The 288,358-nt window shown below is 43.3% G+C and overlaps 1 protein-coding gene and 1 long non-coding RNA gene across 2 annotated transcripts; one reads left to right on the top strand and one right to left on the bottom strand.

Annotated features, from left to right (window-relative positions):
• Positions 1–52,735: 52,735 nt before the first annotated feature.
• On the bottom strand, positions 52,736–78,135 carry LOC308352003 (uncharacterized protein; the record flags this gene model as incomplete). The annotated part of the gene is made up of 3 exons (XM_080818009.1): positions 52,736–52,803; positions 55,103–55,227; positions 77,923–78,135. The coding sequence occupies 3 exons, from the start codon at positions 78,133–78,135 to the stop codon at positions 52,752–52,754; spliced, it is 390 nt and encodes a 129-aa protein (XP_080674135.1). The 3' UTR covers positions 52,736–52,751.
• A 2,210-nt stretch (positions 78,136–80,345) lies between these two features.
• Positions 80,346–231,683, top strand: LOC308352005. The gene is made up of 6 exons (XR_013967624.1): positions 80,346–80,431; positions 81,500–81,572; positions 126,826–126,955; positions 155,198–155,363; positions 194,345–194,402; positions 229,580–231,683. It is a non-coding gene; the product is annotated as an uncharacterized lncRNA (long non-coding RNA).
• Positions 231,684–288,358: the final 56,675 nt, after the last annotated feature.

Genomic DNA, 288,358 nt, shown 5'->3' with positions numbered 1-288,358 from the left:
AAATAATATTTACCACTGTTTCCCACACTCAGTTGACAAACACAGACATTATAGCATTCATGAAGCATGAGGAGCCGAAGAACATAGTGAAAATTCCGAGTAGGATTGCATTTGATGATAATTACTATGTGTGGTATCAGCAGGGGCAGAAGGTAGTTGTGTAATTTCTTACAAAACAGACATTTGGAATTGTGATTTCTGGTCAAGGAAATGTTGTTGTACATGAACCTTTGAGGGACTTGATCAGCTCCAAACAAAAAGCAATGGTCTTTAAAATATAAAAGAGAAAGATGAGAAGAAACAGTTGGACCAAAATGTGTACTCTTCTAGGAACCAGGAATGCAAAGCAAGAGACTGAAGACATGGGCCTGCTGGGGTCCAGGTCTGAGGCAGAGGATGCCGGAGTGGGGCTTCTGCAGTGTTAGGGAGACTGAAAGTAAGGGAAGTGGGTGGGAACCAGAACGAGGTTCACTGTTTGAAACTAGTAGTTTCAAAATAGGGGCTAGACTGAGAACCTCCACCCTCCCACACACAAAGCGGCTTGTTAAAGAGCCTAAAAAAACGCTCAACACTGCCTGAAGATGGGCCTTACATTAGGGAATGACCAGGCAGGAAGGCAAGGAAGGGCACATGACAGGAAATTGGGTCACATTCTTCCATGATTGACTCTATGGCATCTCTATTATCACAGTAAGGGAAAAGAAAAGAAAAGCTGTCTTTAATTGGGTAATATGATTGTCTGTAAAGAAAATCAAACACACCATACTGAAAAAATATTAGAACTAAAAAGACAACTCAGCAAGGCAGCAGGATATAAGATCAACAAACGAGATTCAGTTGTAATCCTATATCTCAGTATTTATCATGTACAATTTTTAATAGCAACAAAAGACACCATTTTTAACAGCTATAAGTGATGAATTGGCTGGGAATAAATATAACACAAAAGCGAACTTTTAGCTATAAATAAAATGTTGATTTTCATGTATAAAATATTTTTGTGGAGCAAATTAAGATTGAATAAGTGGAGACATATACCATATTCATGAATTGGAATATTCATTAAAATGAATTCATTAAAATGAATTCATTAAAATGAATGAAGATGTCATTTCTTCTAAAGTCAATGTTAAATTTCAATGCAAACCCAATTTTAAAAATCCCAACCTGGGGCACCTGGGTGGCTCAGTGGGTTAAAGCCTCTGCCTTTGACTCAGGTCATGATCCCAGCGTCCTGGGATCGAGCCCCACATCAGGCTCTCTGCTTCGTGGGGAGCCTGCTTCCCCCCACCCCCCCCCCGCCTGCCTCTCTGCTTACTTGTGATCTCTGTCTGTCAAATAAATAAATAAAATCTTTAAAAAAATAAATAAATAAAAAATAAAAATCCCAGCTTGACTATGTAAAATGGAACAATGATCACTTTTAATTTATGTAGAACAGTAAAGGGTTGAAACTAACTGTAGTAGGTGGGGGTGTCTTTGGCTGCAAGTGAAAGAATATACAACTTAACGTGGCTTAAACAATAACAGGTTTATTATTCCACATCATAGGATGTCCGGTGGTAGGTTACTTCAGGATTAGCTAATTCAGCAGCACAATGACATCACTGAGACCTGGGACCTTTTCATCTGTCTGCTTTGCCATTCTCAGTATGCTAGGCTCCAGCTTGTCCTCTCAAGATGGAAAGATGGTTGTTACTGTCTCAACCATCATGTTTTCTTTTAGCTCTGTGCAAAGAGAGGAAGTACAAGTCTTCTTTTGTACCTTTTTAAATGAGAAGAAAACTTACCTATTCTATCCCATCTCCGCCCTAACACAATTCCATGTAGGTTTCATTGGCAAGAGATGCAACACGTGCCTATGGTCAAACCAGTCCCAATGGAATGTTAATTACTATAATGGGCTTAAACTAAGCACCGTGGGGGTAGAGTTCATGTACACCTGAAAACAATTTACGTTCAGGTAGAAAGGAGAAAGAGACAATATCCTTTGGACAAATAGTCAACCATAACACCCAAGGCAATTTTAAAAAGAATAAGTCATGGGTTTTGCCCTACCTCCCCCCCCCCCAAATCAAAATCAAAATTTAAAACCAGAGGTATTGGGGTGCCTGGGTCATTCACTGGGTTAAGCCTCTGCCTTCGGCTCAGGTCATGATTTCAGGGTCCTGAGACTGGGCCCCACCTGCTTCCCCCGTCTCTCTGCCTACTTGTGATCTCTCTCTCTCTGCCAAATAAATAAATAAAATCTTTAAAAAAAAAAAAGATACAACTAGAAGGAAAAGCTGACAAAGGATATGAACAGGCAATTTACAGAATAGAAACCCTAATGGCCAATAGAATTATAAGAAGATGTTCAATCTCACTAGAAATGAAGGGAAGACAAAATAAAATAATTTAAAAATTACCATTTCATAACTATAAATAGGCAAACATTTTAAAATTTGAAAATGCCAAAAATTGAGAAGATGTGGATAAACAGGACTCTTAGAAAGCAAGATGGTGATATATACTTATATAAATTCTAAGACCCACAAGTTGCTCTCTTGGCTGGATTAGTGGTTTTCAACCAGAAGTGATTTTGCCCCCCAGAAAATATTTGGCAATGTTTGAAGACATTTCTGGTTGTCACACTGTGTATTGGGAGTGTTACTGGTACCTTTAGGTTAGAGGTGAGGGAGGCTGATAAATATCTTAGCCCACAACAAAGAGTTATGTAGTCCAAAATGTCAATAATACCAAGGTTGAGAACTTCTGACCCAGAAAAACTCTCACTTGGTGTGCACCAGGAGACAGGTATTTAAATGCTAATTGGAGTGTTGTTTAAATAGCAAACAATCCTAAACTCAAAGCAACCCACACATCCATAATGCAGGAAAACGGATAAGTAACTTGGTATTTCAAACAAGGGAATAATATATAACAGGTGTAATTAATGTATTAGTTCTTCAGGTTGCAACATGAATAAACCTAAAAAAGTCATGATGACTAAAAAGTGTACTGCAGAAAGTTATGGACAGAGTGATATAATATTTCTTTACAGTTTACAAACACAAAGCAATACTGTATATGGCTTATGAATATGTACACATAATATAAAAGTATAAAAACATGCACAGTAATGATTTATAGGAACTTCAAGATAGTGATTATTTTTGGGAAATGAGGAAAGGAGGAAAAAGAGAAATGAATGAGATCGGGATTAAACAACAGGTTTCAACTCTACTTGTAAGACTTTTTTAGAACAAAAACAAACAAAAAACCCTAAAAGCACATAAATCAGATATTAAGATTTGTTGAATATGCTCGTTAACCTATTTTCTATATTTTTCTGTCTGTTTGAAATATTTATGGTGAAAATATTTTTAAATATTTTAAGAGATGCATCTGCTAGAATGAGTATTCTGTTTGTGTTTCAGGAGCATGGAGGTGATGGAGGGCGCCAGTGTTTCCAGAAGAAACTGTGCCACGCCACAGAGAAACTAGAAAAGGAGAAAATGACCCCCGCATAAAGGAGAGTTGTTTTTTTTTTTTTAAAGACCCCTCTTCCAGGGATTCTTGGCAGGAAGAGTTTGCCTTCCTTCTGCACCAGTGATTGGTAGGCTATACCTCTGTCCATGGTCCTATTCCTCTGCTTCAAACAACCTTAGAAGAATGCAGAGGGAGGTTCAAATCTGCAATGTAGAAAGACATTGAAGCGGTCTAGATAAGGCTACGAAGCTGAGAGAAGGCGAAGTATTGTGGGTATAGCAGATCTTTTGAATATTCGAAAAGAAGTTCTGACTGTCTGCAGCAGATCCCACCAGCAGAAGGGGATCCTGCAGGACAGCCATTCTTTGTGATATTGATGAATAGCGTCTCTCGATGGCGTGTGCTCTGCTTGAACTTAAGCCTGCTTGGTAGGAACGACACTATCATCTCCCTAACATTTCATACTTTTAATGAAAGGCCTTCTCATTCCTAGCACTTTTCATCATTTTTCCCCAACACTCCTCTAAGACCAGTTGATGTTCACCTCTCCTTTTACAGTGATGAGGAGAGACTAACGGAACTTTCCAAAGACTACGGTTCTTTCTATTAACCAATATTTTTACTGAAGCTACTGGGGATATATAAACAGGAAGAGTAATTCCACTGAGAAAGACATTTTTTGAGCATCCCATAGTAATCGCCTAAGAAACAAATTTTTTCTTTCTTTCTTTCTTTTTTTTTTTTTTGAGATCCCAGGAGGTGTCTGGCACTGTGCGACGTGGTATGAGCATGAGAGTGCAGAACATAATGTTTGGGAACATAATGTTCCTCCAGGGACTTAAAAATTAATGCAGATCCAAAACTGTTAGAAAAATGTTGGTTGTAATAAATTATGGGAAAACAAAGTGAAAGGTGTGGGGGCAAAAAATCCTGAGCATAGTGACGAACCAGGGAACATGAATACAGAATATGATGAGCCAATTAACCTCAGGAGAACATGGACTTCACAGGATGGACAGAATGCAAGATACTTACCCTGAGAAGTCAATTTTGCAGACTCAGTTACTTGTCCACACACACAAAATCAATAGCTGTTTGTGATGGGGCACTGGCAAAAAAAATTTACTGTTCTTTCTGTAGATGGTGTCTAAACCATCCAGCATACGATGAAGGGCTTAAGGAAAAAAAAAATATGTGGGTTGGCAAACTTTTAATCTACAAAAGTGGTGATCTAGTTTTGGGTGATAGCTCTAATGGAAATAGGTGCAGTTGCGTTTGTAGATGCTGATTTTTATCAGCAACCAGAAACTGTGCTAAAAGCTCAATTTGGCCTACTTTAGGTTCCCTGGGTAAGTTAGTGGGGGAGTTTTCATTAGGTTATTTGTTATATGTCAGAAGAGGAAATAAAGAAATACACAAACACTGTGATATATAGGTGAGAAGTTTTGTGGGTTTTTTTGTTTTTTGTTTTTTTTTTTGTTTTTTTGGTGAGAAGCTATCTTAATAGAAATAGATAGTTCTTTAGTCTAGGATGTTTCCCTACTGAGGTGATGAAAAGTACTTGGAAATGCAGAGACCTAACTGGTCTTCAGACTAAGCTTCCTTCATTGTTCCAGCCTTCCTGTTTTAACTACTTCAACCTTGCTAACCTGCCAATACTAGGGGAGTTGGTTTTATTTATATACTGATAGTCAGCTTCTGATTTGGGCCATTGTACCTTCATTCACTTGTGGTCATTGCACCTTCATTCACTTTTATACTTTTTTCCCCCATATTTTCTTGTATTGTAGTAATATGAAAAGATAAAAATGTCTAGAAATGTTTTTTCCATTGTGGAAGTGAATAATTTAGACTGTCACTTCCACATAGATATCTAATAGACATCTCAAACTGAACACAACCAAAAGAGAACGTTTGATTCTTTCCTTTAACCTTCTTGTATCACACAACATCAAGAGACTTAAATAGAGTTTTACTTTTCTCATAAACAAGATGTCTGTCAGTAGATTATTTCTGGTGTTGGTTCAGCTGCTCAACTATACCATCAAGGGCCCAGTGATGGTATTCCCCTCTTTTTTTCTATGTCACCATCCTTAACATATTGGCTTTTAATTATAGTGTTTTTTGTTTTGTAGTCACAAAATGGCCACTGTAACTCCAGGCATTGTAATGGTGCTCAAGATTGCCATATCTACCCAAAGAAGGCTTTCACTTAGGTCTCATTAGCCAGAAATGAATCATTCTTGGCTGCAAAGGAGATGGGGAAATGGAGTAGCAAAAGAGAATGGGATTATTATGATTGAATTATAGCAATCATAATTCATCACTTAGCGTGGACATACTGTCACCCTCAACCAAGTCGGGGCTCTTTTAGCAAGGAGGAAGAGAAGAACAGCTGTTGGAAAGGGAATTGACACAGTCTGCCATACTTCTTATTCCCAGCCTACCTGTCTCACTAAATAGCATCACCGTCTGCCCAGTGCCTAAGCCAACAATAGAGGAGAGAACTTTGAGCTCTTTCCTTCTCTTATGTCTGCCATAATAGATGACCAGAAAGTTCTGTTGACTCTACTTCCCGCTTATACCCTTTTAAAAATTTTTTAAAATTTTTAAAAGATTTTATTTATTTCTTTGACAGACAGAGATCACAAGTAGTCAGAGAGACAGGCAAAGAGAAAGAAGAGGAAGCAGGCTCCCCACTGAGCAGAGAGCCCAATTTGAGGCTCGATCCCAGGACCCTGGGATGACTACCCGAGCTGAAGGCAGAGGCTTTAACCCACTGAGCCACCCAGGCACCCCCCCACATATACCCTTAATCCACTCTATTCTCCCTGTCTTCACCATTGCTATCCTCGTTCAAGTCACCATTATTCACCTGATTTACTAAAATTGTCTCCTAAAGAGACAGCAAAAAATCACTTCCTCACTTAAAACCTCCTATTGTTTTCCCACCTCACCTAAAATCCAAATTCCTTACTTTGACCTTCCATGCCTAAAAGATCTAGGTTCTGTCCACTTATCCAACTTTATCCTGTTTCACTTTTCCATTTGCTCCAGACTTCCAGCCCTGCCACCTTCTTTCTTGTCCTCAGACTCTAATTGTTACCACCTTGGGGTCCTTCAAACCACCTGTTTTCTCCATTTAAAGTGCTATGCATTCTGATCTTTTTCATGACCAGCTCCTCCTTGTTGTTTAGATCATTGTTCAGATGTCATCTCTTCAGAGAGGTCTTTGCCGGCCACCCAATCCAAAATGGCAACTTGTTCGGTCATCCAACACTTTAATTTATTTCTCTGCAGTTGCACCTATCACTGTGTAACATTATCTTGTTTACCTCTTTATGTATCATGTTATGAAATGTAACTATTTATTTTCCAACTCCTCCACACTAGAATATAAACTCCTTGACAGCAGAGACCTTGTACCTTGTGTTCACTGCTATTTTCCTAGCACCTAGATCAAGGCACGTGGCAGGTTCTCATCAAATAGTTCTGAGGGAATGAGTACATGAGAGGAAAGATTTTAAGCGGAAACTTTGGCAATAAAAGAACATCTGTAACCTATTATCAGCATCCTTAAGAGTTATCCTTCATAGAGCAAAATAACTTTGTTAGTTAAAGGATATAAAATGTGTTATGCTTTAAAGACATCACAATTAATAAGCAATACTAATTTCTTCCACACAGCCTCTTTCCTCCTGTGTCCTACTTTCCAAAGCTAAACATGCCACATGTACTCTTAGTCTTAGTGCTCTATCAGTGTAATTATTGACTGCCTTCTCTCCTTTAGCCCTCATGATATGTTTACATTTTCTCACCATTTTCTGAAGTTCTGGGACAATTTATTTTTTTTATTTTTATTTTTTTTAAGATTTTATTTATTTATTTGACAGACAGAGATCACCAATAGGCAGAGAGGCAGGCAGAGAGAGAGGAGAAAGCAGGCTCTCCACTGAGCAGAAAGCCCGATGCGGGGCTCGATCCCAGGACCCTGGGATCATGACCTGAGCTGAAGGCAGAGGCTTTAACCCACTGAGCCACCCAGGCACCCCGTTCTGGGACAATTTAAAAGAAACATTTGGGCAACGTTCTCCTTTCCTCCATTTTTCTGGGGGGGAGGTGCGGGATTTCATGAAGGGGAAAACCAAAATGTCCTTGGAAAAATAGAGAAATACTTAGCATCTGAAATTTTCTGCCTTTTGGTGAGGTTTTCACATTTTCCGTGTATGTTCTTCCTAAAGGCTAAAACCATTTGCACTCCCTTCACCAGAAAACCAGACTTTTCATCAGGCTGTCCCTCAGGTAAAATGTTAAAATTGGAGAATATGCAGCCTTCATTTCATCTCTTTCTATGAGTCTTAAAGTCCTTCCCATACCTTCTCAATCCCAGGGGACGACCCTTTGAAGGACCAGGCTTCTGAATCAGCATCTGGCCAGGCCCACGGGTTCAGCCTGCATCACAGACATCCCGTGCATCTGGCAGGCATTCGCACATTGAAATTGTGCAACAGAAGCTTTGAGAAGTTCATCTCCACACTGGGGACACAGCATTCTGGTGACGGTGACCCAGCATACTCCCATATGTCCTTATGTTTAGAAACGTCCCCAAATACTGCTCATAAATTACATGCAAAGAATCCCTGGACTTGCCCATAGAAAACAGCAAAAGGATTCCCACCCTCAAAGGTCTTCCGTGAATATATTCTAAGCAAGAATAAACTGTTCCTCCACACTTAACACGATCTCAGCCTCTCACGTGTCTTCACCTGCCATCACCCTCCGCCCCCGTGAACTGGTGTCTAGCTTCCCACCTACACCTTATCTCTTGGACATTCATAGGCCCCTGAAACATAACATGTCCCAAAATAGCCGTGGGCATCATTACTGATCACGCATCTATAAACAAATGTGGGTATGGACACCCCCCAAATACATATATTTTTTAAAAAAAACCATATACCAATATTTCTTTAGAAACGAAAAACAGGAATAATGTAAGTAATTAAATTACTTGATTCAATACGGTTGGGAGTCTATTTCCAGATTATATCTCAAGTTAACTGGGTAGTTTTATTTCCTTATGGTTCTCAGGATTCTTTTTTTTTTTTTTTTTAAGATTTTATTTATTCATTTGAGAGAGAGAGAGCAAGCACAGAAGAAGAGTGAGAGAGAGAAACAGACTTTCACTGAGCAGGGAGCCCGATGGGGGACTCCATCCCAGGACCCTGAGATCATGACCTGAGCCAAAGGCAGATGCTCAACTGATTGAGCCACCCAGGCCCCCTGGTTATCAGGATTCTAAATCTAGCTTCCTAAGAATCCTATCTCCTGAATTTCAGTCAAGTACTAATCTAGGTACTGCTTCAGTCACTAATCTAGATACTGTGGTGAAGGGATTTTGCTGATGCAATTGAAGTCCCAAATGAGTTTACTTTAGGCTACAGGGATTATCCAGATTGGCCTGGGTCAATCAGATGAGCCCTTTCAAAGAATAGATTCCTCAGTTGGTTACAGAAGAGGAAGTCAAAGAGATTCTGAATCCGAGAAAGATTGGAGGGTGACGGCTGGCTTTGAAGATACAGAAGACCACGTGAGACGGAATATTTGTGGCCTCTAGGAACAGAGAATGGTTCTCGGCTGACAGCCAGAAAGAGAAGAGGCACTTCAGTGCTCGGGTCACAAGGAACTAGGTTCTGCCAGCAATCTGAACGAGCTTGGAACCAGATTCTGCCCCAGAGCCTCCAGATAAGAGTCAGCCTGACTAATACCTTGATTTCTGCCTTGTGGCATCCTACGCAGAGAACCCAGCCAAACCCACCCAGACCTCTGAACTACAGAAGTGTGAGCTAATAAATGAGATGTAGTTCTAACCCCCTAAGTTGGTGGTAATTTGCTGCCCAGCAGGAGAAAACTAATACATCACTTTGGTTTTCACATCCCTAAGTAAAGGTAATAATGTCTGGCTATGTCTTAGAACCACTCAGAACACAAATATTAGTAAGATTTAATTGGTATGATTTAAGTTCAATCAGAAAAGAAATGTTAAATTATTTTCAAGATGCTATTATTTTTAAAATTAATTATAACATGCATCGAGGTTCAAGCCGGGTAATTAGACTTAATCCTAGTTAGATCTGTTTCTCATATTCATTGCAGTGGCAGGACAGGGCTAACTTTAGAAGCCATCTCTGATGAGTTTAGAGTGTGGAATTTTTGCTTCAGGGAGCCATGATTTAATCTGCAGTTTCTTCATTTCACAAAACAATATTGGCATTTTATAGATATTTTACTGGATACCACATCTACAGGTCAACTAGGGGAATTTTTTTTTTTTTCTTAGCTGTATTTCCCTCTCTGAAAAACTTGACCTTTACCTTGGCAAATTTGTTGAAATTCATCAAGCTGTATTCTGACATTGAGAAAATTATGAGAGAAAAAGGTAAGATGATTGTACCTGTTTTAATAAAATGGATCATTGAGATAAAAGAAAACCAAAAAGTGGGGCAAGAACATTCTGACCACATAATAACTCCCTGGGTAAACAGAGATATGAATGGTGCTAAGCCTGCTAACCCAGATTTCTCCTCTTCAGAATGATGGGTAACCATGGAGCTCTCTGTTGAGCAGAAGCCCAAGACCAGATGTAGTTTAAACAGAGTGACCTGGGGAAGATAGGAGGAAGGAAGTAAAGTAAGTAGGAGGTTGTACACAAGGTGAGGACATTCCAATTTTGGGAGTAGAGTTTAAATACAGAATGAGAGATAGAGCTTGGTAGTTACAAGCTATACGACTGTAGGCGAACTACTTAAATTTTCTGAGCCTCCGTTTCCCCATGTCTAAGTAAAGATAGTTTTTCAAGGTTCTTAGCACAGGACCTAGGACATAGAGTCCTCCATAAACAATGGTCGCATCAGGATCATGCAATGTCATTCTTCCGTCCTTGTCCAAGAATCCTGGATAATCATCGCTATTCTAATGGATGCTAATAGCCCCGCTGGCTGGTCCAGGGCATCGTGTTCAAAGCAAAAGGCCCGATGTCCAGGCCAGAAGTCTAGCGCAAAGACTCCCTTAGGGGAGGGAGGGACAGAGAGAGTGGATCTGGCTATGGAAAGCTTGTTCCTCAGGCGAGGGCTGGGTACTTAATAGATCTACAGAAGGAAGGACCTGTAGGCAAATAAAAATCTCTTTCTAAAACAATCCAATTTTCTGGCCCAATCAGTTGACAATAACTTGGCCATTGAAAATCATATTTTTCCAACATGGTCCATTTTCTTGGCTTTCCTAAGTCATTAATTATGACCATGTTTTCCCAAATGTGGAAATTCCCCTTGCGCAGATGCGTCTGCTGGCCAACCCTCCTTTCCTGAGAAGACTCCACAGCACAAAAATATTTTTGTTTTCCCCAATTGCCCACAGGGAAAATTTCCTCACTCTTTCTTTCCCTCCTCCCTTAAAGCCCTCTGGCAATTTCCAGGAATCCCAGTAAACCAGAATCACTGAGATCACTGGAGAGCCTTTTGGAGGTTCTACTTCTAACACGGCAAAAGAGAATCCCGAACTTTAAATTTAACATTATTAAACCAACCTTAAGAGTTCCTTTTAGTGACCAAAGGCAATGCCACTGACATCAAAATGCCTCCCACTCCTGCCTGAGAATATGACTCTGGGATTTGGGAGCTTAAATTATAACCAGAAGGGGCCAAAGTGATTATCCCTGTACCTAGATAAAATGCCATTATGTGAAATACGCTTCAGACACATTAAAGCTCTATACGAATGTAGGCCTTTGGCCAAGGGGATATATGATCTGAATAGAGAGTGATTATTCAAATCGTTAAAATTTGTTAGAATTTACTCTGGTTAACTGACTCATCGTTGGGGTTTACAAAATGCTCTGTGTGGGGCTGACAGTGGTATAGGTACTTACTCCAGAGATATTTTGTTCTTTCCAGAACATTCATCAAGAAGCATTCCTGTGCCAGAAACTAAATTCAGCTGGTGGGGAGGGGTCGATACAGTGATGGATCAGATTGGGTCTCTGCCTTCAAAGTCTTTACACTCTAGTAAAGAAGGTGTGTTGTACACACTCTCAGTGGTTCTCAGATAGGGGTAATTTTCCCTCCACCACCCTCACCTCAGGGAGATTTGGCAATATCTGGAGACATTTCTGATGATCAGAGCTAGAAGTAGTGGTGCTACTGACATCTGATGGAAAGAGGCAAAGGATGCCTTCTCAACATTCTACAATGCGCAGGGCAGCCCCCCACAACAAAGAATTACCTGGTCTGAAATGTCGTTAGTGCCAAGGTTGAGAAACCCTTAACTAGTGACAGTGCCTAGAACAAAGGGCTTGTTTGTTGATTGATTGATTGGTGTTGGTGCACCTGGTAAATGGCCTTCATTCCAGTCATTTTAAAATTGCATCTGTGCCTACCCCATTATAACTGTTAGAAATCTTTTGAATAAATGAGTACATTTAGACAGGTATTAAACAAAGCATGAGACAAAGTGTCAGTAGGCAAAATGAGTGATAATTTAGAGTGAATTGTTAACTCAAGAGGACAAAAATTTTCTAGCATGATGCCACCATATAGTAACTGCTCGGTGAATGTGAACTGAACAAATTTAGATAACCTAGCCACACTCATTAGCTTAAAGCTTAAGGTGCACAATATTGAAGGATCTTATCTTTAAAGCAGTCTTGGCAGTAGCCTTTCTTCCTGGAAATACTTCACTATAGAGTGCTTGAGTGGCATATTGTACCATAAAGGGATAAAACTATGAATTTTTAATAATATTATAGCATTCAAAATTGTCACTAATTCAAATTGGTCCTTTCTCTAATGTACCTAATTAGTGAATGTTAAGGAAGTGTGACATGTCAAACATCAAATAACTGAGGTGGCCACTTACTGAATGTAGGGAAGGAGGAAGAAGTATTTTATAAGAGACAAAACGTTTATATGATCTAAAGAGAAACGAGAGTATGGAAGAAGTATTTTGAAGTGTGGCCTTAACTTCTTTACATAGAATATGGGTTCTGCTGCTTATATATAATAAAAGTAAAAACAAGTAGCAGAGGCATGGACTTTGCAACTGTTGCTTGATATGCATAAAACGCCTACAATAAGGGAATGGGTAAGTGCCACTCTCAGTTAAGGATCAAGTAAAATGAAACTATATCTTTAAATTAGAATATGTCCATAGAAATAAAAGATCTAATTTTCTAAGTTTGTTTATACTTCCCCCCCCCCAGAAAAATGATCAGGTGGTCTCATGTTCTAGTGTTTATAAGATAAACAGAGCTATTATTGCACTGAAAATCTGTACTTTTGATTAAGTAATTACCTTCAATTGTGATTATGTGGGTTACCAAGGAAATATTGGCTTTCTTCTTCCATCTATTCGACCTGTATCTTCTCAATGTAAATTGGTGAGTAAGTCAGGAAATGGCATCTAATTTTGTATTAACGTTAGTCAAATGTAAGTAGGAGGAGAGAGCTATCGTTAAAATTTTAAATAGAAATAACTGGGATAATCTGCCATTTGGATAATCAGTATCAACGTTCCCTGAATTTAACAGAGATAATGGAGGCCACTATGTCTTCAATTTTTGCAACATAAAAGGAGCGAAATTTCCTTCAAGTTTGAAAATTCCCAGTTAAGTCTTTTTCCCAAAGTGGCTTTAATAAGGTATGTTTAGGAGTGGGGGAGGGGGAATGTAACTCTACTTTGCCTAAAGAAACAAAAATGATTTCACCTCTGCAAGAGAAGGAATCTTTTATGGGGGTGAATTTACTAATGGATGAATAAAATTAAAAGTGACGTATTTTTTTAAAAAGCATCAAATGCTAGAAAATTAAAAGAATAAATTTTGGCTCAGGGGAATATTTAGTATTCTCAGAAAAAGGCATCACCAGTGAAAACAGATCTTGATGTGACATGTAACAACCGACATAGCCCTGGCACTGGCCAATCAAAATAGATGTCCAATTAAGCAGAATGGACAGTTGGTCAAAAACGATTGGAATGGCCAAACTAATATGTACCAGCTAAATGTCAACCCTGCGTATTTTTTTTAAAATTTTATTTATTTATTTGACAGAGGAAAGATCACAAGTAGGCAGAGAGGCAGGCAGAGAGAGAGGGAGGAAGCAGGCTCCCTGCTGAGCAGAGAACCCGATGTGGGGCTCGATCCCAGGACCCTGAGATCATGACCTGAGCCAAAGGCAGAGGCTTTAACCCACTGAGCCACCCAGGCACCCCAACCCTGCGTATTTTATATGGCAATGAGACTCAGTAGAACGTTGATTAAATACCTGCTAATTTCTATTGAACTCATCTTCTTAAAATTGCTTATGGACTGAGGAGTCTTCCTTCCCTTCACTTCTTTTCATCACTATAAAAAGTTAGGTTTGGGTTCTCTTTAAACCGTCATCAGTAAAACGACCCTTCATTGCCTGAGTGCAAATCTCTTTAAAATTCTAAAATATCTCTTATTTCCATGTCTGGAATGATATTCCCATAAAATCTGTGATGGTTATTTTTAGGTGGTGAATGGGTGATAGATGGGTAGATGGAACACAGATTACACCACGATGAAAAAAAAAGTGATTCCTAATCTGCTACCCTTTACAAAATCAACTATTTTTTAATCTCTGTTACTCATCCAGGATCCCCTAGTCTCAAGCAAATAGAACCCTTTAGCATCCGCAAGAAATGTGGGGAGGGTATTTTTTGTTTTCTTCCTTGCATTCTTTTGTGTTGTTTAAATTTTTTTCAATGATTTTTAAAAATAACTGAATAAATAAAAATAACCATTTTTAAGTCTCTCTATTCTATTTATTTAGCCAAAATTATAGTTTGGAATCTTCTATTCTATTAGCTAATTAATTTTCTGAATTTGCTTCCCCAAACTCAACACGATTTTCACTTTTTTAGGACCAAATTTTTAATGGATTTATTTTAATTCTGGCTGGTTAACATACAGTGTTGTGTTAGTTTCAGGTGTACAATAGAATGATTCAACACATCCATACATCACCTGGTGCTCATCATGACAAGTGCCCTTCTTAATCCCAGCACCTATTTCATCCATCCCCTCACTTCTGGTAACCTTTAGTATGTTCTCTATAGTTACGAGTCTGTTTCTTGATTTTTTTCTCTCTCTCTCTCCTTTCCCTTTGCTCATTTGTTTTGTTTCTTAAATCCCATACATGAATGAAATCACATGGTATTTGTCTTTCTCTGACTTATTTCACTTAACATAATACCCTCTAACTCCATCCATGTTGTTACAAATTGCAAGATTTCATTCTTTTTATGGCTGAATAATATTCCATTGTGTATGTGTGTGTATATATATGCCACATCTTCTTTATCCATTCATAAATTGATGGACAATGGACTGCTTCCATATCTTGGTTATTGTAAATAATGATGCTATAAACAGGTGGTGGGTAGGGCATGTATCCCTTTGAATTCTTTGGGTAAATACCACTTTCATAACTTCCCATAGAGCCAATGTGAAAAGGCAGGATATCAAACTGTTTCCAGAGGGCACACTATCTTTGAGAGATTTTCATTTGTCATTTTTGTTCTTTGTGTTGTCACATTTAGTTGTTTCATAATACTGCTAAACTCTTCAATTTCCTTTGAAAGGAGTATTGCCATATGTATAATTTAGGTAACTTGGGAACACATTGCTCAGTGGAGATGGTATTTGTAAGTGTTGGAAAGATCCCCGGATAAAATAATCTCAGAAATTTTCCTTTGTTGTACACGTGTCAGAGTGACAAAGTGGGATGGATTTGGGAGAGACTTGGGAACTACTGTGAAATCGGGCTTACAAATTCTTTATACAATTTTCCTTTTTAGAGTCTGATTCTCATGGTGTGATGGGACACCATGGACTAATAAAAATTCCAAAATGCCTTTAAGCCAAATGGTTCAGCCTCTTTACATTTCTCGTGGATTCTAAAGGGTTATATTTACTTGAGACTGTGGGGTCCTGGATCAGTAACAGAAATTCAAAAATTGTTGATTTTTTTTAAAAGGGTAGCAGATTAAGAATAACTTTTTTTATTTTGCATTGTGGTGTAATGTTTGTGCTCTATCTATCCATCGATCAGTATATAAGTGTAAAAAAGTTGGACATTTTTGTCACTGCAAAGTTTCAAGGTCAGACTGGATGACTATCAGGTATGCTTTAGAAAAGACATTAAAAGAAAACTTGACTAATGTGACCACTCAATTCCTTTCATCTTTAACTTCTGTGCTCTGAAGTTTACCTTCTGATCTTATGGTGGTGATGCTTCATATCAAGGACATATGTGTTTTCTGACTACCTTCCTCACTTTGCCTTGAACCGCAGCTTCTTCGAGGAAAGGAAGTGGGTGGGAGAGCAGTCCTAGGAGAGCTGGAGCTGTCCAGCAGTGGAAGGAATTGCCCACACTCTAGGTCCCAAGCAATGAGACTTAGGGCAGGTTGGAGCAGGGCTTCGGCTAGGCCACCCTTGACCACGAAAGGGGCATGTATGCATGCCTGTAGCAGAAGTATTGCATATGCTTACTCATCCTCATCCCAAGGAGATCTTTCTTGTTTTCTATATTGCTTTTGATTTAAAATAGGGCCAACAGTCTTTTGAATTGTGTAGGGAAGAAATTACAAGGGGTAGGTAGAAGAAGATTTGAAGAGGACAGAAGGCAAAAATAGGACTATTACATTGTACCAGCAGGCTTTCAGTTTGTTAATTTTGAACTATTTAGCCAAACACACACACACACACACACACACACACACACACACGGTAAACATGCTCTATCAGTAGATGGGGTCAGATCTATAGCAGCTTCATTATTTATATTTTGCAATCAGTAATACAGTTACTGTAGCACACCATTTGAAAAAAAAATTTTGTGTTGGGTATTACCTTGCAAAGGCTTCCCAGAATATACAGCTAAGAAATTTAGAATTTATATAGAATCTATAGCTAAGAAAATTCAAAATTAAAGTTAATCCCTCCTTAAAACGCTGCTCAATCTTTCCCTTTCCAAGTGGCAGATGAGTTCACTTTGATGTGTGCCCACTTGATTGAGGTGGTGAGGAATGATGTAAAAATCTTTAAGCATGTTTATAATTGTTTTTAATAAGCGGCTGGATACCTAGCCCTTATTTCCTTATATTTTCTTCCAAAAGGAAGGATCAATGTTTCCACAGTTATCCTAGATTTGAGAAGACAGAACTTTGAGGAAACATCTCATCCAGCTCCCTTATACTGGGTGATTAAATAGTAACCCTATTTTATAGGTGAAACAACTGAATGTGTTGAATTGCTCTATGAGTTTTTTAAAACAATTTTTAACTTTATACAATAACACATATTCACTGTAGAAAATTTGAGAATTAAGAATACACACACAGATAAAATAAAAACCATCCTGGGGTAACTATTGTTTACACTGTAATGTATCACTTCCTAAATACATACGTATCATCATATATGTATTTCATGTTCAATATTCTTTGAGGAAAAAAGAGAAGGCAAAGTGGAAGAGCTGTTGGTCCATCTGACCGAACCCCGGAATCAGTGTCTAGGTATTTTTAACCATCTTCTTTAGTGTGTCCCTACCGTTGGACCTAATCTGACAATAGATTATAAACAAGGTGCCAAGTTCCCTATTTAGAAAATAGCACTAGGGTTGTAGGCAATTCTTTACCTTTATTTTCCTGAATAGAGACCCAAGACATTGTAAGGGAAATATGATACTGCAAACATGGCTTTATTTTTGTGAGGTAACACTGGAGGTCCCCATGTTGGCAGCTGCAAAGGCAGTCACATGCTCAACAGAGCAAAGAGTCCTACAAAGGAAGAAGTTAACTTTAGCTTTGAAAATCCTTTTATCCTCCATGATTTTGATGGCTTTAAATTTGTCACCTGAAGGCGATATTAACATAATCGTCTGCATTTCAGCTAATGAATGCACCTGCTTCTAAGACTTTATTTTAGCAGTTTTAATGAGCTCTTCAAAAGAGTTTGCTTGGACTTACTGCACAGCTAGAGAAATAGCAGCTGTAAGCAACTAACAACACATTCACTATTTGAATCAAGCTCTGTGAAGTTGTTAAACTTGAGAAGGAGCATCTATCCATCTGTCTGTGATAAGGGGAATGAAGCTGAGATGTAGCTGTGATATTTGGAGAAAGCACTAGCATAACTGGGGCTGGCCAGAGGAGGTTTTTCCCTGCTTGGCCATAAAATATGGATCCCAGGCAGTTCACTGAAGCTCTCTATATCCCAGTTTCTCATGTTTATAATAATGTTACCTATCCTATAAGCTTGTTGTAAAGGTGAAATGTCTCACCTGTTGAAAGCACTCAATTATGCTCAATTTTATTATAATTATTATGTTTATTACTAAATAGATGTGACTGTAAGTCAATCAATCAAATTCTATTTAGTTGGCTATAGGTTGTAAGATGGTTCTTTGGTGAATAATTGCTCATTAAAACCTATAGGAAAAAAAAACCCCAAACCGATCTCTTATGTTTAAGGAATCAGGACGTTTATTTCAATGCAAATCATGCCTTAACCCCACAGTGAAGATTTTTGAAACAGAAGATGTCAACCAACCTTTAGAAGTCTAAATTCCTAAATAACCCAAATGTAAGCCATTTAGACTTTCTAAATATTATGTAGATGCTAGGGTACTAGAACAATTACTTACTTTTAATATATATTTTAATACTTATATTACCAAATTCATTCCACTCTTATACTTATTTCAGCAGCACATTTTCATGCTGGGACTCTCCCTGCTCCTTTTTTTCCGTATGTTCCTCTGTATACTTTAATTTGAAACGTAGTAATAACCCATTCAATACTCAGTTGAATGGAAAACAAAAAATAGGACAAATGTTGCATTAAAGATACATACAGCAGATCAATTGGAGGTAACACTGGGAATAGAGATGCCACAGATTTTTATCTTCCTCTCTCTCTCAGTAAAATAGGTAGCACAGAGGTGAGCTAGGTTTTAAGAAATGGAAATTTTTTCCTATTTCTTTTTTATTTTATTTCAGTAAACGTGAAACAATTACCTGGCTGAGATGGAAGTAATTTAGTTCCCAGATTCCTTTTCCCCTTTACACCACTGTGGCCAGCAGTCTTCCCTCAATAATTAGAGCTAGTCCCCTGGTGTTTCACCCCACATGTCACAATGCTAGGGATCACTGAGGAAACCAGACCAGCATAGGAGTCCTCACCACCTTATTTGTTATAGGGGTTTCTCTGGAAAGGCGTAGCATTCTAGAAACCACCAACTCCAGCCAGCTGAGTCGGCAGCCTTCTGGTAACTGTTTGCATCCCGACATTTCAAAAGATCCATTTTATTCAGACTTGCATGAAGCATCTTTCCAGAAAGCATTCAGTTCTACTCTTAGACCCTAGCTTCGTAACCTAAGAAAATGACCCCAAGGGAGCTCACCTCTGGCTGCCCTTTGATTCCGTTTTGCTGTGGAAGGCAAGTTGACCTCATAGTAATGAGGTTTGTTTATGGTCTGGTTACTCACAGTGTGGTCCTCAGAAGGGCAGCATCAGCATCACCTGGGAGCCTGTTAGAAACACGGAGGAGTCTTGGGCCCCACCCCAGAGCTACCAAATCAGAATCTGCATCTTAACAAGATTTCCAGGTGATTTATATGCATGTTTACATTTAAGAAGTAGTGGTCTGAGGAATCTGCCTGAGATTCTTTCTGCAGCAGTAGAACTCACCATCTCCTGTTCCAAAGTTGTATTCATCCACTTTCCACTTCCAGTCTCTACACAGACTTCTCTGCAGTGCTCCAGAGCAAACTATCTCTATTTTGGATGAGTTCCCAACCGGTGGGTCCTGTACTGATCTGCATTTCTATGGTTCGGGTCAAATGTGTATACAGCCCAGCCTACAACTAGCCAACTATACCCATTCTCCTGCAAGTCATCTTGCCCTCCTTATTTCCACAGCTGGAGTGTTACCATGTTCATAAATTATTGTTAAGAAGGAAATTACCAAAAGAAAAAAAAAAGTCTCCATAAACCTGCATAGTTTAGAGCTAAAGAATATGTTAAAATTTTCCATCGTGGAAATTTCCCAGCTACTGGGCTCTTTAGATTTTTTTTTTTTTTTTTTTTTCAGAGCTGCAAGCAAAGAATGGAAATTTCCAATTGCAGCATCAAGGGCTGCTGTTCTGCTGACTGTCTTGCTCAGCCAGGGTCATCTGCTTCTCTAAGACATCAAGGAATGCCAAGGTAGGTTTGAGAGAACACACACACTTCCTCTGCAGGAAGGAAGGAATGTCTTTGTGTGGCCTCCAAGCTGTGATAAGGAGAGGGGCGGGGGAGGTGACATGCCCTGCTCCAACCACCTGAGTGTGAATTTTGTTGATCGTTACCACCTATCAGCAGCTTATCGTATCTGACATCTTTCCAATGGCAGCTGGCTGGCAGGTCTTTTTTTTTTTTTTTTTTTTTTTTTTTAAGAAAACCCTAAGTTGGGTGGGAGATGCAAAGAGAGGAAAGAAACCAACATTTATTGAGGTCTACCCTCCTAAGCACTCTGCCAGCTATATTATATATGTTATATCATTTAACCTTTATGTGATCCGCCGAAGGTTAACTTCTGATTTCCTGAACCCAAATTTTGGAAGCTTCATTTGGGAAGCTCTACCTCTCCCCAACCCTCCCAGAAACCAGTCATCTGCAAGCATCCTGGCGGGCTCCTCTCCACCTCTTCAATAATAACACTCCAGTTCCTTTTCACTCTATCGAAATTGACATGTATTTCCATTCACAGCTGATCCCGATGTCTGAGTCAACAGGCATCCCATAGTTCCTTAAATCCTGTTTTGTTCCTCCCCATGTCCTGCTGCCACTACCACAGAAGTCTGATGGTGGCAATTTCTCGGAAGCCCACGGGTAAAGCCGTCGGCTTCTTGAGGATAAGGCCAAACACCCCGACTGGCTCCGGGTCAGAAAGAACGTTCTCAAACCTAGGTTGTGTGGCTTGTCTGGGTGGTTTGGCAATTTTGATTTTGGTCTTTAGTCATTTGTTTTCGATTTTTAGGGGATTCTGAATGACTGTAAGGACCAAGGGCAACATAGGTTTATGCTCTTCTTACTGGTAACCCACGTTACCAAGAAAAGAAGAGTTAAGGAAGATTTCTGACATCCACTGTTGCTATTTATGCTAATTATTTATTGAGGCAACTTTGGCAGTAATGTAGATATTCCAGCAATTAAAACAAAAAAAAAGGTGTGACATGGCTAGTGAGTTAAAAAAAAAATTTATTCCCTATCTGTATTTTTTATCACATCCGTATTCATAGGTAGCAATGTCATCTTTGAATACGGTGACCAATTTTAATGCCAACCCAAGTCAGAAGTGAACTGGAATGGGAATGGTCAGTGGGAATATTATAGGTCTGTTTAGGCTTTAGTTTAAAAGCTAATGTTTAGGTTACTCATTGGTTACTTCTCTAATAATGATTTTGCTTATTCCATTAATCCATTAAAATGGAGTCTGATTCCCGGGTGAAATTTGTCAAGTGGCATTTTAATATGGGTTGGGGTCCCTATGATATCCATAGCTCTGACAGGCTTCTTTCCACTCCTTCTCTGCATTTGTCACTAACTAGAAGATATTGGTCCTCTTAGTTGAAGACACTGATGACTCATACCTGTGGGTGGGGCTGAATTATTGTCTGATTACTTTTCTTTTCCACTTTAGACCACAGAGATGACTTTAAAAAAATGTATTATGGTTGGAATATATGCTGGTCTAGATGCTATTTGATTGACTTCAATCATGGCCCCAGTTATCTCCCTTCCGTTTCTCTATCCTTGGCAACATGACTCTTCCGCAATTTACACCAAGAGTTAGAGTCCATTCCCTGGCTCCTTAAATTTAGGCTGGGTTTGACTTGCTTCAGCCACTAGAATGCGACAGATGGAATAGTGTGCCACTTCCCAGCTAAAGCCTCAAGTGTGAGCTCCCATTTTCCTTCTTGGAACCCACCATGGCTACTCTTCTAAGCCTACACTAACCTGTTGGGGGATGAGAGATCATGTGGAGTAGAGATGAACCATCTCAGCTGAGGCCATCCCAGCCCAGACAAGGCCATCCCAGCCCAGCCAGCCCAGAGCTAACATACCAACTCACCACAAATGCATGAGAAAGCCCACCAAGATCAGCTGGGCCCAGCCTAGAGTCTCAGAAACAGTCAACCAACTCAGAGTCTTATGAGAAATAGTACATGGTAGCTGTTTTAAACGACTACATGTTAAAGTGGTTTGTGATGAGGCAACAGGTAACAATAAGGGTGTCCAATTCCCTTCTTCTTCTTCTTCTTCTTCTTCTTTTTTAACCCCCTCACTGCCAGGAGCTCAGAGTCAAATCTGAAGGCCAATCACAGAATCTGTGTTTATTCCTGTACACATATTTATGGAGCTCTTTATGGCTAACATATTTGCAATGCTCTCTCTTCTTGGCAGAGAATTTTAAAAATTTAATAACCTATTGTTTGTTGTGTTGGTTCTAAACCAACTCAATCTTCTGTCTTAAATATTAGCTGATTTCTCCTTAACATCCAATTAGAAGAGATGACCCTAGAGCTAGATTGGCAAACGTTTTTTGCAAAGAGCCAGCTAGTAAATATTTTACGCCGTGCAGGCCGTACAGTGTCTGTCACAATGCTGCTGTTAAATACTGCTAAGGCGGCTGTGGACTAACATGTAAACAAATGGGCATGGCTGCGTTCCAAAAAAAAAACTTAATTACAAAAACAAGCGGTGGATAGGATTTGGCCCTCAGGCCATAGTTTGCTAACCCTTGATCGAGAGAATCTATGTTACTCTGCAAAAACAGCTTCATATATACAATGATCCCAACAACTTTGTGGTTAATTCAGCTCCATCACTTTGGAAAAACAGAAAAATGAAGTCACTTCCCTTCCTCCACTGGAAGACAAGAAGGGGCTGACTACGGAGCCGCCCGCTGTGTGGAGACTAACAGCATTTGTACCAAGGCAAGCACTATACCGAACAATGTCAAATTCACCAGCCACTTAGTCGGGGACTGGTTATCTAGTCAACGCTAAAGGACAGGGTGACGTAAGCCATGTCTCATTTGTTTTGTTTCATTTCCCAGTGTCCAATCTCAAATACTCATTTAACAAATGCATGCTGTATACGATGAGGACGGGACTCTGGTCGTACTTGCCTACTTGGAGTTCCCTGAATGTATTGTGCTATTTCACGGCTCTCTAGTTCTGCACACAATGTTCCTTCTGCCTAGAACACACTTAGCCCTCTTCTCTTACTGGCTAACACCCACTCACTGATCAAAACGAATCTCAGTGATACTGCCTCTTGGAAGACTTCCCTGAGTGCACCGCCCTCAACCTCCAGTCCACGCACAAAGTCTCAGTGTTTATTCTACCAAATTAATAATGAAAATAGCTAATAACGCCAGGTGCTTCCCTGTGGCAGGCACTGTTAAATTGTCATGTAACTGAAATGATCGGTATCCTTCCCCATTTTCCCGATCCAATCATACATTCAAACACGTTGATTGAGTACCTCTGTGTGCTAGGCGCAGAAGGAAAAATAAAACCCAAGGCTCTATTGGAGAGTGTAGGCCCAGTGAGGGCACAGACAGTATTGTATTTGTTTTTACATCTCAACATGTAGTCGTGTCTAGGGCAGAGGTTTCACATTAATATAAGAAGACAGAATGCAGGGGTGCCTGGGTGACTCAGTCTTTAAGCATCTGCCTTCAGCTCAGGTCATGATCCCAGCGTCCTGGGATCGAGCCCCGCACATCAGGCTCCCTTTCCGCGGGGAGCCTGCTTCTCCCCCTGCTTATGTTCCCTCTCTCTCTATCTCTCTCTGTCATAAATAAATAAAATCTTAAAAAAAATAAAGAAGAAGACCAAATTTATGAAAACAGCAGATCCTTATATAGGGCATGATATGTGCTGGGCAAGGTTCTAACATGGGGGATTGAAGGCACACAGTGTTTTTAACTAACGTGCCCATCAGGTCACACAGCTAGTATGTGACAGAGCTGGTTCTAGAATCCATGTTCATTACCACTGGGTGAAATGAAAGCCTGAATGACTCAGCATAAATCCACGCCACTCCCGAAAAAATAATTCAATGGCTGCCTCTGTGAAGGGCAGGGGTGGTCCCGCGCTAGCTGCTCTGGGATTGGGCTTCAGAGTCAAACAGAATGGGTTCACATTTGCTCTCCAGTGCTCAGTGTGGTTGGAAGCGTTGACTGTGGCTCTGACGCATACCCTCACATTTGCGCAAACACATTAGGGTTGCGTTCCCACTCCCATTTGATGTCTCCCACGCCCTCTCCTCCTCGCAGGGGGGCAGGCATCAAGCCTTGAGGAGTGACCCCAGCACTGCAGTGCCGTGCGAGAGCCATCCATATTCATCCATGCTGGCCTACTCCAAAGGACACTTAAGCAAATTAGCACTTTGAAGAAGACTGCACAGGAGAGTCCATAATGCCGGTCAGTCTGGATAACCATGTGCGTTACTTTTAAAGGATGGCTATGAGACACTCATTGGTGGCTTTGGAAGTCCCCAAGGAGCCTCTCAGGGAATATGCCACTCAATGGGGGAGACACAGACAATGACTGGCCTGCAGCTGTCCCTGAGGACAGGTTTACTCTGCTGAAAAAGAAAGAACAGATATTTCCAATAGAATTTTGCTTCTGAAGCAAAAATGCGTTTGGAAAGTTTTAGGTTTGAGCATTAGAACATCAGGAAATGAAAGTGCTCACAGATTCCCTGCAGACCTTTGAAGTCCATGGTTCCTCGGAAGGTGGAACAAATGTGCCCATTCTTCTGCCTCTAGGCAGTTTTCTTAAAAAATTTCAACTCTTCCACTTTTCTCCCATTGTAGTTAGGTAAATAGGAGGAGGCAAAGAGGCACTTTGCTTCGTAGCCTCTGTTGATGGCCTAGAGGATCTAATGAAGGTGTGCCAGGGCCAAGCTTCTACCACAAGCTTCCGGTTCTCACTGGAGGCTCAACAGAGGCTGATAAGAATTCAGCAATTTAAGAATTGGCTCTTGCAAGCAACCATGTGTCACTGGGGAGCTGGGCAAGATTGTATCTGCAAGTACAGGATAGCGTATGAAAAGATACTGTCTTCTCCTTTCTCTTCTACAGGCTTTCCTCCCAGTCAAGCATCAGTCATGGGACTTCTCCGGGAAAGCATGTATTGCCTGGCTGGAAGACTTGAGAAACATTCGGTTGACCAGTGTTCTTGGACACCTACAAATGCAGGTTTCGGTGCTTGGGTAGATTTTATCAATTAAAATAACCCAAATGTTATTGTAGGTATAGCCCATTTCATACAGTTTAATGCTTAATAATTCTCTGCTTGCTTTCTTATGTAAAATTTATATTTTCCCATCTAGATCATAAACTCGCTGAGGGCAGGGATCATGGCTTTACTTCTTTTCAATCCCCCACAGGACCAAACACACAGGCTAGAGAAGCATAACACTGGTGGTCAACAGGGAATGACCACCGGATGGTGTCTGGAGACCTGGGTGGTTTCTGTGCCCCCTGACCCACCTAGATGGTGTAAGACCTTCAGGAAGCACTTGGGTTTCTGAGATGCAATTTCTTCATCTTAAGAGTGCCCCCACTTACCTCACTGTTTTCGGGAGGATCAGGTAAGATCATGCATGTGAAGGTATTTTGTAAACCAAGACTTGCTAGCTTTAAAGTGAGAGTAGTCATCAGAAGAGGCATTTAGTAAATATCTGATTAATTTGTAATGATAAAATACTGTCTTCCCTTCTTCCCTATATCTAGGTCTTGAGGGGTTTTGTTTCTCCCTCGATACATGAGAGTGACAGATCATTGCCCTAAGCCCAGGTCAGCTAAGAAGAAAATGAAGAGGCGGCACCTTATATCAGAAATTTTACGAAGAGATGACACTATGAAACAGACTCAGAATGGTTCATTTATTTATAGTCTTTATTTTCTACTTGTTCTTAGTAAAGAAGGCAGTCTCTCTGTAGTGACAGAATTCTATATAATCCATGAGAAAACTGTCCTTTCAAACATGGTTGTTCCTCAAATGCTTCTGTAAGATACAAAATTTAGTCACAGTTTTTTGTTTTTGTTTCTGTTTTTGTTTTTTTCACTTAACCCATGAAAGTTGGATGAGCCCACTGTTTTCCGAGTTCCATCACAGAGTACCCACTGCAGGACTAAGACATGGGGTTGAAGAATTTTGTCAATACACTGAATCCAAACCAATTGTGAATTCCATTGATGAACGTATTTATGATGCCCTTTTTATGGGGCATAAAAAGAGGAAACTGTTTCAGAATTAACTGATCCAGAACAGTTTTCGGAAACCTTATTTCTTTTCTTTTTAAAACTCATTACAGAAGGTTTCAAGCATACCCAAAGGCAGAAGAGTAGTAAAAATGAACCCATCCTTATTGGACTTGTCATCCAGCTTCAACATAAGGCCAATCTTACGAATCCTCATTTTTATTCAATATTAGTAGCAAAAAAATTAAACTCACACTACATACAGATACATTTTAACATTCAAATCTCATGTTTATTTATCTATAGTTTCCTAAAATAATTGTATTTTCGTCAGACACTCTACTTTCTTATTCGTGTATCTCTCTCACTTCTCTTGAGGCTGAAGTGGGGCCAGCTCCTTACAAAGTCCATACCAGAGGGAAAATACTTATCGAGAGGAGAAGGTGGGACATTTTAAATTTAAATTTAAATTTAAATAAATAAATTAATAAATACTTTATTAATTGTTCTCTATCTGTGACGTAGTGCCTTGACCCTTTTGACTAAAGTGTTGCAGGAAAATAGTGATAATGGGAAAGGAGTCACTTCTGACAACAGAACTGAGTCTTTGTCCCTTTGCCCCAATGATATAATAGCAAGTGACAGAATGAGGGGTCAGTCCATTCTTGATCCTAAAGAGTGAGAGAGAGAGCCTCAAGACAAATATTATAACCCAAATTCAAGGCCGAGCGTTTCTTGTATGTAATATATTATTTATTAGATATACATAAACATTTTTGCAGAGTACAAATAGTTTGCTGTATAGAATTATTATGTGCTAAGAGTCATCAAAATGCATACCCATTTGTAGCCAAATCATAGCCCTAGGCAATCTAAAATAATAATATATTTTTTTAAAGAAGTAAGTTAGGGGCGTTGGGTGGCTCAGTCAGTTAAGCATTTGCTTTCAGCTCAGGTTATGATCCCAGGTCCTGGAATTGAGCCCCACATCGGGCTCTCTGCTCAGTGGGGAGCCTGCTTCTCCCTCTCCCTTTGCCTACCACTCTACTTGTGCTCACTCTTTCTCTCTCAAATAAATAAATAAAGTCTTTTTAAAAAATAATAAAAGAAATAAAGAAGTAAGTTAGAATGATGAAGCTGGGTAGAAGTTATATGGCTTTAACAAAACTTTGGTTTCTTCTTTTACATTGTTCCCCATGATAAAACAGCGAAATTCCTACCTAGATGGTAATACTTGCACCATTTGCTTAATTTTAACATCCTCAGTTGCTCTTGGGAGAAAGTATACTGCTGTGGCTTGAAGCAGAAGTTATAATTTGAAGCCAGACTAGAGAAAAAAGCTCCTTTTAGAAGTAATGTATTCATGAAAAGGTGAAAGTATCAAAAAAAGTTTAATAATTTCACCAAGTAATCTAAAGCTAAATTTTGTATGCAAGTTCCTTACAAAACTATAACAAACTTTGTAGAACTTGAGCCTTCCATGGAAAAAGGTTTTAAGACTTCTTTTAAAACCAGTGCGATGGGAATACCCGGCCACGGAATGTACTGCCGTCTTACTATTGTTGTTTGCTTTATCACTCATGAGAACTTGTTTTGCATCCAGTGAAGACTTAGAGAAATGTAAGGATGAATACTTATCATAATTCGTTCCCATGTGGACTTTCAAAATCCAGGATAATAGCTTTTCTTTTTCCTTCAATAATTAGACTCTGAAAGGAATCTGGAAAGTGCTACACACAGGAGTGGTGTTCAGTCGAAACAGGGCTCCTTTCCAGCTCTGCTTGAGTTTGTTGCTGTCTACATGTGGTATTGAAGGGAACGAGGAAAATAAACTTCCTTAATTATTACATGGTGCCAGTGACCTTCCTCTACTTTTGAAGAAATAAATTGCATTTCTTCCTTAGTATATTCACAATGAACCTCTGAGATACAGGGATTCAGTCAGGAAAAAAAAATTTAATTATTTAAGAGAACTAAGCACTTCATGTGAAAACTTTCAACTTAACAGAGGGGAGGGAAATAACTCTTAAAATCAAGCCAGTAAACCTAAGGAAAGGGGGGGAAAGGGAAAAAAAAAACAAACAATGAAACATCATAAGGAATAATAAGAAAAAGAAAAGAATAAAAATAAATATATCCATTACCATAAAAATTAAGAATTGAATTTCTCTTTCAAAAGACAAATTTTCTGAATAGGTTGAAAAACAAAACAAAGCCTTGTATAAGAAATTCACTTCAAGGGGCTCCTGGGTGGCTCAGTGGGTTAAAGCCTCTGCCTTCGGCTCAGGTCATGATCCCAGGGTCCTGGGATCGAGCCCCGCATCAGGCTCTCCACTTAGCAGGAAGCCTACTTCCTCCTCTCTCTCTGCCTGCTTCTCTGCCTACCTGTGATCTCTCTCTCCCTGCCAAATAAACAAAATCTTTAAAAAAAAAAGAAAGAAAGAAAGAAAAAAGAAAGAAAGAAAGAAATTCAAATTAAGTTACAGGGAAAGTTTGAAAATAAATGATTGGGTAGATATATGTCAGGCAAATCCAAAACCAGGAATGACAATATTAATATCAAACTCAAGGCCAAAAACATTTAATAGGAACAAGAGGATGGAATGATTAAGAGCAGAGTGGCAGAGATTGCTAGATGCCTATGCCATCCATGCCCATCCCCCTTTCACCCTCTAACAAAACCTCAATTTAATTTGGCACAACAATGTGTACAGATTAAAAAAACAAATTAATTTTCCCATCCTCTTTTACAATGAGGGGTAGACAGTAACTTGTAAGCAGAAGTTAGTGGGTGGGCTTGCAGACATCTAATTAAGCTGGAAGCTACTCCTTTCTACCTTCTTCTTTTTCCTCTTTCATGACTGGAATATATATATGATGGCTGGAGCTGCAGAAGCCATTTTGCAATCATGAGTTGGAGAATGGATACCACAAACTAAAAGGTAGCAGAGCGGGAAGACAAGTGGAGCTTGCTTTCCAGATGACCATGGAGCCACTACACCAGTCCTCAACTTTTTACCACCAGGTATTTTTTGTGTTTGAGCAAAATACGTTTCTGTTTATCTAAGCCACTATTAAATTGGTATCATTTTATATGTAGTCAGATCAATTTCCTGTGATACAATATAAATTTGAAGAAAATACAATAATCACTAGCTATTATGCACTAAAAAATATAGCACAAAAATTAAAAAAATCAAAACCACTAGAGTGATTTTAAAAAGAAGAGAAAAAAAAAACCACTAGAAAGACATACAGAATTTGATGAAATGACAAGCAAGAATACAGAAGACTGTAATATAAGTTACAAGCTTATTACACATGTGTGAGTTTATATGTGTGATTAGAATATAAAAACAATAAATTTGGGGCGCCTGGGTGGCTCAGTGGGTTAAAGCCTCTGCCTTCGGCTCAGGTCATGATCCTAGGGTCCTGGGATCGAGCCCCACATCGGGCTCTCTGCTCAGCGGGGAGCCTGCTTCCCCTTCTCTCTCTGTCTGCCTCTCTGCCTACTTGTGATCTCTGTCCGTCAAATAAATAAATTTAAAAAAAAAACAATAAATTTATACTTTACAAAAAGAGAACATGTCATCTTTTTCTAGGTGTATGGAATAGTTATAGAACCAATCATATACTTGGCCACAAAAGACAAGAGCTATTGTAGTGCAGGGAACAGAAGAAAGCTGCTGCAGCTAGGTGCTCTGTTGTACAACTTGCTGGCAGCATGACCTTGGGCAAGTGACTTAACCTTCCTGGGTTCTGTTTCTTTATCTATAGAGTTGGGATCAAAATAGCTAGAAATTTTATCTTTTATAATTACTGCTCTCTCTCCCAGCCCAGCATTTTCCAGCGTGATGTCCATTTACCTACACAAAGCCGCTGGCGCCACATGTCACTGACTCTAGGTGAAAGTGCCAGGCCATCAGATGGCCATCAGTACTTCTCAGTGGGAGGGTCAGCCGCGGGAATAGAAGGTCAACATTTCTCAGACTGGCCTCAACTGACCAGTGAGCACAACGCCGTCTAGCACGGAATTCAAGAGCACCAAAAGAATGTTAAATGGATGAATTGTTACTTGCAGGAAAAGAAACAGGAACCATGTTTCCAATTATTCTTCATTTCAGACAACAACTAGCTGTTTCCGCTGGCACAGTGGCTGAATGGGGAACACTATTGAGTAAACTCTGCTGAAAAAAGGATGAATGTGGGCCAGTGAATTTTTTGACACAGTCCCAGCTTTATTTTTGCTTATTGCTGGCAAGCTAATATGAAGGACATTAAAAAACAATTGAGAAAAACTTTGTAAATAAGGCTTAAAGGACAAGAAGTCTCCACAGCCCCCCAAAAATATAAACTTTTTTGTACCAACAAGGATCATTTGTGACATAAAACAGACCCTCTAAATTTAGCTGTTGGTTAGAAAAAAGAGAAAAACACTTAATATAAATCTTAAAAAAAAACCCTATAAAATAAAACATTTTTTAGTATCACAAAAGCAGAATCCTGAAGTACTTAAAATATTTTAACATAAAGTATTTTCATGAGCAAGCACTTTAATATGTGAAAATATATGACTCTGAGGAAACTATTAGTTGTATATATTAATAATTATTTCATACAGGGGCTCCTGGGTGGCTCAGTCAGTTAAGCATCCAACTCTCAGCTTTGCTTAGGTCATGATTACCGGGTTGCGAGATCGAGCCCCACATTGGGCTCTGAGCTGGCATGGAGCCTGCTTAAGATTCTCCCTCTCTCCCTCCGCTTCTGCCCCCCTCAAAGAAACACATTATTTCATATAAGTAAATTATAATTAAATAGGCTATGTTAATTATAAGTATTCAATAAGTTTATATATTTTTAATAAAATTAAATTAACAAAATATTAAATCTATAAAAACATTAAAGTTTTATCCCTGAACTTAGAAGGAAAGCAGAAATGAACTAAACATAGTAAGTATCCCCACTCATTTTAGGTCACAAACACTTGGTAAACTGTCTGATGTCAACAGGGAATGAATGGGGCATGTGTTCCTTTGCTTTGGGGGATCTGCAATACCATCAGCAGAGTGATATTTATGTTTTTGCGTATTTTCATATGTTTCATCTCAAACATATTGATGTACAAATAGATAAATTCAGGGTGGTTATTATTCTTTTCTCCAAAATATATCCCAATTCTCTAGCTGTTCCTAATTTCTCTCAGCATTATCTCAGCGTTATCAGTTCTTCATCAACCTCATTCATTCCTCTCTTTAAAAAGCTTTGAGTGGGGGCGCCTGGGTGGCTCAGTGGGTTAAAGCCTCTGCCTTCGGCTCAGGTCATGATCCCAGGGTCCTGGGATCGAGCCCCGCATCGGGCTCTCTGCTCAGCAGGGAGCCTGCTTCCTCCCCTCTCTCTCTCTGCCTGCCTCTCTGCCTACTTGTGATCTATGTCTGTCAAATAAAGAAATAAAATCTTAAAAAAAAAAAAAAGCTTTGAGTGATGACAAAATCGGCTCCTATCTTGCTGCTTAGAATGACCTTCTCGCCTACTTCTGCACATATAAACAAATGTCCTCTGTCGGCGTCTGTGTAAGGTGGTGTCATTCACAGAGACTCCATCTTGTTTCTGTGTAGTAGAGAACATCAAACTCAGGAAGAAGGTTTTTTGTTTTTTGTTTTTTGTTTTTTTCAGCTGTGGGGTTTCAGACTTACTCAGATACAATTCAAATGGTGCCCTGTGTCCCAAGTGAAGATACATACAGGGCACCGATTTATCAGGGAGGAAGACAGAGAGACTGAAACAGAGAAGACAGGAGCAGAGACCAGACTTCCCCTGCCCAGACTGTACTAGAAGTGGAGATTCTGTACTTCTGTAACCCTGCTGATTAGCACAGTGCTATCAGGACTACATGAATTGTTTTTTTTTTTTTTATTCAACTTGGCAGATAGTAGTACATATTTACTGGATTGAATTGATGAAATCAGTGTTAAGAACTACATTAAAATGATTAGAGGAATATTTTTTTCAGGTCTTCATATTTTTTTAAAGGATTTTTTTTTAATCATTTCCCAAACTGTCTTCCTAAAATTTGTGTGAGTCTGTCTAATCACCTAAGGTACAGGATCATCTTGCATTCCTGCCTTCTTCCAACACAGGGAGGTCAGATGTCTCATGCTGCCCTCAGCCTCGTGATGGGAAGACATGCCACAAAGTAATTTTAAAGGATAAAGAAGGATTAAGAAGAACAGAGAAGGGGCTCTGAGGAAAATGGAACATATGAAACCAGCAATCTTTCTTTCCACGTAATTTGTAAAGCTTTATTGAATCTGTCTTGTCCCCTGTTGTTTTCCCTTCATAAGGCAGGGAACTCAGTTATGCCTATTAAGAACTCCATCTGCCTCAGAGAAAAGACAGATCGAGTGGGGTGGGGTTGTGGGGCGGGGGGAAGACGGGGATTAAAAGTCTTTAAAGTTTGAATAAGAAGAAAAGTGAAAAGTGAAAGTGAAATTTAATTGTCAGTTTCTTCTTCAAACTTGACTTCTGGTTACAAGATAATTTGCAGTAAGCAAGCATGCTTTTTTACAACCCTAACTGGCATCATCATTCTGGGACTCTGCTGTGTCTCTCCTCCACTTGCTGGTCAATATCTCACTCAGAATCCAATCATTTACAATGAGTCACAATGCATGACTCAAGATTCAACTAGCTACAGTATTTTTCCTCATATTAGATTTAATGTTCCTTCAAGATTGGTTTGTAGGAGTGTTACTTCTCTACTCCTAGGCAGCTATAGATTTTTGTTACATTGTATCTTGTATGAGTGTGTGTGTGTGTGTGTGTGTGTGTATGAATAAAATATAATGTGTACACATATAATGTTTGAATAGTGATATAATCATAAACAGGAGGTTAAAGAAAATATTGATTTCACCAATTCACCCAAGGAAAAGACAAATGAACTAAAACAAATACCATATTACAGACTACATCTGATTTCATTTTTAAAATCAAGTAATTTTTACTCAAATTTCACACATTTGATTCAGTCATTTCTCATATGCTAGGGGTCGAAATCTCCGTCGTATATTTGAATTATTTATCATAGATGTCAAATATTCCACAAAGATTTATGGTGGAATTAATACTGTGGATCGAGTATACGTGTCTGTACCCCAATTGCATTTGACAGCACTTCCATCTTTCGGTGGTTCCTGGAAAGTCTAACCACAGGCTTGCGTAAGTCAGAGCCTTTCTTACTACAGTGAGTACAGGAGACATTTTCATGGCCTTTCATGGTGTGCAAGGTAAGTAAATTTGAATTCATATCCTCTAACTTTGCTAGGTCTTCACGCATGAGCACTAATAAATGAATCCTTGTGCTGCTAGATTAATTAACCCTGAACCAAATCCTTCCAAGACTCTTTATGGCTTCTGGCCAGGGGTGACAGGCCCAAGCTCCTAGGTCTTACATGCATAGCCTTTCTCCACGGGCCCCCATTTGCCCTTCTACTATGTTCCTTTTATGCTGGTCCCACCCGTGTCCTCACTCTTCCCCAAACATATCCTGGACATCTCCACCTTTGGACATTGGCTCAAGCTGTTCCTCTCACCCAGAATATCTTCTTTTTGCTCTACAAACCCAACTCTTAGTCATCCTTTTTGTAAATTTTGTATTTTTTAGTCGCACAAAGTAGTGCATGACCACCTTCTCCTTGGAGAGCTATTCAAATACTATAGAAGTATATATACAGTAAAAACTGAAAGTCTCTGTGGATTCTAGCCCTTCCCTCTACTCCCCACCACCTGCCAATGGTACTCCTCCCCTCCCAATTTGCTAGCTACCCTTCCAACTCTTTCTCTTGGCATTTAATATTGCAAATACAATTTTTGTTTATTTCCTTTTTAAGTAAGTGGAGTTGAACTATACACTCTGTTCTGTGGCTAGCTCCCTCCTCTTCAAGACCTCTATTAAATTTCCTCTCTCACCTGAGGACCCCCTCACTGCTTTAGGATCCTCCCTCTGCCTCCATTACCCTGTCTTGAACCTCTCACTCTTGCTATCCTTGGCACTCTATTGGGTTCTGATCCATCTCTATGACGTTGGGTTCTTTAACTTCCTGATGTGTGAGAGTCTTATCCCTGCGATGTAAAGTCTTTGAGGGCAGAAGCTTATCTTCTGTGGTGTTCAAAACTGTATTATGTACAAAGGAGTTATTCAAAACTAGTGTACTGAGTAAGTGAACTCCAGGTTCCCTATTTCCCGATCTAAGGTGGGAAAGCTCTGCTTAAATAGAGAGAAACATACAAATGTACTATAATGACATCCTTTAGAGTTTCCATGGTCTCTCCTAAGAATTCTCCCAATCTGTTCTACATGGTGGGTTGGCAAATTTCTACACATCATCTGAGAAGTGCAGCAACTCTGCGACAGGTCAGAGACCCCAGGCAAAAACTTTTCTTCTGGGATCTCTCAGACCAAGAACAGCTCCACCAGTTAAAAAACCCCCCAGAGAGAGAAACATTCTTACAGTGAAGGGAGGTTTACAGCACAAGCTGATGGAGCCCAAGGGTAGTGAGGAACACACAGACTTTTAGATCTAAAATTTCAGCTCTCATGGAAACACTTCTCCAGTGGAATTAATCACTGGCATAACAGCCACAACAATTCAAAAAGCCATTCACTTTCCCTTTTAACATAAAAGCTGTAAAACCAAACTTGGTGTTTCTTTTAAAAAATGTTATTTTCTGGGGTGCCGGGTGGCTCAGTGGGTTAAAGCCTCTGCCTTCAGCTCGGGTCATGATCCCAGGGTCTGGGATCGAGCCCTGCATCAGGATCTCTGCTCAGCAGGGAGCCTGCTTCCCCCACCCTCTCTGCCTGCCTCTCTGCCTACTTGTGATCTCTGTCTGTCAAATAAATAAATAAAATCTTTAAAAAAAATGTTATTTTCTCAGATCATAGAGAAGACAAAACAACCAATATAACATATCTTGTGTTTCATTTTTTAAAAAGATTTTTATTTATTTATTTGACACAGAGAGAGAGAGAGAGACAGTGAGAGAAGGAACACAAGCAGGGCGAGAGGGAGAGGGAGAAGCAGGCTCCCCATTGAACAGGGAGCCTGATACGGGACTTGATCCCAGAACCCCAGGATTATGAGCTGAGCTGAAAGCAGACGCTTAACGACTAAGCCACCCAGGCACCCCTTGTGTTTCATTTTAAATGCTGTCTCTTGAATAAGTCACCACATAGCTTCTATGCCTCAGTTTCTTCATTTATCTATAAAATGAGTATAACAATAGACCCTACCTTATTGGCTTCTGAGCATTAAAACGAGATAATCGATGCAGTGTGTAGCAAAATCTGACTCACGGTAAATACTCAAAAATGTGAGCTATGATGAGGTTGACTACGTTATGGCTTCTCACAGCTGTGTCAGGAGCTGAAAGGTTTTTTTTTTTTTTTTAACAAGGGACTTCAGCCAAACAAGGCAGACAAGAAAGAACACTGTTGAGTTGTTATAATGGTGAACATTATGAGTGATATTTCTTGGAAAATTCTATTCAGTTCCTTCAGTCTCATTACAACAAATTTGCTTAGAATCTTTATTAAAGTGATGCTTGAAATAAATAGCTTATTAAATGGAAAAATCTCTTTTTGTTAGAAATTTCCTCTGAAATGGCATTAGTCATGACTAGATCTTACATTCCTTTTGACATCTTATATGTCTTCTATTAATAGTTTCATTTCTTAAGTCCAAATAACCAATTGAAAGGACCTAATGTAATATTTAATAACTAATTTGTTCTATCAAAAAAGTTGCTGTTGGTCTCAAAGGAGAGCTTCTGAATCCTTCAACTGAGGTCATTAATCAAAACAGATATAATTACTTTAGTTAATAACTAAACTGAGAGTACTGCAGATAACCAACAGAGTTAAAATACTTCAGATTGCTGGTTTCAGTCTCAAATCATTATTGAGTCCTACCCTCTTACTGAGTCCATACTGGGGACATATGCAGAAAAAATCTGAAGCAATGAGCCAGTTACTTCTGACACAAAGACAGCACCAGTCCATTGAGAGCTTCAGGTTGAATTATTCAGTTCTTTAATTGTTTGTTTCACTAGGCGATGTCTATATAATAAATCAACGTAGGCTATCTGAATAATTAATGTGTGTTCATCCATGTACAGGCTAATGACATAGGATTTGAGGTCAGAAAGAGAAGGGTTTAAATTTCAACTTGGTAACCTCCTAGGTAAGTGAACTTGGGCAAACTGTCTAACCTCCCAAAGTCCCAGTTTCCTCCTCCCTAAATGTAACTAACGCCTATTTTGCTGGCTTGAGAAGATAAAATGAGGTAATCTATAGAAGAGCTCAATGGACAGGAGGTAGACATTGGGTCACTTCCACCCCCCCCCTTTTTTTAAGATTTCACCCGTTTATCTGACACAGAGAGAGAGAGTACAAGCAGGGGAAGAGGCAGAGGGAGAGGGAGAAACAGGCTCCCCACTGAGCAGGGAGCCCAATACAGGGCTCTATCCCAGGACCCTGGGATCGTGACCTAAGCCAAAGGCAGACGCTTAACAGATTGAGCCACCCTGGCGCCCCTTCCTTTTCCTTTTTAACTGAGTCAGTTTCTAAACTATGATGATAAACAAATAAACATATATCAGATGATGATAAGCACTGTAAAGAAGGGCAGGTGGGAAATCCTGAATGTCAGCCAAGGGGAAAAGGTGTGGCTAAAATAAGAAAAAATGAAAAAGTAAAAGGAGACATGGATGAGGCAGCTTAGCCTCACTGCACACATATAAATGTTGTCAAGACGCAAGAACAGGTTGTGCTCTTTCAGCCTTCATCGTTTCGTGCTTGTGACTATCACAAACAGGAGGACACAGCCTAAAATTATGCAGGCAAGTGGAGAAGAGGAAGAAGTCAGGAATAATGAGGTGGAGGAGCTAAGACCTGGGGACTAATGAGCTGTAGGGCCAGCCATTAGTGTCTGTGGCCCTTAGTCCTAAAGGTGACATCCATTGGCCTGGAAACTCACTACTTCCCATTGGTACCCAATGATGCAGTCTAGAGGGAGGGCTCTAGAGTCTAGAGCTGTAGCAGCAGTTTCTTTCTTTCTTTCTTTCTTTTTTTTAGAGAGGGGGAGAGAGTGGTGTTGGGGAGGGGCAGAAGGAGAGAGAGAATTTTAAGGAGGATCCACACCCAATGAGAAGCCTGTTGTAGGGCTTGATCTCACAGCCCTGAGATCATGACCTGAGCTGGAATCAAGAGTTGGCTGCTTAACTGACTGAGCCACCCAGGCACCCACCCTAGAAGTTTCTTTTGATGACTAAAAAAGTTATTGCTTTAAAAATAAAATAAGTGGGGCGCCTGGGTGGCTCGGTTGGTTGAGCAGCTGTCTTTGACTTGGGTCATGATTCCAGGGTCCTGGGATCAAGCCCTGAGTTGGGCTCCCTGCTTAGCAGGGAGCCTGCTCCTATCTCTCCCTCTGCCTGCTGCTCTGCTTAGTTGTGCTCTCTATCTCTCTGTCAAATAAATAAATAAACTCTTTAAAAAAATAAAATAAAATAAGCACATTATAGAAAGGATATAACAAATACAGCAAACCTGAAAGATTTAGAGAAAATACGCCACCTAGAATCCCATTAGCCTAATGCATTTAATACCAGCATTTGAGTTTATTTCCTCCTAAATTTTCTTTATGCATATTTAAAGAGAACTAAAATCATACTGTATACAATTGTGGATTCTGTGCTTTTAAATATAACATTGCCTCATAAGCATTTTCCTTATTGCTAACCAGATTTTCATAATTATCCTTTAAACAAGTGAATAATATATTATTAAATAAATGAATAGTAATTTACTTATATTGTTAGATGTTTAGAATCTTTCCAATCTCTTGATATGACAAATACCATGTCGATACACATTTTCTGTGTATTTTCTCTTCCATATTTTAGGTTACCTTCTTAGAATTGATTTTCAGAATTTTTCAAAACATAAAATGTTCCAGGACATCAACGTTTTATGACTTTTTATATATACTGCCAAATTGCTTTTTAAAGGGATTATATCAATGTATAGTCCCAAGAATGATGTGTGAGAGTAACAAACCTCATTGTACCCTTGAAAACACTGGACTATTACAGTATTAATTTTTTTTTTTTTTTGCAGTTTCAGTTTCCAGGTGTGATAATAAACAAGTGAATACAGAGTATATCAGATGGTGATAAGTACTATGGAGAAAAGCAGTTTGGGGAGGAGGAAAGTGACAAGGGAGGGTTGATGGTGACTATTTTATGATCAGGAAAGGCCTTTCTAAAAAGATGGCATTTGAATAAGAGCTGAAGAGGGAGCAAAGTATATGAATCATCTCTGGAGGGGCACCTGGGTGGCTCAGTTGTTTAAGCATCTGCTTTTAACTGGAGTCATAATCCCAGGGTCCTTGGATTGAGTTCACATCAGGCTCCCTGCTCAGCAGGGAGCCTACTTCTCCCTCTCCCACTCCCCCTGCTTATGTTCCCTCTCTTGCTGTGTCTCTGTTAAAAAAACAAACAAAAACTTAAAAAAAAAATCATCTGTGAGAAGATGCTTTCAGGCAGAGCAAACGTCAAGAAAGCCCTTAAGGCAGTTATATGTTGGGCAGTCCTGGAGGAAGAGCAAGACAGCCAGTGTTCCTCTTGCTGCTGAGAAGTGGGGTGCGTGGGAAGAGAGGAGATCAGAGGGAAAGCAGGCAGCCAGAACATGGAAGGCTTTATCAACCCGTGTAAGGACTTTCTTTTATTTTGAGTGGGATGGGGAGGCATTGAAGGGTTTTGGAAACAGGGGAGTCAGGAATTGACTTGGGTTTCATATGATTAGCCAATATGTTCAGAATCGATGAAATATGCTCAAAACCAAATTCAGCCTTTCCCCCCCAAACCTCCTACATTCTCAGCATCTCCATCCTCTGATTCATCAATGCTCAAAACCTCAGTCATCTTTTGCATCTCAAAACCAATCATCACCAAGTCCTTTCAATTCTCCTTCCGAAATGTCTCTTGCATTGCCTTCTTTATCCATTCCCATTGTCTAAACCCTATCCCCATCTAACCGATCTCTCCACCTTCTATCTTTCTGGCTCCCCACTTCTACCATTCAGTGCTGTCAGAACAATCATCCTAGCAAAGCTGATCGTTCATGGGTCCACCCTTTATCTTAGCGGCCCTCTCCTCTAATAAAGTCTAAATTCTTCAGAATGGAATTCAAACTCTTCCACGATCTGATTCTAATGGAGCAGTCAGAACTTATCTCCTATTATTATTCAGAATTAACTGTGCCTTCCTGTCTAACAAGTTTCTCAGTGCAGCTGTGCATTTTCTTACCATACACCTTTGCTTACAGTGTCTCCCCTTCCCCTCCAGCCCCACCCAGAAATCCTACTCATACTTCTAGGACCACCTCAAACGTCACCTTCTTTGTGAAGTCATTCCCAGTCTTCCTGGCTGGAATTATGCTTCTTTCTTTGCTCCCATAAGCTCTCCTTCATTCACCCACACATTCCGTCCCATATTATACTAGAGTTTTGTGGTATGCCTTCTTTCCTACTTGATGATAAGTTCCTTGAGGATCCACAGTCTTGTTTATCTTTGTGTTTCCTAGAGCACTTACTACAATGCCTTGAAGATAGTAAGTATCCAACAATAAATGTTTGTGGAATTTAAATTCCCTGAGGCTTTATTGTTAATTTGTTGTGGAAACAGAGCTAGGATTCAGGTCATCTGACTCTCATGTCCATGCAACATTCCCAGTACCATTCTTTCTGATTTCTTCTCTCTGTGGTTCATTGTCGTCTCATCTGACGTACATTTGAAAACGGTAAGGAATTTTAAGGAAGGATGACTAAACAAAATCAAATGGTAGAGTTTATCTCCCATGCAGCCATTTAAGTTAAAGTGAACTTAATTTAGGGGCACTAAAAGTTTGACTTTGGGGGTGCCTGCCTGGCTTAGTTGGTAGAACATGTGACTCTTGATCTCAGGGTTGTAAGTTGAGCACCACGTTGGGTGTAGAAATTACTTCAACCTAAAATCTTTAAAAAAAATTTGACTTTGACTCTAAAAATAAAAAGTATAAAATACGGCACATACATGTTTAGAAATATTTTTAGCTTCTTAGAATTTGATTTCTGAACTGCCCTTAATCTTTTAGGAGCCAAGTTGCCATGTTTCTTGGTATGCTCTAAATTTGTGGTCTGGGGGAGAAAAGAAATAAAGTGGGTGTGATTTGGTTTAGCAGCTGAAAGCAACACTTCTAGCCCTTAGGAACACGAGAGGACTTAAACATTTGGGATGAGACCTTGAGGCAAAGTACAATTCCCAATTATCCCAATCCTCCCCATCATGGAAAAATAGCTCAAGGAACTAGTATTCTCAACTGGGCTTCCCCTTTGGTATTTGAAGTTAAATAAGTAAATTATATTCCCATACATGTTATACATTAGTATATGTAAAGTGAGCATAAAATTAAGTTACAGTATTTAAAATAGAGTAATAGCTAGCATTAACATGCACATATGAGAATTCTTTTTGAGTGACGAATGCTGATACCTTGGGGAAAAGAAGACTTGACTGAATTAAGACATATATTTTAGAGAATGGTTTATCGTAGCAGGGAGGAAAAAAGGAAATGGAATGACTTTCTCTCCTAAATAGTTTTGCTGCTTCTCTTCATTGCAACTCGGAAGAGGTCGGCATTGCTAGGAAAAATGTCCTGTTGAGGTTTTCACAAATTCAAATGAAATGGAATGAAATTAAAGACTTATGTTTTACAGGGGGAAAAAGGATGAAACAGAAGCGCTCATTCAGCTCACACCATTCTGTCTCACTCTGAGGGTTACAGCAGTGACTGACCTGTGGATCTGTAGAGAATTGTAATATGGGATCATAGAAATGAAAGTAACTTCTGAAGTAGTTCCATCTACCTCTCATCCTTGGTAAGTAAGACCCAAACCGCTATAGAGAGTTAGCAGTTAGCGTTTAAGAAACTTTCCCATAGGCAGTTCTCCCCAGCTATAACCTGAATTCTACCCTGCAGAATGACATGGACAGTTTTCTTCTTGGGCTCAACAAGTAGATGTGAACACAGCTTTTTGCCGTAGCTAATGTTCCTAACCATTTCTGTATCACAGGGGTTATATTTTTGGGCGATGGGGTAGAAAGCACAGAGCAATGGGTAAGAATTCAGGCTTGGAGACAAAATTGTGCTGAAGCCACAGCTGTGTGATCACAGGCAATTTACTTAAGCTCTCTAAACCTCAATTTCCTCACCCGTAATGTGAGGATGATAATACCATTCAGCCGATCAAATTACTGTGAAGAACAGTCTAGAATGAGTACTGCCCGATAGAAATATAATTTGACACTGCAAATATGAGTTACATATGTAATTTAAAATTTTCTAGTAGTCCCTTAAAGGAAAGTAAAAAGACACAGGTGAAATTAATTTTAGTAATGTATTTTACCTAACATATCCAAAATATCATTTTAATGCATCAGAAAAATTAGTGAGATATTCTACATTCTCTTTTTTGTACTAAGTCTTTGAAATCTAATGTGTATTTTGCACATATGGTTTATCTCAACTCAAACTAGCTGTATTTCAAGGCGCTACTAGTAAGCTAGAGGTCTGGAAAAAGGCTATAAAGCATTTAGCATTATGCTAGGCACGTAATGAATGCTAAGAAGTTGGGGCTTCCATTTTTATCATTAATATTATTCTTAGAGAACAGTGTAACCTTCTCAAAGCCTTTGCTTTTCCAGACAGACTTGTCTATGGTGCTATTAGGGGTACCTGGAGAGACTGGGTCACTCAAGTCTGGGTGCTCCAATTACTTCAAGGGACTTCCTCATGGTCACTCTCTCTTCTGTTACATGGATGGGGCCACAATAAGTGGGATCCGCATAGAGAATTTACCCAGTGAATGAACCTCAGAATGGAGAAGTATTCGTAAGACTTTAAAATAGAAGAAATCTCTCATGCCCAAAATATTATTGAATGGGATATCATCTTTAACTAAAGCATATGTAATATCAAATTTTTCTTTCTTTCCCATCAATTAAAATTGTTTTACACTTTACCATTAAGCATGTTAACGAAGAGGACACAGACGTAAGGGATACACACGCATATACACATGTACGTGTGTCAGAGTTTTCTGGAATAGTGTACTGGTTCCTCTGTTCCAGGCTCTCTCTCAGCTCCCATCTTGCCCCACAGCTCTCCAGTGACCCCTGCCCTACTGTGGGGTGGAGTGCAGCCCTTAATGCCCAGGCCCTGGAGCCACGCAGCCTCTGCGAAAGTCTCGGTCTGACTACTCACTGATTAATTTTGGGCAACTTTCCTAACCCTTCTGTGCCTCACGTTGCCTTTGCAGTGGGATGATAAGAATGCCAAGGCTTGTTGCAAGGATTAGGAGAGTTAACATATATAAAAAGTACTCAGAAGAATGCCTGGCTGTGGTAGATACTTTATTATTTTTTTTTTTAAGATTTTATTTATTTATTTGACAGAGAGAGATCACAAGTAGACAGAGAGGCGGGCAGAGAGAGAGAGGGAAGCAGGCTCCCTGCTGAGCAGAGAGCCCGATACGGGACTCGATCCCAGGATCTCAGGATCATGACCTGAGCCGAAGGCAGAGGCTTAACCCACTGAGCCACCCAGGCGCCCCTGGTAGATATTTTATAAGTAGATGTTTTATAAATAAAAATTGTAAAAAATGTACTTAAAACCCTGTCCCCACAGCATGCCAGATGTTCTTGAATGTGCTTTCTCTCTGTCCGGAAGGCTCTTCCCCCACAAACAGCACGGAATCGATCTTTCTTCCGTGCTCTGTTCAAACATCACCTCAGTGGCCCTGACCACTCTCCCCCTCCCCTGCTTGTTTCTGTCTGTAACATGTATTACGTTCTGATATACAAAATGATAATCTGCTTATGTATCTTCTTTGTGCCCCTTCAACTCCTACCAGAAGGCAGCGATCTTACCTGTCTGTTTGCGACCCAACCTAAGTGCCCAGAGCCGTGGCTGCCATGTTTTTGGAATGGAGTGAACAGATGGGAGTTCCTTCTGGACAGGGGTCCTGGGGATCAGGATAGGAGTAGTTGTCCGTTTCACTGAATACCCCTCTGCACCTCATCTTTTACCATGGGTTTTTGTTCGTTTCATAACGACAAAAAGTGTGACATAAAATACTGGAAATTAAAGAGTATACAGGGACCAGAGGGAGAAGATGGAAGCAGAAAGCAGTTAGACTTCAGGCATGTGTGACCAGACGAGGATTCTAGAGGTTGCCCCTGCAGGCCCCCTTTAGATGTTGTCCATGAGTACAAAGTGGAATGATGCCTAGAAATGGCACTCAGCCCTAGTCTTGAAGCACACCATGTACACAGGTTAGCGAGAAGTCTTAATAAGATCGTTCATATTGTGCAATGTGTGTTCTGTACCTATGGGTACAATGAGAAATTTTTCCATGGCAAAAGGCCTGTTTCCAGGCACAGTAAACAGAGCGTTTGCTGAGGGTTGTTTGCCCCCGGCCACCACTGTGGCATGGACAGGCAGGTGGCCGTGGTGTATGCGATGCCTAGGGCAGAGACAAGACGGTCTGTGTTCATGGCCTCAGAAAGTGCCCTTCCTTATTTCCTAATAGGAAATTTCTCTGGAAACCCGATAAAAATTAAAGGATCCCTTGTAAGGGCACTGGATTTCAAATGAACTGTTCTGTAAATATATCCCAACTAATTTGGGATAAAACTCTGCTCTGAGTTGCCTTTGGGATCCTCTCATGGCTCTTTTCAATATCTCTCTTTACTATCTCTATGCTCTTTCCTGTCAAGAGAAAAATAACTGATGAGTCTCCAGCCCCTTGGATAATGTATTACTCCTTCCACAATTTTTTGAATTTCAAAAGGGATTAATTGGAAATAAATAATAATGGTGATGCTATTGATAATGATATTAAAACATTGATGACGATGATAATACTGATGATAGTAGTGATCATTTATTGAATATTTATTGTGTGGCAAGTAGTCTGATAAAAAATGGATACAATTTATCTTATTTAATCCTCCAAAAAACTATTGTTGACAAGGAATGGAAAGTCACATAGTTAGCAAGTGGGAGATGAGGGGTTTAGAAGCACTTTCCCTGAAAATTTTTGCTCTGAGGAATTCCATCATTAATTATTCAAATGAATGGATTTCTAAAGTGAGACATCTGACCCTGTAGGGAGAGAGCTCGGGAGAGTCAGTCATAGTAACCCTCCATAACAATGAAACTGACCATCAAGGCTTGAAACTTTGAACAGTCCACTGTGTCTATGACTGCCTTGGTTCAAATCCTGACTGACACTCATGACATTACCGGGGGCAAGTCACATAACCTCTTTGTGCTTGGGATTATTGTTAGAATTCAATGAGATAATAAAGTGCTTGCAATAGTGTACGTGTATGTGTGTGTATGTAGAATGTATGTGTGTATATATATCATTCAGATGCCACATATTTTGATTCCTATATATCTCTATTAGAATAGTTTATTTCTAGCTTTTAAATAACAGAAGTGCTTTTACCTGATTTTTTATAATGTAGTTGTTGATCTATTTTCCATAGGTTTTTTTTTATTGAAAAGGTAGCATAAAAATAGAATTTTAAAGGAAAATACCCCAAATTTCATTTCCCTAACACAACAGTTATTTTTATTTTTTACACATTGCCTTGAAGTTTTCCTAACACTAGGAAGTTACATGGAGAGGACACAATATTGAATCAGATTGGGATTTTTATCTCACATTGTCACAAATAAGCCATATAACATCGGGGGGGTGGTGGTTATGCAATGCTCTTTGTTTTGATTTCTCAGGTATAAAAGAAGGAAGTTAGACCCGTATAGATGATCTTTAAGATCCCTCTAGCTTTAACCATCTATGATTTTTATCTATAGTCTACTTTATTTGTTTCAAGATATTCATATGGGAATTGCATATTGAAGGTACATGTAAGACGTGTTTGCAAAGCTAGTTAACTTTGTAAACTATGTATGGGAAATAGTTCCACATATATAATGAGTTCTGCAAAGGTAGGGTTATAATTAAGAACCCCAGGAATTTCCAAAAGTAGCTACCAAATGACCAAGAAAGCTATAAAAATTAGTATCAGTACATTCATGATATGTTTGTTTGCAACTAAAGTGTTAGCAAGCTCACCCATTAATTTTAAGTAATACACATAGTTTGATAAGACCATTCTAGTCTTTGTTGATACACAGTTGTTAATTCACAAAAATGTAACATCTGTGTAATTTTTTCATGTATTCTTAATGTTTAAAGTCTCTTTCTAAGAAAATCAAAGAGGAGAAAACAAAAAGAAAGGAGTGACTCTTCCTGACTTAGATTATATTGGGAGAAACATGTCAATATAAATGTCTAAGATATCAATAACTATTAAGGGGATGAAGCAGTCACTCTCCCGCACTGCCGCTTGGTGTGTAACCTGGTATAACCTTTCTAGAGGCGATTTGACAATACTAATCATGAGCTTAAATATGTTCCTACCCTCTGGTCAGGTAATTCCACTTACAGGAATTGGTACTAAAAAAATATGATGTGCACAAATGCTTTGTTGTCGTATCGTATATAACTGCAAAGAACTGGAAGCAATCTAAATGTCCAGAAATAGAAGAATAGGTGAATAACTAATGTCACGCATACAGTAAGTATACGTATACATGAATATACGTGTTTATGATATATATGTCTATGTGTGTAGACCTTTTTCCTGCCTTGGCCAAATCTAATATAGATACCAACAGTGATCATTGCTTTTGGCTTAATCACTATTTCTAGGTCTTTTCAGTGAACAGAGGAGCTAAGAAATATATGTAAATACAAACATTTAAAAAAAATTTTTTTTAAGAGTAATTGCTGTGCCCAACGTCGGTCTTGAACTCACGACTACAAGATCAAGAGCCACATGTTCTACCAACTGAGCCAGCCAAGTGCCCCTGATATCACTGACTTCTAATTCAAATTCAGAACTACAGGGTTTCTACCTAACCTCTTCTGTTTTACATCTTGATTTCCTTCCTCCCATGCTGTGATTCCTGATTCTCAAGGACACTGAACATGATGGAATTAGAAGATCCCATAATTAGTATTTGCTTATCCCATATTGTCCAGACGAGTGATATCAACATGACCACCAACCATAGGATTATCAAAAATGGTTAAAAAATGTTTCTGCAGTCCTTTTGGTCCTTAGGAAATATCCCATTAGGGATATGTAGTCAAATTACTGTGTTTTAAAGTTATTCAAAATAATTTCTCTGTGTGCCACCAATTGGTTACAAAATTAGTTTAAAAATAGGAATTGGATTTTTAATAATTAGTATTTTTATAATTATGTCAAATATTTACATGATTCCAAAGTCAAGTCTACAAAACAAGGTAAACAAGTCTAATTTCTGTCCCTATCCCTTCTATTGCATTCCTTTCCCCCTTTTACAGGTAACTATTATTTTGTGATGTTAATCCTTGCACTGTTTTATCTTTAATACAAGCAAATATATCCACACACACACACATGTATATGTGTGTGTATATGTGTATCTATGTATGCAAATATATATTTATATCTATCCTTACATAAATGGTAGGTTTGCTTTCCTCCCTCTTGCTATGTGCTCACAATGTATCCCAGAGATCAATCAATCCATATAAAGTATACGTAAAGATCCTGAATTCAATTTTATAACTGCACAGAGATCCATTGTGTGGGTGTACCAAACTTTGTTCAACCAATCCTCTATTAATGGACATTTGGGTTGTTTCCAGTTTTTGCTCTTATAAATAGCTTCTGTCCTATGGTTGGTATTATATTTATACATACTCAAACCTGAAATATAAATAGATTTTTACTGTGTGGAACTATACAGGATGAACCTAGACCACCTTATACCAAATAACAAGGACATTATCCAAGACTAATAGGGTCATGTTAAAGGATTCAGGAGCTAATTTGAAGAGGCTAAACAAGGATAATTTAAGCATTAATAAGAATAATTAAATAAGATACGCTGAAACATATTGAACATGTTTCAATTAATGAGTTCAAATGATAACTGAAAACAACAGCAACGATAAAAGCAAAATAACAAAACACCTATTTGACCGCTATTGGCACATGCCAGAAAGTCAACTCAAGGAATAATAGGACTAAAATATTACTATTTTCCAATTCTTTTAAAAATTTTTTGTTTTATTTAAATTCAATTCTATTTTGCAATTCTTAATAAACCAGTGATTCAGATAACATAAAAGAAGAGATTATTATACATTATGCACCTTCTAATGGCAAAACACACCATTACCTATGAAGCAGTCTTGAAAAAACAAAACAAAACAGGGGCTCCTGGGTGGCTCAGTGGGTTAAAGCCTCTGCCTTCAGTTCAGGTCATGATCCCAGGGTCCTGGGATCGAGCCCTACATCGGGCTCTCTGCTCAGCAGGGTGTTCAGCCTGCTTCCCCCTCTCCCTCTACCTGCCTCTCTGCCTACTTATGATCTCTGTCTGTCAAGTAAATAAATAAAATCTTAAAAAAACAAAGACCAAAACCACAAAAAAGCAAAAAACAGAATCTGATAAAGCTTGCAGAAGCTTGTAAGAAATGCATAGGACAGAAGAAATGTTGAACTATACCAAGGGGATGCAATGTGAACAATCCAAGCTGTGGGGAATTAGTTCTACAGCTTGGTTTCTTCAACAAATAGGTTGCAACGAAAAGAAAATATTAGAGTGAAAACCCATATATATTTAAAGAACTTTAGCAGGCATATCAACCAATATCAGTATGGGAATTCATTTGGATCCTGCTTCAAACAAACTATGAAAATAAATTACAATATTTATGAGATAGTTAGAAATTTGAACACTGAATACTTCATATTATTAAAATATTACTGTTAATTAGTTTAGATGTAATAATTTTTTTTTAAGTCCATAACAATGAATTTTGGAACAGTGAAAAAAAATAAAACTAAAAAAAAAAAAAAAAAAAGTCCTGGGCGCCCGGGTGGCTCAGTGGGTTAAAGCTTCTGCCTTCGGCTCAGGTCATGATCCCAGGGTCCTGAGATCAAGCCCCGCATCGGGATCTGTGATCAGTTGGGAGCCTGCTTTCCCCCTCTCTCTCTGCCTGCCTCTCTGCCTACTTGTGATCTCTGTCTGTCAAGTAAATAAATAAAATCCTTAAAAAAAAAAGTCCTTATCTTTTAAAGATCCAAATTGGAATATTTATGGTTAAGACAATACAATTTCTGAAGTGCCTGGGTGGCTCAGTCAGTTAAGCTTTGGACTCTTGATTTTGGCTCACGTCATGATACAAGGGTTGTAAGATCGAGCCCCACGTCGGGCTCTGCACTGGGCATGAGTCCTGCTTAAAATTCTCTTTCTCCCTCTGCCCAACTTTTGGAATTTTCCAACTTTTGTTGGCTCGGTGACCAAAACCAAAACAAAAACAGGGAGCCTACGTGGCTCATGGGTTGGGCGTCCAAGTCTTGATTTCAGCTCAGGGTCATGATCTCCTCCCTCAGCCTCCAGAAGACTGTTTGAGATTCTCACTCGTACTGCACCCCTCCCCCTCTAAAATAAATAAATAAATCTTTAAAAAAACAAAACCAGACACAAACAAAAAAGATGATAGAATTTTGGACATTTGCTTTAAAATAAAATGAATAGGGAAGAGAAAGAGGGTATTGATGGGGTTCGTTATGCTTTCTACCTACTTTTGTTTATGTTTTAAATTTTCTATAATAAAGCATTAATATGCATTTATATAAAGTGGGTATTTTGGGAGGTGTGTTTATAAACATCTATTATAAAGAAATACAAAAATATATTAATAGTGGTTGCCTCTGGATGATAGGATTATGGGTGATTTGGTGATTTATATTTTCTTTTTACTCTATTGTATATTCTATAATTTTTATACTACACATATATTCTTTAAAATCAGGAAAAATCTATTTAAAAAGAAAAATCTTTTGTTTAACAATACCGTTTTCATAGTTCAACTAGAAATCACTGCTGATACAGTGAATGAAACAACTTTGTATATTTTAAATATAACTGGGCAAAGCAAATTATTTAATATTTAATTATATTTAGCTTCGAGTGTCTACAGATAATAGCTCATGAAAATATAACTCTAAGTTTTGAGGTTTGGAAATTCTGTCATTTGGTATAATAGGATAATCTTAAATTTATGGCTTAGGAATAAACAGCTCTTTTTTTTTTTTTTTTTGTCCTCCTTACATAACACAAAAACAACTGATCCAGCTTGGCACCAACTTTCTCCTCCAAAGTCACCTTTGTCTGAAATCTAGCACCTCAGGTTTCAGTCAAATACCTTGCAGATGAGAAAATGTTTCTTAACAAAAATGTCTTGTAATTTTACGACAGGGTTCATTCCTGGCAGCCTCGGAGAATCCTTTTTTCATAGGTAAGTGGATGGGAGGAATGCTTCTCTCTCCTACTTTCTAGTGAAGTTAGAGAACAAGCGAGAAATCTAGTGATACAGAGAGCAAGCAGTTGAAATCACTCCTTTCGTATTGCTGAAATCAATGTAGGGCCATGATAGCAGGTGCAATGAAAGAAAAAGATAGTTAATGGGTAATTTTAGCATATTAATAGTTAATATGGTGTACTGCAAGGTTTGCCATTGGATTAGGAGGAAATTAGTTCTTTGGGATCAGTAAAATAGTTTCAGACCAACTTATAAAAACAAGCATGTTTTGTAATTACATATGGACATTTAATAATTATACCATCTGAATGATCTGTAATTAGATAAGTAACCCTTCATTTATTCTGAAATAAAGATGTCTAGTATTCCTTCTTCTTTTTGTTCACATGTAATTTTCTCCTAAAGAAACTACAGTCAGCTTCTTTTCAAAATATATTCTCAGAGTATCATTACAGTAACGTTTTGTTCTAAATGTAGACTTTAAAGCAAAGTCATTGGTAGATGTGGTTATTCATTTGGAAGTGAAATTTTCTGATTTAACAAATGGCTAGGGGCTGATAATGTTGATTTGGGTCCATTTGTCCATGGAAACTCAAATGGACAAATGGACCCAAATCAACCACCTGTGTTCAAATGAACACAGGTGGTTGAGAGTGTTTAGAGCTGACCTTGGAGCCTAGGATGGAGCCTTGTACTAGAAAATGTATCAAGTCAGTTCAAAGTATGATATTCAACTGTCTCATTGTAAAAGCACGGTTCTCTGCCTCCCATGCACAATGGGAAATGGGCAAGAGGTGCAGCATGTTTCCTATTAGAGCAAAGATAGAGCCAGTTGAGAAGGAACATTTCTCATGGAGAAACCGACTAAGAAGCACCAGGGAGAAGAGAGGGGGCGATCTGTTCTTCACAGCTACTAAGCCGAGCTAGCTTTCTGCCTTGACATTTTAATAAACTTAAGTAAGTTCAGACATCTTTAAGCCTGGGAACCAACAGCTTTTGATGTGGTGACCAACAAACTAAAGGTCAACCTAAGAAAGTTGATTCTTGACATATTTCCAACAGAGGTCACTTGTTTTATCCCAGTGGACTCAGAGTTAAGAATTAAAAACCTCAACGTTGGTAAATTATATGTTTGAAATACTGAGAGTTCTAATTAGACGTACAACCCAAATGCTAGGAGAGCCCACTCTATTCATTTACTCATAACTCTATGAAAAACTGTTTGTTTGGGGTGTGGTTTCTAAAAGCCATTTATCTTCAGGCTTAGTTAAAGAACGGAATGTATGAGAAAAGAATTTTCCAACTTTTATTAACTCGGCGATGCAAAGGAAAATATAAGAATTTGTGTGCTTGGTAACTCAAAATTAATTGATCTACAAAACTTGAAATTTCAAGTCTAAATGCTAAATTCAATTATAAATTTCAAACATTATTTTTTCAAAGCATACCCTTATTCTAGCTGCTAACACTACAGATTCATTCTGATGCACATGAACTGGGCATCAAATTATTAACTACCCCTCTAAGGTTGTATTAGAATTTACTTCTAAGAGTATTTTATTTGTGGAGACATAAATGCAGGTTACACAATACCTTGTAAGTTGCCTTGAACGAAAGGATTTTAAAAATAAATAGGAACAACAAAAATAAAACATGACTAACCCTCCTGCCATCATCAAAACAAATGTTTCCAAGGACCTGAAGCCAAGAAAAGAGAAATCCATAAACACAAAGGCCAAGATAATCAGTGAATCTACCAGGTCTCCGTAAAGGACAAAACAAAACACTAGAAACCAAACAAAACCCCAAATCCCACCTGCTTCGAAGGAATGAATGCTGAAGAACATTGACCCTTTCTGCCTCTCCACCTACCACAGAAATTCCAGCCTGCAGCTAATTTTAAAATGATCAAAACTCCAAAAATCGGGAGAGATGTATGTCTTAAAAAATGCAGTCGACTCCATTGCCTGGGTCATATTCACATCAGCTGAAGTAGTAATTATTGAGGGAAGGGTAATCCACTTCACTCATTTTAATAACCAATTCTTTCTCAGATTTGCCACAGAGCCAACTCAACTTAATTATTAAAGCACAATAATATTGGATTGAACTATTTTTCAATTCAAGAATTTTTATTATAGAGAAAAGGCTTGCACAATTTAAGCAATTATGTGCTTCATTTCTCCTTTTCTGTAACTCCATTCTTGCTTATTTATAAGGTATTGAATTTAACTTGCTTCATTCTTAATGTTTTACATCCTGTCATCTTCTTTTAAAAAATTTAAACTTGGTTTAAAAAGAGCTGTGGGCTAAGTGTTGGTGGCTAGTTCCTATGAGTAACCAATCATCGTCCCTAGAGTTCAGAGTGCTGACCTGAACAACAACAAGCCAAATTTTGGCCGCCCTGAAAAACTCTGTGTACACAACTAACGCATATTCTAGATTTTACCACACCGCTCCCAAAACGCTTCTGAGGATACCCAACCCACAGGACCTCTCCTTATACCCAGGCACACAGCACTTCTTTTCATTTGGATGCAATATGGCTTAAAAGGCAAGGTCACTTGAAAGGCAACTGAACTTGGAGTCAGACTCCAGGTGAGTTCCAGCTCTTTAGGGAACCAGTTAAAGGTAATTTATCTCGGTGGGTAAGTGTGTGCCTGAGAAAGCCAGAATGTGGAGATACAAATCCTCGTTTTCCACTTTCTAGCTATATGACTCTAGGCAAGTCATTTAAATCTTGTGCCCAGTTTTCCCATTTCTAAAATTGCCGTGATATCAATAAGAGCCTCAGAGAGTAGTTGTGAGGATTAAATGTCTTAACAGGGCTGGGGTGCCTGGGTGGCACAGTTGGTTAAGCATCCCACTCTTGGTTTTTGGCTCAGGTCGTAATCTCAGGGTCCTGAGAGGAGCCTCACGTCGGGCTCTGCGCTCAGCCTGGAGTCTGCTTCAGATTCTCTCTTTCCCTCTGCCCCTCCCCCCTACATACTCTCTCTCTAAAATAAATAAGTAAATCTTTTTTTTAAAAAATGTCTTAATAGGGCTTAAAGCAGAGCTTAAGCATGCACTAAATGCCAGCAATTATTCTTCCCAGCTGCATGACCTTGGGGGAAGTCACCTAACCTCTATGAAACTTTATTTCATCTTCTGTACAAAAAAGGATTGCGGACCTCACGTGGTCTTTATGAAGACCAAATAAGCTTATATAAGTACGTGGCAATTATTTTTGAAATGTGATCAAGTATCAGGCAACTCTTTCAACCAAGCAGAATTAGTTCTGTGCTTCTGTAATACTTGAAAAACACACATACGCATACATATTCCTGCGACAGCACTTGTCACATTGTATTGTAAGAATTTGCTTACCTGTCCATCTCCCCCACTAACAGTACATCCTCTGATTCACCTCTGGACCCTCAGCATGTTGGTCACACCTAGCATAGGACAGGCACTCGATAAATATTTGTTGGAATGAATATTGTCCAAACTGAGCAGGAATTATCAAGGCCTTTGCTAGAAAATGATGGATTACCACTTTCTGACAAATGTCCTCAGTAGACCACCCAGAAATTCTCTTGTTCCTACCCTGGCACAATATATTGAGATTTTTGTCATTTCCAATGCAGCCAATTTGTGTGGTTACACTCTTTTTTTTTTTTTTTTTTTTTTGCTTAAAAAAATTTTTATTGAGCACCTTTTGTGTGGCAGGTCCTATGCTGGGCTCCATATGGTGAGCCACAAGTGGCAAATGCCCAGAAGAATTTAGTCCCTGCATACTATATTTGAAAGAAACTATTTATTAGAAAATCATTTACTACTAGAGATAATAAGCTCCCTGGGTTGGTTACTTCATTAGAGTGATAGAACATCAGGGTGGGAAGGAATGGTTTTCTAGAAGTGGGAATCGTTTATAAAATAATAATTAAGGTCAGAGATGTGACTGCTTAAGTTCAAGTCCTTGCTCTGCTTTGTACAAGGTGTAAGACCTTGGGCAAGTTGTTTAACCCCTCTGAGCTTCACTCTTCTCATCTGTAAGTTGGAACTAGTAGGACTGATATGAGTATTAAACGTAACAATCCACATTAATCATGTTTGATGGTACCTGCCCTATAGCAGGCACTCTATATGCGTTTGCTCCTGTGATCAATCTGGTCCTTCACCCCAGTGTTTGAACTCCCATCACATATATACCCAACAAATGGGGCAGGAATGCCTGGATTCTGCTTCAGTACCATGAGGGTCAGGGAACTTACTATGAACAGTTATCGACTTGACTGATGGGCAAGGCTAATTAATTGTTGGGTTGAAATACACACGCTTACGTCTTCCACTCAGGGGTTCTCCATCTGTCACTTGGGATTACTCAGAAGAAATCTCATCTCTCCTCTGCAGGATAGCCCCTCTAACTTTGGAAGGTAGCTACATATGCTAGCCATCATCTCCATCCTCACATACCCACACACAATCTTAAATTCTTGAATCATTTTTATATGACACTATTTACCAGATCCCTCATCCTTTTTTATTCTCCTTCAATAATCTTTTGTTTATCACTGTCTTTCTTACAGGTTGAAGATCAGGATTTATAACACAGAACAAATGTGGCCTGATCACAAGTGAGTACTAGAGAACGACTTCCCCACCTGAACACTGTATTTCTATTAATATAGCAAAAGATTGATTTTTTTTTGAAGGACATCACACTGTGTTGACTCATCATCTACTAGCAATCTACAGGAGACTTAAACCTTCCTACATGAGCAACTGTAAGACATCTCGCCCCCAATTTCTACTTATACAATTGGATTTTGAATCTTTGAGTACTTGACACTTGTCACTATTAAACTTTATATTGTTAGATGTGATTCATTATTACATTTTGTCAGGATTCAGTCAGGGGGCAGGGGGAGATCCTGACAGTATCATCCAGCTCATGTGTTATCCTTTCCAGTTGGTGTGTCATCTATCAATTTATCACGGCATCAATGTTATTATCAATGTTATTATCATTGTCATCAATGAAAGTGTTAAGGGGGATGGGGCTGAAAACCAGACCTGCATTAGACCCCTAGAGACCTAGGTGTACATCAGCCTCTTAAGAAATTTTTTAAACATGCCTCACTCATTTAATCAACAAATATTTATTGAGTGCCTACCGTGTATCAGTTACTATTCCCTGTGCTGAGTGTAGAGTGGGGAATAAAACAAAATCCCTGCCCTTAGCAAGCTGACATTCTAGTAGAGGAGACAGATAATACATTTTAAAAAATAAATAATACTAAGGTCTTCTAATGAAGAGCTAAAGCAGGTACGGGGCTACGGAAAATTGACAGTGGATGGAATGGGGGGTGGTCCATACACAGTATGGCTAATGCCGAATTGTTTTTGAAGTATAATTTCATTGCTCATGTCCTATATTCTTAGAGTGCATCTGGACCAAAAAGTGTCCTGAAGTGGGCGGCAAGTTCATTTTCCGAAGTCCACTTTCTTTTATGTGGACTCACGTTAAGAAAAAATTGGTAGAACGATATGAAGAATGTAAGCAGTCATGAAACAAAAAAGAATGTATTTGAAAGGACATTATTCCTCAAGAAACTTCACATTTCTTCATATGTATAGGATAGTCAAACATTGTGAGGCCGTCAAGACTAGAAGGGAAACCAGTCACACCTCTTGACGAAGACTCCAGAGAGGAGAATTGAAGCATTGAAAAACAGAGAAGCTAACCCTTACCTTATTCCAATCCCCATCTTCTCAAGTATGGAGTGGGTTATGAATCCAGTAATGTATGAAAATTCGGGAGGACGGGATGCTCGGCTGATTCCAAAATATGGCTCAGAGAATCTGGATACCGAATTCTGGAAAAGAAGCCCACCAGGGGCAGATGTGAAATCTACCTCTATTAACTGCTCTCTGCTCATGATGCTGATGTTGATAAACTCTTCTAAAGAGTTTTAGATAATCTTTAATTCCTTGTGATATTAGAGGGATTTGATAAGTCCCAGGTAATTGCATCTTCTGGTTCAAAATTTGTATTCTCACAATGATGCTTTTAACATTTATATTCCCTCATTCATTGAGCATTTATTTTGTACCAATGACTGTGTTGGTACTAGGAATACAAAGATGAATAGGATAAATATGATCCCTGCTTCCAGGGGCCTTAGAGTAGAGCTTATAGTAGAAGACAAGCTAGAAATAGGAAAGGAAGCTCTGATAAAGAAGTGTACCAAGAGCTCTAGGATGGTCATCTGACCCAGACTTTGGGAGAATTGAAAGTTAGAGACTTGTATGTGGGGACTTCCAAGGTATGACGGAGTTGGTTTAAAAAAAAGAAATGGATGGGGTGCCTGGGTGGCTCAGTCAGTTAAGCATCTGACTTAGGTTTGGGTCATGCTTCCAGGGATCAAGCCCCACGTTGGGCTCCCTGCTTGGGGGGAGCCTGTTTCTCCTTCTCACTCTGCGCTTCTCGCCTCACTCATGGACTCTCTGTCTCTCTTTTCTCTCTCTCTGTCTCAAACAAATAAATAAAATCTTAAAAAATAAAAAGAAATGGGGCAAGTCTGTTTCAGGTGGAGGGTACGGCGGATGCATATTTGGGACGTCACAGAAATGACTGTGCTTGCTGGGCGTCTGAGCACTGAACGTGAGCTCAGCATAGCTGAGACAGAGCGGTCAGAGATGGGATTGGAAAGGTAAGTGGGACCAAATTATTCAGAAGCATACAAGCTGTGTCACAGAGGAGATGGTCTCTAAGATGTGTGATCATTTGGATGTTCGAGTTTTGACCGGCAAAAGTCAAGACTGCTGCTCAGATGTTTGGCTTGACAACCTGGGTAGACAGCTTGACCACCTGCGTAGAAAGCGGTGTCAGTCACTGGAACAGCAAAATGGAAACACAAAACAGAGGAGCTGTGGAGAAGCATCCAGTTCAGACCAGATCATGTTTGGTGTGTGATGCCTGGAGAACACTGGCCGTGTAGCAGCCGGTAGTTTGGTCTAGAAGTCTGAGGATTCAGGTGTAGGAATCATCAGTACATGACAGGCAATGATAGAATCCACACTGATGAACGAGATACCCTGAGTGAGCATCGGGGAAGAGAAAAGGCTCAAGAGAGCCCAAGAGGAAAACCGACCTTAAGAGATGGGCAAAGTTTCCTCAAAAAAAAAAAAAAAAAAAAAAAAAGAGAGAGAGAGAGAGAGTATGAAGGTGCAGTCAGAGGGAGACAAGGGAAACAAGAATGTGAGGTATCACAGAAGACAAAGGAAAAGCACGGTTCAACAAGTAGGTTGTGGTCAACAAAGGCAAATGTTGTCAAAAGATCAAGAAGAAGGCTGAGAAGCAGTCATGGGGTGAGGACTGAGGAGATGCCCGAGTGGGTGGGCAAGAAAGGCCAGTGGAGGCAGAAGCCAGGTCATATGAATTGAGGAACAAATACAGCCAGTGAACAACATCTACACAGCTATTTCAGAAAGTTTGCCTTACAAATGGAAGATATAATCTCTCGATTTTCTTCCCCAAGGGAAGAAAAGAGGGCTGCCACAAAGGCTTCCTCACCACCTATAGTCACCTGTAGCTCAACTCCTACCGAGCAGCACCCTTGCTTGCAGGCATGCCCTGTGTGGGGGCCCTTGGTTCCACCACCAGTCCTGGATGTGGCTAAAACTGTAGAGTAAACCCAATCTGCCTTCTCTGCTCTGCACCCAGCTCTTCCTCGGCACCTGATCCTTCTCAAGGCCTCGAGGGCCCGCACAGTTTTCCTGGACCTCAGGCCCACCGTGGTGTTTGATGTAACCTGGCCTCTCTGAGCTGCCCACCACAGGTAAAAATCTGGTCCGATATAGTTGTCACATGATCATTATCATTCATTTCTTGCAAGAGCTTATGTATTGGGGCCAGTTAGAAGGAGAAGAGAGAAATTTGGTCACCTTGGAGTCTGGAGAAGGCAGCTGGCCCCACAGCTGGCCAGACCGCCATCCAAGCAGGGGGCCTCTCTGAGAACAAAATCCAGAAGTCAAAATACATGGGTCAGGTGGAAAACAGATGACCACCGCTGTCAACAATGCTGAAGGTTGGTCCTAGGGAGTGAAGGTGAGCCAATACATAATGGAGAAACACTGTAAGGGGTTTGGACGTGAGGGGAGGAGTGAGGCGGTGGGGGGAGTTGTCTAACAGCAAGCACCAAGAATTGGAAATGGGCTGAAGCCCTTGCTCACACTCACAGGAAGCCAGGTACAGTTATGCTGGACAGTGAGTCCATCCCACTGTCTCTGTTATCCCGAATCTTTCCAGTGTGTACTTTCAGCCCTTCGTGACGTGAACTCAAGTTCCCAACATGCACAAGTTCCCAAATCTTATTTCCACAACCTTTCTTCTGCAATAATGCTGTATTGCAAGAGGAAGCTAGACAAGCTCTGGCCTAGGGGGGTGCAAATGGGGAACACAGAGGCATTGGCAGCAACTAACCTGTAAAGTTGTAGTGAATAGGCATCCCTGAGCCTAAGAACCAGGGGAGGAAGGAAAGGCCTGCCAAAGTTCATTTAGGCCCTAAATCAATAACAAAACTAGCTTGGTGGTTTGATTAGTTGAAACAATGTTGCCAAACTGTAATCATTCCAGGACGTCCATGTTCTCAAAAATGCTCACGATGACTGAACAGAAAGCCTTCACTGTCATCAGTTTGTGATTACAGCGCGGAGAGGTGATAAAAACAGTGATGAACATCACAGACAAATAAAATATTTTTGCCTTGTGCGCAGACTGGCTACACTGAGTTTTCAGCTAAAGATTTTTTTTTTTCATTTCACTTCAGTCAATAATCATTTACCCACCCGATACTGCTTTAAAGCCGAGTCGTCATCTAATTCTCATTTAAAGAGATTGAAAAGGAAAAACTAAATAATAATAATACCTCATTTGTGTATAGTGTATGTCTTTCAGGGAAGACATCATAACCCATTTTATACTATCTAATTTACAGTAACAACATTTTTATAATGTAAATACTAGTAAGGGTTATTACCGTTTTACAAAGTATGCATGAGAGAAACCAAGGCATATTGGGATAAAATAGCCAGTTCGATGTAACACATAGCTTCCATTTTAGAGGTATAACAGCTGATTCCTTCCTTCCTTCCACAAGGAAGCCCTGCTTTAGATAAACAGTTTATTAAGGTATACATTGCCCTTACATTTTAAGATGAAAAATATCTTGCTTAAAAGAAAAAACAAACACCAAAATGTTCATGTGTTCTACAGATCAACTCTCTGTCTCAAATCTAGATCAAAAATAATCAATTTCACTACACAACTCTGCTTTCAATCAGCACAGTTCTCACCAACCTGTGCTAGACATATTACTAGTCGATTGTAATATCTCTTCTTCATACACATTATGTTGTGATGATCTTATCATCTCAGCTGGATTTCAAAAGGACCCTTACCTGCCCAAATTGTGCTTATATGTAAAGCCAATGGCACTTTTTTGCGTTTATTAGCTTCTTTTGGGGGGATAACATTTTTTCTGATCTTTTCATGCATTCATTCTTTCATTCATTCATTAATGCCATCAAGCATTCATACATCCATTCAAAACAGTGAGTGTGTGCCCAAAATGTACAGGCACTATTCTAGACGCAAAGAATAAAAACAGAAAGAAGACCACATCACTGACTTCAAGGAACTCAGCCCAGTAAGGGTAACAGCCAGAGAAGTAAACAACCGTAGTTCTGTGCGGTGGGTATGGACATGGAATGATACATGAAAATAGTTTGAGGAGCATTGAGAGGGGATCGGTTTGTGTCTGAGAGGATGAGGAAGGCCTCCTTCAGAAGGTGGTCCTAGATCTCAGCATGCCAGGAAAAAGGGATTCGGGTATTCCATGTAGAGGACACAGCACGGGCAAAGGCATGAACAGGAAAACAGGAGCACCCTATGCATTTGGGGAACTGCGGGAAACCTGATATGACAGGAGGTTCATCGACTATTCTATGGTGGGTTCTATTTCACAATCCAAGCCCTGGACTTCACCACAGATGATTCTGTAAAGGGAAATCTAGGGTCCCGAGGCTATTTGTCCTCAGTCATGGAAGTAAAAAGACATTCTACATGGGATCGACACCAAAGTGCCCTTTAAGACTCTGACCACTTGAGGAACGTCACAGAATCAAAGCTTGGGTCTAGTCTACCCAAAGTCTGTATTCTCCACGTTTCATTACTATTATACTCCAGGGGGTGGCAGGTAAGAACATCCTCCCTCTTCCTCAACTATAGGTGATCACTTAGCCCATCTCCATTATTATTTCAGTATAAAAATTTATATAGAAATATTCCCCCAAACAGCACTTTCAATGCACTATGTTGGATGGGTCAGGTTTTTCCTGCTCACCTCTTTCTCATCATTCAGTTGTGGTGCAGCCCAGCCTCCAAAGGAATGGGAGCTGGGCTTACAGGCTTCTTACAGCAGCCCCACACACTAGCAAAAGGTGTTTGGAAAGAGTCTCCGAATACGTTGCACGTAAGTGCCTGCAGGGACTGCTCTTCCCTGGAGCCTCTGAGACGTCCTGCACGAAGGTCTTCATGAACTGGGTCAGCAGTTGATAAAAAGGGATCACTACAGAACTCACATGGAACCTTCCCTGGAATAACTCTGCTGCTTGCTTCCTCTTACTCTGAATTCCCTTGTCACTTAAGAAAAGCTTTGCATCATGCAATTGCATCCTTGATTCTATTTGGAAATTTTTCAGAGACTGAGAGTTCAAAATAACTCATCTATTTTGGTTCCTGACCAATTATGGAATCCTCTCTAAGACATCATTTCTTCATTCATCCAATACTTTACCCATTCAACAAACATCTACTTCCTCATTTCTATCTCTTGAAGCCAGTTCAATCTGCCCTTTGTTCCCCATTACTTCACTGAAAACACACATGAGAGGGTCACAGTGACTTCTAGGTTGTCCTATCTGAGCGTCGATTGTCCATCCTCACCTTACTGTGCTCTCAGCAGCTTCTTGGCACAGATGTTCACTGCCTTCTGGCTGAAACATTTTCTTTACTTGACTTCCATCCTAACACACTGACTTTCCTCCTACCTCATCCTGTGTTCCTTCTCAATCTCTTTTGCTGGGTCCTTCCTGATTTCTGAATGCTGGAAGCTCCCCTGGGCTTACTTCTCTACAATTACCCATCCAGTCCATCACTTTATTTTATTTATTTATTTGTATTATTTTTTTTAATTAAGATTTTTTATTTATATATTTGGCAGACAGAGAGACAGTGAGAGAGGAAACACAAGCAGGGGGAGTGGGAGAGGAAGAAGCAGGCTCCCCGCTGACCAAGGAGTCTGATGTGGGGCTCGATCCCAGAACCCTGGGATCATGACCTGAGCCAAAGGCAGATGCTTAACAACTGGGCCACCCAGGTGCCCCTATTTATTTATTTTTAAAAGATTTTATTTTTAAGTCATCTCCACCCAATGTGGGGCTTGAACTCACAACTCCGAGATCAAGAGCCATGTGCTCCACCAAGTGAGCCAATCAGGCATCCCCAGTCCATTGCTTTAAATACCACATCTCTTGCCCTGATGTCTGACTTGGACTATAAAAGGGATTTATTTATTTATTTTTTCCTAGAGATGCTGAAGTTTGGGTTGGGCACTGAAGGAGGAGATGGGTTGGCCAAGTGTAGAGGACTGGCCTTTTCCCAACGAGAACAGGAAGAAAAAGGGTACAAAGTTGTGAAAAGGCAAACTGTGTTCAGAAAGAAGAGGCAAGTCTGCTGTGAGCTGAAAATGACTATAGCAAGGTGGGTTGTAGCCTTATCATGAAGAAGTTTGATTTAGGTAAGGAATTTCGATTTGATACTAAAGACGATAGGTAATTACCAGAGGCTCTTAAATAGGGCAGAGATGTGGTCATTCACATTAAAAAAAAGAATAAAACTTTAGTTGGCAAGAGGAAGGCTGTGTTAGAATAAGGGGAGACGGGAGCCTAGAAAGCCAATTAGAAGGCCCCTGTAATAGTCTAAGGAAGGGATTAAGGTCTGAATCACCATAGCAGCAGTGGGATGAAAAGTAGTGACAAATCCAAGGGAGATTTAGAAGCAGTATTGAGGACATGGTTATTGATTAGATAGGAGTTTGGGAGCAGGGGAGAGAGGCCAAGGTTGATGTGTAATGACATTACGTTAAATGGGGGAAGGAGAGCACGTGTGTTGGGGATGATGGGTAACGTTACGTTTGCAGTGATTTTAAGACACCAGTGGCGGATGAGACAGGTCTGCAGATCAGGAAAGAGGTTTGGACTGAGTGTGTGGGTTCAGAAGTCAGTGTTCAATGGTAGTTAAGTCCTCAGAATGGATGGGATGTCCTGGGGAGAGAAAACGGGAAGGAGAGTGATCAAAGAAAAATCGTGCAGGCAGTTGTCAGGGGAGGAGGCTGAGGAGGAGCGGAAAGGTAGCGTGACAATGGGCTAGGGGAGCTCTGTAAGGAAAGGGAGAAGAACCCCTCCGGGAGGAAATGACCCGCAGTTCTCTCTGCATCGGGAGGAGTGAGAGGGTTATGTTTGGTGATTAGATCTGATGAGCACATACTCTGGAGAGTTAAAAGTCAGGCTGGCATGGACGGAGGAAGGTCTCCTCTTTCAAGTCGGGCTGGGAGGGAAGCAGGGAATGGCTGGGAAAGAGGTGGAGTGGCGCAAGGTGTAGGAATTTCTTTTTATGGGAATGGGAGTCTCTGTTACAGCAGGTTGCCAGCTAGCTTCTGCTCACATGTCACTACCCTACAAGGCAAACTCGTTGAGTTTTGGAGCAGCAATCAAACATTCAGTTCAGTTCAATACATATATGCAGAATGCCTGCTATGTCTAAATGCAGTGCTGGGCATTAAATGCCTACAAAGATATGCAGGGTATGGGCATGTTTTGATTTTTCATTAACTGGCCCAAATCTGCATCCTTCTAATGACAGCTCCCTGTCCTCTGGAGTCACAAACAATGTAAGAAGAATTTCTTCCATACAGCTGTACTTCAGCTCACTGAGGGTGGTTTTCAGCTACCTTCTGGGTCTTCTCATTGAATTTTTGTGACATAATCCAATCTTTACATGTGTATACTTGCATAGACATATTTTGTTACCAACTGGCTGGTCTCCTCTGGACATCCATTGCAGTCTGTCCTTTTAAAATGTGGCACTCAGAATTAATCTCAATTTTCCTTATCTGGTATAAGCAATGTACAAACCAGCTGGAACATTCTTGCGCCTCTCCAGGACATGGTTTTTCTGTTTCTGTTTCTGAGACTATAGGAGTATTCGGACAGTTCCAATACTTATTCGTGGTACTTCACAATCAACCCAAATCCTGAGATCTTGTGCACCTAAAATAGGTCTCCCAATTCTTATTTATACAATTGACTTCTTAAAGCCAATTGCAGAAGTTTATTTTTCCCCACTAAATATTGTATTTGTACATTTGGTTTTTATTAGCCAATAGCAAAAAGAGCAAGGACTTAGGAGTCAAGCAGATGTAAATTGGAATTCTGGTTTTGCTACGTAGCTCAGTGACCTTGGTCGTGTCATGATCTTTCTGTCTCAACTTATCAGTGAAACAGGGATCATTGTAACTACATTGCAAAGTGGTTCTGTGGCTTCAGGGAGGGTAGCACATTCCAATGTATCACATGGACTCAATAAATGTTGGTTTTCTTGCCTTCTTTCTCTTCCATTTTCTCAGCTTTGTATTCTTAGCAGAAGTATGCCTTTTAAGTTGTAACTCAAGATTAACAAATCTTCCTTTCAAAAGAAAAAAATAAATTGAGCAGAATTTGAGCCAAGGGCCCAAAGAATATTAAGTATAACAGTGAAGCACGAGGGCTCTGAAACCAGACTTTCTGTGACCGAAACCCAGCTCCACTACTTACTTGTCATCTAATCAGAAGTACATTTATGAAACATCCTGAGCCTTGGTTTCCTCATCTGTAAAATGGGGATGATAGCTGTACTTGTGTTTCTGGGTGTTGGAGAAGATGAACTGAGATTATAGATGCAAAGTTATGTTTGCATAGACCCTTGCACATATTAAGTGGTAGATTTATTATGACCACTTAGAAACCTCCAGGTAAATAATGTATCAAATATTTAAAACTTTTAAATGAAATGACCATGTTATATGGTTTGGATAGGTTAGGGTTTCTGATACATAATGCCAAATTGCTGTCTAGAATGCTTGAACCAGTTTCCATGCCCAATATTGTATGGTGGTGCTTATTTCCCTGTATCTTTAGCCAGGCAAGATATCATTTTAAAGTTCCTGATAATTTGCTAGGCACAAAGACATCCGGTTTTACACTGATCTGTGTCTCTCTAGTTACTAGTGAGATTGGACTGCTTTCATTTTAATTGACCGATTGAATTCCTCCCCCCCCACCTTCTCATGTTCTTTACCTATTCTTTTGAGATGTATTCTTCTTACATGTTTGCAAGAGGTCTTTATATATTAAGGACACAGCTCTTTGCCATATATATATATATATATATATATATATATATTTATATATATATCATATATAATTGCAAAAGTTCTAGAATCTCTCATTTATCTGTTTGTAGTACGGTTTTTATCTACATAAATTAAAAAGATTTAAGTAGTCAAATCTATAATTGTTTTTCTTTTATAAACCATAAGCCTTTACTTCTTTTCTCATGAGGACTTTACCATGTAAAGGTCAAGAAGTGCTTGGGGCACCGGGGTGGTTCAGTCAGTTAAGCATCTGCCTTCAGCCCAGGTCATGATCCCAAGGTCCTGGGATAGAGTGCTACATTGGGCTCCCTGCTCAGTGGAGAGACTGTTTCTCCCCCCCCCCCCCCCGCTTTCCCACACTCATGTATTCTTTCTCTTGCTCTATCTCAAATAAATAAATAAAATCTTAAAAAAAAAAAAAGAAATGCTTACACCACTTTCATCAACACATATAAATTCTCTTGTACGGGACATTTTCCACATTTCACTCTTTAACCCATCTGGAATGTATTCCATTCCTTCTTAGCCATGTTATTCATTCTTTTGAATCAAACAGAATCTTTGGTTTCGAGAAACAGAAAATTGAACTCAAATTGGTTTAAACAAAAAATATTATTTATTGGCTCCCATAAGTGAAAAGTTCAAAGGCTTCAAGGTCACGTTTTCCAGGTGACTCACACAATGTAGAGAGTACACGAAGGTTCCCTTTTCATTTATTTGCTTTAATCCCTGGTGATAGATAGCTCCATTCTTAATAGACTCTCCTTGTGGTCCCAAGATGGCGGCCAAGACTTCCCAGGGTTAAAAGCTCCGCATTTACCTCCTGAAGCAAATTATCTTTGTTCCGCCATTTCTAGCAAAAGTCCTGACATTCTCTTTCATTGGACTGACTTAGGTCACATGCTCCTACCTGAAGCAGTCACTGGGGCAAAGGAAATGAAATTCACTGATTATTCATTGATTGGCTTAGGACAATCTATCATGTCCTACCTCCTGGATATAGAGGTGGAGTCAGCTTTCCCAGGACTACATGGATGTCCCAAAGGAAGCAGCAGCTGGGAAAGGGGGAAGCATTTGAGAAGACAAGGTAAGGAATATATTTTTGAGTATCAAGATTATTGTTTTTTAGTAGAAAGTGAGAAATTCCCTGCCATTTAAAAACGTACATGTTTTATCACTATTAACATGGTAGAAACTAAGAGTTAAAAATCATGAAAAGACATCGTCCCTTCCCCAGGTGCTAAACTCTTTACATTCAAGCTACATAGGGACCACCTGGATACTTCATGGTTTCTAAAGGTCTAATCATATGTGGTTGGAAAAATTTCCTTCATGGCAGAATGATCTATAGGTTCTACGAAATTCTTCTTTAATATGGGTTCCATAGACCCAGTAGAAGTAGATCATATCCCCAACTCTTCCCCTGAATTTATTCTGCTAAAATCACTGGTTTTTTGGCTGCATTGTTTTCTGGTTATGTATTTGGGCCATTCTTTGTCTTTTTTTCTTTTCTCTTTTCTTTTCTTTTCCTTTATCTCCTTTTAACTCAGGGAGTTACTTCTATCACTTTGCAATGTCTTTTCCTGGTCTGTGAGCACAGATCTCTATCTTAACCTAAACATCTTCTAATTTGGATACTGGAGCACGGGAGCCTTAAGTTGATCACCACGGTGATTCAGAAGCAGCGAGACACAGGTGTGCCCACATACTATGAGCTGGTCATGGTTCAAGATGCCCTGTCCAGGGCAAACCATCATCTATCAGGCCCCATGAATGGGATTAGTGGTCTTACAAGGAAAGACGCAAAAGAGATGATCTCTCTATACATGTAGGTACACAAGAAGGTGGTTATCTATAAACTAGGGAATGAATGGCCTCTCACCAGATACCAGATCTGCTGGTGCCTTGATCTTGGACTTCTTAGCCTCTAGAACTGTGAGAAATAAGTCTTTTTTTAAGTCACCCAGTCTATGGTATTTATTATGGCAGCTTGAGCTAAGACATCATCCCTCTCCCCTCTTGTGATGTGCCCGTCCGGGGACTTAGCTTCTGTGGGCCAGCAGTGTCTCTTTCTTCCTTCTTAGAGGTTCTGACCAATTTTCTTATCTTGCCTCAGTCCTATCTCTAATATTTTTGACTCTTTTATTCTTCATTCGTGCTTATCAGCCTTTCTCTGCTCCCCCCCATGGGGCAACACACTTCTGAATGTGGCCTCCAAACTGCTTTCTGGTCTTTTCCTACCTTTCGTGGCCACTGGCCTTCCATGGCCACTGGCCTTCCAGGACACAAAGTGGACCCTCATCTGCTGAGTGTGAGTGATACCAGCAGAGCTAAGTCAATAAAATGCCATTTAAAAAATTCTATTCCAGGGGCACTTGGGTGGCTCAGTCAGTTAGGCATCAGACTCTTGATTTCAGGTCATGATCTCAGGGTTGTGGGATCAAGCCCCACGTCAGGCTCCCCACTCAGTGGGTAGTCTGCCTGAGGTTCTCTCCCTCTCCCTGAGCCCTGCCCGCTGCTCACACACATGCTCTGTCTCCAAAATAAATAAATCTTCAAAAAAAATAAAAATTCTATTCTAAGAGCAATTTATTGTATCATGCACCACCGTTTAGTTATTGTTTTTAGAGCCCTCCCCCCAAACACTACCACATTAAACATATATATTGAAGATACATCCTGATTCTGGAAATATTAAAAATGTGAAGGGGGGGAGTTTGTACCTTGTAATCTAGGAAGTACCGTAGTGGAATGATTGTGTTTCTTAGCTCTGCGTATTAGATGGTCTGCCCCATTCAACAGTACTACCCTGTCTTCATTACCATTCTGACGATAAACATAAGCAAAAAAACAAACAAAAACCCATTTATTGTCCTCAGTACTTTTTGCAGACCCCAGTTGTCTCTGGACATTAGCCCTCCTGCATTATTTTCACGGGCCTGAGCCTTTCCTTTGAACAAGGCCCTACTTCTGCCTTCTGTATGTGTCCTTTAAACGTATGAGTTTATCAGAATATTTCTTAAGCAGCCACATTGATCTTTTTTAGATGCTCCCTTTTCTTCATTGAAATCACGTTTTTTTTTAAAACGTAAGGATTTTATTTATGTATTTATGTATTTATTGAGAGGAAGCAGGGGGAGGGAGCAGGAGGAGGGGCCGTGGGAGAGAGAGAATCCCGAGCAGAACCTGAGCTGAGCACAGAGCCCAACACAGGGCTCAATCTCACAACACTGAGACCATGACTAGAGCTGTAAATAAGAGTCAGGCACTTGACTGAGCCACCCAGGGGCCCTGGTTTTATAAAAATTTAAATTTCAAGTCATTGTATTCCTCTTTTATATTCTTTCCTAGTTCCTGGCCAGACAGAACCTCATGTCCATCTTTTCACTTAACTTGCTCAAGTCTTCTTTGTGTCAAGTTAGCAAGTGCGGAATTGCCTTCTCAGGCTATTACAAGTTCAAGGATGCCGTGGTCACTTATTTTAAGTTGCGTGTCACTTTCACTTCACCAACACATTCTTCTTAGCTGGTAAGAATTAAGCATAGAATAGTACCTTTTCAGTAAGCAATTAGTTTAGATTTAAGTCGTGCCAACTTTATTTGATGCTCTTTTCAGCAGAACGAGCTTGTCAGTGGATGTTGAAGTTCTTCATTACCCCTGCATCATGACCCCATGCCAATAATTGTGTCATTTGTATTGGGAAAGCATTATTAATGTTGCCATAACGGGATCACAAGGCCTGACAACACACGGCTAGTGGAGAGAGAGCATAAGCCAAGACTGGAGTGAGGAGTACTCCCCGGGGCGTGGGCTGTGAATACAGAAGCTGGCTTGGATTAGGGCAGCTAGGCTCTTCAAGGGTGGTGTCTCTTACCAAGGTAAAGTTCAAGAAGCTATTAATACCAGGCAGTCCAGCATGAAGGGTGTGGCCAATGTGTACCATAGTTTAAGGAGATTGCCAACAGGGGTGTGGGCAGCAGAATACAGCCCTCTAGGGAAGAGGACTGGTCTGAGATACGCTAAACAAATGTCAGAGTCATGGTAGAGACGACCAGGGCTCAGGAGGAGGTCCCAAATCTACAGGAAGACTGGGATGTAATGCAGAATGACCAGAAACTGAAGGTGTGGAGGTCAAGGTGGAAGCCCAGAACTGGACAAACATAGGAGCAGAAGGCAGAACGGGAGGGACCTACAGGTGTCTGAGGCTCACGGCAGTCCAGAACTGGAAGGAAGCAAGTTGCAGGGGCTGATGCTGTTGATACATTTTGTCCCCAGTCAGAATGGTGTTTAGGTGTCTGGGAGGTCAGGGAGCTAGACCTACGTAGGTGGATCTCTGTAGACAATCCAGCCTGGTCACTAAGGAAGGCAAAGACAACTGGACCAGCTGCTTTACTATATGCTCCTGTGACAAGGTCACTTCTGCTTTTATTTTCACCCAAATCTTCTCTACCAGGCATTAACCCTCAGGTCTGTGGGTTTCTATTTGTGTTCATAAGTTCTTAACTCACAAGGCTCCTCTGCTTTGCCTTTTTTTTTTTTTAATTTTTAAATTTATTTATTTGACAGAGATCACAAGTAGGCAGAGAGGCAGGCGGTGGGGTGGGGGTGGGGGAAAGCAGACTCCCGGCTAAGCAGAGAGCCAGATGCCGGGCTTGATCCCAGAACCCTGGGATCATGAACTGAGTTGAAGGCAGAGGCTTAACCCACGGAGCCACCCAGGCGCCCCCTCTGCTTTGCCTTTGGTTGTGTGCTTCTTTTGAACAAATGATAGAGCTTCATATTGGCGTAATACAATGCAGCTAGCATTTACTGATGATTTACCGTGTACCAGATACCACACTAGCTAATTAACCTTACACGAGCTTATTTAATGGCCACAGCATCCTTGAGAGGTAGGTATTATTGTCCCCATCTTAAAAAGAAAAAACTGAGGCTTATATGGTTTATGTAATCAGCCTAAGGTCACACATCTGGGACACATAAGAGCTTGGATTTTGTCTAACAACCTATGTGTTGCTAAAGTGACTACACTGACTTCATTTATACTGTGATTCATCCAAACAAGTCTTATTGACACCTATCAGCCACTAGGTTTTTCATCTAAGTATCTACCTACTTATCCATCTATCTTCTACTTTTATCTCAAATGCTGTAACACTCAGTACTGCACTATGTAAGAAGCCGATCACTGATCGGCTTACTTACTGGATGAATTAATGCAGTTTAAAAATGTGATTAGAATTACTATGTTCCCTCCACCCTGCCCAAAAAAGAATTACTATGTCCTCTTTTGGTTGGGGTATTTATAGTCGACTAATAAGAATTCTTCAGTTTGCTTTATAAAAATACTACATCCATCCACATTTATTCACTACAAGGAAGAGAAGGAGCAAAATCTTAAATCGATACTGAACTAAGAAGATGTACGTCATTCCCAAATAAGTCAGGTGAAGGCAAACGTGTTTATATGTTCAAATTTGAGTAGTTAAAATAAAGGGGTATCCATAAAACAGATTATTTTCTTCAGAAGTCTGAATCTGAAAAATCTTTCTCATGACATGATCTTCATTTTTGTCTAAATCAGAGGTTGTCAAACCACTGCCCATAAGCCAAATCCAGCACACCCCTTGTTTTTGTATGGTCTGTGAGTTAAGAATGGTTTTCACATTTTTAAGTAGCTGAGTAAGATTTTATTTTAAAAAATGATACTTTGCAACATGTGAAAATTATATGAAATTCAAACCTCGGGATCCATAAATAAAGTTTAATTGACACCCAGCCATGCTCATTCATTTACGTATTATCTATGGTGGCTTTCACACTACAATGGTAGGGTTGAGTAGTTAGGACAGAGGATGGCCCACAAAGCCTAAACTATTTCCCATCTGGCCCTTTACAGAAAAAGTTTGCCAACCCCCAGTCTAACTAAATAATACAGGATGTCATAACATTAAAATGTTGTTTAAACTACATCTGTTACTTTAGTTTCTAATTCAAGGACACTGGAGTGAAAGGTCATAACAGGTTTCCATGTTCTCAGGACAAAGTCAAAACCATTTCTCTTTTGATATTCTCTACATTCTCTCCTGAGGGCAGGAGCACCTTTCTGCGGACTGAGAAGCTGGTGGTTTCTCTAAAAGGTGATACAGCTCTTCCTGATAAAAAGTCATCTTTGTCTTTGATGGGAAACTGGGGCTGGGCATCCTGGTGAGTGGTTACAGTGTATTACAGAGCTGTAGTGGCACAGAAAGGGATTCTCCAGACTCCATCAACTGATGCAAGGTGGTATGATGGAGTGAGATAGACGAGGAAAAGCAAATTGCTCTTTTTGTCATCACCCAGGACCTAAATAAAGACAAAAATGACTCAGAATGACCAGACACAGGTGAATAGTACTTATCAGAATGTTTTGGGGAGTCACTTAACGTCATAAGAGCATAGCACTGTGAGAGCTCAGTCAATGTGATGGGTCAAGAGCAAAACCGAGGGAGAAGAACGTCCTTATTTTTCCTGAGATCAAGTCTGGTTTGCAGTAAAATTCAGGGGAATATGTCTTATGTATTTTTTTTTTAATTTTTTTTTTATTTTTTTATTTATTTGTCCGAGAGAGAGAGGAGCGAGAGTGAGCACAAGTAGACAGAGTGGCAGGCAGAGGCAGAGGGAGAAGCAGGCTCCCTGCCGAGCAAGGAGCCCGATGTGGGACTCGATCCCAGGACGCTGGGATCATGACCTGAGCCGAAGGCAGCTGCTTAACCAACTGAGCCACCCAGGCGTCCCTGTCTTATGTATTTTTTTGAGACCCAAAGATACATTCTATTATCTTTCTGTATCTCTGCCTCTTTCTCTCCCTCTCTCTGTATCTTTTTATCTTTCTTTCCAATTTAACAGAAGTTTATTGATCATTTATTATGCGTGAGGCACAGGACAAGGATTTATAAGAGAAACAAGTTACAGTGATCTTCCAGGACCTTTTGGCAACACTTAATGTGAACTGATCTTCCCCAACATAGTCTTCTCTCGGTTTCTTTGGTCCCATAGTCTCCTGGTTTTATTTTTCTGGTTTCTGCTTCTCAATGTCTATTGTCAGCTCTTTCTTTCTATTCAATCTCGAAATGATCAGAATATAGTCTTGGATCTGCTTTTTAAAAAATTTTTATTCTATCTACTGTCCTCAGGCAATCTTCTACCCAAATTTATAAATCCAGTCCCAGCAGCTCTTCTGAGCCTTGGCCCCATATCAGAAGTCTGCAGTAGACATCTCCACTCTTACGGAACTCTGATCTCCCCTACAATTCTGTTACCATCCAAAGATTCTCCATCTCGGAAACTGACACCTTTGCTCATACATCAGATCTTGCCAAGCCTCTTGAGTCAATCATGACTCTCTCTCCCTCTCCACAACCGGCCATTTCCATTCAATCCTCAAGTCCTTTAAAATAACTCTTGACTCTGGTCATTTTTCTTCCTGTGCATGCCTACTACTACCGTCCTGGAAAACATCATCTCTCACATAAATCTGAAATAATATATTCCCAACTGGTCTTGCCACATCTGCTCTTGCCTCATTCTATTGTATCTGCTCACAGATAATGTCTTTTAGGCAAAAAAAAAAAAAAAAAAAAAAAAAAAACAAGTCTTAAAATGAAAAACCCACAATGCTAACAAAATAGATGTTGTTCTTCAATTAGATTTTATTTTATTTTATAATGTAACATGAACATCTTTTCATACCAGTCTACCAGTCACAATTTTTAACAGCTGCCTACCACCCATCTATATAATGTACCATGATTTATTTAACCACTTCTCGATCGATGGACATTTTAGCTGTTTTCAGTCTTTAACTACTATAATTAATGCTTCAGCGGAGATCCTACAAGTTATCCTTCAAGATATGTGTGGGTAAATCTACTGGACAAACACAAAAAAAGTGGAATTGTTAGGTCAAAGGGTTTGTACATTTAAAAATTAGATAAATACTGCAGGTTGTTCACAGAGGTTGTACCAACTTTTACTCCTCTTGTCAATGTCAAAAAGTGCCTGCTTCCCAGCCTGGCCACGTATACTATTAAACTTTTTGATTTGTGTCAACCTGGTAGAAAATACACCTCACTGCAGTTATAATATGCATACCTCTTGTTAAGGGAAAGGGAGAGCATTTTTACAGATTTTAAAGATTCCTTGACTGTACCCTATTTGCTATTCCTTTACTCAATTTTCCAAGGTTTTTGGTATTTTTCTTATTGATTTATACGAGCGCTTTGATTTCTCCTCAAATAATCTAATTTCCACGTTCTCTCAGGAATCGTAGTATTTTTTAAAAGCTACACTTCAGCCAATTTTTTAAAGTGGGGGGGGGTGGGCAGAGAGAGGAGAGAATCTTAAGCAGGATCCATGTCCAGTGCAAAGCCGGACATGGGGCTTAATCTCACAACTCCGAGATCATGACCTGAGCAGAGATCAGGAATCAGAAGCTTAACTAACTGAGCTACCCAGATGCCCCCAGCCAATATTTTTTCTAATAATAAGCAAACATTGAATGTTAACTCCATTAAGGAAGCCCACATGAAGAGTTCACATGTAAAAAGTTATGAATTGATTTGCAAAAGTCCTGACTTCCTGAAAATAGCTTGACAATCAGTCTCATATGCATACCTGTATTATTTCGTTTAATTTTACTAACAGCCCTTCGAGGCATGTGTTATATAAACCACAAAGTGAAGCTCAGAGTATGTGAATGTCCAGGGTCACACAGCTAGTAAGTGGTCCACTTCTGGAATCTTCAAAGTGTAGCCATCCATCATTATTGATGGATCATTCCTGAGCTGCATGAGGCTCGGATCCTTGATGCCTTTAATTTCTAATAATTATTGATCCTCTCTTTTTCCTTCTGTAAACTTATCCAACGAATATTTTTAAGTATCTATGATATGCCAGGAATCCTCATGGGCTTTACATTTCGAAGGGATTATCAGCCATAAGCAAAATAAACCCCAAGTAGTCATAAAGTTTTACTTCTATGAAAAAAATACATAGGATGGCCGGAAAGGTGGACAAAGGACACTTTCATCAGGGTGGTCAGGAAGGGCCTCTTTGAGGAGGTAACTTTTTTTTTTTTTAAAGATTTTACTTATTTATTTGACAGAGAGAGATCACAAGTAGGCAGAGAGGCAGGCAGAGAGAGAGGAGGAAGCAGGCTCCCCGCCAAGCAGAGAGCCCGATGTGGGACTCGATCCCAGGACCCTGAGATCATGACCCAAGCCGAAGGCAGAGGCTTAACCCACTGAGCCACCCAGGCACCTGAGGAGGTGACATTCAAACAGACAGAAATGACCAAAAGAGTGTTCCAGGAAAAGGAAACATGTGAGCTGGGCACTTTAAAATAAGAGCAAACCCGCTGTGCTCGAGGAGAAGAAAAAAAGGCCATTGGGATTGAAGTCGGAGGACAGCGTGGGAGATGAGACTAAAGAGGTGGTCTGGGATGGCCTGTAAGGCTTCACAGGCCAGCAAAGGAGTCTGAACTCTATTCTACGTACAATCAGAAGACATGGAAGGATTCTGAGAAGAGAAGCTGATATGATATGATTTATGTCACATGAGCTGTGAGGATAGGGAAAGGAGTAGAAGCAGGAAAACCAACCAGAACACTATTATAGGAGACCAGAAGATGATATTTGTATTACGTGGTGGCAGTGGAGATCAAAAGAGACATATTTTGGAAATGTTTTGGAGGTAGAGTTGATCCAAATTCTTCATGGAGTGGATATGAGAACTAAGGAAAAGAGAAGAACCATGAGTATCTACATGCTTTTTGGCTTGAAGAACTAGTGCGCGGTGATGACATCTGTTTGAAGGAGAAGGCTCCAAGAATGAAGAAGTGTGTATCGCTGTAGTATTTCCTCATTTCCTTATGCAGCCTTTACCTCACAGACCATGATTTTACTCTTTCCCCAATACCTTTATTTTCCTTCCCTACTTGCCCTATCGTCCTTATCCAAAACAACTACTTCTCTCTACTTCCTCTACTCCCATCCACTCCTTAATCCATTATAATCTGCTCCTATCCCCATTATCCCGATAAACTCCTTCTTGCCAAACACAATGACCTCCTTGTCCCAAAATCCAAGCCCTTATTTTTCTTGACCTTTCTCTAGCATTTAATACTGTTGACATTTCCTCCCTTGGCTTCTCTGAAACAACTTGTTTCTGGTCCTCCTAACCTCTATGGATATTCTTCCCCTGTAGCATTGTGTCCTCACTTTTTTTTTTTTTTTTTTTTTGCCTCATCTTTCAAATGCTGGCATTTAAATAGGTTCCAGAGTAGGTCCTCTTCTCCTTTTGCTTCATCTTTTCTCTTGGGGATTTCATCTTGGGGATTCCATCTACTTCCATGAGCTATCACTTATTCTGATGTCCTCATCGTAGATCTCTTGAGTTCTAGACTGTCCTGTTCAGTTATGTATAGACAGCTTCACTTTGATATCCTCACAGAGATTTCAAACTCAACACTGACAAAATCAAACTACTTACCTTCCCTCCTCAACCTACTGTTTTTCTTGAAGTCCCCATCTTAGCAAAGGGTACCACGATCCTCCCACTTAACCTAAGCCATAAGTCTCTTATTCCTTCATCTTGCAAATATAATCAATAATAAAATTCAGTTGAGTCTGTCTTTAATATTTCCTGAATCCTTCCCTTTTCTCCATTTCCATTCTTGCTGTCTATATTAAAATGTCCATCATTTTTTTTTCCTGTAATACTAAAACCACCTCCTAACTAGTCTCCCTGTTTATAGTGTTAATCACCCTAATACATTATCCAAACTGGAGTGAACTTCTTTCTAAAATGGACATTTGATCACCTCAGTGTGCTCCTTCAAATTCATCGGTGGCTCTCCATTGGCCTTAGGGTAAGTTGAAACCTCTTAGGAAGGTATGTAAGACCTTTCCTAATACAAGACCTTGTTGATCTTTCTTGGTATGTCCTTTAGAACTTTTACCACATATTCATACAATGCACTTAACTGAGACTCTCTACCACTTGCTGGGCACTGTCTCTCACCTTCAACTCTCTGGGCACAATTTTTACCAGGACTTTACACATACTACTTTCTTTGTCTGGAATACATTTCTCTTTAACTTGCCCACTTATCTGGATTACTTCTACTTATCCTTCCAGACTCATTTCCAAACTCATCTTGTCTGGTGAGGGACCCTAACTAAACTCAGGCAGGGCTAGGTACCCCTCTAATAAGGTCCCTGTTGATATCATCTCACTGTTGTGTGATCAGCCATAACTCATCTATGCCCTCGTAATCCTATAAGGTCCTTTAGAGCAGGATGTCCTATTCAGTTTTGTATTCCCAGTGCCCAGCACAGTCCCTGGCACATAGCAGGCACTCAGTAACAGGTGAATAAAATCAGTCAGCTCTTTACTCTGTGGCACAAATCTCACATTTCCTCATGCTACTTCTTAACATCTTCAACTTGTAAAATTTGGAAATCTGTGCTAGATGTATTTTTGCCTATCACTAATTAAAATAGAGACAAATAGATTATTATCTCCATGAGGATTCGGTTGATTATTTATTTCTTGTAGAGCTCTTCCTCATCACTCCGTGGTTTTGTTCATCAAAGTACTTGGGTTAACTAAATCTGAAACGACTGAAAGATCTTTCCATGCACTTTTTATATTCTTTCTCTTAACCTGTTGCTTCTATACCACCATCAGGGAACCAGAGATTCAGTACACTGGGAATAAGGTTGATTTTATTTTGGTTGTCTGACAACTGGCACTAAAAAATGATGTATCAACAGCAAATCACTTCCCATTATCATCTCCCCCAAGGTCTCACGGATAGGCATTCCAGTTTCAGTGTTAAATTTTAACATTGCAAAATCCAGCTAAAATTGAAATTTTTATGTAGTGACTTCAGTGTAATCACAGAACTTTATGAATGGAAGGAACCTTAGAGATCTTTAGTCCAGCACTTTCATTAAGATTCTCAGAGGAAACTGGTGAGGAGACCTATAATGGCTTGCCCAAGGTCATCCAGTTTAGAGGACGAGTAGGAGAAAATTTCTGTCTTTCAGTTGACCGATCTTTCTACCATGCACCCTTTTATTTTCTATCTAAAAATATTACCTACATCAGAACCCACCTAATGTTTTACGTAGCGCTTATTTTTAAGATATTGCCTTTGTGGTATTCTTGTCATTAAAAGAAAGGACCTTAAAAAAGAAAGCAAGGCCGTCTCGTCCAGGTGGAATTGGTAAAAGAGACAATTAATACATAAAGTAATGGGCTCTATTTTGTAGGGTAGCCATGTCATCACACTCTGTTCTCTGAGCGCCCCAACTAACCCAAGCTTATGTCTGTTCCCGGGGCCTGGATTCCATTCAATTCCATGCTTTATTTAGTCTAAATGATTTCCCCGGCTTCAATGTGTATTTTTTTGAGCTTCATTTTAGAAATATCATACTTAAATCTGCTCTGTGCTTGAGTTTGTTTTAGTTCTAACGCTGAGGAACAAGGATTCTAAAAGAAATAAAGATGATGGATTTTTCTAGGCTTTACCTTTCAAGAATGGCTTTCTCAAATGGCAACTGGAAGTCTAATTTATTCCTCAGATGATGACGTTTTCCACAGGAATCAGAATTTAATTGGGATAATTTGTTTTCACGGAGAGCCCAGATTTTCTTTCCAAGAGGATCGGTTTGATAATGTTTTACCAGCTAGTGCACGGAGACCAAATATAAAACAGTTCTGAGAAACAGGAAGTGAACCTGACTGGTCTAGTCTGCGTGTCCCTGGCAGTGACGCAAATACAGAAATCAAATTAGGAAAACAAGATATGTGGGTGTGAGGCAATCGATAACAACCCAGGATGCTACAAAGCAAGGAAGAACGCCTTGAACCAAATGCCACTCATTTTAATAACACCCTGAGAACTTTGATTTCCACTGAACATGCTAGTGGTTAGGGAGCGGGATGAGCTTGAGTTCCCTAGCAACAGCATGTGCTTTTGAGACCGTCATTAGCCTTTCAGTTAATCCCGCCAACCCCTTACTTCTAAATGTATGACTGACATTAAAAAAAAAAAAAAAGAAAGAAAGAAAGAAAAGGAATGATATTTCAGAAAGTGCTTTGAAATTTCCAGGAGCAAAATGGGAAGGAATTAAAAAAAAAAAAAAAGTTGTCCTGAGAATTGTTCTCAGGTAAAAGAACTCATATGTGTCCACCCCGACCCCACATTCACTGCTCCCGGTTCTCTGTTTCTAAATCCCCTGTGGGTAAAGGGCAATGGATGGGAAATGGCTGAGAGTTTAAGGCAGTCCCCTCCTGCGACATCCATCACAGTCGGAAAGCGGGGTGAATAGTGGGGTGGGCAGTTTGTGTGAGGCGGAGGCTGGAGGGGGGTTAGAGTGGGAGGGACTGTAACACCCAGGTTTCTTTCCCCTTTATGCAGAATAAATTATCTTGGTGGAAGGAGCCTGAGGAAGGAGGGTGGTGAGGGGGAATGAAGCTATTTTTCCTATTGATTGTTTAATTGCACCAGAGGCTGTTCGTCCGAGGCCGCTGGCCAAGAGCATTATTTTGGTGGCTAAAGTGAGGTTGGGCAGGTTTCCATCCCCTTCCTTAGTTTTAAACAAGACGACCCACAAAGCGCAGCCGGGCTATAGGAATATGGTGTATGCTGACTTTTGCTACTCAGCTGTACCCTAAAGCGCCAAGCCTGATGGGACGATGGTTCTCAAACCCTGAATCATTGCTCTAGCTCTGTTCTGGGTTCGGGATGCACAGCTCTTCTTTGTAGCCTCGGTCAGCTTCGGGGTGTTATTAGAATGTAATTAGAATTAGAATTATTGCTGCGTTTGGCTGATCATCCTATTATGGCCTTGGTCCCTTTCGACCAGACACTGGCTCCTTCAGTTTGGCCGGGTGACTCCTAGTTCTCCCCGCCTCCCCACCTAACCCCCCCCCCAGCCCCCCTGCGCGCTCCCTTCCCAAGGCGACCACCTGCGCCGCCCCACTTACCATCTGCCCCGCGGGGAGGGCCCCTCGGGGTAGCGGTGCCCTCCCTGCACCCGGGCGGCTCTGGGGGAGCTCGGTGTTTGCCTCCAGCCCTTCGCTACCGGAGAGATCAGGTTCCTCCCCTCCTCCCCCTCCAGCTCCGGCCGCCGCCGCCGCCGCCGCCTCCTTCTTGCATGACACAGCAGAACCGCAGCTGCTGCGGCGAGTCCCAACCATCCGCCCAGGAAGCGCCGCAACCCGGACTCGGGAGGGGCGGAGGGGGCGAGGCAGGGGCCACCGCCGAGGGGGATTCTTGCCCCCACTCTGCACCGCACACTTGTTTCCCAGCCCAGGGGCATGGGAGCAAAATCGGGCTAAAGTCGACCAGGCCGAGCCGTTGAGGAATGCTGGGGTTTGGCGTCAGAAGGGATGGGACCCGAGAAAAGGGTGCGAAGGAGACCCCAGTAGGGGCAGGACACTGCAGGTAAAGAAGGGAAAGAAGAGGCCGAGAAGTCAAGGGCCAGGCTGTGAAGGAGAATAAAGGAGGTCAAAGAGAGGTAAGGAGGGAGAGTTGCTGAGAAGGGAGACGGAGCTGGGAAAGGGGGGTGGGGGGAGCTGCAGGGCAGGGAGGACTGGGAGGGAGGATTGGGGGAGGCCTGAGCTAAGTACCCAGGCAGTATGGGGGCTGAATTGGGAGGCAAAGGCACAGAAAGGGAAAGGGATGGAAGAAGGAGGCACTGGATAGGTAGGTAAAAATCGGGGGCATTATTAGAAGAGATGTAGTGGAGATCATTCATCATGGCTGATGAGGTAAACTGATGAGGTGGGAAAAGATATAGTTGAGGAAGAGCCAAAGGAAAGGATGATCTTCCATCCCACCCTTTAGTTTACTGAGAAGTTTTTCATAATTCCGCCAGTACACACAGGGAGTTTTCCTTAAAATGGAAACGCATGAACTAAAGCATGGAAATAGCTGCTTCGCGTAGCTTTACAGCATAAAATCTCCATGGTCCACAAAAACTTCGAGGCAGAGATTTGGGATTTAAGGCACAAGCACTTACAGGGGTTGTGATTCAGTAATGCCGAGGGCTCTCAAAACTGGTGTTACAGTTTCCACACAACACTGAACTTGAATAAGTCAGAGTGTTTGCCTCATGTTTCAGTTAAATGCACTGGAAATGATGACAAAGTTATTGGCTGAAACTATCCTAAAAATGCACCTGCTTCTTTTTCTTTCTCTCTATACTCACACATAGATACATATATATAATTTCTAGTGTCTAGCATGTACAGTATGATTAAGGGAAACATATGTTTTTGTGATTATTTTATTTCCCACCAAAACACAAGCTACGCATTTTACAGCAAACCAGCTGCTTCTCACCATTTGAAAGAATGTGGTCAGAAAAGTAATGCAAAAACTGCCACTTTGGTTTTGTCTGTACCTTCCAGGTCATATCTTCGTACCTCACTTCCTGACACAAACAAGTTTTTACTGTTGTCAGCAACAAAGCCCTAATATAGCTGCGGAAGAGAAAAACTGCATTGCATTTAGCCTCCTGCAAGCATCAACAGTTACTGGAGGAATGTAATTCCAGAAAGCTTTAAAGCTGGTGGTGATGGTAATTATGTATCAAATGCCTGATTCTATTTCTGTTATTATTGTTTTGTCATTTCTGTTCTACCCAAGAGCTGGCTGAACTCGCAGGGAGAAATCCGGTTTTTCTTTTAGACTTTGTAAAAATTAATCAGCCCCGGTAGAAAACTCATTGCTCTCGGGGAGAATAAAGTAGGAGCCACGAAATGTCATTTTAGCAGAGCGTGGGTTTTGCGACTGTAGGAAAGGATTTAAGGACGCGCCTTCTGTTCGGTTTCCTATGTAACGAGCAAAGGCTACACGCACGCACAGACGCCACAGCTCCCGGATGCTGTGGCTCCCTTATCTGGGCTTCTGCAGCTCCAGAAGCCCCTTCGGGATGCTGCGAGGGGCTCCCGGTGGGTGGTGGTAGGAACGCTGCGGCCGCTGCCGCCACTCCTGCCGCTGCTGCTGTTGTTGCTGCTGCAGTCACGTGGGAGCCCCTTTAAGTTTCCATAGAGAGGCCTCTCCGGTGTCACATGATGGACATGATATAATGAAACAACATTGTGGAGAGGAAAGCATTAGGGGAGCCCACGGCTACAAAAACAAGTGAGTGAGAAGAGGTGGGAGGAAGAGAAACTACGCCACCTCCCCTGCAGCCGAGCCGCACGCAGCAGCCGGCGAGAAGTGGGCGACGCCGGGGGGCAGGGACACGGGGTCCTCGGCCCCGGCCCGGGGACCCTGCCGCCTACCGCGGACAGCACAACTTTTAGCCGGCAGCCTCGGCCACCACCGCACCTGTCTCCGGAGCCTCCATCGCTCCTCGTGACGATCCCAGGGAAATTCTAGAAGAATACGCTCTACAAATATACATGCGCATCATTTTCCTCCTTGCGTCTCGCTCTAGAAGGAAAGAGAAAGGGATTCGAGCGGCAGCGTGCGTTCCGCCCCAAGGTAAGTTCTGGAGGGTGGGGAGAGCCGGCCCAGCAGGACTTCGGTGGGAATTTTGCTCTCCGCTGAGCCCTCTCGAGGTGAGCGAGGCGTCCCCTCGCTGCCGGCGACGCGGATGGGTCGGATGGTCCAGCAGGAACATTTCCACTGTGGACTCTGTTATTTCCTCTTTCGCACGCCCGGCGGTCCCACCCTCGGACTCCCCGGGGCGCCTGGCCTCCCCCCGGAAGGGGCCGCAGGTCACGGCCGGGATGTTCGGAAGCCGGGCGAAGGAAGGTAGGGGTTGTGGCGTTGGCCGGGAATGCCGAGGCGATTTCGCCATGTTTGTGTTGCTAAGAGCACTTTTTTCCCCTTTGAGGTGGCTTGATGCCACATGGCTCCTCCAGAGCTGCTGCCGGGTTGAGAAAGAGAGAGAGTGAGAGAGTGTGTGTGTGCGTGTGTGTTTTCAATGTCCGCATTCCAGCTAATGTTGCGCAGATAAAATTCAAACTTGAGGTAAACAGAAGAGGAGGAGGAGGAGGGGGGGGGAGGGAGGGAGGGGGAGACTGTTTCCATTTCGAGATCCCACCTCTTCAGTCCGCGGAGACCAACATCCCGAACGATGAGAGCACTCGCCGGGTTCTCCCACCTACCCCACCTTTGCTGTCCACCAGAAATCAGGCGGCAGGGGGGCGGGGGGAGGGTGCTCACGGAGGACGCGGCGTCTGGGTTCTGAAAGGGAAAAACACCCTTGGCACTCAGGCCTTTGGCTACCTCCTTTTCGCCGGGAGGGACGGAGGATGCCTCGGATTGCTCTGGGGCCGGGAACAGGAGGACAGCGCTCCCGGGAGGGGCGGGGGGTGCCTGCCCCTCTCACTCCTTCTTACTTTAGGGGACTAGACTGTCTCGCTCCCACCCCACCCCACCCCAGGCGCAGGTTCCTGCAGGCGGGCTGGGTGGGTCTCCAGGTTTCCAGAGGGCCGGTTGCGTAGCAGGTGTGTGGTGGGCATTTCTATTTTGTAAGTCTTGCATTGGCGGGACGACGTGGATGGGCAGAGCTGCGTCTTAATTTTTTTTTTTTTTTCAAATTAGGGAGAAAAATCAAGACGTTACATCCCACTCCTCCCGTTTTAAATACTGATTCAGCTCGAAGCTAGGCTGAAGGGTGAGTGGGGATGTTTAAGGGTGAGGGTGAGCTTCGTCATGTGGAAAACTAGGCATCTGACAGCTTGTGGCCACCACCCCCGGCCCCGGGCGGAATGCGGGCTGGGTGGTCCGACAGGGGTGGTGTCCCACGGGGTGGGAGCCGGCGCCGGGTCCCGGAGTGCGCGAGGGTCCGCAGCCCTGGTCGCCGGGGACTGCCTGGCCGGGAGGCGGCGGCCACGTGAGGGTGGTCTGGGTGGTCTGTGGAAGCGCTGGAGCCCAGAGATGGGTGTGAAGTGCGTAGCACAGTCGTGCCGGGGCCGGATACGAAACACCCGTGGGCGGGGGGGGGGCGCGGAGGAGCGGAGACTCGCGCGGGCCCGACCCCGCAGCCGTGGCGATGGTTTTATTCCGAGCGGCGGCCGGAGTCGGGCGCCTTCCCCGCTGGGCCGACGTCCCGGGCGCGGGTGGGTGCGCACTTCACAGCCCTCTCCCGGGAGACCGTTTCCGGGCGGGGTCCCTGGCCCCGAGCGAGGGCTGTAAACAGGGTGGCGCCCTCTGCCCTCCCGCCCCCGGCCTGCCGGTGCGCGCGGCCGGCGGCGCCCGGAGTGGCGGAGGCGCGGCCGCGGCGCCGGGCAGTGGCGGCGGGGGCGCGCCCGCTCCCCGCCGCCCCCGCGCGCCCCCGCCGCCCGGCCGGCCGGCCTCTTCTGTTTTTGTTTTGATGGAGCCCGCGTGCAGCTGGCGCGTGTCGAGTCACGTGCCGTGGGCGGGAGGGGGCTGGGGCGCGGGAGGCGAGGGCGCGGTGACGCACGCGTCTGGAGGGCCTGGCGCCCGCGGGGGCTGCGGGGCGAGGGGGCGTGTGCCCCGGGCAGATCCCGGTCGTGCGGGGTGCCGGGGCCGCATCTGGTAGGGTTCGTGGGAGTTGATGCTGGGTGAGCGCTGTGCGGGCGTGGGTGTGAATCCCACAGCGTTTCGAGCTCGTCGTCACAGCATTTAGGCGAGCCTCCTCCAAGCGGGCGGGGGGCCGGCCTGCGCTGATTCGGTCAGAGATCGAGCTCGACCTTACCGGAGTTTTCTGTGGGCACGTAGAGAGATCTGTATGTGGTTCTTAATCCTGCCTGAAAATTACAAACAACTTGAGAGCCGTAGAAAGAACTGCGTTGCCTGGCCCTGCCCCAAGGCCAGTTGAACCCAAATCCAAAGAGGGCCTGGACGTAGAGTATTTAGGGAAAGAAAAACCTCCGTCGGTATTTTTGACGTACAGTGAGGGGTGAGTACTTACCGAGGTAGTGAGCTTGATGGAAGTGAAACCATCCCTTGTTAGGGATGAAATAGTAAAAATAGCAGACGTAGTTAGCACTAGAAGGGTCACTGTGTGTCGGCATGGTGGCTGCGCAGATTGGGATACTTGATGAAATATTGGCATTCCCCATCTTACAGTTGGAAAATGGAAATTCAGGAGGAAAAGTAAAAGTTGGCCAGTGACGACCGACCCGTGACCAGTACCCAGGGAGGCTGCCTCTGGACTTCAGGCTTCGGACCATGGCTTATGCTGCTGGAATTAGGCCTTTACCTAAGGGCCCCATCCTTGTGTGACTAGGAATCCTTCTCTGTTTGCCTACCAGCCTTCGAGTTTAACTGCGTGTATTTACGTATGTACTTTTATTTGCAAAGTGTTGCTTGTTATTGAAGGGAGGAGAAAGCCTTGGTGAATTCGTTAAGGCCCATAGGCTACGAACATTTACATGAAGTTTGTTGTGAGGAGAGGGGGATCCTGGTACTGTGGAGAGAACAGATTCTATGGAAGTGTTTTTGTTTTGAGATGTGAGGGTAGGGGTAAAATGAAGTGCCCAGAAGATGCAGGTATCTTCTAGAGATTTACATGAGCAGACACAGAAGCCCTTCAGGTTCCTACTAATGATTGTTGTCTGGTATCTTTAGCTGTGTAGCAGACAAGCACATTACCAAGTTTTAGGGATTGGTTTTCACGTTGCTTGCAGTTAGGGTGAGGAAAGTTTATGGACCGACACAGGCGAGACCATCCCCGTAGACATGAGTGCGTGGGTCTAGCGTGGGAATCATCTCCCTGCTGTCATCCTCGTCTTTCTTCACCATCGGAGCCACTTTGGTCCAGCATTGCCTAGCCAGTTGTGCTTCCTTTGCACCCCTCTGCATAGGGGGTTCCTCTGCCTTTTGAGTTCCTTCTTTTGGAAATTTCCTCTGGTTTCCCCTCAGAAAACACTTAAATATTCTCCTTGTGTCAGTGCTGTGTTTTGTACATACTTGCGTCACTGCATTTATTACAACATGTCTGCCAGTTTTGTTTACACGTGGGGTGAACCCTCCTGCTAAATTCATCTTGTTGCAGGTGGGAGTGGTGATTGTTGACCTGTGATCACTGGGACCCGGTAGGCACGTAGGTTTGCTGGATCCATCTGAATTGATGTCGTCACCCACCTGGCAAGAGGCTGCTGTATGGGACAGCACCATTACCAAGAATTTGCTTATGGTTAGTCTGGTACTTGATGGGTAAATGTTTAGGCTAAGGTTGTTGTGCCTTTAAAAGGAAAACCTTGATTCCTTTTTTTGGGCCCGACACTGTGCTTCCCCTTTATAGATTCTAAGGTGTTTACCGGGTAGTATTTCGGACCCATGTGAGGCCTTCGTATTATAGAGCATTTGTTTGTGTGTTCTGTGAACTTCTCATGTAATTCATGAGGACTCCTTTTTTTTTTTTTTTTTAAAAGAATGGATTGATTATGAATGATTATAATTAGGAGTAGTTACAAGGCTGGTGGATTCAAGCCCTTGGCCTGTAAACTAAATGAAAGTGCCTTAAGCCTAATCACTTTCTCTGAGATGTATTGTGAAGAGCAGGTTCTGCATTTCTGTTACTGGCCTTTGTATCCCCTGTGCCTTGTACAGTGCCTGACACATAGCAGGTGCTTATAATTATTTGTTGAATGAACGAATGTTCAAGTAACTTAGCCCCTCTAATTTAGCTTCAGAAGTTATGTTGTAGAGCTGGAGAGGGGGCTGAGTAGCAGTAACTAACCTGAATTTACTGTTCCTCCAAGGAATGCAGTCTTTTCAGGGGCACAATTGTTAGCTCAGTGACTCTGATTTCTTCCCTGTAAGATAAGTGTCAGGACTTCTTACCATTTCTCAATAATAGAAGAATAAGTCACAAGAAGATTTGGGGGCTCAGGTCACAAAGAGGGAGTTGAAAGTGTAAATCATATTGAAGGAGTTCCTTACATTGCCTTGTGCGCTTGTCCAGGATTCTTCTTCAAAGAACTAAAATCAGGCACCGAGCTGTGTTAGAAAATTTGGTTTGTAAAATGGAAGGGGATTATGTATGTTAATAGAGTCAGAAGAGAATTCTGAAAATACATCCGATGTGGCATGACGTGGAGAAAAGAGCTTCAACAGGAGAAACAGGAATGGAAACATTTATTTCTTAAATCTCTAAATCTCAGTCCGTGGTAATCCTAACACTGAAGTTATGAATTTCTGAAAGGGGATACTTAAAAATGTAAACAGAAACATGTTTAGTGATACAGATAACCACTACTACACTTTGAAATGCTTAGGCAGAAAGGTACCATACACATCAAACATCTGTTCCAAAGGCGAGCCCTAAGGCCAGAAGTTGTAGATTTCATTTCATGTGGTAGGTGCTGTATTGGTGGGTTGATGCGGAGCCCGATATGTGGTCGAGTGCTTGTAGAAGATGGCGTGGTGGCTCTGTGCTCTGCGTCAGACTCACCTGCCCTGTGGTGTGATGCATGGCTGGATTACAGGCCTGTCCTCGTGCCTGGGACGCAGGCTAGCTTCCTGTCATTCTGCTAGTATGTGTTGCACAGATGAAAACTAATTTTATGCTAGCATAAGGAAAACATAATTGAAAATGTAAATTTTTTTTTTTAAGATTTTACTTATTTATTTGACAGAGAGAGAGAGATCACAAGTAGGAAGAGCAGCAGGCGGGTGGGGAGGGGGTGGGGGGGAAGCAGGCTCCCTGCTGAGCAGAGAGCTCGATTCGGGGCTCCATCCCAGGACCCTGAGATCATGACCTGAGCTGAATGCAGAGGCTTAACCCACTGAGCCACCCAGGTACCCTAGTCTTTTTTTTTTTAATCACACGATACATTCCAAGATAAAAAATAGGACGTTTCTTTCGGGGGAGGTAGGATGAGGAGGGTTACTTTCTCTTTTAGCACTTTCTGGCCTCTTAATCCTTCATGGTTGCTCTTTACAGACTTTTGGTGTCAACATCATTGTTGGTAGTGGGGGTGGGAAGAAGCCCCCAAACTCAACCACATGTCCCATAAATCCCTGCTGTTGACCCTCAGAACCAAACGAAAATACGACCATAACAAGACAAAACCCACCTCTGCTGTGGGCCACAGAAGTTAACTCAGCCTACCAATTAAATAAAAAGGTCTGTGAGATTTGAGTTGTGCAGACGTCAGTAATGTGAAGGTTTTTTTTTTAAGGTATTAAATATAAATTATTCAAGACAGAAGAATTTATATGTGTCTGTGTAGCAGTAATATAAGAATTCATATTGCAGAAGATCATATGGGACCACTTGGATTCAGACGTACAGTTAAAGAATGATTTTAAGCATATTGAGAACTGTCTCTAGTGACGCTGGTCAGTAGCTTGGCGTAAGAATTGAGGGAAGTTACTGGCTTTGTTTCTTTCTCCTCATCGAAATGGGTGGATTGGATCAGTGGTTCCCAAACTTGGGCACTCACAGTAGGATCACCGAGGGCAGGCTAGACTCAGATTGCCGGACCCCCACCCCAGAGTTTCTGACTCAGCGTGTCTAGCATGGGCCTGATGATCTGCATTTTTTGCAAGTTTCCAGGAGATGCTGAGGCTCCTCAGAGGACCGTATTTTGAGAACCACTGGGTCAGATAATTTCTTCTGAAGTTTTATAAAGTGTTTGTGCCCGTTTTCCCCCTTTTGCATTTTTCCCCATTTCATTTCTGCAACATCACATCATTTAAAGATTGCTGTATGGCAACTGAGTTGTAAAAGTTTAAAATGGATTGAATTAATTTTTATTTTGAGTGTGTCCTGAGAATTCCAGATATTTTACAAAAGCTTTGGGTCTGTTGTTAAAACCCAAGATTGGGTGTACTTACCCAAGAGTCAAGGTCTCCAGTTACGGTATATTGAAATATTCCTCATATTATTAAAGAAGTATTCACTGTTTCTTAAACCCGAATATTCTAGCAGATCTAACCAAGTGCCTTTTAATAGACAGCTTTAAGAGGGTATGATATATAGCGTATTACATAGTCGGGAGCTCGTTAAATAAAATGGTGTTTATGAGACACAATTCCTTTCCTGTTACAACTCTGGGTTTGGGTTTGTAGTACACCGATAGTGTGAACCTGGACGCCCTCTGAAGGGAACTGCTTTGCAGAAGAGGCACAGTTGCAGGAAGGAGATGCCCGTCGGGGGGAGGAAGAGTAAGCTGTCATGGCTTGGCCATTCCGGGTTTTGAGAACTTTGGGAAAGAGGGGAATTTGTAAATGAAGGGCTTTTTGGGCCAGAATCTGGCAGGAAGGCTGTGGAGATAGGAGATGTTCTAAAGCAGCTTTTGCAGGGCAAGCACACGGTTCTTACCCAGAGTGTGTGTCTGTTTTGGTGGTGGAGGAGAGTAGGGGAGGGGGGTTATAGTGAGGGGTTTGTGGAGACTCTAAGGCAGTCTAACAGGTGGTGCTCTGAAAGCATTCCAGATGAACCTAGACTCCCAGGTGCCAAGAGTCAGGTGGACTCAAGGTCTGAGGTGAGCAGAAGTGAGGTTTGACAATCCGTTCTAATGTGAGTGAATTTATTGGAGAAGATGGAAGAACAAGATTGGGGGAAAAAAATCTCATCTGAGGGCAAGAAGACATTTAAGAAAAAGGGGGTGAGGAGTAGCGAGTGGGAGGGTAAAAATGGAAGGTTTTAAATTTTTAAACTGCTCTAAAACTTTTTGTGTGTATGTCGACTAGTTAACAGCACAGGCTTCTTTGTTAGAAAATAAATTAGCAAGTTTTCCTTTTCATTTCCTGTGGATACATCAAAATATCACCAGATGCTATTATTTGATTCACATCGCGTGCCTTTCCAAAGTTATGCCCAGGATGCATGCAGTGCTTACTTTTTTAGATTGCTTTATGATCGCTAACTTGTTTAAATCAAATTCCTGGAAGGCACACATAGTGTTTATTACTGGATGTGTGTTTTATGGATTAGGAAACAAATCATTTGTGTAGCACAGGCCACAAGTCTGGGCTGAGACCATGAGATCTCACTGCTTTCCATGTCTACTGGTTTTAATTTTTATCTGGAAATTCTCTGTTTTCTAACTGCTTTTACAAAATGACTGAACTTCCAATCTTAAAGTCGAGTCAGCATCCCTATAATTGATTTGAGACTATATTTCTTGGAAAAGGCCTTCGATTTGGATCTACGGTTTATTTCTTTGAAAGGGACATGTGATTTGCTGCTAGTCATTTCTTGACTCAGTATCTGTGACCTAATCTTCATAACTAAATCTGTGAAACTGTTGTGTGTTCTTTAGACTTGATGGTTTGAGGCTGGGGTTGGCAGTCTGTATGGCTGGAGTGCTGGGGTTGGCCGCTGGGCCGGTTTTCACAGAGCAGCAGTGGGAGGTGGGAGGTGCTGCTGTATGATCCTGAGACCTACCCCCCCTTCCTACCCCCTAGGACCTTTTAAAAGCCTCCAGTGCTTCAGGGAGTTAAGACACCTAATACTTTCTCTTCTATTTAATCACACTGGCACTGGGCAGCATCTTTCTTTGTCCTTCCATCTCTTGAGTTTCCTTTCTTCCAACTTGTGTCATTTGTTTCTTTGACGGCTAGGCATCTAGCTTCTCAGGCTGGCTTCTGGTTGGCTAAAGCCACACCCCCCGCCCCCTTCGGCCCCCCCCCTTGGATTTCCTTCATGATCCTGCCCCTACATTTTTCTGTTCTCCCGTCTCCCCTCAGTTCTGTTTTGTGCTATGGCTGATTTGATTTAGTTTGGTGGAAAGGGTATTAAGGTAGAGCAGTGTTAATAACTGTAAGAATGATTAGTGGGTACCTGCTTGTTTGGAGACTGTGCTAAATGCTTCATATTCCCTCCACTGTGAATGCTAGATCCTACGAGCTGCAGAACCTCGGGAGAGTGACCAGCTCTGTGCCGTAGGCTGTTCGTCTGGAAAATGGGGGCTTCCGTGGAGTAAGGAAGGTGTTTCTGTCCCTAAAATGGTGTGATTGAGTTGTCGTATGATTGTAAACCCTCGTGGGACTTGAACTCGTTGAAAGGTCCCTGTTCATCGGGACCGGGGTCCAGTGGAGGGGTGTTGCTTCTCAGCCGCAGGATCAGGAGACCCAGGACTCCTTATTTTAGACTGCCTGCAGTGTGGCTGGCCCCCTTTTTCCTTCAGAAGCTTACGGATGCATCTCAAGGGAACCCTTCTCTATACTTGTGCTGTCTACATCAGAGGACCTGAAAATTGAACCCGAACACTCTACTTTGGAAAGGTTGTTAACCCCAATTTGGAAGTTTTCGCTGCTTTTCATCTCCGTGGTGGAGGCACTGGGCTTCTAAAGACATCCCTACCTTGATGGCTCCCTAGAGGAGTTTCTGGGAACCTGCTTAATTCTTCTGTTAATTCTTGAACAACTCATAAAAAAGTGCTACCTCAGATCCTTCTCTTGCGAAGTTGTACTCGGTGTGTGACCTTGAGTGCTTGTTTCCTACTTCTCAGAGGAATTTTTGTTAGTGCTGAATCTTTGGGTCATGTTCATAACGAAGCCAAGTTACTTATCTGTTCATTGTCAAGGCCACTGACAATTGTTTTGCCTTCTGCTTTTACATTGATGCATCATGCATTCATTGCACGTACTGTCCATTTTCTAAAAATCTATGATTATCTTTTTTGTTTCTTTATGTTTCCAGAGAGATTAATCATCACTGTGCTAGGAACACTTAATCAGCTTTGTCTGTTGTTCATATTCCTTCAGCTTTTCTGAAAAAAATTTTTTTTATTTAGTTTTTCAAAATTGTATAATACCTAATTCTTATAGTAGGCTCTATCCCAAAAGAATTTGTGATGGCTCTTCCATTTTTAGGGACTGTTGCCTAAAAATGCAGGTATTTGATAACAACAAGCAAAAAGCATTTTTAAGTAGAATGCCATTTGTAGCCTTTCTTCGGATTTTATCTTTGAAATCTGTGGTCTATTTTACGCCTTTTAGTTTGTGAACAGTTACTGTGCTTTGCTGTGTTTGTAAGCCTCCTTTTTTTGAGACAAGATATCAAAATCCTACTTTCTCCCATTCTTAGAGGGTTCAAAGTTAGGATTTCTTCTGCTACTAATTCTTCTGAAAATGTACACAGGAGTTTGCTCCTTGTAATTTATCTTTGTCACTGTAACTAGCAGTTTGGAACAGGACTTCATAAGGTTTAATGAATCAGTACCTTATTTAGTCATTTCCTGTCCTCTCCAGAATATTTTTCAGTAGCAGATTATTTGCGATTGTAAACAACAGAAATATCTCAATAACAGATTTGGTTTAAAAAGATTTTATCCGTGTAGGAAATCATGCCGTACCATAGCTGAAGAACATTTGCTCCTGCGTGTGTGTGGGGAGGGGGAGGGTGGTATGGTTTCTTGGCTTGTTCTGTGTCTGGTGGTCCCAGCCCATTGACCCAGGAAGGGTCCAGCATCATTAGAGGACATTGGCAGTGAGACTCTGCAAGGGACTGGAAATGCCCTCCTTCTTACTGTATGTTCTTGTTTTGCAGAGTCCTAGTTGTCTGAAAACACTGAATTGCAGTTGTATAAATATACAAAGTACTTGCTAAACCATCGTCTTGGATCATTGTGCTCTTTTCAAGTTAAGGGGTCTAAGCTCTGGAAAGATTACTCATCAGGAACAGGTCGGGTCCTGGGCTTGCCTGGGAAGATCCAGTGTATTTCGGATTGAGCACTTTCTGTGTTACTTTTCGTCGGAATCCTCCTGATCCTGGACCTAGACACTAAGGAGCAGAGCCAAATAAATGTGTTCTTCCCTGAGTGAACTTTGTGTCCAAAACTAGACCAAAGGAAAACAAACGACGCTTAAAGATGTCCGGCACCTCTCTGCATGTTTTGTGTGGTGCGGGCACAGCATGGCCCCAGGATCGTGACGAGCCATTTGGGGCCATTCCTCTCTTCCTTGTTTATTCTCTTTTCTTTCTGTGTTCTCTTCTTCCTTTTTTTTTTTTTCTTTTCTTTTAGAGTTCTTTTTTCCTCGGTTCTACCTTTCCCCTTTTCTCTTTGTCATTCCTGCTGTGGGTAGCCTAGTAACACCCTGAAGTTACTCCTGGCATTTTTTTTTTTTTTTTAGCCTGACTAATGGCAGCCCAGAGCTAAATACAAGTTTTCCTCTGATAAGTGTGTGTGCTGGTGCGAGCAGTCTCTGAAGAGTTTAATATGTTTACATCGCATATTCCACATTGGATGGAAAGTATGATGTGAAATATATATCATATGGATGTTTAAGTTTTGAACCTCAAGGGCATTCTGCCAAAATTTAGGTAATAGGAACCATATAATGAACTTCAGGATTCTTTTTTATTTACGGAATTTCTGGTAAACAGTGATGATGTTTGGGTTAATGTAACAATGATTTTAAGTTGCTTAAGCTGTAACAAAGTTTGGTGTGAAAAAATGTGAGAGTCCAATGGGTATTAAATATGCAACAGTTACGTAAGCTATTCTTTTTTTTTTTCCTAATATTTTATTTATTTATTTGACAGAGATCACAAGTAGGCAGAGAGGCAAGCAGAGAAGCAGGCTTCCTGCTGAGCAGAGAGCCCGATGCGGGGCCCGATCCCAGGACCCTGGGATCATGACCTGAGCTGAAGGCAGAGGCTTTAACCCACTGAGCCACCCAGGCGTCCCTACTTAAGCTATTCTTAAAGATCAGAGCATCTTCTAGCTCTACACGGGGTTTCAGAGCTAATTTAATCACTGGTCTTATTCTATAGATAAGGCAATTTACTTAATTTTACATGCCTGGTTAGTGGCATAGTTGATGACAGTTCAGTCTTCCACATCACTGTCCACTCTGCTTTTTTGGACAGAAAGTTCAATTCATGAAATTTCAAGGGAAGATGGGCAGAGAAGGTTGAGATGAGTATGTGTATTCTAAGCCTAACTTGGCTTGAATTTATTAGTTAAGAGATGAGGTGCTTAACCCTTCTGGATCCCAGTTAATGGATGGTTGTATTTTAAGATCCCTTCCAGGGCTGTGACTTGTACTCTGGTGAGAACAATGAAATAGATTTAGATTTTTTCGTGTTGTGCATTTCTGCAGTTTCAATTTGTGTCTTATTTTGGGTAGATAGCTTTCCTTTTTTTTTTTTTTAATTTAGTAGGTATCATTCATGTATTTTATTGTGAGTGAATCAACTTTTCCAAAGTATATTGTCGTTGTTAGACACAGGTGGTTTTTCTTAACGTGACAGTTGCTTCTGTATTCAAGTGTCTCCAGCTTCATTGTGTTTAACTGAAGTAAACACAGATTTGGAGGCAGGTCTCCCCTAGTTTCAAACTGGTGGAGGGGGTACCACATTCAATATCCCACGGCGGGGGAGTCTGCTTGAGATTCTTTCCCTCTGCCACCCGCCCCCCCCCCCAAGCTCTTTCTCTCTCAAATAAATAAATTAATGTTTAAAAAAGAAAGCAGTGTCATGTAAATAAGATTTAAGAGAATTTGGCTCTTCTGATTTCTAGAGTTGCTTTATTTGGGGTTGTGGAACAGGTTTTTCCATTCTTAGTAGGATAATCTGGCATTGTCTGTGTCAGAGGGGAGACAGTTGTGACAATCCGGAAGGATAGGAAAGATGAGAGGAGTTGAAAGCATTGGAGAAAAAGTTGAAGACACTGGAGATGCTTTCTGAAGAGGAGTGTGACCCTGAGCTCCGAGCCCCTGCCTTCGTTGCTTAGCAGTAGTTACCATGCCCTTCTTTGCTTTAAAGAAACCCATACTTTCAATTAAACACTTTTTAAAAAAAGATTTTATTTATTCATGAGAGACAGAGAGAGGCAGAGGGAGAAGTAGGCTCCCCACTGAGAAGGGAGTGCGAAGTGGGACTCCATCTGAGGACCCCGGGATTACAACCTGAGCCGAAGGCAGACACTCAACCATCTGAGCCCCCCAGACGCCCTCAGTTAAACACTTTCGAACACCTCTCATGTGCATTGCATTGAGCTGGGTGCTGTGGGAACTACAGAAGAATTATCTATAAGAACTTCTTCCTCTAGATGCTTAACTTCTGGCTGGGTCCCCAGTGCATAGACCATGAGTACCCCGAAGAGTGGTCTTGGCAGGAGAGAGAAGGGAGGTGGAGTGCAGCGGTACGGAAGGACCCCAAGGAGCCATGCAGTTGGAACAGCTGGAAGGACTGGTAGTTAAGGGAGAGCGTGCGGGGTGCTGTTAAGCTAGGTTAGGACATCAGCTGGGGAGTTGGGAGATGACCATCTCATGTTTTAAGGTGGTAAATGAGGGGACCTGTGAAAGTGCCAGAGCCTTTTTACTTCTTCTTTTTATCTTGAAAACTTCAAACCTTTAGAAAAAGAGTACTGTGAATACTCATACATCCTTGTAGATGAATCAGTTAACATTTTGCTGTGCTTTTCCCCTCACGCTCAGCGTATGTGTTTTGAATCAAATGTGGTATGTATATTTATAATTTTATGTCACCACTTGAATATAAGTTTCAGATACCATGACATTTCACCTCTAAATACCTGTGAAAGAGGACTTTCTTATGTGTCATGACAACACAGTTATCACACCTAAGAAGTCTAGCACTGATATAATAACATATAATAAATAGAAAATATTTAAATTTGGGAGTGGAATGTGTATTTATCTTTGTTTTTAAAATCAGAAAGGCTTATCTGGCACGACGTGTATTGAATGAATTGGTGGGACAAGAGACTAGAGTCATGGAAACTGGTTTGTGTATTTTTAAAATGTCACATAGAGGGGCACCTGGGTGACTCAGTCGGTTAAGTGTCCAGCTCTTGGGCTCAGGTCATGATATCAAGGTGGTGAGATCGAGTCTCAAATCAGGATCTCCACTTAGATGGGAGTCTGCTTGAGATTATTTCTCCCTCTGCTCCCCCCCCCACTTGCATGCATGTTTTCTCTCTAAATAAGTAAAGTCTTAAAAAAATAAAAAAATTAGAAGTCACATATAAAGAATTTATGACGTATAGTCATAAAAACAGAAAGAGGAAACTCATTATATTCTTTTTTTTAAATTATTTTTTAAGAATTTTATTTATTTATTTATTTGACAGAGATCACAGGTAGGCAGAGAGGCAGGCAGAGAAAGAGGGGGAAGCAGGCTCCCTGCTGAGCAGAGAGCCCGATGCAGGGCTCGATCCCAGGACCCTGGGATCATGACCTGAGCCGAAGGCAGAGGCTTTAACCCACTGCGCCACCCAGGTGGCACCCCCCATTATATTCTATATTCTTGAATACATTCTTAATATATTCTTGAATACTTTCTTTACTATATTACATTCTATAGAATATAATTTAATATATTCTTTAATATATTCTTGGTATCATCTTAAGAAACAAGGCATAAGAAAGTGTTAAAAAGAGAATTTATAAATAGTTGCACTCATGTAGACTAATAGTATCCCTGGAAGGATAGAAAATGGGCCATAACGTTTCATGCCTCGAAGAGAAGGAAGCAGGCAGCTGGAGAATAGCGAGATGTTCCCTTCAATATCCTTTTTTACTTTTGAAGTTTGGACTGTTTGAAATTAAAAAATAAGTAGTAAGAGACTACCTAGTAAGTACTTAGTAGTAAGTACTTACTGAGTACTTACTAAGTATTTAGTAAGTACTACTTGCTAGTAAGCAAGCTAGGCTTACATGTTGAAACTACTGTTAGCTTTGTAGTGTGCAGGGTTAATGCTTCTCTGTGTGTCTTGAAATTTGGAGGCTGAGACCTGAAACAACGATAGAGGATGGAAGAAACTTTGTTTATCTTTCCAGTTTTGAAGGGAAATCTGCTTTTGTGCTGCTTAATGGGAAAGGGTATTTCGTGACACAGGAAGACATGTTTTTCAGGAACTGCTGGTGCGGGGAAGAGGGACTTGGGTGGGGTCTTTATCCTGGGAGTCTCCACTGTCTTGTGGAGTAGGAGTCTGTATGTCCCTCCTGGAATAAAGGAGACTGTTTTCCTCCTTTAAGTATGACGAACAGGAAAATAATTTTGTGGTGTGCTTCAGTAGAAAAGGACAGAAGATGGCAAAGGAAGACTCAGAATTTGCATTGTGTATATACCTTTGATGATAAAAGATAAGTGTGTTTAAAAAGCTGCTAAGAGAAAATGAGCATATGTTTAGGAGTCATGCCTGGCTTTCTTCTTGATTTGTTTTTAAAGACAGATTCTTGAAGATTATAAGAAGGCTAAAAGAACCTTATTGAGCAGATAGCAGAGATCTATGTTATTAGTAAATTACTTCCATTTGATAGCAACTTGATTATTTCATGCGATGATTTTTATATAATTCCATAGTGAACTTGTGTGATGTTTATCCTTAAAAAAAAACTTTTTCACAGTATTTTGAATTAAGTTGCATGAAAGGTTAAAATTAATTTCAGAGTTGTCGCAGCCACCGTTTATTTTCAATAACACAAAGTTATTGATTAGTACTTAGTGCCTTTTCTTTTGAAGGCCAGTGTTTATTAATCAGTGAGTGTTGAATTGCTCCCGGTGTCCATTAGGCATCCTGTGGTTAATAGAGACAGATAGCCTGCCCTTGATAGATGCTTCTGGAAAGTTAACATTTCAACAGTGGCAGTTAAATTCCCGTCAGGGAGGGAAGCCGTGGATAGCCGGTCAGGTCTTCGGAGAGGAGAGGAAAGGAGAGGAACTCCACTCTGTTGAATCAGGCCCCCAGGGTGTGAGACTTGCAGGTGAAGAAATCCGACTTTACCAGTTTGTTCAGAGTCCATGGGGCTTGTGAAACTGAATGATGGCTGGCCGGCAGAGCTACGCAAGCTTCCGGCAGAGTGCGCACGCCGTGTGTTACTTTGCAGTGGAAGATGTACTAAGGCCAGCTGTAGACTTGTGGAAAGGATAACCTTTGGACCATAACTTTACTTGGTGAACATAGAAATAAGATGGGGACAAATTGGAGGTCGTCCACTGATACTTCCATCAAGTTACTGGAATTTGATAGAGGGCTTTTTTTTTACTCCAGGAGCTATTCTGCGTAAAGACTGGGGCCTAAAATTAGAGCTCCTTTACTACAGTGTGCTGCTGGATAAACGAAGAATTCTCTTCCAGTTCCCTTTGCTAATCAGTTACCAAGGGTCCCAGTGCTTTATGCCGGGTCTGTTCCAGTACGATGGGGACGCAGTAGTACTAATAATAATGAGTGTTTGGCATGTGTGGGGCATTTGCCTCGTGTGTGTTTTTTCTGTTATTCCCTTAATCCCGTAATAGCCCTAGGGAAATAGGTACTATTACCATTCCCACTTTATAGGTGAGAAAATCAGAGTCTCTAGAGAACCTTATGCTTTATCCACATGTGATAGAATTTCTTTTGCGTGTTTCAGCTTCTTTCCAGTTGTGTTTTCCTTAGAATATACCATAATCATCTTGAGACAAACTTCTCTCTCTCATCTGTCAAATGAACACTTGGGAAATACAGTTTCTGTGAAAATATTGAAGCAGTAACTTAGGGTAGGTTGGTGTTTTTTTTTTTTTTTTTTTTTTTTAAGAATGCTGATCTTGATTTCCTTATGATAATTTGGAGTAGTTTCATTTAGAAAATGGACCATTAAAAATTAAAAGGTTGAAAAAAAACCCCACAAAGATAATGCAAAGAAGGGCTATTTTTAGATTCACCTGTTTACATTTTCCTCTGTTTACATTTGCGCGTATTTTCTTGGTCTCTATATTTTATTTGTAAGTATATGTGCGTTACACATATTTTTTTCTGAGTTATTTGGGGTGTTACATATTTCATGGCCCTTTATCTCTAAATATTTTAGTGGGCATTTCCTAAGAACAGGGGTTTTTTGCTTGCATACAGTTAATACTTCATAAATTTATATTATTAAAATATCATCAAATCTGTGCATATTATGATTTTATCAGTTGTCCTTTTAAGGGTCTTTATAACATTTTTTTCCTGTGAAAAAGATCCAGGCCAGGGTTCTATATCCTATTTAGTTGTCATATCTGTTTAATACCCTTTCATCTGGAGTATTTCCACATATTTCTTTGTCTTTTATCAGATTGACATTTTTGAAGAATATCCTCATACCTGTCCTTTTTTTTTTAAATAATAGACATTTCCTCATTTTGTCTGTCTGATGTTTTCTCATCTTTAGAATCAGGTTATGCATAATGGGCCAGAACTCACTTTTCCCCCTCCTTAATGAGTTTATTCCTTTTCAAAATCAGGAAATTAACACTCGTATAATAATATTATCTAAGTACAGACCTTTGTCAGATTCTGTCAGTTATTCTCAAAATGTCTAGAGTAGGAAAATACCAGATCGTATTTCCCATCTAGACTTATTTTATCTGGAACAGGTTTCTCAGTCTGAATTTCATGGCATGAATATTTTTGAAGAAGATTAGCCAGTTATTTCCAGAAAGTCCTTCAGCGTTGGCTTGTTTGAAGTTTCCTCACGGTTAGATTCAGGTTTTGCACTTTTGGCAGAGAAGCCGCACGAGGGACATTGTGTTCTTCCCAGCGCATCGTATTGGAATCACATGATGTCCGTTTGTCCCACAGCTGGTGGTGATAATTTTGATCACCTGGTTTGGGTACGGTCTACCAGGTCTGCCCGTGTGAAGTTACTCTTTCCCTTTACAGACAGTAACTGTCTTGTCGAGTGGTGTTTTCAGTTCATGTCCTAATGACTCCTCAAACTTTTAGTCATAGGCTTAGAATCCTTGGGTGATTCCTTGCCTGAATCGGCTGTTCTTACAAAGTTTGCCCAGTGATGATTTAAAATGCCACCATTCCCTCTTCATTTATTTATTGGTTTTCTCCCACAAAGAAGAGTGTCCCCTTCGCTCTTACTTATTTATGTTGGTGTTGATTCATGGGTTTGTACTTGAATCTTATTTTATTTATCATTACCGATTTTGATGCTCAAATTGTCTTGGATTGGGCCATGGGAGCCCCCTGAGGCTGGCTCTTGTGCCCTGTTGTTGACATGTCCCTATCATTGTTAGACACATCCTTACTTTGTGGCCTGAAGTGTCCTCCTTGTGAACTTTGTCTGCCTGTGTCCTGAAAGTAAGTGGTCACATCTCCATTCTTCTTTGTGAGAATGGCTGTGTCTCCAAAGCCTTGCCAAGAGTGACTTTTTTTTTTTTTTTCTGGATTTTATTTATTTATGTGACAGAGGCTGTGAGAGAGGGAACAGAAGTAGGGGAAGCAGGAGAGGGAGAAGGAGGCTCCCTGCTGAGCAGAGAGCCTGATGCAGGGCTTGATCTCAGGACCCTGGGATCATGACCTGAGCCCAAGGCAATGCTTAACCGACTTAGCCAACCAGACGTCCCTAAGAGTGACTTTTTATAACTGTTCAAGTTTTACGAATCTGATGGGTGAGAAGTAGCAACTCAGTGTAGTTTTAATTTGTTTATGAGTGAAGTTGAACATCTTTTCATATGTGTATGGGGTATATGTGTGTATGTATATATGTGTTTGTATGTTTTCATGTTTTTTTGTCCATGTTTCTGTCCTAAGTTACTAGTACTCAGTTCTTCAATTTTTAGAGTTCTTTATATATTTTGAATACTGTCTCTTTATCTGTGATATGATGCAAATATTTTCTTTCATTTTATTTATTGCCTTTGGTTAATAATGGCTTTTTTTTCTTGCCATGCAGACTTTATTAAAAATTTTCATGTAATCACGTTATTAGTTTTTTCTTGTACTTTCTCTGATTTTGAATCACAGATAGCATGCTTTTCCTTATATCAGACTTAGAGAAGATCACCATTTTTTTCCCTTGGAGTACTTGTATGGCTTCATTGTTTTACAGTTAGATCCCTGATTCATTTGGAGTCTATTCTTGTGTATGGTATGAACTATGGATCTAATTTTATCTTTTTCCAGATGGCTAACCAATTGTTTTAACGATTTATTGAAAGTCAGTTTTCGCCCCAGTGATTTTTAGATGCTCTGTTTTTGGTTTTTTTAATTTTTAATTTTTTATACAATACTCAAGTTCCATCTGTACGTGGGTCTGTTTCTGACTTTCTGTATTACCACACTGGTTTGTCTGTCTACTCTTGGGCCAGCAACACGCTTTTCATTATAGAGTCTTTAGAGTATAATTTAATGTCTGGAAGGACTAGTCCTCTGCTCTAGCATTTTAGGGTTTTCCTGACTGATCTTGCACATGTATTTTTAACATGAAGTTCAGTTTCAGTTGTTACCTTCATTAAAAAGAATTGTTGGTATATTTGTGTGGATTGTATTAAGTTAATTTACAGCAACTTGACATTTTTGATGTTAACTTGTTCTCTGCCAAAATAAGAAATGTCTTTTTTTTTTTTTTTAAGACTTTATTTATTAGAGAGAGAGAGGGCGCGCGAGCATGAGCAGGGGAAGAGGCAGTGGGGGAAGTAGATTACCTGCTGAGCTGGGAGCCTACTGCTGGGGTTGATCCCGAGACTCTGGGATCATGACCTGAGCCAAAGGCAGATGCTTAACCGACTGAGCCACCCAGGCGCCCAAAGAAATTTTTGGTTTTAAATAGTCTCCACACCTAGCATGGAGCCCAATGTGGGGCTTGAACTTACGACCATGAGATAGAGACCTGAGCTGAGTTAAAGATGCTTAACCGACTGAGCCACCCAGGTGCCCCTAAACAAAATGTTCCATTCTATGTGTACATTAATGTGAGGAATATAAAGACAGCAAAGCTATGATTTCTACCGTCAATAACTTAAATATAGTTTTGGAAATCAGGTGTATGTTTATTTATATGTGTTAAAAAATAGAAACATTTCTTTGGTCGGTGGACTTTAAATTGAACCTAAAAGGAAGTGTCGAATGTAGTTGAGTAGAGAGAGTCAAGGACATTTCAAGTGGGCATTGCTCAGGCGAAAGTAGAAGCAAGATCTTGCCATGTCACGTGAGGTCAGTGAGATCTGTTCAGAAGTAAAGTGGGGGCAGGCCATGGAAGGCCCTGAGTGGTCACGGTTTGGGTCTCACCCACTCAGCCGCAGAGGCCTCCTGAATTAGTGATCTGTTGCCTTTAACAACTTACCCTTAACGGTAGTGGTTTAGGACCCCGGTAAGCATGTATTATCTCTAACAGTTTCTGTGCGTCTGGGTTTTGGGAGCAGGAAGCACTGTTGCCATATTCCACTGCTTAAAGTGAGCCTGTGAATTCAGCCCACGTTCGGGGGCGGGGTTCCATGCTTTAAGGACAGGAGTGTCGGAGAGTCTGGCTTCGAGGACGGTCAGCAAGAGAAGCCGCAGCTGCGGCGCTAGAGCGTGAGGCTACCCAGCCCTGTTGCTGGCGGTGGCGGCGAGAAAAGTGGAGAATCAAGAGCTGCAGATGTGGCAGACTCTGAAGAGAACGATGTTTGAAATGAATGCATTTGCCTGTGAGATTATTAGAGGTGACAGCAGTTTAAGTGGAGTAGAACAATTTTGGAAATTGGATTATAACATTTAATTCGATGATTAACTTTTTAAGAAGTGCTCCAGGTGGGAGGGTGAGTGGCTGGCATGCCTTTAGATTTTGAGATTTTACCTCTTTCTTGCCTCCTTTGAGCACCACCAAGCCTCCCTGGAAGGGTACTCCTCAGATCTTGGCTTGAGGGATGAAGTAGGATTTTTGCCTCACTTGTTTTCAGAGAATCTTTTGACTGTAAATGAAGTCAGCCTCCTTTATCATTCTTTTACTTCACGTCCTGTTTTTAACTATTCTCACCTGGGCTCTTCCCCTCCTCCCTTCCTACCCTTTCCTTCTCCTGGTTTGTATGACTTAAGGATCAGTTCCCAGACTGGGGATCACCCACCTTTCCCCTCCCTTAACTCCCCAACTTCAAGAGCGATTCTGCTACTCATGTTTTGTTAATGGAACTTGTAGGGATGCAATTAATGCCTACGAGGTGTGATTACAATTAGCAGTTGACAAATATCCATACTAAATTGAGAAGGATTTTTGTCTTCCTTGATATTACGTGTCTGTACGTGTGTACAATCAGTCTTCCCATTAGTAAAATGAGTGTGATAAAATGGAGGAAAAACATGAAAATATTGGTATAGTTTCTATATGTGACGTAGTATGTTTCAAGATTTTGTAAGGATTTAAGATTAAATGGACCAAGAAGTTGCATAGTGAAACACTAACAAAGCCAGAAAGAGTAAATCTTGAGTTTTCTCTACTACATGATGTGATGATGATTATTTTCGTTTTTTTTTTTTTTTCCTGATAGGGTTGGTTTTCTTTTAAGAAGAACTTCCGTTTCACTAAAGACTTCAAGAAACTAAACAGAACAGTGATAATAAGTATCATTTCAAATCAAAGAGTAGACTCTTTTGCTGCGAGAAAAAGAACTATTTTGATAAGTTCTATTTAGCAAAAAAGATAAGATTGCTCTCAGTCGCGTCGTCTTTGAATAAATAGGGCGGCATGAGTAAGGCAGGCTCGCTCTGCAGAATGCATAGAGGGTGAGCATGGGGGCGGTGAAGTGGGGCAGGGGAAGGTGAGCCTGAATCACAGGAGTGAGGGGAGTCTGAGAGATGCTGATGTGGACAGCGTGGGTAACACGTGGCTCTTGGGACAGCGTGGGTAACACGTGGCTCTTGGAGGCACAGACAGAGAAACAGTGGTGTGAAAGTTCTTTTGTGACTTTTTTTTTTTTTAAGATTCTATTTTTGGGGCGCCTGAGTGGCTCAGTTGGTTAAACCTCTGCCTTCGGGACAGGTCATGACCTCAGGGTCCTGGGATTGGGGTCTGCATCGGGCTCTCTGCTCAGTGGGGAGCCTGCTTCTCCCTCTCACACTCCTTTTGTGCTTTCACTTTCTCTCTCTCTCTCTCAAATAAAATCCACATTTTTAAAAGCAATCTCTACACCCAACGTGGGCTTGAACTCACAACCCCAAAGTCAAGAGTTGCATGCTCCACCGACGGAGCCGGCCAGGCACCCATTGTGAATTTTATTATACCTGTTGTAGCTTTTCCTGTGTGTCAGTGGGTGTGAGAGAGAAGGTCAGGAAAAAAAAGGAGGGGAGTGACAAGGGGGTGACAAGATCAAAGACTGTGTTGTCTTCACAAACAATTAAATTAAAATTAAAGGCCTGGATATATTTGCATATGTCATAACTCTTACTATTTGTGGTTGGGCAGTTGTTAAAAGTTAATGTGGTTAATTGGTCTAGTTTCCTTTTCCTGTCTCCCACATGTCCTATCCCCTCCTCTTTCTCTTATCTCTCCTGAGGAGATCTCAGGAAAGATATCTCCCTTTAGTCCTAGAAGCTTCCTTCAGTGTCTGCTTCCATTCCCCATGCCCCACACTTGGCTGGGCTAGTTCTCCTCCTTTGTGCCCCTCCGCTCCAGAACGTCCTCCAGAACATTACATGCGCGCCTGTCGATGTGTTCGTTTTCTTTACTAGACTGGGAGCTCCTCAGTGGGAGGGGTCAAGTCTCACTTGTCTGTGTATCCCTGTATCTAATACGTGTCAGTTAAACCGACAGAGGAATGATTTTCCTGTGCCTTGTGGGATACACACTCACCACCGTCCTGCTGTGTGGCAGGGACATCGCTGAACTCTGGTGGTTGCCTGACCGTAGAGATAGACTGCCCGAGCCTTAAAGAAATCAGGGTGGACTGACAAGTAAGTAGGCGGAGGTTCTGATGTAGGGTGCTCTGTCGAGAAGGTCTTGGGGATGGCTGGGAGCAGGAAACAGGTTCTGCGATGCTGTGTGGCGGGTGTTCTGGGAGGGGCTTCAGGTGTAGGCTGCTCTAGAAGCGCGTCATTAATTTAGCGTGGGGACGTCCTGGGGAGACTGGCGTTTGACTCGAGTCTTTGAGTATGTGGTTGCTCACCATGTGGAAAAGGAGGAGCATGGGCCATGCTGTAGAGGTACGAGGATCATTTTCTGAGTTGTTCAGGGGAACCTTGAAGTCCCTGGGAGCTGGGGAATGGGAACGTGGAAGGAAGTGGGATCAGGAGGAGCTGTGTGTGTAATGCTAGCATAGCTGTGAAGGTTTTAAGCCAGTGAAGGTTTTAAAATCAGAAGAATGGCACAGATGCGTACTGTATTGTATTTATTTTTTTAAGTAGGCTGCATTACTGGTTTGGAGCCCAATATAGGGCTTGAACTCACAATCCTGAGATCAAGCCTTGGGCTTGGATTTGGACATTTGAGAATGGGCATCTGAATGGTGGTAACTGGCAGAGTCTTAGAAACGTGACTCTCCAGTTCCGGAGCGAAAGATACAGAGTGTGGCGTCACACATGTGAAAGGGTATGATTACAGAGGGAGAGCTAGCTAAGCAGTGAAGGAGGGCCGAGCAAAGGACCTGGGACACCCCCGCATTTAAAGGGCATACTCAGGAGAAGGCTGTCTAAGAACAGATTCAGAGAGGGAAGTCGCCAACATCAGATGCCACCGAGAGGTTAGGTTGGGATGAGAACTAAAACGAGGCCATAGGGTTTGACCAAGTCAGAGGCTCTCAATGAGAAAAATTGTAATGCTAGCATTAGAGGCTTCATTTCAACAACTAAGTTCAGTGGGTCCTAATGGGTAGGGAAAATGAATATAGGCCACTTTTTTTTTTTTTTTTAAGCAATTTAAAATAGGAGGTAGGTTACAGATAAAGGGCAGCGGGGAAGGTCTTTATTTTAGGATAAGGTAGTGTCCGCACATGCTTGGAACAGCCATTGCAGGAGTGGAGAAAAAGCGGACCAGGGATAGGTCATGGCGTATTGCCCAGCAGTGAGGGCCTGCCTGGAGTGGAAAGCAAGTTGTTCTACCAAATGGTAGAGTTACCGGACTTTTCTTCCATGGCACTCTCTTTATTCTGGGAGCTGGAACAAATAAACTACAACGTGATTATTTATTTTGCGAAATAATGTTTTTTTTTTCCAAAAGAATTTATTGTAATGTTTTCTTTGTTTTTGAAGATTTTATTTGTTTATTTGTCAGAGAGAAATTGAGAGAGCGCGCAAGCAGGGGGAGTGGCAGGCAGAGGGAGAAGCAGGCTCACCGCTGAGCAAGGAGCCTGATGCAGGGCTCCATCCCAGGACTCCGGGATCATGACCTGAGCTGAAGGCAGACGCTTAATGACAGAGGCACCCAGGTGCCCCTGTTGTAAGGTGTTTTTTTTTTTTTAAGTAAGTACTTTCTGGTATGCTTTATTTGTGTGTGGTCAAATACACATTAAGACCTACTGTTTGAAACATTAAAAAATTTACCCCTTGTAAACGTGCAATTCTGTTAACATTTAAGCACCTTCCCTTTTTGTGTATCCATCACTACCGTCCGTCTCCAGAACCTTTGCATCACCCCCAGCTGCATCTCTGTGCCCATTAAATACCGAATACCTTGGTGAGCCTGGGTGGCTCTTTAGTTAAAGTGTCTGCCTTCGGCCAGGTCATGATCTCAGGGTCCTGGCTCTCTGCTCTGCGGGAAGCCCACTTCTCCCTCTCCCTCTCCCTGCCGCTACCCCTGCCTGTGCTTTCTCTCTTTCTGTCGAATAAAGAAATAAAATATTAAAAAACAAATAAGCAGAAATCCCTGTTTGCTCCCCTTCCCCACCCCAGCCTTTGGCAAACACCATTCTACTTTGTCTGTTTGACTTTGCTCTACGAACCTGCACAAGAGGAATCATACAATATTTGCCCTTTTGTGATTTTCTAATTCACTTAGCAGCATGTCTTCAAACTTCATCTGTGTTGTTGCCTAGGTCAGAACTTCCTTCACTGTTCTTAAAATAAGATTTGAAAACACCATGTTTTCTAGAACATAACTCTTCCGCAGCCACTGTCAAGTCTCAGACTGTGCCACGTTAGTTTTTCACGGGGCAGGGAGGCAGAAGAAAGGAGTTCCTGTTCATTACCTCCTTCCCATTTACCAGGTGTCAGGTGCTGCACGGGTTGCAAATGCTTCATTTGACTCATTCAGTCTTCACGGCAACTCTGCGAGGTAGATGTTACTGTTCCTCTCATCCTACAGCTGGAGGAATGCAATTTCAGAAAGCTTAAAGGAGCCTGTGGAAGGTCCCACAGCTGGCGGGCAACCAGCTGAGCTGGGATTCAAATTCGGGTCATCCTGGCACCAGACTCCGTGCTCTTACAACCCTTCAGCTCTCGGTGTAGTGCTGTTGCTAAGTACACTCTTCTGAAGGAGTCCCATTCTCTTTGCTTTGAACTTAATGAAGGTGTGCTTTTTAAGGTTTTCCTGTGTTCAGCAAATGTACGAGGCCCCTCAGGAACACTCCAGTGTTCCTGTTTTGTTTTTAAGCTTTTAAGAAAAGAATTAAGCATTTGCCAAAAGTGAAGAATTACTTGTGTAACTGATTGAGTTCAATGGTGCTTTATTTAATGTTGGTCTGGTGTGTTTGTCCAAGTTGGAATTCATCTGAGGCAGTTTATAGCACTAAGTTGATAGATTTATAGTATAGGTTTCTGAAGGAAAAATACTTTTATTGACTGAATTTATGTTTCAGTCCTGATCACAAATAGGAGAGGAGAAAAATTTTAAAATGAGAAATATGTAACTGTTCATTTTCAAGGATCTCAAAGAGCAAAATATTATTCAAGTAATCTGACTGCAGTATTTAAAGCCAAAAGCTACAATCTGATACTTGCCTTGCTGAAGGTTTTTTTTTTAACCTATTAATGTTTCTCTGAATTCTTGAATCTTCTATCCTGTACCAGTGAAAGACATTTTTTTCTTTAAAGATCAAAGCAATGACAGTGACATATCAAGGTTGTTGGAGTGGATGATCCTAAGTAACAACAACAACAAAAAAGTCATTTACAGAACAATTATTTCCAGAACTGGGAACCTTCGTGGAAGTAAGCCAGTGGGCTTTGGTGTTGTTGGAAGGCTGGACTTACCTCTGCATCTTTGTTAACTGTTTTGCTTTGAAAGCTTTGGGAGCATCCCTGAGTTTTTGAGTCTCTTCTGCATTCTGCAACGGAGTGATTGTTAGAGAGATCCAAAGTCTGGAGTTTGTGTTGAGTTTAGAAAGTCATTCTCTGAAGCCCCTTTTTGGAACGAGTTTAAAGAAGGAAGAGTATCAAAAGCCAGGTTCAGTCCTACAGTGGAAGCTTGGAAAAGGGTAAGTGGTTCTCTGGAACCACTGGAGTAGATACTACCTTCTGAACTAATGATGAAAACAAGGAGTAAATTGGAAGAACTCTAAGACACCCTAAATTCTTCCTTCAGGCAAATAAAACCAAATTGTCCAGGATAGATCAGTGTTTCTCTCCATTTTGTTTTTTATTTTTCCTTGAAGATTGACAGAATTAGAAATTTCACCACCCCCGACGGTGGTTAACATTCAAGTGTTTTTGTATCCAGGTGATAAGGAGTTGCACAATCTCTTCTGTTACATCAAAGCTCTGTGTAAAATTTAAAAGCAGCTAATTAAAGTGTATAGTGAAAAATTCTTATTGTAAAAAGTCATGGACAAAGAGCGCATTTTGCCTGCCTCAAGTCAGGGACTTAAACTATAATCAAGTGTTCACGCCGTATCGTTTTATTCAAATGTAAAGGAAAGAACAATGCTCCAGATATAGAGCAAAGGTATTTTTAAAGTATGCAATTTGTGTGTGACTCTTCCTGAGTCAGGTGAGTGGGTGATGCTGGGCAGAGTTGTAGTGAAAACTGACTTCCAGCAAGGACTGAGAGCCTGTGCCACACAGAGCAGGCATGGGGCCAAGGATATGCTCAAGGAGAAGGAATTCTCTGGAAGGGCGACCCCCAGATGGTCAGCTGGTGGGTCCATTGGCTGAGGAGAAAGCTTTGACCCAAAAGGACTAGATCGGGGGTCCAGAAGCTAATGGACTTGCTCTCTGTACCGCGGGACTTGAGTATTCAGCCTGTGCCTGGGATGGAGGTAGAGTGGCCTAACAGAGAGGACTGACTCCAAGGAGTTGCTGGCCAGAAGGAAAATAAAATCATGGAAGGCTTAGAAGAGTCCTTTTTTTTTTTTTTTTTTAAAGATTATTTATGTGTTAGAGAGAGAGAGAGAGAGAGAGCAAGCCTGTAGGGGGAGGACCAGAGGGAGAATTTCAAGCAGACTCTGTGCTGAGAGCGGAGCCGGATGCGGGGCTTGACCTCACAACCCAGAGATCATGACCTGAGCTGAAACCAAGAGTTGGACACTTAACTGACTGAGCCACCCAGGCACCCAAGAGAGTCCTTTTAATGTTTGTGCTCTCTTTGTCTCTGTCTCTTTCTCAAATAAATAAAATCTTAAAAAAAAAAAAATCTTCTAGACCTACTATGACATTTTCTGTGATTGCCCTGTTGTGTAGTTGGAATCCAGGGCAGGTTTGAGGTACAGAGGTTAGTTACATGGCTCTAGTTTAATTACCCTCTGATTTTTGTCTTGATTGTCTGCGCTGTTGTTAAATTTTATGAAACTTAGTAGAGTGTTCTCTAGTTTAAATTGGAGCAAAAATTCTTCTTTGCTCTCAGGCAACATGTCCGCTAACTTTCTCACTCAGAGTATAGTCAACAGATGACTGTAGGCACATGCTAAATACAGGTGTGTTGCATGCTTTAGATAGATACTAAGATGCATCAGAGGCAGACCTTCTCAAGTTGTCTGATCTAATGGGACAAATGATGGGTTCTGCAGTTGGACCCAGCATAGGTTCAGATCCTGGTGCTGACAGGTACTAGACATATCAAAAAAGCTACTCAGTCTCTCTAAGGCTTCCAAGGTTAAACAGCTAGTATATATCAGCACCAGGATCGGTATAATTGTTCCTATCTCATAGGACTGCTGGAGGCCTACAGAGAGAGTAGCTGTACGGGATTTAGAACGTCGGAAGTCCTCTGTAAACATTGGAGCACACACGGATGAACAGAATGCTGCCGCATGGGCCCAGGGCATTATGACTTTGCTGGAGGGTCAGTGTTAGAGATACGACTTGGGGAATTGCACGTATGGAAGCAGTCACTGAGGCTGTGTGACACCGAAAGGCATTGCCACAGGCAAACACAAAAAATGATGGGACGGAACACAGAATCTTACTCTTTTTATCTGCAAAAGTGGACTGGCGATTATATTTCTTATTTTCTTTGATGTTCTGTTTGTATTACTTTGAGATAACTCAGATGTTAAAGGTGTTGAGTCCAACTGCTAGCAATATGAAGATAACTCACCAAGTTTTTAAATACACAGTTACTGAGTGTGTTAGGTACTCCTATCACGGATCCTAGCGCTAGACCTAGTTTATCAGTACTGAAAATAAAACAGCTAAGGAGCCGTCTTGGTGGTTGGCTCTCATACTCAGGAGTTTGGCTGACTGTTCAAGATAGGGGTTTTAAATGTTTGAGGGTTTTCAGGCAAAATGAGTGAAGGTGGAGTTGGATTTCTTTCTTTTTTTAAAAAATTTTTATTTAAATTTTTTTTTTATTTGACAGAGATCACAAGTAGGCAGAGAGGCAGGCAGAGAGAGGAAGGGAAACAGGGTCCCTGCTGAGCAGAGAGCCTGTTGCGGGGCTTGATCCCAGGACCCTGGGATCATGACCTGAGCCGAAGGCAGAGGCTTTAACCCGCTGAGCCACCCAGGCGCCCCTGGGGTTGGATTTCTTAGGTAACTATTTTGCTCAGACATTGTGGTCTCAATTTATGTTAATATCTCTAAATATTTAATATCACTGATTGTCCTGTGATGTGCCTTATTGTTTAAAAAAAAAAGTCACATAATACTTGGTACATGTGAAAGGTTATATAATTCTATAAATTAATCGAACATTATCAATACATTGAAGCTAGTGTGTGAAGAGGAGCTTAAATCATTTATTGCACTGTTCCCAGCTTACTGAAGGTACATCAGTCAGTCATTACATATTTCTTGAATGCCACCTCTGTGTCTCCCGCCAAGTGTCTGGTATTGGGCCTGAGGCCCTTGTTGGTCAGTAGGCCCAGTATTTGGGAAAAAGAGCTGAACCATGAACCAGCGGGATATGAGGACAAGCTGGAACCTGCCAGTGTCCATGTCTGTCACCTCATCTAACCAAGACGAGAGTCAGGGCTTCACATGGTGACTGCTGTATAGTTCCTCCTTCCAGATCTCAGTAGATCCCCCTTTCGGTCACCTCTGACCTACTGACAGTCCTGGAAGGGGATCCCACCTTAACCAGCTTGCTACGGTTTACCACACATTCTGGTGCACAAGAGAGACATTCACGATTATTTCTGCCTAGAAAATATCAGAATAGTTATTTAAGACATCGCAGTAGTGTAAAAATAAAATTTAACTTGATCCTGTCATTGTTTTCTTTTCCATTAAACCACGTCTTCATTTTTAAAGCCATGAAGTAGAACAGGAGTAATATAATCTCACCCTCTGTTAAAAGAAAGCATTCTTTTAACTTGACAAATAAAGTGGATCTCATGCTAAATGTTTTTTCTTTTTTGTTTAATTATCCAATACAGTGCCATCTAGTGATAAACTGTTTACTTCCTGATTATTGAGAAAGAGTCCACTGCCGCGTTTTGCTTCTTACACATCGAGAACAAGAACTTCACTTTTAATTATGTCCAATTCATAAGACATATTAGAGGTGACTATTTCTAAATAAGTTAAATATTCATAAATCATTTAAAAGAACTAGAAAAGGGGGAAAAAAGAGCTGGAAAAGATTTTTTTATCCTTAAGAGTTTATGCTGCATCTACATATGTAGTGACTCACAGTTTGCTCATTTACTGGCTACTGTTTGGATCCCGGAGGGAAATAAATTTTTAGTGTATGAAAAGAATAGAGTTATTTTAGAAACGTGATGAAGCAGAATGAACATGGGTTTTAAAATCAGGCACGCAGGGATTTGTCATCTTGGTCTTGTTTTTCTTACGATACGGCAGGCAGGGTGCTTATAACTTTATGTGCACTGAATTACTGAATATTCACAAACACCGGAGGAGGCGTTTCACAGGTGAGGAAACCTGGCTCACAGAATAGTTAAGTTTAGGGTACTTGTCTCATTGCTTTTTTGGTTACTTGTGTGTTTCTCTAGTAGAGAGTGACCCTTTGCAGGGGAGGCACTTAGTCCTGTGTGATTTCCCAGCCCTGAGAATGTGTCTATCCATGTTCAGTGGGTGAATATTTGATTTTTTTTTCTTCCATGAACGAAAATACAATAGCCACAATGAAAACAATAGAAAATTAAGTCGTTCAAATAAAACATCAGTGTCTTCTCTACATTTTATTCAAATGGAAAAACAACACAATTTTATGTTGAACAAGTATTACATTTAGATATTACATTATTATTTAGAACAAGTATTACACAGTCGGAAACCCTAGCTCTTTTTCTCCCCTTGGCCACTTTTTCATTGAATTTTAATCTCAGTTCTACATGCCTGGAATTCAGGGAGTCCAGGAGCTCTACAGGACTTGTTACAAAACTGCAGCCCAGGTCCCTACACCTGGGAATTCAGCTCTGAGACCTGATTCTGCTGATATTTGCCTCCAAATCTCTAAATGCATGTTGCTTTCCCAGTTTTTAAATTTTTCAGTCTTAGGCATTACCTTTGACTTCTCATGATAGAATTAGAGAAGTTGGGATGCCTGGGTGGCTCAGTCCATTAAGCATCTGCCTTTGGCTCAGGTCATGATCTCAGGGTCCTGGGATTGAGTCCCTCAGCGGGGTTCCTCCTTTTTCCGCTGCCTTCTGTCCTCCCTGCTTGGTTTGCTTGCGCGCGCGCGCTCTCTCTCTCTCTGACAAATAAAATCTTTAAAAAAAAAAAAAAAGAGAACTTATCTTTATTTTAAACCTCACTGTAGGTGGGGAGCCCTCCTCCCTTCTCATTACATAGTTAAATTTTGAATAATAATCAGTGTTTACATAAATTATGACTATGGAAACGTTACTTGCTACTGAGGCATATAACCCGTGAAAGTTTTCTCTGGTGTTAAAAATTGTGTATTTTGGAGAGGAGAGTGATGTTCGTTTGCTTAACGTTTATGTATTTATCACTTACTCATTTCTAAACTCTTTTCCAGGTGTCTAAATATAGTTAGGCTATGTGACCTTGAGCCAGGTGTTTATTTCTTCTGATGAAATACTTTGTAATTCATAGAAGAAGTGTCCAGATGACACGAAGACTTGCCCTACTCCCATCTCTGTAACGTTTGGGTTCCATGAAAGAGACCTGTGGGTATTCTGTGCAGATCACATCATTGGTGGGCAGCATTGCCAGCCAACACAAAGCCTTCCCCCGTGTTGGTGGTCTTTTCCTGAGGTTAGCAGGAGCATCTCTCCTGCCTCCCCGGGGGGCCCTGGGACTCAGGGTCTTGCTGGAAGTGGAACCCCCATTTGTGTGTGACCAAGACTAATTATCGGCAAGAGCTCCTCAAGTATGCATTATAAGCTTAGAAGTACTCAGTCAGAAGCTCAGAGACTCTTTGATTAGCGAGACTTACTTGAGTCTTTTGACAGGTGGGAGCACTGGTTATTTTTTATAGGGAATAGTTGTGGCGAAGCAGAGTGGATACATAAAGTTCCCAGGGGTGAAATAAGACTAAGTGGCAGATAAGATATGAGCAAAAAAAAAGTCAAATCTTGTTTGGAACAAACAAAAATAAAACAGAAACCCTGGCAGTGTAGCTCCTCATGGATTGTTCTAGAAAATAATGCTGGACACATAAGCATGAACGATCTAATGACTCTTAGCTTGGTAGGGATTTTGTTCGCCTCAGTCGTGGACTTGGTATGGTTGTGGATAGTGTTGAGATGTTATTTTGAGGAATGTCCTTATTACCATATATAAATGTGGAAGAAGAACCAGAGGAGAGTATAAGCAAGTTTATACTATTTTAATAGTTTGCCACGGAAGCTGTCATTCCAGACAACTACCACTAGGAGGCCACAGAGACTTCGATTCTGATGGATGAGCTTGAGTCACGCATCTGACTTTCCCGTCAGAGTTGAGAAAGAAACCGAGGGTTAAAAAGTCCTCTTGAAATGCTGTCAAAACTTAAAATCCAGGATCAGACAAACTAGATTAAAAGTTGCTTATTCTATTTTTCATAATGCAGTAATTAATGAATCTAACGTATGCAACAGTGCTTCTTTATTGTGCTTGGGAAATGGTTTGTAAATGAAATAAAGTATGTATACTCAGGTATAACCACCACTTCTAAAAACTGCTTCTAGGTGTTAGTTCTTGGACCTCTGGATCTCTGCCCCCAATTCCCTTATGCCTGAATGAGTGCAGTAGCTTCCTGATCGATCACCCTTTCTGTCTCGTTTTCCTCCAGCCCATTCTGCTCATTGAAAACGAGAGTTTGTATCAAAAATAGTTTTGGCCCATTGTGTTCTCTGATGAGAAACCTCTGGTAGTTCACAGTCACACAGTATTTCAGATCCAAGCCTGTTCGTTCGCTCGTCCATTCAGCAAATACCTTTTGAGTGCCTTTGTTGCAAGAAGACAGAGCCTCAGCGGTTCAGCCCTCCTGGGCTTTGTGTTTGCCGACGCGTTTTCTTCTGTGTGTTCTCCACAGAGTCTCTCTGACAGCCAAACAGAGGTGGCTTTTCTCGCCCATACTTTTACCTTTGTGCCTTTAAACATGAGTCGGCCTCTCTGTCATTTCATAATTCTCTTCTCTGAGGACCGCTCTGCATATTCAAAACCTGATCCCTCTCCATGGCTCTGATGTCCCAGCCTTGTGGTACTTGGTTCATTCTGTGCCGGTTGCATTAATTTTTAGGTTTTTTTGCGTGTATTAAAATATTTAAATAGGTATATGCAGTTGCATAAGAAAAAGGTGATCTTTTATTTCTTTATATTTCCTGTTAATGAGAACATAGTATTCTACAGAAGGGAAAATACTCCGTTAATGACTGTAGCACATCCTACTGGTTGCTTTCCTCCTCTGTTCTTTTCTAATGGAACCTTGACTTTGTTCAGAAATCTTTGCATGTCCATGTGCCCTGGGGAAGGTGGGCTTGGGCCCCAGCCTCTGGCTGTCAGAAAGCTCTATTCCTACCAGGTGGTTAGTTTGAGTGTAATCGTGGAACCTGGTTCTGGCCCACAAGAGCTTTGGGCAAGGGGTTTCTCTCTGGGAAGATCTTGCCCACCGTGGGCCACACTCCAGCCATCTTCCAGGCCCCAAGTGAGCACCAGTGGTCACAGGAAGGATGAAGGAGTACAAAGATGGCAGGACCCTGTGCCCCTGTCTGGCATGGTTGGGCCTTTCCTTCCTTGGGATTTCTTGTTATGTAAAGGTTGGTTCACGATTTTCTCTCCTTTTCAGACGAAGGCATCTGGCTGACTACTCATCCTTTAGGTCACAGTTGGCGTCTATCTAACCTCTCACGACTGGCCTGGAATCTGTCACAGACTTGCCATATTGTGTGATAGGTTACTCATGTGTCAGTATCACACTTGACTGCAAGGTCCATGAGGGCAGGAACTTTATCTTGTTGCCAACAATGTCCTTGGGAACTAGCCTAGTGTCTGGGGACATAGTTTTTAGTGTCTGGATTTATTTGTATTATCCTGAAAGTAGACATAGTAGACAGGGACAGATCGTTACCTAACAGTAAAATCGTAGGATGGGAGACTCTGAGTTTATAACCCCTGGAATATCTCTACAGCCCTGGTTTCATCACCCTCTGAAACGTGCACACACACACCTCAAGGGAGATACTTTTCTTACAATCTGTACAGTTATCCTTTAAGTTTTAAGTTTTGAGGCTTTTACCTTAATCCGGGTCTCCGTGAAATTCGCCCAGAAAGCTCTAAGTGTGCAGAGGTATAAAAATACTCACTTCCTGACAGTGACACACAGTGGGTGCTCAGCAAACTATCCATTGAATGTTTAACAAATAGAAAGTGTATATCTAACACAGTGATCTCAGCTGGGGCAGGGATCGGGGGATTTGGTGGCCAGATTGGGGGGAAGTGTTTCAGAACGATCTGGGTGAATTTCTTAAATAAATTACATAGCTCTCACCCCCAGATTCTGACCTCCTCCTGTTACTGTCCTGTTCCTTAGGGGTTCGGTTTTTTGTGGCCCAAAAGGTGAGTGCTTGCCCTGTGTTTGAGTCCCTTCTGTAGCCTTTACTGTTAAAGTCAGTAATGGAACCATTTTGTGTCGACGTTTCATCCCAAAGCTGCTGTGTCATTGTTTACGTCCAGTCCTGCCGATTCCTCTCTTTTGTGCTCACGTACATGGATTTGGTGGGATCTGTTAACCGAGGTTTCTTTTTCTTTTTCTTCTTTTTAAAATGAGTACCTTACCTTTTTTAAGAGAGGGGTTGAGTCAGTTCTTTGACAAAAATACATAAAGTGAAATAGCATATCAACAGAAAATCAGAACTAAGAAAAAGGTTATACATATGTTGACTTATTTTAATTCAGATTTGATTCTGTTTTTTTATTTGTTGCCTAGTGCAAAATGGCCAATATCTATTATACTTATGATCCTTAGCATTTTGGTTTAAGTCACAGACCCTTTTTGAAATCTGTGGATCTTTTTCTGAGAAGAGTGAAGATACTCACAGATGCAACTTTGCTGTAACTTGGGGCCCATTTTCCCCCACTGAGGGTCCATGGAACCTTGTGTTATCGGAGACGAAACATAATCATTTCTTAGAAAGGAAGAAATGTTCTTAGTATTAGGTTCTAAAAAAGACTATTTCTGTAATAAAATATTTTAAGCATATAGAAAAATAGACTAAACTCTCACCATCAGGTTAGTAATACTTGCTTTAGTTTTTGTTCCCTAAGTAATAAAATATCGTAGACAAGATAGACATTTTCTGTTTAGCATTTGTTTTGGTCTCATTCTCTTGTCTTTGTCCTTAGTAGAAACCACTATCCTGCAACCTTCAACATATATTTTATGCTTTTACTACCTTCATATAAGTCTGTGGCATTTCATATGTATATACTTTAATATTTTATTATTATATATATTATATATGATACATTTTATTCATTATATGTTTATATTATATTACTATATTATATTTTTATATGTTTAATTTATATATGCTATCTATATAAAAAGGTAACGTCATATATATGTACATATATATGAACTATATGTGCATATGTATGAGCATATATATGTACATATATATGACATGTTACCTTTTTATATAGATAGCATATATATAATATATGTGACATATAATAAACAGATTTGTATGTTTTCATACTTTCGATGATTTCAGACTTTATTAAACATTTCACTGTCTATAGTCTTCTGTAGCTTTTCTCGTCTAACTTTTTTTTTATTGTGGTAAAAGTCACATAACATGAACTCTTCCCTCTTAACGAATTTCGGAGTGCACAGTGCATTCTTGTTACCTGTAAGACGGTGTTGTGCCGTGGGCATCTAGAATGTCTTCATCCTGGGTGACTCAGTCTCTGTACTCATTAGCAGCAGCTCCCCGTTTCTCCCTCCCCAGCCCCTGCCAGCCGCCCCTCTTTCAGCTCCTGGGCGTTCGACTGTTTTTATGTGAGTGGTTTCGGGCAGTGTTTATCCTCCCGCGACTGGCTTGTTTCCCTTAGCAGAATGTCCTCAAGGTTTATCCATGCCACATACAACAGGATTCCCTTTTTGTGGCTGACTAATACTCCATTGTGGGGACAGACCACATTTTCTTCATCTGTTCGTCCACTGATGGACATTGAGGTTGTCTCCCTCTCTTGGCTATTAGGAATAACACTTCAGTGGACATGGGAGTGCAGGTATCTGTACCACATTCTCATTTTAATTCTTTTGAATAAATATCCAGGGGTGGGGATTGCTGGATCGGTGGTAGTTCTATTTATAATCTTTTTGAGGGACTACCATGCTGTTTTCCATGGCGGCTGTACCATTTTCCATTCCCACCAGCAGTGCGGGAGGGTTCAGTTTCTCCAGGTACTTGCCAGCACTTGCTGTTTTCGGTTGTTTTGTTAATGGCTGTCCTAACAGGTGTGAGGTGGTACCGCATTGTGGTTTTATTTACATTTCCCTCGTGACTAATGATGTTGAGCGCCTGTTTATATACCTGTTGGCCATTTGTAGGTCTTCTTTGGGGAGAAGTCTGTTCAAGTCCTTTGCCCATTTTTTAATCAAGTGTTACTTGATATTTTGCTATTGAGTTGTGGAATAGCACAACTATATTTTGATATTAACCCTTTAGCAGATCCATATTTGCAAATATTTTCTCCCATTCTTTGGGTTGCCTTGTACTCTGTTCTTTGCAGAAGCTAACTTTTTTTTTTTTAAGAGTTTTGCACACTAACTCATCTTTTTTTTTTTTTTAATTTTATGTATTTATTAGAGAGCATGAGAAGGGGTTAGGGAGAGGTGGTAGGGGCAGAGGGAGCCAGAGAAACAGACTGCCCATTGAGCAGGAAGCCCAGCTGCGGGCTGGACCCCAGGACCCTGGGTTCATACGACCGGAGCTGAAGGTAGATGCTTAACCAACTGAGCCAGTCAGGCACCCCACTAATTTTTTTTTTTTAAACATTTATCCATCTTTGATAATGTGGCTGTCTTTAATTCTTTTAAATACATGTGTATTTCATTATGAAACAATATCACCATATGCTTATCCATTCTCCCATTAATTCATGTTTGAGTTGTTTGCGATTTGTTGCTATTACAGGCACTGGTAACAGACATTCTTATATGTGCCTCCCGGTGTACATATGCCCGTTTCTCTACCGAACAGGAGGGGAGCTCCTTGCTTGTAGGCATAAGCAGCTTCACCTTTATTCTTGCCAAATTGCTCTCTGAAGTGGTTCAATCAGTTCAATTTTCTTTCATTATCGTATCCTATTTTGCCAGTCTGGTGTGAAATGGTATCTTACTGTAGTGTTAAATGGCATTTTACTGAGATTGGACATCTTATGTTTATTTTCCTCTCAGATTTTCTGTTCTGTTAATTGGTTGTCCAGGTTGTTTTTTTTTTTTTCTTCAACTCAGTTATTTGTGTTTGCTTATTGGTTTTTGAGAGTTCTCATGTATTCTACAGAGAAACACTTCGCTGGTTATCAGTATCTTCTCTAGGTCCATGGTTTGGATTTTCATTTTGTTTTTAAAGAATCTTTTGTTGTTTAGAATTTAGAAAAAACTCAATGTAATATTTATCAACTTTTTAAGTTTTTTTATGTTTAAAATCCTGCATTACCCCAAGGGTATTTTTCTCTAAAAGTTTCCAAAGTTTTATTTTCACATTTAAGCCTTTAATTATCCTGAAAATGTTTCTCAGTGATATGCAACATGGATCTAATTTTGTTTCCCTAAACAGTGACCTGTGTCTCAGCACCATTCCGTAGTCCATTCTTGCCCCTCTGATCTGCAGTACTTCTGCTGTTTTATGTCAGATTTCTAAACATAATAGGTGTCTTTTTCCAGGTGTTCTGTTGCCTTTCTTTTACCTATACCATTTTATGTACTGTGGCAGACTGTAACTCTTAACATTGTGGAGGGTAAGTTGCCTACTTGTTTTCTTCTTCAAATTTGTCAAAGCTGTTCTTGGCTCTTTTTTCTTACGGATTTTAGGATCGACTTACTATGGTTCATGAAAGACCCTTAGGAAGTTTTATTAGAATTATATTGAATTCCAGTTCAATTTAGGAATATTTATTAGGTTTTTACCCACAAATATTTCTCCATTTACTCAGCTCTGTAATTATCTCCATAAGGCTCTTGAAGTTTTTTGTTAGATTTATTATTAGAGAGCTTATAGCTGTAGTGACCATTTTAAATGGTAGTTTTTCTTATTTATGTTACAAAGTGCTGTTTTGTGGCTTATGGGAATTATATTCACTTTTGCATATTGATTCTTATATCCAGAAACATTGATAAACTGATTTTTTATTAGCTTTAATAGCTTTCCTTCATAATTCTCTATATAAATAAGTATCACACAGGGATAGGGACAGTTTGGTCACCTTACATAAATTCTAAATTTTTACCTCATTTCTGTTTGTTTTGTTTTCTTCCCTTCCCTTCCCCCTTCTTCCTCCCTCCCTCCCTCTCTTTCTTTCTTTCTTTCTTCTCCATGCCTGATGTGGGGCTTGAACTCACGACCCTGAGTTCAAGAGTCACATGCTCTACTGACTAGGCCAACCACATGCCCCTCTGTTTTTTAATTACATGGACTAGGACCTCTACACTATTGAATAGAAGTAACGATTGTAGTCATCTTTGTCTCATTTCCTGGCTTTTTAAAGGAAATACTTCTCTTATTTAATCAGTAGATATGATTGTGCTATAGGGTTTTGATAAAGTTCTTTTCTGTTTTTTATATGCTAGGATGTGTGTGTGTGTGTGTGTGTGTGTGTGTGTGCAGGTTTGGTTTTAAATCATGAAGGTGGGTCAAGAATGAACAGAATCATTTCTCAATCTCTAAAGACAGATCTGACCTTGGATGAACTTTCTACTTAGTTCCTCTGAATCCTGATAAAAATGGAAAGTTGACTGTGTTCCTAGGCAACATTGCTTATGATTAAAGTGACCTTTAATTGGTAGATGTGTTTGGCCTGGGAGGAACTATACATGAATTCTGAATTCTTGGTTAGAAGCAGTAGTTTCGAGCTTCCCTGGGAGTACTTTACAGATACGGGTCTGTTCTTCGTGGGGTCCCTGGAAACTGTGGCTTCGACCGTCAGATGAGGTACTGGTTTCTGTTTGTGAGGAAGGCTTCTAAGCCGGCGTGACTCTGCGCTCACTCTCTGATTCTCATTTCCTTGCACCTGAGCTGTGATCTGAATCCAAAGCTCTGGGATGGCTGTGTGGGTTCCTGGGAAGACTCCTCCCATGAAGAGAAATGCTCGAAATGGCCCTGCGGCCTTGCTGTGTCTTCTTCATGCTTTTTGGGTAGATGACTGCGGCGTGTGTGGCCTTTGCTAACTGGGTAGCTCAGAGTGTGCAGTTAGCAGTCTCACGTGGGCACTGCCCGTGCATCTAAACGAAATACAGAAAGTGTTTACTGGGGCTGATCTGAGTTTATAACTCTCACAACCTTCAGTTTTTAATTTTTACCCATTAGAAAACTCATAACTCACGTTGCCTATAAGTGAATATTACAAATGTGAACTTATAAAAATAAATATATACAATGCACCTTCTTTATTTTCTTACGTGTTAGATTCCATCTGGGTTTGCCGACCCCCAAATGGTTCTGCTACTAAGAAAAGTTTGATAAGTAATAGTTTAGACCTGTGCAGTCCAGTGGGTAAATATTTGCTTTTCTGATATATGGCTATTAAAATTAATATTATATATAATTAAAAATGTAGTTTCTTGATTGCACCAGCCTCATTTCAAGTGTCTACTAACCACATGTGGCTAGTGGGCTACCATCTTGGACGGGGTAGAGGTGTAGAGCACTCTCAGCATCACAGAAAGTTCTACTGGACATACTTCTTAGGTTTTATTTTTTTATCATCTGAATATATCCAGATTATCAGAGAGCTCTATATTTTTATTGTCTATGCTATATACTGTAAGAAACTGCTGGATGAACTAGTCAGGTTATCTGTCAGGGACGGTACTAAAGACTCCAGTGTATTATTTAATAATAATACGGTAGAGAAAATTTTCTTAGGTTTGCATACCAGGACAAATTCTCTTTCTCCAGACAGCATCCCATCTTGGCCAGTGTGAATTTCGCGATTTTTTTTTTTTTTTTTTTGCTTTTGCTTTATCAACCAGGCAGTATAGGGCCGAATTTATGGCTTAATTTAAGTAACCTTCAGGCCTGCATAATTGCTTGGCCTTTTTCCCTTGTCCAGATTTTTATATTTATAAAATAAAATTTTGTTATAACGTCTGCATTTTGATAGACTATCTCAAATGTGTTGTCAAAGGAGATGGAATATAAATACAGTAATAAATTAGGAGTCACTTACCACATAACATGTTTTGAGGATTGAAGGACCTAAAAACAATTCTTGGCCATGATGATGGCAGTACCCAGACATGTCATCTGGACAGCTTTCCAAATGAAGGGGCTTAGAATGTATGTACCCCTGTCATAAAGCCAGTTTAATTTACTTTCTCTGAGACATTTTTAATTTTCAAAATAATGTTCGAAGAACCCTCCTACTACAGTAATTTGTAAAAATTTCAGGCTTTTAATATTGCTAGGGAAATTCAACCAAGAGCATATTTGGTGGTTCACAAACCGGTGAGCTGGGTTTCAACAAAGAAGGTACAGTGCTGTTTTGTCTCCCTATGGAATCTTTTGTATCTTTTGGAGAGCAGGGAATTTAATTCTGGGCGTTTATTCTGGGCCATTTTTACCTTCTCAGTGTATACACACCACTCTGTTTTTCTCGTTTTTTCATTTTCACCTGGAGCTTACAAGAGGTCACCATTAGGTCTTTTACGTCTTATATTTTGCAGCTTTTCTTGCTCCTGAAAAGCACTTAAGGCAGTTTAGGTCAAAAGGCAGTGTAGCCTTTCAAAAAATAAAAGCAACCCCAACCAAAAGAAGTTGAGGATTAAGTACTCCCCGAGGTCCAGGGTGAGCAAATTCGGGCGAGATACTGGATTTTACGTTTTCTGCTTGCTCAAGTGAGAAAAAGAAACACAGGATTATATAATTTTCGTGTGCCGACAACCGGAAGCCTGTAAACATCTGCAGAAACCAAACATTTCCTGGAACTAAACTCGAACAGAAATTTATCACGTGAATCTTTGTTTAAAGAACCTGGTGAAAAATATCTTCAACCACAGTGACGTCAAAGGTCCAGGAGTGCAGCTCCCGTGGATCGGGTTCCCGAAGGCAGGAGGCTGCCCGGCCACCGCCCAGGAGGTGCGTGTGCCGGCCTGGGGCTGGGGGTGCCCAGGGGCCCTCGGAGCACAGAATCCAGCACCTCTGCTCTTTTGAAACCATACTGAAGGAAGGAGCTTAGAAAATCAGCATTGCGGGGCGCCTGGGTGACTCTGTCAGCTGAGCGTCGGACTCTTGATTTCGGCTCAGGTCATGATATCAGGGTCGTGGGATTGAGTCCCACTTGGGGGGACTCAATGGTGGAGTCTGCCTGAGAGTCTGTCTCTGCCCCTTCCCCTGCCCTCTTTCACTCTCTCTCTAAATAAATAAATCTTAGGAAGAAAGAAAAGAAAGGAAGGAAGGAAGGAGAAAAAAAATCACGATTGCCAGTAGGACCGTTAGCTTTTTTTTCTCTAAAATATTAGGTGTTGTCAGTGTGGTCTTTGTACAGGTGCTGATTTTATTCTGTCTTCATATCCTTTAACAAATATCTGCATTGGAGATATTTTGTTGTGCACATTAATGTGATGCTTTTAAGCACCGAAGGAAGCAAATAACACCTTTCATGGAGTTTTAAGAGCTGGGTCTGTATTTTTTGCCCACTCTGAAGTCTGGTTCATGTCAGAGTGAAGGACAGCAGTGGAATCTTATTTTCCCCAAGGAGCTTGCATTCATTAACACGTTTCTGTGACAGACAGTTATTTAAGACTTCACAACTTTTGTGACATGGAGGAAAGAAGTTTTGCCTGAAATATTTGATGGTCAAATACGACCAACTATCCATCATTCCCACGAGAAACCTCAGAGTGGTCATTGTAGTGCAGTTTCTTTTAAGAAGGTTTGTATCCCTTGGGCCTACCAGAGTGAGTTCACTGAAAAAATTTTAAAACGTGTTAGCCTGTCCTGTCGGTTTAAGATTGATCTTTATGTGTTTGCCACATAAAACAGTTTGAATATGGGCGTTAATTATTAGCTGCTCATTTTGATAAAATCTGCCTAGTAATGTCTGCTTCCTAAGACTGAATCACATTGACGTAGGTAGGAGGATGTGGTACTGGGATTTAAGGAGGCGTCTTGAGGGGTTTTGAAGTCTGGTGCTGTGTACCTCCTATATGAGGCCATTATAGGGATTACTTGTGATAATGTTGATAAAATGCCTGGTGTATTGTAGTTTCTTAATAAATATTAGTTCTTCATTCTCTTGTATTACTGGTGATGGCCACATACTGTGGTTCTTCTCAAATTGTTTTTATACTAGATGGGTATACAATTATATATTTGGGCGTGTTGTGATCTATCCTGACTTTAGCAGTGTTGTTTTACATGGACACGTAAGAAAAGCGGTAATAACATAGTGAAAGTGTATAGTTTCTCATTAAATTATAGTTTCTCATTAAACTTGATGGTGATTCAGGAAATAATGCAAATGGTTTTTGAATTTCTAGGTTGTATGAGACAAGGTCGAACAGTGTTCAGGAGTAGGGTAATGGTATCAGAATCCGACCTGGTCCAGTTTTATTTGTGAGACTTAGTTATGCACACACAAATTGCTTTGATAAAACACTCTTTATGTAGTATCCACTAGGACCTCTACTAAGTGGAGACTTGGGAGTCTGGGGATTAGAGATGGAAAAGTGCTGGGGTAGCCAGTGAGAGTCTCGGGATTCTTGGAAGACAGACTTACTCTTGAAAAGAACTTTGAAGTCATTTAGCTGTAGGCTGAGAAGTGCCTTTGGAAGTCTTGAAGCAATTGGTAGCTGTACCAGAGCAGTTTAAAGAACCACCTTGTGAAAGAAAGCAGCCGTACCTAGGCTCTCAGTCACCGTTCTTCCTATCACCCGGTTTAGGTATTTGCGAAACTACAAGTTCTTCTAACATACACTATGGCAAATAACGTAACAGTGGGGGCTTGAGAGGAGCTCCCATCAGGACTGTGCTCACAGGCAAGGCGTTAATAAATAAATGCTTGCCCGCCCAAACGAAGACACAGTTGACTGGCTGCGGTGTAAAGGGAGGGAATTTGGCATTGATAACTGAGACCCAAAAGTCACATTTTAAAATGTCCTACTTAACTCTTAAAGTTGGCAACACGTAACATGTTCATAATGTGGGAAAACTAAAATTTCAGTGCAAAATATGATCAGTGATGAAATTACCTGTACTCTGCAAAATTTGATTGTAACCGCAGGGTCCATGTTCCCTAAGAGATTCTCTTAAGAATAGTAGGGTCTGGAGGTTTAGTTCATTTGCCTTCCCAGAATCTTAATTTCAACCATTTATTCCATGCATTTATATTGACATACAGTATTAGACAAAACAAAAATTTCTTCCCTTAAGAAAGTTAAAATCTACGAGGGGAAGAGAAGAAAGAGGGGAGGGGTACCCAGTGGGCTGAGATGAATGAATGAATGGATATAAACAAATATAAGTGAACCAGGGTGGCTGGATAGAAAGTTGTAATGGTGGTGATGAGGTGTTACATGAAATAGAGTGGCCAAGGAAGGCCTGCCCGCTGGGTTGATACTTGGAGTCAGGGTCTGCTGTGGAGTAAGGGTCTGTGAGCAAGAGTGCCATGTAGATGTCTCTGAAGAAGCGCATTCTGGAGAGGGGAATAGCAGTCTATTGCAAAGACCCTGGCATGAGTGTGTTCACATCCTCAAGCAGGAGCCAAGGCAGTAGGACAAGAGAGGGAAGAATGAGGAAGAGAGAGTGGCAGTGATGAAGCAAGAGCCATTACTTGGGGCCAGTTATGGACCTTGAAGGCTGCTATGGTGACTTTTACTCTGAATGAGAAGGGAAACTTTTGGTGGGTTTTGAGCAGAGAAGTGACGATCTGATTTTTTAAAAATCAGTATGACTGAAAAAAATAAATCAAGGTAACTCTGGCCTTTTGTTTTGAAAACTGTGCAGTGAGGCAGGAGAAGAATCGGTTGGGAGGCTGTTGCAGGAATCCAGATGGAGGCAAAGGAGTCTCGGGTAGCAGTTGCGGTGGTGGAAGTAGGGAGAAGTAGTTAGAATTTAGATGCATTTCTAAGATGGAGCTAACAGAACTTGCTGATGGATTGGATATGTGGTGCGAGGGAAAGGGAAAAGTCAGGGACGACACGGAAGATTGAATTACCATTTACTGAGATGGGGAATCCTATAGGAGCATCAGTCTTATTGGGGTGGAACATCAGGAGTTTGGTGTGGGTGATGTTAAGTGTGAAATGTCTGTTTGACGTCCAAGAGGAGATGTCAGGTGGGGAGCTGAAAATATGAGTGAGGTAAAGGAAGAGGTTCAGACTCTTATGGGTGGTATTTAAAGTGGTCTGAGGGGCACCTGGGTGGATCAGTGGGTTAAGCCTCTGCCTTCGGCTCAGGTCATGATCTCAGGGTCCTGGGATTGAGCCCCGCATCGGGCTCTCTGCTCAGCAGGGAGCCTGCTTCCTCCTCTCTCTCTGCCTGTCTCTCTGCCTACTTGTGATCTCTCTCTCTGTCAAATAAATAAATAAAATCTTAAAAAAAAATAAAGTGGTCTGAGACCTATTGATATGAGGAAGAGGAAGGGAGAGAGAGAGAGAAGAAATTTGAGACCCGAGAGCCCTGCTTTAACCTAAAAGGTTGGCATAATGAGAAGTCTAAGAAGGAATGGCCAGTGAAGGGGGAGGAGAGTCAGGGAAGAGTGTGGTGTCCTAGAAACCAAGCAAAGAAAGAGGGGAGTGGTCAGGTCTGTTAAGTACCAGACAGGTTCAGTAAGACGAGGTCCAGTTAGGATGAAAACTGACTATTTAATTTCAGTAAAGATTGTCAATTGTCTCTCCTGGTCCATCCCATCCCCCTGCCCCAGGTAGTCTTGATTGAATTCAGGGCAGCTCTGTCTGGAGAGAACTATGCTACCTGCCTCAGGGAGTGGTCAGATGAACAGTTTAAAAAGGGTTTAAACAGTTTAAAATTCGTTTTAAGTGCGTGTTGCAGTACCTGGCTAGTTTAAGATGGTTGGATAGTTGGATGGTTGGATAGATAGCAAGACCTTGCCTAGTTCAGGATGAAGGTCGTTGGTGCTTTAACAAGAGCAGTTTCAGGACAGCAGTGGGGACAAAGCCTGACTGGAATGGGCTCAAGTGAGGATGGGGGGAAAGAAATGGAGACAGCAGATACAGTCAGCTCTGAGTATTCCTGTAAAATTGGATTAGAGAAATGGGGAGTTCACGGGAATATGGGGTTGAGAGAGAGCTTTTCTCTCTCCCTTTACCTCAGGTTGGGAGGTAGTACAGCCTGTTTGTGTGCTGGTGAGAGCTGTCCTCTGTAGAGGGGACCATTGATGATGTAGTTGGATTTAGGATTGAGAGTTGTTTTGGTCATAAATCATGAGTTGACTGAAATAACTAGATTGCCCTTTGTCTCCTTGTTTTCTCCTTCTCAGTCATTCATTCACTCATTCACCAAATATTTACTAAAGGTTTGCAAGGTGGCAAGGACTGTGCCAGATGCTGGGTAAAGATTGGTGATTAAGAGGTAAATCAAACAGGAGTGATGGGGCACCTGGGTGGCTCAGTGGGTTAGGCCTCTGCCTTCAGCTTGGGTCCTGATCTCTGGGTCCTGGTATCGAGCCCCGCATCGGACTCTCTGCTCGGCAGGGAGCCTGCTTCTCCTTCTCTCTCTGCCTGCCTCTCTGCCTACTTGTGATCCCATTCTCTCTGTCAGATGAATAAATGGAATCTTGAAAAACAAACAAACAAACAGCAGGAGTGATGTCTACACTTTCATGAAGTTTTTACCATCTGGTTGAGATAGGCTTTCTAAAAGCACACAAGTCAGTACAGATTTTGATGAATGCTCTGTAGCAAAAATACAGAGTACTTTTTGCGGGAGAGGATACCGTGGGGTAAATTGGATTGGGGGGCGTCAGGAGTCTCTCAGATGACTAGAAGAGCAGAAGAAGCACACAGAGGCCTTTGGGCAGGGGAGGACCTGCTGCCTTTGAGGGTTTGAGAGGTAGGGAGGGACCAGGTCTCCCAGAGCTTTCGCGGCCCTGTTAAGGTTTTGGATTGTATTCAAGGAGCAATGGGAAGCCATTGGGAATTTGGTAAATTGGGAAGTGATGTGACGGAATTTGCATTGGGGGAGAAAACTGTGGGGGGGGGTGTGCGTTCTGGTGAGGGGATTGGAGGGGGGTGAGTGTGGAAGAAGGAACACCAAATTAGGCAAAAAAGATACTATCTTTAAAATCTCAAGCCTGAAATACTTAATTTTGGTATGAAAAAGGTAGAATTGAGAATATCCTCTGGTTAGCAGACTTTGCTTTGAGCTTAACAAGTTTCTCAGCAGCAGTGAAAAGAGCATTTCTTGTTGAAAATAACATCAGGGGCGCCTGGGTGGCTCAGTTGTTAAGCGTCTGCCTTTGGCTCGGGTCATGATCCCAGGGTCCTGGGATCAAGCCTCGCATCTGGCTCCCTGCTCGGCAGGAAGTCTTCTTCTCCCTCTCCCACTTCTCCTGCTTGTGTTCCCTCTCTCACTGTCTCTCTCTGTCAAATGAATGAAATCTTTAAAAAAAAAGAAAAAAAAATGACATCAATACAGAAGAGCCAGATGATATCAGTGATTTCGGGTTATTTAACATAAAATGAAACTTTGAAAAAGACTTTGGCAATTTTGTGAAAAATTAAAAATAATAAGATCACCTCAGCCTTTTTTTCCCATAGTACAAGTGACACAGTATTACAGATGGAATCTATTAAGAAAACAGATTGAAGTATAAGGATATGTACCAAGAATAATTAATCTGCTTAGGGTATCTTAAGTGTTCATGTAATGCACATAAACCTTAAATTTTACTTTAATGTAGTGGACGTACATTATTTTTACTTTTTAGAATATAAATCAATACAATAAAGACTGTTGATCAGCTTAACAAATAAATATTTCCAAAGTTCCTCTTTTCACTCTCAAAGGTATCTTCCTTTGTATCGTTAGGGAATGAGGATCTCTGCCGGTTGAAGGATCAGAGCCATAAAAGGGTGATCAGGTTATAGTTCAGAATATGCTCGTATTATTAAACGAAATTGGGCTTCTCCCCAGAGAGAGTTCTGAAAACAGAGGGTGGTTGTAATACCAAGTACTGCCAGTTCAACTTGCCCACATCCCCAGGACCATGAATGTGAACGTGTTCTGAGCCTTCACTTGAAGAGAAGGAAAGAAGAAACAGAAGTTACTGCCTATCTAGACAGTACACTTGAGAGAAGTTCTCTCTTGGTTCTAACCACCCCCCCCCTTTTTTTCCCCTCTCACACAGGCATTTTATTAATGCTTTTGAAGATTAGAAGATATTTTGCCTTCTGGAGTTTCTCTGACTCGCTGCTGATGATCTGAGCTGAGGGCTGCCCGGTTAGGGGAGATGATCAGGAAGCCCCTGTAACATCCAAGTGAGTAGAGATGCCGCTGTGCGCTGTGTTTAACTGCTTAAGAAGAAAGTAAAATTTCCTAACTTTAAAGGTTTAAAGTATTATGCATTTTAATTGGATCCTTTAAGTTTTGTTGTTGAGTAATGATGGCAATTATTGTAATTCCAACAAGTGAGTATTTGTAAGTAATGGGATTCCAGAAGAAATTAATCCCCTGATGATAAAAAAAAAAGTTCGTGAAAATATTTTCCATGAATAATACTTGAGCTTGTAAGAAATCTAGTGAAGGAACTAAGTGTGTACATTAGAAACTTAAAAGCATTCTCCCTGGTGCTTTATTTTACTTTTATGTTGTGAAATGCAAAATTATTGGTAAGGCAACTCATAAATTTTAAAAATATGGCTATATCTGTACCGAAGTTGTCTTTTAACATAGACTGTATTTTGGTTAACTTGAAATAAATACTGGTTTGTTTAGTAGAAGTAGAATTTTAATAGCTCTTTCCATTTGAAAATAACGATTTTTTTTTCCCCTGCTAATAGAGATAAAAACACAGAATCTTTCCGGATTTAACTTTCTTTTTTTAATGAGGAGACTAAGAAGGAAGGGCATCCATACTTTCTAATCAAAACGTGGATGAAATTTAAAGAGTTGAGCCAGTAATCTTGATAGAAATTGTTTCTCAGAATGAAAGCTATTTTCTCCTCTTCTTGTAGCAGTTGAACCTGTTTTAACAAAACTAGGAAACCATGAGGTTATACCATGGTCTTGAATTGTGAAGTTAAAAATGATTAATAAATACACAGGTGTTTCCCTCTACCATGGGTTAAATTTGGTCGCTATCTGTGCTGTCCCATATGGTAGCCACTGGCCACATGTAGCCACTGACATTTGAAATGTGGCTGGCATGACTGGGATGTGTTGTGCATAACATACACACCACATTCAAAGACTTACATATAAGAAAACCCTGTAAACTATTTTATTAATAATTTTTGTATGAATTACATATTGAAATGACAATATTTTGGCTATATTCGGTTAAACAAACCTCTTAAAAAATTTCACTTGCTTTCTTTTGTGTTTTTATGTGACTGCTGGAAAATTCTAAATTACTTGCGGATTACATTATATTTCTAATGGACAGAAGTAGTCATATGTGATCAACATTCTTAGTGATCCATTACTCACCATTCTGTAGGCTTGAGTCTTCTGGTGTGTGTATGGATCAGTCAGTATAAATCTATATTATAAATGTATATGTATGTATAAATCTATATATATGGTTCTTTGATTCATCAGATAGTTCCTAATACCTACCATGTGCCAGACAGTATTCTAGGCACTGGCCATACAGTACAGAACAAAATAAACCATCCTGGGGCGCCTGGGTGGCTCATTCCGTTAAGTGTCCAACTTTTGATTTCAGCCCAGCTCTTCATTTCAGCATCGTGAGTTCAAGCCTCATGCTGGGCTCCATACTGGGTGTGGAGCCTACTTTAAAAAAAAAAAAAAGTCCTCCTTTTCATGGAGTTAGCAGTGGAGACTAAACATAGACTAGAAACAAATAAGAAAAAAAAATATAATGTATTAGAAAGCCATAAGCACTCTGGAAACAATGTAGGGTGTTCAAGGAAAGCCTCACTGAGGAAGGTGAGAGAAGGACCCTGTAGAGATCTTAGGGAAGAGTGTTCAGGCACGGGGAGTAGAAACACAAAGCCCTTGTAGCAGGAGTGTGCTTGGCTTGTTCAGGTGGTGGTGGAAGGAGGTGAGGTGGTGGTTTGCAGTGGAGTGAGGGAGGGGGAGAGGAGATGAAAGGTAATGCACGGGCACAGCAGGTGAGTATTTGCAGGGACGTCGGCTCGAGTAAGATGGGGCTCACTCGGTGGGTTTTGAGAAGAGAAGTGACCGGATCTTTCTGTGGAAGCTGTTTGGACTAGACTTCTCGGCGGGGAGGGTGGGAGCATTTCCAAGGGTGGCAGCAGAGAGCGCCAAAGGCTGCTGCCGTGACCCGCGTGGGAGATGGTGGTCCCGGAGCCCGTAAACAAGGAAAGTGAAAGTGAAGAGAAGGGAGGGAATTCTAGTTACCACTTACTATGGAACTGGATGTAGAGTGAGAGAGAAAGAGATGTGTCAGGAATGACTCCATTTGCGGCTTGAACCGCTGAAGAATGGAGTGGCCTTTTGGGTTGGCTTGGAATGAGCACAGTGATGAGGGGGCTGCTGGGTTTCGGACACATTCAGTTTGAGATTCCTCTTCGGACCTCTGAGTGGGGCAGGTTGAGTAGGCGGAGTCTGGAGTTCAGCGAGAGGCCAGGGCTGAAGAGGCGAATTTGAAATCATAAGCGATTACCATCACTTTAAAGCCCTAAGAAGAGTTGAAGCCACCAAAGGAGTGAGGAGAGATGGAAAAGGGGAGAGGGAGTGAGCGGCAGTTCAGGAACACGGTCCACGCTCGGAGCGGCCCACTGGGCCCGTGTTGTCGAATTAGCGTCTGTCTTCTCCAGGGCGGTGATGCGGTCGCCACGTGGGAGATGCTTTCATCTCTGGAAGCTGCACACGGACGTATTCAGGGGGGAAGTGTCCTATTTCTCTCTTCCCCTTTTGGAGGGTCTGGCACAAAGAAGCTGTAGAAGAAACTGGAAGGAGTGTGCTAAAATGTCAGTGTGCAGGCCTTCAGCCGAGGATTGCTCAGGCATGAACACCTGAATACTTTCGACTTTTCTTCAGGTTCAAAGTTGTTTTTAAAAGCACCTCTGAAGAGGGACAAGTGTGAGGGTGGTGGGCTGCTGGTTTTCGTAAGCCTCGCTGAGTGTTTGACGCTACACGCTCCGTACATGTTTGACTTGGGTAAGAATAGAAAACAATAAAATAAGTCAGAGCTGGTAGGGGGAACGTGGTGACTTTGGGAAATGTTACCTAATAACCAAATCAGTTCTTTGGAAATTAGTACTTTTTAAATACGGCCGTTGAGTCTGAGGGCTGGAATTTTCCTTGGAGCACCGCTCAGCCTGCCTCATCCACGCTAGGGATTAATGAAGTTCAAGGAGGTGAAGTGACTTGCACAGGGTCACATGCCCGTGTCGCAGCAGAGCCAGATCTGGAAACTGCATCTTTGTACTTCGGTTTCAATCATTTCAAAAAAATAAAATAAAATAAAAAAAAGGAAAGGAAGGACGGAGAGAGGTCTAGGACCTGAGCCAGGGACCACTGCAACAACTGGAGTCTCAACACGGGAGCCTGAGGAACGGACGAGAAGGTAGACATTGGGATATTCTAGTCACCAAGGGCGGAAGTGTCGTGAGAAGCGAGGATAACCAGCCTTGTCAAATGCTGCTGGTGCATTAGGTACGATGTGAGGTGAAAATCGAGCATGGGATTCAGCAACGAGGAGGTTATCAGCAAGGTTGACAAAAGGTTTTCGTGAAGTGGTGGAGAAAAAAGCCCGAATGAAACCGGTTCAAGGGAGAGTTGGAGGAGATGCCCTGAAGAGGGTGAGTGTAGACCCTCTTCTGAGGAACCATGAAGGCAAAGGGGGGGGTGGTGGTCAAGGAAGTGTTTGGTTTTTGTTTACCAGATGGGAGAAATTACTTTTCTCCCAATGTGTGTATTAAGAAACATTTCAAGATACTCTTCTGAAATGACCCACCAGGTTTGTGACACTTAAGACTACCACCGTGTGTGTGTGTAGGTTTAGTGTTTCCCTCCTAGGGGTTTTCCTAGAACAGTGCTTTGTACAGTGTGTGTGTGTGCGTGTGCGTGCGTGTGCGCACATGTGCACAGGTGTGGAGAGGTTGGCATTATGTTAAAGGTTGCTTTTGTGTAGTTGTTAGAAAAGTCGACCTCATTTCTTCTTGCTCAGGGAGTGCATTCACACTGCTATAATTAGAATTTTAGAATTTTCAAGGAAATAAGTGTTAAGCCTGTTCTCAATTGAAAGTGTTGAGAAAACGATTGTTTGGGGGTAATCTCTTCTCCTTACCTTTTTTTTTTTTTTGAAAGACTTTATTCGACAGAGAGAAAGAGAGAGAGAGAGAGCACTAGCAGGGGGAGCACTGAGGGAGAGGGAGAAGCAGGCTCCCCACTCAGCAGGGAGCCCGATGTGGGGCTCGATACCAGGACGCTGGGATCATGACCTGACCCAAAGGTGGACCTTCAGCCAGCTGAGCCACCTGGGCGCCCCTCTTCTCCTTACAGTTAAGGAAGTTACCAAAACGTTGGAAGAAATGGAAGCAAAGACACGTACAAGGTCACAAGACGAAATGTTGCCAGAGTGACTGGGTCTTAGATCTGATTTACCAGCCTCGCAGAACACTTAATCCCTGTGTATTTCCGTTCTGACAGGTATAAAATGAGGAAGGTATTTGTCCTACCTACTATGTGAGGTTTTCATAGGATCACATGAGACGGGAGATGAAAGAGCTTTGTCAAGTTCAAAGCATTCTATAAATACAGTGTCCCAGTGCTAAAGGCAAGTGAGGCCTGAGGGTTTTGTGATAGTATCTGGAATAACAGGAGAAAAAATTGGATTACAAAATCTGGATTGAGAATACTCACATAATAATACTAATGGCACCTGCAAGAATTTCCTTTTTGCCTAAGTCCAGCTTTGCTGACAACATCACAGAACCCCTTGTCTTTGGGCCATCGTGGAGTTTTTGAGGTTAAGGACTATGGCTGAGATCCAAGTAGTCATTCAGCTAATCCCCTGGGAACCTCAAAATTACTGAATATTTGACTGTTTGGGTACTTTTCATTATAATGTTAGTTTGCTGGTGCTGTGTGGAAGGGCTCTTAATGGAAAATATTCAGGCTATGATGATAAATGTTATGTCAGACTTGGAGAGCAGTTCTGTATTTGATACTTGACATGGAATTATTGTCCTGCTTTATTTTTTAAAGAGATTATGTTATGGGAGGGTGAGAAATTAAAAATGGATGGCAAGGTCACTTCCATTAATGATGATGTGAAGAGGATGAGTGGTTCTTTCTCAATAAAACAAGTCTAGAATGCGACAGGATTGGCAAAACCAGTCATTTCTGGGTACTGGAAATAGACTGGGAAGGCAGACAATAAACAGGCTGCACCCTTGGCTAGAAAGAGTGGGAATTTGTGGCCCTCTTGCCTGGGCCTCTCTCCCACCTCTTATCTCACTCGGTGAGAGCTACAGTTTTTACCAATTTGTACTTTTTACCAGAAGTGATAGATGCAATTTGATGGGGGTTGGCGGTAGAAACCCACAGCTTTGTTGGCTAAGAGTGGCATACCCGATTCGTAATGGACGGGGGAAGACCTACAGCTTTGCTGCCTCAGCGTTGCGGTCCTGGTTTGGAGCCACCATCCAGAAATTTAACAGGGCGATCCCAGAAATGGGAGAACCATGGAAGGGCTGACATCAGCTCTCCACACAGTCGCGGCCGGCTGCTAAGTTTGCATGCCTAGGGGATCGATACTCAAGAGAACCCAGCAAAGAGCCAAAGTCAGGGGAGTTCCTTGAGAGCTGGGGACAACTCTGAATGCTTTTACAACCCACCTGCAGCTTCCTCAGTGGAGGGTGGAAGCCTTAACAGGTACAGATTATTCGAACAGACTCTGCCCAAATCACTGTGGTTGACCAGTACCCTAGGCAGATGCAGGGGTAACTCATAGGGAACCAAACCAGAGGATAGAAATACGAATTTTATTTTATTTTTTAAAGATTTTATTTTATTTACTTGACAGACAGAGATCACAAGGAGGCAGAGAGGCAGGCAGAGAGAGAGAGAGAAAGGAAAGCAGGCTCCTGCTAGGCAGAGAGCCCGATGAGCAGGACTCGATCCCAGGACCCTGGAATCACGACCTGAGCCGAGGGCAGAGGCTTTATCCCACTGAGTCACGCAGGTGCCTCCAGAAATATGAATTTTAAAAACTAAGTTGGGGGGCGCCTGGCTGGCTCAGTTGATGGAGTGTGCGACTGTTGATTTCAGGGTTGTAAATTTGAACCCTACGGTGGGTGTAGAAATTACTTTAAAAAAAAAAAGTAAGTAAAGATAACAAGCTACGTTCATGGAAGAGGCAGATTCCACAGTTTAAGTGCAAGCAGATTACCAAAGGAACCGTCACCCCTTAGAAAACTCAGGACTATCAGCAGATGAGTGGATAACTAAAATGTGGGGTATCCAGACAGTGGAATACTATTTGGTGGTAAAAAAGGAGGGATGTACTGACACATGCTATGTCGTGGCTGAACCTTAACGTTATACCAAGTGAAAGAAGAGAGTTCCATTTATATGAAATGTCAAGAATAGACAAATCCATTTGTAATAGCATCAAAAAGGCCAAAATACAGAGGAATAAATTTAATGAGAGAAGTTTACTAAGAGAACAACATTTAGTAAGAATACCCAAATAAGTAGGACTATCATTATTAGCTGTCCTTCACAGAATTTAGTGACCAGTGATAGCTGTATTTCCCTAGCACGTGACCTTTGGTCTTATGTATAATACCTGTGTTTATGGGCTTCCAGGAAGACAATATAGTTAAGGTGGCAGTTGCCCCCAAATTGTTCTGTAGATTCAACAGAGTTATCGTCAGAATTTCAGAAAGGATTTTTTGAAAGTATTTATAGAAAAAACAGAGTCTAAAATTCTTATGGGGTGCCTGGGTGGCTCAGTTGTTAAGTGTCTGCTTTCGGCTCAGGTCAGGATCCCCGGGTCCTGGCATCAAGGCCCACATCGGGCTCCCTGCTCGGTGGGAAGCCTGCTTCTTCCTCTCCCACTCCCGCTGCTTGTGTTCCCTCTCTCACTGTCTCTCTCTCTCTCAAATAAATAAATAAATAAAATCTTAAAAAAAAATTTAAAAAATAAAATTCACATGGAATTTCAGAGAATAGAGAATAATCAAATAACTTTAAAAAAGAAGTTGGTCTCAAAACTTACCGTAAAGCTGTAGTAATAAAGGCAGCATGGCGATTGCATAGGAATGGACATAGAGACCAGTGGAATGGAATATCTAGAAGCCCATACATATCCTGTGTGATCCACTACTTTCCTTTTTCTTCTTCTTTCTTTCTTTTTTTTTTTTTTAAGATTTATTTATTTGAGAGAGTTGTATGCCTGAGCAAGTGGGGGGAGGGGCAGAGGGAGAGAATCTTCAAGCAGACTCCCTGCTGAGCATGGAGCCCAATGTGGGGCTTGATCTCACGACCCTGACGAGATGACCTGAGCCGAAATGAAGAGTCAGAAGCTTATTAACTGACTGAGCTGCCTCCACCCATGACTTTTTTTTTTAAAAGATTTTATTTATTTATTTGATAGAGATCACAAGTAGGCAGAGAGGCAGGCAGAGAGTGGGGGGAAGCAGGCTCCCTGCTGAGCAGAGAGCCTGACATGGGGCTCAATCCCAGGACCCTGAGATCATGACCCGAGCCTAAGGCAGAGGCTTAACCCACTGGGCCACCCAGGTGCCTCCCCCACCCATGACTTTTAAACAGAGTGCTGATGTGATTTAGTAGGGACAACATCATCTTTTCAGCAAAGAGTTCTGCCACAGTTGGACACCCATGTGAACTAAAATGTGCCCGGATCTTTACAACACACACAGACATGAACTTAAAGCAGATCATAGGAAATATAAAGAAGAAAAGATAGCAGGATATTCTCGTGTCTTGTGTTAGACAAAGACTTAGTAAATAAGATATAAAAAGCATGAAGTAGAAAAAAGAAAAAAGGTTAAACTGGACTTCATCAAAATGAAAGTTTTGCTTTTCAAAAGACACCACTGTTAAAATGAGAAGTCAAGCCACAAACTTAGAGAAAATATTTACAAAGCAGATGTCTGATGAAGGATTTGTATCTTGAAGATACATAAAGAACTTTCTTAAAACTCAGTCATAAGATTGATTAACTTTTAATCATAATTTTGAAAAAATGTACAAAAGATTTGGAGAGATATATCACCAGAGAAGGTACATGAATGGTAAATGCACACATGAAAAAATTTTCAGCATCATTAATCAATAGGGAAGTGCAAATTAGACCCATAATAAGATATTGCTATACATGCTATACATTAAAAAGACAGTCCATGTTTTGGCAAGGATGTAAAAAAACAAAACAAAACAAAAAAATCCAGGAAGCTCACACATTGCTGGTGGGAATATAAAATGGTACAGCCATTGTTGGAAAACAGTTTGTTAAAAAGTTCATCACACACTTGATGTAGCAGATACATATCCTGTGTGATCCACTACTTTCCTTTTTCTTCTTTTTTCTTTCTTTTTTTTTTTAAGATTTATTTATTTGAGAGAGGTGTATGCCTGATCCAGGCAGGTCCCTCCCCAGCTGGGCCCTCAGAAGTAACAGACAAAACTTATCTAGACAAAAACTTACATGCAGTATTCCTAACAGACAAAACTTATCTAGACAAAAACTTACATGCAGTATTCCTAACAGCTTTCTCTGTGATTGTCGGAAACTGAAAATTGTGTGTAAGTGTCCATCAGGAGATGAATGGGTGAGCAAATTGGCACGACCGTTCGATGGCATGCTCCTCGGTAATGAAAAGGAATGGACTCTTGGTACACACAGACAGCATGTATGTATCTCAGAATATTCTGCATGAGTAACGCTAATATCCCCCCGTCCCCAATGCAGCTCTGCAAGTACCAATACCGTCTGATTCCATTTAGGTGAAACTCTGCAGAATGCAAACTGATTCATTATGATAGAGCAGGTCATTGGTTGCAGATCAGTGGATGGCTTAGGGGAGGAGGGAGAAAAGGATTCTAAAGGGAGGAGCACATGAAACATCGGAGGTGATTATAGATTGATTATCTTGATTATGCACAGTAGTTTCGTGGCTGTATACATATGTCAAAATTCATCAAATTGTACATTTCAAATATGTGCAGTTTATTAATAAGGTTGTAAAAATTGTACCCGTTCAAAAACCAAAGACATGTTCATAGCAGCATTATTTATGATAGACAAAAACTAGAAACAATTCAGTTCATCAGCCGGTGAATGGATAAACAGAGTATGTTGTGTTCCTACAATGGAGTATTATTTAGCTGTGAGAAAGAATGAAGCACTAATTCATGCTACCGATACATGCTACGACATGGATAAATCCCAGAAACTTTACGCCAAGTGAAAGAAACCGGAAACAAAGGACCACATATTGTATGATACCATTTTTGTGAGAATTTTAGGAAAGGCAAAGCCATAGGTCAGATTAGCAGTTGCCTAGGGCCACAGGTTGGAGCAGAGACTGGCCACAAAGAGGTACAAGGGAACTGTTGGGGTGATGGAACCATGCTTGGTGACAGTTGTGCAGCTGTAGAAATGTACCAGAGCATATCTGATTGTACACGTAAAATGGATGACTGCTGTGGCATGTAGATTATACCTCAGTAAAGCCATTAAAAAAGTGAGTAGCCACTCAGAATTTTAAATTCTTGTAAGATGACCATTCAAGAAGTTGGACTGGATAGGCTGATTTCATTGTAATATATCGGTTTGGAATACTTTGGTGAGACCCATTAAATTCATGTTCTATGTCAAGTACTCTTTGAGTTCTGACTGTAAAACAAATCATCATTAGTTGTCTTTCACAGAATTTAGTGACCATTAACAACTGTTTTTCCCTAGCATGTGAACATTGGTTTTATGTTTAATAACTATTAACACCCACCTCCCCCACTGGAAGAAATGGTAGTTTCTTAGATTAATATTCTAGTCGTGTAAAGTGGTTCACATGTGTGGAGGTAGGTTATCAGGAAGGAAATTTATGGCAGCCTAACACCTTTGCAAGTTCTAGATACAGAAAGGCATACCCTTGTAGGTGTCCACTGTCCCCAGCCCCGTATATGTGGACGTAGCAGGTACTCCGGACGTTAAGATCCCGTGGGTGTGGGGAACGGGGATATAGGGTGGAACCAAGGGAAGTCCTTCTGGAGCACTTCTCTGGCTGGGGCTGGCCATGTTCTGCACCAGATCAGGGATCAGAATCTCAGGGGCTAGTACCTTCATGCCTTCCCGTCCTGTGTGTCTTCATATATAAAGCAGGAAATTGAATTTTACTTCTTTAGGTCAAAGTGCATCTCTTTCTGGTACAGAGTTGCCGAGTTTTGATGAAAAACCAACAACCCTGGAACGTTTTGTCCATGATGCTGTGCAAATTGAAAAATTTATTTTGGAAACCAGCAGTGCTTTAACGGGAAGTCACTCCTTCATTTTCCCAACTAAAGTACTAGCTGTACTATAGCTGCTTAACCGAATGCTACGTTTCCTCCTTTTCCCTCCCTGCAAGTAAACCCTTTATTCAACAACGATCTGGGGGACACTCATATTAGTCAGAGACTCTGAAGATGAGATATAACTACAAAGATAACCCAAGTATGGAGAGGGGCTAGAGGTGGGAGGCTGATAACCTAACCTGCCTCAGTAGCGACGAGGGGCACTTACAGAGAGGGGCTGGGAAGGCTCTGGAGAAGGGCATGTGGAGAGCGGCGGAGGTTTGAAGGGTGAATAGGACTTGGCTATTAACCAGGCGCGGGGGTGGGGGTGGGGTGGGGGTGGGGGGGAGTTTGCTGGAGACTTGAACGCTGTGGCATTGGCTTTAAAGAAGAGAGAAGAGTGAAGCGATTCAGTGACTGACTTTTGACTTTGTGACTAGCCGAATTTGAAGGATGTGGGAGAAAAAAAAGAGTCAGGGATTGGTTCAACTTTCTCCATCTCAGCAAGTGATGGTGTATCTATCATTCCTTGAGGTGGGAATGCAAGACCCCTGGGGCTTGAATTTGTTTCGCTTGTTGATTTGGGAAAACAAGAATTCGCTTTGGAGGTTTTGTCAGAGGAATGCAGCTGTGTGCACATACTTGATTGAACTTTAAAAATGATGCTCTGACCCATTGTCCAGCTTTGGCAGGACATGCTTGGAGAATTAGGGAGGACAGTGGAAACTGACAAGGTCTTGGCCGGCTGTGTGTGCGTACAGGTATCATGGGCTCTAGTCTGTCTCATGTTTACAGGTAGAATCATTCTTGTAAACAGGGTAATTACAGAGAGCACAAATCCTGGCCCATGAAAACCTATCACATTAAAAAATTTAATTGTTCCTTTAGTTTATTTTTTTGTCATTTGTAAGGTATACTCTATAAAGAAGATGAAAACGGATAAATTTTAGAAAAGACCGCTCAATCCTTTATGTGTATTGGCTCATTTTAACTTTTAAAACAACCTTGTAAAGGCGGTACTTTTAATCGTATTAATTCATGTTAAAGATTCATTGTAAAGGGATTTAGACATCAACAGATTTACATTTTTTTTGACATGGCATCAACACAAAATATATATTCTTAGTCATGTCCATTGAGTTTATCATGTAAACAAGGATGACAGTTTATTATTTTAGAGATTCTATTTATTTCTGCCTTGTCCTTCTTTTGAAAGTAGATTCGTGATACATAAAATAGTACCATATTTTATACTTTCCGAGAAGATTGAAGAATAATTTGGAAAATAACTCCTTTCTCGTGTAAAACTTTGCCCATTATTTACTTTTCTATTTTTTTTTAAAGATTTTATTTATTTGACAGAAATCCTAAGTAGGCAGAGAGACAGGCAGAAACGGGGGTGGGGGCAGGAGCAGGCTCCCCACTGAGCAGAGAGCCCCATGCGGGGCTCGATCCCAGGACTCCGAGATCATAACCTGAGCTGAAGGCAGAGGCTTTAACCCACGGAGCCACCCAGGCGCCCCTGTTTTTTTTTTTTTTTTAAGTGATCACGAATATACATTAAACCCAATATACTATGTAAACACTTGCTTTGAGACCACATCAAAACAGTAAAGTTAAAATTAGGTTCTACCTATTACTTCAGACTGATTTTTTAGTAATAAGTGGTCAGTCTTGCTTTAAATGTATTCCTGGTTGAAACACCTTGAGGGAGTAAGTTGCTGGACCTCAGGCTGTTCCCTTGCCTATAAAATGAGGATAATGAAATACCTCCTCCAATGATAGAAAAATAACGTCTTGGTCTTAAGTGCCTGTGTCTACAGGCAGTACCCTTTTGTACCACAAGAGGGAGCACCTGTGTCGTTGCTAACCTGAGCTGTGCTCTGAATGCCTTTCTGAAATGTGGTGGTGAAGTTCAGAATGAGTGGATTGCTGGGAAAATGTCAAAGGCAAAGACTGTTTTGACAGTGTCACGAGAAAGAGATACTCAAAACACAGTGATGACAAGGAAGGGCTTGAATTTTAAGATGTGAAAGCTTTTGCTGACATGCATCATTATGGATTTCCATTCCCAGTCAACAACCTTTCTTCTTTGTCTGTATCTGAGAATTTTGATGTATTTATTTTGTTTTCCTCCTTCTCTGCAACTGTGTCTATAAATCTTTTGTATCAAACAAATCTAGAAGTTTAGTTTCTCAGTAGCGGTCCCGAATAATTAATATTGGTTAAAGATAAATTGGATTGTTTGTGCTTCATGCCTTGGCTATGTACAAAATGTGTTGGCCTTCAGTTAGGAAATTGGAAAAAACGTGAATTCTTTTCATCCTGCCATTCTCGCTCTGTATACTTTTTTTCCTTTGTTTATGCTTCTGAATTCTTTTATGTGATGTTTTGCTGTCATACATAGCTCAGAAGGTTGGGTGTGGACAAGGAAAAACATTGCTCTGTGGATGAACCCTAGGGACATGGAAGTAATTACATTATACAGTGAAATTTAAAAATTTGAAACCAAGATCAAAGCGAAACAGAAAGAGCAAAGTTGGCAATTGTGGAATTACCCCAGTAAATTTAGGGCAGTATTCACTTTTTATCTCAACTGTGTGACTATTTCATGTGGATGTTGGTTTTTTTATTTAAATTATCCCTTTATAATAAAGGCAATCCCTTTATGAAAAACCAGGAGCACATAATTTTTTTATGTAATAGTAATTATACTGTTAATGCTTTTTGTATTGGAAAATGTTCTGAATTTAGAAAAACAACACTCCTAGGCATCGCCTTACTTCGAACCCTACTTTTAGAATTCTCTGGGGGTTGTTCCTAGTAATAAACTTGTCCAAGTTTGGGGTCAGACTGTCCTGGTTCATGTTACGGCACCACTGTGTTTGAAACTTGACAAAAGCAGAGTTATTCCTATAATTTCATTTTCACTTGCTTGAAATCTGGTAATTTCTTGAGCAGGAGAAACAGAAGAGGAATAACTCTAGAAGTTACGCATCATTTTATCTGTGGAGCCGCCGATTTAATATGATGGCTGCTGGGACACTATAAGGAGTTACAAACTTGTAAATATTTTGGAGATTGCAACATCCCCCAAAGAAAGAATATAAAAGAAAAAAAAGCACTGGCTCTATTTTCTTTGCTTCTACTGCAAAATTTGTTCTTGTTTCAAAATGTGGGAACGCCCATGGTAATCTGTTGTTCATATGAATGTCATCCTTCTTGTTTTTGTAAAAAGAAGGTAGAGAACAGTTGATACAGGGGCAAGCTGACCCTTTTCTTTTAAAGTTACTTTTTAAAAATATGGGCTATTTCAGGCATATAAAGAAAGCATAAGGAATACTAAAGAACTAAAGTGTTACGTGGTTATTAAAACATCATGTGCATTCGTCCACAAGCCTGACCCTCTCTCTGCCAGGTGTCATGTCCCGAATTTGGTGTTTCTCCTCACTCATGTTTTTATGCTTCACTAAATACAAATGTATTCCTAAACATAAATAGAATTGCAGTCCATGTTTTTTACCCTCTTAACCAGTTTCTGGCTGTACAGTACATTATTCACTGTAAGCACAATGTTGGACAGTATGTCTCTGGAAATTCTCATCTAGCAGCCCTGAAACTTTATATCCTCTGATCAGCGGTTCCTCATTGCCCCTAATAACCATCATTCTCTTTAGAGCTTTTATGAGTTTGACGATTTGGGATACCTCATATAAACGAGAATCGTGGGGTGCCTGGGTGGCTCAGTGGGTTAAGGCCTCTGCCTTCGGCTCAGGTCATGATTCCAGGGTCCTGGGATCGAGCCCCACATTGGGCTCTCTGCTCAGCAGGGAACCTGCTTCCCTTCCCCCTGTGCCCCCCCACCCCCGCCTGCTTCTCTGCCTACTTATGATCTCTGTCTGTCAAAAAAATAAATAAAACCTTTGAAAAAAACCCAAAAACTTAAAAAAAAAATAAATGGAAATCGTGCAGTGTTTGCCCCTCTGTGACGGACTTCTTTCCCTCAGCATGATGTCCTCGGGGGCCTTCCATGTCGTACAGCAGGATTTCCTCCTTTTTAAAGGTTAATTAACATTCCATTTTATTTATTTTTTTAAAGTATTTGTGAATTCTTTTTTTAAGATTTTATTTATTTATTTGTCAGAGAGAGAGCGAGCACAGGCAGACAGAATAGGCAGGCAGAGGCAGAGGGAGAAGCAGGCTCCCTGCTGAGCAAGGAGCCCGATGTGGGCCTTGATCCCAGGACGCTGGGATCATGACCAGAGCTGAAAGCAGCCGCTTAACCAGCTGAGCCGCCCACGCGTCCTTAATATTCCAATTTACGTTTGTATCAAATCATCTTTATTCATTCGTCTGTCAGTGTACATTGAGGTTGTTCCCCTCTCTGCTGCCGTGAATCGCGCCACAGTAAATAGGGAAGTGCGTGTGTCTCTTCGAACTCTGGGTACCCTGTGTTTGAGATAAATATCCAGGGGTGGAATTTGTGCGAGCGTCTGCTAGTTCTATTTTTAATGTTTTAAGGACCCTCCCTACTGTTTTCCGTAGTAGCTGAACCATTTTAAATTCCCAACAACAGGGCACCAGGGTTCCTATTTTTTCCCATCCTTGCCAACACTTGTTATTTTTTTTCTTTTTTCTTTTTATTTATTTTTTTTAAAAAAATTTTTATTTATTTGACAGACAGATATCACAAGTAGGCAGAGAGGAGGCAGGCAGAGAGAGAGAGGAGGAAGCAGGCTCCCCGCAGAGCAGAGAGCCCGATGTGGGGCTCGATCCTAGGACCCTGGAATCATGACCTGAGCCGAAGGCAGAGGCTTTAACCCACTGAGCCACCCAGGCGCCCCATTTTTTTTCCTTTTTAAAAAGATTTCCTTTTATTGTTTTATTCTTTTAAAGTAGTCTGTCCACCCAACATGTATCTTGGACTCACAACCCCTAAATAAGTGTCACATGTTCCGCTGATTGAGCTACCCAGCTGTCCCTGTGGGCTGGCGGGCTGGCTTCCTTCCTTCCTTCCTTTTTCTTTTTCTTCTTCTTTTTTTCTTTTTCTTTCTTCCTTCCTTCCTTCCTTCTCTCTTTCTTTCTTTCTATAATTGCCATTTTAACAGGTATGAAGTGATGCCTCATTGTGGTTTAACTTGCACTTCCCTAGTGATGAGTGATGCTGAGCATCTTTTTATAATACCTGTTGTCCGTTTGTATGTCTTTTTTGGAGAAGACATGTTCATGTCGTTTGCCCATTTTGATAGTGTTTATCCATCTATCTTCATCTGTATTTGCTGTGGAGTTATAGAGGTCCTTAGACATTACAGATACTAACTTCCTACCTGATATGTGGTTTCCACATATTTTCTCCCATTCTCTAGGTTTCCTTTTTATTCTGTGGATTGTGTCCCTTGCTGTGCAAAATCTTTTTAGTTTGATGTAGTCTTACTTGTCTATTTTTGCTCTTGTTGCAAGACCAACGTCATGAAGCTTTTCCCCTATTTGAGGGGGGGATGCTAGAATTTTAATATAGTTATACATATCTGGCATATTGAGGAAGAAAAGGTTTCTGCCTGTATAACTTTTCCAGTTAACATCTGCAAGCACACATACCGTGATCTCAGTTTATAAATTCATCAGAGTTCGAGCAATTGAACAATGGGTCTTTACTGCTGGGCTTACCAGCAGGAAATGACAGACCCATTAGTGTCCTCTTTTTTCTTCTTTCACTCTCCTTGTCCAGAGATATTTTGTTGTAAAGTTTCAGTGCAGCTCACCTCCAGCCAAAGATCATCTTTTTAGCTAAGTTCCGTTGCTCCGGATTTGCTTATAATTACAGCCTACTCAGTCACAGAAGAAACCCTGCAGGCGTGGAGTTCAAGGTTGCGTATGGCACTAAGACATCATCCCAGTTTTAAAGTCTAGCGCAGATTAAAAACCACAGGTGTAGCATTTCTACCAGACGCGCTGATTCTCTCTTAAACTACGTACGGACTCCATGAGAACATAATTTTTTAACTAGTGCATCTAGGACAACCAGTCTCCCGATTCGCACAGCCTTGAGAAGTTTCTCAGTGTCTGCTTCCGGTTGGTGATGAAACACAAGTGAGCTTGAGGCACTGCTGAAGCATTCGAGCACCTCTGGTCCCTCCTTTCCCTCACATTTTAGTTGGGGGTGTTGGATTGCATGTGGCCGGAATGCTTTGATCCCTTTGCACATCAGGAAAGCCAGTGATCTAAAATGATGCTGGGGTCTTGAGTAGACTGGTTTGTCCATTTCAGGCTGCTGGTCGGTGGGTCCCTCTAAGGCCTTCTGTCTTCCTCCTGTGACTCCTGGAGCATCGATCAGAAGATGAGTATCGTACCGTGTAACTCTTTGGACCAGTGTCTGGCTAAAACTGGAACATCCAGCCCAGTATATTAAAAAATCACCCACGAGAAGAGGTTCTGCAGGTCTTCACAAGACCCGGAGTTTCCACGAGCATGCCTGATCTTTATAACCGAGCACTCAGCGTTGAAGTTAAGCTGCTGGAAAGCAGTTTGGTCCTTATAATCCAGGCAGTCAGTGGTTGAGTGAGAACACAAGCTTGAAGCTCCACATCCCTGGGCAGAAAGAGAAGCTAGGACTGGTTGAGACGGCTGGTGCCTGCACTGGTACCTGTGGGGTCGAGCGTCCCTGGCCCAGGGAAGCTGGGGATCACAGGGGTCAGGTAAGATCCACAGTCCCATGTCTCCAGAGTAGGACACTGAGTAGCATATCCTTGACCCTAACCTGAAGCCCAAGTATGGGTCCCAGGGTAGGGCCTCTGTGTGCAGGAAGAGGAGGCGGATAAGGGATGGGACAGTGAGGAGACAGAATTTGGGGTCCAGATAGGCCTAGGAGCCCTGTTGGCGGAGATGTCTGGGGCTGAGATGCTAGGGGAGGGAGTTAATCGGCCACTGGTTCCCCTCTGTGAACTCATTTCCTGAGCTGGAGATGTCGTCGTCTTGGCAACTCTGACTTTGTTTTGACCTCCGTGTTGTAGTTGTTCCTGCTTGATGATGGCCCTTCACTCTTCGATTCTTAAGCCGTACCCGTGGTTCTTAAGCCATACCCCTGGGCAAGCTGTTTTTCAGCGACACGTCTAGCTGCACCTGGGTGAATGTCATCCTCTCCTGACGCTATGTCGAGGGGGGCGGGGTGGCCAGGTGGCCCACTGAGGAGCAGTCCCAGGGGGTCACACTCTGAGCCCATTGACTGTGTGAGCCATCACACCAAGGTTGTTGGGAGGTGCACTGTTGGCTGCGATCAAGGGTACCCAGCTGGAAGGTCACGCTTCTCCTGGGTGGACAGGCTCCGGGGCCTCGGTGGGTGGAATTGGAGTGCAGGAACTAAGGGCAGGACAGACGGACAGAGGTGTTGTTTCGTGGCCTCGTCTTCCTGCTTTTCTTCTAGGAGTTGTCTAGCTTCAGGCCTTAGGCTTGTCTCTAACCCATTTCAAGTTGACTCCCGTGTGTAGTGTAAGGCAAGGATCCAGTTTCATTCTTTTGCGTGAGGAGATCCCGTTTTCCCAAGGTGATTTATTGAAGACATCGTCATTTCCCTTCCATGTCTTTTCCGTCTTGGCGCCTGTGCTAAAGATCAGTTGACCGTAAACGTGACCAGTTACTTCTGGGCCCTCTCTTCCGTTCCCTTGGGCCATATGTGTGTCTTAAGGCTGGCACCAGTTTGAAAAGAAGTCACTTTACTACTTCTTTAAATTTTTGGTAGAATTCACCAGTGAAGCCGTTGGTCCTGTGCTTTTCTTTGTTGGGAAGCTTTGAATTACTGATTCAGCCTCTGTACGAGTTACAGATCTGTTCACATTTTCTATTTCTTCTTAATTCAGGCTTGTTGTAGGTTGTATATTTCTAGGATTTTTCCCATTTCTTCCAGGTTGTTCAGTTTGTTGGTGGATAGTTCACAGTAGTCTCTTATGATCCTTATTTCCGTGGCATCAGTAATGCCTCTTCTTTTATTCCTGATTTTATTTATTTGAATGTTCTTTTTTTTTTCTTAGTCTAGCTAAAGGCTTGTCAATTTTGTTACTCTTTTCAAAAAATGAGCTCTTAGTTGTTTGTTTTTTTTTTTCCTATTTGTCTACTTTCTGTTTTGTTTGTTTATGCTCTAATCTTGTTTCCTTCTTCCTGCTAACTTTGGGCTTAGTTTGCTCTTTTTTTAGTCCTTGAGGTATAAAGTTGGCTTCTTTTTGGGGAGCTGTTACCTCTTTACCTCTTTCTTAACGTGGGTGTTCCTGACTATGAACTTCTCTCTGAGGATTGTCTGTGTTGCATCCCATAAGTTTTAATATGTTGTGTTTTCATTTTTGTTTTTCCTCAAGATATTTTCGAATTTCCCTTTTTATTTTGTCTATGATCCATTGGTTATTCAAGGGCATGTTACTTCAATTTTCACATGCTTGTGAATTTTCTGGTCTTCCTTCTGCTTTTGATTTCTGGTTTCATTCCACTGTGGTCAGAAAATACACTTGGTATGATTTCCGTCTTCCTAAATTTGAGTGGTACATGTTTTCAAACAAGATATAAATTGTATCTGTTGAAAGCAAGTAGAGTTCCAAGGAAAGCAGACTCTGTAGAAGGAGATTAACATGCAGGAAGTTTACTAAGGAAATTTTAGGATTAACACCGTGAAAGAGACGGAAGCAGGACCGGGCAGAGAGAGAGAGAGAGACTGGGCAGCAGTATCGTCACAAGGAAGGCCTCAGCCGATCCTGAGGGGAGCACGGGAGGAGGGATCGCCCTTCAGAATCATCCCAGATTGGGGTGAGGGGCCACACATGGAACAGTAATTGGGCGCAGGCTGCCCCTGAGAGGGGCCATCAGTTGGGTGAGGTGACCCTTCTCAGCTGAGAGCGGACAGCCTGCAGCAGTCCTAGTAGCTGGGGGAGGAAACCCGGCAGCGCTACAGGAGGCCTGGCGGCACCAAGATCTCCACATTCACTACAGTGCATGTTGTGTGTACTACACTTGCCTCTTTGGCCCAGTGGTAGGTTTTTGAGATTTATTCATATTAATGTCTATAGCTGTAGTCACTCATTTTAATAGTCTTACAGTATACAGTTTTATAAATACCCCACAGAGTTTTTTAGAGATTTATTTATTTGAGAGAGAGAGAGAGAGAGAGAGAGTGCGAAGGCATGAGTAGGGGGAGGGGGGAGAGAGAGAGAGAGAGAGACTCTCAGGCAGACTCCCCACTGAGCCCTATGCGGGGCTCGATCTCATGACCCTGAGATCATGACTTGAGCTCGGACGCTCAACTGACTGAGGCACCCAGGAGCCCTGAAATACCTCACAGTTTTTAAACACATTTCCCTGTTGACAGATGTTGAAGTGTTGTAACTTTTCACTGTTGAAAAAAATGTGGCTATGAATTTTATCTCCCTACTGCATGCACTTAGTGGGTTATATAACCAGAAAATTCCTGGGTCTTAAGATATGGACAACTTCAAATTTAGTTAACTACAGTGTAATGAGACTGCTCTCCACAGTGGTTGTGCCTTTATACCCTCAAAGCACTTGTCATTGTCCGACTGATTCTGCCAATTTTCATGGGTATGAAATGGTATCTCATTGTGGTTTTAATTAGAATTTTGTTGAATTCTGGTGAGATTGAGAATTTATGTTTTTGTTAGCTCCTTGGGTTTCTACTGTGTATTCTAGTATGTATTCCAATTATGTGTATTATTGTTTTTTTAAAGTTAATTTGTAGGCAAGCTTTATATATTTTTCTTATTCATTCTTTGTTGTCTGTATGTGCACGGACATCTTCTCCTGATTTGGGGCTTGATTGTTCAATAATCTCTTTTGCTGAATAGGAATTTCCCTTTAAGGCGGTCAGTCCTTTTTTTGTGTGGCATTGTGTCTTTGTATCTTATTTTTAAAACTCTTCCTCAGGCGGGGTCATATGAAAATACTCCCCGTTTTCTACTGAAAGTTTTAAAGTTTTGCTTTGCACCGTCTCACCTGCAGTTCATCTAACCTGGAGTTGTGTGTGTATTGTTAGGAGCAGAAACCTCATTTTTCTTTTCTCTGGGCGCCGGTTTTCCTCGCAGCCTTCCTGTCATGGTGTTTCCATCGATGAAGATCTTCTGGGGACTCTTGTTGCCCTGGTCTGCTTTTTTTTTTCCTGCTCCAATTTCACACCGTCTTTATTTTCTTTATTTCTTGGTCTTGTTGTCTGGTAGAGCAAATCCTCCTCCCTTCTTACTCTCTTTAAAATTGTCCCTGCTTTGGTGTCTTTCACTCTCCCTTATGCATCTTAGAGTTCCCTTCCATGAAAACCTTCCTTTGATGGAGTTCCTGCATTGAATTTATAGATTAATTTGAGGAGAATTGACATCTTTATGAACACTGGATGAGTCCTGTTGATGTCTTACTTAATACCTATATGTAGGTCTTCTTACTGTGCACAGCATTTTTGAACTTTACCTTTCTACTAAATACTGACACTTTTTCATGTTAATAAATATCTTCACTGACAGTTTAATGACTGCCTAACAATCCATTCCTTGGCTACACAGTCATTTATTTAACGATGCCCCCATTGACATTTAGATGAACATATTTCACAGTGATTTTTCTGGAACCCCATCTTTCCCATCACAAAATCATATTTGCAGCTATGTTTTATTCTAGTAATTCTAGGATATTCTGTGTAATTAGTTATTTATCTGAGATGTATTCATGTGTAAGAGATGAGAAAGATTTTAACTTGTTTTCTCCCCATGTGGTTAACCGGTTTTTGCGTACTTTGTCCTTTTGGTTTGACTGACCTAGCTGTTTTGTTTCACCATCCGGCAACCATCAACAGTGCATTTGATAAATGTTTGAATAACTGAACCAATTTTTAATACTTGGTTTATTTTCAGATATGTTAATTATTGTTCACTAATCTTTCATTTCTAAGCCTATACCACACGGTTTGAATTATTAGAGCTGGTAGAACAGGACCGCCTTCATTATCACCATCATCATCATTGTTATGACTATTTTTCAGATTTTCCTGGGCCATTTCTGCCTTATTTTTCTTTCACAGGAACTTTAAAATTTTCTGTTAAGATTTTATTTATTTATTGGAGAGAGTGATCACGTGTACATGCGCCCGGGGAAGGGGATAGGGAGAGGGAGAATCTCAAGCAGACTCCTTGTTGAGCAGGGTGCCCATCATGGGGCTCGATCCCACGACCCTGAGATCATGACCTGAACCGAAATCAAGCGTCAGACGCCTGACTGACTGAGCCACCCAGGCGCCCCAACATGAAATAATCGGTCACTGTTCCTTTAAAACTGTTAACGGTTTTGATTGACAGTATATTAGTTTTCTGAAAAATTTAAAGGCATTTATATTTAAATTTTCTGGCCTAATAAGTACTACATATTCATCTAGTTTGCAAATTCTGGAACTTTTTGGTTAGAGAAGATAAATCCCCAGATTTCTTTTTTAATTAAAATTCAAGGCAATTAAAGAAATTCATTGCAGCAAACAGAATCATGCCACATGTTTATTCTGTAAAGACAAAATGTTTTTCTATATTGAGCAGCACTTGGAAGGGTTTGCCTCCTCCTTACAAAACATGGCTCACATGGCACCCCATGTTCCCCGTCCAGACAGATTCTTGAAAACGGATAATAATTTGTGTGCTGTTTGGTTAGAGAAGTGTTTTGTTTTTGTTTTTGTTTTAACATGGCTCCCTTTCTCCCACAGATCCTTAAAAGGAATTCTGTGCCCTTACTTCTCTGATTTACCTTTTTTATGGTAAGAAAATAAGATGCAAAGCGTGTCGGGCAGGAGGGGAGTCTGCATAACTCTCTTTCACACCTGCTTGGATTCTGGCAGTGGTACTCGCTAAGTGAAGGACGACGGCTGGTTTGTCATGTGTTTTCACAGAGCACTGATGGCACCCGGCCAGCCCATTTAGCCTTTGTCTTTTTTCTTGCATAAAACTGCCTCTTTTTCACTTCACATGGGGTGTGTTAGGCACTCCAGAGATGTTTGTTCTTGTCGCCTGCACACCATCTGTGATCTCCTGGCACCTTAGACGGGCTCCCAGATTGGCTGAAGTGAAGGTCAGCGTACGCGGTGCTTGGGGTCCTGGCCCGTGTTGGCCTGTGTGGCCCGTACGGCCGCACACACCTGCGGTGCCCTCCATCAGGGCCGTGGGCTCAGTTTTAAAAAGTTTAAGTAAACTCTTGATTTAGAATGAGTTTAGATTTGGGGCAGCATGACGAAGATAGGACAGAGCGTTCCCATATGTCCCTCACCCAGTTACCCTAGTTGCTGACTCTTCCATTATCGTACTGCATTTGGCTCAGTTCAGGAACAAGGACTGGTACATTACTATTAACTCAAACCCACACTTTATTCCGATTTCACTAGTTTTTCCCTAATGTCTTTTTCCTCTTCTAGGATCCACCCAGGATATCACATTACATTTTCTCCTCATGTCTCCTTAATTTCTTCTGGTCCATGTCCGTTTCTCAGACATTCCTTGTTTTTGATGACCCTGTCCCTTTGGGGGAGAACCAGTCATATATTTTGTAGGATGTCCCTCAGTCTAGGTTTTTCTCATATTTTTCCTGATTATATGGGGGTTTATGGGTTTTTGAGAGGAAAACCACAAAGTGACGTGCTGTTCCTGCCATGTTGTATGAAGGGAACATGCCATCTTCGTGACTTAGCTCTCATGACGTTGACCTTGATCCCCTGGCCAGTGTAGTGTTGGTAGATTTCTTCCTGTAAATTTATTCCCCACCCTCTTCCAGACTCTGCTGTACAGAAGCAAATCACCGAGCACAGTGTAGACTCAATTTAAGAGTTTTGTTAATTGTCTCACCCGTCTGCACAGTGTTATGTTTAAACCGCGCCTGTTATTTTTTGGTGTTCCACGAGAGTAGATTTTGTGTTGAAAGCCCTAAGAAAAAATTAAAGTGCCTTTGCTTAAGAAGGATTTGAAGTAGTTAGTAGCTCTGTTGAATCTTTATTCCATTCCTCTTACTTTTGGTTTCTTGGTTTTATTTAAAACTATTTATACCCAGGATGCCTGGGTGGCTCAGTGGGTTAAGCCTCTGCCTTGGGCTCAAGTCATGATCTCAGGGTCCTGGGATCCAGTCTCACATCAGGCTCTCTGCTCAGCGGGGAGCCTGCTTTCCCTCTCTCTCTGCCTGCCTCTCAGCTTCTTTGTGATCTCTCTCTCTCTCTCTGTCAAATAAATAAATCTTTAAAAAAAAATAAATCTTTATACCGCAGGTGCTCCATCCTGGCCGGCTCAGTCAGTGGAGCACAAGACTCTTAATCTCTCGTTGTGAGTTCAAGCCCCACACTGGGAGTAGAACTTACTTAATAAAATGTTTTCAAAAATGTGTATGCCCTGTACACCACATCCTTATACCACACAGGCTGCTCTGTTCTGCTCAGATGGTTGTATATACAGCTTGTACCTCATTTCTAGCCTAAGGGAGCTTCATTTCACTCTGGCTGTTGGGGAAAAAGTTCAGCATAAGAACATGTTTATCCATATTGAAGCTTATCTAGTAAACACCACAGTATATTTATTCTACTTAGTGTGATGGAAATCTTTTTTCTGTATAAAATTATGTTAAGGATTTATGAGTTTTAATGCTCCTGGACACCTACCTCTCTTGATACCATAATAGGCTAGCCTACCCCTTGCCTGTCTGGAAAGCCGCTGTACTTTACAAGTTCAGATTACAGATTGCCTGTTGTCCCATTGTTTGTGGGGTGAATTTCTCAGTGCCTTTAATTTTTTTTTTTTTTTTTTTTGGTCTGATTACTCCTTTTGCACTCAAATGACTTTATTTACATTTCCACTTCAAGTCAGTTTCTGAATCAGAATTTAAAAAAAAAAAGAATTTAAAAAGGATAATGTATCATTATTTTAGCATCAAACAGAAAATGTTCTTGAAATGGTATATAAATCAGGTTTGTGTTCACTGAATCCACATTTTATGTGCTCTTAGGAACTTCTCTTTCAAAAAATCTTGTGAGAAATTTGTGATGTCCCAAAATGATCATATCTGCAAACCCACATCTGTAGACACTTAATTTCATAGAGAGATGTGAATGTTTCATTGAGTGGGACTGGCTAGAGCGTGTTTTCAGAACATTAAAGCTTCATGGTTCCTCCTCATTATGAGCTTCTCTAAGAAATCGTGTTGAGTATATTAGGTCTTTAAGTCAGTCTTGGAGCTCAGCACTAGGGAGAGAAGTTCAAAAATACATTTTAAGAGTTTTTGCTCACTTGAGGACCACTTGGCATGACAGCTCAGAAACGGAATACCACTTTGAATCAGCCACACGGGAAATCCTTTCCCTGGCCCCTCAAGGCTACTTTCAGTCTGTCAAAAGAGTCTTAAGTTCATGTGGGGGATTCCCACGTGTTCTATTCTAAGCCTCTTTTAAGGTTTTTATATATGTGTAGGAGGGAGAATAGTACTGCGCACGTTTCATGTCTCAGTGGTGTGGGGACTGTTCCGCGTACCGTTCCTGTGTTTTAATATTACTCATTCTTTTTTTCTGAGTACGGATGTGCAAGAGCGAGAAAGGCTGAGCATTATGAAGTGAAATACAAAGAATCAATGTGTTCTCAGGTCAGTTAAAGATCTGCCACATATAAAATCTTTGGACATATACCGACTCTCTTCTTCCATAGCGAGCAAAGAGAACTCTGCGGAGCGTTGGACACGGGCGTGCTTTCCCTGCCTTTCCCCGCACTAGCTGTGCTCACCGAGTCTTCTCTGGTTAGCCGGGGCCCTCCTGTCCTTTGTGCTCGGAGTCAGGCGTATTTCCACTGCTCAGATCTGTCAAGTAGGCTGCCTGCTGTTCCTCTTCAGGTCAGTTAAGGCCTTGAAGTGATCTTCAAAAAGACCATGAGTATTGAGCCATTTTGGGGAGAAGAGGCGGGACGAAGAGTCATGACATCGCCGGTGTCATTGGTCTGCCGGGAGAAAGGCAGGAGTGTGTGGACCACCTGTGCTGGGCTCGTACTTTCTGAGCTCGTGTGGGGGGATACAGTGGCTTCTGTAGGGACACCCCCTGTCTGTGTGTGGTCACCCTGACCTGCTAGGAACAGGTGAAAGTCCCCAGCAGTAGACAGGAGCCTCAAATCCACCCTCCGACTCTACAGGCCCACTTGGGAAGCTTAGTACCGAGTGCAGATTTTTCTACAGGAGAGGAAGACTCGTATCTGGGCACAGACAGCAGCCCCTGGGCAAGGATAGCCCCTGCCCGGGCCTCAGTGGGTTTGTTCCTAGGGACAGGGCTCCAGAGGTTAGAAGGATCAGGGGGGGATGGGCGGGGAGCAGAGGCTCCCTTTCCCCTCAGGCCTCGGGAAGGTCGTCCCACCTGGATTCAAAAACCAACAAACGGTGAAAAAGAGTTCCTCTTGAATGATCCTGGTTCCTCCTCAGGCCTTTATATCCCCAACAACTACCTAACATGTTTCCTTGGAAAATAACTTTTTATGTTCTTGTGCCCAGAAATTCAGATCTGTAAGGCTGCCTTAAAATAGTTATCCGTCTTTAATTTCCCCCTAATAAATTTTCCTTCTCCTCTAAAATCCCCTGCGTTTTTCCTCTAGTTGTGAGCAATCAGGAGATTTTCCATTTGAATCGGCCCTTGTTGGCCCGCCTGTGTTTCGGTGGATTCGAGTGGGTCAGTGTGTGGCGCTCGGTGCCAGGCCTGCCAGAGTGTGCCGCGTGGGCTGCCTCGGTGCAGAGGCGTGTTCTGAAGACAGAGACTGTCTTCAGAGCCACAGTGCCTCCCAGGCCTGCTTTCTAAGCTGCACTGGGAGTCCTCTTGCAGTACCCTTTTTTTTCCTTCCCTTTTTTTTTTTTTTTTTTTTTTTTTTTTTGCAGCTTTATCTCTCTCCTTAACACTAAGATGCAAAAGCATCCCTCTTAATGTCGACGTATCCGTCTGATTTTGACTCGATCCAAAGCAGAGCATCTACAAGTGGGTTGCCCGGGCGGATGGTACACCTGTGCCTGGAAGGTTGACTCGGGCCCAGGGTGGTTAATAGTCATTCATCGGACAGACATTTATGATGTGCTCATTCTGAGCCAGGCTCCGTGATGAGGTGGGGCTATGGAAATGAGAAGGCCCAGCGCCGACTTCAATGAGCCTCCAGTACAGCGAGGAAATGGAGGGCTGTGTGGGGGCAGCTCTGATACAGAAGTACCGGGGAGGGCCTGCGGGCCAGATGCTCGAGATATCCTTCTGGAGAAACTGCCCTAAGACCCAGCACTGGAATGATGCATACCAGTAAATGGACAGAAGATGGGAGTTGTGATAAGCTGGGGGGAGACAGAGAGCCAGCAGGAGTGTCAGGCTCCGGGGGTGCTCCTGTATTCAAAGGCCTGTAGAGGTTGGAGACTAGGAGCATGCTGGAAGCGGCAGAGCATGAGGACCTGCCTGAGGTCAGGGCTGGTTAAAGAAAACTTCTGAGACAGTTCAGTTATGAACACATGCCAACATTTCATTACCATTTTTCAGTGCAAGGGAAGCGCGTACTGGTAGCTGTCCTCTGAAGACGCACTCTTCGTAGGACTGTGTCATTGGAAGAAAGAATGAGTGAATCATCACTGAAAAGAATGTCTGGTTAAAAATCTTTAGACTCTGATTAGTCTAGTTGATAACTGACAGTCATCTGGGTGAATGGTAATGAGTTCCCCAGAGCAAGGCTTAATCTTCTTTGAAGTTCACTAAAAAATTGCATCAGAAAAAATACTTCATCTGGAATGCTGTTGATTTCCTCCCACTAGGGTGTTGTCAATGAAGAGTAAGCAACCAGCTTCAGGGCTGTTTTTCTTGAAGAAGTCCAAGGTCACGGTGGTGGGCAGTCCAGTTTTCAGTTTGGATTGTTATCCCGAGGGCCCTTACCACTGAGCTTAGTTGAACCGCACCCCCCACAGACATCCACGTGGGGTGAGCCACAGTGTGAGATGGCTGCAGCTGGATGGCAGTGAGCTGACTGTTTTTCTTTTCCAAGGAAACACTGCCGAAGGCCTTGACTTGAACTGTGTCTCTTCCCTTGCCCCTTGTCCCACCTCGCGGCCCGGTGCAACTTTGAGAGCCACAAGCGGGGGAGTAGAGGTGGGAGTTGGTAGTTGGCTTTTCCTCCAGCAGGGTTGGTTTTAACTTACTCAGTTTTAAGTGGTGATTGTTCTCACGATAATGAAAGAAAATACAGTAGTATTAAGACAATTTTGAGATACTGGAAGAAGCACCCAGGCTGGGGTAAGAGCTCAGAGGAGGGAGACCAAGGCCCTTTTGATGGAAGTACTCAGCGTCCAGCCCCGGGCCCTGTCACCTTGCCCCTCTCCTTCGCTGGGCTGGGTCCCATCTCTGTCCTGAGGCCCCAGAAGCAGCCTCAGAACCTTGCTGTCACCTGGCGTTGGCCTCGAGGCTGTTAGCGGTATTCCCACCCGGGTTTGCTGTGATTACGGAAGATGCTGCTTTTCCCCGGAGTCTGCAGGCAGAACCTCCTTCCGTGCATCTGAGGGGGTTAAAATAGAGGCTTCAGAGGTGCCCTTGCCCTGGGCGGCCGCTCTGCTGGCGCGGGTCGGGGGGATGGGGTGGCAGGGTGGGGGATTGATGCTGTGTTTTCTTGTCGCTGGTTCACGGGGTCGTGGTGTCATGGGCAACGGTGTAGACAGATGGCAAGAAACATCAGGGAACCTGACCTTGGGGGTAGGTCTGTAGTGTTTTGGGGGGCCAGGCTGTCATGCCCCTCCGACTGTACTCACCTTTGTTGCGTCCGTGGCCTAACTGTTCCAGTGTCTTTTGTTGTGACATTCATCATTGTCATGTCAACATGCTGCCATGAAAATAACACTCCCTGGTTAGGTTGCTGAGATGGAATGGGCATATTGGAGAATCTACGATCGTCTTCTGAACTTCATGGGAACGGGGACTTTTTTTTTTTTTTAGCTGTTAGAAATCCACATTCAAAATATATGTAGTTGTTCTTTTTTTTTTTTTTTTTTTTTTTAATGTTCTCCAGATTGCAAAATACCTGCCTGTGAGAACTCAGGAGGACTGACTTTGTGGGCACAAAGGTAGTGAGTGAGTCATGCCTGCGAGCGCGGAAAGGAGTTCATCTGAACCTCTTTGAGGAAGCTTCCCAGGCGACCGTTTATGCAGTCTTGGAAGGATGCGGAACTAGAAGGGTACGTACTTGGAAATTTTAATCCTCAGATACACTCCCTGTTGGATTAAGACCTCAGTTTTTGTTTCATTTGTTAAAAAGGAGTGAAAAAAGCTTAACAGTTATGGAAAAATACACTATTACTAAGACGTGTGTGTGTACGTGTGTGTGTGTGTGTGTGTGTTGTGTTGTGTGTGTTGTGTTGTGCTTTATCCTTACCTTCTAAACACTCTTTCTCTGATGGGAATGTGTGTAGATGTGAATGCTGGCTTTCTTGGAAAAGCACGAGAGAAGTTACTGGTCAGAGTGGTTTCAGTTAACTGGGAAGTTACTTGGAAAAGCAGGCATTCCTTGGATGTGCCTGTATCTGAGTTTGTAGCCATCAGGAGAACTTTGGGCATGGAAAGAGGAGTTTATTCATCATTTGCTGCTGCTTTGAGTACACGTGCTTGAACTTGTATTCTTCGTGTCAGTCTGCCTTTGGTGGGGCTCATGCCCTCGGCTTGAGGGCAGGAGCAGAAGGGCCATCCCTGAACGGAAACCAGGGGGCTCTTCCATCAAGGAGACACAGCCTCGACTCAGGGAGATGTCCCTCTCACTCCTCACTCTCCTCCTTGCTGTACAGGTTTCTTCTTGGATGACCGTAAGGCTGAGATAAACATTTCTCTTCCACTGGGAAACCCCAGCACTCCCAGACTGTATTTCCCAGGGACTTCGATTGAATTCCATTTTCATGCATACGGTGGTGTTTTTCACGCACCCGCTGAAGAGGAAAGTCCTGCTCGTTAGGTGACAGGCTTGTTTTCTATAGTGTTAGAAATCCTCTGAGGTGGACCAGAATATTAACATATTAGCAGTGCTTATTTTAAGTATGGCTATGCTGTGATCCTAGATCAGGTGTTCTTAGAAGTGTTGAAAACGAGATAAAGTCTACAGAATGGCTCTCTTCTGCTGGAGACTGTCCGCTCTGAGCACCTGTGGGCTTTATGAACATTTTGAGCTTTTAGTCACAGTAATTTGAATTTTCTTTTGGATGCCTCCGTTGGTTCCCTTCGATCACCAACAGCTCTGAGACTCTCCTTTTGCAGACATGTGACAGGAAGTAGGTGAACTTTGTTGTTATGGTCTTTTCTCCCTAGTTCCTAGACCTGTGGAAGAAACGAGGATAGCAAATCCTGGTGGGGAGCCGAGGCCTCGGGCTTTTTTTTCCCCCTCCTACAACAAAAGTGAAAATTTCCTAATCCTTGGAATAAAAAATGTATGTAGGTATACTTAATTCTTAAGAAGTCCACTGACTTTTCAGTGATACTGATAATGGAATTCTACCCTTAATTTTAACTTGTTTCATTTAATTACCTATTTGAAAGGTCAGACCGTAGTTTATGAACTGCCTGAAATTATTTTTAAACAAGGCGGGTTACAAATGAGGTAATCCTTCATTTTATTATTTTTAAATATCTGCGCCTTCACATTTCTTGTGAGATAAAAATTGGCCTGTCAGTGGATTGATGCATTCATTCCCTTGAATGTCTCTAAGTAGCCAGTCACTGTACTAGGCTCTGGGGATAGTAATTAATACTTAGTCTCCATTTTAAAGGTGCTAGTTTAAAAAAAAAAGGTGCTAGTAAGTCCACAAAGGGAGACATGAGAGTACATATCCTTGTAAGAATAGCAAACACTTCTGTGGCTCTTACCATATGCCAGGCACTTTCTAGGCACGAACTTTAACTCATGAAGGGATACAAAAGCACTGTGAAGTTCTTACTCTTTTACATGTGCGTAAATTCGGAGGTTAGGTGCTTGTCGTCCGTCATAAGGCTTCTCTTACTTAACTGTCGGGTGCAATAACAGACCTGCCTGGGGAGGCCTGGCAGAACGGCATAGCATCTCGTTGGGAGAACAGGGACTAGATGCGTGGGAATCCGTGAAATTTTCCTGAAGCAGACAGTCCCCAAGCAGATCTATTCAGAGGAGTGGTAGAGCCCCGAAATCCTTCTCTAGTGACCTGAAGTACTGCCTCATAAATGAGTTCATTGGTTGAACCAGTCGGTGACAGAGTATTGGTGACAGGGAGATAGTAAAAAATACACCCCATCTCCACAATCTTAGGATAAATGACAAGGACGTAGATTTCCAGTGTTGAGGCAAACCTTTGCTTCCAGTTAGCGGAAGATATGATAAAAACTTGGCCTTTAAACAAAACAAAACAAAAACTTGGCCTTTAAAAAAAAATCTAAGAAAACCATTAATTTATTTATACTTTGTCAGCAAGGGGGTGAATGTGTGACCCCCTTTTGCATTCTGGGATGAATTTCCCAATCACAAGATTTCCCCTTAGGAAAGCTCTGCTCATCTGGAGAAATGATAGCCTGCTGGTATTTACCTTGAATAAATACTGGGGAAAGATGGGTTTGCTTCAGAATAAAAACTGGCAGGAACCGTTCGATTAGGTAGATTAACGTTATCATTGGGGAGGGACAAGACTACTCGGGAGGTGGAGTGGCGGCCCCCATGCTTGGCGCGGTGGTACTAGACTTGTGCTTTTCTCCCTTCCGGTAACAACCCCTGCTTTTTTCCGAGCATCCAGCCAAATGGGTAACCTTCTGTTGTCCCCGTAACCGTGACCTGCTGACTCTCTTGTTACTCCCACCCTCACTTGTGACCGCCTTATTGTTCCCAACCCTGTCTCAGCTACATTGGGTGGCCCGCCTACTTCCCCAGCTGTGTGGGTGTGGGGGCTTCTCATCACCAGGGGTCTTCTCCCCAACTTCCTCCATCTCCCCACTCTCTGGGCTGTGGCTCCTCATGGCTCACATTAGTTTGTCAGAAGTCTCCTGTTTGACCACACCCCACCCCGTCCGGCCATCTGGTACCCCACCTCTCTTTTGATCCCTATGAGACCTCTCATTGGCCGCCTCCTTTGCTCCATACCTTTCCATCTTTATTTTCGTCCTGATTCAACTTAGAATCCATAGTCCGGTGCAAAATCAGTCTCTTGCCCAAGCTCTACGCATCCTGATCGTTCTGTCCTCTGGCTTGCACCTGCCTCTGAGCCGTGCTGGAGAAAGTCCGGCAGCTGGACAGGTTGGTGCCTGGTCACATCAGTTCAGGCGATTTGCTCAGCACTGTGCTCAGTTGCTTCTTGCTCTCCTGGCTAGCTGTCTGCCGTGCTGATCCTTCATGCGGACTCTCACTAAGCCTTAGGACTGCTCCTCCTCCCTGCTTCCTCTGGTCAGAGGACGCTTTCCTGCCATAGGGCTCTCTGTCCTCCCCGCCACTGAGCCGCCTCTTGTCCCTTGGCATCCAAGAGTTGACGGCAACTTGGTTTTTCTTCTGCTTTTCATACCATCATAGTCATCTTTGTTGTTTCATCTCTTGTCAAACTGACTTCTGTCAGAAGGCAAGTACAAGATGTCTGTTTCCTCTTTCAAGTACAGTAACACATTTTCGCACTACTGTCTTTTGCTTTCTGCTGGAGAGAACCGGGATTTACTGTCGGGTAGCAGGCCCCTCGCATGTTCCTGGTGCGCGTGTGGTTGCTTGCATGGCCAGAGGACTTCGCTCTGTGATCTAGCTCGCTGCTGCGTCGAGCCCTAGACGGGAACCGTCTCTCTCGGTTGCTCAGGGATTCTGCACCCTGTAGAAATAGTCCCCTAGGCTTTATTCTGCATACATACGGGGGAAAGGGTGATGGGCATCTTTCAGATTAGCAATGGGCAGGAATCTCCTAGACAGATCAGTTTGATCATTATCACAGTGCTCTGTTTGTGTTGTCTTTGGTGTGGTTCACTGACGCCTTTGCAAGTTATTGGGGTGCAGTGAGGTGGGTGTTTTGGCCCCTACTTCTGCCAAGGAGACCTCAGATCTTCTTTCCTACACTTCCTTGTGCTGATTCTCTGACCTGTTCTCTAGGGTTGCTGCCCACGTCCCTGTTGCTTCTTGTAATCTCTGCCTCTCCCACCTGCTGCTCTGCAGCTCCCTACTCCTCTCATCCAACATCCCCCCCCCCCGACTTCTTTTTCTTTGTGTCAGCTCTTTGTTGGCTTTCACGTAAAAATACAAACATTTGGGGGTGCCTGGGTGGCTCAGTTGGTTAAGCATCTGTCTTCGGCTCAGGTCATGATCTCAGGGTCCTGGGATCAAGTCTCGAGTTGGGTTCTCTGCTCAGTGGGAAGCTGCTTCTCCCTCTGCCTGCTGCTCCCCCTACTTGAACTCTCCCTCCCCCACCCTCTCTCTCTGTGTAAATTAATAAATAAAACATTAAAAAAATATGAACATGTTGTAGATACAATTCATTGATTTATTAACTGTCTAGTTCCAGAGCTGGGCACCTGGGGAGGATGCAAACATTAAGAAAATGACAGTGCTGCCCTTCTGGTGACCGTAAGAGAGAAACATCGAAATGCAGCATTCCAGTATATTGTAATAAAGACTGTTGAAGTCTGTGCTGAGTATTTTATTTACATCCCTTCATATAATCCTAAAAAAACATCCCGTGAGGGATTTTTGGTCCTCATTTTGCAGAGCAGAACACGGAAGCTCTGAGAAGTGTAGTCATTTGGTCAGGGTCACTTAAACAGCAGATCACCCCGTGGGAAATACAGTCCCACATTTGAGCTGCCAAGCTCACGCTCTTTGCCACCATGAATCCAGTGTCCTGCCTTCCCATCTCCAAGGGCTGACCGTGAACAGTAGAATCTCGTAATAGACTCTTGACCTACTGAATATTAGTGAGGAGCTGGAGAACTATAACTGGCTAGAAGTCATTGGTTGGGGTGTTTTTATTCTTGGGTTGTTTCTGTGGAATTGCCTGGAAATGATACCGCCGTTATTCAGTTAATAATGCGTTTGTTATCACTAGGCTTCTCATGTGTAACATGTTCTATACAAAAATATCTTATTTGCCCATCTGTTACCTTCTTAAGAGCCAGATTCGAATTTGCACTTCACTATAGGTTTAAATGTTAAGTGGCTTGCAGCTGAAAGAGAAAAAAAAAATGGGGTTGTCACAGAGAGTTTAAAGGAACCGCTTTCTGGATCACCGAAGAGAACCGTGTTAATGTTAATGGTCCACTTCTGTCCATTCCGATTAGCGGGAAACTAGCCCTTGGCGTTCCTTAGGGAAACCAGACCTGCTCGCATCCTGGGCTGGGCCTGGAGTCCTGATGGGGTGGGGCTTCAGGTAGGGGGTGGGAGGGGCTTCAGTCTCCTCTGTTCTGCTCCCAGGGGTTCCTACCCTCTCCCGCCCTGTGAGCCCTTTTTGTTCTTATTGCTTCCCTCCAGGCAGCCAATTCACAGATTATTCTAGGAGCTGGTTCTGTGAGAACTGCTTAGTTAATGTATCCAATAAATGTTTGCTGAGCATTACTGCCAACCAGGCCCTGGAAAAACTCCTCATTTGGGGATCCGAATCTGGCAGATCTGCACCCTGCCAGGTTCCCCGGTCAGGGTGCGCCCCCAGCCTGGTTCTGTAGATGAGTAAGGCCCACTGGTTGGGCGCCGCAGGGAGGGTCTTCGTCTGCCAAGAGCCTTGTGCTGGTGGTTGTAAGCCCCTCCCCTGTCCTCCCTCAGAGTTTCAGCCCCAGTGATGGAGCCCCTCACATTCCCCTGCAGTCCCCATGGTGGGGGATTAGAGTGGGGGCTCCTACAGAGTGACCCACAACACTGGTTGCTGTTTGTCCCTCCTGAGTTCTCCTTTCCCACTGGAGGAGCTGGGGGCCCACAGGAGACCTCTCCATGTGCAGCACTGGCTTGGGGGTGGGGCAGTGTAGTCACCACGTAGCTGCCTCTCTTACCCTTACCCTTCTGATGCGGTATCTCTTGGTCCCCAAGGTGCAGGGGATGCTTCGGCCTCACCCCTGTGTTTTAGGGTTCTCTCAGGGGTGCCTTGTTCTCCAACAGATGTTAGTTGTTGTGGTGAAGGGCATGAAGTCAGGAACAAGGAAGGCCCGGGTGGTGGGCAACTTGGATTTGATTCCCAGTGGCCTCGGTCGCCATCTTGGTGAGGGCACGCTCTCCCTGCCCTCTCTGAGCTTTTGTTCTGGTGTGGGAGGCACCCAGGAAACCAGGAACATGATAAGTGCCCGATGCTGATACATGCTGTGAGGAAAAGTAAAGCTGAATACAGGGACGGGGAGACATGGGGGCGGCAGGACACGCTGCTGTTCCATTTAGCTAAGTCCTCAGCTTTCTGAGGAGGTGACATGTACCCCGAGACCGGAGTGTCTTAGTTTGGGCTGCTGTAACAAGGTAACCGTAAACTGGGTGGCCTCACAACGGACGTTCATTTCTCACAGTTCTGGAACCTGGATGTCTGAGAGCAGGGTGCCGGCAGGGTCAGGTTCCTGGTGAGCCCACTCATCCCGGCTTCAGACATCTGCCTTCTCGCCATGTCCTCTTGTGGCAGAGGGAGAGAGGGTTCATTTCTCCCTCTTAGAAAGGCCCTGGTCCTCTACCCGCATGGCTTAGGCCATCTACAAATAGCTCCACTGGGAATTAGGAGTTCAGTGGAGAAGTCCTGGGGGAACACAAGCATTCAGTCTTCTAGCACTAAGTGAAGTAAGAAGAGCTTTCCAGGCCCTGGGGATTGCAGGTTCCAAGACCTAAGATGAGACACACCAGAGGAACAGCTCTGTGGGCTGCAGTGTTTTTGCTGGAGCAGAGCCGGCAGCAAAGGCGAGAGCATTTGGAAATGAAGTTGGAGAGGTCCAGGGGCCGGTCCGTGTAAGGCCCTAGTGGTGGGCAACTCGGATTTGATTCCCAGTGGCTTGGGGAGCCTTGCTGATGTGCTAGGACTTTTCATTTTAAAAGGTCACTTGGGGTGCTGTGGGGCTGGGGGTGGGGGCGAAGAGTGGAAGCGTGGTATGCTCTGGATGAGACTGGGTTGGTGGTAGTGGGGGGTTGTGAGAGGTCCTTCAGATACACTCTACCGACGGTAGAGTTGGTATCGTTGCTGATACATCAGTTGTGGGGTGTGACCGAACCCCCCCAGTGTTATGGTATTAGGGGGTGGACTTTTGGGGTGATTAGGTTTACATCTAAGGGTCATAAGTGCCGGGTCCTGACGGTGGGATTGGTGTCCTTGTAAGAAGAGGAAGAGCGATCGGAGCTCTTGCCCCTCCCCCCATGCACAGACAGCGCGAAGGCGACCGTGGGCAAGCAGGAAGAGCCCTCACCAGAGCCCCACCCTCCTCCCACCTGATCTTGGACTTAAGGCCTCCAGAACTGTGGGAAATAATTTCTGTTGTTTAAGCCACCCATCCTGTGGTGTTCTGTTACAGCAGCCCAAGCTAAAACACCTTCCCTTCCTAGTTACTGGTTTAATGAGCTATTACATGCCAGGTGGATAGACCTGAATAACTGAATTCAAACACTACAGTGGTGTATAAAATTTAAGTGAAAGTTTATTTTCTCCCACCAGTCTTAACCCCTTTGAGGTGGCCCTTTGAGCAGCCCTTATTCTCCTAGACCTGTGCGGTATGATGAAGTAGCCATTTGGCACTTGGGGCTATTCGAATTTAAATGAAATAAAATTAAATACAATTAACCGTCGAGTCCTCTGTCGTTCCAGCCCTATTTCAGGTGTTCAGTGGCCCTCTGTGACTAGCTGCTCCCGTGTTGGACAGACTGGATGGCATTTCCATCATCACAGAACGGGCTGTCGAGCAGCATGGTTCTAGATGAATTCTATTCATATACAAATGTGTGTGTATATGTGGATATATGCACACACACACACACACACATATATCTGTGCAGTTGGCATAATATTGTACATACTCTTCTGCAATTTGTTTTTTCCACCTAACAGAGAAACTGTTAATTTGGTGTGATCCACACGCAACATCATGCCAGGAAAAATTTAAAACCGAGCGCATAATCAAACGTAGAGTTTTAGTAAATTAAAGTATTTTAATTCCAGATTTTAGAGGTAATTGCAACACATCCTTAATGCTTGTCCCAACTTCAACTAAATAAATTATTTTTGGAAATAGTCCAATCAGCCTTGGGTATGTGAAGAAAGACGATTCAGAAGCTGTAGTTTGAGTTTAGTCTACTATGCTCAACACTCATACAGGCGTGCACACACACATTTCCTCTTATTCCTGTTTTGTAGCAGGTATAGTAACCTTCTCCTGTTTGGTATTTCACTGTTCAGTAGACCAGCGCTGTCCAAAATGGTAGCCATGAGGCATGTGTGGTTATTTAAATGGAAATTACATTTAGTTCCTCAGTTGTACTAGTCCACCTTCATTAACCGTCTGTGGCTGGTGCTCAGTGTCGAGCACCATTGCCATGTTGCACAAGGTTCTGTAGGACAGCCCTGTACCGGAAGCTTCCTTCAAATACACTGTTCATTCACTGCAGTGATTTCCCCACGGTTGAGGAATGGGGGACTCTGTCAAGGAGGATATCTCAGAATTTATGGGAGTGAGTGGAGAGCTTTCACCCCATGCCCTTTCCTCTCAAGATTCTGATCCTCCCCTTTGAAGATATCTGTCCTCCGACTATCTATTGAGAATTAGTGTTCCATAGTAAGTTAATTCTGGGAAAGAAAATTGGTACCAATGGCATTTCAAGGTTAGAATGTTATTTTGATAATTGGCAATGTATATATGCTATTACATAGCACCTATATATCCAGTAAATGTTACTGTTCAGTATTTTTTTAAGATTTAGTTTATTTGTCAGAAAGAACGGGGGAGAGAGCACAAGCAGAGGGAGAAACAGGCTCCCCACTGAGCAAGGAGCCCAGTGCGGGACTCAATTCCAGGACCCTGGGATCTTGACCTGAGTTGAAGGCAGAGGCTTAACCGACTGAGCCACCCAGGCGCCCCTGCACTTTCTGTTCTGAACTGAATACTCTTTTCTTCCCCTGCTTGTATGCGCGCTCTGTCAGATAAAGAAATAAAATCTTAAAAAAAAAAAAAATAGAAAGTGTTTGGACGCGTTAGTTACAGTGATTGCTGGCAGTAGATTAGGTTTAAACTTTTTAAAGTGAGAAAAGGATATTGGAAAGGCATCCTTTTGTGAAAAATGCTGCATTTATGTTAGAAAATGTGTAATCTGGGTGGATTCACAGGACACATTCCCTCTGGGAATGGAGATAGTATAAGAGGGAGATGGAGGTATAATAGAATGACTTTGTCACTCTATACCCTTTTCTTTATGTACCTTGTAACTATGTGCTATGTTCCTTAGTAAAAAATAAATAAATAATTAAATAAAACAGTGAAGGACAAAATAAAACACCTCATTAAAAATGTGCGAGATGCAGAAAAGATGGCTTAGGAGATAAGGGTCACTTAGAACAGAAAGAATTCTCTCGTTCAGCAGGAGCAGAGGGCTGGTCTGACGTTTCATGTGACCATCAGATGAAACCTCGTGAGGCCTCGGGACCTGCCAGGTCCCAGGCTTGGCAGACTGTTTCTTACAGGCTGGATATTTTGCAGTAATTAAAACTACATACAACTGTCTTGGTACCTCAAAGTTAATACATTTTAGCAGAAAAAATACACTCCTAGTACTGAGTTTTTTTGTTTTTTTTTTTCATGCCACCATTCTTAGCACTCGTGGAACACAGCTTAGGAAATGCTGATTTAAACTCTTGGAAATAATTACCCCAGAAAGAAGAGGTTGCAAGGAAATTGTTGTAGGTCTGGGGCACCCTGCTTTGGGACCAGTTTTTCAAGAAGATGAATATTGGTGTTAATTGAGTTTAATTTGAACAGTGATGTACCGCAGCTTTGTTCGACATGTACTGCTCACATAAAAGTCACGTGTATGCCGAATATGGACTTGGAAGCCCGCATTGCCCCATCTCCTCCCCCACCCTTTGCCTACAACCACTATCAGTGACCAAGGGGTGGGAAGGTCCAGCAGTGGGGAGGCATGGGCCACCAGGACAGAGCTGCTTGCTTCCACATCATGTCTGTGTATCCCAGGTTCCAGGAAACCATGACATCAAGCATGGAGTGCCCAGAGAGCCAAAGGGAAGTGTTACAGAACCCTGGAGTTCAGCAGGATTGATCTTTTTCTATTAAAACAAACGGTGGGGTTTGTACTTTTTCAGCAAAGAAAAGTAAGGGAAAATCAGGGGAAAATGATGCCCCCAACCGCATGCATTACAAAGGAGATCCTGTTTGTCGTGGAAGTTTAAGGCAAGGACTTCCCAAAGGCAAGGATAATTTTCTTTTTTTAAAGATTTTATTTATTTATTTGACAGACAGAGATCACAAGTAGGCAGCGAGGCAGGCAGAGAGAGAGAGGAGAAAGCAGGCTCTCCACGGAGTAGAGAGCCCGATGTGGGGCTCGATCCCAGGACCCTGAGATCATGACCTGGGCCGAAGGCAGAGGCTTTAACCCACTGAGCCACCCAGGCGCCCCAAGGATAATTTTCATAATATTTAACAACCAGCCCAGTGTAGGAATTCACGCACTGAGCATAAATGCCAGCCTCACTTCCTGGTGTGGCTGTACGCGTGTGTGCGGGCTGAGTGTCACTCCCGCAGAACAACAAGGTCCATTTGAGACCAGAAGTGAGCCGTTGCTGCTGCTGTTGTGTCTTGTGGCCAAACCTGTGGGTTGTCCTCTCAGTGTCCGTAACACCCAACTTTTAGAGTCATTGCAGCCCTACTTCACAACTGGTAGCTTTGTGGCCATGTGACTAAATTCTGGTTAATGGGAGGTACATCATTTCACGGTTGTTTCCAGAACCTTCCTCAAGGGACAGTATGTGTCCCCCCTGCCCTCTCTCTATTTATGCCTTTCCCATTCTGCTGCCTGGAATGTGGCTGCCACCATGGTGAACCGTGACGTTGACCTCCCTCGTGGTAGAGCAACAGTATGGGTAGAGTGCCATACTCAACTTCTGGACTCTTACCTGAGGAAGAAAGAAACTTCTCTTGTTTAAACCACAGATACTTTGGGCGTGCAGACACTCCCAGCCAAACCTAAATCTAGCAATTGTAGGTCCCTAATGCGCTAGGCAAATTCTATTCTATTTAAACTCTTAACCCTCCTGTGAACTAGGTCTTCAGGTTCCTATTTAATGGGTTATGAGGTTGAATAAAAATGAAGGAACTTCCCCAAGTACCAGAGCCAGCATTTGAATCCATGTCGGATCTTTCTGACTTCAGATCACCGGGAGCTTAATCCTTGCTTTAGTAATTAATGTTAAACATAAAGGCCATGTGGCACATGGTTTTGTAACATTCATGCTTTGGCAGAGCCCCAGTTTTGTGGATATTTTTTAAAAAGACGTTGGGTTTTTCAGAGAAATTCATTTGTGGCTTTTTGAAAGTGGCAAACATGTTAACTGTTTTTCAGTCAATAATACTTATCAGGAAAACTTTTTTTTTTTCTTCAAGTTTCAAAGAAAGCTGTGTTGTTCCTCTAGTTTCCAGTGTTTGCTTAATTGTCATCTTCTAATTAGGACATTTCTGTGAAAAGAGGATAGTTCGAAGAGAGACCGTGTAGTTGATTTTGTTTAGTTATATGTACACGGGAGGATATTTCAAGAAAATTTAGGATTCTTTTAGAATTCTCCTTACTGTGCCACAACTCCAGAACGTCCCTCCCTTCCCATATCTGTTGTGTGATGATGTAGAAATTAGGATGACAGTGGGGTGAAGGGTATGAGTTATTTCGATTGTCACATGGGGCAGCCTTGGCAGCCAGCATTTCTACAAAATGTAGACAGGAGAACAGAGACATGAGGTGGCCATGTGCCATGCTGCTTGGGGCTGGGGTGGAGTGGGCAGACTGGCAGCTGATGCCCGGAGCACAGGTGGGACGCAGCAGGTCTGGGGAGGCTGGTGAACTAGGGCCAGTGCAAACAACTAGTTGGCAGCAGACCCGTAATCGAGCAGGGGCTCTTGACCTGCTGCCAGGGCTCCTGGTGGTGCCCTAGGCGATGCTTCAAGTCCATTCATTTTTATAATCTCACAGTGGACACTTAATTGGTTAGAACAGCAGTCTCTTGAGTGTGTTCCTGAGAACACTGGATCTGCAGGGTTTGCTGTATAAAAAAGAATTCTGTGGCAAACAGGTTTGGGAAAATGCTTTGTTCTAATACCTGTCTTGGAAATACACACTGCACATTTGGCATTTTAAAAGTCTAAGGTGAGGGGCACCTGGGTGGCTCATTGGGTTAAGTGTCTGCCTTTGGCTCAGGTCATGATGTCGGGGTCCTGGGTTTGAGCCCAGGTCCTGCTCTCTGCTCAGCGGGGAGCCTGCTTCTCCTTCTCCCTCTCCCAGCTCATGTGTGCGTGCATGTGCTATCTCAAATAAACAAAATCCTAAAAAAAAAAAGCCTAAAGTAAGAAATCTATTGCACTTCATTTAACCCAGTTTCTGAAACATACTTGAAAATAGAAATTGTATTTTTTTTCAAATTTGACCTCTTACGGAAACTACTTCATGATTCTTTCAGTAAGCCGTTAATAATGGCATTGGAAGTTGCCATGTGAATAGGTTGGATTCCTGAAAAGATGTAAGATTTGTGTCTAACAGCATGGGACTTTTCTTTGCATCATGTTTGTTTTTCTTCTTCTTTTTAAGATTATTTATTTATTTATTTGGTAGAGAGATCACAAGTAGGCAGAGAGGCAGGCAGAGAGAGAGGGGGAAGCAGGCTTCCCGCTGAGCAGAGAGCTCCATGCGGGGCTTGATCCCAGGACCCTGAGATCGTGACCTGAGCCGAAGGCAGAGGCTTAACCCACTGAGCCACCCAGTCGCCCCTGCATCCTGTTTGTCCTTATTTGCCGGGCTGTATTCTCCAAATTGAATGCATCTCTGTGTATAGTTCAGAGCAGCAAAACTTTCCTGCTTGAATGGCCGTTTAGGTTATCTAAATTGTGCCTCTTCACGTGCTGGTTGAGGAAACTAAGACCAGAAAAGCGGAGTCGTTTGCTAGAGTCCACACAGCTAGTAAGTGAGGGGCCGAGGTCTCTCCATATGCCATTCCTCGGTTCCTAGAGGAAATTACTTGAGTTAGTTCCTTACTTTCAGTAGTTTGTTTTCTAGTGCTTCCTCCCGCTTGGGATGGATAAGAGCAAAAGAACTGATGTTTGATTTCCTGCCAGTGTTTGGGATTGGTACAAAATGAGAGAAGAGGGAGTGCCCAGGGAGGCGTAGATGCTGCTGCATAAAAAGGGCCACAGGGGAAACCCCAAAATCCAAAAAAAATTTTTTTTAAATTTTTGTGGCTAAGAATGACTTAAAATAAGCTCTCTGTGGAAGAGAATGCAGAAATTGTGTTACTTCTGGCAGTGCTCGGGGGTGGAGCGCTCCTAAGCAGTGACCAGGTTAACAACTGAACAGACCGTATTGTAGCTGTCACCATACTTTGTAGATTGGCATCTGCCTTGAGCCCACCAGGCAGTGCTCATTACCTGCCAGAGATGCCACTTGTCTGGTTTTCATGAAGTGAAGGGTTTGGAAAGAAGGATTTCTGAAATTGCTTTTTGCAAGGTCAAGAGCGTTGACGTCATTAGGGTCCAAATTACTATTTCGCTTTAATTTAGATTTTTCTTTCTTCCGTGGTGAAATTAGTAGGCTCTTGCAACTGGATTCATCTCTTAGGAGAGGTTCTTTTTTGGTTTAAGTGTCATGATTTCATCTGTCATCAATTTTTGTGGCATCAATTTTTTGTATTCATCTTATGTTTTTATGAAATACTGTCTACAGTCTTAAAATTCAGAGACAAATAATAAAGCTGCAGTGTTTTCTCCTAGTCCAACTAGAGTAATTCTTCTTCAGAAGGGAGAAGGTTAATGAAGGATCATTTTGATTTTTTTTTTTCCCCTTAGAGATTTTTAGTTTTTTGGGGGAGAGTGTGTGCACTGGGGAGGAGAAAAGGAGGGGCAGACAGAGAGGGAGAAGCAGACCCCGACTGAGCAGGGAGCCCAGCGCAGAGCTCGATCCCAGGACCCCTAGATCATGACCTGGACCAAACGCCGATGCTTAACCAACTGAGCCACCCAGGCTCCTCCGGATAATTTTGACTGAGCAGGCCTTACAGCCTCTGCTTGAACTTTGGTACGTAACTGCTCCTCTGTCTTAGGATTGCTCTAATTATTAGAGCAGTTAGGTTCGTTCTTGTATTGAGTGGACATCTGCCATATGGTGACGTTGGCCTGTGTTCCTGGTATTGCCCTCTAGCCCCATTTGGGGAACAAAGTAGAAAACCCCACTGCATATGTATGTCCTACACATTCTCATTTAATCTCCATAACAAGTCCGGCAGGTAAGGCAATTGAGATTCAGAGACAGAAGATTCTGAATCTCAATTCAGAATCTGCTCTCTTAGAGAGCAAGTGATTTGCCGGGGCATGACGTAACAGGCATACTGGGCAGCTGCCTGTCCATCGTGACCCCTCAGCACGAGGAGGAGGCAGGATGGTACTTGTTGGAACAAGGTTCAGGATCCTCATCTCATGCAGAGAATGTCTTCACCTCCCCAGATCCAACATATGCATTGAAATAGGGTGGACGGTAGGGGCTGGAATATTGCCTACCTGTCCCGTGCTCACCTCTTTCCTTTATCCCCTTACCTGGAAATGTCCCCAGACCTCAGATGGGGGCTTCCCATGGCAGCTGGTTCATTGAAATCTGTTAACTGAAGCCTTTGATGTGTAGCACTCACTGAATCTGTGTAGGGAAGTCAAACTCTGCACATACATGCTGGGTCTCTGTGCAGTGCACAGAGCAAAGACTCAATAAATACTTGTCGATTTTTGAAATATCAAGTGGTGGCCTTTGAAATTGGGAGTTGTGGGTATCTGTGGGAATGCTGTTCACATACCATGCACAGCCTGCATGGTCCTCAGTCAGTCCTGAGGTTGGGTGGATTGATCCCTAAGCAGGAGGGGTCCAGGGGTGAGGGGAGGCAAAGCCATTTGGTAAAAGCTGGGTTGAGTGTAAATTATGAAGGGCAAAACTCCATGCGGGTCAGAAACCAGTGAGAATTGGAATTAAGAGTAGATTCCATTGTAAGAAGCCATTCTGTGTGAGTAACTTAGGACTGAGGATGTATAGATGGGCTTAATGTGAGCAGACCCCCCACATCTAGCCTTTGTCCTTCCAGGAATATACCCTAGAGAGACGGTGGGACATGTGCATAGAGAGACAAGTTCAGGAAGACCCCACCCTTTAACTTCTCTTGGTGTAGAGATAAGTGTATGAAGATACCCATGGGCTGGATAAGCACTAAATTCAGGATAGCCGTCTGAGCAGAGCCCGTTTTTTCTTATTAAAGCATGATGTGGCAGTCTTAAGTTATAACAGCTCTGTCTGGAAGCTCAGTTAGTGGATAGGTGTTTTGTGTGTGTGTGTTTTCTTAGCCAGTGAGGCTGGAATGAAGGTTCCAAGTTGCTAGGGGTAGGACTGGGAACGAGAGCCATGCTTTTCTGACCACCGTTCCAGGCCTCTCAGCGCTATAGCATGTGTGCTCTCTTAATGAGGGATTTTTTCTGGAAACTAACGTAGCTGGTTCCGTGCCCCTAACCCTTTGCGGTTCTCCATGAGAGCCTGTTAGTGGATTCGGGCACTTTAACTGCATCGATCACCAAGCCCCGGGTGCATTTTTCTTCTGTGAAAATGTATTAGCATCTATCCACATTTCTTTTTTCCCTCCAAGATGTTTTATAAGTCTTTTAAGTGAAAAAACAAACAACTTTGCAATTAAAAAAAAACTTACAAAGCCCTAGCTTTATATGGATTCTTTGTTCTGAAAAAACCTTTGTAGAACAAATTCTTAAAACTTGTCAATAATTCAATTAATTGCAACAGGAAAAATGTAACTGACTTTCATTCCTCAAGCTGACATTCATTTGTGGTAACACAACATTAAGTCCAGTTAGAAATTGACATAATTGCTTGAAGGAGTAGCATAGTTACCACAACATGACCTGAAAAGGCATTATATGTTCTCTATAATATGCCTTTCTGTCCACTTTTCTTGAGCTATTGCTTACCAAGAGTCTAAGACCACAATAAAAAAACAAAACATAATTCGGTAACAAGATATCAACCTTTCTTAAAATCTGTTTAATACAAAACACTCAAATAGTCTGTAGACAAATCAATGAAAACATTGTGCCGTGGGTTAAGTGTAGGTTAAATGCCGATACTAGTGCATGAATTTACGAGCCCCAAGTGGTGTGGAAAGAGAACTTCCATACAACACACTGAGCTCTAAAACCATGGCGATGTCCACTAGTACTCCCTGTCCCCCACCGCATAGGCCCTCAGGTGCTGCGTACACAGATGGTTCTTAAATGTTGAGAAGTGCCGCATACAGAAAACGGGGTTATTAGAAGCTGCCTGCAAAGCAGAGAGGTCTTAACTCAAGTGAAAAGATAGATGTGTTAGAAATGGAAACAGCTGTGTGTGCATGTGTATGCGTGTGAGTGTGTGTGTGAGTGAGTGTGTGTGTGTGTGGTATGGTTGGATTGATGGGAAAAAAGAGAAAAAAACCACAGTGTGTTACAACTTCTTAAAGATGTGCATGCAGAGAAACCCCTTTTCCCTTTTCCTGCCTTTCTCTGAAGTCCTGCGGTTTATCATTTAGTTTGATTTCATTCGGTCATGGAGGGCTTTTTCTTTTCATAAGCTTTTATTGCCTTTTTGTAGCATAGAATGAGGGACTGACAGATTGCTTGGCCAATTTGTAATCAGTGGTGAGGAATGTCCAACATCCTATTTATAAATAATGATACTCCTTTAGTAGCCTATAGTCTTCTCCTGTCCCGCGTTTGTTTTTTAAACTTCGGTGACTTCTTCTAGCCAAAGAAATCATCCCTCAGCTCGTTCTGCCTGGTGAACTGAAATATCACTGGGATGTTTCGGTTCCATTGATACTACTCAGATGCTTGTAATAGTTTGGGTGTGATTCTCTCTGCACTTGGGGAGCGGTGGTGGTCTTTATCATTCAGTAGTAATAATACTTCCCAGGACATGAAATATACAAAAGTGAAAAAACTTTATTTCACTTGTTTTCCCAGTGAAATTTTTCTGTTTTTGCAAAGATGAATCGCAAGTTGATGGTGGTGCGTTTCCGAGACGCGCTGGTCTGGAAGCAGGGCTCTCAGATTTCTCCTCCTCTTTCTTTCCTCCCTTTTGTCAGCAGATGGCGTCTTGCGGTTTCCTCTCTTCTGCTTTCTTCGCCTTTTTATTCCTGTCCTCCTTCCTCCTCCTTCCCCCAACCCCCCCCCACCTTAGCAAACATTTGTCACAAGAATGAATGGCGTTAAAAAAAAAAAAAAGTCTGACTGTGACATACTGTCTTTTCAAAAGGACAAGAAGGAAAGGAGGAAACAGGTTTTCATTGCTTCGGGCATAATACAGCTGGCTGATTTTCTCTGCTAACCACGGGTTTATTTATTCAAGGAGCCCTCGTTTCCCTTTTGAAGCGAATCTGACATTTTACTGTAACAGTTTGCCTTTATATGTCTATCACATTGTTTTGCATGTGGATGGCTCCCCTTTTCCCTTTTAGGTATGTGGGCTTCCTTTTGTTAATTTTACCTGTTTTTTTTTTTTAATATTTTATTTATTTATTTGACAGACAGAGATCACAAGCAGGCAGAGAGGCAGGCAGAGAGAGAGGAGGAAGCATGCTCCCTGCTGAGCAGAGAGCCCAACGAGGGGCTCGATCCCAGGACCCTGAGATCATGACCTGAGCAGAAGGCAGAGGCTTTAACCCACTGAGCCACCCAGGCGCCCCAATTTTACCTGTTTTTAAACAAAGCTTTTTCTAAACAGAAGCCCTAAATGTATAGGTAAATAGATTACAATACCTTTGTACTTAGTTTGGGGAGTAAGACTGCTTCTGTGACAGCAGCTGGGGCTGCGGACACAAAGATAGAGCACACGTTGGGGCGTGCTTGGGTGCAGAGCGCGGACAACCTAATGAGAGGCTGTGAATGACCAGGGTAGGGCTTATTAATAATGCATTGGAAAACCAGACTGCGTGCGGAACCCGTGAGCGAGCTAATTAAACATTCCAAGGAAGGCTACAAATGAACCCCCTCTTCCTTTCCCCCTTTCGCTGTCCTTTCTGCCACCAGTATTTACCAAATCTTTCCAGAGTGGATACTGCGCCAAGAGTAGGTGTGTGAAATGGTGCTGCAGAGGATACATACAGTCTCATGTTGGTCTACTCTCCCGCCTTAGGAAGAATGGTAGAGTGAGGCCAGTTCCATCGTTCACGTCCCATTACCACTCACTCGTCCAATGCTTGCGTAAATCCAGGTTGCAACACAGCACCCTCTTCTTTGCCATCATCGTTAATTCTCCTCCCAGCCCTCTCCACTCGCCCACCTGCCGCCAGAACACGTGACCTTGTGGTCCCCTGACCATCCTTCGCATTTGTGCAAACCCCGGTTTGGCCTTGTCACTTACTACTTCATAGTGCTGTTCTTTACCGTTGAACTTAAAAGCATTCCCGGTTCCCAGTAGTTCTCCGCACAAAGCCCTGGACAGAGGCACTGCCCGCTAAATCCTTTATTGAACGTGCATCGCGTATTAACTTCTTCAGTGCCTTGGGCCCTAGAATCAGTCAGACCCAGGTTTGAAACTCCGCTCTGCTGTTGACCAGCTCTGCAATTTTGGCCAAGCCTAAGCCTCTCTGCCTTTCAGTTTCCTAATCTGCAGAACAACTACTTGATCAAGATGTTGTAGAAATAAAAAGCAGCGGAGTAGGGAAAACACAGTGCGTGGGGCACAGTGGATGCTCAGTGATCTCAACGTCTCTCTCTCTCTCGCACATGCACACACACGCACACAAACACACACACGGTGCATGGGCATGTGCATGTGCGAGTTGCGAGGCATTCGAAGGCAGCACCACACAGGTCTGAGGCTCATGTTGCATAAAGAAGAAATAAAGCCGTACAGGGTTACACGGTGGGGAACAGCGCCTTAGGAGTGCCTGTCTTTCTCCCAGAGAAAGAACGAAACTGGTTTATGGAGAGTTTTAATATAAAAGGTGGCACTTGTGTGGGTTGGGCTCAAATCAGTTGCTACTGGAGGCTAGAGAGGCAGATAAATACTTTTAAGAGATTTATCTTTAAAAAAAATAATTGTGCGGTAGAACTTTGCAGTGAAAGACTGAGATTGGAGGCGAATACCTACTGATCTGCCAGTAGTTTTCTCCGAAAGCTGCTGGAGCTGCCCACACGTGTGTTTGGATGGCCTGCTGTTTTTGGTCCGAGTATGGTGGTTGCCACAAGGCCTGTTGGAAGTGGTTCAACATCACCAGTACTCTGGGTTTGGCAGGTGATAGCACTGTATTGGGTGCATTTCTCGTGGGTACGGAGAAGGGGAAAATCAAGTTGATGACTGTCTCTAAAGATGCGTCAGCAAGAGGCTTTTTAGCTTAATGGTGACATAATCACACACAATACAGAGTAGACCCTAGTCCTTTCTGTGTACAGCTTTTTCTAAATGCTTTGAAGTAGGCAGGGGTAAAAGAAGCCTGTAATTGTAGATCATCCAAGAAAGAAATGACGTGTGTTAAACTTATTGGGTATTGGATCACCCAGATTCAAGCGTGGATCTCAACGTGCAGTCTCCAGTCTCCAAAGTTGACATTAGTGCTCCTGGGCAGGGCACCGAGCCCTACCGCCCAGACTGCTGAGTCCATTAAGTAACGGAATCAGGTTTATACACCCCTCCCTCAGAGGTTAAAACTCTAAACAGTGAGGAGAGCCAATAATAGTAGTATGTTAGAAACAGGGTATTAGAGTCCTCGCACCAGGGTGCTGGGACTGCGGTCTCCTCGGAAAGCTTTTGGGAATGGTCTGAGCACGGTTGCGTGGTGTTCTCACCCTCTGCTTCCCTCGGCACCAGGTGGGCCCTGCTGCCCTGAGGAGAGCCCACAGGAGCTGGAGAGGGTCTCGCTCAGCCAGTGGGGACACAGGAGAGGATCTAAACCCACGTGCCCTAGAGCTAGAAAACCAGTGACACACTGCTGTGTAGAAATGTGCGTAGCAGAAACTGCTTTTGAGGACAGGCACTTCTTTGGTATGGGGGGGGGGTGCCTGGTGTGTCTTATGGGAATGCGGTTCCACTGACCCCATTCCTGATCCTGTAGCCGGGAAAGGGCTGGTCTTTCCTGGCTCTTCACCTTCTTTCCCCCACCTCCAGTTGCCTCGCCATTTCGTGTACTGTTTAAATTGGAAATTGGGAGGAACTTCTTTTTCCTCAGGCTCAGCAATCCTGTTTTGGTTGTCAAACGAAGTCAGAAACAAGAGCCTAGTGGTAGAAGCTCTGGGGTTCTGTTGCTGGTCCTGTCAGTCACCTGCCGTATGATCTCAGGTAACGGTTTCTGAACACTTGTGTTCACTCATCAGTGAAATGAGGCTAATGATACCTATTTCATTAGAGAACATAGATTTGTAACCTGGAATCCATCGATGGTCTTCCTTAAAACCACATCCATAGTTACACATGTCTGGGGCCCTTATCCATTTTATTGGATCCTCAGAGGAGTCTTTGAACCCCCTTCCCCCAAATTAAGAATCTCTGCCTTGGAAGTTATTGTGAATTCGGTGAAAGATAATAGATACAGAGTGCTTTAGCAATGTGAAAAACATCATTGTTCTAAATAGCTTATAATCACTCTCTGCTTAGATCACTGAGTTTGTATTTTGACTCTTTTGGAATTCCTTGATAAACACATGGAATTTTTTGTAGTATCTCCCTCCTTCCCTCCTCCCCATCTCTGCTTTCTTCTTCTAGTTGCAGAAGATCTAGAATGGAAACATGAGTACAATTTCCCAGATTTAAGCACTTGTCCAATCTCTGCTTCAGCTCTAGGCTTCTTCTCCCCCTGATGATGCTGTCTTCCAACTTCTACCAGTGCTTTGGATATTTAAAACTGACTTTAGGGTCTTTGAGCTCCAAAATATTCTTCTGGTTGCTTTTGCATTCCCTGTATTTCAGCTCCACGTCTATATTTATAGAGAAAAGATGAATCTTCTTTTATCTAATCCTTTGAAGGAGACACCTTCAGCCACTTACCCCATTTGAACTTACAAAATACTCTCTTAAGTACAAGCTTATCTTTTGTCAGTCAGAAACAGGGGGGGAAAAAAAAGAAAAAAGAAAAAAAGAAAAGAAAAGAAAAAAAAAGAAAAAAAAAAGAAACGGGGAAAAAAATCACCCTAGGTTTCTTTCATGAGACTCCTGTATTCTAAACCAGATGTAGTTCCTAGTTCTTTGAGTTATCTGTTACTATATAATAAACCATCCCCAAACTTACTGGATTAACACAATTGTTTTATCGGCTCCTGCCTCCGTGAGTTGGCTGGGCCTGAGTGGGGGGGTTCTTCTGCGGTCTCTCTGATGACCTACAGTAGTTGTGGCAAGATGATGGCTGGGGCTAGAGTGTCCAAGACAGCTTCACTCATGTGCATCAGCTTCATCTGGTCATTTGGGAGGTTTTGATCTCTTTTTCTACGCAGCTTGCTTGGTCTTCTATATATGATAGCTGCATTCAGTAGTTATTTGAGAGGACAAGCCCTGCTGTGCAAATACTTGTCAAGTTTCTGCTTGCCTCGTGCTTGCTGACATCCCTTTAGTCCAGCCCAGAGTTGGTGTGGGAGAGCGCCACGCAGGATGTGAATTCCAGAAGTCATGGTTCATTGGGTGGGGGGGCTGAGATAACATGCTACACTAGCATAGGGGAGTAGCTCATTTAAGATTTTTTATGAAAGGAGTGATCTAAGTTTTCAATGCAGGATAGTTCACAACTCATCTCTTTTTAAGGTTAATTTGCATGTAGATGATCCCCTTTGTAATCTTTGCTTATTTACTTATTAATGTATTTATTTATTTTGATGATTCAGCTGTTTTTCTGTGGTCTCCCCCATCCATACACACACCCAAACATAACTTAAAATTTGTTTTAAATTTGGAAGTACAGAATTCTGTAATTCTGTGTTCCCCCCTGTCTTTTGTTTGGATATGATTATTTTTTACAAATTGTCTCTATGTTTAAAAGTTTTGCCTAAATGGTGAACCATAAGTGTCCTTCCCCTTTATTTATAGGCACTCTGGGTATGTGACATCAGTGAGAATGAAGTTTGCCCTTCGCTCTGAGGAAGCTCAGATTTAGAAATCTAAACTAAGAAACAGATTAATTGGAAGAGGCTGAGGAAGTTCAGTAGAGGATGAGATTTTGTTATAAATGTTTCTCTTTTGCAAATTGTTTTCATCTAAAACTCCCCATTAATATATTTTAAGAATTCATTATAATATACCATTACTTAGTAACAGAAGTAGAAAGGGTGGTAAGAGGGAAAGAGGAATTCTTAAATTTTTTTTTAAGTTTACAAGTTTTTTAATTTTTTTTTTTAAGTTCTAAGAGTTGCTGACATTTCAGGACAATCAGATCAAAAATTAAAAACAAAGCATTTATGGTATTAAAATATATCAAGGAAAATGATGTGACATAGCTCGTCTGGAGTCCGTCTGAAAGATTGATGAATGTCAGGCCATTTTTTCAAGGAGAGTAATAGCCATTCTCTTCCTTTGGAACATCTGAGGAACATTTTAAAAATAATTTTTAAAAAATATTCTTATTTATTTATTTGACAGACGGAGAGCACAAGTAGGCAGAGAGGCAGGCTGAGAGAGAGGAGGAAGCAGGCTCCCCGATGAGTAGAGAGCCCGACATGGGGCTCGATCCCAGCCTGGGATCATGACCTGAGCTGAAAGCAGAGGCTTTAACCCACTGAGCCATCCAGGCGCCCCTAAAATAATTTTTTAGAAAGATGTCTTTATTTAGTTTAGAGAGAGAGCACATGAGTGGGAGGGGCAGAGGCGGAGAGAATCTCAAGCAAACCCCGCACTGAGCATGGGGGCTGATGCGGTTTTGACTTCATGACCCTGAGATCACAACCTAAGCTGAAACCAAGAATCGGACGCTCAGCCAACTGTGCCACCAGGTACCCCCTGAGGAACATTTTAATTTATGAGAAAGACCTGGCAGATGATGAGAAAGATCTGGTGACAGTTCCAGAACAGAAAGCTGATGGTACCAAATGACAGCATTTCTGAAAGTGAGGTACTTTTGTGTAGTACTTCTCAAGCTCCCATGTGCATGCGAGTCTTGGGGAGCGTAATAAAATACAGATTCTGATTTGGTAGCTCTGGGTGTTCACATCTGATGAGCTTCCAAGTGATTCGAGAGTACGGGTCTGCCCACAAGGCGTTCGTGGACCCAACCCTTCTGAGGTTCCTCTCCTGGCCAAGCCTCCAAGGTAAACCCACTTCATTCCCACATATACTGGTGTGTGACATTGACCTCTGGCAGGACAAACAGAAGTCCTTTTAGCATCTTTTCTCACAGGCTCAAGTCATGTTTTTCGCAGCTGGGAAACAGGTATTAATTGAAAACTACAGGGGCTCCTGGGTGGCCCAGTTGGTTAAGCCTCTGCCTTCGGCTCAGATCACAATCGCAGGGTCCTGGGATCAAGACCCACATCTGTCTCCTTGCTCAGCGGGATGTCTGCTTCTCCCTCTCCCGCTACCTGCTGCTACTCCACCTGCTTGTGCGCTCTCTCCCTCTCTGTCAAATAAATAAATACAAATTCTTAAAAAAAAAAAAAAACTCACCTAAAAAATTTAAAACTAGCCTTGGCCCTGGAACAACATGGGTTTGAACTTTGCAGGTCCACTTATGGTGGATTTTTTTTTTCTCCAACAAATAGAGTACAGTCATACAAATATATTTCCTCATTCTTATGATTTTCTTTCTGTTTAAAAAAAAAAAAAGATTTTATTTTTAAGTAACCTGGGGCTTGAACTCCCATCCCAAGATCAGGAGTCTCACGCTCTTCCGACTAAGCCAGCCAGGTGCCCACTCTCCTTTATGACTTTCCTAATAACATTTTCTTTTCTGTACCTAGTTTTATGGTAAGAATATAGTATGTAATATATACAAACTACAAAATATGTGTTAATTGATACGTGTTTATTTTATCAGGCTTGTGGTTGCCAGTAGGCTATTGTAGTAGTTAAGTTTTGGGAGTCAGAAGTTATATACTGTTCTATATGGATTTTCAACTGTTTGAGGTGGGGGAGGTGGTTAACCCCCAGGTTGTTTAAGGCTCAGTTTTATTTCCTGTGGCATGTGGCATTAAGTCATTATATAAATCTGGCCTTAGTTAATGGCTGTAACTGGAAAGCAGAAAATTCTTTCCTTTAAGTTGAATTGATGAGTCCCTCAGGGATTTCTTATCAAAACTCTCATATCTGGCTATCAACAAGACTTAAGCTTGTATCAGATTCTTCTTCAACGCCAACGGAGATAGAGGGCCAAACAGTCTGGTTTGCCAGCTTTTGTCACGTACTAGCTGGTAGAAATGGAATCAAAGTGTTATTTACCAACACTCCCAAGACTTCCTCTGAACCAGGGAACCTAGAGGTATGGCTGTGGTCCCTTCCTCTGGTGCCTTCATTTCTCTAGAACTCTGTTTCTTACACTGGGCTTAAACATCTCTTTGGAGATGTTAAAGCATCTTTTTGAGCAGTTTTCACAGGACGTTCTTTCTTCTGACCTTCCTCTTTACAGAGGGAAGCAGTGCAACCTCATAGATCTAGTCCATCCAAATAGTCCTACCAAAAAAATTATTTTCCAGTTAAAAAATACTTTTTATTGGAAAATCATGTACTAACATTCACCTTAGAAGACACTGCTAGCAGAACTCCTGCTTTGAACAAAGGCAGTGTGGGTAACAGGAGTGAGGGCTTTGGAGTCAGATGAGCTTTGGTTTGTGTCCTAGCTCCGCTCTTACTAGCCTGATCTAAGGAAGTCATTTTTCTAGATGGAATTATGTTTGGTGAAGGTTCCCACTTCTTGGGGTGTGTGGGAAGCCTAGTCTCAGCTGCTGTTGGGATCCCTTACTTCCCAGAAGGAGAGCGAGACTTCTGGTCCTCATCTGTTCCTGGTTGCCACCATTTGTGCACCTGCCAGGGACCCCGGACATCACTCAGAAGGGGGGCTCGCTAGTAGCTCTGCTTCACCCCGGCCAGCCCACTAAAGGGGTCTTTGCAGAACACCCCAAACCTTGTGTTTACTACAGTCTCTACAAGAACTGTGCCCACATCTTTATCTGAAGTCTTACCTTCAGCAGATGTGTAGATGGGTCAGGGGTTTGCTCTTCATGGGACCCTAACCCTTTACCCTCCCAGTTTGGTGAGAATCAGTTCTGTGGGTTGAATAACTCACTTTTTCAGTCCCACAAGCCCCCGGCCTTCCTCCCCATCGCTTTGGGGGATTTTAGTGCTTGAATTCCTTTGGTTTCCCCCTTTAAAATTCAGAGGCCCCTAGGTCAGTTCACCCACCTAGAGACTTTTCTTTTTATTCTAAATTGTTTCCATAGGTTTATTTTAAAACACCGTCTTTCCTCCAAAACAGGCCCAAAACCTGTTTTTAGCTACTGCTGGCATGATTGTGTGTTTACATGGAGCCAGATGCTATCCTAGAAGACCATTAAGTATTTTTATTATTAACTAATGTTTATTTATTACTAAATAATTTATTATTAACTTTACATAACAATTCTGGGTGCTGTCCTTCCCACGTTTACATGTAAGGACCTATGGTTGGGGGTTGGTTTTAACCAAGTGCCTGCAGCCCGTGAGTGGGAGACTCTGTAGGTGAACAGAGAGAGATGTTTGCTTACTGAACCCTGGAAACGTGTTTGCTGGGTTGGGTTCTCCCATGGCCCGTGACCCTTTGAGCTTGCGTGTCTTTGCTAAATGTGTTTCCCTTCTCTGAAAACGCCGGTGCAGGGTAGTTGCACCTGAAAGTCTGTGATGGTATATCACCGCTGTCTTACTGCCCATGTTTGTCAGCAAGAGGAACGACTTTGACCCTGTAAGGAGGACAGAGCTGCAGTGGTCCCCTGGGAAGTGTAGCTCAGTGGGGGAGACATCCAGTGACTCCTGGTGGAAATTAGTGGCTCTCGGCCTCTAGTTTGCTAGAGGATGGCAGAGAAATTCGAAAGGCCCCAGTGTTGACTACCTTTGAAGAATCACAGCAGATTTGAAAGGGGTCCAATAGAGAAGGAAAACCACCTTTGTCCAAATTTTAAATAAAGCAAGAGAATCCAGAAGCTTCACCAGATGCTTTGACTTTCCGTTCCCCAGTGAAACATAGAGTCAAAGAGATGATTTCTCAACCTTTAGAAAATCATGCGGTATTAGTAGGTCTAGCACTTCACAAAAGGACAAATACTACACTGACTTTATTTCCTGTTTTGAAGGAGTCCGCATATAAAGGGTATGTCGTTGACATGTTTTGTCTTAATTTTACTAAGGCATTTGACCGAGAATTCTATGAAGATGGTGATATGTTGATTAGATCAGTAGCTTCCTCTTCTTTTTTTTTTTTTTTCCTCCCCCTTAGACCAGATTCTCATGTCTGTTCTGTATCTATTAGAATAGAATTATTGAGAAAAGGCCCAGGAATCCGTATGTTAAAAAAGCTTATCCAGGTCCACCAAAGCCATTCCACGGACTGCTGTTTGAGAAACACCTTTGACAGAAGTTTCCAGGTTTTGGTGGGGGCAGGGAATTCCCTGTTCAAATAAAATTTTATACAAAACTCTACCATGTGAAACAGATAAAGTGATATAGGACTAGTATAAATTTTTTGAAGTCTACACATATAATTTTTTTTAAAGATTTTATTTTGAGAGAGTGAGAGTGTGAGAGCAAGCCTTAGAAGGGAGAGGGTCAGAAGGAGAAGCAGGCTCCCTGCAGAGCAGGGATCCAGATGTGGGACTCGATCTTGGGACTCCAGAATCATGACCTGAGCTGAAGGCAGTCACTTAACCAACTGAGCCACCCAGGCGTCCCCTGCACGTATAATTTTTTCCTTAAGAGTCAGAACAGTGAGGCTCTTAATGAAAAAAAAGAAACCTTTAAATCTGGTGTTGATAGTAACTGTGGTAATAGCTGTATTCCCATCAGCTTCTGTGTTTAATAAAATTGTACCCTTTGCTTTAAATGCAACATATTTAAGAAATCTGCTCTTACCAGGTAATTGCTCACAAATTATAACAGGGTTTGTGTGTATGTGTGTGTTTTGTTTTTAAATAACTTGCCTTGGAGTTCCAGGATGCTTTTCACTTGCACCAGCCTGAGGTAGGGAATATTTGTCTCAGAGCCCTGACCCTGTACCGAAACCTATGGAAACAATTGCGTACATTCCTTATCATAAATCAGAAGTCATACAGGAAACCTCTAATTCTGAGAATAAATATTTACCCTCTCTCAAGTAGGATATTATCACAAAGGACTTTTTGACTGCGGTGAAAACAAGGCCATGAGGACGCCCCTGAGCCCCGCCCGGCGTGCATTGGAGGCCTGCAATGGAGGCCTGCACTGGGTGTGGTTTTACTGGCGTGTTCCCTTGGACCACTGCACGGGAGACCACAGGAGACCGAGGCAGGGCTGAGACTTCCCATATTCGTGTCACATCTCCAAGAAGTCCATGCGTGCACGGACGGAGGGATGGGTGGCCCAGGAGCCTGCTGTGGGGGCCATGTGGGTCCCCCAGACGGGGCCATTAGGTGTAACCTGCCGTACATGAGAGTTTACCATGTCATTTAACCATTACCATGTCATTTAAAACAACTACAGCTTTTTAAAAATACCTAAAATCCGTTCAAACAGGAGACACAGATGGTGGTATCTGTGAAGCACTTCCACAGAAATGCCCTTTTTAGAAACGTTCGTCTGATACTGATTTATGCTAGGAAGAATGGTTTCCTGTGGAAGACAGAGAAAGTTGGGGCAACTAGGTCATCACAGATGAGAAAAAATACTCCAGTTGAGAAGGTGAGTTTGCGTACACAGAGAACAAAGTACTGTCGGGCACACGTGGGGAAGGGACCTCTTCTGGCCAGAAAATTAGGGAAGGCTTCCTGGAAGAGAAGACATTTGAGGAGGCCTTTGAAGATGTTTAGGTCTCAGGTGTGAGAACATTAGGGAGGAGAAATGATATTCTAGGGCACTTCACCTTTTTTGGGGAGGAAAACTTTATGCAAAAATAGTGTAAAAAAATAGTGTAGATATCACTATTGTCTTAAACAGATAGCCTTCTTTACTAGTAAATGAGCTCTATGTACATTTAAAAATGTAATCCATTCATAATCTCAAAAAAGGATGATTTTTGTAGATTTAAACATGCCTGAGGTTTCCTTGAAAGTGCTTACAGTCAGACAGTGATTCACTCGTTCCCATTTACACCTTCCTAGTGATAACTCTGCTCAACTTGGGCAGACCCGCCCCACACATTTGCCAGACACCTGGCCTCTGAACCAGTGATAGCCATTCATTCATCCGTTCATTCTCCCCCGCTGGTGCTATCCAGCACCTTTGCAAAGTGCAGGTCCTGGAGAGTTCTAGGCGCCCAGCAGTGAACCAGTCAGCCCTGGTGCAGGGACTTGGACGCCTGGAAACCACCTTCCTTCTTATCATTGAACTACACGTAAAAAGATAACAGTGCAACTTTTCCCACAAACTGGTAACAGCCTTAAGTGTGCACATCCCAGAACTTTCACATTTTAACAAGGATCAAAGCTTTGCCTAGAACTACTTTCTAATCGGGAAGCGTGTAAAGGGAACTGTGGTTTGAGCCTTGGGACTTTTCCAGCTTATATGGCTTTCTAAGCAAGCAGGGTTAGTATTGTCCTAATTGTACTTTAAGGTGGGGACTGGCTCTGATAATATTCTAATGTTCCTCTCAGGAAAGTCGCTTAAAGAAAACTCTACAGGAAGGGGGTGGTTAACTAGATATACCATAACGGAAAAGAGTTCTTGTTACAATTTTGCCTTTTTGAGGGCCAGAAGAACAGAACACGGAGAGGGGGGAAGTATAGTACAGAGCACCCCAGTGCACAGCACAACTATTGGTGACTGTTGGTCCTTGGGCAAGTCATTTAACCTCTGTATGCATCTGTAAATACAGATTTTAATGATAACTAGTACTCACCTCAAAGGATTGCCGAAGGTCAAATAAGTGAATACATGTAGAACATTTAGAATTGGGCCTGCCATAGAGTAAGCATTAGGTGAAGATTAGCTGTTACTTCTTTCAGCTATGCATTTTTCCAGTGTTTCTATTTTCTGAGAATACAGAGTAGCTGTAAAGGAAGAGTGGTTAAGAAGCTAAATCAAAATGAGATGAGTAAGTCCTCCTTTCCCACATTCACATTCCCACCCTCCTGCTCCACAAACCCCAGAGTTCCTTCTTTTGTAAGGCGGTATAGCATCATATTTGAATGTATGACCTTGAAATTTTCTGATTAAGTAATTCTGGGCAAAGCTCTACTGGTTGGAAAATAAATCAGGCCTCCCACACATACCTGCTCAGCCAAGAATTTGTTTGCCCCAGGAACCGTGGGTGGGCGGGAGTGGAAGCAAGTACACACCCAGGCTTATGTGAACTCTCTGTTCCTGCTTGAGACTGGGGTCATCCCCCTCCCTCCGCCTTACCAGTGCTTCCTGGTCACTGCTTTCCATTCTCAGTGGGAGAAATAGAGAAACAAACATTTTCGTCTTTCATGTTCTCTCTTTCCCAACTCTAGGGGAGCACACCCCCCCCCCCAGCCCCGTTGATTTGTTTTCTCAAGTTTGGCTGGTATCGCACTGGTGCTCGTTTCTCCCAAGCCCAGGGACACAGTGTACAACGTCTTGCTGATGAACTGTAGGCTCCCTGTGTGGTGCCCCAGTTTCAGGGTCTGCAGCAGGGCCCTCCCGGAAGTGCCCTGGAATGTTCTGTTGGTTCTTGTAGGCAGGGATAGAGACCCCCTCTGTGCACGGGGACCTATTGCGGGTGCTTCTACCTATGGGCGCCTGCTGTCTGCATCCTGGGGACGAGGGTGAGGCCGGTGCCTGTAACATGGGGTCGGTGTGACCTTCAGTTACTAGTTCCTGTTTTGTTTGGATTTTCTTTTTACTCTACGTGGCACTTCATCCCTTGTCCTGGTGAAGTGCTGTCGGTAGAGCAGGTCTGCTCTGAGTTCCCGAGTATGAGAACAGGCGTGCATCAGCCCCTCTCCCGTGGGAGGCAGTCCAGGATGCTGTGGAAGGAGGGCTTCTCAGGCCTGGGGAAGTCTCCTGGGGCAGAGCTGAGCTCAGAAAGTGACTTGACCGGAATAGTCACACCTTGCCCAGCAGCGCCTGTGAGAGAAACCACGCGGGGCTTGGAGAGTCCTTCCTTTTCTCCTGTTTCTGTCTCGGCTTATGGAACGCAGGCCTGTTGTAGGGATAGGTAGGTACTGGGTCAGTTCTTTCTAGTTACCTAACCGGGCTTCCACATGCGGGACTGGCGCTTGGGGGCCTTTGCCCTGTAGCTGGCCTCCTGATGAGCCCGCCGAAGGAGAAGTGTCCTGCGCCAGCGTGGCTGGCCGAGGAATGGCCAAGGCCGCAGAAGGCCATGTGCGATGCTGCCGCTTTATTTCCCCTGTCGTTTGCTCAAGTTATAAGGAAGAACTGGCAAAATTAAAAGTAGAACAGTCTTGTTTTGAAAATGACACCGTATCTGCGAACGGCCCCAGATCAAGAGTAACCACCAGACATCCTGTCGCTCAGCCTGTGTGCTGGTTGGGCGCTGCGGTCCCCAGGGCTCTGCACGGGCACCCTGGCCTGGGGACAGACCCGCGTTCCCCGTCACCCGGCACCAGCCGCCTCTCACTGCCACTGGAGAGCCGATATGATGAAATCAGCATCTGGCCAGCTTGCCGCGCCACCCTGCCCTTTTCCACTTCACAAATCTAGGACATTCCGTAAAAAAAAGAACCGCCGGAAGAACTTTATCCTATCATGTGACTCCATGTCAGGCCAGAAAACTTGGGCTAATGCCTCTGAAATCTGTATCTCAGAGCCCTTTTTTTCGGTCTCATGAGTAGAACTAAAGACCTTCACCAGCTTCTAAGGTTCTCGTTATGGAGAAGGTCCACGGTGCTTCCCTCCATAATAAAGGACACGGGACGGCTCTCCACCCCCTAGGAGGAGGCTGCGGCCACTTTGTCACTCCTTGGTCCCAGAGCCGCCTGGGTTGCCAATGAGGCACCTGCAGAGTCCAAAAACCATCCTCTCCCCACCTAGGGCGGCACCACAGGAAACACAGTGGGACTGAAGGTAGCGGGATGTCGGGGAGGTGAAGGTGGGGATGTGTTTGTGGCTTTCTGTGAGGGAGAAGGAGGAGGAGGGAGGACACTCGACCCCGGGGCGGTGTTGATGCAGAGCCAGGCTTTGTGGGACAGTTTTCTGGTCCCAGGTGTGCATTTACCTGTTGTCATGTGTTCTTTTGAGAAAGGTGTGGTGCAGGTTATGGAAATCTTTCCAGATGGTAATTATTGTTATTAGCAACCCTCCCGTAGTTCCCAGATTTATTCACCTGTCTGTCACTCCCCTGAGAAGTCCCAGTCAGAATGTCCCTTCCTGTAAGTGACCACAGAGCATAGACTTGTCATGTTTTTGAGTATTGCCAGTGGTAGGGTAAGAAGTCAATTAACTTGGGTGAAGATTCTTTTTTTTTCCCAATGTTTTATTTATTTGTCAGAGAGAGAGAAGGTGCATAAGCGGGGGGAGCAGCAGGCAGAGGGAGAAGCAGGCTCCTCCACTGAACACGGAGCCTGATGTGGGGCTCCGTTCCAGGATCCTGGGATCATGACCTGAGCCAAAGGCAGATGCTTAACCAGCTGAGCCACCCAGGCATCCCTTGGGTGAAGATTCTTAAGAAAACAAGAATAAGAGGTGAAATGAAATTTCCTTTATCTGTGGGGTGCCTGGGTGGCTTGGTGTGGGTGTCTGACTCTCGGTTTTGGCTCTAGTCACGATCTCAGGGTCATGGGATTGAGCCTTGTATCAGGCTTCATGCTGGATGTGGGAGCCTGCTTGGGATTCTCTCTCTAACTTCCTACGTATGCATGTGTGCTCTCTTGCTCTCTCTCTTAGGTGAGTAAGTAAATCTTTTAAAAAGGGGGGATAAAAAAGAAATTCCCTTTTTGTATTTATTGGTAATTAAGGTAAAGGCTTGCATGAATTAGGGAAAGTTTGAAGACATCATTTGCTTTCTGGTATGCAGAATTTTAACAGAAACGCCTATAAAGCATTGCTGAGGTGTTTTGCCAGTTGTGGCCTCTGACCTGCTTTAATGATAGATATATTCCAAACTTTAGGGAAATACCCTGGACCATTTTCTGTGGGTTTCTGAATAACTATGAAAGATTCTTTTTTTATGTGCAAACTTGTAAGGAAATTATTTGTATTATTAAATAACAAGTACATATGTGCACTTATCTACATAAGCAAAAACAAAATTTGAGGACTATTTCTAGACAAATTACTAGATTAAATAATAATTAGATTAAAACATACAGGGGCACCCGGGTGGCTTAATTGGTCGGTTAACCATCTGCCTTTGGCTTAGGTCATGATCTTGGGATCCTGGAATCGAGCCCTGTGTTGGGCTCTCTGCTCAGTGGGGAGCCTGGTTTTCCCTCTTGCTCTCCCTCCCTCCCTCCCTCTCTTTCAAATAAATTAATTAATTAAATCTTTAAAAAAATACATAAATAATATGTCTTAGGAATGTCACAGTAATTCTTGTCTTTCCCCATAGAATAGGTTCATGCAGACTGCCTGTCCTCTCAGTATCAAAAGTCCTTCTATAATAAACGTAACAGATAATAATTTGGGCAGCAGCTTCTCTTCACCTCCTCCCCTGTCCTCTGCCTTCCTCCAGTTTTCACCTGCACACTGGGCGCAGCCGCTCCGGTTGGTGCTGCAGGTACACAGGTAAGTCCCTGGGATGCTGCCCGCAGAGGCCGCCTGGTCTGGGCGTGCACAGCAGAGTGCGTTTGCGGGAAGTTCCGTGGACATGGGGCAGGCTGTGCACCTGCCCTTAGAAGAGAGACAGCGCAGGACTTACGGAGGTTACGAGGAAGCCGAGGTTTCCAGTCGGGATGGCCCAGAAACCAGGAGCCATTCTAGGCACAGCCCTTGTGAGGTCTTGAGTTCCGAAGCTGGGTTCGGGGACCACCTGCCACCTGGCTCGGTTGTGGTGTGCAGTGGTGGGGAGCGGCTGGGTGGCAGGATGAGGCTGTCTCCGTCTCGACAGGTGCTCACTACTTGGCCAAAACAGAAATGTGGCCGAGAAGTGTCTTGTGTTAGGAAATTTTGCCTTATATTGTGCCAAGTCTGATCTCTTTTCTCTCTCACGTTGGGTTTAAGCCGCAGCAGCAGCGTGGAATGAGCCTGTCTGCTCTTTGCCACATGCCTTTGTATGTAAGTGATATTTTGCTTCTTTAAATCTTGCTCCAAGCTGTGTATATCTTCATTTATCCCTTCCAAGAGATTTTGGTGAATAGTTTGTTTCCTTAATATAAGCAACGACAATTCTGGTTCGTCCTTTCAGAGTCTGCAGACCAGTGACTGCCATCTCCTGGATTGATGCGGTAGATCTCCGAGCGGCATTGCCCCCGTACTCTCCTGTCCCGTGACGCCTTTCTGCCCGGTTCCTTCCCCAGGGGCTTTTTACAGGATTCCTGACGGGGGAGGGGGGTGCACTCAGGGCTGTGAGTCCCCGTCTCCTCTGCTTCCCTGGTCCCTATGGTCTCCTCTTTCCCACAGCCTCATCTCCTTTTGGTCATCTTCGGGTTTCAGAGAAACAAGTAGGCCTTTTTCATGCATGTACAGGGGATCCTTACCCTACAGAAAGTGTCTTTTTTTTTCAAACGATCTCACCGCTATTATCTTCTTCTTTAGAAACAGACTAATAAAGAAATACATACCTGTGAAATGGTAATCAAAATTAGAGGACACGCTCAAATACTAGCTCAGGGCTCAGGGCTGACAGGGGCGTGCTCTGGCTTGGCTTATACTTTCACATGAATTATCTGTGATTAGGAAATATCAGTTATCTTCCGAAGGAGCGATCTGGCCATGTGTGTTACCCCTGTGTACACCCCAGGAGACCCCTCTACCAGCAGGTGGAGGGATCCGGTCCTGTGGAAGCGCCCTCTAGGGCTTGTTCTAGAAACCAGTAGTGCCTGTGCCTGAAGCAGCCCAGGCCACCCGCTCCTCCCCCGCCTCGTGAGGAGAATTCCGTGCGTTCTCAGCCAATGCCACAATTGTCTGTGGATTAGCTTCTTCACTAAAAACGGACGTGTTAGAAAATGTTGAGCAATTTCGGTTCTTCCACACCCTCCCCTCATGCTGAAGCCTGTAGCCTACCTATAGTGGTGGTCCTTTGTGGGGACCCTTCCTCCTCGTGGGAAGGGGATGAGTGAAGGCGAGGAAGAAGAGAAAGAGTCCCTTACATGGTTGGTCAGATGGGAGTTTCCGATCAGATCCGTTAGCAGACGATGCCTCGGGAAGGCTGCCTGTTGCTGAGATTTCATTATCCCCCACGATGAAGGGCAGAGTCGTAAATGGCCACGTCTCAGGCTCTGTCACTGGTACTTACAAAGGAAATAGAGGGCCGCGGGGACGGTGACAGGATGGTAAATACTGGACCACTGCGTTCTCAGCCTGTGGTCCACAGACCAGCCGCAGGGGCATCACCACCGGAGAGCCTACCAGAAGCGCGTGCAGCATCTCCAGCCCCACCCAGAGGTAGCAAGACTGAATCTGCATTTGAACAGACCCCCAAGGCAATCCCTGTGTGCCTCACAGTTGGAGAAAACGCTGCTTTAGAGGGGCCGTGACAGTAGTGGATTGGCAGTGAGAGATTCACCTGCACACTTTGAGAAAAGCTGAACAGATGAGGCGTATGAGCTGTAGGTGTTAAATGCTGGCAGTCAGAGTTTAATTTTGTTTGCAGCTAGAGACCAGGCCCACTGACGGCGTTTGACCAAACCTTGGAGCCCTGTTTAGGGATGGGCAGGGGTTTGTTTACTGCCCGGGTGCTGGCCCCTGGCTGGCTGACTGCCAGCTTAGCGCTGCTTCTCTGCCCAGGGGCAGAATGGTTTCCATGCCAACAGCTAGGCCTTGCTCCCTCCCACCGCACCCCACCCTTAACCAGAGAGGAGAGAATAAAAAGAGTACTTACTTAAAATTTTCAAAAATTTTTAGGAATTCATCGTGTCCACTTTTTACTTTACATCACATTATCATCATGGGTTTGTCGGGGGAAAAGTCTGCAAAAAAAAAAAGTGTGGCTTCCTCAGTGATGTGCCAAGCGTTTTTTTTTTTTTTTTCTGGTTTGAACTCAGACTGGTGCAGCTGACAAATGTCAGGGTTAGATCATACTGACCCAAGTCTGGTTTTTAAAAGTACGTCTGTTTGGTGTTCTTTCATCAAGTGATGCAAAGATTCTTTTTTTGTATTTGATTTTTTTCCCCCACTGTCTGTGATGACCGTATGTTACTTGTATATAGATAAACATCTACTGAGTTTTCTTTTATGAAAGGAAGAATTAAAACCAAAAAACCCTCTTAGTGAGACAAGGACTAAGACTAGAATCAGTCCTTGCAGGAGTTAAAGTGAAATCCCAGGGCACTTCCTTCAAGGACCCTGGAGAATCCATCAGATTCTTTTTTAGAAGACCTGTCACTGCTCTGTTCTAGATTAGAGGCTGGAGGCACTCTTGCCTGGATTATTTCAGGAGCCCACTAACTGGTCTTGCTGTCTCCCTCTTGCTTTCTCTTCATTCTGTCTTCACCATAGCATCCAGATCATATTCGCCTCTGCCTCAGACATCTCAGTTGTGTTCTAGGGCTCTCAGATTAAAAGTCCAAGGCCTATAGAGCCTTAAGAGTCCCATTGCTTACCTCTCTGACCCCTTATCCTTTTACCATCTCCCTTGCATATCCCAGTTCAGACCGGCCACACTTCTGCCTCAGGGCCTTTGTACTTGCTGTTTCCTCTGTCTGGCACTGTGTTTCTCAATTTATCTATAAAACTCCTTCCCAAACTTTCTTTAGGACTTTGTTCATATGTCAGTTTCTCATTGAGGATTTCCTTGACTACCCTATTTAAAATTTAATCTCCCCTTCCCACCCTCCCCCACTGGACATATTTTATGTTTTACTTAATATGTGTTCATTGTTTGGCTCCTCCTAGAATATTACTTCCTTGAGAAGAAGGGATTTTGTCCTGTTCGTCTTGTGTTCGCAGCACCTAGAACAGTGCCTGGCTTATTCGAGGAGCATCGTGTTTATGAAATGACTGAGTGAAGTGCCCCTTTCCCAGCGCCATGACTAGACGTGAATTTAGACCCAAGGGCATTGTGGGACTTCTTCCCACCAGTACTGTTCTCATTCACATCACATAAGAGGACTGAAATGTTAGGAGAACATCTTTAAAATATTAAGCACAGCTGTGAGCCATTGAAAGCATTGTACGCAGTATGTTAGGAAATGCCGGCTAATTGTTGATTTGTAAGGCAAATGGGAGACTCACACAGTGCACAGCAGGTCCCCTGTGCGCCAGGGCCCGGGGAGGAAGCACAAGAGCAGCATCTGGGGCCTTCTTCGGGAGTCTTCGCACTTTCTTGCTACCAGCCCTCGTGGCAGGATCCCACGCACACTCAGCCTTGGTGCCCCCCTCCTCCAAGGGCTGCACTTTGGGTGTTTGTGTGCACGCGCGTGTGCCTATGTATTTGTTTGCCGGTGTTTTCTCATCGAGGGCTTCCTTTGGCCACAGTTTATGTTTTCCCTTTTGTTTATAGCGTTTCTTAGTAACCCACTGCCACAAGCCCTCTGTGCGGAGTTGCTACCCAAATGTATCTCGAACTTTGTGCTAGTTGCTTTTTTAGTATCGCGAGATTTATTGTGGCCATGGAAGTCACGGTAGTAGTAGTGCTACCGAAGTGAGTGTAGACGGTGCCCACGTGATTATTGCTGTTGCAGGTGTGGGAGGACACGCTGGGGAGGGTGGGGCCAGTCAGGGAAGCCATATGGTCTGCCTGGCAGAATGGTTTCTGTTTCGGAGATGGATGCAGCAGGTTCTTACAGCCCAAAGCCATTCTTTTTCCTTTGATAAAATCTCTCTTGCATGTCCACTCTTGTAGAACGTGCTCATAAACTGAGCCCAGTGTCCACCTGCATGGAGCTTCTTACTACTCTAATGGGAGAAATACCCATAAATAATCACATACATGTGCGATTATAAGCTGTTATTGGTAAGTGCTACAGAGGAGATCAAGATGCTGTGGGAGCTTCAGATAAGGGAATTTGTCCCAGTCTTGGGGTCCGGTCATATTCAAGGTAGGATCTGCCAGTTACTAGGCAAGTGTGTGCTTTGAGGGGGGAAGGGGCAGAATATTGTGTATTAATTTCCAGGCAGAGGAAATGAGGTATGCAAACTCTCTGAGGTGCAGAGGGATTGTGCACATTCAAGAGAGTGAAAGTAGACCAGCGTGGCTGCAGTGAATGAGGGTGGCAGGGCGAGTGGTGCTGGAGGAAGCTGGGCAGGTGCGTGGAGCCAGAGCGAGGCCTTCCGGGCAGCTTTTTGGGCCTCTATCATGAGCCCAATGTACAGCACTGAATGGGTTTGAGTCAGGCTGGGCCATGAGCTATTTTCTATCTTTGGCTGTATACTTGGGACACACTGTGGTTAATGGCCTGGAAGGGAAAGTGTGGAAACTGGGAGTACGTGGGAGTATCTTGAGTTTGTCCAGGAGACGGTTGATGGAGCCTGGACTAGGAGGTAGGAGATAGGAGAACACTTGTCTGGAGGGGAGTGTTGGAGGCCAATAGCTTTGAGGTTATGATTGCTCTGATATGTTTGCTGAACAAGCTTCAGTTGATTTGGCTTGACCTTTCACCTTCCTGTAAGTTGCCTGGACCTGGGATTTCAGGAAATACCTGTTGACTAGAGAACTATAATATATTGGTCAAGCTGGATGGAGCGAGTGTCCAGACTGGCAATGACAGTTTTCACTGTATGTGAATATAAAGGTATTATAGCTTTATACATCAGTCTTTTATGAGCTTTGTTAGCTTGAATCAGTACTGGATTCATTTCTGGAAATTTAGTGCGATAGACTTTTGGATGCAAGAGATTTGAAAGACAGTCCTGAATTCCCAGAGGTAAATGTCACCTGGCGACAATGCTCTGAGCAGCCACCTTCCCTAGGCAGTACCCTCTTTTTTGATGATTGCTTTCCCATTGTCATTTAAAAAAAAATTAAGTAAATCTGTGATATGGGGCACCTGGTGGCTCAGTCGGTGAAGCAGTTGGGCTCAGGTCATGATCCCGGGGTCCTGGGATCCAGCCCTGTGTCAGGCTCCCTGCTCCGTGGGGAGCCTGCTACTCTGCTGCTGCTGCCCCTGCTTGTGCATTCTCTCTGTGTCAAGTAAATAAATAAAATCTAAAAAAAAAAAAAAAGTAAATCTCTGATCGCTATATCACCAGTTGTTTCTGCCCTTAGAACTGCAATTATTCCCCCCCCCCGCCCACAGAAAGGCTGTGCCCACCTAAAAAAAAGAACTTAAGAGGGAATGTAGTTTGAAAAGGCATGATAAATGTAGAAGGATTCAGAGTCAAGGAGAACCTTGTTCTAAATTGTTTCCCTACGCATTTTTTTTTAAGATTTTATTTATTTATTTATTTGACAACAGAGATCACAAGTAGGCAGAGAGGCAGGTAGAGAGAGAGGGGGGAAGCAGGCTCCCCACAGAGCAGAGCGCCCGATGCGGGGCTTGATCCCAGGACCCTGAGATCATGACCTGAGCCAAAGGCAGAGGCTTAACCCACTGAGCCACCCAGGTGCCCCTGCATCTAACTTTTTTAATACGGCATGTTGATTTCCTTTGAAACCGTAAAGTATCTGTTTTCCAAATCTACTATCTAAATGTATGGTGATACCGTCTTAATGGTTCTGCCTGGGGACTTCGGAAAACGACGCAGCTGAAGTAATTGACTAAGGTGTCAGGAAGCCCTTTGGGTGCTCCTGAGTTCGAAAGATGTCAAACAATGATATGCAACACATGTGTGCATTTATGACTTCTGTGTTTTCCTCATCTTTCTCAGGAGAAAAGTGGAAGAAACAGCGGCACTTTCCCATGGAACAGAGTGAGCCACTGAACAGGTAGGTAACTGAAATGAGCAGGGGTTGTGTATACAGTAACCTGTCGTATTTGTGAAGTCCTTACAAGAGTACCTGGCACATTGTGAACCATGTGTTTGCTCTTGGGAAGTTCTTTTAAATGTGCCTGAGCCCCAAACAGACCAGGCATCCAACCAAAAAGTACCCCACAAAAACAAACCCTCTGCTCCTGAAGCCGTTGGGAACATCATTGGCAAATTGTTTTCTTCTTTTTTCCATCACTGGTAAATTCTGTGGGACCTGTTAACGCTGGCCTGAGAAACTTGCTGTCTTCATCTTTGAGCAGCACCTAGAGTGTTTGAGCGCCCATTCATCTTTGATTTTGAGCATTCATTCATGATGACCTTTTCAGTGTCAGATCCATTTCCGTTTTGAGCAAAACAAGCTTTTACAAACATTCTTATAGAAACAGCTCCTTGTCATTTGGGGAATGAGATTGCAAAGTTCACCTCTCACCTTTGTCCTCCCCTGTGTCCAGCTCTCTGGAGCCGCACAATTTCTGCCTTTCTGCCTTGTTCTGGGGAGGTTTGGGTCTCCTGATCTGTATCTCACCTTCCCTCTCAGTTCAGCTCTTCTGTCTCCCCCTGGCTCCTCTCCCTCAACACGTCAGCTTGGTTCGGGACCCAGAGGAGATGCCGGGAGTGGGGCCCCCAGTCTTATTAGGTCAAGTTAGACATTTCTCTAAATGGTGTTCACAATGCATCCCCTTCCCTCCAACTTACATAGTTTACTTTCAGTACTCTGTCATTTATGTTTTGTCACATTTCCCTTCTGGGATTTTAGGTTATTACCTTTGGGAGTTACCTTTTTTTTTTTTTTTTTAAGATTTATTTATTTATGAGGTGGGGGAGGGGCAGAGGGAGAGAGAATCTTAAGTAGACTCTGAGCTGAGGCGGAGCCTGACGTGGGGCTCAGTGTCATGAGCCCAAGATCATGACCTGGCCGGAAATCAAGAGTCAGGTGCTTAACCGACTATGCCACCCAGGTGCCCCTGGAAGTTGCTTTTCTGTTTGGAGGTGTTACAGATGGCATTGTCACCTTGAGAGAGGTGGGCACTGGTGCTGCACTCCATATGTCGTGGCTCCCAGACCTCTGTGCTGGAAGCCCCCAGGAAGGAGTTGGGTGTCATGTGAGGACCCAGCACACACACTTGTATCTGCGGATGTATGGTTTCCGAAAATAATACCTGTACTGTTGGGAGCTGTGATACAATTTCCTTTTTTTCCTTTTTTCTCTTTTTTTTTGCTTCTTTCATCTCTGCTGCTCCTGATTACTTACAGAATAGGTTCCATATACTACTGGTCAGGGGTACTTTGACCAGTGGCAGGGGCACGTGTTTTCTCCCTTTCCATGTTCTGTAGTAACTTGCACAAGTCTCTGTTACCCCTAAATACTCCCTCAGACTTGCCTTATTTTAGTTCTTTATATGCAAAACTCTCTCCTTCCTTTTGTTCTTGTTTTTTTTTTTTTAATTAAATTCATTTATTTATTTTTAGAGCGAGAGAGAGTGTGTGCATGTAGCGGAGAGGAAACTCAGACTCAGTGCTGAGCCCGCCTCCAGGTCGGGGACAGCGATCCCAGGACCTCGAGATTATGACCTGAAGCAAAATTAAGAGTCGGGTGCTCAACCCGCTGAGCCTCCCAGGCGCGCCCCTCTCCTTCCTTTTGTAACTAAGCTTGTGTTTCTGTTTTTCACGTACCATTCACTTCTCATTGCTCTTTGTTTGAACTTGGACCTTCCTCTCCTGACCAAGAGCTGAGAATCATTTTACCATTTTGACTGAAACAGATCTCTCTGTGCTATTAGATCCTGCCTAGTAAATGTAATTTTCAAAAAGTAACACTTTTCATTAATTCCTGTATCTGCTTAGGTCCCCATATTCAGTTTCTCAGAAACCTGCCTTTTCTGGTGGTCTCATCTCACAGTTCATGCTCATCTGTGGTTCACGGGATCACAGAATTACGGGGGTGGGGGGCTCTTCTGTATCCTGTTCTTTTTGGTTGGTGTCGTGGGCTGCAGAGAGACACCTGCTGGCTCAGATGTAGAGTTGCAGCGTTTTTCCATTCTGAAGTCTATCAAGTTGTCATTTTTAGGACCTTAAGCTTTCATGGTGCACAGGTAAGTGCTTACCTGTGCACAGGTATGTTGGAATGTACTGAACTCACTCCCCTAGACCCCTGCAGCATTCTTAGACTCTCCAGCTCCGCGTCTAATGAACTGAAGAGTATTCATAGCCCATCACCCAGTCAGAAGCTGATGCCTCATGGGGAAAAGGACTTCATGGTAGAACTAGATTCCTTCCCTTCATGTGTTCCTAACAGGACCACAAATTGGTAGTTTAGTAAAACTCCCAGTAAGCCAAGGTCCATTTGAAACTTTTGGGAATGATAATGCACTCTTCCAGGATAGTTAAGAACTTTAGTTTAAAATGGTTTAGGTTTGCAGCTTGGTTTGTTAAATGGGCGATACATTTGGTTGTAGTTATAAATCTAGTGCTGGAACACAGGAATGTAAAATCTGTTGCTGCTTTATTTTGAAGTCCAAATTGGAATATCATAGTGACTTCTGTGCAGTGCTTATTTTAGCAAAATTTTTATTGTTGATATCAGAGGCAAGTTTATTTATAAAGAAATCATAAAGATTTTAGTGTGCAAAGTGGCTCTTCACTTTTTTACTTTTTTATTTTTTTAGAGAGAGAGAGAGGGAAATCATGCACACGAGCTGGGCAGGGGGTGAGGGAGAGAGTGACTCTTCAGCAGTCTCCACACCCAGTGCAGAGCCCAGAGGGCTCTCGACGTGGGGCTCAATGTGGGGCTCGATCTCATGACACTGAGATCACAACACTGAGATCATGACCTGAGCCAAAATCAGGAGTTGGACGCTTAACCTATGAGCCACCCAGGCACCCCACAAAGTGTGGTTCTTTTATTTATTTATTTTTAAAGATTTTATTTGTTTATTTGACAGACAGAGATCACAAGTAGGCAGAGAGGCAGGCAGAGAGAGGGGGAAGCAGGCTCCTGCTGAGCAGAGAGCCCGATGCGGGGCTCGATCCCAGGACCCTGAGATCATGACCTGAGCTGAAGGCAGAGGCTTAACCCACTGAGCCACCCAGGTGCTCCTAGTGTGGTTCTTTTAAACAAAACTAATATCCACTTGTTTTTGAGGACTGTTTCTAAGGTTGTAGATAATAAAGGAGGGCAACATACTCCAGTTTTCTCTCCGTCTCTGCTTCTAGTACACCGTGCGTGCCTGGAAGCTGGTAAAAAACACCAAAATGTGTATGTTGGTCCCTTTAAACAAGAGCTGTGAGAGTGTGCATAGAGGGAGCTAAAGCCTGGTCCCCCCCACCCCCGTTCTCTTCTCCCCTCCATTGTAGAAGATGGACTGTTCTGAGCAAGATCATACTGGCTGCAGGGAATGGCCAAAAAGAATGTTATTAATGGTTCAGGGGGACAAATTATGGCAGATATAGAAACAGTGTTTGGGAACATAAAATACTCTGAGTTTAAAACCCCAAGCCAGAAGAATAGTACATATTTTAAAAAAATATTTCCTACGCACCCAGTTTTTCTGGCCATCTTCCTTTATTCCTGTTCTGAGAGGGGAACCTGAAGTGGAAATAGAAACCATTACTCCTTTTATCAGGGCACCTAGAATGATCAGGAAGAGTGTAAGAAGTCACGTCCGGTAGCCAAGCACTTCTTCCAAAAGCACGAATAGAAGAAACAGAAGACGTGAACAGTAAGAGAGGAAACAAAGGATGGTATGGGTTTGCGAGGTTTGAAGTTCAGGGCTTCGGTCCAATTCTGTGGGTGTTGTCCTGAAACAAGGGACGTGAACTGCGTGGCCCCCTGTAAGCGCGCGGTCCCTACTTGCCCCTGTTGTTGCCACCTTCAGAGCTACTCAGTGACACTCTCAGTACGTTCTTTTCCTTGTGCTTATTACAGTCAGGGATGGATTTGTTTAGATCTAGTCTGTATTTTTTGGGACGTTTCATATGACAAAACAACGACGTTTCTAGCATTCAGTGTTCCCTGTGTGCCAAGCATTGGGTGTGGAGCATGAGGGTAGATAGATATTACTGTCATCCCCGTCTTATTTTTTTTCTTTAAATTCAGTTAATTTATATGTTATATACATAATGTATTATTAGTTTCAGAGGTGAAGGTCAGTGACTCATCAGTCTTGTGTAACACCCGGTACTCATTCCATCATGTGCCCTCCTTAATGCCCATCACCCAGCGACCCCCCTCCCCGTCCTCCCAGTTCTGCAGAATGTGCACGTTATAAGGAAGCTCAGTGAGGCTAGTGTGTGAAAGACCGCAGTTACCTAACCCCCGTCGGGAATGAGCCATCACCAGTCCCTGAACGCTAGTTGGCTCTGAATGATGTTGCTTACATAAAGCTTCAGAAAAAGCTTTTTGTTTTATGTTGATTCACTGGGATAGCCAGAAAGGAAAATACCACTTACTGAAAGAAAAGGGGATTTAATAGAATTAGAAAGTGTAACTCCAGGGCTCCTGGGTGGCTCAGTTGGTTGAGCGTCCTACTCTTGGTTTCAGCGTGGGTCATGATCTCAGGGTCGTGAGCCAGAGCCCCCCATCAGGCTCCCTGCTCACCAGGGAGTCTGCCTGAGATTCTCCCTCCCCTGCCCCACTCTCTCAGCGTGAATATCTGAATATATTTCCTGAGTCTCCTGACTACGTGGTATATCTTGCTATCGCAGTAGGAAATTTAAGGCAGACAGATTCCAGAGGATTTCAGGATTTGGGGTGTGTCTACACCAATAATTGGAAGAAGGTAAATCCAGCACCTCTCATTGAAGGGGCAAATAAATGTATATCTACACCCAGTTTTCCATTGACCACCTTATTGGGGAAGAAACAATACCATAGTTAATCATAACTTATTTTCTTGTTTAGTTTTTGCTTTAGGGTTCTTTGTTTTCTGGAGCGCAAAGAGCTGTCTTTGGATTTAGAAGTGGCCGAATATGTAATTATGAAAAAGAGGAATATCTCTATAATTTAAAATATGTCGCAGGTATTGCCAAGTGTTTAGAATTAATACATGGGGAGTTCATTATGTTTCTTGCTTATTTTTTTAAATTTTTAAAATTTTTAAAAAGATTTTTATTTATTTATTTGATAGAGATCACAAGTAGACAGAGAGGCAGGCAGAGAGAGGGGGGGAAGCAGGCTCCCTGCTGAGCAGAGACCCCCCCCCCCATGCGAGGCTCGATACCAGAACCCTGGGATCACGACCCGAGCCGAAGGCAGAGGCTTTAACCCACTGAGCCACCCAGGCGCCCCTGTTTCTTGCTTATTCTTAAGACTGTGAATGTCCAGGACAAAGCAGGAAGTTAATGAGAGAATCTGTCTTGACAAGCCTTCCCGCCTCCCCTCCACACCTATTCCCATTTTTTTTTTCCTTTTAAGGCAAAATTAGTGTAGGATTAGGATCAAAGATCTTGGAAGGGGAAAATAAGTTGGAAAATAAATTTAAGCTTGTGAATTTGTAAGTGAAAGGAAGTTTAGAGGACATTTGCCTTAACCTTTTCCATTTACAGATAAGGAAAGTGAGTTCCCCGTGGCTTGCACAAGGCCACAGAGCTATTAAGAGGCAGAACTGATCCTGACATGGAGACAGTACTTACTCCACCAGAAGTTTTAATGGGATTTTTTTTTTTTACCTTTATTGAGGTATAATCGAGAAATAATATGGCAAAATAAAGGGTACTAGGACATATACACACACACACACACACACACACACATACATATATATATATATACACGTGCACACACACACACACACATATATATATGCATGTGTGTGTGTGTGTGTGTGTGTGTATGTATATGTGCATATATACCTGGTCATAGAGTTTCTTTCACTTGAATAATTTTCAAAAATGTGTATTAAACCTCAGTCTTCTTTGTCTTTTGTTTTTTAACACACTCCTTGGAAAGCACGTGTCTTAGCATAAGTGTCGCAGAGAGCACAGCCTAGTCCTGTACCTGGCGCTCTGTTTCTCCCCTCTACTAGACTGGGGGGGGCAGCCTCATGTGTGCACAGGTGGGAAAGGAAGAGAGACACTGTCTATGCCTCCATGAGCACGAAGCCTGTGTGCGATAACTTTTCCACCTGGACCCGCTTCCTTTCCTAACAGCAGCTCCTTGGGAAGTTCCAGGTGTTTCTGGCTGTGTGTACCCCTTCACAACCTAGAGAACAACACCCCTAATTCGTGCATTCTCAGGGGCATGTGACAGCTTCCCTCAGCAAACAAAATGCTCCCGTGCAGGTGGTTATTTTTTTTCTATTATTTATTTATTAACATATAATGTATTATTTGACCCAGGGGTACAGGTCTGTGAATCATCAGGCTTACACACTTCACAGCATTCACCATAGCACGTATCCTCCCCAATGTCCAGCCACCCTATCCTTCCCTCCCCACCCCCCAGCAACTCTCAGTTTTTTTCGTGAGATTAAGAGTCTCTTATGGATTGTCTCCCTTCCGATCTCACCTTGTTTGTTTTTTTTCCCTCCCTACTCCCACAACCCCCACCCTATCTCTCAAATTCCTCATATCAGAGAGATCATATGATAATTGTCTTTCTCTGATTGTCTTATTTTGCTCAGCATAATACCCTTTAGTTCCATCCACGTCGGTGCAAATGGCAAGATTTCTTTTTTGATGGCTGCATAGTGTTCCATTGTATATATATTCCACATCTTCTTTATCCATTCATCTGTTGATGGACATCTAGGCTCTTAACATAGTTTGGCTGTCATGGACATTTCTGCTATAAACATTCAGGTGCATGTGGCCCTTCGGATCACTACATTTGTATCTTTAGGGTAAATACCCAGTAGTGCAACTGCTGGGTTGTAGGGTAGCTCTATTTTCAACTTTTTGAGGAACTTCCATGCTGTTTTCCACAGTGGCTGCACCAGCTTGCATTCCCACCAACAGTGTAGGAGGGCTCCCCTTTCTCTGCATCCTCACCAGCATCTGTCATTTCCTGACTTGTTAATTTTAGTCATTCTGACTGGTGTGAGGTGGTATCTCATTGTTGTTTTGATTTGTATTTCCCTGATGCCGAGTGATGTGGAGCACTTTTTTGTGTGTCTGTTGGCCATCTGGATGTCTTCTTTGCCGAAATGTCTGTTCATGTCCTCTGCCCATTTCTTGATGGGATTATTTGTTTTTTGGGTTTTGAGTTTGATAAGTTCTTTACAGATTTTGGATACTAGCCCTTTATCTGATATGTCATTTGCAAATATCTTCTCCCATTCTGTTGGTTTTCTTTTGGTTTGTTGACTGTTTCCTTTGCTGTGCAAAAGCTTTTGATCTTGGTGAAGTCCCAGTAGTTCATTTTTGCCCTTGCTTCCCTTGGTTTTGGCAAAGTTTCTAGGAAGAGGTCCATCCAGGAGGTTACTACCCGTATTATTTTCTGCAGGTATAGATGCAGTCTCAGTGTTGGAGGCTGCAGTTTTACAGTTGGCTCCCTTCCCCCTTCCCCAGAAATCATTCAGCTTCCCATGTTAAGAGAATCTGATTCCCACGGCCAGGCACTGCGCTCATCTGGATGGCTGGCTTCAACAGGAATGCCCTTGGTCCCAGGCAGTGAAACCAGGTAAATGGGCAGGAAAATGAACGCCGTCGCCCCAGAAAAGTCCCACTCTGTAATACCACTAGTAAGAAGTGTCATATTTTATCCTTGGTCTCCATCTTTCTTAGAAACTGGTCCACTAAATTGGTATATACTTGAATCATCCTTTTTTTTTTAAACTATAAAAAATGTATTGTAGCCCCTGTGAGAAGTATTGGTTTTAGACTGATGACTATGTGTTAGAAATAAACAGTATAATCTGACCTAGAAGAGAAGTAACTTTAAATATACTTTAAAATAACCTAAAAATTATTGTAGTGATAAATAGTAAAATCATATTTCTGACATGGGTTATGACATTGATCCTGGCATGTACACGGTGATTACTCAGTTAGAGATTTTATTTTGACTGAACTCTATATAATATGTATTTTTTAAAAGTGTTAAACCATTGCCTTATTTTTTTTTAATTTACATTTTCACTTTTAAGCAGTCTCTTCACCCAGTATGGGGCTCAAACTCATGGCCCTGAGAGCGAGTTGCATGCTCTTCTGACTAAGCCAGCCAGGTGCCCCTACCATTGTCTTACTTTAAATAGGCTTCTTGGAAAATGTATATTCAAGCCAAGGCTGGGAAGGCATTGTCACAATATGCTTAAGCCTCAGATTTTGTCTTAATTATATGAGTATTGCATTACATTTTGAAAAAATCCTGAATTATTCTCATCGTTTAATTCTCCACATACAGTGCATCATTAGGCATTAATTTTTTATAGTTTTAAGTTTGAAAGGGAGTTGTGTTTGGCCACAAGGTGCTCTTAGGAGGAAAAGTTTCAAATTACGTGGCCAAGGTGGGGAGGTCAGACCAAGATCTAAACATGGTTTCCCTTTGGTTCCAGGATTCCCTTGCACTGGCCATTTTAATTTAGATGGTATAAGAAGAGGAATAGTACTTCCTTCTCCTTTCAGCATGGAGAAGCATGTTGTGTTTGCTTGACATTTACACAACACTGTGTTAGTTTCTTAGGTGTGGACCTGGTAGCCAGGAAAAGTAACTGTGCTACCAAGAATCCTTTTACCTCCCTTACTGCCTGTCTACGCTCTGTCTGTGGGGCTTACTATATATCTTGAAGGCAAGGGTGTGTAGATTGGACAAAAAAGAGAAAGCTTTGGTGCATGATTCTTTCATATTTTTCTGAAACACAAAGGTGCACCTTTCACAGTGTATATCATATCTGCGTATCTTTGGATCTTGTTTGAAACCGATGAGGAGAGCAACACAAGTGGGTGCGGACAAAGACGTGCCCCTTGGAGCTCTGGGTAACCCAGACCGACAGTGAACACGAGGGCTGCCTGGTCACCGGTCTGAGGAGACAGGATACAGAAGATGTGTTGGAAATGACTGGCTAATAGGAATGTTTAAGCACCGGAGAACGAATTCTTTTTAACTTCAAATGAATAAGAGTTCGATACATTACCGAAAAGTGGGGACACACTCAGTTCCACTTTTGCATGTTTTCGAGGGAGGAAAAGAAGAGACGGAGTTTGAACTAAGGGGCTGGGAAGTATGTTCAGAATGCATCAGGGTATCAGAGTGTAAAGGAGGCTAACTGTGTGTGGCATCTGCGCACGGGGCTTTAACCGCGGGAGAAGGGAGGAAGACGGCAGAGCCGAGGCCAGAGCATTAGCAGCACGAGTTTGCCCCTGGGGTGTGCTGGTTTCCTGCTCCAGCCCCAGCACCACAGCCCTCCTCTCAGTTAGGGATGATTGTGGACTGAACTGCTAAAGATGCTGTACAACAATTAAGGGTGACATTTCTGGACCCAGACTTCCTGGGTTCAGAGGTGACTCTGCCTCAGAGGCCACTGACTGAATTTCTCTGGTTCTTCATCGGTAAAACGTGGATAGTATTAGTATTTACCTTTGTGGGGTTCTTGGAAGGATCAGAGGAGTTAATGACATGCAGATGAGTCAGTGAGAACACGGTCACTCAGCACTCAGCATGTCTTAGCAATTACTATATTATACGGCCCTATTTAATTTTTTTAGGTAATTTTATCCTCTCCCCATAACCTCTGACTAGGGAGAGTAGACACGAAACTGGTGAATGGGTGAATAATGACTTGCGTGGTATCTTTACCGTTGTCGGTTAGTAATGTAAATACATTTTGGTTTGTGGGTCAGTTTCCGAGATGAGGCCACCTAGGCATGGCGCCGATTCAGTTAAATCCACACACGTACCCTCCCACCTCGTTTCAAACATGATCTTTAATTTTCTTTCCTAATAAACCATTTTCTTTCCTGGGACTCCCAGAAATGATTATGTTCTACAGCATGAAAAAGTACACATAACACACACACCATTAAAGAAACAACTATTTTATAAACTAGTAGTTACACTGAGCATGAGAAACTCTTCTATTTTATTCTATTCTGTTTTGTTTTTGTAAAAATGCTGCTGGTAATGCATCATACTTATTTTACAACCCACCCTACAGTTTGAAAAACACTGCGTTAGGACCGGTTTGACTTTTGTCCAGAACCAGATGGGAAGGGATACCTTTGACTGTAACCAATATTCTCCTCCTTTTCTTTCCGTATGCGTCCAGTAATGGAAAGGGAGTTCCCCAGCTTTAGACACACACAGTCACACTTACGCTCACACTCCATTCAAAAGTGCAGTCCATCTATTTAGTTTGTGTTGTGATCTAAAAGGCCTTTAAGTGGGGCACCTGGATGGCTCAGTGGGTTAAGCCTCTGCCTTCGGCCCAGGTCATGATCTCAGGGTCCTGGGATCGAGCCCTACATCAGGCTCTCTGCTCAGTGGGGAGCCTGCTTCCCCCTCTCTCTCTGCCTGCTGCTCTGCCTGCTTGTGATCTCTGTCTGTCAAATAAATAAGTAAGATTAAATTAAATAATAAAAGGCCTTTAAATACTGTATTTCAGATTTATCTTAGCACATTTGTGACGTTAAAAATGCACGTAGCTCAGACCCTTGGCTGGTTCAGTCTGTGGAGTGTGCAACTCTTGATCTCGGTCGTGAGTTTGAGCCATGCATTGGGTGTAGACCTTACTTAAGAAAAACTGCGTGGAGCTCCTATCACTATAAGATAGGGTCCAGTGATCACTTTCAGGAAACAGTGTGAGGTTAGGTATGATAATAGGAACCCGCTTTTCAGATTGTGATCCCTAACTTCTATCCCATCCCACCCCTCCCCAATTAAATAAGGAGTCCCCAGTGTCCCACCGAAAAATGCCTCAATTGTTAGAACAGAGAGTTGCTATTACAGCTAGAGAGTTGTTACACTGTGCCGTCTATAGGCTCGGTCTGTTCCTTTTGGCCAGCGCCGTTTGCGTGGGAGCCTCCTGCTTAGAGCTATTCATGCCCCGTGACCATGAAGCTAAGCACATACCGCTCGCTGCCCCCTGCTGAGCCTTGACTCTATTCTCATCCACTGAGTCACCAGCCAGGCCAGATAAATTGCTTCTTTTGAAAGACTGACAACCGAATTCTTACCAGGTTTACCACACAAAGTCTTCCCACATTATAAACACTTGCTTTGCACACATTCTGGTCACCCCCATGACCAGTCGCACGTTGCCTCTGGTCGGCCTCCCAGACTCTCCCACTCCATACAACAGCCAGGCTATCTGGCCTCAGCTAAGAGGTCTAATCCCACACTTCGCCATTCACTTGGTGGAATTCTGTTAAATCCTCTTCTTTGTCCAACTGCTTCTTCAGGTTTTAGTCTTCGTGAATTCCACCCAACATATTACCACATTTTTTTCTATATTTCAAGTAAATCTCTCTTTTTCTAAGCTTTTTTCCTTCTTCCGTCTTGGAGAGCTCCCCGCCAGGGATACCAGTCACAGCTTTAAGCCCAAGGGTAAGGATATAATCATTATCAAAGAATGTAGTATATTTGGAAGTAAAATAAGGCATAATAACCAATGTCATCAACTTTTTTTTTTTTTAAGATTTTATTTATTTATTTGACAGACAGAGATCACAAGCAGGCAGAGAGGCAGGCAGAGAGAGAGGGGGAAGCAGGCTCCCCACTGAGCAGAGAGCCCGATGTGGGGCTCGATCCCAGGATCCCGGGATCATGACCTGAGCCGAAGACATAGGCTTTAACCCACTGAGCCACCCAGGCGCCCCAATGTCATCAACTTTTAAGTAATCATGAGTGTCTTAGGGAAGGTCATCCTCTTCTGATTAAATTTTCTTACACATTTGCACACAGAAAAATAAAAATCATTCTTAGTTCTATTAGTTTATTCCCTATATAATTACTAGTATTGCAGTACAGTTACAATGTACATTTCATTTCAGGTATATCATATTACGGATACATTATAAGTGGAATATGTTTCTGTGGCTTGATCTGGCTACTGTCACTGGCAGCATCATTCCTAAGGGAAAGGTAGCTCCAGTCTTAAGCACTGAGATAGATATATTTGGGGAACATGACCGCTTATTTCTCTTAAGCATGCTTTTGGTTCTTGGAATGAGGTTGACTGTTTTAAAATTATCCAAGTACTACTAGAGTGCTCCCATAATTATTTTTAATAAATTAAAATGAAAATCGTGGGAGCATTCACAGTATTCTGAAATGAGAAATACAGTTAATCGTGAATTGTGAAAAAACAAGTCACTGTTATCCCTTCTATGTATGTGAATGTTTATGACACTGTCTTGGACATAGAGTTTGCTACTTTTAAACACTATGTTTATTCTGAGGGACAGAACATTGAGGCCTTTCCCTGATTCAAGGTGGTGGTCCCAGGTGACTCAGGACAGCCCTTCCACTCTGACCATTGTCTTGCAAGAACATTGGAAATGTGATGTCTTTCCCTGAGGAGACACGTTAACCTTTTAAAATAAAACTGGGGAAAAGCCAGTCAGAAAATACTTGGGAAGAAAAGGCTGTTACATGTTCTGTGAGCAGGTACTGGTTCTTCATGAAGGCATTCCAGTCTTTGTTCTTTGTGCTGATCTAGTATTCCATTTTTTAAAATAACAATTGGGGCACCTGGGTGGCTCAGTGGGTTAAAGCCTCTGCCTTCGGCTGGGGTCATGATCCCAGGTTCTGGGATCAAGTCCGGAATCAGGCTCTCTGCTCAGCAGGGAGCCTGCTTCCTCCTCTCTCTCTCTGCCTGCCTCTCTGCCTACTTGTGATCTCTGTCAAATAAATAAATAAAATCTTTTAAAAAATAAAATAAAATAACGATTACCTGGCAACACTTAAAATTCGTTCCTCATATTAAATCTCAAGGTAATTTTTGTTTGTTTGTATTTTCATGTATAGTCTGAAACTTACTGTACCATCTGTAGCAAGCTAACGGCCACTGATGAAAAGTAGAATCACAGCAGGGCATCTTAGGGTTCCCAGTGATGTCCGTCTTCATTTGAAATGCATTATCCTGACAAAATTTTGTGTTTATACCATGACCTGGGGGGCTTCTGGGTGGGTGGCTCTTGATTTTGGCTCAGGTCGTGATCTCCGGGTGGTGGGATCAGCCCTCATGTCAGGCTTTGTGCTGGGCGTGGAGCCTGCTTGAGATTCCCTCTCTCTCCCTCTCCCTTTGTCCCTCCCCCTCCCTCTCTCTCCAAAAAAAAAAAAAAAAAAAAAAAAAAGTTGAACTTGCAAATACGCTAAGGATATTGTTGCCAAAGAGATACAAATAGAGACCGTACTTTTTTGTGTTAGGATCCACATTAGCCAAATACGAAATAGGATTCCCAAGTTGAATGTAGTGTAAGCAGCACTTGAAATATGATTTGACATTTGAAAATTTCTTATATATCCCCAACTTTGAGATGCAAAGGCATACACAGAATAAAGTAAAATACAAGTTTTAAAAAGTCACCAGGGTATGAGATGGGATAAAATAGAGCCCTTGGGTGGCACCTGGGTGGCTCAGTTGGTTGAGGGTCTGACTCTTGGTTTCGGCTCGAGTCATGATCTCAGGGTCAAGGATCAGGCCCCACATCACAGTCTGTGCTTGGCATAGAATCTGCTTGCCCCTCTCCCTCTGCTCCTCTCCCTGCTTTCTCTCTCTCTCCCCACCAAATAAATAAACAAATAATATTTAAAAACAATAGAGCCCTTGGGGCTTGGCGGTGTTGGCTCAGTAGCCACCTTGGGGGATGATGAGTAAGTCAGTCCAGATAAACCCCAGAGGGGGACTTTCCCTCCTCTAGTCTGCCACATCAACACATCACTCCACTTCCATCAGGTGTCCGTATTGGACTTTCTCCTAAGATTTCATTTGGGGGAAAAAATTGGTTCCATGCTAACGTATAGTTGTGAGAACTTCTGTCCTGACAGATCCAAATTTTCCTGTTAGACAAAATAGTTGGAACACCAGATACACTCTGCAGCAGCTCATGGTAAAAAGTTGAAGGTATACAGTGGGTTTCCTTACTGTCAGATGTCCGAGTGCCTAGTCGTCCTGAAACACAGAGGGGAGCACTGGAGAGCTTATTTCTAAATGTGCTGGTTGGGGTCCTCCCCGTATCCAGAAAATTGCCTTGGAAACTTCATGTGTATTGGAGGAAGAAGGTAAAATCCTTTGTGTTAAAGTGAAACACAGTTTTCATACTTGTTGATGATACTCAAAAAAACACTGATTTTACTGTTCATGTTATAATGATGGGGCGTCCCCCCGGCACTTCGGACTGAAGTAAATTTGGTCAAAGTAGAGAACAGGGGATTGAAAACTACTGTAAATATTCTGAAAGGTTCCACAGTGTTCAGTTGTATAAAGAAGGTACTGCAGACAAGAGCTATGGGAAGATGGCATCATTTCAGATACATTTCTCAGTTTCCTTTTTAAAAAATCTTTTATGTGGGGTACCTGGGTGGTTCAGTTGGTTGAGCACCAACTCTTGATTTTGGCTTACGTTGTGGGATTGAGCCCCCGTGTCGGGCTCCCAATGCTCAAGGAGGAGTCTGCTTGAGTTCCTTTCCCTCTGCCTCTCGCACCCACATGCCAGAGCGCACTCTCTCTCTCACACACAAATCAATCAGTCCATCCAATCAATCAGTTGTAAAAAAATATCCTTAATGTGCAGGGAATGATGGAGGTGGAGGTGGGCACAGGAGGCCAGTGTCAAGTCCAGCTTAGGGAATGCATTGCTGCCGTGTCCCTGCTATTAGATGTAGACTCCTGAACTTGTGTCTTTGTACACTTCTGAGGAAGTTACTTTTTGGTGAGACTTCGGAGGAAACAAACTGATAGAAAGTTCTTGACCTGATACCTGGAACGTGGTCAGCAGTCAGTAATCTGAGTGCTCTCTCCTTCATTTTCTTCCTCTTGCTGTTAGCAGTTGTAAATTTTGTTTTCCGGTGGTAGCATCTTTTAATGTAATGCTCATCTCAACCTCGAGTACTGCATTTTTCACGTCCTGCAGCTCGAGTTTGGAGGGATAGAGAGGCGGTGGGGGGTCAGGGAAGGTCAGGTGAACCCAGACCGGCTCTCCTTGCCCCCCCCCAGGAGTTAAAGCCACAAATAGTTCTTATTGCTTCTGATTTCAACAGTAATCAAAGACAAAATAACTGAATAAGAAAGGAAAGTGACAGCAACTATAATCAGCTGTTCAGTTGCATTGACAGGAAGAATAGTCCTCAAACTTCAAAGTATATAAGATGAATCTAGTTAAGTCCAATCTTTGCTCATTCTAATGCACATGGTCCAAGGACTACATGCTGAAAACCCCTAATTCGGGACACCTGGGTGGCTCAGTTGACTGGTTAACTGTCTGCCTTCGGCTCAGGTCATGATCCCAGGGTCCTGGGATCGAGTCCCACATCAGGCTCCTTGCTCAGTGGGGAGCCTGCTTCTCCCTCTCCCTCTGCCTGCTGCTCTGCCTGCTTGTGCGCGCTCTCTCTCTCTCTCTGTCAAATAAATAAAATATTTTTTATAACAACAACAAAAAAGAAAACCCCTAATTCTAGAAAGATCAGTTTACACCATTGCTGTGTTATTTTTGGTTTTAATTTCTTGGTTGATCATTATTAGTGTAGCACAAAGATTAAATTTCTTTTGAGAATTTTCATTACTTCTTGGTAATTTTGAGCCTCCAAACCATGGCTCAGAATTCTTGACTTAAAAATAATGTGCACCAAGCCTATACCTATGTGCAACTCACAGGCGGTCATATAACACGAAAAACTTTGGCAGTGGTTTGAGATTCATTTGTACATTGCCAGTGTTGACACAATAATTCTTTCTTTCATTGGCATTGCCTTGCGAAGGAGAGTCTCACTGTGGTTTGTTCTCCCCGTGGTTTCCGTAGCGTTAGAGAAAATGCTACTGAGAAATGAACCCTTTCTAGTTTTGACTCACTTAGGAGCTGTGTGTCTGTAGTCTTTCTGAGATGGGATATAAGAGAGGCATGCCCGGGAGCGGGCAAATCAGACTTCCACACGCGCTGCCTTCTTGTAGCCAATAGCCGGCTCAGAATGTGGATATTACGAGGGGCAGTTTCATTCATCAAGGGGATTTTCAGGCTCCAGCAGCAAATGCTTTGCGTTTTGGGCGATTGCTTGGCTTTGGGCTTAGCATTGACTCTGCTTTAGAAACAAGTCGGTGCATCTGGCTCTTAGAAGAATTAATGGTGATTCAGGTAAGGATAAATTGGAGAAATCCTTCCTTTCTTTTCTTTGGGTGGATATGAGATTTTAGAAGAATTAGTCCTGTCTTTGAGAAGAGTTCAGAACTTATTTGTCTTAAGTTTTCCCCCCTCTGAATTGCTTTATAGTGTTATGCAGTATATCATCCTTTTAATATGAAATCTACCCTCTTCAAAATGTAGTTTCATTTTCAGATATTAAAGTGAGGATTCCGTTTTTCTTTCCATGCATGAAATTTTTTGAAAATGAAATAACTATAGTTGCTAAGATACTAATTACACATAGCTTCCTGGTTTAGAGCTGAAGTCTTATATTTTTAGGAAGTAGCTTTAAAAGTTGGGCAGGGGGGAAATCAATGCTTGCATTTGATTTGTGAAACAATGATGTTATATGTGTGTCAGACTTTTCCCTGTACTAAAGGCCAGATTTTGAGATGTACTGCTTAATCTGTTCTGACATGAGATTCCCTTCCCCCGCTGCCCCACCCCCACCCCCCCTCCCCCCGCCCCGCCTCTCCTCTCTCCATGTTTTCTGGTGGTGGGATCTGCTCAGCTTCTTTGCTCGGGCATGTGGTTTAGTCTGTGTACATTCAGTGCAGTGGCATTTTTCTTAAAAAAGTGACTAAGGCTTCTTGGATGAATTCTCTCTTTGAAAGAGGTGGTAGAATTGCATCAGAAAAGCATTTACAGTAAATGGCTCCCCCCCCTTCCTGTAATGACCACATGTGAAAGAATGCATTAATTCTTGTTTGAGGAAATGAGAGTTGTAGAGTTCTATGAAAAACTCCCTTTTTATTATTAATTAACCAGATTTGAATGTTAAAAATTCTGAAATCCGGATCACTTTGTGCTGTGTAAATAAATGGCAGAGATAGAGTTTGTCACTCCGTAGTCTATATAGAGTAAGCAATTATCTTGAATTCAGGAAGAAGAAATAATATTGACTATGGCTCCAGTTAATGGCATACGCCTAACCTAAATTAATTTTTTCAGTCATTTTCCATAGTGAATTAATATATTTCTAAAGTATACTGCTGGTTTGTCCTTCAGGATTAGAGTCTCAGTGATGGAACATAAAAGCTAGAAGCAGTCTCCCATAGCCAGGGATTCTCACGGGAACAGTACCGCCCCCTAGAGGACTTAGTAGGAATGAGATGGTGTTTGGTTTTACCGTGAAGGCTTTTTTTAAATGGGTGGAAGTCAGAGAATTATGATGTTCCATGGTGGAAGAGACAGAAAGAATTGTGCTGCATCTCCCATGACTTTCAGCTGCCATCTTGGATATAAAAATCAGCTCATAATTACTTGAGCCTAGACCTAGATCCATTTAAATAAGAACACAAGATAACTTTTGCATACTTTTAATATACACAAAATATACTCCTTTTTATCCTGTTGTCCACCCATACTGCTCCTGTTTTGTTTTCCAGTACTTTTAAGATGGAAGGCTTCTGATTTGGCTCCTCGTAATCCAAGCTTATTCCTTATAAGTAAGTTAAAAAGCATCTATTTCATTACACAGTGAATCGAACCTAAAAAATTGTTTATGTATTGAATATGCAGTATTTTATTATAAATTGGCTTTCTTTTACCTTCTCCTTTATATTACATTTAGAGTATTATATTGATATTTTAAAAATAATATGTATACTAGTTACTATTTACCAATGAATTTTATTTCAGAATAGTAAATAGGGCATTACAGAATTTTTGGTTCTAAAAACGGGGCTTTGGGACTAGTAGGGTTTTGAACCAATATCCTGTTCCCTCTCACTACTTTCAGGAAGGACAGTATGCAAGTCAACTTCACCCAGATGGGAGAAGTGTTTATCTTCTCTGTGAAGTTCCGCAGAAAAAATTGCACATGTTACCTGTGAATATGTTTTAGTATCTTGAAGTCTTCATATGAAGCTAGTTCTTCCTTAGTAATACTTTCCGGGAGTCTTCATTATGTCACTATAAAAACATGACCTTTGGTTTTCCTCTTTCTGTAGGAAAGGACAGACAGGTACTGAGAGAAGCTCGTGGGTGGTCCTGCAGGGTAGCAGAGGAATGAAAAACAGACTCAGGTGTTCTTGAACCGTGGGTCTCGGTTTCCTTGTCTCCTTGCCATGGACATGTTCCCCGTCTGCAGTGTGAACTTCTGACTATGCTGTGAGTACAGCCCACCTTAGGCAAGGTGTTGTCAGTGTGGTAGAATTAAATCCTTGGAATCACGGCTGTGAGGTTATGGTATCCAGGCGCGTGCCCATGGCGTTCACTCAGGCTTTGCAGGGCCGGAATTTTAATTCGATCGATCTTTCTCTCAGATGGTTATTTCTTGTATTTTGTGGTGGTGTTTTTCTTCTTATATGGATGTAATTATTGCTTCCTAAATTATTGCTTCTTAAATAGGGACACTAACAAAACTTGTTTTTTTTAGTTCTTTCTAAAGTACCTTTGCTCCCTGGAGTTTTCTGTTTCTTCCAGGGTCCTTCTGTTGTTTATCGTAGTTTTCCACTTCCACGCCGCGTTAGCTGTAGTTCTGTCCTTGCCTCTCCTGCGTGTCAAGCTGAGGTGACATGAAGGCTCACTGGGGCTCTGTGTGTGTGGGCGCACCTTGCCACAGGAGGCATGCCCTCGTGTGGGGGAGCCACCAAGTGTCTGGGTGCAGAGGGCTTGACTTTGGGGTTCTCAGAACCACACTAACTGTTTAGTCCTCACCAGACATTTTGTTTAGTTTCTTCAGAGAATTCATTGGTGATTTTTTTAGTTTTTGCCTGGGGGCCTATCAATTTTGTTGTTTCTGATAAAGACAGGAGTTGACACATGGAAGGAACGATTGTTGATACTGGACTTTTCAGTTAATCTTTTCCTTTTCTGCCGTTCTTGTCATTTGTATCCCACACTGTATTTGCCTTTTCTGAGTCTAGAGCCTCTTTGGGGTTTCACTGGGGAAGTCAGTTATCCCTCTGCTCAGCAGCAACACTCTCAGAGAAGTTTTGGGGCTATACGCTGCCTCTCCTCAGCTGTGCCAGTCAGTACTTCTGGTTTCCAGACATTTGTTGAACTCTCTCAGGCCCGATAGTGTTTTTATTGTTGTGGGAGTATATGCTTTCTTTTTTTTACAGCAGTGGGATGTTTCATGTGCCGTGACCACCACCATTTTGAAATGGCGTCTTAGTTTAGGTTACTGTAACAAAGTACCATGGAGTGGGTGGCTTTACAGGCCACAGAAATGTGTTCCTCCTTTTATAGCTCTGGAGGCTGTTTTGTAGAGAGCCTTGCTCTTTCCGTGTCCTCACATGTGGAAGGGGCGAGGGAGCTCTGGAGTCTTCTTCATGAGCACACTCACCCCATTCCTCAGGGCTCCGCCCTCCCGGCCTAATCACCTCCCAGAGGCCCCACCTCCTCATACCATCAGATCAGTATTTCAACTTACAGATTTTGGGGCAGACCCCCACACATTCCGTCCCCAATAAATGGGAAGTTCTGGCATTTGTGGATTTGTCAGAAGTGTATCTGAAGAATTGTATCAGCCCGGGAAAAGCTGTGTTGGGGGCACAAGAACTGCGTGGGTATTGGGGTTTGGGGAGGCTAATCCTCTTAAGAACTTGGCCGGGAAGGAACAGTGAGCTGATGTTACTGTACAGATAATGCTTTCCCGCCATGGAGGCAGTCACCATCAATCACGGAGCCCTCTCCCGGTCTTCTAGCTTTGCTGCTGGAAGAAAAGATGCATCTTGTAAAATGTCCAACTTGGTCATTAAAAAAAATCTATACAAGTAGTGGTAGTTGTTTCTGATCTTAAGACAAGTATAAATATGGGTATGCCTACTTTTAAATTTCTTTTCTGCCCTTTGGCATTAGAGTTCCGAGAGAATCTCCTATTCCTTCATTTCTAGAACTCATATTCCTTAAGAAATGGATCTTCACATTTACTTCTCCCCTTTCTTGTAAGAAGCATCTCATATTCTTCCTTCTCATCCCCTTTGTGAAAAAAATTCCAAATTCTTACTGATTCCTTTCTTGTACTTGTTGCGTAGTTCCTGAAAATGCATTGTAGATGCAGATGGGAAAAATTAGATGTTAGCTAATTAGTCTTTCAACTTCCCTGACACAAGTGGTATCCTTTCTTGTCTTGGAAGAAACTCTGAATTGATGTTTCCAGTGTTACTGTTCCATCATTTTACTTGGAAGAAAAATAGCCATTTTCTTATGAAAAATCCCTGGAGATTTTCCCCAGAGGTCCTCCATAGTTAGGGATCCCAGGAGAATCTTCTCAGGCCTGTCTGATCTGTGGTGTAGTACCAGGAGCCCCAAATCCGTCTCTAGAATTTGCAGAGTAATACAATTGGGTATTATCTTTTGTGTGTAGGGGCATAGAGGCAACTGAAGGTTGTAAACGTCCTCTGGTGTCTAAATTCTGTATCCTTTAAAGTTGTTTACCAGCTTAGAGCCTTTGGACAGTTGGGGATCCAAGAGCACGCCCTCTTGATGCTATGCCCCTAGAAGCAGATATGGAGAATACTGAAGTGTCCTGAGCTCTCAGGCAGGCAGGACATGCTTATAATTTTATTTCTGGTATTGGCTAGAACAAGCATCATCAGCCTCTTCTAGGTAGTTTTCTTCCCAAATTTACTTTCTTCCATCCATCCCCCATAACCTGCTGGAGGTGAGGAATGTGTTGAATGCAGGTTATCAGTTGTATACTGAAAAATAATGAGCCTAAAAAGAGCATTCTGTGAGCTTTTAGAATGAGCTTTTAGAACAGTCTTACACTGGTTCTGGAACCTGGACTATTGATTGACTGACTATTACTGTTAGAGGAGAGGAAACCCAGCAAGTTCCTTCTTTTCCTTTGGAGACATCTTGTATCTTGTATAGGTGTTCAAAGAAATAAGAGCCATGATGGTTGTCAAACTGGTTGTCTGTTACTGAAAGTAGTCCAGATAGAGTTTCCCTTTGGTGGGGCCAAGGGGTGCACATCAAATCACATTCTTCAGGAGGTCTTGGGGATAAGAAGACATTTAAGAAGGCCTCCCTGCACCGCCCACCCCCCCGCCATTTTTTTTTTCTTTTGAGTGAGAGAGAGAGTGGTGGGAGGACAGAGGAAGAAGGAGAGCGGGAGTGAGAGAAAGAGAGAGATAGAATCTTAAGCAGGCTCCACGCTGAGCATGGAGCCAAATGTGGGGCTCAGTTTCATGACCTCAAGATCATGACCTGAGCTGAAATCAACAGTTGGATGCTTAACTGACTGTATCACACAGGCTCCCCCAGCTATCCTTTTTAATAGATGAAAATTTTACATGTGAAACACACCAGTGTCAAATATACTCGAGTAACCAAACCACAGTTAGCAAAAAGAACATTTCTACCATCCAGGTTCTCCCACCGGACATCCAGGCACTCACCAACCCCATTGGCAAATGCTTTGTGATTTCTGTCACTATAGAATTCTTTTTTCCTGCCCTTGACCATCATGTAGATGGGATCATAGAGTATGTACTCTTTCAACTCTGGCCTCTCACCCCAGTTCTGTGTTGTATATCAGGTGTTCATTCTTCCTTTATTGCTGGGTGGCATTCTGTTTACATGAATAGACCCAATTTCCTCTTGACACTCCCATTTTCCTCTCGACAGAGTTTTGGGTTGCCTTCATCTTTTTTTGGCTGTTACGGGTGTTAAGCTGCTGTGAGCACCTTCTCTCTCACTCTCATCTCATTTGAGATTTAGGCTTAATTGCTGGGCCATGCCAGACGTGTGTGTTTATCTTCATGAGAAACTTCTAAGCAGTTTTCCAAAGTAATTACACCGTTTTATGCCCTAGCCAGCAGTGGATGAGCATTCCAGGTGCTCCAGTTCCTTCTCAGCTTTTGTGTATTGTTGGTTTTTTTTAGCCTTTCTTGGGAATATGAAATGGTTTTGCATTATGATGTTTAATTTGTATTTCTTTGATGACTAATATGTTCTTATTGGGCATTTGTAGCTCGTTTTTGGAGCATCTGTTTCATATTTGACCCATTTTTAATTTTTGAGGGGGTCATTTTTATATTACATTGTTTCTCTTACTGTTACTGATTCCTAAGTAACATTTTATATGTATAGAAAATTTGAAGATACTTGTATTATATAGGTATACATGCCTAAGAAAATTGTAATGCACATGTATTCTTCTAGTTTGTGATTTATTTTTCATTTTCTTAAAAAATATCTTTTGATGAGATTTTTTTTTTTTAAAAAGACATCTATTTAAGAGAGAAAGCGAGCAGGGGGAGGGGCAGAGGCAGAGGGAGAGAAGCAGACTCCCTGCTGAATGGGGAGTCCAATGCAGGGCTTAATCCCAGGACCCTGAGATCCTGACCTGAGCCAAAATCAAGAGTCAGATGCTTAACCGACTGAGCTACCCAGTGCTGCTGATGAGCAGATGATTTTAAATCTAAAGTCAATTAATCAAAGTAACCCTCTATATTACCAGTACTTACTGTGTTTGAAGTAATCTGCTTTCTCAAGGTTGTAAAGATATCCTTCTGTGTTTTCTTTTAGAGATCTTTTATTTTAAACTTTGTGCTTTAGTTTGTGAACCATTACAAATTAATTTTTGTGTATCAGGTAAGGTAGAGGTGAAAGGTATTTTTTGGGGAGTTTTGTTTTGTTTTTGTTTTTGTTTTTTTGCATGTTTCCCCCGTTGTTCCAGTGTGATTTGTCAAAAAGACTTTCCTTTCCTCATTGAATTGTTTTGGCACTTCTGTTGAAATTAGTTCCCCATATATGTTTTGGTCTATTTCAGAGGAAACTGAAGAATGTTTGTATAGACCACATGTGGCATGCACTTAAGTCTAGGAAATGAGTTCATATTGGTCAACTTTAATAAGCCTCAAGTGGCTGGCAGTCTTGGACTTCTATATAATGGAACATTTGTGTCAAAAGTCACTGACAGATGCTATATGGGGGACATTTCTTGCTTGCTAACCCAGCTGAGGCTTCCAGAAGTTCCAGCGTTCCCACATGAAGTATAATCTCTTATGTGCGAAGAAATAATACTATTAAATCTGTGAGATCCAGCCTCAGCCTGCGACCATCTTCACAGAGAACTAAACAATAATTTTTCTTATTTGAAAACTGGATATATTGGGCACCTGGGTGGCTCTTTTGGTTAAATGACTGCCGTCGGCTCAGGTCATGATCCTGGAGTCCTGGGATTGAGTCCTGCTTCAGGCTTTCTGCTTCTCCCTCTGACCCTCCCCTCTCTCATGCTCTCTCTCTCACTCATTCTCTCTCTTGCAGGTAAATACAGTCTTAAAAAAAAAAAAAAAGAAAACTAGATATGCGTGGATTCAACATGACTGATTTGGAACTCATTATAATTAAGTGTGGTTCAGACTAAAAAATATTACTCTTTGGGCACCTGGGTGGCACAGTTGGTTACCTGTGCCATCGGCTTGGGTCATGATCTCAGGGTTCTGGGATCGAACCCTATGTCAGGCTCCCTGCTCAGTGGGGAGCCTGCTTCTCCCTCTCCCTCTAATGCTCCTCCTGCTAGTGCTCTCCCTCTCTTTATCTCTGTCTCTCTGTCAAATAAAAATATTTTAAAAAAAATATTACTCTTTTTAAAAAAATGTTATTAGAGAGAAAGAGCAGGAGCAGGGGGAGGGGCAGATGGAGAGGGAGAAGCAGACTCTCCACTGATCAGGGAACCCGATGTGGGGCTCAATCCCAGGAATCTGGAATCATGACCTGAGCTGAAGGCAGATGGTTAACTGACTGAGCCACCCAGGTGCCCCCGAAAAATATTACTCTTAAGATGGAAATTTTTCATAATGTAAAGAAGCTTGTGAAAAAAAAAATCTGTTGTAATAACTTGTGCACATTGTATGCAAAATTACAGATTTGCTGACTTGAAACAAATCTTGCCTATGAGTAGAATCTCTACTTGGAAAGGTTTTGGGACACAGTTTTGCATAGTATTTTTACTTGAATTTAGTAAAAAAACAACTTTCTTTTTAAAGATTCCTTAATCTGAAAACCAGAGGATGAATAGAGTAGGAAACATACCAAAGTTATTCTGTTAGGAAGACAGAATAAATAATAAATTCAGGGTGTCTTTTGGACACCCTGAATTTTAGAATTTTGACTTCATGTTTTCATGGTATAGCACTGTAGTTCAGTGGTTGAGCACAGCTCTGATGCTGGCCCGTCTGGTTTGGGACACCAGCTCTCCTCGTCCCTGATAGGCAAATGACTTAGCCTCTGTGCTTTGCCCTAAAACCCAGAGAATAAGAGTGTCTGAAGATTTAGAGCTGTGCTGGGTCATACTGAGCACTATGTAGCTTTTGGCCAGTAGTAACATTATATAAAAACATATGCAAATAGGAAATTTTTTTAGAAAGGAAAACCAGAAAGCAAAACTATATTATACTATGCCTGTGATTCAAGCACCTCACTGTTCACAGGAGACTTCCCAGTTGGTTGAATTGGTCAGATTTTACTGTTAATTCCCATTCTACCCCAAAAGGGTGTAGAACTAAAGGATTTTATTTTGAGCTCCTTGGCAGATATTTGCCTGAAAATACAAGAGGTACTTCATGCTAATTTCCAGAACTACTTCTGTCTCTGTAAAAAGATTTTACAAGGAAAGATACTCTTTTAAGCTCATGTCTTCCTCTCCTGCTTTGCTCAGTTAACTCAAGTAAAAAAAATCCACTCACCTGAAATACCTACCACCTTCTGTAGTCTGTGTTTGGACTTGTACAGTTGTGCTCAGCTCCTGGCCCCTGTTTTGCTTTCTCTAGCGATTTCCTGGCCAGAGCCGGAACTAGAGGCAAGTCTGGGAGAAGTGGCTGTGACAGGCCTTTTTGCCCACTCATGTCCCCCACAGGACTTCGCAGGGAGGGAAGTGTGTGACCCTAACTGCAGTCCTCTGTGCACCTACCCACAAGCAAAATCCAGCTCAGGCCAAACACAGAAGCTGCTAATGCACTGTTGATGATGTAATTCCCGGTGAAATACGATGTTTTGGTTACTCATACAAACCAGGTTTACCCATAGCACGAGCTGTGAGCTTCCCACATGTTGTCATGGGATGGCCGTCTTCGTCTTTATGAAGTTATTTGTCTTTGTCGTGGGTATGCGGTCAGGCCTGAGGAGAACTGATGTTATTACAGCTGACTTAGCTGATCGTACGGTATAGTAGGTGAGACTTCTCATGAGGTCTGCTCAAAGTAACTGAGTTTTTGTTTACGTCCTTGGTGTTGTTGGGTAAATACCACAGGTGCACAGAGTACCTGTGCTCAGAGCCTGTGGCTCTCCTGATTCGACCTGCGGGAGAAACGCATTCTACAAGGTCACTTGTCCTCCCTGCCAGCTCCTGCACACGATACTTGTTTACTGCTTCACTCCACTTCCTCTGCCCTGTAGCTGCAACCCCTCCTGCGTCACAGAGAAGAGAGAAGCCAGAGGCGAGCTCCCTTGGGCTCTTGCCCTGTCCACACGCTCCATCTGCGCCTGCCTTGTTCCGCTTGCCTCTTGTCACAGCGGAAGCGGGGGCCTTCCTCACGCCCGCGGCTCTGGACCCCAGCCCTGGCTGCCCTCACCTTCTCAGAGACATTCTCTCTGACTTGATACCTGCTGTGCATGTCTGATGAGCATTTAAACCTATGCGTGTCGCGCTGATGAAACACACACATACACACATACGACAGAGACCTTCAGTGTTCGCTTGCCTTTCGGTCCACTCTGCGTTCACTTGTGCCAGGGCCAGACTTCTTGGAAGAACGGCCTGTGTCGGTTGCCTCCACTTCCTCATTCCTGCCCCCTCCTCCCTACTCCAGGCTGGCGTTTGTACCTGTGACCAAACTGGTACTCTCTGGCCAAAGCTGGTGGTTGCCTTCCTATCCTGCTGTTGCCCCGCGGATCAGGTATGTCTGGACTCTCAGCTTCCGTGCGTGACCTCACAGCAGTGAAGCGTTTGCTCTCCTCTCCTCTGGCCTCCTAGACCCTGCCCTGCCCCTTCAGCTTGTTCTCCTCGGTGCCCTTTGCAGGTTCTTCCTGCTTCGTGCTTTGAATTCGGATGTCCATTGGACATTTCCACGTTGATATCTTTTTTTAATAAAGATTTTATTTATTTATTTGAGAGAGACAAAGTGAGCAGGATGTGGGGAGGGGCAGCGGCAGTGGAAGAGGGGAGAGGCAGTCTCCCCTGCTGAGCAGGGAGGGCAGGGCTCCATCCCAGGGTCCTGGGATCATGACCTGAACCGAAGGCAGACGCTGAACCGACTGAGCCCCCTGGACACCCCTGCACTCTGCTATGTTGCTAGCACCTCATATCCAGCAGGTTCCAAACTGACCCAAGTTACCCAGGCTTGAAAACTGTAACTTACTGGCCCTTCTCTCTCCTCCCCTCCCCAATCCACGAAGAAAGCACATCCGGTCACGTTCTCCAATCCACCGGCTTTGTCTCCAGTGTGTCCCTGCCAGTTTTCATCGCCTTCTACCACAGCTCCTGCCTTAGCACCCCCTCCCTGCTGTCCCTGGTCTCCCCCGGTCTGTTCTGCATGTGTGCCTCTCCCCGACAGCACTCAGAGTGACGTCTCTAAAAAGCATCCATGTTGTGTCCCTTCTCTGCCTGAACCCTGACCCATTTCTGTAATCTCTCATCCCCAGATTGACTGGGGCCTCTTTGGGGTTTCTATTCTCACCCCATACATAAAGAAGTCGTCAGAGCACTAGAATTCAGGCGGAGACGGAGACGAGAGTACATCCACTCCACGCAGCAGAACTTCATGAAAATCCCCGCTGGACTACAGCCCCTCAGCCCTTTGGAGTCCCTGATGGCGGGTTTGCTACTGCTCTTCCCCCCACTCGCCTGTCCGGGCTTCCCAGCCACAGCCTCTCCCCCCTGGGGCTCTCCTCTTCTGTTTGTCCCTCTTCTCTTTCTCAGAGCAGCTCCCCTCTTTGCTGAATGTTCTGATCTGAGTTGCATCACTGTCTCGTCTTAGGTTGGGTTCCCTCACCGCAGATTCTGAGTAGGGGATGGTCAGGTCCGGCCACCTGGGAGCTGTGTGACTGCTCCGTGCCTCGGTTTTCTCATCTTTAAAATCCTACTCTGTAAGACTGCAGTGAAAGTTAATTTGTTCATGGAAAGTGCCTCCAACTGTCTGACCCATAGTAGTCAGTCCAGCTTGCTACAGTGATAGGAGAACGTCTGTTGAAGCGTCACTGCTTAGAGATTTCCATTCCTGTGGACCAGATCGGAGCCCCTGTACATAGTACACAGTGTGTATTGTACTCAGTAACTATTTTTTGAACAGATTTAATAAAATGACATACAGGAAGCTCATTCCAGTTACGTTATTCTTCTTCTTTTTAACAAGGCACCCTTTAAAAAATAAGACAGCAGGGCCGCCTGGGTGGTGCAGTCAGTTGAGTGTCCCGACAGTTGGTTTCAGCTCAGGTCATGATCCTCAGTCAGGGTCGTGAGATCAAGCCCTGGGTCAGGCTCCACACTCCGCGTGGAGTCTGCTTGGGATTCTCTCTCCCTCTCGCTCTGCTCCTCCCACTCTCTCACTCTCTCTCTCAAATGAAGAAATAGATCTTAAAAAAAAAAAAAAAAAAGGACATAACAAACAAACCGTAACTGTACTCGAGGGTTTGTCTTGAAATCCAGCGTTACTGAGTGAGCCTGGCCAAGCTCTCTGGGTGTCTTTGTCTCTGGAGCAGCTTTACCTGAGGGCCTTTGTCCAATCCCCCCCCCACCCCCGCCCCCAGTCTTCAGTTCTGTGATAGCAGGTTTGCAGTAAGGGCGGAGTACATTTCTAGGACACTCAAGAGTTTCCCTCCCAGCTGTGTTCTTTCCTGTTAGCTGAGGAGGCGACGTCATTGTGTTGCTTGGGCTGGCAGGTTCTTTCCTAGTTGTGGGGAATTTTTCAAGCTGGCTGTAATGAGAGGGTCCCAAAAAACCACAGAGAGGTCTGGTATGTTCTCTTCAAGTTACACACAATGTCCCTTCTTATTTTCAGTTTTGATCCTCTGTGTTGCTGAGCTGACTTCTGTAATTATGCTTAAGGAATCCAGTATCAGAAATAAGATCTGTTTTACTTTGATACCTGCACTGTTGACATACCAGATCAGAAGCCCTCTTCAGGACTTCTCATTCTAGAGATTTCTTTCTTCCTTTCAAGTGTGTGTGTGCGCGTGTGTGTGTATAGAAGACGATGTAAAATTTACAGTCTTCACCATTTAGAAGTGTACAGGTCGGTGGCATTGAGTACATTCACACTGTTGAACAGCTGTCACCACGGTCCATCTCCAGAGCCCTCTGATCTTGCAAGGCTGAAACGCCGTAGGCATTAAGCACCAGCTCCTCCTTTCCTCTCCTCCCAGCCCCTGTCTCTATGGATTAACCACTCTAGGTACCTCACGTGACTGGATTCATACAGTATTTGTCCTTTTGTGACTGGTTTATATCACTTAGCAGAATGGCCTCACGGTTTGACCTTGTCAACATGTGTCAGAATTTCTGTACTTTTGGGGGCTGAATAATATTCCTTTGTATTTATATGCCACGTTTACTTTATCCATTCATTCATTAGTGACACTGGGGTTGCTTCCACCTTTTAAATATGAGTAATGTTGCTGTGAACATAGATATACATGTATCTCTTCAAGACCCTTTGAATTATTTTGGACCTAATGATTTTTTGAACCTTCTGTCTTGATGTTTCTGTTGTTTTACTGCCTTCCTCTTTTGGCCACTTACTGGCCCTCTCCCATCGACCTCGTTCCCTGTTTTCTTAATAACGTCCTGCTGCTGAGATCTTCAGGCTTCGGTATGACCCTCGCAGAGCTGTTACATGGAGAAAACAGCTACGAAGCAGGATTTGTTCCCAACTCCTACCCCCTCACCAGTGCCTGTTTTCTGAAGGGTGTACCCCTGGTTCTTAACTTGAAAAAGATGAAAATCCCTTAGGTAACAGGACAGATTTTGGTGACAACCGATCTTTTGTATTTTGAAATTTAACTTTTAATAGTAGTATCTTCTTGATCTGTCAGTCCTATAATTATGATATATTTATGGTCATGGAAACATATGATAATGGTAGAAAACTTGTAAAGTATGGAAAAATATCACATACAGTAGCACTACTGAAAGGCAATCCTTTGTATCCTCTTGTTGCATATTCTTCTTGTTTTTTTAATGTGAGTTTTTGCATATTTAAGATCATATTGTTTTGTATTTCTTTTTCGCACTTAACAAAGTATAAGCATTCTCTGGGCACCTGGATGGCTCAGTCAGTTAAATGTCTGACTCTTGCTTTTGGCTCAGGGTTCTTCGATCTGGCTCAGTACTCAGCATGGAGTCTGCTTGATATCCTCTCTCCCTCTCTATCTGTCTGCCCCTGCCCAACCCCCTGCTCATGCACATGCTCTCTTGCTCTCAAATAAATAAATAAATCTTTAGAAAAAATAAAGTATAAGCATTCTCTTGTTAAAAAGGCCTTTGCCAATATTTTAATTATTTTATATGGTTGAAAAATATTTATAGGCTATTTTATTAGTTTAAGTAACTTTTTCCCAGTTATAAAAACAAGGTTTGTTTGTTTCTTTTTTTTTTTTTTAGATTTTATTTATTTATTTGAGAAAGTGATAGTGCAAGTGAGGAGAGAGGCAGAGGGAGAAGGAGAAGCAGATTCCCCACTGAGCAGGGAGCCCAACATGGGGTTCAGTCCCAGGACCCTGGAATCATGCATGACCTGAGCTGAAGGCAGATGCTCAACTGACTGAGCCACCCAGGTGCCCCCAGAAGAAGATTTATTTTAGAAAATGTCATATCTTAGTATCTCAATATTATAAACAAGTAATGAAAAATCTATATTCTCTTCCCTTCTTCAGCTTTTTATTTATTTATTTATTTAAAAGATTTTATTTATTTGACAGACAGAGATCACAGGTAGGCAGAGAAGCAGGCAGAGAGAGAGGAGGAAGCAGGCTCCCTACTGAGCAGAGAGCCCAATTCGGGACTTGGTCCCAGGACCCTGGGATCATGACCTGAGCGGAAGGCAGAGGCTTTAACCCACTGAGCCACCCAGGCGCCCCCTTCTTCAGCTTTTTAAATTACCCTTTTCCAGTATCTTTTTGAGATGAGCTTTTGTACTCCCCATTTCTGTGCATCCCTTCCCCTCCCCTTTCCTTTCTTACTCACCAGCACCGATACCGTACCCACACATAACTTTACAGCCCGCATTTTCACCTAACACTGTATCTTGTTATGAAGTATTATTCTCCATTAAACACTTAGTCTTATGCTCCCCTCCACTTTTAGATATCTAGTAGCAATTTTAGGTCACTGTGAGGATGTCCTTGTCCAGTTATCTTTCTGTGTATCTGTGATTGTTTCTTGAGGTGGTATTTACAGACCTGTTAATGAGTCAGAACAGTTTTAAGGCTTATAAAAAGATACTGTTGGTTTCCTGAACTGATGGGCTCACCTCAGTCCGCTAGCTTACTCTTTTTGTTGTCCATCTTTGTGGATTTGGTGGCTGAAAAAAAAAAAAATCTTGGTTTTTGCTAGTGAAATCCAACACTTTTTCGTGTTAATTGGCCTTGTATACTTTGGAGTGCCTAGTCTTAGTGTTAATATCTTGTACCTTGTGCGTTGATAAATGATACAAAGTTTACTACCCTGTTGCAGTTATTTCCTTCTTTACTTTACCTTCCGCTTCAGCTGCTTTTGGACATACAGGACATGTACAGGAGAACGTAGTCCGCTTGATTCCAATTTTGTAGCCTTTTATTACTTTTTTTTTTTGCCTTTTATTATTTTTAAAATTAATTCCTTTCCTATCTCTAATTCAGAAGTGTTTCCTTCTCCCCCCCGCCCCCCACCCCGTTTACATTTAACTCTTTCAATCTTCACAGCGCTAATTTTGGTGAAGGTTATAAAGTAGGAGCTAATTTTAGTTTTTCTAGAATATTCTCTCATTCACGTGTGTCCAAAATCCCAGTGAAACTGAGATGTGAACCCAAACGAGTGCTTTTTCTTATTTGAGTGTCTTGATTTTCCCACTGGAAAAAAGATGAGGAGACTGTGATATGTGTGTGGAAGGGAGGATCCAGGAAGAGGGACTGGTACCATCTTTCAGAGCTTTACCCCTCAGCCCAGAATTTACCCTGTCTCCTTCCAGCTCAGGAAGTACGATGCTCAGCGCGGGCTGGTGGAAGACTGAGATGGCAGCAGTAACAAGGGTCGGGGGCCTGTGAGTTATACACTGAGAGGTCCAGAGTGAGCCACTCTAAGTCTTGACCCTACTTGAGTTCTCTACCACTAAGATAAGCAACCAGGTCTGTGCTCATTGGAGACTTACTTGAACCTCACGTTGTAGGTGGAAGGCAGCACATAGTGAAAAAGAACCCTAGCCTAGGAAAGTCAGAAATCTTAGGTCCAGTTTCAGCGGCCAGTCTGTGCCACATAAGAAGGTCTCTTAACTTCTCTGATTTTTTAATTTATTGGGAATTAGGGAGGTGAGATGTATATTCCCTGAGGTTTATTCTCAATAAGCTATGGTCTAGGCAAGTGACAGAGCTAGTCTCTGCTGTCAATCTTTGGGGGATATTTCTTGGTAACTAGTTCATCTTTCCTTCATTCAGCCAGCCAGTATGATAGTTCAGTAAGGCGATCCCCATGTCATTTAATACTCAACCTTGGAGAATTTGTGCTTCTTACTTTTCCTAACTGTCTTAATCTGCCTCAGGCTTCCCTTCTGGAAGACTTCTGTTTTTCCTAATAATTTCTTCTTTTACCTTGCTACCGCTTATGTTTGCGAATTAAAGAGGGATGAGCTAGTGACCAAGAAGTACCCAGATCTTGTCCTGTCACTTGCCCAGAGCTGTGGTATACATTTTTCTAAAAAGCTGAAATAGAAATGTAAAAAGCATTTTGAAAATTGTGAAACGTTAAAGTGATACAAGGAATGTCTAGGAGGTACAAATTCATACTCTCAACCATGTTGTTTATTACGGATATTAATAAATTATTTGTTAACATATCAGTAACAGAAATTGCATTCAGAAACAGACAACCACAGGCCAAACCACGCCAATTTCAAATAACTTTATTTGAAAGTTATTTCAAATCTACTCTATTTTAGAGATTTTTCTACTCTATTTTAGAGAAGAAGCGCAAAGAATAGGTCATAAGTAGTTTTTGTATAATCGTTAAGTCCTCTGTCGGTCAGTCCATTACAGTCATGAATGTTTTAACATTCATCTCCCACTTTTTGATTTCCAGAGCAGGTGAACATGGTCTGATGTCTGTGGCATAATTTATTTAACACATAAGGATAGTTCAGATCCTATTTAATGATGATCTTTTACGAGTTTAGAATCCGCAGATGAAAATGTCAGTGCGTTGACATTTTCCTCTTGAGAGTGTATTTGCTGTAATAAAATACGGTGACCACTTGAAACCTACACAACTTGGGGGGAGCTGGATAATCTAGACAGTTTTCTCTTTTGTGCTCCAGGAGCGCACAGTACCCTACATTAAATAAAGCAAAAGTGTTTATACAGTGCTGCAATTGATGTTTTGTTTGATTCCAATTAGGTATGAATGATCTTCAAATAACATTGAAAAAAACGCCTTTAAAATAAACCTTGGGTGGATATGATCTTCACAGAAACTGTTCCTTTATTAATTAAACTTTCACTTCTTAACTCCGGACTGCCTTGATCTCATATTTTTTAAAATGTCCTGACGACTTATTTCCAAGGCTTCCAAACAAATTATTATTTCTCAAAAGCCATTATATATTCATGACTCAATGAATCCTAAAGGCAGTCTTTTTAAAACCCTGTTAGAAGCTGATTTTTCTTAGTGTGCTGTCTACTGCATAATTTTCTTGGCTGTGGGTCACATGATTCCTCCCGTCTGTAACACACGCACTTAAAATTTTTACTTCCTGATTGAGCCATCAAGATTACGTAAAATGTAAATCAGTCTAAATACCTAAAAGCAGGAATTTTAAGGGGGAAAAATGCTGTTTTCTTTTTCTGTTTCATTACTGACATTTAAAAAAACCAGAGTGAGTGTATGCCTGCCTATTTGTACTTGGAAACAAGAGACAGTTAGGGATTTTTTTTTTTGTCCCCTCCCTTTCAGATTGAATCAGACTTTGCTTTCATTATAAAAATAATGTAGCAACTGGATAGACCGTGGGAGTGGTAGGGTTGCAGGACTGAAATCAAAATGGTTCCGATGACTGAGGGAGATGTCCATGTACTTACTACTCTTTTCATGATTTGAATGAAGAGAGCAGCATCTGTCAGAAGGTAACAAATGATCTGATATCAGAATTATAAATGGCCATTTAGCCTTCCTGCTGCCTGCTGTAAATGAAAGTAATTTCTCACAGGCTGGTTGACACTTGTTTTATCATGGATCTTAAAATCCTTCACATTTTCTCAAAGCAGTTTTGAAGTTGTCATAGTAACAGCGTGACATTTGGATGGGGCTTTTAAGTAGTCCTTTCACTAGAGTTAATTAATTTCATTAACTCTGGATGTTTTTCTTTCCTGCTTTTCTCTGACAAACAAGGACCATAATTGCTCAAATATGTATTTTTCATGTTCCTTATTGTTTGGTGACTACCGTTTGAGGACTTGGTGTTTTGTTAAGTTGTTTCAGGAGAAGAACAAGAATGCAGTCGATTGCTCTCAGATAGGTTAAACTTGGGGGTTTGGTTACTTCTCTGTAAAATTGCACTGCCTTGTAGGAACAGAATTTAATTTTATTTAAAGAGGTGGACTGTGGGAGATGTTCCCCCAAAATTTAATGGTGACTTGCTCCAGGGATTACAACTATCTTTTGGTTTGGTTTGGATGTACCTAGAACGAGAGTTGAGCAACATGGAAGGGAATGTGTCAGACTTACAGGAGGAAATTATTTCTTTAGAAATGCGACACTCAGATACAACACCAAAAGCATATTCCATAAAATTTTTTTAAAAATGGGATAATATGACTTTGTCAAAATTTAAAATGCAATACTCTTTGAAGCTCTAAAATTTAGTAAAATAAATTATCCTCTAGGAAAGTTTGTGGGAACCTCCTATGGGGGAGAAAGTAGGTCAGGATCTTCTCTTCATAAAGCCGTGGGGCAGAAATTCTTGCCAATATGGTGACTGGTGAGAAAGGAAGCTCTCCTCTTGGGCAGGCAGAGGGTTAGAAAAAGAATGATCCGTGCTAGGTCCTGGATGCTGGAACTTTAAAAGGTATCAGATGTTCGATGCTTTCGTTTTCTTACAAAAGTGACCAGGGAAGGACACTTGCAAAAGGTCTCACATGAGTTCAGGGGTTTAAGGCTAAGGCCCGTATCCTGACTGTTCTGGGGAAGATCTGTTCAACCAGGGGCGATGGAAGACCATTGGGGTAGCCCCATGTGCAGCCGGCAGCAGTAAAGGTGCTAATGCGTGTCCGGTGATGTCAGGAGTTACGAGTCGGGTGGTTTCAAAACACTGCAGTAAACAAGGTCAAAGTGCCCCATTTTGCTGGAAGGAGGTTTGTTTTTACGAGCAGGACAGTACGTGGATGAGGTAATTTTTCAAAACAAACCGAATTTATATGCTTTCTGTTTGTTTTACTTCTGGGGCTTTAAAAAATTAAGCAGATGAGATTAAGTAAGGGTCACTTTTTTTAAAAATTTATTTTTATTATTTAGTAAGGGTCACATTTTTAAGCAGAATTATACTTTTCCCATTTTCATTTTCTATGGCTTTCTGTAGTTTTCACAGAGGAAATGAAAATAATCCTGTTGGAGGGATTTTTAAAGGCGGTTTCAGAGAGCAAGAGATGACCCAGTACACAGTAACTGCCAATCACAATCACTAGTAAAATATTCCTTGTAATTGTGTACCTTTCACTCTTCTTCAGACAGGCATGTTAAGTACCAGAAAGTTAATGGCACAGAATCCTGCTGACTGCGTGGTTCTCATCTCAGTGCATTTTCCAACCTTGAACCTGAGCGTGCTAGAGGCTGGCGACTCTGGACACTCATCTGAGCAGTTATCTGCTGGTGGCCTGGTTCCTGAGGTAACAAGTGGGTGTCCCGGGCGAGTGTGTGCTAATAACGACAGTGATGCCACGTGGTGCCCAGAGGTCGCTGCCATCTGTCCCGGGGACTCCTGGTCCTCGGGGCTTCGGAGATGAACTGTGAACTTGGGGCGTCTTGCGAAGTGCAGGCATTGCGGAGTGCCACAGCAAATCTGGACGTGAGCATAAACACAGCTTTCAAAGTGAAAGCAGGGGCCTCGAGGAAGGAATTACCCTCATCTCATTCCGGACCTGCTCACTGTGCTGGAAAACAAAGTAAGTTTTGTTTGTTTCTTTGTTAGCCAATCGCTCCTACATGTTTTCTCTTGCTAACATTATATTAGACACTCAATATCTGGCAAACGCCAGGGTGTTTTCCCCTTCATTGGGAAGTAGGATACGAAGTTTGTTAAATAGCTAATTGCTTCTTTTATCTTCTCTGTCCCTCTTCCTGTATCTAGCGCCCTGCTGGCTTGCTTGTTGGAGATAGCAAGAGATTGAAATTTATTATCAGTTAGAAAACAAAAAGTTCTTTTTTTTTTTAAACAGTCCAAGAACTTTGACACTAATTAAATGACAATGACACAGGCAAAGCTTTTTCCGTGGAGCAGCCAGGAGCACATCTAGCAAAACAGCCCCAGCTCAACTGTCCTTATTTCTGTCGGGAAGCAGAAGGGGTGCGTGTCTGAGACACGTGTGAAAACAGAGAGTCCCCCTGTGGGAACTGCAGGCACTGGGTGGGAATGGTGCCTGGACAAGAGGCTGTAATTTAAAAACCTGTCAGGAAATGGAAAGGGGCTGAGGAATACGAATTATTGAATGATGTTGGAAAAACAAAACAAAACAAACAGAAAAACAGACTTCTCGTAAGAATGGGATAACAATGTACAAAGACCTAAACCTATCAACAGAAGCTGAAGTTTTTCTTCGTGTTAGAAAGGGTCATGGAATTTATAGAATTTATAGAAAATTTGGGGCTTTAGGCTTACAGGTTTATAGAAAATGTCGAGCTTTCAGAAAATAATTCAGAGGCATCATCACCTCTGCAGAAGACTTCAGGACAGCAAGCCTAATTCTGACACTTGACCCCTGTCTTCCATTTTTGTTTGTTTGTGTTTTACCTGATCCTAGCTTCGGAGCGGTTGCATGGCTCAGTGCCGTTTTAATCCCAAGTTCTGTGGTTTTGAAACTGCCCCACGAATGGAAATGCGGAGTAGTTTGCGATTTGTAACTAGATTATCCTTCCTCATGAAATGGACTGTTTTTACCGTAGAGTTCTCTTGACTTTTCTCAACTCAAACAGTAACACCTGGAAGGTAGATGTAGGCAGTGGAACTGTGGTGTGGCACTGGAAACAGAAATTTCTAAGTCTGCTGTGAATACTGGAATACTGTGAATTTAAATTGGGCTTCTCTGCCCTGGGAAGCTCACATTTTTATCTCAGAGTGGTGGTGGTAGGGCTTAGGGTGTCTGTTCTTCATTTAAAACATTCCAGGCTCCTTAAATGAATGTCTACGAATTATTAATTCAGCAAACTTCTTTAAATATCTTCTTTATGTAACAGTACGGTGCTCAGAGCTATAGTTTAATCACAATTAAATTTACTGAGATTTGGTTTGTAAATTAAAGATTGAGAATGTTTGAAACAAGGGTGAATGAGCAGAGCATTACCATCGAAACGGTTTGTTAAAAGATGGTGCCAAGTGAACAGGGCTGTCCCCTTCTGAGCTGCCCCTCCTAATTAAAGGGGAAGGTGGCTGCCATCTGTCTTCTTTCATTCAAGGCAGTAGGGGGCCTGGAGTGGAAGGAAGCACCCCCCCTCCCTGTATTTTTTCTCCCACTCTTCTTTATAGTCAGCTTTCTCCCTAGTCAGTGACCCAGAAGGTCATTGATGATCTATCTGAGAATGAATAGTAACATAAGCATGCAAGGCACTTGCAGGAGGAAAAAAAAAAAGTTTATAACTTGTGTTTATCCATTTAGAATTCTGCCCGAATTAGGTCTGAGAGTGTTGGTAATCTCTGTGTTGGTGTCTTTACTCCTCTTGTTCCTGAAGACACTACTGACAGGAAAAGTAGGGATTTTTAGTTGTATTGATTTTACTTTTTCATGAAAAAATTTTTACACTCCACTGGGCATAATCAGAAGATGGCAGCATGTAGCTAGCCAGTGGGGATGTACAGAAATGCTGTTCTTACCAAAATCAAGACTACCTGTTAACTGTGATACACACAATGTCATCGTAGGGGAAACCGTGGGCAAGGGTACTCACCCATGCCCGTATTACTCAGTGCTCACCAAGGCTTACTGGACCGGTCACTGAAACAGCTCACATTGTTCATCCTTTCACTAGGCAATAAGCCTTTTAGCCCCTTTCTCATAAGACTGGGTTATTGGAGAATTTAATTTGGGGTCATGGCTTTTCATTGCTTTTGAAATATCAAGTGCTCTAACCAACTGATGGAGCTTTCTTGCCTCAGTTTCTACCTCTTTAAAGAGAAGGAATATGTGCTGTTTTCAGAAATATTTAAGAGACTATGAAATAATGTTTTGTCTTTGATAAAAGCTTTATTATAGGGGTACCTGGGTGGCTCAATGGGTTAAAGCCTCTGCCTTCGGCTCAGGTCATGATCCCAGGGTCCTGGGATCGAGCCCCAAGTTGGGCTCTCTGCTCAGCAGGGAGCCTGCTTCCCTTCCTCTCTCTCTGCTTTCCTCTCTGCCTACCTGTGATCTCTGTCTGTCAAATAAATAAAATCTTAAAAAAAAAAAAGCTTTATCATAACTAAAAAATCCTAAAATCTTTGGTTGTTTCCATTTTCAGCTTTTATGTACCTAAGCAGTACTCCCCAGGCAGAAGATTTGGACTTTCCAGAATATTCTGGGTGTTAGTACCTTCTGTGACAAGGAGATGTGATGTCTCTTAAGCCCTCAGTGTTTGGAAAGCCCAAATGAGAGAGTTGTGTCTGTAATTTTATTTGAAGTCCCCCTGGCCCGTTTGTCATCAACTTGAGTGAGCTTTCTTGTGGATGTGCTTATGTTGTGGAATCTGGGAGAGCAGTGTGTAGGTTCTGGAGGCACTGATGTCAGTCTGTGTGATTGGAGGATAATGAAAAGTAGACCATTTCCCAGTCACTAAAGGGTGCGCCGTGCTGAACAGGCAGGTCTTTTCGTCGTTTTCATGTAACAATTTCAGATACTCGGCAAGGTGCTTCAGTAACTATCGGTTCCAAGATATTATTTAAAACTTACGTGGTTCTACCTGTCTTTTACTTATTTCAGGGGAACTAAATAAATGAACTGAATGGAACACATCTATAAAGTGTGACTCTGAAGTAATGTGATTAAAATTTTAAGGCACAAAGCAAAGGACACACGGACATGCCATTGACTTTTGCTTCCTTGGAGTATCCTTCAGCTGGGAAGGATTTAAACTGCTAGGGCAACAGTCCCATCTTTGCCAAAGACACCCTTAGAAGTTTTTGTTTGCTATTGCCTTAAGAGCCTTCCATCCTTTGTTTTTGTTTTTGTTTTTTTAATTTATTACCCCCTGGGGTAGAAATTCTCTGTCCTCTAAGGATAGGAAGGAGCCGGTAATTAGGTCTGATGAACAGACTTACAATCAAATAACTGACCTGAGTCTTTGATTCATGTAAGCATTTAGTGAGGCACCTGTCATGTTCCAGTACTAAGGACTGCAGATTCCAAAGTGAGCATGCTGGGGGCCTGGCCCTCCAGGAGGACGCAGTGGCTGGGATGAATGACCTGTACAGAGGTAACAGTACATCCGGACAGGTACCCTAACAGAGGCGCACGTGGTGTTGCTAGGGCCCATGGGGGGGTTACAATAAAATGTGTTGGAAAAATGAGAATTGTTGTACATATGACTTATAAAGGGGCTTACATAATAGAATTCTGAAAATGAAAGCCCTGAAAAAAATCTTTTCTATTTTGAGTAGGAGGAGATTGGAATTTATTTCTGAAATAAATTCTCAGCCAGTTGAAAGCCTTATGAGAAAAGGTGTTCCTTCTGTAATAGACATCTTTTTTTTTTAAGATTTTATTTATTTATTAATTTGAGAGAGAGAAAGCATAAGTAGGGGGAGGAGCAGGGGGGAGAGAGAGGGAGGGGGCAACAGTGTGAGGCAACTCAGCACCCAGCGTGGAGCCCAGCATAGGGTTCAGTCTCATGACACTGAGATCATGGCCTGAGCCCAGAGTCAAGAGTCGGACACTTAACTGACCGAGCCACCCAGGCACCCATGTAGCCACAGTTTCTTTTGGTTAAGAAAAGAGAGATGTCTGGGGTACCTGGGTGGCTCAGTCACTTAAGTATCTGACCCTTGATTTTAGCTCAGATCGTGGTCTCAGGGTCGTGAGATCAAGCCCCACATGGGGCTCCGAGCTGGGCATGGAGCCTGCTTCAGGTTCTCTCTCTCTGCCCCTCACCCCTCAAAAAAGTTATGCCTACATAAAAGGGAGGTCTAAAAAAAGTTTTGACATTGTTAGAATAACTTTTTTCTCCAAAGGAGACTTATTTTGAAGAATGGTTTTTATTTACATGTTTAAAGTAGGTACTTCCGAAGTACTCATGTACCAAAGCATGACGTGCCATAGTTACTGCTGAGAATTAGCCATATAGCTCGCGGGGGCGGGGGGGCATGATGCTTGCTGGCATTTCTCAGTACGGTGGGAGAGAAAAGACTTCACGTCTTCTCTCCTGTTTTATGCCGTGGGGACAGTATTCCTGTCCTATAGACGATCATTGATCTCCCTGTGGATCAGTTCATTTAACAGTCCCCTCTGGAGCATCACTCTATGCCAGGCACAGTTCTGGGAGCTGATCAGGGGGGCTGATGGGCTGTAGACTGCAGATGCTGGTGCTCCCCAGCTGCACTCACTCTGAGGGGTTGTACATCCAGACCCCGTTTCCTGGGTGCTTTTCTGCACCTGGCCGCGTGGGGATGGCCAGAGGCTATCAAGAAGCCCACAAAGAGCTTCTACAAAGGTTCCACGCACAGGGGACAGAATGAATGGAGAGAGAGAGATAAATGTGCTGACACAGAGAGAGCGAACCAAATACACCACACATTTGGAGAAAAGAAAGCTTTGTTGTGGCCAGGATGACCAAGAAATGCTTTACGGATTAAGGAGCATTTGAGCTGGACGTTGACAGAAGGGTAGCATTGGACTTGAGGACTTGGAGGGAGAGTGTCCACATCCAAGGGAAGCTGAGGAAAGGCAGAGAGAGGGATGTGAAATTCCAGTGGACAGAGTGGGCAGTAACCGATTTGTTGTTGCCGGGCAACCGCGTGTGCAAAAGTGACTAATGAGAAGATAAGGCAGCCAAGGTCTGTTGAGGCCAGATCCGGGATGGCCATGCATGTCAGACGACTAAATGATTTAAACTCAATCCTAAGCCACCAGGGAGCAGTGGCAGAGTTCTGGTCATGAGCGTGACAGTGGGAACTCTCCTGGAGGAAGCCTCATCGGGTGTCAGTGCGTGGGGCGGTCGGCCAGTGAGAGAATCAGAGCGTGAAGCCTCGAGAGCTGGTGAGACAGTCCAGGGAGGAGGGGAAGAGGGCCCAGGTGACGGGGGACAATTGGAATGGAGAACACTAGGTTTAAGAACTGCCCAGATAACCGAGGTCGGCTGGTGGGGAGGAAGGATGGAAGCAAAACGCATTGTAATTTTTCTTTTTTAAGATTTTATTTATTTATTTGAAAGAGACAGCGAGAGAGGGAATACAAACGGGGAGTGAGCGAGGGAGAAGCAAGCCTCCTGCTGAGCATGGACCCTGGGATCGTGACCTGAGCCGAAGACAGATGCTTAACGGCTGAGCCACCCAGGTGCCCCTGATTTCATATTTTGCAACACAGGTGCCATTTATGACTTCTTTGCCATTTGCCAGGCATTTCACCTACGTTCTCTCATTCAGTCGTATCCTCGCTCTGAAACGTTGGCATTGTTGTCTTTGTTGCAGAGATGAGAAACCCAGGGCTTGGACAATGATTTGTCTAAAGTTGTACAGCTAACAGGATATAGAACAGGGCATTGCAGACATCCTTGACTTCCACGCCCATGTTCTCTCTGCTCAACGTGGTTTGGGAGAGAGCAGACGAGAGAGGAGGTAATCTCTGTTACTTTGTACACATGCAGTTGAAACGCAGGTGAGATATCTGGTGACTGGAGACGCGGCACCGAATCTCCGGGACCAAGTCAGGAGGAGCAGAGTTTAAGAATCAACTGTGTGTTTGTTTATTCAGTAAATACTTGCTGAGTGTCCTTCGGACCAGCACTCCATGGCAGAGGAATACGGCGGGGAGGGAGCGAGCCGCAGTCTTGATTCACAGAGCTGCAGGCCAGTGACGGAGACGACACCCTGGGGGTTGAGTGCCACACGGGGGTGGGGGGGTGGGGAGGTGCACATTTGCTATAGGAAAAGCCACATAACCAAGGGGACATAACCAAGTCTGGGGACACAGAAGGTCTCTGAAGAGGTTGTAGTACTTAACATGACATCCAGTGATGAGTGCCAGGATAAGGCAAAAAAAAAAAAGGTGTATTCGAGGCAGTGGAAATAGAATGTACTAGACCCGGAGGCAAGAGAGAAACACAGCACATCTGAAGAAGGGACATATGTGACTGGAATGAGATAAGAGTGCACCAGGCTAGAGAGGCAGCAGTCACTAGACCGGGAAATGCCCCAAAAACTGTGCTAAGGAATCCAGTTTGTTTGTTTGTTTGTTTCTTTCTTTCTTTCTTTTTTAAGATTTTACTTGTTTATTTTAAGGAGGGGAGGGGCAAAGGGAGAGGGAGAGCATCTCAAGCAGACTCCACACTGAGCGCAGAGCCTGACGTGGGGCTTGATCCTATGACCCTGAGATTGTGACCTGAGCTGAAATCAAGATACTCAACTGACTGAGCCACCCAAGTGCCCCACTCCCCCACCTGTTACTGTCTGAGGAACGTGGGGAAGTGTTGGTTAATTTTAAGCCCTGGGGTGATGTGATTAGAACTCATATTTAGAAAGACCATGTGGGGGTACCTGGCTGGCTCAGTCAGAAAAGCATATGACTCTTGATTTTGGGGTGGTGAGTTTGTGCCCCACGTTGGGGTAGAGATTACATAAAATAAAAACAAGTAAGTAAATAAATAAATAAAATAGATGACTCTTTTGTTTGCTGGAGAAGAGATTGTAGGGAAGCAAGTGCTGGAAGCAGGGAAACAGGTTAGGAGACCGTTGGAGAGAGGAGTCCGGGTAAGAAATGTTGGCAGTCTGTGTAGAGAGAGAGGCTGGGTGATATTTAAGGGTGGTAGATGTGTTGGAATTTGGGGATATGGAAAATGAGGGAGAGGCATAAAAGTCAACATACAGGTTTTGTTGTTTTTTTTTTTAAGATCTATTTATTAGAGAGTGAGAGTGCACCAAGTGTGGGAGGCATAGAGGGAGAGGATCTCAAACAGACTTCTGCCGACAGGGGAGCCTAACATGGGGCTCGCGTGACCCATGAGATCAGGACCTGAGCCGAAATCAAGAGTCGGACGCTTCACTGACTGAGCCACCCAGGCGCCCCATCATGAGGGTTTCTGACGGACAGCTGAGCTGTTGCTGGTACTTAACTAGAGGACACGGTGGGAGGGTCAGACTTGGGGTTTGGAATTGTTAGTTTTGGTTATTCTGAGTAACCGGTATCCCGAGTAATGGGCGACCACAGTAATTGAGAGCTGGAGGGTAGGAGCTTACGGCCAGAGAGCGGGATGTCCTGATTTCTTATTGCACAAGTGAAGCAGTTCAGAGGGTGATCAGAGAACAGGGTCGTGAGAGCTGGTGGGTGAAACGGAGGGTGGAGGCTGCTGTGGGAGATGAGGGGGTTTTCACGTGGAGGTGGGGGTCACAAGGTTGATGGCCGGACTTGGAGCAGAGAGGGTCAGTGCGGAGGTCAGGCGCCACCTGTTGAGGAGGGCGCAGAGGCTGGGCACTGAGGTGTGCCTTGAAAATGGGATTTCCGTGGATTGTGTGACAGCGTTAGCAAGTGAAGAAACGCAGGGGCACCAAGACCAAGTGAGTAGGACCCAGGGTGATCTCTGAGGGGATTTTAGGGGTGGGAGGAGGTCAGGGAGGCAGTTTCAAAAAGTTCAGAGTCCTGGAGGACCCAGGAAGGTCTGTGCTAAAGACGGAGGTGTGCAGCAGGGCCCCACTGACACAAGGATCAGGAGGAAAGGACCAGGAGGGACCCACACCCGAGGAGCCCAGAGCCCTCAGCACCTGTGAGAGAGCAGCTCCTCGGAGTGACGGAGGTGAAGGGCAGGCAGGAGGTTAGGGGGTGCGTGGGACTCACCAGGGACAGCAGCTGGTATAACCCCCACTTGCAACACGTCTTTGGTTGGAAGAAGAGAGGCGTATGTTAGCTTGAGGAGTGAATCGGCAGTGGCATCTAATAATGCATCTTGCTCTTTTGTATTTCTTGGCAGTCTTCTAGAATTCTCCACGGTGTGTCCTGTTGCCAGTCAGACTATTTACCCTTTCCGTGCTTCATCTGTAAAACGAGGGCCTGCCTCACAGCGTCGTCGTGAGGGCCCTGTGAGTTGTAAAGCAGTGCCTCGGGCACAGTAAGTGATACACGAATGAGGGCACCTAAAAACCAAGGAGGAAACTAAGACCTACGTTAAAATAACAGATCATCTGTATTACGTGTAATATATAAGGTACACATGCCATCCTGTTTTAAGAAGCATTAGATTCTCTGAGTATTCCCCATCATTCTGCACCACCAGTGAAACAGAGGCTTAGGGCGTTGTTGTAGGGAATTCACTCCAGGTTGGGCTTGCTGACCGGTTGTCAGGCTGGGAGCCGGGGCCCCATCTTGTCTCAGTGGAGGTTGGCGGCCCACCCCTGAGCCACGCTGTCTCCCCGGGCCGGTGCGAAAAGGATGGTGGACGTGGAGGCTTCTGCGGCCAGCAGCAGGGGGCAGCTCTCGTGGATGCCCTGTGCCCTCTGTGTACCCCCGACCCTGTCTGTGTCAGTCCTCTGTGTTACACGCCTGGCTTTGCCCGGCACTGAGTTTACAGCCCTCGTTCAAGAGGCCCGTCACTTCTGTGGACTGGAGCGCTTTCATTCCCCTGCCTTGTCCTGCTCTCCCTGCGCCATCGTCTTCTGCGTCTGCTTCACAGGTTGTGTTTAGGTTTGGATTTCACCTCGAGAGACGTGGGTGCCTCGTGTGAATATCTTGCCTTTTTTTTTTTTTTAAGATTTTATTTATTCATTTGACAGAGAGAGATCACAAGTAGGCAGAGAGGCAGGCAGAGAGAGAGGACGAAGCTGGCTCCCTGCTGAGCAGAGAGCCCTATGCGGGGCTCGATCCCAGGACCCTGGGATCATGACCCGAGCTGAAGGCAGAGGCTTTAACCCACTGAGCCACCCAGGCACCCCGAATATCTTGCCTTTAATCTGATCGCAGAGAGTGAAGTGGTTGTGCATTCTAGGGGCTTTTCCCGTGGTGGAGAACCATCCAGACGTCACCTCTCTTGCAAGGAGAGCGTGATGGTTAATTTTATGTGTCGGCTTAGCTGGGTCATGGTACCCAGATACTTGGTGAAACACCCATGTAGATGTCACTGTGGAGGTATTTTTAGATGAGGTAAAACACTTAAGTCAGTAGATCCTGAGTAAAGCAAATTACCCTCCATAATTACCCTCATGCAGTTGACAGCCTTGAGAGAAAAAGATGCGTCCTCCCCCCACCCCCGAACAAGGAATTCTGTCTCCGGATGGCCTTCCAGCTCGGACTGCCACCCAGTGCTTTCCTGGGTCACCAGCCTGATTGCGGATTTCAGATTTGCCAACCCCCGTAACCGCCTGAGCTTGTTCCTTAGGATAAATCACTTCATCATTCTCCATCTTTCTCTCTGCCATACTTGCACAGAGACAGTCTCTCTCTCTCTCTCTCTCTATCTCTCTCTCACACACACACACACACACACACACACACCCCTTGTTTGTTCCTGGTTCTCTGGAGAACCCTGAGCATCCTACATGGGAGAGTACCGACATGTCGGTGGCTCAGCCGCGGTGGATATTAACAAGACTGTGCCAGGTCTCTCCAGGCCTCCCTGGTAGGGGTGTTGCACATAGACATTCACGCACACATACGGATTTGTGCTTCTGTTTGTACGTAACTTGTGTAGGTGAGGGAAGTGGATTGCAGAAGGGTCGGGGTGTGCTCGCTGCGGTGCATCAACTTGACGGGAGAACCAAAGAAAGAACTCGGTTTCCTCTGCTGTGGTTCAGGTGTTGTCTTGGTGCTTGGCTCCCATGTCTTTATTAGCAAGATAATAACATCACTAGACTTGCCATGAGTAATGGTCGCTAACATTTATGGGATATTTTCTGTATGTTGGGTATTCACCTGATTGCTCTGCAGATGTTTGTGATTTTAATCCTTACGACTGCCCAGTGAGATGGATCCCCCGTGCGACAGATTTTAAGGGCTGCGTCCCAGTGAGCAGCATGGTTGTTGCTGTATAGCAGTGAATGATAGGGAGCCCTGGGGGGCCAGGCAGTACTCCTCCATCCATTCCCCTCTACGGCTTCCCAGCATGGATGTCCTGAGTGGAGCTCTTCGTCTTTCCTTGTGGCGTCATCATCCAGAACATTCACTGTGGTAGTGGTACTTTTTATAGGGTTTGTTGTATTTGTTTTTTTAAAAAGATTGTATGTATTTATTTAAGGGAGAGGAGCGCGTGTGTGCTCACAAGCCTGGGGAGCAGCAGAGGCGGACGGAGAAGCAGGCTCCTGGCTGAGCAGGGAGCCCAGCGCCGGGCTCGATCCCAGGACCCTGAGATCATGACCTGAGCCAAAGGCAGACAGATGCTTAAAGGACTGAGCCACCCAGGCTTAGGGGGTTTGTTTTAAAAGAGAAAATGCTTATAAGTTATTGAAGTTACAAGAGGCCATCTGATAATACCTGCTTGCTACCTCCTGAAGAAACCGAAAACGTACCCATTACAGCAGCACTTTAGGCCTCTTGCTGGGGTCTATTTTTAGCAACTAGACGTTCCTGTCTAGCCCAGTAGCGCTGGTGGCCATCTGATTTGCGAAAATCATACAGAAGTTTGGTGAAGTGGTGATGTGGTTTAGCTCCTTGTCCAAGAGTTCAGGGAGTGTTCTGGGGAAGGAGAGAGCAAGCTTCTGTGTGTGTCCCTTGTTTCGTAGCTGCCATTTGCTGGGCTCTGTGTGCGCCAGAGCTCCCAAGTGCTTGACAGACATACCTCACGAGGTCTTCTCAGCGTGATCATCCCGTTTCACATTTAAAGAAAGCCATGATTAGGGAGTTCAAGAATGTCTCCAAGGTCAGCAGCAGAGCAGGATTTAAACTCCATCTTAAAGAAACCAGCCAGCGCCCTCAGTGTCCCTGCTGTCCCTCCCTGGGACCTGCCACGCTTCCCAGCTAAACTGTAAGCTCCCTGAGGGCAGGAACTTTTTCTTCACTGGCTTCACCACCACATTTCAGCATCTGCCAAGTGCACTGCCTGACACATAGTAGGTCCTTAATGCGTGGATGTGGAGTGACAGACTCACTGTGTTCCTGTGATCACCACCAGCCTTCACTGTGGGCCAGGGAGGGAGCCCCGACCTGCTGGGGGTACTCTGAATTCCTGCGGAATGAGCCCTCCGGTGCCTGTTGGAGGGTGTTTTCTGGCCTTCAGTTAGGTAGGGCAGGGGTCTACCAGCAAATCTCCCTCCCCAGAGACCTCTAAATCATGTTCTATACACCCCTGTCATCAGCACTCAGGACTACTATTCCCTGGCTTATACTCTGTACCAGCCTAGGACAGTATCTAAATAATATTGGTGCTTTTTAAGGAGATACCAAATTACATGCTTTTTGAACATTCCTAAAGGTCTCTGTTTCTTCCAATTATTCCAGATCTCTCCCTCTCTCTCTCTCCTGTGTCTTTCACACGTGCACTGACATTCACATATGCACGCACATTCACACTCATGCACACACACTCACACTCAGCCACATGCATTCACACTCATGTGTACACTCACACTCATATAGTCACAGACACACACACCCTTGGTTCCTCACCTGTCTAGTTAACATAGCTCCTTTCTTTTCAAATGAAATACCTGGAAAACCACTTTGTAAACCAAAACTGTGTTATTTACATTTATATTTTGTCCCCCCTCTTTTTTTTAAAAGATTTTATTTATTTGTTTGATAGAGAACACAGCCAGAGGGAGTGGGAGAGGGAAAAGCAGGCCTCCCGCAGAGCAGGGAGCCCAATGCGGGGCTCGATCCCAGGACCCTAGGATCATGACCTGAGCTGAAGGCTGATGCTTAATGACTGAGCCACCCAGGCACCTCTGTCCCTTTCTTTTTTCCCCTCAAAACTCATTCCCTTTGCTTCTCATAACTGGAAACTAGATATGGTAATGAGTACCATTATATAAGCTTGTTTTCCTCTTAGAAATAGTAAATTATGATGAGTTTGATCAAGAAATACAAGCATAAGCAGCATTCAATATTTTGCTTTATAATCTTGGCTTTAATCATGCAAGTATATGATGGTTTCTGCAGACCTGCAGTAAATAATGTGAATTTTCTTTTTTTATTTATTAAAAAATGGTATGGCATAGCAGAGTCACCTCTGGGCTCCTGTGTTTCATAAAATACATGGGTCTGTGTACATACTTAATCTATGAACCAAGGTTTATGCCTTTTATAATTTGTTTTTACCTTAAGAAGAAACCTGGCTGGCTAGAAACTACATTATTGTTTGTCTACGAAGCCTTATAATTTATATCCAAATCAAGGCCAGGAAAGAATGCGGATTCACTCAGTAGAAACTCATTAACAGCCTGCTTTGTACCAGAATGCACTCCTCATAGCTTTGGAAAGCCTCAAAGTAGGGCATTTTATGTTTGGGAATGACCCGTCAAAATAGCAAGACAGATAGAGGCAAGGATATAATTTTTCAAAATTAAATGGTGGGATGGTGGGGTATACATCAAAACAGAACACAGTCTTACCTTACTTAGAGCCGCAAAAGGAATAGATACATTTGGAAACTGTACCTTCGCAACCTTCTCAAGCTCAGCTCTTTATTCTGAATGCTCCTGTTTTTGAATCTGTATGTTGACTTGTTTATTCTTTTTTTAGTAGGAAGGAAGAAAAAGCTCTCCTTAAGAATTGATTACAAATTAAAATTCATCTCAGCATTTTGTCCTCTTTAGAGTATGGGGAAGGCTGATTTAAGAGGGCAGGGTTTAATTGGACCGGCCTTGGAAAAAGAGGACGGGGAACCCTCCTGGCCAGCCTGTCTTCACCGTGATGGAGAAATGGCACTGCTTTAATTGCAATGCTTTCATTCCTTCCTTGCCAAGCCCAGTGGCTTCTGTTATAACATGTGGCGACTTCTCCCTTGGAGACTAACTCAGTCCAAGTTACCATAATATTTAGGACCAGCTACAAAGACATTTCTTCCCGTAAACCCATGCCAACTCTAAATCAGAATCTCTTCTCCTCCCTGGCCATTCAGATAGATCCAGCTCCTGTTGGAAAAGGACAAGAAAATGCACAGGCCTCTTTTTGTCTTATGCCTGTTGGGACAGATAGGTAAACAAGGTACATCATGCTTAGCGCTGCTCTGAGTTGGTCACTTCCTTCGAAAACAGACTTTCATACTGTGCTTAGTTAAGACTTCAACTCACATGTTCTAAACAGAAGGAAGCATGTTTTGAGTCTGGCTACAGCAAATGTCTGCCATCCGTGCTGATGCAGGAAAGAAGAGTAAAATCTAAAATCCTGGGCCTTCAACAGGTGTGGCTCTGAGCTTCTCCTACACAAACCTCGGCCTCGAGGGGGGCAGGGTTGGGAGACCTCCTCATCCTTTGCAGTGTCTGATGGTCCTCCTGCTAACAAGGAATGCTAATCCATTTTTAAGAAAGAAACCCCAGCAAAAATAGGAAACATATTCCTGATAAATAAGTTTGTTCTGACCTGTGAACCGGTCAGAATATTTTTTCCTTGGCATTTGATCCACTCACTACATGTGTGTCTTAATCACCTTGATCAAGTAATTATATTCCATAACCAGTGGTATTAGTATACATTAATTTCTTCCTATTTTTAGCAAGATTTACTTTCCTATGCTGCTTAGTTTATTGTTTTGAAATATAACATACTTTCTTTTTTTTTTGAAATATAACTTTCAACAGAATTCATTTTTATGGGTTGTTATTTCTTTTTAACTTGATCATTTTATATATACAAAAGATGATGTGCAACATAAAAATAAGCTCTAAAAGACAATAAAAAAAAATGTGCTCTAGTGAACCACCACCCAATTTAAGAATCAAAACATTACAAATACTTTTGGACCTCTCTGTACTTCTGTGGTTTCCTCACAATTCTGAAATTTGTGTCTATAATTCTCTTGATTTTTTTTTTAAAACAAACGTATATGTGTTATCACACAAATGTGCATTGCTAAAGGTACTTTGAGACGTGTAAACACGTGTGCAGTATTTTGCAGCTTTATGTTTTTCCTCCATATTATGTTTATAAAATTCATTGTTGTTGTTGGGGATCTAGCTGTTCCTTCTACAGTGTTCCTGTGTGTGTGAATGTATCTCATGTTCCCCACTACCTGGTTTATGGGGGGAGGGGAGCAAAACCGGCAGTTCTGTTTTTGACATGTTGACTTTGAGATGGCTGTTAGAATTCTCATGGAGGTGTTGGGTAGACGGGTGGATACTGGAAGTCTGTGATTCAGGAGAGAGGTCTGAAGTAGAGAGACCAGCACGTGGATGGCATCTAGGTGGTTAGTTCTCCAGCTCTTCCTAGAATGCTGGTTCATCCATCAATTGAGATTTTTATTTTAGAATTTTTTTTTCTTAAAGTTTCTTCTTATTTTTGCTTTTTTTCCCAATCTGCCTGGCAACTTTGCTGAAGCGTGACTGGTAAAAGCGTCAATGAGAATATGAGCGTCAAAGAAAATAGGGGGAAAAGCGTTTCTGTCTGTAGTATAAAGGTTATTTGCAAATGCAAGTTTATAAATTTATTTTGTATTCCAGAAAATATTAATTTTACTTGATTTTGCTACTTTGTTAACTTGTATCGCCAAGAGCTCCTGTTCACCTCCCAGTACAAGTAGTAACTGATGAAATCTTCACACCCACCTGCATGTGACCAGTAGCTACTGTTTATGTCTATTTTACAGATGAGAAAACAAATGCTCACAAATGGTAGATCCAGGATTCAGATCCACAGAGTTGTGTCCTAGAAGCTGTGCTCTTAGAGGCTCCTTCCTATGTGGGACTGCCCCTCTTTTAAATAAGTTTCACACCATTTCTTCAGCTTCAAGAACCAAAAAAACTGTAGGGTTGTCTTTCAGGGTGGCCGCTTTGATCCCAGCTACAGAAATGGCACTCCAGGCAGTGGCCGCTAGCAGAGGGCTTTGTCTGTACTGACTTAGTTTCACCATTGAACCTGGCCTCAGACCTCACAGGGCACTGCCCGCCTACCAAGCACCCATTCTGTGCCTGTTGACTATGATGTCTGCTTGATTTAAGTGATTTGCCTGAAGCCACCCAGTGAGTCAGTAGTGGGCCAGGGACTAGAATCTGGGTCTCCTGCCTTTCAAGCATCACATTTGTTTGGTATTAATAAACCGTATTTCTCCAGGGGATCTGGCAGAAATTTGAAAGTGCTTAATTTTACTGCAGTAAATACTAAGAATCCTTTTTAAAGCAAGGAAGCCACGATTTGCTCTGGGGGCCTTTGACAAACCCACATTGGCACTAGGATTAATTATAGATTGTTGGCTCCAAGGCCATCTCCCAGTGGGGCTTGCTGAAGGTGTTAAGACCCCTCCATGTGCGACATCCTACCTCAGCGTGAGCAAGTCACAGCTGATTGCCATCAGGAGGGCGTGATGGCGGAGGTTCCATTGCTGGGACACGGGTGATGCAGGTCAGGACCTAGGGGAATTAGCCCAGCTGTCAGGAGGGAGACCTGGCTGCCTCTCTTGCGCTGTGATGGGTGTCCCGAGGGTGTAGCTCCCTGGGTTTGTGAACGCCCGTGTCAGTCAAGAAGACGACGCAGCCATCCAGGAGAAGGGAGGCGAGCATCTGGATTCTAAACGACTTGAGTGTGGGAAGGACAGAGAGTGATTTATTGCTTTCGTCACTGGAAGAATGCTAGACATCATGGACCTTCAGCAAATAATATATTTTGTAAACAGGTTGAGGAGCCGCTGAGGGAAAGGTTCCAGCGCGATGAGAGGGCTGTCTGACCGTGTTTGGATCAGAGCGGGGTTTGGATGTGTTTTTCACGGGGGAGATGATCACAGGAGACCCACAGTACTCAGATGCCAAAGGCACGCATTCGTTCTCTTAATTCTCACAATTCCCAGGCCGGTGACCTCCCGAGGACTCGAGTTCATGAGTTTATGTTTGTCTCGGCCTCAGCAGGAGGGCAGATGGGGTCTGCTCTCAGCTCAGCAGGCTGAATTCTCCTGCCGGTAGCCGTTCCTGGACCGATGCTTCAAAACCATACTGGTCTATTTGGACTTTTCTTTCCCTCGAAAAGAGTCAGCGTTCACACTTCATCTATAGGGCATGTGATTCTGTCACTGCTTCCTACAGCCCCTGTCCCTTGCAGAGACTGAGCCGTTAGGCCCACGGGGAGGTGTGTGCAGCCTCGGGGAGCTGGGGCGGTGGGAGCCTGGGCAAGTCCTTACCCGTCCTATATGGTGCCTGTTGTGGGATTCGTTGTCGGAGGATGAACACCTCGGGGGCTTCCCCCTCCCCAAGCCAGGGGATCAGGGCTCATGAGAATCCTCTTAGTGACACACCTGCCTTTCTAGCTGTCAGGTCTGAGGTGGCCCTGACCCCGTGACTCTGCTTATCATTGGCACGTGGTTTCTTCGTTGACTGGTGTCCCTTTACCAGGAACTACATTGTTACGTGAGTGGTAAAAATGAGAAGCGTTTCTCGAGAACCAGTTCTTCCTTGTAGTAAACGTATCCAAAGTAAAAAGTGAGGCTTTGTGTTTCCAAGATAGGGTTATGATTAAGAAGGAAGAAATGCGGGGCCTTTATCACAATCCTTAAACCATCCACTTAGAGAAGGGGCTTTGTATTTAAAAACAGGCAACTTAAAAGGTCAGTAAGCAGAAGGACCTCCTTCAGTGGCTGTTGTATAGACCCAACAAAAAAGGTCGGGAAGCGAATTATTCCTCACTTCCATGCCTCTGTGTCGTAAGTAATAATTTTAATTTAATGTTAAAAGGTGACTTGAGGTAATGAGACTTGATGGGATTATAGTGACAAATAATTTTAAATTTTGTGAATGTAAAATCTGATGAAGCTGTGAAAGTCCTCCTCTGTTTACCAAAACCAGCCTAGCTGCTGTTGGGTTAGTCTTCCCTTCCCTTCCTTTGCTTTTCCTGCTGCTTCTCTTCTTCCCTCACTCCCTTGCCAACCATTCCCTCCCCATCACCCCCACTCCCTTCCCCTCCCCTCCCCTCTATTCTCTCCCTCACCCCTCCCCTCTATTCCATCCCCCTCCCCTCTACTCTGTCCCCCTCCCCTCCCCTCCGTTCCCTCCCCCTCCCCTCCCCTCCCCCTCCCTCCATCCATCCACAGTGTTGCCGCAAGGATAACACAGTCATTAATCCTGCCTTCATGGAATGTACAGCCTAGTGGAAGAAACAGGGAGCATGTAAGCACAAAGGCAGCTGCAGGTTATAATGTGCCATGAAGGAAAAGAACACGTACAGACAGTAGCGGGGACATAGTTACTTATGTAGAAAGTTCTTTCTAACAAGCACAAGTGACAGTCTGTGAAAACGAATTTCTCACGTGTGCATTACAGGATCGGATGATGACTGTTGGTTGAGTTCGGATGGACTGGAGGAGAAAAGTCTTTTTAAATTTTATTTTATTTTTTACCAAGACAGTTAGAGCTAGGATAGACCTATTCTCTACCATTTTTAAAGGGCGATTGGAGAAGGGAGAGGTCGTTTCCGGCTGTTGGGTCTAAGGAAGATTCATAGGGAAATCGCATCAGAGTCCTTGGACTGAAAACAGGGATCAGGGCTGCGGTTCCTTGTAAGACTCAGTGGGCAAGAGAGTGTGGACGTGAGGAAGCCAGCAGCCCTGAAGGTGGCCACCCTGAAAGGCAGGTCAGAGGGCACAGCGGTCACTTCTGAACATGGGTACCTCTGCATTTGTGCAGGGGCGGGGTGGCCCGGCACATGTCTGGTTTCCTCCCACTCGAAAAGATGGCTGTGTTCTCAGGTTCTCCCTGGTCCTCAGTACCCACTAACGCGAGCGAAAACAGTGCCTTCCACTCGGGTCATGTGTTTGCATCTCTAAGTTCTCAGGCTCTGTCTTTGAGGCCCCTGGGAACAAGTGTTGTCTCTCGCTCTTTGGCCTCCCGACTGAACGCAGCCAGGGTTTTTAAACCCACTAATTTTTAAAAGATTTCCCAACAGAGGAGCAAATTAGGGCAGAAACCTACTAAAGCTGAAAATTATCTTCAAAATTGCTCTTTCTCATTAGGAGTGGAACACTAGATCATTAAAAGTTTGTTCACGTTTGTGATTGATCCTGCATTTAAATAATTTAAAAATGAATACCTCATTTTAATAATCGTTCACTTCACTGTGCTTATCACCACCATCATTTCCATGAGGTTCTAGGTCTTTTGTGAACAAATTAAATACGGTGCTTTCTTTATGACATGAATTAAATCTAGATCCCAATGATATTTGGCACCTTTTAAATACCCAGATGGGCACAGCGTTTGCCTTGAAGTGAAGACGTGCATAGGGTTTTAATCACATCATGTTTTATTTTTTCCTCTTTTAAATATCGCCTTTTCAGTAGTTGCTCCTGAATGAATGACTGATTGTTTACTGTGGTTTATAACCAGGAATTTGAGCATTAGAAAATTCTAATCAAGATACGAATGGCAAGAAATTATTTGTCGCTCTCTTTACATCAGATAAAAATAAACCGTCTTCCATAAGTTTGAGAAATCTCTTCATTGTCTTATTGAAAACTTAAGTTTAATAAATCAGTTCAGAGGAGATTTAACTATGGTTCTTAAACCATAAAGAGCTCTTATAAAATAAAAACACAGGTAGGGCTAGAATAAGTTTCACTTCTTGAGTATAACCAGCATTTGGGGAAAAAAAAATGTAGGTAAAAAGTAATGTTGGCCGCATCTTCTCCATTATTTAATCACTGAACATACTGAGAGTTTTGTTATGTTTTGTTTTTTTAATAGTAGGAATGAGACCCAGAGTTTGTTATCTACCCAGGTAAGAGCACTTGAGCCCAAAGATGAGCTTCCAGAACAGGCCTGAGACACCTGTAGAAGGTGAGGGTTGTTCAGGACAGCCTGGAGGCAGAAGGGCGGTATTGTTCTAGGGGTCTCCAATGAGAGTTTGAGATCAGAATTCTACCCTTTTTACCTTTGAAATTAAGTCAGTCTTTGTAGCAGATCATTCTCTTGAAACAAGATTGACCCAATGGCCACACTGGGAGTGCTCCTCTTAATTAAGAAAAGAAAAAGCTGATAAAAGGGCTGGGTAGCTCAGAAATGTTCCTTCTGCTGAACTGCTTTTCCAATACGAAATACGTATTGGAATACGAGCACAGAAGTCCTGGGAACAGGTGTACCCATTGCTCTCTGTATGCTGTGCTCTGCCCTAAATCACACATCTCTCTCTCTCTCTTTTACTCTCTCTCTCTCTCTCTCACACACACACACCCCACCACCCCCCAGAACAGCCCCTCTGACCTCGGTCTTCTAGCTTCATCTGTCCCAAAGGACCCGAGCATTGTGGGTTAGGCTAGGGCTCGGGCTTGGTGAGAGCCGTGAGTGCTCCCAAGGCAGAAGACTGAGCCTAGAGCAAAGCTGTGGCAACAGAAGACTGTTCTCTGTTTATGAAAGCAGTGGGCTGATGCTTTCAGACCCTGTCTGCACATTGCCTGGTACGTCTGGAGTTAGCATTGCGTTTATAATGGAAATAAATGATCTGACATTCATGTAGCTAAATATAATTTATAATTTTGATACGAGGTTAAAACACGAAAGATTGTGCTTTTCAAAGTGCTCTGAGGTCTAACACAGACAACTCGTTTTAAATAACGGTGAGTGGAACCCGCCAGCATGGGAACAGTGTTCACCATTTGTCCAAACACCTGCAGTTGGGGACTAATGCACATGTTTAATTGCTCAAACTTAAATTATAGAATCCCTCAAAGGGTATTTTTATCCCAGAAAGCAGGACACGTCTCTTGCAAGGATCGTCTGCCTGCTCTCCCAAGCTCCTTGCATTTCTCAGGAGTTAACGCGCCTCTTAGGAGAGGCTATGTTTTGATATCCAAGAAGTTGAGCTCTTAGGGAAGGCACAGATGTCTGCACCATCAGCAGAATCCCTGCAGACGTTCCCTGGGAAGTCTGCTCTGTCTGAAACACATTGGAAGTTTCTTGAAGGTGATGGTTAGCGTGCCCGAAGGTCTGTTTGCTTAGCCCAGAGACGGCCTTTATTTTTAAGCTGCAACCCTTCACCTCTCCTTATGCCAACTCTCTGCGGCCCGAGAAGATGTCAGAATGAGATGAAAGCCGCTCTAGGACGGAGCAGGGCGCTCTTGGCCTGCGCCCTGTCGTCTGTCCCCGAAGTGGTTCCTTGCCGTTGTGACGTCAAGGCCGCCACTCAAAGCAGAGAAAAAGGAAACCGTGGCCTCTCTCCGCATCAGTAGCCCGGACAAGCTGTTGTTTCTCAGGCATCCAAAACGCTCTCTGTCTGGCAGAGCTGTGCATTCCATGCCTGGGTGACCTGGTTAGATGGAGGAAACCGAATGCTCTCTGCTGGAGGCTCTCCAGAACAAGCTTTCCACCCCGAGCTTCTGAAGCACGGGCTTCGCTGCTTGCGAGGACTGTCAGTGCTGCTGCAACACGGCTCCACACTGTCTGCTTGCATTTTCAGCTTCTGCTCTGGCTTAAAGAGAGAATACCGTTACCGGCGGGTTTCGGGAACATACACCGCAACGGCATCGTTAAGCCGCCTTTGGCATCAGCGCTAGAGAATCCCCTTTGGAAAGCATTCGGTCCTGTGTTAAACATGCTTTCGGAATCATAGAAGTCCAGAACTGTTGGATTGACCCCTCTTCCTTCCCATCCCACTTCTGCTCTCCCCATTCCCCAGTGCCAGATGGCTGACATCTAGGAAAGGCTCTTAGATCTACTTACGTATTAATTTTGGACTGCGCCTCACTGAGCTTCTGTCCATCCTTTGCCTTTGGGAAAAAGAATCTCTACTGTGATGTGTAGATCACAGGCTCGCGATTTTCCTTAATGAAGAGTAGCACCTTTTGCTTTTTAGAGGGAAGGAGCTATCAAGAGAACTGTTGTCTGTTGAGGAACAGGTCGAGATCCCTACAGCAGACAAAAGTTTTGTAAGACGGAAAGCTCACCAGTAGTGTTCTGATTGCTTACAGTCAGATTTACCAGCTTAAGACTAGGTCTTCTGAGGGCATGCCTTCTTGGGTTTCTTTCTGGCATGGGAGACATTATTTTATTAGATTCTTGGAAGTGGGCATTATAGTCACTAGAAAAAGCATAGTAATCACACTTTATTTCCAGAGTGGTCTTGGTTAAGTCAATACACATTTGAGGTTTTATAGTATAAATCCCATTAAATCATTCTCAAAATAGCCCTTTCCTGAACCTTTGCTCGAAGGATATTTGCAGGAACCGAAGGCACTTAGTTGTATTTTTTTCCTCATCGTGATAAGTGCACGTTTTAATCCCCGTCCCCTATTTCCTCCGTCCTCCACTCACCTCCCCTCTGGTGACCATCAGTTTGTTCTCTACATTTAAAAGTCTATCTCTTGCTTTCTTTATCTCTTTTTCCTTTGCTCTTTTGTTTCTTAAATTCCGCGTTATGAGTGAGATCATACAGGATTTGTCTTTCTGTGACTGACTTACTTCACTTAGCATGATACTCTCTGGCTCCATACATGTTGTTGCAAATGGCAAGATGTCATTCCTTTTTATGGCTGAATAATATCCCGTTGTGTATATATCTGCCACCTCTTCTTTATCCATTTATCTGTGGATGGACACTTGGGCTGTTCCCCTAATTTGGCTCTTGTAAATAATGCAGTAAACATAGGGGTGCACATAGCCCTTTGAACCAGTGTTTTTGTATTTTTTGGCTAAATACCCAGTAGTACAATTACTGGGTCATAGGGTAGTTCTATTTTTAATTTTTTGAGGAACCTCCATATTGTTTCCCATGGTGGCTGCACCAGTTTGCATTCCCACCAACAGTGCATGTGCGTTACTTTTTCTCAACATCCTTGTCAACGCTTGTTGTTTCTTGTGCAAAACCATTTAGTTTTATATACAAGTATATATGCACATTTTATGTCGGGAAGGATCTTGATACAGTGGGGCCCTTCCAAAGTGAAGTCTTACGAGACCAAATTCTTCCAAATTATAAACTATTATATATAAATAGATGATTAAAAAAAATAAGTAGGGATCATCAGGAAACTGGATAAACATGGAATGGATGGAGTGAGTCTTGTAAAGCTGGGACTTCCACTAAGTTTACTCACTACAGTCTGGTTTTGTCAACAGTCAGACATGCCTTATGACACCTGCCTCATTGGTGTCCCCACAGATGCAGTGGTGGAGCTGATGAGCACAGCTTTCTCACAGATGCTCTGGACTAGGTGAGCCTGAGACTCTCCAAGTAAGAGGAAAATGAGGACCTTCCTTTTCATTTAAGGACCAGAGAATTAGTTCCTTTTTTTTTTTTGTTGACCACCATTTGCCTATCAATAATTCTTTCATTCTTCCTTTTTCTATTACTGTCATTTCAGAAGGTCCTTATTATCGAAGGTAACTAGTACTAGAAAACTAAGAGAATCAACTTGAAATGAATCAAACATTTAAAGCAAACAGTAAAAGGAAAAAAAATTAAGAGAGTTTATTAGGACTCAGTTTTGAAGAGTTCAAAAGAAACGGAATCTAAGTTTGGTTCACATTATAGAACAGAAATTTGGGGTATGATGCAAGAGCGTGTTACTTCTTTTAACAAAAATTGGTGAGTTCTGTGGTAGAATCATAAAGAGAGTTATTTTGGTATGAGCATTCACATTTTCCCAAGGGCCTCTCGTAGTCTTTGGGTATACAGACCATTCTCTTGAAGAGTCTACCTCTCGTGAGATCATCTCCCTTGACTCTGACTTCCTCGGTTAACTGTTGAGCAAGTTAACTGTCAACAAGTAAATTACACTGTATTTGCGTTTGTATTCTGTGATATTTACCAGCCTAAAAAATGAGCAGGATTGGATGGCTGGGGTTGAGGATGAAGTATGAGGTGATCACTTTATTTGTCAGCGTTTTTCTATTATGATGACCTGCCCTTCCTTATATAGCCTGGTCATTCTGGGGACTTAGAGAATGATGACTCACGTAATTAGGAAAAACACCCCCCACACACATATTATGTTCCAGTTAAAGCACTTGGGCTGCCAGGGTGGGGCAGTCACTTAAACATCTGACTCCTGGTCTGGGCTCGGGTCATGATCTCAGGGTCATGAGATCCAGCCTGTAGTCAAGTCAGGCTCTGCACTCAGTGGGGCATCTGCTTGAGATTCCCTTTCTCCCTCTGGCCCTCCCCCGTGTGCTTGTATATGTGTGTGCACGCTGTCTCTCTAAATAAATAAATAAATCTTAAAAAACAAAGCACTCAGTATGGCTTAGTGGGCTTGATAATCAAGCACGTGTAGGTTTGTACTTACTTTCCTGCACCTAACGAGGTTATGTAACCTTGGGTATGTTATTCACGGATCCTCAGGTTCTTGATACGTAACGTAGAGTAATGAAACCAACCTTCCAGAATGGCCATGGGACTTAGAGCTTATGTATATAAAAATATATAAAAGTCCTAGATAATACTTAGTGCATGCAACTCAAGAAATGACCCCCAGTAGGGTTCCTCCTGCATTTGTGTGGTGCCTTCCAGTTTATAGAAGACTCTCATGTTTAATTCAGGCTGAAGAGCTTACATTTTACCAAAATCCCTAAAGATTTTTTAAGGTGTGCAGTGATCTGAGGAAGCTGAATTTCAGAAGATCATATTTGGTGACTGTGTACATAATGGATGATGCCCTGTGATTTGATGGCCATTTTCTTCATGCTACAGATGGGAACGCTGAGGTCTAAGGAAATTACACAGTTTTCTTGGGATCACGTGGTTTGTATCTGGCAGACCTGAATCCAGAACCCCATCTTCTCTCACTTTACTGTATTTCTCCATCACATAGTTGCTCACTGGCAAGGGAGCCAATTACAGAGGCTGTCGTGCTTGTCCAGGAACGAAGTGATAAAGGTCCACCATGTTTATTGGCAGTGGGAAGGGGCAGGGTGGGGACAGAGTGAGTCGTCATTGAAAATGGGTGCTGCTTGTACTTGGCTCCATGAAGAAAGTAGTCAAAGGCTGAACTCGCGAACCTGGCTGCATGGCCATACAATAAATTGAAGTCAAGTAAGTAGAATGTGTTGGTTTTGTTGTTTCCTGATGAGTTTAAAGGGACCACGCTGTCCAGATAGAAATATGTGGGATTCAAAGTAGGACAGCATGCCAATGCTGAAGAAATAAATTTGAGACTTTTAAATGCCAAACAAGGAGCATTGAAACCATCGTACTTTGTCTAAGTAGGTGCACCTGGGCTTTGTGACGTATTCCAAGTTCAAGACTGGGCCACGCTGTTGCACTGTAAGCCACTAACCCTTGTACCTTCATTAGCAGGAAGAGTTGTCCCCATAGATTCTTCTGCATTTGTGTGTTTGTTTTGTTGGATGGATCCTGCTGTGGCACTGAGAGACAGACTTTGCGGGGCCCTGTTTTGTAAACAAATCTGTTCGTGCACACTTTCTTCTATCACTGGGTGTGTGCAGCTGGCTCTGCTTTTCTCTCCAGACACACGGGAGCCTAGGAATTGAGAAGCTTGTTTTCTTTTAGAGGTACGAAGGCAGCAAAGAAAAACATTGCACGTGCATTTAGAATGCACACATCTACCCCATATAAGGTTTTGAATCTTCATGATTTTAGCTCCAGGCCAGGAAACTCCGCAAGTACATTGCAGCCCAGTACACACACTGTACCTCCGAGAGACATCCTTAAAGCTGCCACAAAACTATCGATTAAGCTCAGTAAATAAAGCTCTTTTTATACTGAAAGTTCACTCTGTGGGCCATAAATGGGATTAGTCACCCAAGACAATAAAGCACAATACTGGTTTTCCAAGAAAAGATGATTCGTCCCTTGCTAGGGTTGGTATATGAACTTACAATATATATCTGTATGGTCACTTCCTGCCTGTAGTTTTTTGGGCATGTTTTCTTGAGTATTCCAGCAGAGTTCAAGTTTTTATGACAGGAAGTATGTGAATGGTTATGATAGGAGCAAATAACATCTGACTTTATGATTATAGTACAGGAAGTAGCTTTTCACACCAAGTAGTCTTTGGGGGAGAAACAAGTGCCGGCTTCGAAATCTAATGTACGTAGGTTTCCCAGAATCTTTGCCCTTTTAGGTAGAAATCACACCAGAATGTGGTCTTACTTCTTTCTCTTCTTAAACTTCTCTTGTCAACACATGTCTTTGTTTTAGGAATAGGTATTTTCAGTGTTTCGGTGTGACCCAATGTGATAGGGAACCATTCAGAAAGTTCTAAGTGAATGCAGTAGACTTTGTAGGATATATAGCATGAAAAGCTTTGAAGACCCTACTTAGGAAACTTGTTTCCTTGAAGAGTAAAGGACTAAATCATCATTCACCATCAAAGCAGAGGGATCCCCCAACTCCTTTTACTCTTGTGGTCACGTTCAGTGTGCATGTGGGAAAGACCGTTTGTTTAACATCGAAGAGTCTGCCTCTGAGCGAGTTTAAAGAAAAGAAAGAATTGGGTTAAACTTCAGTGATGTTCCTCATAGGCAGACCTTTAATGGGGGCCTTGTTTTTCCCTGACTTAAAATAATAGTAATCATAGTAATAGTAGTAATGGAAGGAAAAGATTTTTCTCATCTTTCGCTTTTCCTCTTAAAGCTGAGGAGCTTGTAGTAAGAAAAAAGTTTGTAACTGGTGCTTGTTCTGAGAACAGGGTTACACACACGCCCATCACATGAATGGACCGAGGCCAGTCAGTCAGATAAAAATGCCCCTGAAGTGTCTCCTAGTTCCATGTGCACCCCCAGCCCCCGTGGGCTGTGACACAGCACCACTCCCAGCGTCACCGGATGGAGAGTCCAGCTTTAACCCTGTGACACTGACCTTCTCTTAACCACACTGATGGAAAACGGTCTCTACATTCTTCTCTTAAAACTCCATATCACAGATTTTGCAAAGTAACTTGCTGGTGATACAGAGCTGTTCTCAATGAACACATCAATGTGTTCGAGTTATCAATACGGAGTTGTCCTTAATTTCTTCTAAATTCTGCAGAAAATATTTGTGTGAGACATGATGAAAAATCTGCCCCAAGGCATAACTTACAAGGTAGTTTCCTAAGTTAAGTGCTGTGTTACTCCACGTGCACCTCAGCCTGGTGTGACTGCCATACATCCTGATGGAAGGTTCCGGAGCAGAGTGGTCAAGGCCAGGCTCCCTGGTTTTGAATGCTGGCCTCACCACCTACTGATTGCATGATCCTGGTCAAGTCCCTAAACTCCCCAGGGTCAGTTTCCTTGTCTGTAATGGACAGTAATGGAATTTGGGGTTGCAGTGAAAATTCAGTGAGCAGGTCTGTGTCCAGCTCCTGGTAGTGTCTGAGCCAGCTCTGCCTGTCATTTTGCTCTTAACACTGATGATTAAACTGGCCTAAGGAGGTTGGGTGATCTGGACCAGAACAAAGCGTAGCCAAAGGAGGAGCCAAGACTCAAAACACAGGCCCTCTGATTACCTGTAGTGTGGTGCCCTTCCCACGTGAGGCCATACCCCCCTTCCTTTTCTAGAAAATTGCCACTGAAGAGTGCACTCCTTTGGTTTGCTTAAAAGAAAGCTTGGAGTCAAGTTGAATATAGAGAACATTTGTCACTGGGTTTTATTTTGTTTGGGGAGAACGTGGGTGGGGATGGGGGACGGTGGGCCCAGAGGTCTGGAGATGGAACACCGAATCTGTAAATTTGCCCCTGAGTCATTGTCCACAGCACAGCAGCAAGACCTGGGTAGTCTCTGTAGTTCAGTCACGTTCAAAATACCCAACCTGAGAAGTCACCCTCTCAGCCCCCACAGTGCCCAGGATGTCCTAACAGGCCACAGCTTCTTGGCGCTGGCCACACCTGTTGGGCTCATGTTCTGTCTGTCGTCCCCTCGACGCCCCCCAAGCACGGAGTTCAGACCTTTCTCCTGAGTTGCTCTGCTTTTCCTTTATCTTCTCAAACCATCTGCATTGACCTCACAGGCCTTAAGAGGGGAACTTTCCTATAAAGCACGATCTGAAACAGGAACAAAGTGCACAGAAGCTTTGAGACCTGTGGGCATGTGTGTGACCATGACCCAGTGGGAGAGGGAAGCTGACTTTTCAGTAAGTGAGGAAATTAGGGATACTAATATTTGAGTAGTTGTCAGGCCTCTGATCATTGCTTTTCCGCTCGCCAAGCCCAGGGGCAATAGAATTTTTTTGGACTTGTAGGTATTTAAAACTGCTGTCCCTACAATAGATAGGTTTCTGCTGTTCTTTTGACATTTTACAGAGTGTTCCTCTTGCCACTGGGGAGGTTCACGAGGTTGTGGGAGTGAGGGCGGAGGGATGACTGTTGTGTAGTGAAGTTAAATTCTTCATACAATGCTGTTTTCACTCACTCTCAATTTGAAGATTGTATTCATACTGTATGAGTGGTTCCCATACCATTCTTTTGAAGACAGCAGTTTGGGAAAGATTAAATACATAGCACATGGGTGAAAATTTCCTTCCATAGTATAAAATACAGTTGGCTTTATTAAAAAATTTTCTTGTACATCTTCACGTTTATCTTGAGCACTCAAAGATGAGAAATAGAGGAGATGGGGTAAAAGTGGCCAAGTGTTGCCATGTCCGAAACAAAGGGCCCAAACCGCCGTGTCCCAGCTCTGTGTCTGCATTTGATCCGTTGGTCTTCAGTCTCTCATTTGCCCTGAGCAGAAGCTTCTATTTTTCTCCTCCTACCTTCAAGAGCTTCCCCTCCCACCATTTCCACCCAAGACAGAAGCACATGAATAGCCTGGAAATAAAAGACAGGATTTTTTTTTTTTTTTAAGCTTCTCTTTTAGCAGAATGTCTGCTAGTCCCCTCGGACAATGAACTCTGTCCCCACTGATCCTCTCCAAGGTGGGATAAAAACAGTCCTCCTCAACTTGCGCAGTGAAGAAATTCTAGTCTTCTCTGGCATAAGTGATCAGGTTTGGCCAACACCGAGAGAAATACAGAAAGTTCTATTTGAGCCCATCGTGGCCCGTTTTCAAGGGTGCTCTGCTGTGAAAGCCACATGCCCGCCCTGTAAATGTGATGAGCCCTATAAATAACTATTTACTGCCCCCTTCACACACAAATCTGAAAAACTTCTTTCTTTTCACAGACCCTGGGCTTGGCACTCGGAGCCTGTTCCTTCCGTCTCTCTGTGCCCAGCGGGGGGAGGGAGATGATTTCCATATTTGAAATTTGGGGGAGAAGTGGAAAAAACTCTTTCTCTTTCCTTGAAGGGTTAATGCTCTCACCAGCTTCGGATTGGTTCACTCGAATCCTAAAATTACTTTTCTGGTCACGCGCACGGAAGGTCTAAGCATTTGTGAAATGTCTTTTTTTTTTTTTTCTCCCCTTCTTCTTTCTCCTGATGCTGTTCTCTTGGCTGTCTTAATTACACAGGAGTTGAGAAACCAAATTAAAATTAGGCGTGGCTGGTAAGCAATGATCACATCGCATGCTTTTAGTTTTGTTGGAGTTACTTCTCCCTACGTTGCTTTTCTCCCTGCCCTTTTTTTTTTTTTTCCTCAAAGGAAATATCATAAGCTCTTTTAGAAATACTCACAGGAAGTGAGTATCCGTATGCTGGTTACTCGCCAGCGACTGAGCGTTGACAGGTGGAGAAGACGGCTGTAGCCCTCCCCAGATTTATTTGCACGTTTCCACCCGAGCAGAGGATTAATTCAGGGTGTGTAGACCAAAGGGGTTTTTGTACAGTGAGGGAGTTAGAAGAGGAAATTGGTCATTGCGTGTCATCTCCAGGGACGGTGATTCAGGGAGCTGCGATGGGGTCAGCAAGGCACGTGGCTGCCGGGTCTGAGGGCTCTGCTGGCTGCTCGGAGGGCAGGCTGCCTTCTCCAAGTGAACGCTTCCTCCGCCGCCAACAGCGATTCTTTCGCAGTGAATCACTTCCAGAAATGAACAGCCACCGTCTTTTTGGAATGAACGTTGTGAAATCCCTCGCTTATAATGGCAGGTTTTCAGTTGGTGGTTTTATCAGAATTTCTCAAGATCAAAACGAAACCTCCTCTTGAAAAGGAAAGAAAGTACTCTCGATACAGAAAGCAAAAGTATTTCCAGTCTCCTAAGGAAGAACCGTCACAGAAGACCTGCGTACCTGTATTTAGAGACACACGTCCGTGCGCTTGCCTGAATGTGCGTGAGTTCTCAGAATTAGGGACACACTGCGGGGCGCTGGTGATTTCCAACGCTGAAGGTCGCTAACGACAAGAAAGGTTCTCTCCGGTGAGTAGGTGGTAGAGTCCGATGATTATTGCCGCACCAGTGTTCATGGTCTCAAGTTGTGGATTCGAAAGAAAGACTGCTAGCAGGCTCTTAAATTCTTCTGCTTTATCTGATTTAAGGGTCGGCACGGCGGGACTCACGGAAGACTGGGAAGGGTTTTTCAGAATGTGGATTGATTGAATAATCATTGGATTTTTTGAGTAATGCAGTCCTTCTTGAGGAGGAAAGGCTGTTTTACAGAGGGAATGGTTTGTGGGGGTGCTTTTCGAGGTACAGTTACTGCTCTTCTAATATTTAGATGATACAAGTAAATGACTACACGGTCTCAGCAGAGAAAAATTTGTGCCAACTCTTTCTCAGTGAAGAGAATTCAGCCACATCTTCCTCCTCACTGGATTTTTGTCCTCCTAAATATTCCCGAGGAGAAACTGTCCCATGAAGAAGACTATCCTCCCGGCAGTCCCTATGACGTGGCTCACGTGGTGGGCGCTCCGTGGCTTCCTGTGGCCACGCTTTGATCCAGGGGGCGCAGGGAGGGAGTGCACTCCTTGGAAACAGTGAGCGCAGTTGAAGGAATTGTTCTCTCTCCCAAGTGGAGAAGTTGTTTGACCTACTGACTCATTTCATAGGAATTGGGAAAACAACCTAGTGTGGTTTTCATTGTTAGTCCTGGAAGATTCCAAAATCTGTGTGTCTGCAAATAAGAGGAGCTGGAGAAAGGTGGTGTTGCCACTCACTGTCTCTGCTTGCCTGCTCTCCTAATGGAATTCAATCCCTTCCTTCCAGGACAGGTCCAGCCTGACTTTGGGATCCTTTGTGTCCTGCCCAGTGGTGAGTATGGATGACAGCAGTTGCTGATTTTCACTGGCTCTTGCTTCTAAATTTCTAAATGGCATTTCATCAAAGGATAAGCTTTTAGAGAGTGTCTTTTCCTGACCTGTTCATGCTGGGTTTCACATTGACCTGGATGTGGTGATAACCATAGATGGCATAACCTACAGATGACAGTAGAAGTCATGAGCTGAGATACATTGAGTTTTGCAGCTTATTGTCTGAAGGCAGTTTTGATTTTGACATATGTGTAGTAAGTGTTTTTTGTGATGTTCTTTAAAATACAGTATGGAAGGTAACAGTACCTTGTAGCAAAAATTTTAATACAGTCATTGATAGTTGGTGAGAGATACATATTTTTGGTTAGTAACCTTTATGTGCAGAGAAACTTCTGATTCCTGATGTCTGGGTTTTAAATCAATGTTACCAGCTAAGCTGAAGGTATCAAAAGAGGACAAAGAAAGGGGGTCAAACTTTGTGAGAAGTAGAAACTCAGATACTTGAAGTGATTGATACTCGGAAGGGTTCGATTATTGCCTCTGTATTATTTTATATGTGCTGGATTCCCAAGTCACACCCTTAAGTCTTGTTCTCTGTTAATGCAAAAGATGCTTAATGTATAATTACTGTAGAATTTCTCTTTCTCTTTGGAAATGGCATAGCAGAGAGTTGACTCAGTCATTCTGCCGTTGCTGTGTCAGTGTACTGCTTTATTATGGCTGAGTGCCTGAGAGCTGGGGTTCTTAACCTTGGGGTGTTGGGCCCCTTTGAGATTATGGTAGAAACCATGAATCCTTTGGCCACATTCATACACAAACATTTGCCTGCCTTTTGGGGGGCATCTGCCGCTCACTAAGGCTCATCTGTGTTCCCCAGGTTAAGGACACCGGCCCAGAGCCAGGCGTGATTCTCCCATTTGTGAGCTTGCCAGCAAACACTCAGATTTAAAAGAGGAGGAATCCAAGTCAGAAAGAAGTCATTCTCTGTTTGCTAGTTGGGCCTGGAGAGGTAGGGAACAATGTTTGGGAAAAAGGAGGAAAGGTGGTGAAAATAGGTGACTAATATTAAATAAATAAAGAGAATGGGTAATATTCTCAGAACCTTGAAACAGATACCCTGGGATTCCCTAAACATTTAACCGGGAAATCTGTAGAGTACATCGTGAATTCTGGTAGAGACTTTAAGACTCACGGTTAACAGTTGCAGCAAGTTTTTCTCATACATAATGAAATCTCTTTTCTTTCTTTTTCCTTTTCCATTGTGTACGCTACCAAATGAGACAGGACTACAAATCATCCGAACTCCAGACATATAATTGAAAACAATTGTAACCAACTGGAGAATGAGTCTCCCTTAGCACGAGAAGTCCGGTAGGGATAGATGGAAGGTTGTTCAGTTGAGTACAGAAAACCACCATTTAAAAGAACTGGAGCCCTTCATGCCCATCAAGTAAATTCAGGTCAATACTGTAAGGCTGTTGTGGAAAAAAATAGACATGAATCTTGGGTGTATTAACAGAAGTATGACATAGAAGAGTAAGAAAACAAGACTTGCATTAGTCACACTCATTACCGTGTCCAACTGAGTCACATTTGAAAAAAGATTTTGGGGAATTGCGAAGAGCGGATCCACCAGCAGCAGAAGTCGTACACCCTTCCAGCAAAAGATAAAGTGCCTCAGAGTTCCAGCCTGGAAAAGGCTAAGGGATTTCTTGCTAATGGTCTTTGAGTAGTAAGAGTCTGATTTATCTTTCTATCCCTGGTGGCTTACACACTGCCTTGCTTTCAGTAAATTGCAGGGCTTTAAATGACTGTCCCATGTGAGGACGTTGGTAACACTTCTTTGATGGGCTGGTCGGGAGCAGATGGATTCCAGTAAAACCAAAGAGATACTGTCAAGACATAAGGTCTATAATAAATAAATTTGTTGGCTAATGAATAGATCATAAAGACGACCTCAGTTGCCACGGTGATCCGGTTAGATGAGTGGTGAGCTGAGGGAAGTGAGGAAATCTTGGGTTGAGATCTTTCCCAAGATGGGAATAGGTAACTTATGTCTACTTTGTCTGAGATGGTGGAAACATCTCTTAATTCATTCAGTAAACACTGAGGTTCTACTTTGCTAGGGGCTCACATTCTGGGAAAGGAGGCCAAGGTGCAAACACACAGATCACGGTGTACAGTTAGTCCTGAGGTTGCATAAAATCAGCATGCTATGGGACCTGGTGGCCCCTAGCCGCCACTGTGAGGCTTCCTGACGAAGGTCATGTCTGATGGACTTTTGCAGGACAGCCTTCAGGGAGTTAGCCAGACAGGGGAGGCAAGCATTGTGGCAAGGCTCCGAGCCGCAGAGGCTGCGAGGTCCGGTGGAGGGCGTGGGAGAGGAACACTAAGAGAAGGTGACGTGGGAGGGGAGTCCCTGACAACAGGCCCATGGCGTCACACCCTGTCTGCCTGAAGGTCTCTGTCCAGGAGGGGAAGGTGGCCCACCGGGCCAGGTCAGGCAGGGCAGGGAGACCGGACGGCGAGAAGCTGCCCCAGCTGGAGTCCTCCGGTAGAGAAAACGACGAGGCGGCCCAGGACAGTGGATTCAGGGGGAGGTTAGTGAGCGAGAAAGGGGAGAAGAGACGTAAGGATGGCGGCTGAGGTGGTGAAGTGGTACCTTTCACCACGAGGTGAAACACGAGAGGAGAAGCAGGTCTGAGGGAAGATAAGGCAGTGTTCGGACATGGCAGAGTGCGCACCGAAAGGCCGGCGCGTAGGAGACTGGGAGAGTGGCTGGTGGTTTGTATGGATTTTGACCCGAGGTCCAGCTCGAAGCCATTATCTTACTGGTGGTCTTGACCTGTGTGAGACCTATTTCGAAAGCAGTGGATCACTCCTCCAAACTTTCTATATGGTATTTGTTTTTTCTAACTTACGGGTAGTAAAACTTGTTTAAAATATGAAATAGTATAAAGAAGAAATGAAAATGATCTCTGATCCCATCACCCAACATTTGTGTGTATTTCCTTTCAGTATTTTCCTGCACACACACAGAGTTTACGGAATTAGCATCATTCTCTGTAGGAACTTTTATATCCCATTTCTTAAATGAGCATTTTCTCCCAAGTGCTTAAAATGCTTTAAAAACATTTTTAACAGTGCAAAATTGGGGGAGTGTTTAGTTAGCTTCCATTTTCTTTCCTTTAGAGAGAATGCATGCATGCCTGTGTGCAGGGGGAGGGGTAGAGGGAGAGGGAGACAAGCAGACTCCCTGCTGAGTAGAGAGCCTGACTGGGGCTCGATCTCACGACCTTGAGATCATGACCCAAGCCGAAATCAAGAGTCAGATGCCTAACTGACTGAGCCACCCAGGTGCCCAGATCTTCCTTTTTTTTTTAAAGTCAGTTTTACATTATAATAATGATCCTTTAAAATACATGAATCTTGGATAGTTCTCATAAAAATATATTTAAATGATGTAGTAATATTAATATCCTATATTAATAAAACATTGATAACATTAATGTAATATAATAATATTAAATAACCAATGAACATACTTTCTTAGGATAGATTCTTTGTAGTGAGTTTATTAAGTTGAAGGAATTAAAACTTTTTATTTATTTTTCTCATTTTAAGTAGGTTCCATGCCCCACCTGGGGCTCAAACTCACAGCCCTGAAACTAAGAGTCCCATGCTCTACTGACTGAGCCATGCAGTCACCCCAGAATTAAACTTTTTAAAGGTTCTTGATAACCCTGGCCAAATTGTTACCTAGAAAGCTTGTTACAAGTTACCCACATTCTAGCAATGAATGAAATGGCCCTCCCACCCTATCTTCATCCATACTGAGTATTACCTTGTACAGAAAAACGTTACGCTATTTTTGGCTCATTTATTCAACAGCTTTTTTTTTTTTTTTAAGTTATGCCACGCCCAGTGTGGAGCCCAACATGAGGCTTGAACTCACAGCCCTGAGATCAAGACCTTAGCTGAGATCAGGAGTCAGATGCTCAACCGCCTGAGCCACCCAGGCGCCCCTTGACAGCTGTGTAATGGCGTCCCACTCTGTGCTAAATAGTACATGGCATTCTGAAGTTGCTTCCAGGAAAGGTTAACTTTTTCCTGGGTTTATTAATCCATTGTTTCTTTTTGTAAATTTGTTCGTGTCCCTTATCAACTTTTCTATCAACGTGCAATTGTTCTTATAATTTATTTGAGGGGCATGTTTGTGTATGTTAGTGCTATTTGGGCAAATATTTTTCTCAGCTTGTTTGATTTTTTAAAATTTTTTGATTGGCGACACAAAACATTTACGTTCTAATTAAGTGATTTTTTTTTTTTTCCTCTGTGACTCTACTGTTAACATGGGCTTAGGTTCCTAATCAGAAGTTAGAAGATACTCTTCTGATTTTTAAAAAAATAATTTCATTATTAAGCTCACCAAATTAGAAGTAAGGTGTAAAGGAATTTTTTTTTTCACATAGTCAGTCCCCCAGTATCCTTAATGGAGTCACTTGTCTTTCCCCAGTTAATTTTTAGTGCTTCGTTTATTTTATTCTTCAAGACTTTTCACCATTACGTCTAACTGTAAGAGCCCATGAAATTTGGGGAATACTGCCACCTGAGTGGAGGGTGTGATAATATTTTTTCCCAACATCTTATTATTAAAAGCCTCAAGTATAGAGTATACAAGTATACAAGTATATAGTAAGGTTGGAAAAATTTTACATTTGCAGCTGGATTCTACAGTTACTATTTTACAATTTTTTTGCCTTTATCATTTATCTATTCATGTGACAGTTTTTAAAACTCCTGAATCATGATTTGATTTCAAGTGGAATATCAAAGACATTTTCTTTCATTCTGGTTTTTTTTTTCCCCCCTCTAATTTGTAGGTTTGATTTCCAGGAAACTTTCAGCTCTTTATATCAGTACAGTAAAGTAGTGAATATGATAATACATACTGAGGGAAGATGCTTTCCAAGCTATGTTTTGGTCCTCTAATTCTATGAATATGGTTTGATTTTTAAGGCTTATGATGATTATTCACAGGTGATAGATTTGTTTTGCAAACATTACTTCGTAGGAAGGGTTCCATCTTCCCATATGCAAGAAACTTGCTTTCTGTTCCTTTGGTTGGAGCTGAAGAGTACATTTAAGAGAGGAGGGAGCACAGTAGGCACCGAGAGGCTTGTAGAAGTCTGATGAGGGGGCCTTGTCCAAGCCAGCAAGGGGGCTGCCTGGGCGCAGCAGGGTTTGAAAGAAAACTTTTGCCAGAGTCCGGTCACCTTCCCAAGTGGCCATCGTCAGGCTCTGCCTTGGAAGCCCTTAGCATAGAGACCACTCTGCCCTGGGCAGCCCATCACTTCAGACCTCTACTGGTGTTTGGCATCGGGTGTCCCTGGTTCACTGTGGGTGATTAGATCAAACCTTATGTCAGGGAGCTTAATCACCTCTCTTAGCCTAATGGATGAGCTCCCTAAATTCCCATGAGTTTTGGAGGCCTGATAGCATCCCAGCCTTAGAGATGGGTTTGCAGCTGTGTCTTAACAGTAAACTGACCTATCAACATCTGCCTCGTAGTGGAGCGTACACCCAGCTGAACGGAAAATGCAGAGCCTGATAGACTGGCCTTTGGCTGCAGCTAGACATTAATGGTGGTTTAATTTTTGTACTGGGTTTTCCTCCCTGCCGTCTGAGCCTCAGTTTCCTATTTGTAAAATAAGTTGATTTTATGAGATCATGGAGAACATTTTTTTTTCTTTATTGAAAATCTGTGATTTTAATCTAGAACATTGACCGTAGGTCAGTATCCACGCCTTTCTCAGAAATCTGGGAAGACCGTTTTTTTTTGTTGTTGTTTTTTTTTCCCCCCCAGTTTCTCTGATTAATACTTTCCAGGGTAGGACTACTGATGAAGTTCAAGTTCTCCAGACCTGGCCTCTGGGGCTGGGATGTTAAAGCTGTTAGCTCCTGTGCAAGGGCTGAGGGGGCCTTCCCGAGATCATTCAGAGGAAGCCTTACTCACAGGAAGCCGATTCGCTGACTAGTTGCTTACCGAGCACGTTCCCCCTTGACCTCCAGGAGACTCACTCTGTGGTGGTCTGTTGTCACCTTTGTCCTAAATTCCTCACCCTTAGTGAGCAATGCTGTGGGATTTTAGAAGTCTAGCCAGCTTCATTGCTTAGGCATTGAAGGGTAGCTTTACAGAAAAAAACTTAACATAACCTAAGTTGGTATCCTTATAACATCAGTATTCAAAAGAGGCATCCTCTTTGAGTGAATGATTTTCTTTTCTTTCTTTTTTTTTTTTTTTTAAGATTTTATTTATTTGACAGCGTGCGCACACAAGCAGAGGGAACAGTAGGGGGAGAGAAAGAGAAGCAGGGTCCCTGCTCAGCAGGGAACCAGATGTGGGGCTCCATCCCAGGACTAGGGATCCTGACCTGAGCCAAAGGTAGACGCTTAACCACTTAACCTACTGAGCCACCCAGGCGCCCCTGAATGATTTTCAGAAAAACAATGAAATAAACTGCGTTTTTCTCTTGCCGCTGTTCCCTCTTAAGTGTTTGTCCTCCAGCAAGAGTCAGCTTGTTGCTTCCCACACCTGCCCAGCCGTTTCCGGTTACCCTCTCTTTGAGAAGCAGCTCTGCCCCATCCTTACTTGTGGCCCCCTTTCCGGCCCAGAGGAGCCCCACCATGGTACCTGCTCCCGGCCCAGGGCTGCCTTTCACACTGCAGATCTGCCAGTGCTAACGGGTTGAGTTTCTTTGGCGTTCCTGAATTGGCCAGGAACAAGGGAGGGTAGTTGGAAAGCGCTCCCGTAACCTGTTATTTTCCGTACCGTTGAAATGTGAGGAAGGCTGACTCTTCCCAGCAGTCACTGCCATGCTCTACATCGGGTTTCTGAATCATCTCCCCAGTCCACAGCTCCCTTTAAAATTTCACTTCCAGGCTAGATCTGCAGGACATAAGGTTGTGAGATCATAAATACTACAGAGTGGGTATGAAGTTAATTTACCAGATCCCAGAATGTTATCCCTCGAAGTCCTGAGGAGGCCGCATCACAAGTGAGTCACGCCCGTGTGGAACCTGGTGTCTGCAAAGGTGTCAACATCCCAAAAAATATAAATAGCTTTAAGATGAGTTTATATTAAAACATAAAGTTTGGGTATATTCACAGGCAGTGGGATTACTTAACAGGTTAGGAAGGAAAACACGAGATATTTGAGGTACATCCTTGAACATCTAAGATCGCTCGAATGAAACGCACCGTGGTGTTACTCTGCAGGGTTTTTTAAAACATCCACATGGGGCGCCTGGGTGGCTCAGTCGGTTAAGCGTCTACCTTCAGCTCGGGTCATGACCCCAGAGTTACGGGATAGATTCCTGTATCAGGCTCCTTGCTCAGCAGGAGTCTGCTTCTCTCTCTCCCTCTGCCTACTTGGGCTCTATCTCTCTGTCAAGTAAATAAATTAAAAAACAAAACCAAAAAAAACTTTAAAAAAAAAAAAAAGGTCAACACTGGGCCCAGAAACAATGTGTTGGATCGATGAGGAGTATATTCTAGTGTAGCCTTTCTCACGGGCTGATTGAGCCGCGAGCACTCTCCTGTGAAGCTGAAGGATCTCTCCTCTCGTGAGACCGTGTCCGTGAGCTCCGACCTAGTCTGTACTGACCGTGACTGACCCGGAAGGCCAGCACACTGCCGGGGCATTTCCCGTGGCACCCGTGTTCTGGGGTCAGGGTTGACAGGGATCACTTGTTTCTGTGCTCAGTCTGCCCTTTTTCACTCACATCAGCTGTAGGCGTGAGCAGACGTGTCCCAACCCGGGGCACTCGCCATGACACAGCAGCAGCAGCAAGGAGCCAGCACCGTGGGCTGAGCACTGAGCACTGCGAGGCGGGTGCTGTCATCATACCCACTTTTCTGATGGAAAACTAAGGCTCGGAGAAGATCAGTCCTTTCTCCCAGGATTATGCAGCAAGTATGTGGGGGAGCCAGGGTTCAGATCACGGCAGTCTGGCTCCTGAGCCTGGGCTTTTCCTATTTGGGGAGGCATTTTTATCCTTTGGGACCACTCAGTTTCACGTGGTCAGCTATCTTTTATGGTGCATCCCCCAAACCTGGGCATGCTGGCGTCATTGCTTGTCCTGGATCACCTGGTTACAGCTTGTCACGAGTGGTGTGTAGAACCACAGCTCACCCCTGGGGCTCCAACCAATGTGCTGGTGGTTATTAGAGAGAATGTCCAAAAAATGGAATTAACAAAGCAGCTATCCCAACTGCTGAACTAACCAATTTGGTTATGGCCCGTGATGGGACCCCTTTTCTTCTCTTTTTGGAAAGGAACAGAAGCTTGTTAACCTTATGCCTTCCAGTAGGTTCGGGCCCACTGTCAGGACCCCAGAATCTGTTGTCTTGTGAACCGCTTGTTGCTGAGTTGGCTGCAGAGCATCTCATCCGGGAAGGCTGCTCTTCCACCATGTGGCACAAAGGCCCTTCGTGCTCCGCCCTCTTTTCTTAACACCCCCCCCCCCAATCTTTACCCCTCTCCAGTGGTCTCTGGACTAGCCACATGAAGCTGCTCATGATTGCCCGTTGCATGGAAGCGCTTTCTTTTGCTGTCTTCCTATCCAACCACTGTTGTTCTTCTCAGATGAACCCTCCTCCAGGTAGCCTCCCCTGACTGCCCAGGACCGGGTCAGGTGCCCCTGCTTGCTTCCACAGCAGCCTCTGCTAACCTTACTTTGTGCACGTACATACAAGGCTCCAACTTCCTATTTCTCGTCTGTCCTCCCTGATTGGCACTGGCATCGTAAGAGCCAGCAGGGGTACAGTTTACTTTTGGATGAACACCCTGACCCAGAAGACAGTGCCTGACAATGCCAGACGGTCAGCAAGTGTTTGAATGAGCGAGAGGTAGAAATGACATACTTGGTGACAATGGGAACTAACACAGTGTCTAATATTTACGGATTATAAGGGTCTTTCGTATACATTACTTTCCTGAATCCTCACAGCAGCTCTGGGGAGGAGATTTCTTGATCCCCATTATACTAAGCTGGAAACATCTGCTTACCCTTGTGTATATACACAGTACAGTGGTCCCTGCTTCCTGCTGGGGGGAGCGTGCTCCAGGACCCTGCCAGGGGATGCCTGAAACCTCGGATAGTGCCAAACCCTATAAGTTGTTTTTTCCTGTACATACATACCTATGATAAAGTTTAATTTATAAATTAGGCTGAGTAAGAGATTGACAACCAGAACTAATAATGAAGTAGAATAATTATAATCATGTACTGTAGTAAAAGTTATATAAATGTGGCCTTTCTCTCAAAATAGCTTACTGTACTGTACTCACCCTTCTTTATCACCTCACGTGAGGTGATAAAATGGATTTGTGATGAGATACAGTGAGGTGAATGACAGAAGCAGTGTCACATAGCCTTCTGCTATCACTGACCTTGTGATAAGTCAGAAGGAAGATCACCAGCTCCCAGACTGTGGGTAACCACGGGTCACTGAGACCATGGGCAGCTGGAAAGTGAAACTGTGGGTGAGTGGGGATGACTGGATTTGAGCCTCTGTCTTCTGACCCCAGATCTTATGTTCTAATGTACCGTGTGAATATTACCTCTAGGTAAAACAGGTGTTAGAATCTGTAACAAAAGCAGAGTCATCCTTGGGGTGTCTGGGAGGCTCAGTTGGTGAAGTGTCTGCCTTTGGCTTGGGTCATGACCTCCAGGTCCTGGGATCGAATCCCAAGTCAGGCTCCCTGCTCTGTCCTCTTCTCTCTCTGCCCCTCCCCCTGCTGTCACTTAGGCACACTCTATCTCAAATAAACAAAAATCTCAAAAAAAAAAAAAAAAAAAAAAGGCAATGTCATTCTTATCCTAACCAACAAGATCCAAAGGGAGAATCAACAGACTTTAATTTCTCTTTCCCTCTTGGCATCTTCCTACCTCCCAGAGACCCCAGTGAGAGCCTCACACTGACATGGGATGGATTCTTTCCAAGTTTCAAGGTGCTGGTGGTGAATCTCTTGTTTGTATTCAGCCCAGGCTGGCTGAAACTCTTCCTTCCTTGGGCTTTGAGCTTTTTGGAAAAGTGGAGAGCCAGAGTTCAGGTGGAGTCCCTGAGTGTGTTGACTGCATAAGCTCGAGGTGTGTTGGGGAGTGAGAAGTGAATCAAGTAGGAAGTGTGTGTCCCCAGGCAGTGAGAAAGTCAGCAAGAGGATGTGAGTTGGGGGCTGATTGGGTTGGCAAGGAAGAGGCTGTAGAGAGGTTGCTGGCTGGAGGGGCATTGTAATTAAACCTTGAACAAATCTTCACTACAGACTGGGGTGTTCTGCACAGGCCTGTGGGGGACCAGAGTGGGAGCAAGTGAGATGACAGCATCTTTGGACACACGGAACTAGATGGGAATGACTTACCTGGGAGGCAGGGCCTGCATCATTCCCGCAAGCAGGTAGCCCAAGGAACAGGGCACGAGTAGAGGGAGGGAGAGAGATCGGGGCACCATTTCCTAAGCTGCAAAATTCAGGATTTTATCTTCAGCTCTGCTCTGGTCTAAGTGCTCCCAGCACTGTGGCCAAGGGAGGAATTTTTAATTTCATAGAGAAGTTAATTTTTGCCCTGACCTTAGAACTTAGGCCAAGTTCATAAATCCTTTCAGCAGTTGTTTGGGAGTGTCCGTTATGAACTTCTCCTTTTATACCTGGTTATTTGCAGTCAGAAGATACACCAGCATTTATTACGGTTTTATTGGGTGTGAGGGAAGTGGGGGCAGGTCACCGGAGCTGTGGTTAGAGGGACCTCCTCTAGGCCATTCAGAGATCAAAGCAACTCAGGGAGGTTGGAGAAGGCTTGTGTCATTGTTCATTCCCTCATCAGGGCTCTTGTGTGCACCCCCTCGGTGCCAGGCTCTGGTTGGCACCAGGATGATGATGATGGTGGTGGGAATTAAAAAAATAAGCGTGGTCTCTGTCCAGTCATGGAAGCTAAGTAAGTGCACAGAAGAGTGGGCTTAATAACAAAAAACAACAAAACAAACAAACAAAAAACAAAACCGAAGTACCCTCAGGCTGTGTGCTGTGAGGGAAAGGTGCTTTAAGATGAAAGGGGGGGGCTCCCTTTTGAGTGGTTCTCTGAGGAGGTAATTTCTAAGGTGGGAGCCAAAGGTTGAGAAAGGAGTGTGTGGGTGGAGAAGTTGGGGGTGAAGTTTCTGAACATAGAGAATGGCACGTTTGGAAGGCTCTGGAGTGGGTCGTGTTTGGCCTTTGGGGATCAGGAAGGCAGCAGGTGTGGCCCAGGATGAGGGTTGGAGGGGCGAGCAGCTAGGGCCCCTCCGTTTGGTCTGCCCCTGCTCTGGAAAGTGTCCATCTCGGAAGTCTCCTGGGGTCTCTTCACAACCCCTGTAAGTGTCCCCAGCCCAGGGCATCCCCCAGGCTCTCAGGAAAGCCCTCATCCCCAAGAGACTGCCTGCCATGCTCCTCTTCTGTTAGTGTCCCTTGTCAGGGGGAATAAGGACATAATAGTGAAAGCAGATTTTAGTGAACTTGAAACCAGGAGCCATTTCAGGTGCTAAAAAGCATGAAAAATAGGCCCCAGGGACTATAAAATGACTTTAAATGGATGGGGTTCGCTCCACTGTGGCTCCCACACACGGGTCTTGTGAGCTAAAGAACTGGGTGGTGAACACAGCAAAGCGGTAGGAATAGACACACAATTTGGTTCTTCTGAAAAGTGAAACCTGCAGAGTTGCCCCCTCCCCACTCCCCCTGCAGCTCTGGGGAAGGCCATCCCCTGCAGTCAGTGAATCTGCTTCCTCAGGGACCATCATCAGGACCCCCTTTCTAATTTTAAACTTCCGCAAGTTTGGGGATCCCAAGTGAGCATCTGGATGGCCTCCGGGGCCTTCCTGCCTCAGGAGCCCCTGTCCCCTCCCCTGCTGTGGTGCTGGCCGGGTCCCCAGGGCCTCCCTTCTGCCTGTGACCCGCCCCCCACTGGTGACACGGTGGGGCGTGGGGGTGGGGGTGGGGCAGTCTGGTAGCAAGTCTGCGTCTCCTTCACTCTTTCCTTGTGTCCCCTGTGAACCACCTCTGCCCCTCATTTAGAAGAAGTGAACTTTGAACTTGGGGGTGGGGTGGGGGCTAGAAGGAAGAGAGCTCTGGAAAGTGTTGTGTAAACACTGCGGTTCTGATCTTTCTCATCTTTTACTACCTGTAGGGACAGGTGGGTGCAGCGAAGCTGCTGGCAGGAAAAGCTGATTTTTTCAAGGCTAGGGGTTATGCAATAGAGCAGGATATCTTTGAAGCCGCAGGAGGAGGTCAGAGCAGCTTGTCCACAGGCATATTACGCACAAGTTTCCCTTTGTAAGATCTCATTTGCTGGAGAATCGTTAGGAACTTGTAGAGCGATCCCTGAGCTGGATCTCTGGAGTGAGGTGTTATCACGAGTTTGGAGTGAAAGTAATTGATCCTTCCCCCCCCCTTTTTTCCTTTTTCTTAAAGGACCCTACTTTCCAAGTTTTCTTGCGATGCCAGTCTGAAGCCGTTCTCTCCCAACAGCTGTGTCTGAGCGCGACGTTGCCCGGTTGTCATCTGTAGCATCATGCTCCTGCCGGGGAATGCTCTGTCTCTGTCCACATGTGGAGGTAGACGGCGGTTCAGCAGGTCCGGTGGACCAGGCGGTGCTGAGCTTGCGTCTGGGACAGTGACCAGACAGATGAAAGGAGAAGTCAGAGATATTTTTAACACATCAGGGCTGCTTGGAAGCACTGGTTCCCGCCACCCCCTCCCGAGTCACTCCAGCGGGTGTTCAGCGGTAAGTGCATCTGCTCTAATCGAGAGGGTAACGCATGTTCGCATCTACTGCAGAATATTCATGAGGCCTGGTGGGCTGCTGACTTGACAAAGGAGGAGCTTTGAAGCCCACGTTGTGGGCTTGGTTTTTAGGGTCCCCCGACGCAGCCTGAATGGGTGGTGGTACCGCAGAGGGCCCTGGGGGGTGGCCCCCGTGTCCCACAGTGGCCGAGGGACCCCTCCTCTGCCTCAGAAGCGTGGTTTTCGCCCGGAAGTCGGGGCCTGGGGACATGGTTCGCTCTGTTTCTCTTTTCTTGTGAGATGATTCCAGCAGGCCTGAATGTTGAGGGCAACGTGACCTCTGCCGGGAGGTTCTTCAAACTTTCGGGGCGCTGATTTAAACCACTGGCTATGTACCAACTAAAAACTTCAGTGCAGTGATAAATCAAGTCCAGTTTAAGGGAAGCTGAGGGAAGGGGTCCTGTCTGGGGCGGAGGGGCCCTTTCCAGAAGCACTTGGAAGAGCTGAAGGGCTTTTGCGTGCAACAAGGAAAGTGGGAGGTGATCGCCGCGGGCTTCTGCTTGGTCGGTCAGCGTTTCGACGGAGGCTCCATCTGCCTCCCCCTGGCCGTTGAACGTAGAAGAGATGACACGTGCAGGACGCGTTGGGGTGGGATTAGGAGGCCAGACTCTGGCCTCTTCCCTCCAACCCCCCACATCCGTCCCGGCCCCCGAGTGCCCGGGGTGGTCCTCCAGGGTACCTGGGCTCGCCTGCTCTCGCCCCGTTGAGGAGACGAGGCCGCAGAGAGCAGGCAGGCTGTGAAGCCAGGCCGCCGGGTCTGAACCGCAGCTCCGCCACTTACTAGCTGTGTGGCTTTGGGCACGCGAAGTTACTTACTGTCTCCTTGCCTCCGGGTCCTCATCATGAAACGGGAATCATCATAGTCCCCACCTCACAGGGCGGCTGTCAAGTCCAGTCAGGGACTTGGAATGGGCAGTAAGTGAAATGCCTGGAAGGCACTGCAGAGTGATGGGGGCTCCTGGAGACGGGGGCTCTCGCTCTCTCCTCCTGCCTCCAGGCGGCAGATAGAAAGTGTTCTCGGGAGAGCCCGGCAGAGCGAGTGGTGGGCCCGGGAAGCCGATGGGGCAGGTGGGCAGCCAGAGCCCTCCTGGCCGTGGAGCGGTGCGCAGGCCGGCACCGCCTCCTGCGCCCTCCCTGCCACCACCACCCTCTGCCGCTGCCGCCTCCCCAGGCCCGGACGGCAGCCCCACCGCAGCAGAACCGGCGGCCATCCTCGGGCCCACCTGGAACACGTGCCCCAGCACGGCGGGCCTCAGATCACCTCCTTGCCGTGGAGACCAGGGGCCTCAGGGAGGCCATGGTCGTGGACCTGGACGCAGCGGCCCCCGCGCTTGCTGGGGAGCCCCAGCAGCATTTGCCAGTTTCCCTGCACTTTCGAGGGTCCTTGTCAGACTTCAGCATGGCGGCCGAGCTCTTTACTAGCTGGTTCTCCAGGAAGAAAACCCTTTCACGGAAACTTCCTCCTCAGCCTGCGCTGTTCAGACTCTCAGCACGCTTCCCTGAGGGCTCAGCTGGGCGCCCTTACAATAGCCCCACTGAGAGGGAAGAAGAGCGCTAGTTTTCATGCTGCTTCCCCCCGAATCGGTTGATACTTCACGGCTTCTGCCGTCCAAGGTTTACAGAGGGAGGAAAGCGTGTTCGTGGGGCCAGCTTACAAAGCCCCTGGCACCCTTCCAGAATGTACTTCGCTCTTCTGCCCTGCGCGGGGGAGAGCCCTGTTCTCTTCAGTTTGGGTGGCTGCATCCAGTCTTCCACGGAGAGCGACCTCGTTAAAAGCTGCCCCTACCCCTGACCCCCGGGCAAAGGGAGGTCCCTCTGGTCCACTGGCCGGTGGCATTACGGATCTGAGGGGGGCTGACCCAGCAAGCAGTCGAGGGATAGAAGCACGAGATGCGGGCACTAAAGTTGTGTGACCGTCTTGCAAGGAAGTCACAAACGTGAAATTTTTGTCAGATCTCGTGGGGTCAAGGTCAGATCTCACCCTGAATAGCTAAATGTCTCAAACTGACTTCACAGCAAACTAAGCTATGAGAATGGTAAGTGTTCTTTATCACTCAGAATCGTTCTTCCAGAAAGCCTAAGAGCCAGCCACTTGTGGTCAAAACCAAATGTCCTCAGTTTTTTTGCAAACGTGGGAGGGCAGGCTGCGAGAATCGCTGTGTGCGGCTGCCACCTTGTGGCCAGCTGCAGGCAGTGCGTGTGTTACCTGTGTGTGAAATGTATCCATTTTAAAGGTCTTTTACAAAGACTTTTCTGTCACCCTTTCCCGACCCGTATTCCATTCCCAGGGCTTAGCCATTCTGTGTCTGTCACATCTGTACGTTGTCCTGTCTTCGACTCCAGGGTCACACTACCTTCGGGCTCCAGACCCATCTTGCTAAAATGTGAATCTAATTGTCTTTCTCTCACTTAAAGTCCCTTAATGGCTTCTCCTTTTCCAGGTTCCAGCGCATCTCTCAGGCGATCCCCAGGCCCAGCTCCTTTGCCCTAGGCTGTGTCTTTGCATGTGCTCCTCTCTCTTCCTCTTGTGTGTAACTGGTAACACCTACGCATTCTGAAGATTATCTCCAGTTTCGCCTCCTTCGGGAAATCCTCTGCCCTATATTAGGTATTGGACTTGTGTCTCTGAATCAGTGTCTGGCATATAAATGTGGTTCACTAATTATTAGAAAGGAGTAAAGGGAAGGGGAAGAAGAGCAGGCAAAGACCCGCATCAGCAAGTGTGCCTCTTAGGTGTGCTGGAGCTCAGGAAAGAACGAAGTTAAGGCCAAGTGGCCCGGAAGCAAAGGCCCTTGTGTCCTGCAGTTGGTAGGAAAACTCTCACCTCTCTAAGCAATGCTCGTTAACCCCTCCTGTACTAGTCCCTGCTGCACTAGCCTATCCTATTGCCAGAGTAATCTCTTCTAAGTTCTTCCATCATGGTCACTTCCCTGCTCTAAGCGCAAGTTCCAGATGCCTTAGCCCGGCTGTCCAGAAGCAGTATGTCCAGGCAGTATGACAAAAGCACATCCTAAAATTTCAGTTAAGACCTATGTTATTGAATGTCTGTGGGTGTAAGCAGCTGTGCCAGTCCTTCTGGGATCATCCGGAAAGAAGGTATCGTTGGGCACCTGCGGAGAGCTGATAGTCCAGGAGAAGGGCAAAAACACCGACAACAACAAGAAAATGCAGGAGACCTGAAGGAACGAGACAGCAGAAATGAACGTGTCACCAGGTGGTCTGTGATTAATTGCCAAATCAATGGCTCCAGAATGTGGCAGTGATGAAACATGGTAGTTGTGGAAGTTCTTCTTCGCTGTAATATTCCCAGTTCCAGGCAGTGCTGCCGCCTGCCCCTCCCTCGCATGGACCATGGGCCCCCTAGCCTTGAACCCCAAGCCGCAGCGATACTGAGGAGAAGGCGCCTTTGCACGGTTCCCTCCTCCTCATCTCCCTTCCTTGTCTAACCTCTTCTTCTTTTAAAACTCTGCCTCCCTTTAAGACTCAGCCTAGAGTTCCTCAGTAGACCTGCCACTCCCCCTGCCGTGCCTCCCTGCTCCCTCGTCCCCCAGGGCTCCCCACGTGTGCTGCTCTCAGCCTCTGAGGGACCCTGTCTTTTTCCTTCATGCTCCCAGCACCTGACACAGCATCCGACACGCGGACGTGTCCCTTCAGTGCAGGACTTGGTGAATATCCATCGACTTTCCATGGTTAGGACAGGAGCGTTGTGAGTGCCAGGGTGGTCCAGGGAGGCTCATCAGGGCAAGTGGGAAATATCGAACCCCACGTTAAAATGGGCAAAGAATAAAAAGGAATTGCAGGTAGATAGCTCAGTGTCAGTGACAGCTCACGGTTCATCTGCTTCTCAGACCACCACAACCAGGGAGCCCTGCCCAGCAGGGGAGGGGAGGCAGCTCCTTTATTTCCTTTATTTGGCGCAAAGGGTTTATCTCAAGGAAGTAGAGAGAGTGCCTTGAAGGCTGTCTGGACTCCACTGGAGGAAAGACCTTGCGGGCAGTGGGTGCCATTTGCTGCTTTGGGAATGGAGCGGGGGGCGGCGGGGGTGGGGGTTACCCGTAAGTGGTGTTGAACGTGGGAGCTGCCCCGTGGCTCTGCCTTCACTTTATATCACAGCTTTGAAGCTCTTGGGGGAGACGGAGAACTTAGGATAGGATCCAGGCGTGAAGCCCCTTGGTGATTTAATGCCTCACCTGGGAGGGGGTGGATCTTTGGTAAAACAAAGCTTTTCCTTCTGGCGCTGCCCTTGACCTGACTCTGAGCTGTTGACCTTTTGGGTCAGTTTAGCTCTACCCAGTTCCTCTCCCCTCGTGACTGGTAATGACCCGGAAGGTGGCAGCACCCACGCAGCAGGTGGCCTGCAAAGCTGAGTCACCACCCTGGGAACGGTGCCCTTGGGAGGCCTGGGCCAACCCGGAGCTCTCCACCTCGCCCAGCTCTGTAAGGGCTCTCAGAGCAGCCTCGGGAGGGAAGGAGAAATGGATTCCTTGGTGGATCCGCAGTGTCGCAGAGCTGATGGGAAAGTGCAGTAAAGCTCATTGAAGAGCCAAAAAGGAACTGATCCTAATGGGGGTCCCTAGCTGGTGCCTTGGGCAAGGCACAAAGAGGTTTTCTCCCGATGACCGATGACCGTTATAGCCTGTGGTGGTTTTATTTAAACACACCAAAATTATCCATTTCCAGGTATCTTTAAAAATGGAATGAAGAAGATTTTAAAATGATGTTTCAAAGTTCTGTTTGAGCTTGTGAGTTAAGAGATCTCAAGGACTAAAACAAGAGAGCCACGTAAGCTGTCCGTATTCTAGGAAACGATCAAATGAGATGTAGGGTTGGGTATTTTTTGTTTTTGTTTTTTTATATTTTTTATTATCTATAGATACTCTGATGGATGTCGTTTTTTTAAAATTAGGATGCTTTTATTTCATGCCCAGGAAAGATAAAAATGTACTGTTGCTTTTGAAAGGAGGCTTTAAAAAAAAAAAAAAAAAAGTCTGGCTTGTTTACTACACCAATGAATAGAGATGACCTCAGTCAAAAAAAAAAAAAAAAGAGAGAGAGAGAGAAAGAGAAAACAAAAAACAAGTTAACTGTAATATCTCTCCTTGCTTAGCAGAGTAAGCCTTTATCGAGTAGCAGAAGGGCAAGTCTGACTACCTAGTCGACATTTCAGCTGATCGGGATTTTCCAGAAAACAAAGCAGAAGGCTCTCTGCATTTTCACAACTGAACAATAATTCTTAGGAAATACTATCAGCTTACTCAGTTCCTATAAGGCCAGGAAAAAAGTCTGGTGACAATTAGTCAGTTGCCTGATGGCAGATGTCGTGCATGCCTGACTCTGCTGTCACTACTGTGAGCTTTCAAACTTACAGAAAGTAGCATCACATTTACTGCTTCTTGGGTGTGGAATTTTAGCTTCAAAGTTGAGTTTTTTGGGTTTTGGTTTTTTCTTTTTACACTTTACCCATCATGTCCCCAGTTAATTCTATACAGCTGCGTGTCTCTGAAGACAAAAACTTAACCTGGCCATTTTCTTGAACAGATACTCCTCTGAGTTTCTGGGTAGTATACACACGCCCTGTGAGCTCCCTGGGGCCCAGGCAGCTAGTGCTCAAGTTTCCTCTTCTGTTTTTCTCTTCACTTGCCATAAACACTGAATGTCTAAGAAATTAGCTACAGGAAAACAGGACCCATTAAAAGCTCTCCTAGTTTTTTGTAAGGCAGAAGAATTGAGGCGGGTTCCACTAGAAACGAGAAGTATATGCCGATCCCTACGACCTTTGTGATTTCAGATCGATAATGGCTCGTATCCAGATGCATTTGGAGGTGAGAGGTCCGTTGATTGTACTAGAATCCATTTCAGTCAAAAGAATGTCTAGACGCACTGGGTTTGGAGTGCAGTTTAGGGAAAGAGGATTTTTTTAAAGAAGTTTTATTGATTCGCTGACCTCTGTGGGGTGGGAGAACTAACCCGCATTTGGATAAAGGTTGCAGAAAAGGCAATCAGATGAACATACAGAGAAGTTAGTGAGCATTCACCACTGAAAGCCATCTGGATGCCCAGCCTTCCAGAAGAATGCTTTACTAGGACCCGAGGGACAGCAGGAAGCATGGAAGAAGGTACTCGGGAAGTAGTTGGGCGATGAGGAGTTAAAAAGGCAGAGGCATCCAGTAAGTGAGTTCCCGCCTGGGCACGGGTTTGTTTATCCTGCCCTTCAGAAGTTGGAGCCAACATTCTTAATGGTTTTGAATGATTCAGAATGTTCTCTCTCCCCACACACGGACTTATGACTGAAAACCCTTTAGGTGAGGTCCAAAGCAGAAACCAGCCTGAGACTCACTGTCATATTTTAGAGCAAAGGATAGACAATCCAGTACAGCTTCCTTGTTTCAGAGAGGAGACCGAGGCAGGGGCTTTGGTCTGCCAGCGGCCACAGAGCGGAAGGAGAGGCCCTTCTGCGCCGGGCCTCCTTCCTCGGGCCACACAGCCCCTCGTCCGAGCCTGGGGAGGAGGCTCCCATGTGCCTTTGGCCTCCCAGCCAGGAGAGGACGCCTGCCCTTTGAGGAATATTTAGAAAACTACTTAGGTAGGAACAGAGAACTTCATTTCTTACAAAAAGGAAACAGTCAGTGGTTTATTTGTCATTAGCAGCTCTTTCAAAGTCTCTTCTGTCAAAGCTGTGAATTTATTGGGTCCTGGGCGGAAATAACAGCAACATTTCTATCTCCGTGCCAAAGTAAGAGACCTGCTATACCCCTGTCTCTCTCTCTCCTTTTTCTTTTTTTGGATGAGAATTAACTTGTGCCACACTAGATCTTAATAAAACAAACTTTGAATCCTCCCCACAGGAGAAAGAATTGAGCAATGTTCTAAGAACGTGTTGTCCTCTTTGGGGCACTGAGTAAATGTCATATTGAGAAGATGCTCTAGAAGTTTGAAAGCGTCTCTAGAGTAAAGGGGGTGCGGTGGGGGGAAGGATGGGGCCGAGAAGTGGGACAGACTGGAGGAGGAGGGCTTTGGAAGGGCAGTGGGCGTACCCTCCTGCTGGGCGGAGGACTTGAGGGTGTCCAGAAGGCCCTAGGAAACCCATTCCCCCAGAAGCCAGGGTGTGAGCCGGTGACCCTGTCGGGCCCACCGACCCGGTTAGGTCCATTTCTCCCGCAGACCCCGTGCCGCCTGCATTGTCCACAGGAGCTGGAAAAGCACAGGGCAGGCAGGTCCCTGTGGGGTGTCTCCCAGTGGCTTCCCCAGGGGCCCAGGAAGAGGATGCTGCCTTTATTCGTAGAAGGGCAATGACCTGAACCAAGGGCTGAAAGAACCTATCTTTTTTTTTTTTTAAAGATTTTTATTTATTTGACAGAGAGAGAGATCACAAGTAGGCAGAGAGGCAGGCAGAGAGAGAGGGGGAAGCAGGCTCCCATCGTGACCTGAGTGGAAGGCAGAGGCTTTCTTAAGGGGGAAAAGCCAGTAAGAGATCTGGGCTTTGTACCAGATTCCTGCCTGCAAGCCCTTGAGCCCTCAGGGGGAGCAGATCCTGCACCCGTCTTTCCAGGAATCAGTCATCAAGCAGCTGTCATTCATTGCTTTGTTACGGTAATGGCATGATCATTACAAAACGCATTTTGCCCTAAGAGTGCAAACTAAAATATGTCATAGGTGAAGCATCTCCAGTAAGAGCTTTGCATAGGAGAGAACTGGTCTTAGTCCTACAACAGCAAGGGCCACTCTTTCCCTCTTTCCGGCGGTGGAGACAACATGGAGGAAAAATCATCCGTGTGTAGCTTCTTAAGCATGATTCTGGACAGAAATAACAATACCACCCCCCCTCCCCTGTCATCACCTGTATTGTCACCGTTGTTAAAATGGACAGTTCATTTTGTACAGAGCTAGGCAGGAGCGACGTTTGGCTGTGGGGTGCCCTGTGTCCACATGGCCTGCCCCGGGGACCGCTGGGGCAGGGATCTGGGGCGGGTCCCATGCGGTGCAGGTGTGAGTGACGGACGGGCGCACGGGCAGTGCTTTGACTTAAATCCGTCTTGGATATTTTTTTTCTGGTTTCATTATATTTCTATGTACTTAAAAAAAAATTGTCATCTAGCAAGTGTTTGAAATTGAAGCCGTGGGTAAAATGTTCCTAACAGAAAATTTCTTCGGAAGCTGGAATAGGAAGCAGCTTGCGTTGTATTTTCTTTTCTTTTTTTTTTTAAATGATCTTTTTTTTAAGATTTATTTATTTATTTGACAGACAGAGATTACAAGTAGGCAGAGAGGCAGGCAGAGAGAGAGGAGGAAGCAGGCTCTCAGCGGAGCAGAGAGCCCAATGCAGGGCTCGATCCCAGAACGCTGGGATCATGACCTGAGCTGAAGGTAGAGGCTTTAACCCTCTGAGCCACTCTGGCGCCCCTTGCGTTGTATTTTCTTAAGACACTTGTGTTTTGGATGAGCGCGCCTCTTCACCCGCCCTTGCTGGTTCTTCCTTGGGGCTGGGTTCAGGGTCTTCTTGTGGGAGGCGGTGGGGACAGGGGAGAGGGTATGAGAGGCCCCCCTCCCCTGCGGTGGTTCTCAGGCAGTCCTAGTGAATGGCCCTGGCACTCGCAGGCTTGTGGAAACGGCTCCGCTCATGTGTGCTTCACTTCGGCGTGAGTGTAGTTCAGCATCCAGGGACGTGGTCCTCTCTTCTGGCCTCCTAGGGTCTTGGGGTCAGGGAGCGGGACTCCTGTCCCACTGAGGGCATTTTACAGGGTAGCATTCAGTTTGTTCTCTCCCCAGCCCAAACTGCATTTTGTCAAGGCATCCTGAGAAAGGGGCCCCCAGCCCCTCTAGGAAACCCACGGGAAATGACCACCATCTCTTCTTGCCCGTTCCTCTATGAGACAGAGAGTGGGAGTGGCTCTCACAACCCCCGCAGTTTCCTGTCTCCTGGTACCTGTCCTGTTGTCTTGATCCTGCCTGTTGACTTGTCCATACCCCTGCTAGCCCAGCAGCTCCCGGAGGACTGCTACCCTGTCTTCCCTTTGTGTCTCCAGTGCTTCCCACTTGCTGGGTCTTAGCAGACCTCTGTGTCTCCTACTCGTCTACATTTCACCTTTTTTCTCATCTTGTGCCATGCCTGATCCCCAGAATCTCACCGTGGGTGCACCGTCTGTCTCCTTCCGCAATCCACTGTTCTCGCAAGCCCTCTGCAGTCTCGCTCCCCGAAGGTCCCCCTTCCGCATGGCATTGGCTTCCCCGTTCTCATCCATCTTCGTCTCCTTGCGTTTAACACGATGCACCGTCCCCTCCCTGGAGCCCTCCCCTTCTTTCATCAGCTCAGACCACCCTGCAGAGCCCAGGTGAGGCCCCTTTCCTCTTTGAAGCCCCTGGACTAGTCCTCCTGTCTCAAGCTCATCTAATCCTAAGTGATCCTTGTCTCTATCACATGCTTCAGTGCTGTGGCATACATTAGACTCCATTCCACAGCTAAAGGTCCCACGTGAGAGTAGTCCCGTCATTGACTTGTATATTTTTCGAGTGTGTCTGTTACAGCTCTTGGGCTCTCAGGAGGCCATCAGGGAATGGCAGTCGACAGATCTTAACAGATCTGTCTTTATCGATAGTGTGGAGCAGGGATTCATGGCCTGCCACATTGCTGTTGGCCAGTCCCTCTGTGAAGGATGCGACTGTCCCAGGGACGCCCCACCCCGGTAGTGGAGCCTCCTGTGTTTGCCCTGTCGCATGCCATTTCCCTTTGGAGTCCTGTTATGCTCTGTCCTCATCTCTCTACGTATTTACTTACACCTGACTCATCTGCCTTGTTTGGACACATATCCTCTGAGCCTCCTACGGCTCCTGGGACACGGTGAACTCCACCAGTCAGTGGTGCGGGAATAGGCAACTAGAAATATTGCAGTATCCTCATCCCACTTCGGATTGTATGTCTTTGCCTGTTGGCCCATCCTTGGTTTGTACACTACCCTTTCCCCTGAGAGAAGCCCCCAGACCCACAGCGTCCGTGTACTGAAGCCAATGTTAGGTTAGTCTTCCACACCAAATGTAATACATTTTGGACATGTATGCAGAACGTTAGATGTGTGTCCCCTTGATGGGGGAGCGGGGTTCACATTTATTGAAGATCTGCATACCTTGCGGTGTGATTTAATTACATTTTCACAACTCTGAGAGTTAACGCTATGATTTCCACTTCCAATATGAAGAAACCAACGCTCAGAAGGGGAAAATGGCTTGTCTAAGCTGTGTAATAAGAGACCGAGAGAATTTGAATCCAGGTCTTTCTGGTCCCCAGCCCTATGCTGCTTGCCTCTTATTTCCAGTTTAAATGTGCCATTAAATGGGCAGTCACTTCATTGCGCTCGACATTAAAGAGACAGCCGGAGGGGGTGGGGCATGGGGTAACTGGGTGATGGACATTAAGGAGGGCACATGATATTATGAGCACTGGGTGTTATATAAGACTGATGAGTCACTGACCTCTGCTTCTGAAACCAGTAATATAGTATATGTCAATTAACTGAATTTAAATTTTAAAAACTTTCAAAAATTAGGGCAACCCTGTCGGGACCCCTGTCACTCTTGAGAGCTTTTTCTGTATCTTCACTTAGTAAAATTCTGTCGCTTTAAAAAATAATAATGATGAAATAAAATTTAATTTAAAAATGTAAAAGTAGTAAATAAATAACATGTAAGCATGTTAACTCAGATGGGCTCGTGAGGAAAGGCAGAGTAAAAGATATTTATTGGTAGGTTTGGTTCTAATCAGGGATTGACAGAGATCTGCTTCTAAGACCTTAAAGGTTCAGGGCTGTCTCTTGGATCGGGCTGTCCTGTTGAGAGGGCAGCTTGACCCTTGACTCCCTTTCAAGAAAGCTGCAGGAATCCCAGTGGTGAAGCACGCGCATTGGCTGCTGCTCTCAGCTCTGGGGATAGGTTTGGTCCAGGCCTCAGCCCTGCACTTAGATCAGAACCACCAAGAGCCACTGTGGAAGGCACAGATTCCCAGTGCTTATCAGGGGAGGCAGGGATGCTAGTGGGAAGCTGAAAATGCATTTGTCAAACTCCTATCCTCATGATTGAGGAACTTTATCACTAACTCCTACAGTGTTCTTAACCATACCTTCTTGTGCTCTGGTCTTCCTGTCTGTAAATAGTGCACAGACATCTGAACCCGAGGGGTCTGCAGGTGAGTGCTCACAGAGGAGCCTTGGCAGGGGTGGGAGCATCATGCTCAGAATCAGGCCTTATCATGTGCATTTATAAGACAAGGTCAGTTAAAGCAGGACTTCCTCAGCAGCTTGAACGAACTATTCCCAATGCTTTTCCAAATACTAAAAAGCTCCAGAAAACAGCAGCCTGGCATTCCTCACAGTATGGCCCACATCTCCGTTACTGTTGAAAAGGGAAAGAGCTCCTCTCTGACTTGGGGTCCTGTCCTCATTTTTGTGATCAGACAGTTGTGGGAAAATGCTATTATTTTATGACAGTGTGTAAATATTTCAGAATCATGTGTGGTCGAATAGTCCACATTGGTTTGAATTTTATGTTTACCCTGACAGACCTTCCTTCTCGTTTGTACTTCTCTAGTTGAATTTTTTAGATGCGTTTTCCTCTTCCAAGACAGTATTGCATATAACTGCGGCTTCTCTTGACCATTCCTCTTGTCAAGACCTCCTTGAATTTCAGTCCCAACTCTCAAGAATGCTCCCAGTGTGATGGGTCCCAGTTTTGATAGCATCTTCAAGTGCTCAGGCAGTAACTTAGAGAACGTGTTGGGGAGAACTTGGCTTAAAGAGCACACCTGGGAACCACGGTCGGTCAGCTCTGCTAGGCTGTATCACCCCGTCCACCGATAAGCGTGGTGTGCTCTGTGGCCTCAGCTGTGTTTAAGGTCCTCTGTGGCAGTGTAATCATTAACTTAGACATTGCAGTAGGTGGTAACTTGACAATTCGGACTCTTCAGCACACTGCTGAGTCACTCTCACGGGGTGCGGTGTGAGCTTCTGGGATATAAGCCCCTCATGAAGATCCCTCCTTGGAGCTCTTACGAAGGCACTCCCCCCCCCCCACCCCTTGGCTGCGGCACGTCCCAGGTCAGAAGACTAAAGTGCCCTTGAATGATTGCCTTTCAGAAACGAAGACCTCTGATGGGCTTCCTTTCCTGTGATGTGGTGAAACGTGCATTCCTGCTTTAAAGTCAGACCACGGAGGGGAGAAAGTCTTGCGGTTTCAGTTCTAAATCGCCCTCCGCCCGCCTCTCGAGCGGTGGGGTGGTACCTGCAGGCTAGTGCTGCCCTCTGCTGGCTCTCGGGAGCCCGGGCTGTGCCCCGTGAGGGTGCAGAGTCTGCTTTTAAAATAGAAACTTCTTCACGTCTTCTGGGCAGGCTGCTCTTATGCCTTCTCCCGTGATTGGAACCAGAGGCTTATACCATATATTATTCCGTATGACATCTTGCTGAGCAAACCCTGACATTCTGCGAAACGCAGGGGTTCGTGTACTGCAGACGGTTTCCATAGCAGCAGCCCCCAGGACAGAGAGAGCACCAGCGGGAGGCCCCTCGCGGCACAGGAACTTCCCCACAACCTCTGTGTCTTAAGCAGGAAAGAGAAGGTGCTGTTTATTTCTCGGGTTTTTTTGTTTGTTTTTAATTCATCTCTTCAGGTCATTGGTGAAGCAGTAAGAGAAAACAACTGACTTATACTTCCTCTGTTGCTCTGGGATACTTCCTAAGGGTTCACGCTGTCATTTAAATTCCAGGTGCCGATTTCATGAACGAATGCCTCCTGAGGATTTCTGAGTCTGGAAAATATCTGTCAGCAGATCGCGTTCACATCCCTGTGTAAGTAGAGGCTTGTGCTCGTAAATCAACCTTAAGGGAGTTCTGTTTTATTTTGTTTCTGGATGATTCCCCGGCAAAACTGTTTTAAACAGTCATCAGTGTTTGATCTCTATACCTTTTCTCTTAAACACTCAGCTCCCGATTTATTATTGGAAAGAGTCTATAATATGAACTCCTGCTTAAAAGCAAGGGTATTGATCCCATATTTGGGTCTGAGAATGGGAACAGGAGAAGGAGTTAGAAAATACTAAAAATACTCATTTCAGTTAATTCAGCAGGAGATGCCATCTGGACATCCCAGGGCATCTTTTCCAGATTTGAGTATTCTCCAGACACCTTTGTAGTTAGCCACTCTGGAATGCATCCACGTACAGCAAAACAGATGCAGGCAGGATCTGTGAGCCCTGTCATTTCAAACTGTGGCAGACCTCTTAGACACATCTCTGCTAACGATGTGCGGAGGAAGTGTGATTTCTTACTTCTAGCCCTATAGCCATCATTTACTGAATGTTTACCGTGTGTTCTTTCTAACTCAGGTTGCTTTTCCTTCTCTATCTCCGTTCTCACAGCCTTGTGCAGCAGGTGTTGCTGTGATCCTGATTCAGCAGGTGAGGAGACTGAGGCCCAGGGTCAAAATAACTCAGCCAAGGCGATTTGGGGAGCTAGCTAGCTGCAGAGCTTGACACCCGACCCAGAAGCCCGCACGGCCCCTCCCGCCCCACTGCCGTGCAGAAACGGAAACTGCAGAAGGAGAAGCGGCTGGGCTGTAATTTGGAGCCAGTATTTTAGCCCTGTCACGATCCTTCAGTGCTAGCCAGGTCCTGCCCATTTCTAGGTTTTCTCCTCCTGTTTGGTGGGCTGTTTGGTGGTGCTTCTGCTAATCAAAACCCATGCTGGTTTTACCGATTTGCTCATGTGCTCATTGATGAAACCCTGGAGCTCGGAGCCCGTGTGTGCCCAGAGGTCCAGGCGGCCGTGGAAGATGAGCCGGGACAGGGCCTGTAAAGCACTGAGCAGGGAAGAAATGGTGGCTACAAGCCTGGGCTTGGAATCGGGTGAATTGGGGTTTGGATTTGCCATTTGTAAGCTTTGTCACCAAGAGGAGCAAGTCACGTACCCTCTCTAAATCTCTATTTCCTCACCTGGGAAAGGGAAGTACCACCAGCCCTGTTCGGTGGTGGTTGCAAATGTTGAGAAAATGCGCAGGAAGCACGAAGCACGGTGCCCGGGATGGAGGGGGCGTTCCCAGAAAGGCCGCTCGCGTTGTTTCTCAGAATGTCTTCCCGTCTACTTCTGAGGTCATTTCAGCCTTTGCCCTGGAAGGCACTCTGGAGTTCTGACCCATCTAATGAAATGACAAATAAGTGTGTAGTGCTTTAAAAATCGACTGTCTCCACATGCTGAATCCCCCCTGACCCTCACCACCACCCCAGCACATGACTGCATATCTCCATGCTCTAGCTCAGGATACCAAGGCTCAGAAAAGTCTAGCGAATGCCCGAGACCCCATCGTCTGCACCCAGCACAGCCAGGACTTCAACCCAGACCCTACACCGCTCGTTCGTCTGCTTCTTGAAAGAAGAAAGCATTCTTTCAGGGCATGCGAGTCAGCCATAGAGTGACTTAGGACGGAGGGACCCAGCTCGCCTTTCCAGCCTGGCCTGGGCTGCAGTTAGGACTGCTGTGTCCTGAGGTCCGCAACGTTTTGAAGGCGCATTTTTAAACAAGTGTCATGGGCAGGTACGGTCTTCTTGTGAAATCCTCAAACCTCCAGGGAGGCTGTCTTAACCTGGCTTGCTCATGCAAGAAGGGACTGGCATTGTGCTTCAATGAAAACAATGTGCTTGCTCGGTTCCGCTCCTGCCACACAGGAGTGAGCCATGTGGTTTCTTGATTCATGGTTTCGGGCTCCAAGTCTCCTATCAGATTTGGAAGGAAAACTACAAAAGGGCGAGCTTGCTCGAAAACAGCACGAAGTCTGCTGGTACAGACTAGATGTTGAAATGGAGACCCATTCTCAGGGCCTGTGGGCCCAGAGACGCCAAGGAAGGAGGTTTTTTTTTGTTTTGTTTTGTTTTTTTTTTTTTTCTTTGTCTTCGAAAGGTGATTATGTTCAGGCTGGAAGTGGAGAGTTGAACAATTCTAGGTGTGTGTGCTGTGTGTGTGAGAAAGAACCAGCCAAAAAAACACTCCTTTCAAAAGGTACAGGACCTTAAAATGGTTGATGGTTAAAAATAGAAAGGCCCTGAGTTACAGAAACTCAGCCCTCCCCGCATCCTGGCCTAAAAATACAGAACAAT

Source organism: Martes martes, assembly GCF_963455335.1.
Source record: "Martes martes genome assembly, chromosome: 11".
Taxonomy (NCBI): Eukaryota; Metazoa; Chordata; class Mammalia; order Carnivora; family Mustelidae; genus Martes; species Martes martes.
The sequence above is the reverse complement of the archived record's forward strand: the minus strand, read 5'-3'. Positions and strand labels throughout refer to the sequence as shown.